The 288,358-nt window shown below is 47.7% G+C and overlaps 5 protein-coding genes across 8 annotated transcripts; 4 read left to right on the top strand and 1 right to left on the bottom strand.

Moving 5' to 3' along the window:
* The first annotated feature begins 15,838 nt into the window (after window positions 1-15,838).
* Window positions 15,839-27,651, top strand: tspo (translocator protein). 2 transcript variants are annotated; one of them, XM_078197792.1, is made up of 5 exons: window positions 15,839-16,066; window positions 19,332-19,527; window positions 21,199-21,394; window positions 24,772-24,910; window positions 27,322-27,651. In XM_078197792.1, exons 3-5 carry the CDS (start codon window positions 21,213-21,215, stop codon window positions 27,493-27,495), a joined length of 495 nt encoding a protein of 164 aa, XP_078053918.1. In that variant the 5' UTR covers window positions 15,839-16,066; window positions 19,332-19,527; window positions 21,199-21,212; the 3' UTR covers window positions 27,496-27,651. The 2 variants fall into 2 exon arrangements, with proteins under 2 accessions (XP_078053918.1, XP_078053917.1); XM_078197791.1 differs by lacking the exon at window positions 19,332-19,527 and having other exon boundaries at window positions 15,840-16,066.
* A 47,752-nt stretch (window positions 27,652-75,403) lies between these two features.
* Window positions 75,404-115,129, top strand: apobec2a (apolipoprotein B mRNA editing enzyme, catalytic polypeptide-like 2a). 2 transcript variants are annotated; one of them, XM_078197786.1, is made up of 3 exons: window positions 75,404-75,755; window positions 83,450-83,988; window positions 108,374-108,806. In XM_078197786.1, the coding sequence occupies exons 1-2, from the start codon at window positions 75,622-75,624 to the stop codon at window positions 83,982-83,984; spliced, it is 669 nt and encodes a 222-aa protein (XP_078053912.1). In that variant the 5' UTR covers window positions 75,404-75,621; the 3' UTR covers window positions 83,985-83,988; window positions 108,374-108,806. The 2 variants fall into 2 exon arrangements, with proteins under 2 accessions (XP_078053912.1, XP_078053913.1); XM_078197787.1 differs by lacking the exon at window positions 108,374-108,806 and adding an exon at window positions 114,892-115,129 and having other exon boundaries at window positions 75,545-75,755.
* Window positions 107,405-136,647, bottom strand: LOC144479181 (ADP-ribose glycohydrolase OARD1-like). The gene is made up of 7 exons (XM_078197790.1): window positions 136,469-136,647; window positions 133,154-133,220; window positions 132,333-132,486; window positions 129,470-129,528; window positions 125,391-125,503; window positions 119,380-119,495; window positions 107,405-107,966 (listed from the first exon to the last, which is right to left on the bottom strand). Exons 2-7 carry the CDS (start codon window positions 133,196-133,198, stop codon window positions 107,869-107,871), a joined length of 585 nt encoding a protein of 194 aa, XP_078053916.1. The 5' UTR covers window positions 133,199-133,220; window positions 136,469-136,647; the 3' UTR covers window positions 107,405-107,868.
* LOC144479184 (uncharacterized) lies at window positions 136,429-193,512 on the top strand. Of its 2 annotated transcripts, XM_078197795.1 has the most exons (4): window positions 136,429-136,518; window positions 140,347-140,454; window positions 152,281-152,402; window positions 160,997-161,144. In XM_078197795.1, exons 1-4 carry the CDS (start codon window positions 136,449-136,451, stop codon window positions 161,045-161,047), a joined length of 351 nt encoding a protein of 116 aa, XP_078053921.1. In that variant the 5' UTR covers window positions 136,429-136,448; the 3' UTR covers window positions 161,048-161,144. The 2 variants fall into 2 exon arrangements, 1 of the variants encoding a protein (XP_078053921.1); XR_013495480.1 differs by lacking the exons at window positions 136,429-136,518; window positions 152,281-152,402; window positions 160,997-161,144 and adding an exon at window positions 193,378-193,512 and having other exon boundaries at window positions 140,353-140,454.
* Window positions 193,513-261,519: 68,007 nt separating this feature from the next.
* Window positions 261,520-270,340, top strand: elf3 (E74-like factor 3 (ets domain transcription factor, epithelial-specific)). Its single transcript, XM_078197780.1, has 9 exons — window positions 261,520-261,830; window positions 262,017-262,160; window positions 262,824-263,054; window positions 263,566-263,664; window positions 264,761-264,886; window positions 265,790-265,879; window positions 266,974-267,090; window positions 268,246-268,441; window positions 269,407-270,340. The coding sequence occupies exons 2-9, from the start codon at window positions 262,025-262,027 to the stop codon at window positions 269,504-269,506; spliced, it is 1,095 nt and encodes a 364-aa protein (XP_078053906.1). The 5' UTR covers window positions 261,520-261,830; window positions 262,017-262,024; the 3' UTR covers window positions 269,507-270,340.
* The last annotated feature ends 18,018 nt before the right edge of the window (window positions 270,341-288,358 follow it).

The following is a 288,358-nucleotide window of genomic DNA, read 5'->3' as shown; positions in this document are numbered from 1 at the left end:
ATGGTGACTTAATGATAACATCATTGGACTAGTAATCCAGAGGCGCAGGCTAATGTCCTGGGAACTCCAAGTTCAAAACCTACTGCAGCAACTGGTGTGATTTAAATTCAATTAATAAATGTGTCACTGAATGCTCGTCTCAATAATGACAACCGTGGAACTACCATCAATTTTCATAAAAACCCATCACTAAAGTGCTGGAAGAAGGAAATCTGCCATCCTTACATGGTGCTGTCTTCTCCAGACCCTCAACAACGTGGTTGGCGCTGAACTGCCTCTGAAAATGGATGGACAACAAATGCTGGCCCCACCAGCGATACCCAACATCCCACGAAAGAATAAAAACATCGCTTCTCGGCCTTTTGGCTAAGATCAAGTGTATGGACGGCAGCCCATGGTCGGCCGCGCTTGGTCGAGGTCATTGGGTTGCGCTGAGGCTTCATATGTTTCATATGAAGCAATTTTTTAAAGCGGCATCTCGGCCTTTTGGCTAAGATGCAAATGAGCTCAAGTCTTGGAGGAGGATCCTCCCCCTTCTCCAATCAGCTTGGCTCATGTAGATCAGGCCCAGGACAGGGTGGTTTGGTCGCTCGCCCTGTCTTGTCAGCCTGGATCTGAAATGTCTCAACTTGTTGAGACTCTGAATTGGATTTGATTTGATTGAATTGGAAAAGTATAAAAAAAAAACATTCCCAGAGCATTTTACTGCCATTGACGTACTTTTCAAGGGTAGTCACCATTGTGATGTCAGAAACAGGGTGGCCAGTTTGTACACAGCAAGGCAAATCTCTGTCAAGCCAAATACAATCTCGGCTGCAGATAGTTGTTGTCAGGGAAGCCTGTTAATTACCACAAGCTGCCTGAGTGCCTGTTGGGCCCATTCATCCCTTTGAACCGACAAGGAGATAGCACTGGTATGGGGTTTTAAAATGAATGAATCTGTGTGGAGCTTGCACATTCTCCCCGTGTCTGCGTAGGTTTCCTCCGGGTGCTCTGGTTCCCTCTCACACTCCAAAGATTTGCGGGTTAGGTGCATTGGCCATGCTAAATTGCCCCTTTGTGTCCCGGGATGCGTAGGTTAGAGGGATTAGCGGGGTAAATATGTGGGGTTACGGGGATAGGGCCTGGGTGGGCTTGTTAAAAAAAAAAGGTGGCATGGTGGCACAGTGGTTACCACTGCTGCCTCATAGCACCAGGGACCCGGGTTCAATTCCGGCCTTGGGTCACTGTCTGTGCGGAGTTTGCACGTTCTCCCCGTGTCTGCATGGGCTTCCTCCGGGTGCTCCCACAGTCCAAAGATGTGCGGGTTAGGTTGATTGGCCATGCTAAAATTGACCCTGAGTGTCGGGGGAGGGGGGGTTAGCAGGTTGGGTGTGTGGGGTTGCAGGGGTGGGGCCTGGGTGGGATTGTGGTCGGTGCAGACTCGATGGGCTGAATGGCCTCCTTCTGCACTGTAGGGTTTCTATTGAATGGAACTTAAAAATTTAACATGACAGAAGCGAAAGGTAAATGCAAACTTTGGAGACTGACTTTTAAGCGAGCCAGTCCCTGTACTGTACTGGACAGGATCTACACTGAAAACACACACTAAAATCCACAATATATCTCAATCCTTATCTAGTTATTTTAAGTGTCCTTCACACGCTGTCTCCATTTAGAAAAACATGTCTTGCAGCTGCTGTTATGAAAAACTTGTGTTGCCTGCATTGTGTCCCCTTTAGGAATGCAGTCAGTTTCTAGCTAACCTAGCATGCCTTCTGAGTTTTAAAATATAGTCAAGTTAGCAGTGTTAATTAACCTCCTACAGTCTAGCATTTAAATGTAATTGCAAAGGCAGAAATGTCTTAAAATGTAGTCTTTGCTGAGATGAAGTCTTTGCATAGACTGAAGCAAAGAGGGCTAAGCATACACAGGATCTCTCAATGCCTCAGGGTTAAGCATCTGAGCTTCTCACTCTTGATTACTTATCCGATGAGCCTTGCTAGAGCCACTTGTATGTGGCACGGAGCGGGCAGAAACAGGCTCAATCACCCTGCTCCCCCTCAGTTACACAATTTGATCAAGGCTCACATATAAATAATGGTCACTGGGTATCGAGGGCAACTGTTACTTATGGAGCTGAATCTCAACAAGACTTCCGCGCACTCAAGGGAAGAAAGGAAAAAAATATATGCTGAAGATGAACAATGTTTAAAGTTTATTTATTAGTGTCACAAGTCGGCTTACATTGCAATGCAATGAAGTTACTGTGAAAATCCCCTAGCAGCCACACTCCGGCATCTGTTTGGATACACTGAGGGAGAATTTAGCATGGCCAATGTACCTAACCAGCACATCTTTCCGACTGTGGGAGGAAACCGGAGCACCCGGAGGAAACCCACGCACAGACGGGGAGAAAATGCATTTTGGTAGAACTAATGTAGGGGGGAGCTATACGATAAATGGCAGAACCATAAAGGGTGTAGATACGCAGAGGGACCTGGGTGTGCAAGTCCACAGATCCTTGAAGGTGACGTCACAGGTGGAGAAGGTGATGAATAAGGCATATGGCATGCTTGCCTTTATAGGACGGGGCATAGAGTATAAAAGTTGGGGTCTGATGTTGCAGCTGTATAGAACGTTGGTTCGGCCGCATTTGGAATACTGCGCCCAGTTCTGGTCGCCACACTACCAGAAGGACGTGGAGGCTTTAGAGAGAGTGCAGAGAAGGTTTACCAGGATGTTGCCTGGTATGGAAGGGCTTAGCTATGAGGAGAGATTGGGTAAACTGGGGTTGTTCTCACTGGAACGACGGAGGATGAGGGGTGACCTAATAGAGGTGTATAAAATTATGAAAGGCATAGATAGGGTGAACGGTGGGAAGCTTTTTCCCAGGTCAGTGGTGACGTTCACGAGGGGTCATAGGTTCAAGATGAGGGGGGGGAGGTTTAACACGGATATCAGAAGGACGTATTTTACGCAGAGGGTTGTGGGGGCCTGGAATGCGGTGCCGGGCAAGGTGGTGGAGGCGGACACACTGGGAACGTTTAAGACTTATCCAGATAGCCACATGAACGGAGTGGGAATGGAGGGATACAGAAGAATGGTCTAGTTTGGACCAGGGAGCGGCGCAGGCTTGGAGGGCCGAAGGGCCTGTTCCTGTGCTGTATTGTTCTTTGTTCAGACTCCGTACAGACAGTGACCCAAGTCGGGAATCGAATCGGGGCCCCAGATGCTTTGAGGCAGCAGTGCTAACCACTGTGCTGCCTGAATGAGCCCAACATGGAATATGTGCGCTGTCTCGGAGCGCTACAGTTTGTAGACTGTTCTGTAGGCCTCAGCATCCCACACTATGTCGTTCTGGCAACCAAAGTATTGCTAGGCAACAGGTGCTGAGGTTCACATCATTGGTGCACAGCGTTTGAGTTGACAACCTTTGTCCCTACTATACAGAGGGGTTTATGGTGGTGGAGAATAGTTTTATAACACAGATGAGTACAAAGTTTGAAAGCACAAAGAACATTGATTGCTCATGTGGAATCATGTCAGCACAGTGGTTAGCACTGCTGCCTTAAAGCGCCAGGGACCCGAGGCTGGAATCGAACCTGGGTTCAATTCCGGCCTCGGCTTACTGTCTGTGTGGAGTTTGCACGTTCTCCCCGTGTCTGCATGGGTTTCCTCTGGGTGCTCCGGTTTCCTTCCACAGTCCAAAAGATGTGCAGGTTAGGTGGATTGTCCATGCTAAATTGCCCCTTAGTATCAGGGGGGGTTAGCTAGGGTAAATACACGGGGTTACAGGGATAGGGCCTGGGTGGGATTGTGGTCGGTGCAGACTCGATGGACCGAATGGCCTCCTTCTGCACTGTAGGGATTCTATGAAGTTGTTTTTGCCCGACGAGATTTTCACTTGGAGAGTGTAAACCCTCTGTTAAAACGCCAGCTTCTATCAGCTTTTACCTCTCTCCCTTCGTATTGTGTTGGAACCTTCAACTTCTCACGTTGCCAAGTCTCAAAGAGGCTAAAAGGGTTAAACTGTGAGAGCAGATGATGTAGATTAGGTTTGCATTCCCTTGAGTGTGGAAGATTAAGAGGTGACCTCATTGGAATTTTCAAGGTGATTGGAAGGCTTTATGGGTTGGATGGCAAGGAACTATTTCCTCTAGCGGAGGGACTCCACTACAAGGGGGTGTACCCTTAAACTGAGAGCTTGGTTGTGCAGAGGTGAGCACTTGGTTGGGGGCAGTCACCTTTATACCTGGACGGGGGGGGGGGGGGGGGGGGGGGGGGGGGGGGGGCGGGGGGGGGGGGGGGGGAGTCTCAGGCAGGGCTGGCAGGGGCGTGTCCAGGCATGTCACACACACACACAGGCAATAAACTTAACAGTGGTTTACCACACTTTTCAAGTCAATCATCACATGTCATCCAGTTTGAAAATCAACGGGAAACAATGAAATGGTGAGTAGACCTTTTGAAAATGATTTGAAAGAATGTGCAGGAGGAAGATATTCTGTTTAAATGGTTGTGCAGTGTTGCACAGGCGAGGGTTGTGGTGGAAAAGCAAAATACCACAGATGCTGGAAATCTGAAATTGAAACAGAAAATGCTGGAAAATCTCAGCAGTTCAGGCAGCATCGACAGCGCTTCTGATAAAGGGCCATCACCAGCTAAAACGTGAATTCTGTTTCTCTCCACATATGCTGCTTCACCTGCTGAGTATTGCCAAAAGAGAAAACACTGGAAAATCTCAGCGGGTCTGGCAGCATCTGTAAGGAGAGAAAAGAGCTGATGCTTCGAGTCCAGATGACCCTCTGTCAAAGCTAAAAGGCGTAGCAAGTGTGAGATATTTATACTGCAGGGGGAGGGAATGAAAGATAAGTCGTAGCCACAGAAACCAGGGGAAAGGCTGCTAAATGGCAGCCCATAGAGAGAATAAAGGGTGTGAATGGCCAAACGGCAGAGAAGCTGTAATCAGAGTATTGCCAAAATTCTCTTCAGCATTGTGGTAACCCAGCCAATTGGTTGGTACTGCCACCTAGTGTCTCTAAGTGGAAGAGACTGGTGATGCCACTTGTTCTGGGTGATGCTTAGTTAAGACTAAAGATTCCCCAAAGGTTGTGTGGGAAGATGCACCACACAGTGTGACACTGAGTCGAAAAGTCCCTGAAGCCCCATGTCCGCTTCCTGATTTGTGTTAAAGTTTGCTGATTTCAAAGCGGGGGGGAGAGGTTAGCATTCCATCAGGCCATACTCAGAGCCCTGGCGGAGAGTACACCGAACCAGAATTCCCGATTCTGGTTACTATCCAATCATGGACAGTGAGGGTGGATGTCAAGTGGAACAGGGCGATGCCACACAGTCGAATAGCCCACCTGCAGTTTCATACCAAGGCTCATGTATAAAGAATCACCCGCTTGAGCAAGAGACCAAAAGGTGACCAACACACGAGGGGAAAATTCCAGCAAGAATAGGCACAATCAGGAGAAAATGGGGGGAATATATGAGATTTAATGCCCCCCCACACCCCCCCCCACAAACTGTAGTGAAGTCCTGTTAAGTTCACCTCTAAGAGGTCATAGATCATAGAATCCCTACAGTGCACAAGGAGGCCATTTGACCCATCGAACCTGTGCCGACTCTCCGACAGAGCATCTTACCCAGACCCACTCCCTGCCCTATCCCCGTAACCCCACACATTTATCCCGCAAATCCCCCTTACCGACACATTTTGGGACAATTTGGCATGGCCAATCCACCTAACCTGCACATATTTGGAGTATGAGAGGAAACCGGAGCACCGGAGGAAACCCAGGCAGACGTGAGGAGAACGTGGAAACTCCGCACAGAGAGGGTTAGATGTTTCTGATGCTAGGTAGTTCTGTTCTCTGTAACATCACGTTATCTCAACTAGGGCAGTTTGTTCACAGCAGAACACTCAGTGTCGTGGAGAAATAAAACCCTGTTTCATTCTCACCTCCTTCTTCCAGGCGATACAATTCTTATATCCGTAAACCGGATTATGGGCGGAATGATCCCACCCTGCCTGCTACAACTCTCTCCGCATAGGACAGTCCCACCAACCCTGGTATCGGCCGAGACCATGGAAAGGTCTGTTGACCTCAGGTGGGATTTTCCGACTTTGGGACGAACGCGGCTGGAAAATTCTGCCCTACATGTCTGTTCCATCCAGGAAAATAGCAAACTGCAAATATCACATTGTCATTACTTATGATTGCTCAGTGTAGGCATTTACACTGTAGTACATTTACACTGCAGTACATTTACACTGTAGTTCATTTACACTGTAGTACATTTACACTGTAGTTCATTTACACTGTAGTACATTTACACTGTAGTACATTTACACTACAGTACATTTTTACACTGTAGTACATTTACACTGTAGTACATTTACACTGTAGTTCATTTACACTGTAGTACATTTACACTGTAGTACATTTACACTACAGTACATTTTTACACTGTAGTACATTTACACTGTAGTACATTTACACTACAGTACATTTTTACACTGTAGTACATTTACACTACAGTACATTTACACTGTAGTACATTTACACTGCAGTACATTTACACTGTAGTTCATTTACACTGTAGTTCATTTACACTACAGTGCATTTACACTGTAGTACATTTACACTGTAGTACATTTACACTGTAGTACATTTAATGCGTAATAGCGCATGCGTTAGTGGTTATTTATCAAAATTCGTTGGATTCTGGGGTAGTGCTAATGTTACGTCGCTGTTTAAAAAAGGAAATAGACAAAAGGCGGGTAACTACAGGCCGGTTAGTTTAACGTCTGTAGTTGGGAAAATGCTGGAATCCATCATTAAAGAAGAAAAAAGCAGGCCATCTGGATAAGAATGGTTCGATTAAGCAGACGCAGCATGGATTCATGAGGGGAAAGTCGTGCTTGACGAACTTGTTGGATTTTTATGAAGATGTGACTAGTGCGGTTGACGGAGGGGAACCGGTGGATGCGGTGTTTTTGGATTTCCAAAAGGCGTTTGATAAGGTGCCTCACAAAAGGTTGCTGAAGAAGATTGGGTCTCATGGAGTTGGGGGTAGGGTGTTAGCGTGGATTGGGGATTGGCTATCCGACAGGAAGCAGAGAGTCGGAATAAATGGGTGCTTTTCTGGTTGGCGGATGGTAACTAGCGGCGTGCCGCAGGGATTGGAACTGGGGCCTCAACTATTTACCATTTATATAGACGATCTGGAGGAGGGGACTGAGTGTAGGGTAACAAAGTTTGCAGACGAAACAAAGATAAGTGGAAAAGTGAATCGTGTGGAGGGCATAGAAGGTCTGCAGAGAGATTTGGACAGGCTGAGTGAGTGGGCGAGGATCTGGCAGATGGAGTATAACGTTGACAAATGCGAGGTTATTCACTTTGGAGGAAATAATAGCAAATTGGATTATTATCTAAATGGAAAAAAATTACAACATGCTGCTGTGCAGAGGGACCTGGGGGTCCTTGTGCATGAGACGCAAAAACCCAGTCTGCAGGTACAACAGGCGATCAAGAAGGCAAATGGGATGTTGGCCTATATTGCAAGGGGGATAGAATATAAAAGCAGAGATGTCTTGATGCATCTGTACGGGACATTGGTGAGGCCGCAGCTGGAATACTGTGTGCAGTATTGGTACCCTTATTTGCGGAAGGATATATTGGTCTTGGAGGGAGTGCAGAGAAGGTTCACCAGGTTGATACCAGAGATGAGGGGTGTTGATTATGAGGAGAGACTGAGCAGATTGGGTTTGTACTCGTTGGAATTTAGAAGGCTGAAGGGGGATCTTATAGAGACCTATAAGATAATGAAGGGGCTGGATAGGGTAGAGGTGGAGAGATTCTTTCCACATAGAAAGGAAGCTAAAACTAGAGGGCACAGCCTCAAAATAAAGGGGGGTCAGTTTAGGACAGAGTTGAGGAGGAACTTCTTCTCTCAGAGGGTGGTGAATCTCTGGAATTCTCTGCCCACTGAAGTGGTGGAGGCTACCTCGTTGAATATGTTTAAATCGCGGATAGATGGATTCCTGATCGGTAAGGGAATTAGGGGTTATAGGGATCAGGCGGGTAAGTGGAACTGATCCACTTCAGATCAGCCATGATCTTATTGAATGGTGGGGCAGGCTCGAGGGGCGAGATGGCCTACTCCTGCTCCTATTTCTTATGTTCTTATTTACACTGCAGTACATTTACACTGTAGTAAGAATTCATTAGAAATTGCAAATATATTTTAGTGATAATCATCATTTTTTAAAATATTGTCCATGTGACATATTTAAAACAGAAAAAAATAATATTACCATTCTTAACATGTTTAATATTGAAATTTTATATATTTCTGTACATTATGTTTATGTATTAAATTTGGCACACTCAGTATAACAGGTATTTGCATATAATTTTAAATGTGAATATACAGTATCATCTGGTTAGAACTTTGCAATATCCAGGCTGGGATTTTCCAGCCCCCCCCCCCCCCCCCCCCCCCCACCCCCCCCCCTCCATGGTATGCTTTCCGGGGGCGGAGGCAGCTCATCATTGGCCACCGGCAGGACCTTCCGGTCCTGCTGATGTCTACAGTGTTTTGCCTGGCTCACCGCTGGGGGACCCGCCACATGGGGCCACCTTCGGTGGGACTGGAAGAACCAGAATATCCCAGCCACAGTGTCTAATGTTATATAAACATGCAATAATATGTTATTTCTAACTTGGTGAGGTTAGATAATGTAACACTTGTTCCAACCTTGGTGGATGGATTTAATACTCATGTAAATAGGGCAGCACGGTGACACAGTGGTTGGCACTGCTGCCTCACAGTGCTAGGGACACGGGTTCGATTCCCGGTTTGGGTCACTGTCTGTGTGGAGTCTGCACGTTCAAAGAACAAAGAACAAAGAAAATTATAGCACAGGAACAGGCCCTTTGGCCCTCCAAGCCTGCACCGACCATGCTGCCTGACTGAACTAAAACCCCCTACCCTTCCGGGGACCATATCCCTCTATTCCCATCCTATTCATGTATTTGTCCAGACGCCCCTTAAAAGCCACTACTGTATCCGCTTCCACTATCTCCCCTGGCAGCGAGTTCCAGGCACCCACCACCCTCTGTGTCAAAAATCTGCCTCGTACATCTCCTTTAAACATTGCCCCTCGCACCTTAAACCTGTGCCCCCTAGTAATTGACTCTTCCACTCTGGGAAAAAAATTCTGACTATCCACTCTGTCCATGCCCCTCATAATCTTGTAGACTTCTATCAGGTTCTCCCCATGTCTGTGTGAGTTTCCTCCGGGTGCTCCGGTTTCCTCCCACAGTTCAAAAGATGTGCTGGTTAGGGTGCATTGGTCATGTTAAATTCTCCCTCAGTGTACCTGAACAGGTGCCGGAGTGTGGCGATTAGGGGATTTTCACAGTAACTTCATTGCAGTGTTAATGTAAGCCTACTTGTGACACTAATAAATAAACATAAACCTAAATAGGTTTTCCAATGAACTAGAAAGACATTTGTGTTCACGTCTTAAAGTGCACTCTCCTACCGTTTATAGATTGCAGATTTTACTTACAAACATTTACATCGGAATGCTGACTCCTTGCATAATGATGCTGAAGATTCTATTCCTGAACCTTTCCTGACTGGTAACCCATTCCATTTATATAGCCCCTTTAAGGCAGCAAAATGCCTCAAAATACTTGTCAGGAAATTCATCAAATAAAATTTACGCAGACAACACAGGGACCAATAGCTGAGGAGTGTGTTCAAGGAGGAAAGTGTCATAGGGAGGCGGAGATGTTTGGGGAAGGAATTCCAGAGTTTGGGAGACAGAAGGCCTGGTATTCAATGGTGAGGTGATGAGAGTCTGTGTGTGAGGCCGGAATCGCGGGTGTGCGGAGATTCCGGAGGCTAGAGCAAGTCACTGTGATAGGAAGAGATCTTAAAACAAGGGTGAGAGTTTTAAAGTTGTAGGCCGGAATTCTCCCAAAGAAATTCCAAGTGTCGAATTGGTGTGAAAACTGGAGTAATTCACACTGGTTTTTTCAGTGGGAGTTCAGAGAAGAATCTCCCACACTCTGTGCCTGCAGAGTGTGCTAGCATGAATATCATTATAAATCAGTGTGCGGGGCCTATCCCCGCTGGAGAGGCTGGCTGTATAGCGCTGAGTGGGCCATTCTGTCAGCGCCATGATCGGCACACACACAGTGGCCCCTGTCTGCCAGCCTCCCGATTGTTGACCAGCCCCGTGACCCCAACAATGCCAACCCTACACCCCACCCCCCCTCCCCGACGGCCTGATCGCTGCCCCCCCAACTATTCCCGGGCCCAGCCCCGAACTCCCCTGTCCTGTCCCATCCCGATGTTCAGCACCCCCCACCAGGATTCTGCCCACCTGACAGTGCCAACAGCACCACCGTAGTCCCGACCCTCCTTCACAGACGCCCCCCTCTCCCCAGCAGGGTGACCCCCCCCACCGCCCCCCCTCCCCCACCCAGCCTGCTCTGGTTGCTGGCGCTCTTCCTTCTGCCGCTGATCCCTATGCAGAATGGCAGCGGGACTCCCCATCCCCACCGATCGCCTCTCAAAGACCTGCCCCCATTAGGCCCCGCCCCCTAGGCCCCTCCACATCAGACCCTGCACCCATAGGCCCTGCTCCGATATCCCCCACCCCCTTGGCATTGCCCCATGCCCAACGGGCAGTGGCAAGGTGCCCCTGGGCATTGGCACTCTGCCCTTGGGCAGTACCAGGGGGGCACAGGCTGGTACTGCCAAGGTGCCAATGCCCAAGGGACACCCCCCACTCCGCCGCCCGACCCCCTTGGGGGGCCCCAATTGCCCCCTTCACTCCAGCAGGATCAGGCCACTGGCTCCCTGCAAGTGGGGAGCTACTGTAATCCCGCTGGAATGAAATACTCCTGGCGGGGGAGACTCCAGCGGACCTGGAGACTGTAATTCGGGACCCGCTAATTCTCTTTAAATTATATTTAATCTAATATTGAAATGATTTTGGCATCTCCCCACTGATGTCCAACATGGAGCTGATGTCGCCGGAAATCCGGCGCTGGGAGACGCTATTGGGGCGGGAACATATGCGTGAATCCCGCTGCGAGATTCTCCCGGACCGCTGCACTCAAAAATTAGCGCAGCGAGAATCACCCCCGAGGATTTTCTGTACCGTGAACCGCCTGGCCTGAGATGTGATAAATAAGTTGACATTGATGTGAGTTCGGATGTGACTGTTAAGAACTCCAGTTATTAATGATGCCAATGTGGGGGTTATAGCATGTTTAACAGATCGTTATTACTCAGGTTTTACAGCAAATGATTTTACATCTCAGCTGATGTCCATCATCACTTGATCAAAGCCTCAGGCTGTTTCCAACTGACCAATGCCCCTATCGCCCCAGGTGTCACTGACATCCGTTATAACAGCAGGATTATTCTGACGAATTTCTGCCAAACCATCCACAATAGAAGAAAAGCACCAGTGTCTATTTAAACAACATCTTATCACACACTGGGGGAAATCAATTCGCAAACAAATGAATTATTTCTAATTGTGGAAGCCACTGTTAGTTTTGATTTGATTTGATTTGATTTATTATTGTCACATGTATTAACCTACAGTGAAAAGTATTGTTTCTTGCGTGCTATGCAGACAAAGCATACCGTTCATAGAGAAGGAAAGGAGAGAGTGCAGAATGTAGTGACTACACAGTCATAGCTAGGGTGTAGAGAAAGATCAACTTAATGCAAGGTAAGGCCATTCAAAAGTCTGGCAGCAGCAGGGAAGAAGTTGTTCTTGAGTCGGTTGGTACGTGACCTCAGACTTTTGTATTTTTTTCCTGACGGAAGAAGGTGGAAGAGAGAATGTCTGGGGTGTGTGGGGTCCTTGATTATGCTGGCTGCTTTGCCGAGGCAGTGGGAAGTGTAGACAGAGTCAATGGATGGGAGGCTGGTTTGCGTGATGGATTAGTTAGTAAATTAGTTGGTAAATTTGGTGACCAATTTGTGATCTCTTGTGCTATAATGGGATGAAGCCTCATTAATCCGTTATTAGTGATGTTGTTTGAAGATCAGGACACAAGGTGAACATCCATTTTGAATACGGCCATTTGATCTTTGACATACACTTGGACAGACAGATTAGCCTCAATTTAGCTTCTTATTTGTAGGATGGCTCCTCCAACAATGCAGCATTCCCTGGTACCACACTGGAAGTGCCAGATACGTATTACATGCTCAGGTTTTGTTGTGACCATGAACCCAGATCTTCTAACATAGAGGAGGGCACGTTCCCACAAAGACAATCTGAATGAAGAAGATTTGTTTAGCACCTTTCACACATACTGACATCTTAAAGTGCTTTACAGCCAGTGAAGTAATTCTGAAGTGTAGTCACTGTTGTAAGGTAGGAAACACGACAGCCAATTATGCACAGCAAGATCCCACAACACAGCAATGTTTCAGTGACCAGACTGACTGAGTGATGAATATTCACCATGACATCATGAGATTTCTTTGAGAGACTTCTTGTCACAGTTTGGTTCAGGGATTCACAGGGCACTGCTAGTTATTTCCCACCAAGAACAATACAGCACAGGAACAGGCCCTTCGGCCCACCAAGCCTGCACCAATACATGGTTTCTATCCTCTCTTTGCCTCCCGTTCATGTGTCCATCAAGCTATGCCTTGAATGTTGCTAACGTGCCTGATTCCACCAGCTCCTCTGGCAAGGTGTTCTAGGCACCCACCATCCTCTGGGCCTGATGTTACCATTTTGAGTCTAAGTGCCGAATCTAGGCGTCAAATAGATCCGAGCCCGGAATCCTCTTTCCAGCGCGCCCATACGTGTTTTGCCGGCTCCGGTCCGATCCGCGCTGTGGGCGGGGCTTAGCGCTGCCGGACCGATTGGAGCTCTGAACTGCGCGTGCGCAGTTCGAAAAAAATTCGAAGCAGCGCGCCCGGGCAGGGAGAAAAAAGCAGAGAGAGCGGCTCTCTGACCCAGATCATCTGAGGGGGGGGGGGGGAGGGCGGGGGGGGGGGGGGGGGGAGGAGGGGGGGGATGTGTGGGAGGAGGAGAGGGGGCGGGACCCAGATCACCCTCTGGGAGGGGGGGAGGTAGTGGGAGGAGGGGAGGGGGTGTGACGGGTCCATCTGGCTCACCAAGTCAGTTACAATACTGCATTCAGCAGCTACTGAACCATCTTGGATACAAAGGATAATGGCATTAGGGTTCCGCATGTAAACCTTGCTTATGCTAAAAATTATATCCTTGTTGTCGGCAGCCATTCCTGGTGTTATAGTACTGATAGCACCAGGAAGATCAACAAATACCATTCATTATCCTTTGTATCCAAGATGGTTCAGTAGATGCTAGGGTTTCTATCTGCCAGGGGGGCTTACCTCCCAGGGGGGTCTGATCCCGGGGGGGGAGGGGTCTGCCGGGGTGGTTAGCCCGATTCGGGCGTGGGCCGGACCCACGCCCAAATCGGGTGTCGGTAAAGCCGCGATCTGCTCAGAATTGGGTGCAGATCGCGGTATAGGCCCGACGCCCAACTTTACCTCGATTTCGCGCCTGAAAATGGGCGTGAAGTTTTGGTAAAATCGGGCCCTCTGTGTGAAAAACTTTCCCTCCATGTCTCCCCTAAACGTGCCCTCTCTCACCTTAAACCTGTGCCCCCTTGTAGCTGACCTTTCCACCCTGGGAACAAGCCTCTAACTATCCACCCTTCTCATAATTTTGTAGACCTCTATCAGGTCACCCCTCGGTCTCCATCTTTCCAGTGAAAACAATCTGAGTTTACACAACCTCTCCTCATACCTCAAACCCTTCAGACCAGGCAACATCCTGGGAAACCTTCTTTCCACCCTCTCTTTCTGGCAGTGCGGTGACCAGAACTGCACGCAATATTCCAAATGTGGCCGAACTAAAGTTTTATACAGCTGTAAATAACTTGCCAACTTTTATACTCAATGTCCCGGCCAATGAAGGCAAGCATGCTGTATTCATTCCTGACCACCTTAGCCACCTGTGCCGCTACTTTCAGGGATCCATGAACCTGTACGCCCAGATCCCTCTGTACGTCAATGCTCCGAGGAGTTCTGCCATTTAGAAAATGATGGACAGCATCTCTGATGTCTCTGTGCGAGATGGTGGAATAGTGGTAATGTCAGTGGACTCGTACCCCAAAGGACAAGGCTGATGTCCTGGAGCCATGGGTTCAAATCCCACTGAGGCAGTTGGTGAAATTTAAGTTAAATTAATAAATCTGATGACCATTAAACTTTCATCAATTGTTGGAAAATCTATCTGGTTCACTAATGTTCTTTAGGGAGGGAAATCTGCCGTCCTTACCTGGTCTGGCCTACATGGGTAGCACGATAGCACAGCGGTTAGCACTGCTGCCTCACGGTACCAGGGACCTGGGTTCGATTCCCGGCTTGGGTCACTGCCTGTGTGGAGTCTGAACATTTTCCCCGTGTCTGTGTGGGTTTCCTCTGGGTGCTCCAGTTTCCTCCCATGTTCTGAAAGACATGCTGGTTAGGGTGCATTGACCCGAACAGGCGCCGGAGTGTGGCGACTAGAGGAATTTCACAGCAACTTCATTGCAGTGTTAAGCCTTATTTGTGACTAATAATTAAACTTAACTTACATGGGGGGACCAGGACAGGTTGTTGGTGATCTGGACACCTGAAAACCTGACGTTTTCGACCATTTCTACTTTGTCCTGCCTTTATACAGAGATTTTGGGGCATAGATCAGCTAGGTAGTCAATATCTTTTCCCAAAGGTAGGGGAATCTAAAACTAGAGGGCATAGGTTTAAGTGAGAAGGGAGAGATATAAAAGTATCCAGAGGGGCAATTTTTTCACACAGAGGGTGGTGAGTGTCTGGAACAAGCTACCAGAGGTATTGTAGAGGCGGGTACAATTTTTAAAAAGCATTTAGACAATTACATGGGTAAGATGGGTATCGAGGGATATGGGCCAAATGCGGGCAATTGGGACTAACTTAGGGGTTTATAAAGGGGGGGCGGCATGGACACCCTGGCGGTCTGAAGGGGCCTGTTTTCATGCTGTAAACCTCTATCACTCTATGACATGTGACTCCTGATCCACAGCAATGTGGTTGCCATTTGAAATGGCCCAGCAAGCCGATCCAAGGGCTATTAATGATAGGTGCAAATATTGGCCTTGACAGTAACACCCACGTCCCATGGGAGAATATAAGGGAAAAAATGCACCTAAAGCCCCAGCAGTGACTGTGAAACCTCATCGAACGAACCCTCCTGTTTTAATATTAATGGCTGGAGGAAAGAATTAGCCAAATTTGCATTTTGTGTTCAGCTGATTGATATTTTAATGCAGCATTTTAAAAATACTTCCTTAGCTTTATATGTTGGCAGCAACTGCTTGTCTGATGGCTCTCTGTTATGGTTCAGCTTGGGGATAATGTCACCCCTGGGGTGTGTATGACACAGTCAGAGCAAAATGAAAGCAAAATACTGCGGAGGCTGGAATCTGAAACACAGAGATCATGCTGCAAAATCTCAGCAGGTAAGACAGTGTGTGACAGGTCACGGAGCTGCCACTGGATGGAATTCAAAATAAGGTACAGTTCAGCAGAGCTGCCGCCCCCTCCCGCCCCCCCACCACCCCTCACCCCTCGGGGGGCATTCGAAAAAGCCCCACAATAGAACAGCAGCCACAGATACGAAGACAGGCTCAGCAAAGGATCTCAGCAAGGATACATGATCGGTGGTTCTGAGTGGATTTGGAGTTGTGGCCACTGGAGGAAGGAAATGATCGCTGACTAGTTTGTGCGGCAAATTGGGCAATGTATCAACATGTCGTTTGGAAACCCCCCTATCAGTCAGTGCTCAGGGACTGGTGTGTGTGGAGTCTGATAGACACACTCACTGTCCAACAGGCACATCCACACTCCGGCTGCCTGAAGTCAGCCGCTAATAAGAGGCTGACACCGGAAACCTATTTCCCTTCTAGTTCCTGGTATAAACGTGTCCCTTCAAGGTGACACACACCCTCCATTCAGAGCTGCAGTGAAGGTAAGGCAGGGGTGGGGGGATCTGGAGCGAGTGGGTGAGCTGGAGGCTGGGCTGGGGGGGTCAACTCACTGGGGTCAAGACACACAGAGAGAGAGGGGACTGAGTGGGAGGTCAGCATGGAATGGGACACAGGAGCTGGACGCTGCCCCAGGCTGTTTACACACACACAGCAATCCCCTAACCCCCCTCCCCATTCACTGAGAGCCCACTCCCTGCAGGGGAAACGGAGAGCACCTGTCTGAACCGGCCCCGTAAACTTTAACATGGAATTCCAGTAATACTCGTCTTTTTATTGACAACTTTGAACTTTATTTTCCGTCTCCCGTGAGCTGTTGTATAACTTTGAGAGTAACAATTGCAAAGTGATGGACAGAGTTCTCCAGACCACACTCACTGTATTATAGCACACTCACTGTACACACCATTATAGCACACTGACTGTACACACCATTATACACACACTGCACACACCATTATACACACTCACTGTACACACCATTATACACACTCACTGCACACACCATTATAGCACACTGACTGTACACACCATTATACACACTCACTGTACACACCATTATAGCACACTCACTGTACACACCATTATAGCACACTCACTGTACACACCATTATACACACTCACTGCACACACCATTATACACACTGCACACACCATTATACACACTCACTGCGCACACCATTATACACACTGCACACACCATTATACACACTGCACACACCATTATACACGCTGCACACACCATTATACACACTCACTGTACACACCATTATAGCACACTCACTGTACACACCATTATACACACTCACTGCACACACCATTATAGCACACTCACTGTACACACCATTATACACACTCACTGCACACACCATTATACACACTCACTGCACACACCATTATACACACTGCACACGCCATTATACACACTCACTGTACACACCATTATACACACTCACTGCACACACCATTATAGCACACTCACTGTACACACCATTATACACACTCACTGCACACACCATTATAGCACACTCACTGTACACACCATTATACACACTGCACACACCATTATACACACTGAACACACCATTATACACACTCACTGTACACACCATTATACACACTCACTGTACACATCATTATAGCACACTCACTGTACACACCATTATACACACTCACTGTACACATCATTATAGCACACTCACTGTACACACCATTATAGCACACTCACTGTACACACCTTTATAGCACACTCACTGTACACACCATTATACACACTGACTGTACACACCATTATACACACTCACTGCACACACCATTATACACACTGACTGTACACACCATTATACACACTCACTGCACACACCATTTTACACACTGCACACACCATTATACACACTGCACACACCATTATACACACTGCACACACCATTATACACACTGCACACACCATTATACACACTCACTGCACACACCATTATACACACTCACTGCACACACCATTATACACACTCACTGCACACACCATTATACACACTGCACACACCATTATACACACTGCACACACCATGAGACACACTGCACACACCATTATAGCACACTGATTGTACACACCATTATACACACTCACTGTACACACCATTATACACACTCACACTATCACACTCACCGCATTATACACACACCAGTTTACATTGAGATGATATTTAGCAGATTTAGGATTGAATGTGGGGAGGGGGAGAGTGGGGCACTCCACCCCAGTCAGCACTAACCCTGTCTGCTACAACGCTGAACTCAGACTGACCGACCTTGCCCTGTAATGGGCCACTGCTCCAGGGTCACTAATATTTAAACTTTCCCCTCTCCCTGATACAAACCGACAGGGAATTGGAGGGATCCCATAGAAACTGCCAGAGGATAGCCCATCCCGGGACCTATTAAACTGCCAGAGGATAGCCCATCCCTGGACCTATTAAACTGCCAGAGGATAGCCCATCCCTGGACCTATTAAACTGCCAGAGGATAGCCCATCCCGGGACTTATTAAACTGCCCGAGGATAGCCCATCCCGGGACTTATTAACCCTGAATAACAGGCACCTGGGGGGCCAATTCTTCCAAAAAAAATCCTAAGTGTTGAATGCAGGTGAAAACTGTTTTTTTTCAGCAGGAGTTTAAATTAATCTCCCACACTCTGCACTGCAGAGAACCTCAGCGTGATTCACTCCAGAAATCAGGGGGTGGGGTCTATCCCCGCTGGAGAGGCCAACAGCACAGCGCTGAGCAGACCACTGTGCATGCGCCAATCTGTCAGCGCCAAGATCGGTGCATTTGCAGTGACCCCTGTCTGCCAGCCTCCCAATTACTGGCCAGCTCGATCGCTGTCCAGTCCCGCAACCCTCTAGCGCTGCGCCCCCCCTCCCCCCACGGCCCGATCGATGGCCCCCCAGGCCAGCCTCGACCCCCACTTCCCCGCAGCCCCAATCTCCAAATCCCCTCTGATCCCCACCTCTCTGCTGCCCCAATCTTCCAATTCCCCCCTCTCCGATCCCCCCCCAGTGCAGCCCCCAGCCCCAATCTCCCAATTCCCCCCTCCCCGATCCCCTCCAATGTATCCCCGCAGGCCCGATTTCCCAATCCCCCCTCCCAATCCCCCCCAATGCAGCCCCCACCCCCCAGCCCCGATCTCCCAATCCCCCTCCCCGATCCCCGTAATGCTGCTCCGACCCCCCCCCCCCTCCCAACAAGTTGTTACCCCCCCTCCAACCCCGATGGCCAGCCCCCATCGCTGGCCTCCCTCCCTCCGTCTCTCAGCCTGGAGTGGCAGCGGGATACCTGCCTGGCCTAGGGGTGGGGGGAGGAAGCGGGGGGGGGGGGGGGGGGGGGGGTAAGGCTGGCCAGCTCAGAGACCTCAGGCCCAGGCCTGTCAATGCTATTTAAAATATATTTAAATTAGAAGTTGCATACATTATGCAGCTGATGGCGCGGGAAGTCTAGCGCTGGGAGACGCGTGGAGGCCTAGCGCGAATGACAGAATCAGCCCCCACTAGGGTCTCCTGGCTCACTGCGCTAAAACAGCAGAGCAGCGGGATGGGAGAATCGCACACCCCCCCTCCCCACTGATGTAGGAACCAGTCTATATGTGAAAAGGTTTGTCTGTTTTCTGCCCCCAGGCTCTCTGTGACCCAATGAGGGTCCCAGTCTTTGCTGTTGTTTCAGAATTCACAACAACATGTTATGTTTTGATCCCATAGAATCCCGACAGTGCAGAAGGAGGCCATTCGACCCATCGAGTCTGTACCAACTTTCTGAAAGAGCATCTTACCCAGGCCCAGCCCTAACCCTGTAACCTGCGCACTTGCCATGACCAATCCAACTAACCCAAATGTGTTTGGACACTAAGGAGCAATTTACCATGACCAATCCACCGAACCTTCACATCTTTGGACTGTGAGTGCCTTCTTCCCCTTACCTGGTGGCCCAGCTGCAGGATCTGAGGGACTGCGGTGGGGCGATGTTCCCTGATCTTCTATTGCATTGTTGGAGTGCTATCTTTCACTTGAGATATTTAACTTGTGTCCTAACTCTTCTCAGTTAAAGTTTAACGTTTATTTATTAGTGTCACACGTAGGTTGACATTAATACTGCAATGAAGTTACTGTGAAAATCCCCGAGTCACTACACTCCGGTGCCTGTTCGGGTACACTGAGGGAGAATTTAGCACGGCCAATGCACCTAACCAGCACGTCTTTCGGACTGTGGGAGGAAACCGGAACACCCGGCGGAAACCCACGCAGACACGGGGAAAATGTGCAGACTCCAAGCCGGAAATCGAACCCGGGTCCCTGGCGCTGTGAGGCAGCAGTGCCAACCACTCTGCCACCCCTACGCTATTTGAAAACGAACAGGAGAGTTCTCCTTGTAAATGTTTATCCGTGAACCAGCATCACTGGACATGATTATCTGACCATTGCCTGATACTGTGTGTGGGAGCTTGCTGTGCGCTCATTGGCTCCTGTACATTAGAACAGTGACAACAATTCAAAACTACTTCATTGACAGTGAAGAGCTTGTAGATGTCCTGGGGATCTGAAAGGTGCTATATAAACGCAAGACCTTTCTTCGTTTTGATTAATCTCTCGAGCAAGGTGTATCATAGAATCCCTACAGTGCAGAAGGAGGCCATTCAGCCCATCGGGTCTGCACCAACTACAATCCCACCCAGGCCTTATTCCCACAACCCCACACATTTACCTCACTAATCCCCTGACACTAGGGTCAATTTAGCGTGGCACCTTTGGAGTGTGGGAGGAAACCGGAGCGCCCGGAGGAAACCCATGCAGACACGGGGAGAATGTGCAAACTTCACACACACAGTGACCCGAGGCCGGAATTGAACCCGGATTCCTGGCGCTGTGAGGCAGCAGTGCAAATCACTGTGCCACCGTGTCACACCGTATAGGGACTCCCTGGTGTAAGGGGACCATGGCTTATATCTCATTAGTAACACAGCTAAGACTAGGTTCTATCTGTAGATTTTGGATAGTGTAGACGTTGCAGAGTGAAAAATATAACCTTAAATAAACTGCTCCATTCAAAGGCAATGGGGGAGGTGGTGGTAGAGTGGTAATGTCACTGGATTAGTAATCGAGAGGCTGATCCTAATATCCTGGCGACATGCGTTCAAATCCCACCACAGCAGCTGCTGGCATTTAAATTCAATTAATAAAAAATCTGCAATATAAATCTGGTCTCAGTAATGGTGACTGTGAAACCATTGTCTTAAAAACCCATCTGATTCACAAATGTCCTTTAGGGAAGGAAATCTGCGGTCCTTACCTGGTCTGGCCAACATGTGACTCCAGAGCCACAACAATGTGGTTGACACTTAAAGGCCCTTTGAAATGTTGGGCCAGCCAGTCTGAAGCAATTAGGGATGAGTCTTGCCAATAATGCCCACATCCCATGGAAGAATAAAGGATAAAAATGCTGCTTCCCTTGAATTGAAGTTGCTTTTTTGGGTTAGTAAGATTCAGTAAGTGTGTTGAGGTTTGCAGTGAAACACACTGCTCCAACTTAGTTTCTATTTAGGAAACCTGAAAAAACTGTTCTTCCCCTTAGTGATTCTGGAGAGCATGGCACCGGTGTGGGCACAGATTGCTGGATTTGCCACGCTGCCCCATGTTGGAGGTTTCTTTGGCTGGTACTTGACAAGGTCACAAGTGCCGACGTGGTTTGAGAATCTGGAGAAGCCAGCATGGCGGCCACCCAATAAGATGTTCCCCGTGGTGTGGACCACTTTGTACACTGGTATGGGGTGAGTACAGTTCTGCTGTAATCCGTTACAATGTGGAAAGTGATGGGAAATATTCCACACAACACTGGCATCAGGATTTAATGGAATCTGCGATGTGCTTATATGTACACTTAGCACAAGAGCATAAACCTGCGTTCTAATGCTATGCGGGGCAATGTTGGTGAACTGACAATGTCCAGTATGGCAAAGCTTCAATCGTCCCAGCTCAGTGCCTTGCCTAACCTTAACCCTAACCCTAACTCTAACCTTAACCCTAACCCCAACCCCAACGCTAACTCTAACCCTAATCCTAACCTAACTCGAACCCTAACTCTAACCCTAACCCTAACCTTAACCTTAACCCTAACCCTAACTCTAACCCTAACACTAACCCTAACCCTAACCTGAACCCTAACCCCAACCCCAACGCTAACTCTAACCCTAATCCTAACCTAACCCTAACCCTAACTCTAACTCTAACCCTAACCCTAACCTTAACCCGAACCCTACCTCTAACCCTAACTCTAACCCGAACCCTAACCCTAATTCTAACCCTAACACTAGCCTTAACCCAAACCCTAACCCTAACCCTAACCCTAACTCTAACCCTAATCCTAACCTAACCCTAACTCTAACTCTAACCCTAACCTTAACCCGAACCCTAACCCTAACCTTAACCCTAATTCTAACCCTAACCCTAATTCTAACCCTAACACTAGCCTTAACCCAAACCCTAACCCTAACCCTAACTCTAACCCTAACTCTAACCCTAATCCTAACCTAACCCTAACCCTAACTCTAACTCTAACCCTAACCCTAACCTTAACCCGAACCTTAACCCTAACCCTAACCCTAATTCTAACCCTAACCCTAATTCTAACCCTAACACTAGCCTTAACCCAAACCCTAACCCTAACTCTAACCCTAACTCTAACCCTAATCCTAACCTAACCCTAACCCTAACTCTAACTCTAACCCTAACCCTAACCTTAACCCGAACCTTAACCCTAACTCTAACCCTAACTCTAACCCTAACTCTAATTCTAACCCTAACACAAGCCTTAACCCAAACCCTAACCCTAACCAGAACTCTAACCCTAATCCTAACCTAACCCTAACTCTAACCCTAACAGTGTGGCACAGCTTCATCCCAGCACAGTGCCTTGTGACAAGTGTGTGAGACAAGACAAGTGTTGGAAATGGGACATATGTGATGTGCTTTATATTTACTGTAGCTGATCCCATTTACACCATTGTACGATTGTGTAAATATCACATAATGCACCAAGGATTGTAACACTTTATGTAAATCTTTCATATTACCATTGCTAGGGTTAAAAATTGATTTTTTCAGTATTGTTGAAAAGTCAGACATGTCACTGAAACTTTTCACCTTACACTCCTCAGGACAAATGTAAGAATGCCAAAAGAATGTTGGCCGGGATTCTCCCAAAACAAAACTAAGTGCCCAATGGGTGGGAAAGCAGGAGTATTTCCCGTTTGTTTTGGGCAAACTTACCAGAGTGAATCTCCAACACTCCGAGCAGTGCAGACTGCCTCAGCATGATTCACTCTGAAAGGCGGTGGGTGGGGCCTCATCCCACTCGAGAAGCCGGCAGCATAGCGTTGAGTGGGCCACTGCGCATGCGCTGATCTGTCAGTGCAGAGATTGACGCATGCCCGCTGGCTCCCCACTCCCTTGCTGGCCTCCGATTGCTAGCCTTCCAATGTCCCTGAAACCCCCCCTGATCGCTGGCCTGCTGACACCCCTCCCTCGCGGGTTTCCCGAGCTCCCCTACCGCAGTTCCCCCCTCCCCCCGCCGGGCTAGCCCCGATCTCCCCCTGCCCTGGACCAGCCCCAATTTCCACCCCATGCCACCCCACCCATGGCCAGCGCCGACACGCCAACCCCCCACCCAACACCTATGGTGGGGGCGGGGGAGACGCTAGCATGTCCTGAGAATACCGTCCCGGATCTACTAATCAGATGGAAATGTCAATTTCAATATTATTTCTATATGATAATCAGCTCTGTGCCGATTTCCGGTGCAGATTTGATTGCGCTAAAAAAAGCGCCTGGGAGACTCGCGATCGGCTGGACTCCAGTCGCGAACCTCACAAAATGCCTCCCGCTGTTGCTTCCCAGTCTGGAAAATCCCAGTTTTGTCTTACATTTGCCCCAGTGAATATAAGACAAAAACCTGCAGTGACATATTTACATTCTGTCATACTAAGTAGCTGTATTTTTATTCCCGATGTGGAGATGCCGGCGTTGGACTGGGGTAAACACAGTAAGAAGTTTAACAACACCAGGTTAAAGTCCATTTGGTAGTTTATTTGGTAGCCAAAGCCACACAAGCTTTCGAAGCTCTAAGCCCCTTCTTCAGGTGAGTGGGAATTAGAGCTTCGAAAGCTTGTGTGGCTTTTGCTACCAAATAAACCTGTTGGACTTTAACCTGGTGTTGTTAAACTTCTTACTGTTTTTATTCCCGGGCAGGATTTGAATGTTGTGGGCAACAAGGGCAACATTTATTGCCCATTCCTCATTTTCCTTGAGAAAGGGGTAGTAAGTTGTGGTCCATGTCGTGTAGGTACACCCGCAAGTGCAGTTTGGAAGGGAGCTCCAGGATTTTGACCCAGCAACAGTGAAGGAATAGCGATATATTTCCAAGTCAGGGTAGTGAGTGGCTTGGATGGGTACTTGCAGTTGGTGGTGTTCCCATGTGTCTTCTGCCCTTGTCCTTCTAGCTGGTAGAGGGTTGGGGCTTTGGAAGGTGCTGTCTGAGGAACCCTGTGGAGTTCCTGCAGTGCATCTTGTAGGTGGCACACATGGCTGCCACTGTGCGTGTGGGTGATGGAGGGAGTGGATGCTCCCGGAAAGACGGGTGGGGAGATGGGGAAGAGAAGGAGAACGAGAAAGAATCAGCTGGGACCATGGCAGGGAGCGGATCATTATGGGTCAGCGAGAATATGAAGCAGAAAAGAAAGAGAGAGAGAGATGAGATGGGTCTTGACAAAGGGGGTGTGGGAGGAGAGGTGTTTGAGTGGGATTATACTCAGTACAAAAGCCAGTTAAAGATCAATGATCATCCCCCATTGCAAATGGATAGGGGGTGAGGTGGGTCGTTGTTTGGGGGTTATTATTATAAACTCGCATTAACACAAAGTCAAACTGATGCTTTCCTTTTTAAAGAAGTGCAGGTTGTACCCACCTTAGCATTGGTACAATGAAAGTGAACATCGCTGCACAGAATAAAGTCACCACTCCCAAGCTTCAATGAGGAACCACATGAGGGAACCAGGACTCCATTGACAGTATAACTAATCAGCAGGATGATGCTGGAAATGTACACCATTCTTACTGAAGTGCTGATAAATTGTTGCTGCTGCTTTCACAGTTATGCCTCCTACTTGGTGTGGAGGGAGCTTGGAGGTTTCACCAGTGCCTCCCTTGTCCCCCTTGGACTGTACGGGACCCAGTTGGTTTTGAATTGGACGTGGACCCCAGTATTCTTTGGGGCGCACAGATTAAAACTGGTAAGTATTAACGTCTTCCTCAGGTTGTTATCCATCTTTCACACATTTTATCCTCCCCTTACCTCAGGTCTTCTGCACCACACATTATCCTCTGACAGTCAGTCAGTTCCCATTCCGTTGCCACGGCGACATTGCAGCCAGCTCCTGGTCCAATGATGCTGAAAGGAGTTCCGAGGGTCACTTGTAGTCAATGCTCCCAGTAGATAGGCTGCTTGTTGGTTCTCTGGGGCCCCCGTTTTGCTTTGGCAGGTCCCCTGGAGCTTTTTCCAATTGATTGATTCTTGGGGTGAGTGTTGCTGGTAAGGCCAGCATTTATTGCCCTCCCTGAATTACCCTTGTGAAGGTGGTGATGAGCCACCATCTTGAACAGCCTGGGTGCTAACACACTGTGTCCCTCAGTGCTGTTAGGTGAGGAGTTGATCCTGTGACAAACGAAGGGACAGCAATGTCTTTTCAGATCAGGACGATACGTGCCTTGCCGATGGTGTTGGTCCCAGGCACCCTCTGTCCTCATACTTCACGGTGAGAGAGGTCACAGGTTTGGGAGATTGCCAAGGAAGTCTTGGTGGGTTGCTGGTAGTGCCTGTTGCTGTCGCCGTGTGCCAGCGGTGGACAGAATGAATTTTTAAGGTGGCACCAATCAAATGGGTTGCTGCATCTTGGACATCTTCTTGATTGCAATTGGAGCTGCGTTCATCCGGGAAAATACAGACAATTCTATCCTACTCCTGACTAGTGCTTTGTAGGTGGCTGACCTGTACCTCAACTCCACCTCTCCACTTTGGTTCTGTAACCTTTAATATTCTTGCTTTGCAAATACCCATCAATCCTAAGTTTTAAAATTTTCATTTCATCCTCAAATTCAGCGGCTTTTTTTGGGGTGGGTGGTGGGAGTTCCAGATTGCCATCGTCCATTGTGTGGAGAGGTGCTATCTGATATAGTCTCTGAGTGGCCCAGCTCTCATTTTAAACTTGTGGCCCCTTGTTCTGGGGGAGGAGAGGCAATAGTTTCATAGAATCCCTACAGTGCTGAAGGAGGCCATTCGGCCCATCGAGTCTGCAACGACCACAATCCTACCCAGGCCCTATCCCCGTAACCCCATGAATTTACCCTAGCTAGTCTCCCTGACACTAAGGGACAATTTAGCATGGCCAATCCACCTAATCAGCACACCATTTGGACTGTGGAAGGAAGCCGGAGTACCCAGAGGAAACCCACGCAGACACGAGGAGAATATGCAGTCTCCACATAGACAGTGAGCTAAGCTGGAAATCGAACCTGGCGCTGTGAGGCAGCAGCACTAACCACTGTGCCACTGTGAAGAATAGGCTGTGTTTACTGCCAATGTTATGCATATACAGTTCGAATGTATTACTCATTGCAAGCGACAGAGTGGCCAGATGTTCATCAGTTACTTTAATAATAATAGTTATTATTAATTCAAGAATTAACTAGAATGTTAGTTATTCTTTAACTAGCATTCCTTGCCCCCTGGAGTCTATGGGGAAACCAAGTCAATTTGTGTTTCATTTATATCTTAACCACGTATCACTCAGTTTATTTAAAAAAGTGTAAATATATTCTGCTTAAAAAACCAAACATTTGAAAATAATTTGTTTTTCTAAGTCTTTCTGTGGAAAAATGGCCACGGGGATTCTGAAGCATTGAAGATACATTCCAGTTTTCAGTCAAACTGTCAACTCCAATATCAAGAATATCAAGAAGTTGGATTCTTGCCTTTTCCACCCAGGTTTTCCACACAGGGGCGGCACGGTAGCACAGTGGTTAGCACTGCTGCTTCACAGCTCCAGGGACCTGGGTTCGATTCCCGGCTTGGGTCACTGTCTGTGTGGAGTTTTCACACTCTCCTCGTGTCTGCGTGGGTTTCCTCCCACAGTCCAAAGATGTGCGGGGTAGGTTGATTGGCCATGCTAAAATTGCCCCTTAGTGTCCTGAGATGTGTAGGTTAGAGGGATTAGTGGGTAAAATATGTAGGGATATGGGGGTAGGGCCTGTGTGGGATTGTGGTCGGTGCAGACTCGATGGGCCGAATGGCCTCTTTCTGTACCGTAGGGTTTCTATGAGTTTGTTGAGTAGGGAGGAGGTCAGATCTTTGTCCCAGCTAGATTGAAGTTAATATTCTGAAGCAGTGGGCAAGAGTGTAATAGATGTTCTCATTGCCCCTTAACTGTATTGGTGAAGTGAACACACTGCCATTAAACACAATGGAGGATATTGGACTAGAAGATGAATTTGGATATTGGAAAGCATTGATGCACAAGCTCAAAGCCTTTTTGGTGAGTGTAGACTTGGTCAGGTCCAGTGCATTGTGCTCACGCTTACAAAGGTGCAAGTTTGCTTGCATGTGATCTGATTCCTCCATCTTACTCTTTCTCTTTTGGTTCCTTAGGCGTTGATCAATATTCTTTGTCTAGATGGCATCGTGGTGGGCACAATGGTTTCCTGGTACCCCATCAGCAAAATGGCCTCTCTACTCATGGTGCCCTATCTTGCTTGGCTGACTCTTGCCTCCACCCTGACCTATTGTATCTGGAGGGACAACCCAGATAAGAAGGAGAATTGAGAAAAGAGCTTCAAAGGATGGAAGACTGACCGTCCGTCCTCCTTTCAACCCAGTTTGACATCACCATAAAAGACAGCTCGGGGTGTGGGGGGTGGGGTGAATGTTGCTGTAAGTTGTTTTGTTTTACTATTATGCTTGTTAATAAAATACAGATTTAAAATGAAAAAATGTTTTTGCCAGGTTTTGTGTGAGTGTGTGTGTGGGCATGTATGTGTGTGTGTGAGTGTGTGTGTGAGATTGAGTGTGTGTGTGTGTGTGAGAGAGTGTGAGTGTGTGTGTGGGCATGTGTGTGTGTGAGAGAGAGTGTGTGTGTGAGATTGAGTGTGTGTGTGTATGGGCGTGTGTGTGTGTGTGTTAGAGTGTGTGTGAGTGTGTGTGAATGCGAGTGAGTGTGTGTGTGAGAGTGTGTGTGTGAGATTGAGTGTGTGTGTGTGAGAGAGTGTGAGTGTGTGTGTGGGCATGTGTGTGTGTGAGAGAGAGTGTGTGTGAGATTGAGTGTGTGTGTGTATGGGCGTGTGTGTGTGTGTTAGAGTGTGTGTGAGTGTGTGTGAATGCGAGTGAGTGTGTGTGTGAGAGTGTGTGTGTGTGTGAGTGTGAATGCAAGTGATTGTGTGTGAGAGTGAGTGTGTGTGAGAGTGTGTATGTGTGTGAATGTATGTGTGTGTGTGTCTGTGTGGGCATGTGTGTGTGTGTAAGTGCGTGTGTGTATGCGTGTCTGGGTGTGTACGCGCGTGTGTGTGTGTGGGTATGTGTGTCTGTGGGTATGTGTGTGTGTGGGCATGTGTGTGTGTGTGCGCGCGTGCGCGCGCGTGTCTGTGTGTATGTGTGTGTGTGTCTGTGCGGGCATGTCTGTCTGTGCGCACGTGCGTGTGTGTTTCTGTGTGTGTTTGAGTGCGTGTGTGTGTGTGCATGAACACATGTGTGAAGCAAAGACGAACACCCAGGAAAGGCTACTGTATGCGCCGATTGCTCCTGTAATACCCTAACTCTCTCTCGCTGCAGTATCCAGCCTCACACTGAGCAGTAAAAGTGATCTTGCCTTTACGATCTGCTTATATAATCTTCTATTCCTTTTACTGCCATTGTACATCACTCAGACCAGGATGCTCCCAAAATCTCAACAAGAATACAGCTTGAAGAAGTAACATGGGCAGGAGATCATGAAGAGATGTGTGTGGGCTGGACTGTATTGTGTGAAGAGTGTAAGCTCTAATTAACAGGGGGAAGAATTTACAGATTTTTGTTGTATTGATGTTTATTAGTTCAGCAGAGCCTTCAGTTCCCTTCAGAGTATCCATTTGTATGACAAATCTCACTGTGAAGGTGAAACAGTCCATGTGTTTAATTCTAGTGTAAGATTTTGTGCGCTAATATGCACTTGGATTTTGAATGTTCCCTGGCATTATACCGGCTTAATGAATGTACAAATTTCCCAATGAGCGTGGGCTAGTGTTGTGTCGCAGTCGTTCTTGAACAGACACTCATAGAATCATAGAATCCCTACAGTACAGAAGGAGGCCATTCAGCCCATCAGGCCTGCACTGGGAACAATCCCACCCAGGCCTTATCTCCGTAACCCCACGTATTTACCTTGCTAATCCGCCTGACACTAAGGGACGATTTTGGCATGGCCAATTCACCTAACCTGCACATCTTTGGATTGTGGGAGGAAACCCACACAGACATGGGGAGAACGTGCAGACTCCACACAGACAGTGACCCGAGGCCGGAATCGAACCTAAGTTCCTGGCGCAATGCATCTCTTTGATCCCACTGCTACATAACTATATGATCTTTTTACTTCCTTGACTATTTGTTGCTGTTTAGCATCTAACGTGCCGCAGATACATTACAAAGATAGAGAGGCCATTGATAATGATGTGCGTGAGCAAGGTACAATAGCACCATGTACAGAGGTACGGTAAATAGTTGTGGATTTTTTTTAAAGCCATTCCAAAAAATGTTTTCTTGTGTTGAAGATCTATTAATTACAGTCTTTATTTTAAGATGAAGGTACATGATAACTAGATTTGCCTGAACAGGCAAGGAAATTGTTAAGCTGGCCATAAAAAATACCTGACTTAGAGAACAACTTTCATAATCTCAGGATGTCCCAACGTGCTACACAACCAATGATGTAACTCTCTGAAATATAGCCACTGTTGTAATGTAGGAAGCATGATTGCCAATGTGCACACAACAAGTTCCTTCAAACAGGAGTGAGAAGGTAATGATATTTAAGTATTATTGACTGAGGGGGTAAATGTTGACCAGAATATTGAGTCAGCCCTCCTGCTCTTATTTAACATCTGTCTGCAACTTAACCATGGCTAACTAGTCTTGGAGGATGATAAGTTTGTCTCTATAGCTCTGTTTTTACTGGGATACACACATGGGCATCCCAGGATGCATGAGAAGATTGTGAATCAATGCTCCCTAATGTCAAACAATCCAAAAGCGGCTGAATGTTGGGGTACCAAATTTGACCAAGGACAGACATGTGGGCGTGAAGATACTGTGTTGAAATGGCAAGTCAGGAAGTTGGGGTAACGCTTGCGGACTGAGTGATGGCGTTCCTCAAAGTGGCCACCCAGCTGTGTTTAGTCTCCCCAGTGTAGAGTAGACCACATTGGAAGCAGTGGATACAATAGACTAAATGGAAGGAGGTGCAAATGAAATGTCGCTTCACCCGAAAGGAGTGTTTGGAGCATTGAACGGTAGGGAGGAGGTTAAGGGGTAGATGTTGCATCTGCATCCAGCACCACGTACGTCAGCCTTGATCCCCCTCTAAGCCGTGGTGTGCTATCTTTTGATTTCAGCAACTTCATGCAGTGAAGACTGTCTGTAAGAGGGACAGATTGCCTTTAAGAAAAGCAGGCTGACCCACCAGGTGACTTTACTGCAACTTTGATCAGATCCCTGGTGGGCACACAGGCAGTCGGCAATGTGAAGAGGGTGCAAGCAGTGAGGAACCTGCTGGACCCCAATCAGGTGTCTGTGGTGTCAATGCCAAGATTATGTTGCCTTCCGCCGATGGAACCAATGCTGGCAGGTTATAAATTGCAACCCCTGTGCCCAGAGATAACAGGGCAGTTGAATCTTTAGCCCCAGACATCAGGCCTGAATTACAAGCTGTTATACTCTGATTGAATCATTTTACCACTCCCAATGCTGAAGAATTCTAACGTATCTGTTGTGGACTATCTCTTGATTTTGACATGGCAACAACATGAACGCACGACCAAACCAAAACTAGCTAATCTACCCAGATTAAGACTGGTCAGCGGTCTGCACACAGTAGCAACACAGGAATCCCAATTTCACTTCCCTCTCTATTTCCAAACCATAGCCACAAGTGTAGAGATTGGCATGTTCATGTGGGGAGGTGATGGCCTAATGGTTTTATCACTAGACTATTAATCCAGAAATTTAACAAATGTTCTGGGAACCTGGGTTCGAATCCCGCCATGGCAGATGGTGGAGTTTGCATTCAATAAAAAGTATCTGGAATGAGGAATCTACTGATGATCATGAAACCATTGTTGATTGTCGGAAAAACCCATCTGGTTCATTAACGTCTTTTAGGGAAGGAAATCTGCCATCCTTACCCGGTCTGGCCACAGCAATGTGGTTGACTCTCAACTGCCCACTCAGGTTCAAGGGCAACTAGGGATGGGCAATAAATGCTGGCCCAGCCAGCGATGCCCATGTCCCACCAATGAATAAAAAATAATAAAGCCAGTTAATGTATTCCTACCAGGGAACGTCCTCCTTTTCTTAAAACAGCAACTGCAGAAGGAAATAACTTCTAAAAGTCAAGTTAAGAGAAGAGAATTGGATATTGGACACAGGGTGGGATTTTCCCGCCACTTTCACCCCAAGACCAGAAAATCCCCCCCAAGATCAATAGACGTTTGCATGGTCCGTCCCCCTCCCGCTACGATTCCCGTGGGAAAATTCTGCCCAGTGTATCAGGAGCCCTGCACTGATGCTTGACCTAGATTGCCTGATCCTCTTGGAAGGCTTGAGTGCAATGTTACCCCGATATTTCAGTGCAATCGTCATTATCTGTTGCAATGATTTGATTTCCTGACTATCTGTTACAGGAAGAAGCCTTGTGCTAAAAATATCTTTCATTGCACCACACCAACTCCTGTCAAACATAAATCAACAGCAGGGGCCAGGAAAAATTGCCTGTGAAGAGAGAATAGAACCAACGTTTGGAGTCTGGATGACCCTTTGTCAGAGATGACCCTATTCTCTCTCCACAGATGCTGTCAGGCCTGTTGAGATTTTCCAACATTTTTCTGTTTTTGTTTCAGCTTAATATAAGGAAGGTCCATTCAAAAGTCCGATGGCAGGAGAAGACGTTGTCCACAACTGAGTGTTACAGACTGGCACGCTCCAAGGTACATGCTGAGGGATGAACTAAAGCTTGGAGTAGTCACTGCTAAGGCATAATGGGGAAAGGCCACTGTCTGAGGCCTTTCAGTTAAGGGGCTGGAAACCCGTTACGCCCCTGGGGCCCTGTACGTTTGCAATGTAATGTAAATCATAGAATCCATAGAATCCCAACAGTGCAGAAGGAGGCCATTCAGCCCATCAAGTCTGCACCGACCACAATCCCACCCAGGCCCTATCCCACATATTTACACTGCCAATCCCCCCCTGACACTAAGGTCAATTTAGCATGGCCAATCAGCCTAACCCGCACTGTTTCAGCATCCGCAGTATTTTGTGTATATCTTATACATTAAGTTAATCTTTCTCTGCACCCTAGCTATGACTGTAACACTACATTCTACACTCTCTCCTTTCCTTCTCCCCATGTTCTCTATGTCTGGTACGCTTTGCCTGTATAGCGCGCAACAAACAATACTTTTCACTGTATACTGATACATTTGCCAATAATAAATCAAATCAAACCAAACTCCTTGCACTGGAAGACCAGAGACAGTTTGTCACTGAGTTACTGGTCCTCCAGCCGTAGTTGATGCTTATCTCAGTGTGCAGCCCGTAAAGCACACTAACCAACGTCTCTGATATCCTCAACCACTCTGTAGCTTTTAACCTGACCTCACACACTATCCTCACCAATATTACTTATTCATTATCAGGGTAGGCAGGGCTGCCCTTGTTTGGTTCTAACATTATATGTCTCTCTGTAGCTTGCCCATCTCTTCCTGCCTTGCACTATTTCTACACTTCCCCAAATATCTATCTTAAAATGCTCCTGAATTGCATTGCTTCCTGACAGGTTTTATATTCGGTGATATGCAGATGGTTTTGAGCGAAAACCTGAGAAAGATTATTTCTCCAGATGAGAGCAGTGTGGGTACAATTTGTGCCAGAACACAGATTGTGCTCAAAGCTGAAATTCTGGAGTATCATTTATCACCCAAATTATTACAGACAGCGACTTGGGTGGCACGGTGGCACAGTGACACGGGTCACCAGAGACACGGGTTCGATTCCCGGCTCGGGTCACTGTCTGTGCGGAGTCCGCACATTCTCCCCGTGTCTGCGTGGGTTTCCTCCGGGTGCTCCGGTTTCCTCCCACAGTCTGAAGGATATCTAAGAGTTTGAACTCTTGCTACCAATGAACATAAAAAGAGACACAAGTCCGAAAGATGTGCTGGTTAGGTGCATTGGCCATGCTAAATTCTCCCTCAGTGTACCCGAACAGGCGCTGGAGTGTGGCGACTGGGGGATTTTCACAGTAACTTCATTGCTGTGTGAATGTAAGCCTTACTTGTGACTAACAAATAAACTTTAACAATATTCAGTTTCTTTGAATATCAGGGGTGGAGTGTAACAGACATCCTCTCAATGCTGTCCATGTGATATTGCATTGGATGCGTTTCTACCCTGTAGTCTTTGTGCTTCCTAATAGCAGAGAATCCTCCTGGTACTTTCCTGCATTGTTACTCAGATCATAACCTGCCTGTTCCTTTCTGTTTGTCTTATCAGCCTTTTCCTAAATCCGGCCAGCTCCAGCTATCTCGACTGAACAATTACACGCGTCAATGTTATCTGATTGTTCGAAAGATTTCCCATCTTTGAAAATTGTCAGAGGTTCCCTCGGGGAACCAGGCCTAGAGGCTGGAGCTGATTTGAATAAGCCAGTCTGAATACTGGGCCACACAAAGGTCAGGGCTGCGCTCCATTTTATGAAAAGTACAGCTGAGAGCTAAAGGTTGCTGAATGTTTTGTGTCTTTGACAAGAGAATCATCCCCATTATATCTGAGTTCATGCCTTGTGCATTTTCACTCAAGTGATTTCCATATGTTACTGATAACCGCAATAGGGCGTTTGGGGAGAGAGAGCACAACCATTGGCAGAAACCACTGTGTATATCACACACTCAGTAACTGACTGTACAGTACTTGGATTATTCCAGCTCTTTGTTTGAGGACAAATGCGTTCATGCCAATAGAAGCCTCATGGGAACTGCTGAATTTCTCTTCTGTGAGTTCTTTAGAAAGCTGTGAGGAGTGGGATGAGTGAGGTTCTTGGGCCTGAATGTTGGCAAGAGCAGTAAAGCATGAAAGCGGGCTTGACTGTTCAAACTGTTCTAACCCAACTTTTTCAATGCTCCATTAAAACTTATGTATAATTCACCAGCAACTGGGTGACACGGTGGCACAGTGGTTAGCACTGCTGTCTCACAGCTCCAGGGACCCGGGCACGGTGGCACAGTGGTTAGCACTGCTGCCTCACAGCGCCAGGGACCTGGGCACGGTGGCACAGTGGTTAGCACTGCTGTCTCACAGCTCCAGGGACCCGGGCACGGTGGCACAGTGGTTAGCACTGCTGTCTCACAGCGCCAGGGATCCAGGTTCAATTCCAGCCTCAGGTCACTATCTGTGCAGAGTTTGCATATTCTCCCTGTGTCTGCATGGGTTTCCTCCGGGTGCTCAGGTTTCCTCCCACAATCCAAAGATGTGCGGGTTAGGTGAGTTGGCCATGGTAAAAGAAAATTGCTCTTTAGTGTCCAAAGGTGTGTAGGTTAGGTGGATTACCCTAGGAAAATATGTGGACTTGCAGAGGTGGCTGGGGAGCCTGGGTAAGATATTTTGTCAGAGAGTCAGTGCAGACTCGAAGGGCTGAATGGCCTCCTTCTGCACTGTAGGGATTCTATGAATATAAGGTGTATAATAGAGTTCCATTGGCTCCCTAGCTAACAACAGGTGAAAGATCAATGCATCTAAAAAATTGTCACCCCAGGACTGGATGGCCAAGGAATGTACATTCATAACGCAGTCAATAGGTTGAGTGTCAACCTGCAAATCCTTCCAAACACTCCAATGGTAAGAGTGGGAGAGACTCCTGGTCAGACATGCTTAACATGAAGTGGCAGCCCTCCAGCTATAAGCCCCTGGCGACAGACTAGTGACCTGTTCCAGGAATAACCAGGTATGGAAATGGAGAAAAGTCTGCCTTGGTGTGCCACTAAGTGTGGGAAGAGAAGTGGGATTTACGTTTCATGGTAAACATTCTCTGGTACATACAGCCTCAATGTTTTCCCATGAGTTTCAGCCTCCCAGTGTACCAGGACAGAAGACCCTTAGACTGCGGCCTTTCTCCATTGAGCCTTTGTTGCCTCAAGCTTTCGAGCATCCCTCAGCGAATAGTCCGAGACCTTGGAATGTGCCCGTTTGCACATTTATTTTGTCATTGACAACTCTTTGCACTGGAAGACAAGCAAGTTCAGACAGACTAAAGAGTTCACTGACCTTTACTACCTTGCTGGCCGAGGTTCTCCCCGTTAAGGGTCACGTATGGTCCCCATGAACAGGGACCTGACATGATAGCCTCGCTGGGGGAATCAGAGGCCATTGAACACCTCAGGTGGTCCCACCTTGGGACTGCCCCTCGGGCACCCTGGCACTGCTCACCTGGCATCATAACTGTGCCAGGGGTAGTGCCAAAATGGTGTGGCCTGAGTGGGGACAGAACCTCGGGGTGGAGATATGATGGGGGCGGGGAGAGCATGGGAGTGCTTCAGGGTTGGCGATCAGGGTGGGAGGGAGGCAAGGGGGGAATCTCTGCCGGGGGGGGGGGGGGGGGGGGGGCGGGGGAGGGGGGGGGTGATTGGCAGCAGGGTGGGAGGGAGGGAACTCTTCAGACAGGGTGATTAGCGGCATGGGGAGATTCCAATGTCTATGAAAGAGGAAACATGTTTTTGAGGAAGGGAAGGTGTTACAGGCTAACAGGCTGGAGGAAATAGATGTTCGGAGGGAGGATGTCCTGGCAGTTTTGAATAAACTGAAGGTCGATAAGTCCCCTGGGCCTGATGAAATATATCCTAGGATTCTTTGGGAGGCAAGGGATGAGATTGCAGAGCCTTTGGCTTTGATCTTTGGGTCCTCACTGTCCACGGGGATGGTGCCAGAGGACTGGAGAATGGCGAATGTTGTTCCTCTGTTTAAGAAAGGGAATAGAAATGACCCTGGTAATTATAGACCAGTTAGTCTTACTTCGGTGGTTGGTAAATTGATGGAAAAGGTCCTTAGGGATGGGATTTACGACCATTTAGAAAGATGCGGATTAATCCGGGATAGTCAGCACGGATTCGTGAAGGGCAAGTTGTGCCTCACAAATTTGATTGAATTTTTTGAGGAGGTAACTAAGTGTGTTGATGAAGGTAGGGCAGTTGATGTCATATACATGGATTTTAGTAAGGCCTTTGATAAGGTCCCCCATGGTCGGCTTATGATGAAAGTGAGGAGGTGTGGGATAGAGGGAAAGTTGGCCGATTGGATAGGTAACTGGCTGTCTGATCGAAGACAGAGGGTGGTGGTGGATGGAAAATTTTCGGATTGGAGGCAGGTTGCTCGCGGAGTGCCACAGGGATCAGTGCTTGGTCCTCTGCCCTTTGTGATTTTTATTAATGACTTGGAGGAGGGGGCTGAAGGGTGGATCAGTAAATTTGCTGATGACACCAAGATTGGTGGAGTAGTGGATGAGGTGGAGGGCTGTTGTAGGCTGCAAAGAGACATAGGGGCGGCACGGTAGCACAGTGGTTAGCACTGCTGCTTCACAGCTCCAGGGTCCCGGGTTCGATTCCAGGCTCGGGTCACTGTCTGTGTGGAGTCTGCACATTCTCCTCGTGTCTGCGTGGGTTTCCTCCGGGTGCTCCGGTTTCCTCCCACAGTCCAAAGATGTGCGGGTTAGGTTGATTGGCCAGGTTAAAAAAATTGCCCCTTAGAGTCCTGGGATGCGTAGGTTAGAGGGATTAGCGGGTAAATATGTGGGGGGTAGGGCCTGGGTGGGATTGTGGTCGGTGCAGACTCGATGGGCCGAATGGCCTCCTTCTGCACTGTAGGGTTTCTATGATTTCTATGATTTCTATGTTTCTATGTATGGGGTGGGTGTGGGGTTAGAATGGTACGGGGGCGATCTGCGGCATGAAAGGGAAGGCGGTCCGAGTTCTGTGGGGCTGGGCAGAGGATTGTCCTGCTCAGGAGGCGATCGGCATGGGGCGGTGGTCCCAAGGTCTATGTGGTGGATGGGGGGAGGCAGCAGGAGATCTCTGAGAGATCAGGAAGCCTGCGCAATGGCGCCCAAAGAGCTCAGCAGCCGGTGTCACCGGCGAGCTCAGCCTCCACTCCCCCTACTGGCGAGAATCGCATCTTGGCACATTATTTGCACTAAATGCCATAAGATTGTGACTCACAGCTTGCCAGAAAATGACGTGACTCTCTCCCCTGTTTTTACTCGTTTGGCACTTAGAATATTTTCGTAAGATTGCACCCAAAGTCTTTTGACCAGACTGTAACATTTGTTAAGGTACATTATCATCCCAGATAACCTATCATTATGCAGCGTTATAAATTTAATTCTGCTTTAAGGGACTCAGGGGAGTTGATTGTTGCATTCTTGGCGAGGATAAGGTAATTAGTGGAGGATGTGGGTAATTACTCAATGACGTGCTGTGCAACAGATTAGTTTACGGCATTAATAATTTAAATATTGAGGAGAAGTTGCCAGCAAAGGCTAAGATTTCCTTAGCTGGAGCCATGGAAATAGTATAGGCAACTGAGAGTCTGGGAGAGGTGCTTATGAGTTACAGTGCTTGCAGACAAGTGAGGTAAACCGCTAAAGTTTATGTATTAGTGTCACAAGTAGGCTTACATTAACACTGCAATGAAGTTACTGTGAAAATCCCCTAGTCGCCACACTCCGGCGCTTGTTCGGGTACACTGAGGGAGAATTTAGCACAGCCAATCCATCTAACCAACACGTCTTTCAGACTGTGGGAGGAAACGGGAAGAAACCCAGGCAGACACGGGGAGAACGTGCAGACTCTGCGCAGACAGTGACCCAAGCTGGGAATCGAACCTGGGTCCCTGGCGCTGTGAGGCAGCAGTGGTAACAACTGTGCCATCGAGCTATGGCGGGAAATTGTTGCGAATCGTGGTGCCAGGATTGAGGGCACAGACGGCAGAGAGCAGAAAGCTACCTGGCAACACAGGCAGTGGGGGGAGCACCCCCAGGAAAACTGCAGATTGAATGATTTAATATGGTTCGGCTAAGCCGGAGAGGTCACATCCAAATTAAATGCCAAGCCAAAAAGAATGGACCAGCTTAGGTAAAAGGAACACCTGATCCCAGTGTTTAACCTAGATTGTGACTCAGAAGAGAAATCCGCATAAAGAATCATAGAATCCCTACAGTGCGGAAGGAGGCCATTCAGCCCATCGAGTCTGCACCAACCCCAATCCCACCCAGGCCCTATTCCCGTATCCCCACATACTTACCCTGCTAATCTCCCTGACAGTAAGGTCAATTATGTATGGCCAATCAGACTAACCCACACATCTTTGGAATGTGGGAGGAAATCAGAGCACTCGGAGGAAACCCACACAGACACGAGGCCGGAATTGAACCGGGTCCCTGGCTTTGGGTGGCAGCAGTGCTAATCACTGTGCCACCGTGCCACTCCTATACAAATTGGCTAATCATAGAATCATAGAAACCCTACAGTGCAGAAGGAGGCCATTCGGCCCATCGAGTCTGCACCGACCACAATCCCACCCAGGCCCTACCCCCACATATTTACCCGCTAATCCCTCTAACTACACATCTCAGGGACAATTTTTTTTTAACTTGGCCAATCAACCTAACCCGCACATCTTTGGACTGTGGGAGGAAACCGGAGCACCCGGAGGAAACCCACGCAGACACGAGGAGAATGTGCAAACTCCACACAGACAGTGACCCGAGCCGGGAATCGAACCCGGGACCCTGGAGCTGTGAAGCAGCAGTGCTAACCACTGTGCTACCGTGCCGCATGTCAAGATGAGGGAAGCAGCTCCAATCATAATAGTACTCATGATAAATAGGCAGCTATTCAGTATGGAGGTAGATGCTGGGGCTTTATTACAGTTGTTGGGGACCAGTCATACAAATACCTACAAGGTGGAGTACAACATTTAAATTTAACAAGTACAACAGCTAAATTAGCCACGTACACCAGCCAATTGCTAAAAATATTGGGAACAATATCTGTGCCAGTAATGTGCCAGCACCATTGGCTCAACGACCAATCATTGTAATGAAAGGGCAGGGACTGAGTGTTATGGGACATAAATAAAACAGAATTGGCCAGTGAGTTTCAGTAAAACTGATGGCAGTTTCCAAGAAATCTTGAGAAAACACTAAAACGTCTTTCACAATTAAGTAGTATTGTTGAAGCTAAAATCAATGTAAATTCAGATTCAACATCAGGATTTGACAGGACTTGCCCAGTGCCATACGCTTTGCATGAAAGAGTTGAGGAGCATTAAACATTTGGAAGAATTAGAAATAATATGGCTGGTACAGTTCTCAGGATGGGCTACCCTCATTGTACCCGTAGTGAAACCAGACCAAACAGTCCGAATTTGTGGAGACTACAAATTGACCCTCCAAGCTGCCAAGCTGGATAGATATCCAATTCTAAACATTGAGGATCTCAATGCAAAGCTAACAGGAGGTCTAACGTACACAAAACTCGACATGAGCCATGCGTATCAGCGATTGAATCTGGATGAGGATTCAAGGAAGTTTGTAGCGATTAATACCCACAGGGACTAAAAGAGAAAATGCTGGAAAATTGCTGTTCTCGCCGCATCCTGAAAGCCACACTCAGTGTCAAGCACCACCACATGAAGACACTCAACACCTCTCTCCAGCAACATCGTCTTACTCTCTCTCAAAGCTGTCCCTGTCCCCAGTTTCATTTCATCCTTGGTATCATTCGACGCCTTAACAAGAAACCTTTTCTGTTTCTTGCAGGTGTTAAGGAACGCAAGCTTCAACAACTCATCAACAACACTGCCCATCCCAGGCCCTCCACCAGTCCCAATCCCTCGAACCCCATCTCTTTTAGCCCCAGCCCTTGCCGTGTCTTCACCATACCCTCCGACCTTCCCCTCTCTGAGGCTGAGCGTGCTGTTCTCAGCTTTGTACCCTTGTGTCCCCACCTCAATGAATTCAGGATATACAACATTCTTCAAAATAATACCCACAGGGAGTTGTATTGGCACACCCAACCACCCTTTGGTGTGTCTTCAGCGCTGTATGGAAAGTTTATTGCAAGATATACCCAAGGTCACAAGAGCTTCCCAAGAAGAACATTTGGCGAACCTTAAAGAGGTAGCTAAAAGATTCAAAGATGCGGGAGTGGGACTTAAAAGAAAGTAGTGTACGTTTCACGATCATGAAGTTGCTTACCTTGAATTCAAAGTAATTTGGGTCTACACCATCTAGAAGAAAGCGTCAGGGGGATCAAAGAAGCACCAGTGCGTCAGAGCTGATGTCTTACTTGGGCATGGTTAATTATGATTTATACCTCATCTTTCAACATTACTAACATCCTTACATCTGCTTTTAAAGAAAGGTCAACTTCGATATTGGAATGAGCAACAGAAAGAAGCCTTCGAGAAAGGCAAACTCGCTTTACACTTGCCAAGGCATTTTGACCCAAAGAGAAAGATAATCCTGATGTGTGATGCTTCACCCTATGGCATGGGGCAGTTTTGTCTCATAGAATGGAAGATGGTGTGGAAAGTCCCGTTGCTTTTGCATCATGGACCTTGACTGATGCCGAGAGATGATATTCCCAAATCGAGAAGGAACGCCCAGCCATCATTTATGGGTGAAAATCTCTCACCAGTCCATGTGCAGCAGTCACTTTGTGATCATCACCGATCACAAGCCAATACTGGGTCTATTTTGTGAGGACAGTCCATTCCTCCAATTGTATCATGCAAACTCCAATGGGGCTTTACTCCTAATTTACATCCTAGCAAATTACTGCGATGCTGGAATCCAAAACCAAAAGAGAAAATGCTGGAAAATCTCAGCAGGTGTGTCTGTGTGGAGTTTGCACATTCTCCTCGTGTCTGCGTGGGTTTCCTCCGGGTGCTCCGGCTTCCTCCCACAGTCCAAAGATGTGCGGGTTAGGTTGGTTGGTCGTGCTAAAAATTGCCCTTAGTGTCCTGAGATGAGTAGGTTAGAGGCATTAGTAGGTAAATATATAGGGATAGGGCCTGGGTGGGATTGTGGTCGGTGCAGACTCAATGGACCGAATGGCCTCTTTCTATACTGTAGGGTTTCTATGATTCTATGAGGTCTGGCAGCATCTGTAAGGGGAGAAAAGAGCTGACGTTTCGAGTCCAGACGACCCTTTGACTCAAAATCATCAGCTCTTTTCTCTCCTTCCAGATGCTGCCAGACCTGCTGAGATTTTCCAGCATTTTCTCTTTTGGTTTTACTCCTAGCAGCCTACAACTACATATTCCAGCACAGACCAGGCACCCAAATCTCGAACACAGATGTCTTAAGTCGTCTCCCACTGCCTCAAAGTGTGCCGCAGTCTCTGATACCGGAAGAGATAATGCTAGCCCTCAACATCCTACACACTCTGCTGGTATCACCTAAACAAGTTAGAAATTGGACTCAGTGAGAGCCAGTACTGTCCAGGGTAAATCGAATCCTCCTCCATGGATGGCGCTTGGCTAAGTCTGACCAATTCAACCCGTCCCAGCTCCACAAAGACAAACTGAACTGTGAGGAGGGAGCGTCACTGCGGGGAGCTTGAGTAGTGATCCCAGCCCCGGCAAGAGGAACATTGCTGCAGGAATTGCGCTGCGTTCATCCAGCTCAGACCAAAATGAAGATGCTCGTCAGAAATTATACTCGGTGGCCAGGCCTTGATGAGGATATTGAAAATCTGGCCAGGCGTTACGATCGATGCCAGTCACAACAAACCTTACCTCCTTCAGCTCAGTTAAACCCGTGGGAGGGACCTGGTCGGCCAGTCATGATGGGAAGCGTGGGTCTGGGAGTGAGCTGTCCCTCATTTGAGTTGGAAAGTAAAGTCACATTCATCACTCTGCTCTGTGTGTAGTTTGTTTCACAATAAGTTACTTTGTTTCGTTTTTAACCTGTTGAGTTGTCCCTCACGCCTACTCTAGGACCATGCGCAGGCCGTGTTTTATTTCAACAAATAGGCCACTTTCTAGATCAGTTACAGTCACTACCTTATTTCGAGATAACGAAACGAGTCTGTACTTTCACTGACAGATAACATAATCACTTTGCCTTCAGGGGCCAGCTGAGTCATTGCTCAGACGTGGCTTATCCTTATCTCTTGCCTGCAGTCAACTGGATTGTTCCAAGCTGCCCTGAGTTGGACATCAGAGCAACTCTGCAACAAGTTGTGTCGGGTGCCACAGGGTGGCTGGCACCCCAGGGACCATCACAGCGAGAGGAGTCACCTGCAGGAATAGAAGGGAAAAGGGTCGGAAGCTACAGACAAATAGGAACAAAATGATGCTGAGTTTGTGCTGGAGTGTGAACTCAGCAGTGTGGTGGGCAAGGCCTGCTTGAGGGTCAGCTGCCAGAGCTTGGGTGTGTTGTGGCAACAATCACACTTCACATGGGTGTCAACAAAAGAGTATCAGGGCAGGCCAGTCTGTGCCTGATTGCAGCCAATTAGAAATGGGCAGTAGCTGTAATTTGCACAGGGGGTGTTGTTGATACCTTGACGCCCTTTATCTGCTCAGGACATGTCAACACAACACTCCTGCACTCCTTCGAGCAAAGTCAGTTGTAAAGTTTTGATGATTTGTGAAGGTGCTAAAATAAATGCCAATCTCTCCTTGGGTTGTACTGTATAGTAATTACCTGTAGAGGGCAGTGTCTATATTCAACTGGGGCTGGGTAGTTGAAACACGGAAATGTTCAGATTGAATCATAGAACCATTCGGCCCATCGAGTCTGCACCAATTACAATCCCACCCAGGCCCTATTCCCGTAACCCCACATATTTACCCTGCTAATGCCCGTGATACTAGGGTCAATTTAACATGGCCAATCGACTTCACATCTTTGGACTGTGGGGGGAAACTGGAGCATCCGGAGGAAACCCACGAGGACATGGGGAGAACGTGCAGACTCCACACAGACAGTGACCCAAGCCGGGAATTGAACCCGGGTTCCTGGCGCTGTGAGGCGGCAGTGCTAACCACTGTGCCGCCGTGTCGCCCTGACTCGAGGAAGCAATAAAATTCGATAAGTCGCTCTTGAAGTACTCACCACCAGCTGCACAGCCACTTGGAAATTTCTATCCTTGAGCCCAATAAATAGGCAAATATTTACTGTTCACCCTGAATGTTAGAGTGGGGACCCCTGCTGGTTTTTTTTGGAGGTTCAGTTTCATTGTGTGGTTCAGTTTCTGTCCTATACTGGGCCCAGAGTTGGGTCCTTGCTCAGGGTGATGGGAGGTTGCATGTAAGTAGACCTCAAGGCTGGGAAAGTTTAAAGGGATTTACCTGACTACCGTATAGAGAAACAGGCAGGAGTCCTCCAACAGAGTTGTAAATGCTTCTGGGACCTCTATCTGCTGGTTCCTGGCTGTAGATCAAAACCTCTGCTTACTCCCACAGAGACACCAGTATAAGGAGGTGATGACCTTGGGTAGGGACTTCATAGGCTCCTCAAAGAAAACAGGATAATATTGTGTCTGTTTTGTACAAACCACAATCCAAGGTTGGGCAGAGACGTTTGAATTCCTGGCAGCCTGGGGACAGCTTATACACTGATAGGTAGCATGGCTTCCAATAGCCCCATGTAAATAAAAGCCCTCCCTGTCCCATGCACACTGCTCAAACCAGCCCTGAGTTGACTGTTGGGGCACTAGAATCAGGATCATATTCACTCATCTGGCTTCTACCACTTAATTTTTAAAACTTCTTCTTTCGTGGGATGTTGGCTTTGCTGGCTAGGCCAGCATTTATTGCCCATCCCTAATTGCCCTTGAGTAGGTGGTGGTGAACTGACTTCTTGAACCGCTGCAGTCCATGTAGCATAGGTACACCCACAGTGCTGTTAGGGAGGGAGTTCCAGGATTTATACCCAGTGACAGTGAAGGAATGGCGATGTATTTCCAGGATGGTGTGTGGCTTGGAGAGGAATGGTGGTGTTCCCATGTATCTGCTGCCCTTGTCCTTCTAGATGGTTGCAGGTTTGGAAGGTGCTGTCGAAGGTGCTTTGGTGAGTTGCTGCAGTGCATCTTGTAGGTTATACACACGGCTGCCACTCTGCGCCAGTTGTGGAGAGAGTAGATCTTGAAGGTGGTGGATGGGGCGCCTATCAAGCGGGTTGCTTTGTCCTGGATGGTGTCGAGCTTGTCGAGTGTTGGAGCTGCACCCATCCAGGCAAGTGGCGATTATTCCATTCCAGTAATAATCTTACCAAGGCCAGTCACCAATCACCTTTATGTAGTCATAGAGTCATAGAGGTTTACAGCATGGAAACAGGCCCTTCGGCCCAACTTGTCCATGCCACCCTTTTGCCCGCATTTGGCCCATATCCCTCTATATCCATCTTACCCATGTAACTGTCTAAAACGCTTTTTAAAAGACAAAATTGTACCCGCCTCTCCTACTCCCTCTGACAACTTGTTCCAGACACTCACCACCCTATGTGTAAAAATTGCCCCTCTGGACACTTTTGTATCTCTCCCCTCTCACCTTAAACCTATGCCCTCTAGTTTTAGACTCCCCTACCCAGTGCCGGATTTAGACTTGGTGAGGCCCTAAGCTTGGAGGCCCCTTGTTAAAAAGTTACACCAAAAGGTCTCACAAAGGTGCGTACCAAAACAGGACCTTGGGTCGCCACAAAAAAATTGAAAACATAATTATGCCTTTTAATTATTTAATAGCAAGGTATTTAAAGTGAAAAATACAAATTATTTTCAAATGAATGCATTTACTGATTACATATTTATCATTTGTCTGGCTTGATCTCTCATAGATTTTGGTAATTTTTTGAGTTGTTCTTCAAGCTGATGCTTTCTTTTTCTTTTCTGGTATCCGCTCTTAAATGTTCTCTTCATTGTAAACCTTCTGAAATTTTGTGAGGCCCCTGCGGATTGTGAGGCCCTAAGCTGTAGCTTGTTTAGCTTATGGCTAAATCCGGCACTGCCCCTACCTTTGGGAAAAGATATTGACTATCAAGCTGATCTGTGCCCATCATTATTTTATAGACCTCTATAAGATCACCCCTCAGCCTCCTACGCTCCAGAGAAAAAAGTCCCAGTCTATCCAGCCTCTCCTTATAACTCAAACCATCAAATCCCTGTAGCGTCCTAGTGTGTTCAACGAGCTGCTCAGTGGCTACAGTATATAGTCAAGCCCCCAGTCTATCGGCCTGAGTGGAGCCAGCTTATTTTAAACCCCCTTGCTGCATCTTCCCTATTGGGTGAGCCTTCACTCGCTTAATAGGGGAGCTCGATTCTATAAGACCCACAGGGAGATCTATTGACGATCCCCCATCATAACATTCCTCCCCTCTCAAGTCCTTTTCTCCCCCAGCACCCCCACCATGTGGAGTGGGGGGTGGGGTGGGGTGGGAGGGTGCTATTCTGCTGCTTAGCGATCGCCCGGGATCGATTGGAGGCAGGACTGGATCAGGGGTGTGAAATGTATTGGAGACCTTTGCTTCCAAAGGGAGCGCCATAAATCCACCGACACCGGTCGTTCCTGAGGTCTTGCTTCAGTCTCTTTCATTTCCATCTTGCAATCTGTGTCCTCGTCACCCGGAGGGACAGACACTGCTAGTCATGGCTCAATGGGTGGTTCCCATGGCTGGTAATGAGTCCTGCACTGACACGGACTTCCTGCACCTGAGATGGTTCAGGTGTTTCCTGACAATTTTGCCCTGCACTTGGTCCTTATAAGACACAAGCCCGTTTTTCCCATTATGATCCCAGGGACACAACTGAAACCATCTCCAAAGTTCCTCATGTGGTCGTCGGTTTTGAACGTGCTTTAAGACCATAAGACCATAAGATATAGGAGCAGAATTAGGCCACTCGGCCCATCGAGTCTGCTCCTCCATTCAATCATGGCTGATTTTTTTCTCATCCCCATTCTCCTGCCTTTTCCCCATAACCCCTGATCCCCTTATTAATCAAGAACCTATCTATCTCTGTCTTAAAGATACTCAATGACCTGGCCTCCACAGCCTTCTGTGGCAAAGAGTTCCACAGATTCACCACTCTTTGCAGAAATTCCTCTTCATCTCTGTTTTAAAGGATCGTCCCTTTAGCCTGAGGTTGCGCCCTCTGGTTCTAGTTTTTCCTACTAGTGGAAACATCCTCTCCACGTCCACTCTATCCAGGCCTCGCAGTATCCTGTAAGTTTCAATAAGATCCTCCCTCATCCTTCTAAACTCCAACGAGTACAGACCCAGAGTCCTCAACCGTTCCTCATACGACAAGCTCTTCATTCCAGGGATCATCCTTGTGAACCTCCTCTGGACTCTTTCCAAGGCCAGCACATCCTTCCTTAGATACGGGGCCCAAAACTGCTCACAATATTCCAAATGGGGTCTGACCACATATTTCTTCTTCTGGTTCTCTTAATGGGACTCCACCCTCCTGCTAGTTTTGGGAACAGAATGTTTAATCTTATCCAAAGCCTCCGATCCGTTAACAATTCCACTGGGGTGAGTCCAGTCATTGTGTGAGGGGTAGTCCTCTAATCCAATAAAAATCATTGAATGAAACCCCTCCCCTCAATCGGAGTACACTGCTATCTGATATCCCCTGTAGTTCCTGAAATTTATATAAACTACATGAACTGCACTTCCCTCATCTGCACACTTGGTCACCTCCTCAAAAACCTCAATCAAATACGTTAGGCATGACCTCTCTCTGACAAAGCCATGCTGACTATCCCTGATCAAACCTTGCCTCTGCAAGTGAAGATTAATTCTCTCCTTCAGAATTTTCCCCAATAGTTTTCTTCCCACTGTAATTCCCTGGTTTATCTTTACCACCTTTCCTGAAAAGTGAAAGCACATTAGCTTCCCCCTGTGGACAGAGAGGGTCAGAGCCCATGTAATTTCCTCCCTTGCCTCTCACAGAGCTGAGAATTTGTCCACTTTTAAGCCTGCCAGAGCCTCCAAAACCTCATCACTCCCTATGTCAAACTGTTCAAGAACTTCACAGTCCCTCTCCTCAAATTCTGTACCGACATCCTTCTTCTCCCGAGTGAAGATAGATATGAAATATTCATTTAACACCCTACCAATGTTCCATGCACAGATTGCCCCCTTGGTCCCTAATAAGCCCTACACTTTCCCAGGTTCTCCTCTTCCCCTTATTGTACTTATAGAGTATCTTGGAATTCTCCCTAATCCTCCCCGCTAGTGCTTTTTCATGCTCCCCCCTCTGACCTCATTGCCTCTGGAGATCTTCCCTCCACAATCATTGATGAAGCAGCTGAAGGTGGTTGGGTCTAGGACACTACCCTGAGGAACTCCTGCAGTGATGTCCTAGAACTGAGATGGTTGACCTCCAACAACCAGGTATGACTCTAACCAGTATAGAGTTTTCCCTCTGATTCCCATTGAATCCAGTTTTGCTCGGGCTCCTTGAAGCCACCCTCTGTCAAATACTGTCTTGATGTCAAGGGCAGTCACACCCACCTCACCTCTTAAATTTTGATCTTTTATCCATGTGTGCACTAAGGCTATAATAAGGCCAGGACCTGGTGGCCCTGTTGGAACATGAAGTGTCAGAGCAGATTATAGACTGAGTAAGTGCCACTTGATAGCACTGGCATCAAGTGATGACACCTTCCATCACTTTGCTGATGATTGTGAGTCGACTAATGGGGCATTAATTGGCCGGGTTGGATTTGTGGATAGGACAAGGCTGGGGCAGTTTTCTACATTGCTGGGTAGATGCCAGTGTTGTAGCTGTACTGGAAGAGCTTGGCTAGGGGCGCAGCACGTTCTGGAGCACAAGTCTTCAGGACTATTGCCGGAATGCTATCAGAGCCCTTTGTCTTTGCAGTATCCAGTGCCTTCAGCTGTTTTGTGATATCACGTGGAGTGAATGGAATTGGCTGGAGACTGGCATCTGAGATGCTGGGGACCACTGGGGGAGGCCGAGATGGATCATCCACTCGGCACTTCTGGCTGAAGATTGCTGCGAATGCTTCAGCCTTATCTTTTGCACTGATGTGCTGGGCTCCTCCATCATTGAGGATGGGGATACTTGTGAAGCCTTCCCCTCCAGTGAGTTGTTTAATTGTCCACCACCATTCCCAGCTGGATGTGGTGGGACTGTAGAACTTAGATCCAATCCATTGGCTGTAGGATTGCTTAGTTCTATTTATTGCATGCTGTTTGGATCACGAGGAGTCCTGTTTTGTATCTTTAAAGTTGACACCTAATTTTTAGGTATGCCTGGTGCTGCTCCTGGCCTGCCCTCCTGCACTCTTCATTGAAACAGATTTCATCCCCTGGCCTGGTGGTCATGGTTGAGTGGGGGATATGTCGGGCCATGAGGTTGCAGATTGTGCTGGAGTACAGTTCCGCTGCTGCTGACGGCCCACAGCTCCTCATGGATGCCCAGTTTTGAGTTGCGAGATCGGTTCAAAATCTATCGCATTTAGCGCGGTGACAGTGTCACACAAGATGTTAGAGAGTATCCTCAATGTAAAGATGGGACTTTGTCTCCACAGGAATTGTGCCATGTTCGTTCCTGCTGATACCATGATGGGCAGATGCCTCTTTGACAGGCAGGTTGGTGAGGATGAGGTTGAGTGTGTTTTTCCCTCTTGTTCCCTCACCACCTACTGCAGTCCCAGTCTGGTAAGAATGTCCTTTAGGACTTGGCCAGCTCGGTCTGTGGTGGTGCTACTCATAGAATCATAGAAACCCTACAGTGCAGAAGGAGGCCATTCGCCCCATCGAGTCTGCACCAACCACAATCCCACCCAGGCCCTACCCCCACATATTTACCCGCTAATCCCTCTAACCTACGCATCTCAGGGGCAATTTTAACCTGGCCAATCAACCTAACCTGCACATCTTTGGACTGTGGGAGGAAACCGGAGCACCCGGAGGAAACCCACGCAGACACGAGGAGAATGTGCAAACTCCACACAGACAGTGACCCGAGCCAGGAATCGAACCCGGGACCCTGGAGCTGTGAAGCAGCAGTGCTAACCACTGTGCTACCGTGCCGCCAACTGAGCCACTCTGGGTGACGGATAGTGCAGTCTCCCACCCAGAGTACATTCTGTACCATAAGACCATAAGACATAGGAGCAGAATTAGGCCACTCGGCCCATCGAGTCTGCTCCTCCATTCAATCATGGCTGATATTTTTCTCATCCCCATTCTCCTGCCTTTTCCCCAAAACCCCTGATCCCCTTATTAATCAAGAACCTATCTATCTCTGTCTTAAAGACACTCAGTGACCCGGCCTCCACAGCCTTCTGCGGCAAAGAGTTCCACAGATTCACCACTCTCTCTGGCTGAAGAAATTCCTCCTCATCTCTGTTTTAAAGGATCGTCCCTTTAGCCTGAGGTTGTGCCCTCTAGTTCTAGTTTTTCCTACTAGTTGGCCGTTGCCATCCTTAGTGCTTCCTCCAAGTTGTGTTCAACACGGAGGAACACTGATTCATCAGAGGGAGGGGGTGGGCAGCGGGGTGGGTAGTGCACCAGGTGATAGTCAGCAGGGGGTTTCGTTGCCCATGTCTGACTTGATGCAATGAGACTTCATGGGGTCCAGAGCCTCCGGGTCAACTCCATCCTATTTTCTTTATTCGCTCATGGGATGTGGGAATCGCTGGCTGGGCCAGCATTTGTTGCCCATCGTAAATTGCCTTTGAACTGAGTGTCTACTTCACAGGACAGTTGAGAGTCAACCACATTGCTGTGGCTCTGGAGTCACATGTAGGCCAGACCGGGTAAGGACGGCAGATTTCCTTCCCTAAAGGACATTGGTGAACCAGATGGGTTTTTCCGACAATCGGTTTCTGATCACTATTACTGAGGTTAACTTTCTAATTCCAGATTTATCAGCAGAATTTAAACTCCACCAGCTGCCACGGTGGGAGTCAAACCCGTGTCCCCAGAGCAGCCAGCTGGATTAGTAGCCCGGTAACGTTACCACGATGTCACCGCCTCCCGCTTTAATTAACTGGCAGTAATTAACGTTTAAAGGCACTTGAAATGACAAGACTGAACTCGTTGGGGGAAGTTACGTTTGTACCGATTGTGCAAACACAGCGGGCGTGATTTTCCCGCCACGCCACGCTGGTCAAGTAGTGTAACGGGGCGGGGAATGTAAGTGGGAGGCCAATAACGGGAATCGTACCCAGCGTCTGGCCAATCCCGATCTTCCCAGGCTATTGATGAAGTCAGCATCGTGCTGGCGAATGGTGTGACGCTGATTTTAATATTCATGAGGTCATTTAGTGAGCCCGGAATAATATTGTCCATGTTCACTTGGATTTCCGAGGTCACCGGTGGAGGTTCACACCAACCGGGATCACGGATGGTCCCCAGCAACAGGGACCTGATGTGGTGGCCTTGATGGTGGGACCGGAAGCCATTGAGGCAACTGAGAGGTCAAGGGTGGGGAAGGCACAGTGCCCATTGGGCAGCACCCTGGCACTGCCCACCGTATACCCTGGCATTACCAACTTGACACCCTGACACTGCCCACCAAGCAGTGCCAAGGGGTGGGGCCTCTTGTGGTGGGGTCAGACCAGGGTGAGGGAGATAGGAGGGGAGGGAAGGGGGGGGGGGAACTCTGCAATGGGGATGTGGGGGTCAGGTGTTGGGGCCGGCGATCGGGGGAGGCTGGCGATCGGGGGAGGGGGTCGGGGCTGGTGATGGGGAGAGCAGGGAAGGTTGGGTTAGGGTTGGAGGGGGCAGTGATCAGGAGGCCAGCAATCTGGGGGGGGTGGGGGCGCAGGAGTCAGCTGACCTCCCAGTATACTGGGAGATTGGCGCATGCACAATCACCCCCTGAGCACTCTGGTTCCGGCCTCTCCAGCAGGATTAGACACCGACACACACCAACACCACCCCCCCTCCCCTCCCCCCACCCCGCCCCCGCTGGCATGAGTCACCTGATGGCCTCTGTATTGCACAGAGTGCTGTAAATGATCAAAACACAGCTCACACAAAAGATAGGCAGGAAAACCCCCCGTTTTCCCACTCGTTGGGCACTTAGAATTCGCTGAGGAAAATTCCACCCAGTAGCTTTTGTGTCATTCAATCTTGGAAATGCAATTTTCACAAAGCAAACAGCCGGGGGTAGCTCAGGCAGTAACATTTTTGTAGTCTTCCCCTTCCCTCCTGTATGATGTTGTTGTATGGATTATGTCATTAGCCTCACAGTTATTAGCAAGCAACTGCTGATGAAATATAATTCTCAGCGTAAGGGACAATGTTCTGATGTTCTGTGTAACTCATAGTCCAGCACATGGCAGAGTATTTGCAGAGAACTGGGACTAGATGACCTCTCCACTTATCATAGGAATAGGGAGAGGATGAGAAAATAAACACAGCTATAAGATTGTCAGGGAACACAATACGGAAAAGCATGGAAGGAAAACAGGTATCGCAGATCCCGGAACCATCATCCCCTTGTTTTATGCCTTATATACAGTTCTCACATCCCTCTTAAGTTGTGCTCCTTTTATAATAACTGCTAGTCTTGAGGAAGGGCCCGAAACTTTGACTGATCTCTGTTTCTCCCAGCTGAGAATTCTCAGCTTCTCATAGGCTGATTCCTGGGAGGCCAGGAGCCTCTACCCACTGGAGTTGAGAAGAATGAGAAATGATCTTATTGGATCATATAAGATCCTGGGGGTAGTTTGACGGGATGGATGCCGATAGGATCTTTCCCCTCGTAGAGGAATGTAGAACCTCTAGAATCTAGAGGAACATATGACTGTGTGGCCAAATTCCCCGCCAACTCGATTTTCAAGTTTGCTGATGACATCACCGTAATGGGTCGGATCTCAAACAATGACGAGACAGAGTACAGGAACGAGATAGAGAATCTGGTGAACTGGTGCGGCAACAATAATCTCTCCCTCAATGTCAACAAAGCAAAGGAGATTGTCATCGACTTCAGGAAGCGTAAAGGAGAACATGCCCCTGTCTCCATCAATGGGGATGAAGTAGAAATGGTCGAGAGCTTCACGTTTTTAGGTGTCCAGATCACCAACAACCTGTCCTGGTCCCCCCATGCCGACACTATAGTTAAGAAAGCCCCACCAACGCCTCTACTTTCTCAGAAGACTAAGGAAATTTGGCATGTCAGCTACAACTCTCACCAACTTTTACAGATGCACCATCAAAAGCATTCTTTCTGGTTGTATCACAGCTTGGTACGGCTCCTGCTCTGCCCGAGGCTGCAAGAAACTACAAAAGGTCGTGAATGTAGCCCAATCCATCACGAAAACCAGCCTCCCATCCATTGACTCCTGTCTACACTTCCCGCTGCCTCGGCAAAGCAGCCAACATAATTAAGGACCCAACGCGCCCCGGACATTCTCTCTTCCACCTTCTTCCATTGGGAAAAAGATACAAAAGTCTGAGGTCACGTGCCAACCGACTCAAGAACAGCTTCTTCCTGCTGCTGTCAGACTTTTGAATGGACTTACCTCGCATTAAGTTGATTGTTCTCTACACCCTAGATGTGACTGTAATGCTACATTCTGCACCTCTCCTTCTCTATGAACGGTATGCTCTGTCTGTATAGCGCGCAAGAAATAATACTTTTCACTGTATACTAATACATGTGGCAATAATAAATCAAATCAAATCAAACTAAGGTATATAGTTTAAAATTAAGGGACTCCCACTTAAGATGAAGATGAGGGGGAATTTCTTCCCTGACCAAGGTCGTTAGTGTTTGGAATTCTCTTCCTAGCGAGCAATATATTTAAGACTAAGTTAGACAGATTTTGATCGATGTGGGAGTCTAGGATTACTGGGGGCAGACAGGAATGTACAGTTAAGACCACAAGCAGATCAGCTAACATCTTACTGAAAGACACAACAGCCTTGAAATGCCGGCTCCTATTCATTTTCTTCTTATGTCCTGTGTGATTTTGTTGTCAGGTCTCTAACCACACTCATATCTAGTGTGACATGCTGTTCCTTGCTGGTATGTGGAGCTTCCCCTGAACTCTGCCCCCTGCGAGATGCCCTCAGCTTCATTCTCAGCTGTCGCGTGAAGATTCTGAGACACAGGCCAACTGTGGATCAATAAACTCACAATATGCCCCAGTGTCTCGCAACCAGCTAAAATGGGAAGGTGATCTTGTATGGAGGTGGCTGTAGAAATAGACACGGTATTTATAGGAGGGGAGATTGATACGTATAGCATAACTTGGTGCATCTCTGCTGTTCTCCATTTCATTGTAAAGAGGCAAACTACCACGTTGTGGAGATGAGTGGGCCAAACTCTGCTGGGTGTGGTACAGCTTGTAGGATTTGATACTCTGCAGCGAGATGATTCACCTCATCCAAACTTAGCAAAAGGTCAGAGTAACAGTGTTTGCAAATGAATCACGAAAGATCCAGACAACAGCAATAAGTAAATACCACAATGTCATTGCAGGGCTCATTGACACTGAGTACCTGCTGAGGACAGGTAGAAGCAGACAGGGGAGTGGCACCAGGTGAGTTACTGAGTTCCTGGGGAACGGGAGCTTTCAGCGGATGCCTTTGTCCCATTGAAGAGCTGCCCCGTCTGGTTAACACATTTTAGTTTGCAATTGGCCTTTTGTTCAGCAGTGCAATAGGGCAGCTCGGTAACATAGGGGTAGCATTGCTGCCTCACAGTGCCACGGACCCGGGTTCGATTCCCCGGCTTGAGTCACTGTCTGTGTGGAGTCTGCGCGTTCTCCCCGTGTCTGCGTGGGTTTCCTCCGGTTTCCACCCACAGTCCAAAGATGTGCGGGTTATGTTGATTGGCCATGCTAAATTGACCCTAGTGTCTGGGGAATTAGCAGGGTAAATGTGTGGGGTGACGGGAATAGGGCCTGGGTGGGGTGTCGTCGGTACAGACTCGATGGGCCGAATGGCCTCCTTCTGTACTGGAGGGACTCTATGATGATCTGTGACAGTCCGGTGTGTACTATACGTAGTTTCTGAATTAAAGATTTAGGCCAGCAGGAAGGCACTGCACCGATCAGGCAATCCTGACGCAGTGACGATGGGACCATTGTTACCGACTGCGGCAGTATCACTCGTTCATTCCATCTCCTGCCTCCCCAGCTTTCCGTGGATCATCTATCAGCCCTGACTGGATCTGCTGCTTTGTATTCAATTGTCCTGGAACTGACAGATTATCTTCTTTCCTCAGAGAGCGGATTACAGAGAATTCACCCCCTCTCCTCCCCCCGCTGCGAAACTCCAATACTGCACAAGACAGCGGACGCTGGAAAATCCCAGCAGGTCCGCCAGCATCGACCAGGAGAGAACCAGGCGTTTGATAAGGTGCCCCATAAAAGGCTACTGAAGAAGATTAGGGCACACGGAGTTGGGGGTAGTGTGTTAAACTGGATTGGGGACTGGCTATCCGACAGGAAGCAAAGAGTCGGAATAAATGGGTGTTTTTCCGGTTGGAGGAAGGTAACTAGTGGCGTGCCGCAGGGATCGGTACTCGGGCCGCAACTATTTACCATTTATATAGATGATCTGGAGGAGGGGACGGAGTGTAGGGTAACGAAGTTTGCAGACGACACAAAGATAAGTGGAAAAGTGAATCGTGTGGAGGACGGAGAAGATCTGCAGAGAGATTTGGACAGGCTGAGTGAGTGGGCGAGGATATGGCAAATGGAGTATAACGTTGAGAAATGCGAGGTTATACACTTTGGAGGAAATAATAACAAATGGGATTACTATCTCAATGGAAACAAATTAAAACATGCTACCGTGCAAAGGGACCTGGGGGTCCTTGTGCATGAGACGCAAAAGCCCAGTCTGCAGGTACAACAGGTGATCAAGAAGGCAAATGGGATGTTGGCCTATATTGCGAAGGGGATAGAATATAAAAGCAGGGATGTCTTGATGCACCTGTACAGGGCATTGGTGAGGCCGCAGCTGGAATACTGTGTGCAGTATTGGTCCCCTTATATGAGGAAGGATATATTGGCATTGGAGGGAGTGCAGAGAAGGTTCACCAGGTTGATACCGGAGATGAGGGGTTTGGATTATGAGGAGAGGCTGAGGAGATTGGGTTTGTACTCGTTGGAGTTTAGAAGGATGAGGGGGGATCTTATGGAGACTTATAAGATAATGCGGGGGCTGGATAGGGTGGAGGCGGAGAGATTCTTTCCACTTAGTAAGGAAGTTAAAACTAGAGGACACAGCCTCAAAATAAAGGGGGGTCGGTTTAGGACAGAGTTGAGGAGGAACTTCTTCTCCCAGAGGGTGGTGAATCTCTGGAATTCTCTGCCCACTGAGGTGGTGGAGGCTACCTCGCTGAATATGTTTAAAGCGCGGATGGATGGATTCCTGATCGGTAAGGGAATTAAGGGTTATGGGGATCAGGCGGGTAAGTGGTACTGATCCACGTCAGATCAGCCATGATCTTATTGAATGGCGGGGCAGGCTCGAGGGGCTAGATGGCCTACTCCTGCTCCTATTTCTTATGTTCTTATGTTCTTAGAAACGGAGTTAATGCTTAGCGTCACGCACCGGAATTCTACTGCCCTGCCCGTCACGGAATCAGAGCGGGTGAGGGGCGGACAATGGTAATGCCCGTTGAGCTCAGGTGGGATTTTCCAGTCTCAGGTCGAACAAGGCCGTAAAACTCCACCCATAGACTCTTCATTAGAACTGAAGTTTGCACGTTCTCCCCGTGTCTGCGTGGGTTTCCTCCGGGTGCTCCGGTTTCCTCCCACAGCCCAAAGGTGTGCGGGTTAGGTTGATTGGCCATGCTAAATTGCCCTGCAGTATTAGGGGGACAGTGGGGTAAATAGGAGGGAGAGTGTGTTGGAGCTATAGGAACCACAACAAAAAGTAGCAACTACAAGGACAAGTGACTGATGCCCTGATGTGAGTGGTGGGGGGCGGGGGGGCGGCGGGGGGGATGGCCTGGTGTGAGTGGAGAGGAGGGTGGGTTGGGGGGGGGGGGGGGGGGTGGGGGGGGAGGCGGTGGTTGGGGGGGGTGCATTGAGGTAATATACAGAATAGTTTAAAAAAAGAGGAAAAATGGTTTAAGATGGAGGAGGAAGGTCACAATCTAAAGCTGCCAAACTCAACATTGAGTCCTGGGGACTGCAACTGCCCGTCGGGAGATGAGATGCTGCTCTTCCAGCTTGCGCTGGGCTTCACTGAGGCATCGCAGAAGGCCAAGGACAGACTTGTGGGCGCAAGAGCAAGATGCAGAGTTGGAGTACCAGCTAGCCTTTATCCAGTAAACGTTTCACAGCCCTCATTGTCAACCCTACATTATTGAAACAGATGAATAGGAAGAGGCAGGATGTTCCTGGCTGTATGGCTGGCACGGTGGTTAACACTGCTGCCTCACAGCTCCAGGGACCCGCGCCCGATTCCCGGCTTGGGTCACTGTCTGTGTGGGGTTTGCACGTTCTCCCCGTGTCTGTCTGGGTTTCCTCCGGGTGCTCCGGTTTCCTCCCACATTCCAAAGATGTGGGGTTAGGTTGATTGGCCACGCTAAAATTGCCCCTAGTGTCAGGGGGATTAGCAGAGTAAATGTGCTGAGTTATGGGAATAGGGCCTGGGTGGAATGGTAGTGGGTACTGACTCAATGGGCCGAATGGCCTCCTTCTGTACTGTAGTGATTCTATGTTGTTGAGAGGTGACCTGATTTGTTTTAGGGAATACTGATAATGGAGATTTTTTAAATTAAGATCTTCAGTTGATCGGAAATCCTTGCGAAGATGTGAGTTACCTCAAGCTTGACTTGTTTAACAGTGTGTCGTGATACTTGAATCAGGGAGTTAATACCACCAAGCTGTCTAATGGTGAGTTGGTGTAATGCATGGCCATTAAATGCCTCATCTTAGGCTTCTAGAGAGTGTGCAGTTAGTAAACATTGAGTTAGCACAATTGTGTGAAGTACCTCTTTCCATTAACAATCAAAGGATTGGCCCCGACATTCCCGGGTCGGTTGAAAGCAAGGGTTTCTCCTCAGGGGGCTGGGAGTTTCCTCTCCGTTTGCAGTAACCCTTTAAATCCCAGAAAGGGAGAGGGCTGGGAGCAAAATGTTCTGTCTGTCCCCCAAGGGAGTGTGACGAGAAGGTTCGACAGCTTCCCTTGGAGATCCTATCCCTGAATCCCTCCGTAGGCCTCAATAGAACCGACAGCAAATCCTTAACCCTCTGGAATTGATCCCTTTAATCTGTTGAGACAATGGATGTGTTTTTAGATACTTGTGGAGTGTGTCTCAGTCCCTGCTGGAACAGTGGCGACATTTTCAGCCTCCTGTTTGACAGCGCAAGCCAAAAAAAATCAGAGGGAATGTCGTCAATGCCCCCCGCCCCACTCCTGCACCTAAGGAAACCTATGAGTGAAACTACCTTTCGGGTAATTAACTCCCGGCACACAACCGAACCCGTTGCCTGAGATAATACCCTCCAACAGCTCAGCTGCCAATGAAGATTCTTTTGCTGAGTTCTTTATATTTGGCACAAAAGTCCAGGTGGAGCGAATACAGATGATTCTGTCTCCAGGCTGCAATCCTGCTCTGGAAGATGTTTCTGGCTTTGGGTAGGACAGAAACGTATTGCAATTATGGGAAGAGGCTCCTGCAGGGCCAATAAGAGGTAAAAAAATAAATTGGGCATCGCCTTTATTTCAATCACCTTTCTGTAAAGCACCTTGCAATATCTCTCCACACTCAGTTAGCTATCCAAGTGTTCCTGTTTAATTTGGTACACAAAAGGCATGTTTGTCGCTAAGATTGCAATGCTTTCCCTCCATAATGCTGCTCGCGGGTGTATCCACAGGGGTGGCGCAGTGGTTAGCACTGCTGCCTCATAGCGCCAGGGACCAGGGTTCGATTCCCGGCTTGGGTCACTGTCTGTGCGGAGCTTGCACATTCTCCCCGTCTCTGCGTGGGTTTCCTCCGGGTGCTCCGGTTCCCTCCCACACTCCAAAGATGTGCGGATTCGGTTGATTGGCCATGCTAAATTGCCCCTTAGTGTCAGGGGATTAGCAGGGTAAAGAAGTGGGGTTACGGGAATGGGGCCTGGGTGGGATTGTGGTTGGTGCAGACTCAATGGGCCGAATGGCCTCCTTCTGTACTGTGGAGATTCAATGAGTCATGGTCGCTATTTCAGAAGAGTGCGATTGTTCACTGAGGCATTATGGTCAGAAAATTCTAAACGTGATCTGGCAACAGCTGCTGTTCCATGTTCAACGCTCTTTTAAACGACGGAATTAGACAGATTACAATGTTTATTTTACTTTTAGGAGGTGACTACTGGTTGTGGCTATTTTTAGAAAGGTATACACAGTGAACATGCAGCAATGATGGAGTCACGGTACTCTATCATTGTTAAACAGGGATTTCCCGGAGCAAAGACAGTGACTTCAGATTGTGAGGGCGATGAATTTGTGCTTTTTCTAAGATACATACATTACTTCAAGGGTTTATCTTAAAGGAGTGACAACCACTGGGGACTTGGTCGTCCAACTTGTTCTTTTTCAGACATTACACAAGTGGACTTTTATTTGGAAGCCCTATCAAGCTCAGGTCATTAGAGTCATAGAGGTTTACAGCATGGAAACAGGCCCTTCGGCTCAATTTGTACATGCCGCCCTTTTTTTTTAAAAACCCCTAAGCTAGTCCCAATTGCCCGCATTTGGCCCATATCCCTCTATACCCATCGTACCCATGTAACTATCTAAATGCTTTTTAAAAGACAAAATTGTACCCACCTCTCCTACTACCTCTGGCAGCTTGTTCCAGACACTCATCACCCTCTCTGTGGAAAAAATTGCCCCTCTGGACACTTTTGTATCTCTCCCCTCTCACCTTAAACCTATGCCCTCTAGTTTTAGACTCCCCTACCTTTGGGAAAAGATATTGACTATCTAGCTTATCTGTGCTCCTCATTATTTTATAGACCTCTATAAGATCATCCCTCAGCCTCCTACGATCCAGAGAAAAAAGTCCCAGTCTATCCAGGTCATTAAATCCCTACAGTGCAGAAGGAGGCTATTCAGCCCATCAAGTCTGCACTGATAACAATCCCACCCAGGGCCGCATCCCCGTAACCCCACATATTTACCCCACTAATCCCTTTAACCTATGAATCCCAGGACCCTAAGGGGCAAGTTAGCATGGCCAATCAACCTAACTCGCACATTTTTAGACTGTGGGAGGAAACTGGAGCACCCGGAGAGGCACACAGACACGAGGAGAATGTACAAACTCCACACAGACAGTGACCCTAGCCGGGAATTGAACTCGGGACCCTGGAGCTGTGAGGCAGCAGTGCTGACCACTGTGCCACCGTGCCGCCCAGATCACCATACACGTGATTCTCCCACAACGTTAGCCTAGTATTGAAGAAGCACGAGTATCTTTTCTCCCCAGCGTTCTCCTTTCCTTTCCCGGAAGCGCTAAATTCCACTGAGGTGATTGATGTTCCATGACTGTTGGCTGCCCCATTCCGCTGACTAACCTCTGCTGTGGGCCTGGGCAATGAGTCTTAGAGGGTTATTTGAGCATTGTAGGTGTAGGGGTGAATGGGAGTCGGGGGAGTGGAGGGAGAGTGGGCATCAGAACAAAGATTAACCTTATTTACATAGAATTTGTAGTAGGGTCGGGTACATACAGGGTTAATGTGGGATGGCATAAAGCACTGCCCACACAATGATGTAGGAAGCCACATGTGGTAATCCACTGTTATCTGTTATCTGTGGTGGTTAACCACCGGAGTTAGTATTTCTCAGTACCTGTATATGTGGCACATCCCTGTCGGTTCCGCCCAAGTCTCCTCCCCCTGGTCTGGGTATAAAGGCAGTGGCTCCTCCCCCCCTTGCTCTCAGTACAGACCAGATCTCCGACAGGGATGGCTCCAAGTCCTTGCTAATAAAAGCCTGTTTGTCTTGCTCACAACTAGTCTCGGCTCGATTGATAGCGCATCAATTTTATTGGCAAGTTTTTTTTTTGAAGAATGGAGCAGCTACTGAAACCCGAAAGGCTGAATCTGGACCCGCAAGCTGCTGGAGCATCCAACACGTTTGATCACTGGCTGCAATGCTTCAAAGATTACATCGAAGCCTCCGCTGCCATCGGTACAGATGCTGATAAACTACGGGTGCTCCGCGGCCGGGTAAGCGACGTAGTATATGCTACGATCCGAGACGCGGAAAATTATACGGCCGCTATCGAACTGTTAAAAGGCCTGTATAATAAACGGCCTCATGAGGTCTACGCGAGACACCTCCTCGCCACGCGCAGACGGCAGCCAGGTGAATCAGTCGACCAGTTCCTGCGCGCGTTGCGACTGCTTGCTCGGAACTGTAACTGTAGGTCTGTGACTGCCGCCCTATATACAGACAACTTAATCCGGGAGGCCTTTGTCACGGGCATCGGAACTACTTATATCCGGCAACGGCTGCTGGAACAGGGTGCGCTGGAATTGAAGAAAACAGTGCGACTGGCTGTGTCCCTAGAAGTGACCTCACAATACCTCGAAGCCTACTCACCTGACCACGTGGGCGCATCGTGGACACCGCGGCCGTTGCTACCGGGAGGGCCACAGACCTACGCCGCCCCACGCCTCACCAGAGACCTGACCACTACTGCAACCTGTGGAGGCTCGAAATGCTACTTCTGCGGCCTGGGTAAGCACCCCCGACAATGCTGCCCGGTGAGGGAGTCATTCTGCTCCACGTGTGGGAAGAAGGGGCACTACGCCAAGGCCTGCCATAAGTCTACCCCCAAATCCACAAGCGCCACGTGCGACCCGCGGGGGCCACCATCTTGGATGACGTCATCGGTCATCGGCGACCCGCGGGGGCCGCCATCTTGGCCGACAACGGTCGCGAGTGACCAGCAGGGGCCGCCATCTCCTACCTCATCAGCCCCCTACAGCTATCTGCAGGATTCAACAGTGGCATCGGTGACCCTAGATCAGACGAAGCCTCATCGTCTCGCCGAGTCCATGATGGACATTGAGGTAAATGGGCATAGGGAGCATTGTTTATTTGACAGTGGGAGTACGGAGAGCTTCATTCACCCTGATACGGTGCGCCGATACACCTTTTCCGTGTGGCCCGTCCAGCAGACGATCTCCATGGCGTCACAATCCCGCTCTGTAAATGTCCTCGGCTGCTGCGTGGTGACCCTGAAGGTGCGGGGCACAGTATACGATAACTTCAGGCTCCTCATGCTGCCACACCTCTGCGCTTCCATACTCCTGGGGCTAGATTTCATGACCCACCTGAAGAGTGTCACTATACAGTATAATGGGCCTTTTCCCCCGCTCTCTGTCTGCAATCAGCAGCGTCTAAATTGCCCACCGCGCACCACCTGCAGTCTCTCGACTCTTAAGATCGCCCCTCCCTCCTTGTTTGCGAATGTCACTCCCGACTGCAAGCCCATCGCCACCAAGAGCAGGTGGTATAGTGCTGGAGACAGGGCCTTTATCAGGTCCGAAGTCCAGCGGCTCCTCGGGGTAGGGATCATCGAGGCCAGTACCAGCCCCTGGAGAGCACAAGTGGTATTCGTTAAGTCTGGGGAAAAACACAGAATGGTCATTGACTACAGTCAGACCATTAACCGATTACACGCAGCTGGACGCGTACCCTCTTCCCCGCATATCTGACATGGTCAATCAGATTGCAGAATATCGGGTGTTCTCCATCATTGACTTGAAGTCGGCGTACCACCAGCTCCCTATCCGCCCGGAGGACCGCCAATATACGGCTTTCGAGGCGGATGGTCGCCTTTACCACTTCCTCAGGGTCCCCTTTGGCGTCACCAATGGGGTCTCGGTTTTCCAGCGTGAAATGGACCGAATGGTAGACCAGAACGGGCTGCGGGCCACCTTCCCGTACCTGGATAACGCCACCATCTGCGGCCATGACCAGCAGGACCACGATGCCAACCTCCACAGATCCCTGCACACGGCTAGTCTCCTTAACCTGACCTACAATAAGGAGAAGTGCGTGTTCCGTACACACCGCCTCGCCATCCTCGGGTATGTAGTGGAGGATGGGGTCATCAGCCCCAATCCCAACCGTATGCGTCCCCTCCTGGAACTTCCCCTCCCCACTAGCCTCAAAGCACTGAGAAGATGCCTGGGCTTCTTCTCGTACTATGCACAGTGGGTCCCCAACTCTGCGGATAAAGCCCGTCCGCTCATAAAATCCACCCTTTTTGGAGGCCCGACTGGCCTTCGACCGCATCAAAGCAGACATCGCGAAGGCCACGATGCACGCTATAGACAAATCCATCCCGTTCCAGGTGGAGAGCGATGCATCTGATTTCGCCCTAGCCGCCACCCTTAACCAGGCGGGCAGACCCGTGGCCTTCTTTTCACGAACCCGCCAAGGCCCCGAAACTCGACACGCCTCTGTCCAAAAGGAAGCCCAAGCCATAGTGGAAGCTGTACAGCACTGACGCCACTATTTAGCTGGTAAATGGTTCACCCTACTCACGGACCAACGATCCGTTGCCTTCATGTTCAACAACACGCAGCGGGGCAAGATCAAGAACGACAAGATATTACGGTGGAGGATCGAACTCTCCACCTACAATTACCATATCTTGTATTGGCCCGGGAAGCTCAATGAGCCACCTGACGCCCTGTCCCGTGGAACATGCGCCAGTGCACAGGTGGACCGGTTACGGGCTCTCCACAATGACCTCTGCCGCCAGGGGGTCACCAGGTTTTTCCACTTTATTAAAGCCCGAAACCTGCCCTACTCAGTTGAGGATGTCAGATCCGTAACTTGGAATTGCCAGGTCTGCGCGGAATGCAACCCGCACTTCTACCGGCCAGACAGGGCACATCTCATAAAAGCCACCCGCCCCTTTGAACGCCTCAGCATCGACTTCAAAGGCCCCCTCCCCTCATCTGATCACAACATATATTTCCTCAATGTCATTGACGAGTACTCACGTTTCCCCATTGCAGTTCCCTGCCCAGATATGTCCTCGGCCACAGTCATTAGGGCCCCGCGCAGCCTCTTCACCCTGTTTGGTTACCCCAGCTATATCCATAGCGACCGGGGATCCTCCTTCATGGGTGATGAACTGCGACGGTACCTGCTCTCCAAAGGCATAGCCTCAAGTAGGACTACCAGCTACAACCCCCGGGGTAACGGACAGGTGGAGAGAGAGAACGCCACTGTCTGGAAGACCGTTTTACTAGCGCTATGATCTAAAGGCCTTCCAGTCACCCGCTGGCAAGAGGTCCTACCGGAGGCACTACACTCCATTAGGACGGTCCTGTGCACAGCAACCAATGCCACCCCCCACGAATGGGTGTTGGTGTTCCCCAGGAAGTCTTCCTCAGGGACTTCACTACCGTCATGGCTCGCATACCCGGGCCCTGTCCTGCTTCGGAAGCATGCCAGGACCCGTAAGTCTGACCCCCTGGTCGAGAGGGTACAACTCCTCCACGCCAACCCCCAGTACGCCTACGTGCAGTACCCCGATGGGCAGGAGGACACAGTATCTATCCGTGACCTAGCGCCCGCAGGTGACTCAGGGACCTCTATAGCCCCCAACCCCTCACCCCCAACCCCCGACTTTGTCCCTACCATGTCAGAACCACGACTCACTCCTCTCACCCCCGTGTACAGCTCGCCTGAGCCCCAGGAGTCGTCACCACGCACCCGAGGGTCGGATGAAACCACGGATGACAGCTACGTTCTGGCGCTCGAAACGACACCGCGACCTGAAACCACGTTGGAACCGGTACTACGGCGATCGCAGCGGAAGAGCAAGCCTCCGGATAGACTAAATCTGTAAATATTGTAAATATTGTTCACTCTGCTTCACCCCCGACGGACTTTTTTTTTAAACAGGGGGTGAATGTGGTAAACCACTGTTATATGTTATCTGTGGTGGTTAACCACCATAGTTAGTATTTCTCAGTACCTGTATATGTGGCACATCCCTGTCGGTTCCGCCCAAGTCTCCTCCCCCTGGTCTGGGTATCAAGGCGGTGGCTCCTCCCCCTAGCCTTCAGTACAGACCAGATCTCCGACAGGGAGGGCTCCAAGTTCTTGCTAATAAAAGCCTATTTGTCTTGCTCACAACTAGTCTCGGCTCGATTGATAGCGTATCACCACATGACCCAGACCCAGAGGCAGTGTGGCATTGAGCAAGAGACGATAGATAATTATTTTATAATTTTAAAATTTGATTTATTATTGTGTTGGGATACAGTGAAAAATATTGTTTCTTGTGCGCTATACAGATAAAGCATACCTTTCATAGAGTACATTGGAGAGAAGGAAAGGAGAGGCTGCAGGGTTTGGTATTATAGTCATATCTAGGGTGTAGAGAAAGATCAACTTAATGCGAGGTAAGTCCATTCAAAAGTCTGACAGCAGCAGGGAAGAAGCTGTTCTTGAGTCGGTTGGTACGTGACCTCAGACTTTTGTATCTTGTTCCCGACGGAAGAAGGTGGAAGAGAGAATGTCCGGGGTGTGTGGGGCCATTGATTATGCTGGCTGCTTTGCCGAGGCAGCGGCAATGGATGGGAGGCTGGTTTGCGTGATGGATTGGGCTACATTCACAACCTTTTGTAGTTCCTTGCGGCATTGGGCAGAGCAGGAGCCCCAGACCAAGCTGTGATACAACCAGAAAGAATGCTTTCTATGGCGCATCTGTAAAAGTTGTTGTGTCATGGCAGAATTTCCTTAGCCTCCTGAGAAAGTAGAGGCGTTGCTAGGTGATGCGCGTTATCACACACGAGGCTTGATGCTCAGGAAATAAAGGCTTTTATTTGCTGTAACAAGGCAGCTACTAATTATATACACGATCCCAGACTGAGGGGTCCCAGACAGAGCAGAGACCTTTATACCTCTCCCAGGAGGCGGAGCCCGACTGGGATGTACCACAATAACTATAATACAAGGTGTAACAGCCCAACCCTAACCCCAACATCAACAAGTAGAACAACCCATCCCTAACCCCAACAGCAACATATATACATACTTGTAGTACTGGCCAGACCCTGGCTCAGTACTATCTAGTGGGAACCAACGATGGTTCACCACACTAGGATACCTTTTTTCTTTCTAGATACAGGAACCATGTTTAATCTTTCCTGATATTATATCCTTTCATTTCTGATATCATTCTTGTAAATGTTTAGCGTTTTAGTATTTTTAGTATTTTTCTTCAGTGCTGCTCTCTCCCTTTATCACACCCATAGCTTTCCAGAGGGAATAAATGGATCAGTAGCTGGGTCTATGATTAGATCTTCCTGGCTCATGAGGGGCCGAGGCCTATTGTGGTGATGGAACTGCCACACTTGCACATGAGGAACTGTGTGAGTATTGAACCTGAAACCTGGTTTTCCCTTGCTCCTGCAGGCACTAAAGAGGTGGCCAATCCATGGGCCTGAGCTGAAATGCTGGTTTAGCCTATGTTTAGCACAAGATGCCATCTTGGTAAAGAGCTTCCGAGGAGCAGCCTGCCAGGTGATGGTTAAGCAGCTCATTGTCATTTAAATTGCCTATCAGCTCCCCTGAGTGCCAGTGCGTGGCGTTTTTCTGGATAGTGCCAATCTGACTGCCCCATCTCCAAACAGAGACCAGCTAACCAGGAATAAACAAGTTGTTGTTGTTGTGGATTTTGAATGCTATTTAAAGGCACACTCACTGTTGCGAGGACAGCTGTATAGCTTCAGTGTGTTTCTGCAAGAGGCTTTTATTGGACGGAACTTAAGATGTCTGCCTCCAGAGGCAGCCTCATGGCATAGTCCAATGACTACGGAAAGCCTGAGGCATCGATCAGACTGGTCACATATCAAGACACAAGCACTCACCTATCACAGAGGAATGTTTGAAGATGGCATTGGGAGACAGGGACAGATTGGGAGACTCTCTGGGACTCTGGGGAGGAGATTCGCCATCCTCCCCAAAGCACGTTTCTCACAGCCAGAGATGACGCACCATTTGCCGCTGCGGGATTTTTCTGGTCCTGCCATTGTCAGTGGGATTTCACATCGACTGCACCCCAGGCTGCGGGGTGCACTGTCAGCGGGGACCAGAAGACCCCACCCGCAGGAACAGCCGGAGAATTCAGCCCCTTTGTCAAGGCTTCAACAACATTAGTGTAACTTTTATTCTGGAAATTCTCTGAGGGCTTCACTTAAAAAGTATTGTACAACTCCACCTGATTGGACACCTTATAGGAGTCACCAGGAGTAATGGAGCCCTTAATTATTGCCATCTTGCCAGAGTCTTCAGGGGGGAAGGAAGGAGGACGTGAGGCAAAGTAGGCTGTCGCCAGCTGTTGCAGGGAAAGGAGGGTGAGGTAGACTGTTCTTCCTCTGCAACTACAGGGCACCCCTCCTTTCCTGTCCTTCCTGCTCCTGGGCTTGTGTCCGAAAACCTCTGTGCCTTCTCACCAGAGGTCAGTCGTTGTGCGTCAGCTAGCCCACTCCAAACCGTTAGTGGGCGTGGAGCCCTCATTTACTGCTCCTCAGTTGCTAAATGTGATTAAATGGTCATGGCCTGCCCCACACTCCAGCCATTATTCAGCCAACACGTCCATCCTTGTGACGCATTGCCTTCCTACACCAATTAGAAAGCAAGAAGACTCATTGGATGATGCTTGACTGTCGGCCAATAAGCCCCCGCCACCGCCCCCCCCCCCGACACTCTCCCCCACCCCCCCGCCCCACAACCACCGCCCCCCCCCACACCCTCCCACCCCCCCACCCCACAACCACCACCCCCCCGCGCCTCCCCACTATTTTCAATATTTTACACCTGATAAAGAAACATGTTCAAAGAAAATGACCAAAAAAAATCTTTTTTTTTAATGTCCTGATGAGTTTTCTCCACACAGCAGGGTCCTGGAGATTGATGTTCAATCCCTGGAGACTTCTGGCCAAACTGGGAAGATTGGCAACCTCAAATGCTCCATCAATATTGCTTTTAATCAGTGCTTGAGTGTTAAATCTTCAGTTTTCTGTTCATAGCCTCCAGGCAAATTCAACTTATGGTAATCAGCAAATTATATGTGGAAACCAAACTTTCGGATAATGTGTTGCGGCATGGTAGCACAGTGGTTAACACTGCTGCTTCACAGCGCCAGGGACCCAGGTTCGATTCCCGGCTTGGGTCTGTGTTGAGTTTGCACATTCTCCCCGTGTCTGCGTGGGTTTCCTCCGGGGGCTCCGGTTTCCTCCCACAGTCTGAAAGACGTGCTGGTTAGGTGCATTGGCCGAGCTAAATTCTCCCTCCGTGTACCCGAACAGGTGCCGGAGTGTGGCGACTTGGGGAGTTTCACAGTAACTTCATTGCAGTGTTCATGTAAGCCCACTTATGACACTAATAAATAAATCTTAAATGTCTTATCAAAGCACTGGTTTTGTGTCTGTTTTCACCCTTTCAGTATAATTATTATCTTTCTGCTCTCAGATGATTTCAGTTCAGTGGTTGTACCTGCTCCTTGCTCCAGTCTCGAAGGATTCCTGGATTAGACTTGCCAAAGTGAAGTCACATTTTGATGACGAGGCAGATCAGAATTGGCCGTCGATAGAGTTTCACTGGCAATGAAAGTTTATGGCTCAGGCCATGCCACTGATCTGATCGCCGCAGACAGCGTTTCTAAAAATGGAACAGGATCACTGGGCTAAAATAGAAGAGGAGACCACAATCAGGCCTATAGACCCAATAGCGTTCACTGATGGGTTGGTTCATTATGGTCACAGTCAATGTGCACCAACAAGATGGCAGCTCAGTTAACCCTACGGTAGAAACATAGAAACTAGAAGCAGGAGTAGGCCACTTGGCCCTTCGATCCTGCTCTCTCATTCATTTTGATCATGGCTGATCATTGAATTCAATATCCTGATCCCCCCTTCCTCCCATATCCTTTGACCCCTTTAGCCCCAAGAGCTATATCTAATTTCTTCTTGAAATCAGACAATGTTTTGGCCTCAACTACTTTCTGTGGGAGTGAATTCCACACATTCATCACCCTCTGGGTGAAGAAATTTCTCCTCACCTCAGTTCTAAAAGGTTTACCTCTTATCCTCAAACTATGACCCCTAGTTCTGGACTCCCCCCACCATTGGGAACATTCTTTCTGAATCTACCCTGTCTAACCCGGTTAGAATTTTATAAGTTTCTATGAGATCCCCTCTCACTCTTCTAAACTCCAGTGAATATAATTCTAACTGTCCTTATATGACAGTCCTGCCATCCCAGGAATCAGCCTGGTAAACCTTTGCTGTATTGCGCTGAAGCTTCATAAGCAGCATCAGAATTTGGCATCCTTCTCTTCTGACCCCTTGCTGGGTAAGAGTTCGAAAGTATCGAATACCCTTCAGCACATTTTCCAAGTGGACACTGCTGCATGTTGGTTAGTCTAGCTGAGGAAAGATCGCTGAGGCATTGGTATATCTAAACAGCAACTGGTTCCTTAGCTACAACTGAACTGTGTACAGCAATACACATCTAGGTGTTACACTGCAGAGGTGAACATTCTCTCCATTACATATTTTACACAGAGGGTCGTGGGGGCCTGGAATGTGTTGCCGGGCAAGGTGGTGGAGGCGGACACACTGGGAACGTTTAAGACTTATCTAGACAGCTATATGAACGGAGTGGGAATGGAGGGATACAAAAGAGTGGTCGAGTTTGGACCAGGGAGCGGCGCGGGATAATTGTTCTTTGTTGCTCGTTTCAAGGCTTCATTCTATGATCATCTTGCTGGTGCCAGTACAGAGCGAGACTGCGGATAGTTGGGAACCTGTCTCGGGGGCAGGGAATTCAGATGGTGTTCGTAAAGCAGAAGTGGAAATGAATAGGGTTGGGAAGCATTTTCTGATCAGGGCCAGTGTGATCTCCTGGACTCGTTTCGATCGCCTCAGGGGGTCGGAGAGGAATTTCCCAGATTTTTTTTCCCCATATTGGCCCTGGGGTTTTCACTCTGGGTTTTCGCCTCTCCCTGGAGATCACATGGTCTGGAATGGGGGGGTGGGGGTGAGTTAATAGGTTGTGATGAACAAAGCATCGTAGCTGTGAGGGACAGCTCGGTGGATAGGATATTAGGATGTAGATAGGCTGGAAAATTGGGTGGGGATCCTGGATTCAGGATTCAATCCTGGACCGGGGAGCGGCGCGGGCTTGGAGGGCCGAAGGGCCTGTTCCTGTGCTGTATTGTTCTTTGTTCTTTGACTCTTCATGACTTCCCTCACATTTTCACTCTGGGAGGTGCTCTATAAGCAATGCCACACATTAACCCTTGCAAACCCAGTACTACAGGCACAACTCACCCAAAGCTGGAGCATAATTGCATATCCCGCAGTCACACCCACAGAAAATCTATTTCCATTGTTGGATAATGGCCAGGAGTAAGAACTCTGGTTCCTTCCTTGCTCCAAGTTGTTTCACTCTGACCAACACCATTGGTTTCGCTCCCCTAGCTTTGCACTGACTGTGCAAAAGTCCATTATGGTTCTGCCTTTCAGCTAGGACAAGGCATTAGCCACCCCCCATCTTAAGGTTTAAAGTTTATTTATTAGTGTCACACAAATAGGCTTAAATTAACACTGCGATGAAGTTACTGTGAAAATCCCCTCGTCGCCACCACTCCACCACCTGTTCGGCTACACTGAGGGAGAATTTAGCATGGCCAAAGCACCCTAACCAGCACGTCTTTCAGACTGTGGGAGGAAACCAGAAGAAACCCACGCAGACACGAGGAGAATGTGCAAACTCCACACAGACAGTGATCCAAGCTGGGAATCGAACCCAGGTCCCTGGCGCTGTGACGCAGCAGTGCTAACCACTGTGCCACCGTATAGCTTTTTTGCAAAGCCAGCAGCAGCCACAAGGAGATATGGCTGCTACTCACTTGACAAGCCAGGAAATAGCGAATTTCAGATACAATTAATGTCCTCACATGACCTGAGGTTCAATCACACTCCCAGTTGGGTATCATCACCTCACGTAATTCTAGTTTAAGAGAAATTAATTCTTCCTGAAACCTTTCCATTATTGCGAGGCAGAAATGTCACATTTCCCCGTTTGAAGGCAAACACAAAGGTTTGGTTCATTGGGCTGGCACTCAGCAACTTCCCACCCTGTTTTTTTCTCAGCTTTGCCACAGTCCCAATTACTAAAAGAAAAGCTATTAAAAGTATCTGTACACAGCACTCTAAGCCGCGCATTAGACTGTGCAGGTTTGAGTGTCAGTGTGCAGGTACTGCATGTCCTGTAATGTCGTGAAACCGTTTTAATGGCTACACCCTAAATCTGAGATCAATTCACCACTGGCCGAGATATCCGTCTTGACTTGCCAGTTGGATTTTGCACAATAAAGGCAGCTGTCGGTGGATTAAAAGTGCACTTAGTAAATCGAGAAAATGTGCTTGTTCAGCTGTTACTGTGGACAATATACAAGGGAAACCATGCAGGACTGGAGAGGAAATACTTCGGGAGAGGAAAGTGTCATATAAATGAAAAGGTCAGAACCAAATGGGGAAATAAATAGAAAGTAGAGAGAAGAGTAGAAAAGCAGAAAGAGAAAAGTGGAAGGATCGGTATGCTTCGTCTGTATAGTGCGCAAGAAACAATACTTTTCACTGTATACTAATACATGCGACAATAATAAATCAAATCAAAAAATCAGAAACATAGGAATCTATCTACCAGAAACATACTGACGCGCGATTAATTCACTCGGGAGGCTGGATTGTACCAATGGTCGAAAGTGTTCGACGCTCCAGCGGCACGCGGATCTAAGGTAAGCCGATCGGGTTTTAACATTTGCTCCATGGTTTTTTTTTTCAACCAAAATTGTTACTAATAAAATTGATGCGCGATTAATTCACTCGGGAGGCTGGATCGTACCCGGGAAATAAAGGCTTTTATTAGTAACAAGAATGGAGCATACTGCTTAACAATACAATCCCAGACTAAAGGGTCACCAGGCAGTGCAGTGACCTTTATACTCCTACAGGTAGGCGGAGCCAACCGGAGTGTACCACAGAACAATACCAACAGGTGGAACACCCCAACCCTAACCCCAACAGTAACAAGAGTAACATATGTACAAGTACCCATAGTGATAACCATCTATGGTTCACCACACATACATAATGTTAGAAGCCAATCTGCTCTTTATTGTGGAGGACATCTTCACTCAGGCTTGACCTAGTCCTCATCCACTATCTCTTCAGACCACTACATAACAATCAGGTGTAAAGAACATTCTGACACCAGGAGTCCGACTCCCACTGTACCATCGCTGTGGCACTCCTTTTGTTAATATAAGCTGATACTGCCCAGACTATAGGGAGTGAGCTGGACATTCCTGGGATATACCACTCAAGGACAAACATCTAAATCATCGGGCCTACAGAGAAGGCCTGTCAAGAAAAGGAACAATGTGAGTAACTGACGGATTTCGAACTTCTGCCTCTTAGAATAATCGATAAGTTTGGTGGTGTCATTATCGGAATATAGAGAACCCACAGGAACAGTGAACAGACCTCAATGCTGGTTCATTAATCCCACAAACAAATTATTAAAATCATAAACAAATTATTAAAATCATTGACCAATGGCTGATTCCATCTACTCATCTTTGTTTCATATTTCTTAATCTTCTTACCTAATAAAAAATCAATCTCAGTTGTGAACTTTTCAATTGACCCCTATCACCGAATCCCTACAGTGTAAAAGGAGGCCATTCAGCCCATCAATGCTGCACCAACTCTGTGACAGAGAATCTTACCCAGGCCCTCTCCCCCACCCTAGCCCCGTAACCCCACACACTTACCATGGCTCATCTCCCTAATTTACACATCTTTGGACACTAAGGGGCAATTTAGCATGGCCAATCAACCTAATCTGCTCACCTTTGGAGTGTGGAAGGAAACCAGAGCAAACCCACACAGACACCATAAGACCATAAGACCATAAGACATAGAAGCAGAATTAGGCCACTCGGCCCATTGAGTCTGCTCCGCCATTCAATCATGGCTGATATTTTTCTCATCCCCATTCTCCTGCCTTTTCCCCATAACCCCTGATCCCCATATTAATCAAGAACCTATCTATCTCTGTCTTAAAGACACTCAATGACCCGGCCTCCACAGCCTTCTGCGGCAAAGAATTCCACAGATTCACCACTCTCTGTCTGAAGAAATTCCTCCTCATCTCTGTTTTAAAGGATTGTCTCTTTAGTCTGAGGTTGTGCCCTCTGGTTCTAGCTTTTCCTACTAGTGGAAATATCCTCTCCACATCCACTCTATCCAGGCCTCACAGTATCCTGTAAGTTTCAGTCAGATCCCCCCCTCATCCTTCTAAACTCCAATGAGTACAGATCCAGAGTCCTCAACCATTCCTCATACGACAAGCTCTTCATTCCAGGGATCATTCTTATGAACCTCCTCTGGACCCTTTCCAAGGCCAACACATTCTTCCTTAGATACGGGGCCCAAAACTGCTCACAATACTCCAAATGGGATCTGAGCCTTATACAGCCTCAGAAGTACATCCCTGCTCTTGTATTCTAGCCCTCTCGACATGAATGCTAACATTGCATTTGCCTTCCTAAATGCCGACTGAACCTGCACACTAACATTAAGAGAGTCTTGAACAAGGACTCCCAAGTCCCTTTGTGTTTCTGATTTCCTAAGCATTTTCTCATTCAGAAAATAGCCTATGCCTCCATTCCTCCTTCCAAAGTGCATAGCCTCACACTTTTCCACATTGTATTCCATCTGCCACTTCTAATGTGTCTCCTAACCTGTCCAAGTCCTTCTGCAGCCTCCCTGCTTCCTCAATACTACCTGTCCCTCTACATATCTTTGTATCATTTGCAAACTTAGCAACAGTGCCTTCAGTTACTTCCTCCAAAGCGTTAATGTATATTGTGAAAAGTTGTGGTCCCAGCACCGACCCCTGAGGCACACCACTAGTCACCTGCTGCCATCCTGAAAAAGACCCCTTTATCCCCACTCTCTGCCTTCTGCCAGACAACCAATCCTCTATCCATGCCAGGATCTTACCCTTAACACCATGGGCTCTTAACTTATTTAACAGTCTCCTATGCGGCACCTTGTCAAAGGCCTTCTGGAAATCTAAATAAATCACATCCACTGGCTCTCCTTTATCTAACTTCCTTGTCACCTCCTCAAAGAACTCTAACAGATTTGTCAGACATGACCTCCCCTTGACGAAGCCGTGCTGACTCAGTCCTATTTTATCATGCACTTCCAAGTACTCTGCGATCTCATCTTTAATGATGGACTCCAAAATCTTGCCAATGACCAAAGTCAGGCTCACCGGCCTATAATTTCCCATCTGCTGCCTCCCTCCCTTCTTAAACAGCAGTGTTACATTAGCTACTTTCCAGTCCTCTGGTACCCTCCCTGCCTCCAGTGATTCCTGAAAGATCACCACCAATGCCTCCACAATTTCTTCAGCTATCTCTTTTAGAATCCTGGGGTGTAGTCCATCCAGTCCAGGTGATTTATCCACCTTCAGACCTTTCAGTTTCCCCAGAACCTACTCCTTAGTGATGGCCACTACACTCACCTATGCCCCCCGACTCTCCTGGAGCTCTGGCTTCCCACTGGTGTCTTCCACCGTGAAGACTGATGCAAAGTAACTATTCAGTTCCTCTGCCATTGCTTTGTTTCCTATTATTACTTCTCCAGCCTCATTTTTCAGTGGTCCAATGGCTATTTTTGTCTCTCTCTTACCTTTTATATATTGAAAATATATAAAGGAGAGAGAACATGCAACCTCCAACAGACAGTGAGCCAAGGCTGGAACTGAACCCGGGTCTCTGGAGCCATAGAGCAGCAGTTCTAACCACTGTGCCACCCTGCCGCCCTAGTTTTGTGTTTCAGATTTCCGCTACCTTTGGTGAAATCCTGAAATCACCTCTGAGTGGCTTTGTTGTAATTTTATCACTTTGTTCTGAGTCGCACCATAACCTTTAAAACTCAGAGGAGCCCAAATTGTGTCAATAAAATGTTTTATTGTAATATTGTAGTGAAAAAGTGAGGAGGAGGAAGAGGCAGGGAATGAAACATACACATGACACTAGAACACCCTTAGGTTCAGTGTTGACAAACTAACCCAGAGGAAGATTGCCAACTGGAATGGGTCAGGGTGCTGCAATTGGTCTCAAAGAGTCTACACTGAAGAGAGGAAAATGTCAATCGGGATTCTAGCTCCTCCTGGTTAGCGCATGAGAACTGAGTAAGAACAGGATCTGGCAGGGGATGTGATGGAATAAATTTATACATCTGTATTGCCTATGCTTGCATTTGAAGAACAGTCACTTGGGCAAGATGCCAACTACTAGCTATGGAGTTGTACCCCACACAGAACCAGATTAAAGGAATGATTTGTTATTCTTTTCAGAAGCAGACATTTGTGAAGAAGTTTTTTTGGTAAAATATTCAAGCAAAGGCTAAAAGCAAAGTGAAGGATGACGGGCAGGAACAACTGTGGACAGCACAGTGGCACAGTGGTACAGTGGTACAGTGGCACAGTGGCACAGTGGTACAGTGGTACAGTGGCACAGTGGTCAGCACTGCTGTCTCACAGCGCCAGGGACACAGGTTCGATTCCCGGCTTGGGTCACTGTCTATGCGGAGTCTGCACGTTCTCCTCGTGTCTGCGTGGGTTTCCTCCGGATGCTCCGGTTTTCTCCCATAGTCTGAAAGACATGCTGGTTAGGGTGCATTGGCCGTGCTAAATTCTCCCTCAGTGTACCCGAACAGGTGCCGGAGTGTGGCGACTAAGGGATTTTCACAGTAACTTCATTGCAGTGTTAATGTAAGCCTACTTGCAACAATGCCGGAGGCACAGTGATTAGCACTGCTGGCTTACAACTCCTGGGACCCGTGTTCAATTCCCGGCCTGGGTCACTGTCTATGTGGAGTCTGCACATTCTCCTTGTGTCTGCATGGGTTTCCTTCGGGTGCTCCGGTTTCCTCCCACAGTCCAAAGATGTGCGGGTTAGGTTGATTGGCCGTGCTAAAATTGCCCCTTAGTGTCCTGAGATGGGTAGATTAGAGGGATTGGCGGGTAAAATATGTGGGTATGTGGGGATGTGGGGGTGGGGCCTGGGTGGGATTGTGGCCGGTGCAGACTCGATGGGCCGAATGGCCTCTTTCTGTACTGTAGGGTTTCTATGATTTCTATGATTTCTGCACATTCTCCCTGTGTCTGCGTGGGTTTCCTCCGGGTGCTCCGGTTTCCTCCCACAGTCCAAAAAAAGTGCTGGTTAGGGTGGATTGGCCGTGCTAAATTCTCACTCAGTGTACCCGAACAGGTGCTCCCGGAGTGTGGCGACTAGGGGATTTTCACAGTAACTTCATTGCAGGGTTAATGTAAGCCTGATAAATAAACCTTAAACTGTGTTGGAAAGAAAACACTGGAAGAATGTGTGGCCTGGGGAGAGCTGCCTGTGACTGATGGAATGGATGACGGTGACTTGACTGCGGTTTATTTTGGGCCGGAGGACCTTGCCTCCTCCTTCGCTCCCTTATTTAGTGTGAGTGGATTAATATGACAGGGTCGGCTGGCTTGCTCAGTGCAGAGCTGCCCTCAGTCTGATCACGGTGCACCGAGCTGTCGGGATTCTGTCCGCAATGGCTGAAAAGGAGACCGAGGAAAATAACAAGGCGGCTGCAATTGAGAAACCTGCGGAAGGTGAAACAGATGGAGAGGCTGACGGAGAGAAATTAGAACTCCCCGAACTGGGGCCCTTTGAAACAATTATAGGGTGAGTGTCGAACCTCTTCCATTGATGCTGTGTCAGGAAGGAAGGAAAAGTTAGTTAGGAATTTGACAAACTATTTTTCATCTGGGAGTAAAACCCGACCTATCTACCATGCTAATGCATCATGTAGAAGGAACTTTTACCATTGATCAAGATGTGCCAGACACGGTTTTAATTTGACAAGTGCAGTAAGAAATATCCTTGTGAGAAAGAAAGTGATTTATTGAATTTAAACGGGAGCCCAAGTTAAAAACACTGATATGCACCATATACAAGTGATATTAGTGAATGAATGTATTTTTCTATACATTCCACCGGGATTGACTTGCTGACTGTTTCAGTGCAGGAATTAATCCAGTTATGATCAGCAGGCTCAGAGTTGCCTGAAGCATTTGTTCACTGATATCACCAACAGTTATCTCTGGATTTATAAGCCTGTGCGTCGGAGTTTTGTGAGCAGGTGTTGCAAGGTGAGTGTTGGTCTGGCTTTCCAAGTTCACTCGCCCAGTACAGAGCCAGCCCTGCCACCAGCCCACTCCAGGAGCCTTTCGGCATGTACCCCAGACCTGGCCAGTCTGTGATAGACAGCACACAGAATGTTCTGGCTGGAACTGCCAGTAGAAGATTGTGGAATAAACAATAAGGGAAAGTGACCCTCAGTCACTGTGTTAAATAAGTTCACAGGAACGTGCCAGTATTGTACATACACAAACATATGAAAATGGGTTTGTACGTGTATGAAATATAGATGTGAATGTGTTTCCTAAAAAGTAATTAATTCTATCTGAAGCACTTTGAGGGAAGAATTACCATAGGGTGCTCTATAGATACAAGACCTCTTTCTACATTGTAATATTCAGTTTTACACGAACGATATGTATATCAAACACCACCAGAAGGCTACCCATTGCTAATTGGCTATTGACTGTATTTAAACGAATGCAGTTAGTGAGCATCAACTATAAATTCACTTGTGCTCCCATGAATAGGAAATGACTGAAATGGCGCTCCTTTGGGTGAGGAGGTGTCTGTTTGCGATGAGTATTTCTGTTAATAGAGTCATAGAGGTTTACAGCATGGAAACAGGCCCTTCGGCCCAACTTGTCCATGCCACCCTTTTGACCGCGTTTGGCCCATATCCCTCTATATCCATCTTACCCATGTAACTGTCTAAAATGCTTTTTAAAAGATAAAATTGTACCCGCCTCTACCACTACCTCTGGCAACTTGTTCCAGACACTCACCACCCTCTGTGTGAAAAAAATTGCCCCTCTGGACACTTTTGTATCTCTCCCCTCTCACCTTAAACCTATGCCCTCTAGACTCCCCTACCTTGATATTGACTATCTAGCTGATCTGTGCCCCTCATTATTTTATAGACCTCTATAAGATCACCCCTCGGCCTTCTACACTCCAGAGAAAAAATACTTAATAATAAATTATGATAAATACTTATCAAAGTGTAAAGATTTGGCTTCAGTTCTGCTCTTCTTTACTTGGCGTTCTGGAGTATAACAGCTGGAAGTTATAGACAATAGATACACATACAATAGGAGAATTTCAATGATCCCCAGGCTGGTTTGGAGGAAATGCGTGTCAGATATTCGGCACTACTATCGGGTGGCCCTTTCTCAGATTTACAATCTCTTTGAGCAAGGCTCACTATTTTTGTGATTCATGTGTGTCCAGATGTTTGAATAAATCTCTCACACTGGTTCTGGTCTAGTCTTTCCTCCTCTGTTATTTATTGGGTTCAGCGTCTTCTTCAATTGTTTGAACGGGGAATTGAGTCCATCGACCTACAGAGAGAGAGGTATAGGCTGTAGGAGAGAGAAGTGATTCAGCTGGAGGGACTGTGCATTCTCAGACTGCGATGAATCTATCACCATTTAATCAAATTATGATCCCTTTTTAGAAGGATGATTCTATTGTTTATAATAAGGTAGGGTGGTTGGTGAGCGACTGTGTAAACCTTGTTTAGGTGATGAGTGCAGAGGGCTGGTGACCAAAGAGCGAATGTACAGGTTGTGAAGTAAACATGGAATGCTATATTATGATCAATGACTTTTCTAAGGCATTAGTGAACAATCTTCCAATAATAAAAGCAAACAATTTTGTCCAACCCCAGATTTTTCCAAATCAGTCCAAAGATGTTAAATATAGGTCAGTGGGAACTTAGATTTAAGATTCAGACGAACTATATCTCTGTGGAATAGAACCATAGCTTCCCAAGAGTGCAGGAAGAGACCATTCAACCCATTGAGTCTGCACCGACTGTCCAAAAGAGCAGGCCACCCAGGCCCTGTCCTCCGCTCCATCCCCTCAACCCCACATATTTACCATGGCTAATCCACTTAATCTGCACATCTTTGGACACTAAGGGGCAATTTGACCTGGCCAATCAGCTTAACCTGCACATTTTTGGAGTCTGGGAAGGAAACCGGAGCACCCGGAAGAAACCTGCACAGACACAGAACGAACGTGCAAACTCCACACAGACAGTAGGTCAGGATTGAAGCTGGGGTCCCTGGCACTGTGAGATAGCGATGTAACCGCTGTGCCACCCAGATCATGACTTTCCTAAAATTACGGAGCTATTTCGACCTTTCAAACCTGTTACTCAACGCTGGTCACAGTTGTGAATACATTGTGAAATGTGGATACTGTGAATTACAGTATTGCTGCATTCTGTAGTAATTCCTGAGCTACTTTTGCCTCCAATCTTGTCTTCAGCTGATGATCCTTCTTTCAATGTGATGCAGCATAAAAGCAAAATCAGCCCATTACCCACTGATTATTTTGAATCTTTCACATAGCAAGCAGATGGTGTGAAGGTGGCACTAAAAGAGGAGTTATGGGCAGGAAAGTAATAGAGTATGTAGTAAAAATATTAGCAAGACTGAAAGTTGGTAAGTCACTTGGTCTAGATAGAATTCACTCAAGGTTGCTAAAGGAAGCAAAGGTATAAATAGTGCACACTAATTGGGCACAACCTCAGGCTGAAGAGACGATCCTTTAAAACAGAGATGAGGAGGAATTTCTTCAGCCAGAGAGTGGTGAATCTGTGGAACTCTTTGCCGCAGAAGGCTGTGGAGGCCAGGTCATTGAGTGTCTTTAAGACAGAGATAGATAGGTTCTTGATTACTAAGGGGATCAGGGGTTATGAGGAAAAGGCAGGAGAATGGGAATGAGAAAAGTATCAGCCATAATTGAATGGCAGAGCAGACTCGATGGGCCGAGTGGCCTAATTCTGCTCTGTCTTATGGTCTTATAGTGGAAGCAATGGTCACAATCTTTCAATTCTCATTGGATTCGAGAATAGTCCCAGAGGACCACGGTTGCTATTGTTAAAGCACAATTCCAGAAATGGGAGAGGGATGCACTGGGAAAATACAGATCAGTCAGTCTAACGTTGCTCATGGGGAAGTTACAGGAAACCATTAATCGGTTCAGGGAAGCCGGTGGAACAAAGGGGGAAGTGAGGGTATGAATGAAGACCTGGATTAGTGACAGGAGACATAGGGCTGTAATAGATGGATGTTTTTCAGACTGGGGGGGTGATTCAGGGTGGCGGTGCCCATGGATCAATCTTGTGTCCGTTACTCTGAGCTGGACTTTTCTGCAGCAGAGACACATCGCCATTGGTCGCTGGTGGGATCTTCCAGTCCTGCCGAGGTCTACTGCATTTTGCATTGTTGGCCAGCTGTGCTATTGAGGAACCCGCCGCGGGGGGTGGCTATCAGTGGGACTGGAAGATCCTGCTGGCAGGAAGGGCTGGAAAATTCAGCCTTCCATTTAAAAGTTATCTAGACTCTCGCTGAGTGTAGGGAGCAGCATAACATGACTGGCAGATGATACAAAAACTGGCAAAGGAGTAGGTGGTGATGGGGATAGTTGTAGACTTCAGGAAGATGTAGACAGGATGGTGAAATGGGCATAGCAGATAAAATTCAAGATGGAGGAGTGTGAAGTGATGCACTTTGGAAGATCTAATATGGAAAACAACAGCAGCTAATAAATGTCACAATTGTTCAAAGTGCAATGAGCAGAGATCCTTGCTTTTCATGTACACAAATTCTAAAGGTGGCAGGACAAGTTGATAAGGAGTTCTGAAAACCATGTGAGTTACTTGGGTTGAGAGGGGAATAGTAAATCACGCTAGCTCTTAATAAATGACTGGACTCTTGTGGACAATTCTGGGCATTATGCTTCAGGAACTATTTAAGGGCCTTAGAAGGCCTTTAAAGGAACTTGCCAAGATGTCACCGAGGGAGGATGAAGAGAGGTTGGAAATCATTCCCTTTGCAACAACAAAGGTGAAGGATGACCTGACGCAGTTTTTCAAGATGATGAAAGATTTTGATTACATTAGCAGGGAAAAGCCATTCAAAAAAAGCCATGGGTCAGTAACCACGGTGGCACAGTGGGTTCGCACTGCTGCCTCACAGCGTTAGAGGCCCGGGTTCGATTCCCGGCTTGGGTCACTGTCTGTGCAGAGTCTGCACAAGCTCCCTGTGTCTGCGTGGGTTTCCTCCGGGTGCTCCGGTTTCCTCCCACAGTCTGAAAGACGTGCAGGTTAGGGTGCATTGGCCGTGCTAAATTCTCCCTCAGTGTATCCGAACAGGCGCTGGAGTGTGGCGACTAGGGGATTTTCACAGTAGCTTCATTGCAGTGTTAATGTAAGCCTACTTGTGACTAATAAATAAACTTTAGCCAAATGTCATTGGTTCAAAACCATTGGCAAAATATCTGGAAAAATGAATCTAACCAAGGAGAAACAATTTCACTGGGAACTGTGTGGATTTGGAACACTGCTCAAAATATTGCTGGAAGCTTATCCCATAGATTATTTTAAAAGGGATTTGAACCGGTACATAAGGATGAGGGACCTGCAGAGGTGTAAACACAGTGCAGCTTGACATGGGACGGGGCATAGCTGTTCTTTTAATGAGTGGGCGCCGATATAATGAGCTGAAAGCGTAAGTTCTAATTTCTCACTGACGGGGAACTTGATTTGGAGATGGGAATTAATTCTGGTGAGGTGACTTTTTAAAGAGAGTGCAGGAGATGCTAATGCTCACTAAGGGGCTTCCCAATTTCATTTGTCAAGAAGCCTGACCAGTCTTTAACTCACTTTCAAAGTCTCAAGAACAGAATTCCTACATTTCACCCCGCTGTCCGTAAATTTGGTTTGAGGTCAAATTAGGTTCCCCCACCCGCCAAGCTTTCTGCTGCTGCCAGACCAGAGATTCCGTTCACTGATTCTATAATTCTAATACATTGTCTCTGCCAGTGTTACGGAAGGCTAGTACTCTGAGAGGATGGGATCAATGTGCCAAAATGGTCTTGTTCCTTTGAATTAGTCTTCCTGTGTGAGAAAGGTCCAGGCGGATTCCCCTATAAACGCTGCCGTCCCTCCTTGTGCGAGGGTTGGTGGGTAGTGGTGACGGGGGATATTGTTACTGATCCCCTGGTGTCTCCTCCTGCCAGCACAGCTGAGATAAGGAGAGTTAAAAATAAGTCGGAAATTCCATTCACAGAGATAGTGCTGCAAATCCAAGCCCATGTGTCGCCAGCGTCACGGGACAGTTTGATGTGGGGTAGAGTGGAGACAGAAACTCTGCTATGAGCTTTAGATGAGAGCAGAATTGGTGGGAACACTTCAAACATCTTGTTGGAACTGTGAAATTGGAAATTTGTCTTCTAATATCGAGTTTATTGCTCTTAGTATCTACCAGGAAGTGACTTTTCTTTTTAAACTGATTTAATTTTGTTAGAAGGCAGCATGAACACCGTGACCAGATATCGTGTGAATATTTAATTACATATAATGAAAAATTTTAATTGATATAGAACTTTTAACAGTTCTCTAAGACACGTCTCTTTCAGTTATGTATGCAGACATTTTTCATGGGCCTCAGAGCCTCGAAAGCTTGTGTGGCTTTTGCTACCAAATAAACCTGTTGGACTTTAACCTGGTGTTGTTAAACTTCTTACTGTGTTTACCCCAGTCCAACGCCGGCATCTCCACATCATGACATTTTTATTGACAGCCATCACATACATCGCAGTATCTCACAATCAGTCATTTGATTACGGCTAATTAACCTGTTTTCATGTTGTTTGAGGGGTAAATATTGCCGGGTTTCTCTCTGAAGAATGCCACAAGACTGCAGTGTGGTTGGATTTATTTCTGCCGCCTTGGTTTTGGGTTCAGGAGAGTGTGGGTTCAGGCCCATTCTCGTGCTTCAGCGCATAACCCAGACAGGCAATACCAATGGAATGCTGCATTGTCAGAGGTGCCATTCTTCAGATGAAACCAAGGCACGGGGTGTCTTGTCCATTCAGGTAAAGATCCTGTGCAAGCTTCATCCTTCGACAAACATTCCTTATTGTTCTTTGTGGGGGACCTCTGACCCTTCCAGGTGGCACAACCTCCTGGTCCTGCCACAGTTGACCCTGGTGCGATGGGTTCCCTAGTGGCGGGTTGGGCGAACCATGCAAAAGCCCGTAGATTCTGTGCATTGACTCTTCCATTTACCACGTAACAGTAGTGATCATCTACTCCAGAAGCAATTTTTGTGAAGTGCATTAAGGTCTTTCTTACAGACGTGATAAGGTCCTATATAAATTCAAGTTAGTGTTACAAGAAGCCATCGGAACAAAGCTCCGTGACCTTTATCTCTGTCCCGAATCTGGAGGGTAACCCTCATCCATTTGCCATTTCTTCATTACTGCATTGGAGCGAAGGCTGGGATTATACAGTCAAGTCTTGGAGTTTGAACATACAACCTTCTTACTCAGACTTCAGGGAGCTACCATCTGAACATGGCTGACGCACAGTTTAGAACAAGATTAAATAACCGGAAGGAGGTCACCTGGAATATATCAGCTGTAAAGCATTAGGAGTAGTGATATTTACATTATACCAATTTCTGTCACATCCTCCGGTGCAACAGCCCTCAGAGACCTCTGTGCTCCTCGTGATCTGACGACTTGCACTGCCCAATTTTTATCCCTCCATCATTGGCAGCCTTGCCTTCAGCCCAAGGCTTAAACTGGGGAATCCCCTCCTCAAATCTCTCTGCTTCTTTCCTTTTTAAAAAAATGCTCCTTAGACCTACCTCTGACCAAACCTTCGATCATCTTCCCTAAGACCTCCTTCTGTGACTTTGGGGGGGGGGGGGAGTTTTCCCGTCGCGCCCGCCATCGGAATTGTAGCTGGCAGGGTGGGAGAAACAGACCATTGACCTCGGGTGGGATTTTCCGGTTTTGGGGCGAGCGTGGCTGAAAAATCCCGCCCTCTGTGTCAATTTCTTTATGGTAATACCCATGGTCAAAAGATGTGCGGGTTAGGTAGATTGGCCATGTTAAATTGCCCTTTAGTTTCAGGGGGATTAGCAGGGTAAGTATGTGGAGTTATGGGAATAGGGCCTGGGTGGGATTGTTGTTAGTGCAGACTCGATGGGCTGAATGGCCTCCTTCTGCACTGTAGGATTCTATGATTCTATGAAAATTCCTCATGAAGTGCCTTGGGACTTTTTAATATGATAAAGATACTCTATTTACAAATGCAAGTTGCTTTCATGTAAAGGTGTTTCTGACCATTGTATATTTTATCTAAACGCGCTATTGATGAGACAGAACTATTTTATTTTCTTGCTATATCCAATAACATCTGCTTCTTTCTTTTCCAGACAGCGCATGCCATCCCTTTTCTTCAAATTCCAGTTCAAAAATGTAGAATATTCTTCGGGACGACACAAAACCTTCTTGTGCTACTCAGTGGAGAAACAGGGCACGGATTGTGAGAGGTCAGAGGGATACGTGGAGGATGAGCATGCAGGCACACACGCAGAAAATGCCTTCTTCACGGATATCTTCACAGAGTGTGATGGCAGCCTAAGCTACTCCGTCATTTGGTACGTGTCCTCCAGCCCTTGCGCGGTGTGTGCTGCCAAACTGGCTGAGTACCTGGGCAAGTGCCCCAATGTCCAGCTTACCATCTTCGTGGCCCGCCTGTACATGTGGGAAGAGGCTGAGATCCAGCAGGGCCTGCGGAAGCTGCATGGGGCCGGTTGTCGATTGAGAATCATGAAGGCGCCAGAGTATAACTACTGCTGGAACACCTACGTCGACAATGAGGGGGAAGCTTTCGTGCCTTGGGAGGACCTTCAAGAAAGCAGCACGTTTTATGAAGAAAAATTAAATGAAATTCTACATCATGCCTAGAAAGGTGAGGCATTCGGACATCTTCCAAAATTTAGCGGTTGCCACACAGTTGATGTTTCTCTGTTACTGTTCCCTGCACCCACTCCCCCCTCTGCCCTCTCTCCCTTCCCCCTACAGTACATTCTTTGCTCTGGACACACCTGATTGCTTTACTGGTTTACAAAAGGTAAGAAAAGGTAAAAGTGGTGTTCCCAACAGTGGCAGTTGGTTAACATTTGATTGATTTTTGTACCATTGTGTCGACATTCGCAATTCGTAGGACTAAGCTTTTGGCTTAGGTTGACTTGTAGACCTTACCAATGCCACAATTACTAAAAGGTGACAACAGGAAAACAGAACCACTATGAGATACTGCTGTGGGGGCAGGGCGTTCCATTGGGGAGGTTCGGAGTGGACGTCCCTGGCATGGGAGGGGATATTCCATTGGGGAGGTTTGGAGTGGAGGGTTGTTCCCTCGATGGTGGTGGGAGGTGGGGGTATCTGTCAGCTGCCAAGGTTGCTGGCAAAGTGTGCTCATTCAGAGCCCAGCCCACCAGCATGGGGTTGGGGGACCCACCTCTTCACTTTTTTATTTCAAAATGTTTAAAAATACAGCGGGAAAACCCAGCGAGGCAGCTAGCTGGCTGCACACTTTCAGAAAACTGTGCCCAGGAAGTCTAAAAAATACTCTGCAGATATTTACCAGTTCCTGTGGTATTGCACACAAAAGTGCGAGATTTTCCGGCCCTTCCCGTCGGTGGGGTATTCCAGTCCCACCGACAGCACACCCTCGCCGTGCATTTCACGGTAGTGAGGGGCGTGTTCAACGGGAAACCCGGTTGACAACACTGGGACCGGAAGATCCCGCCACCAGCCAATAGCAGGCCACCTCCCGTTGTTGTTGCTTGGTAAATCCTGCCCAGAGTGTCAAAATCAAAGGCTGGGTTCTCTGACCTTGCCCACGGTTGGATTCTCCAGTCCTGCAGCTGTGTCTGGAGTTTTGGCTGTGCCAAATTCTCCATTCTTCCTGGCAGTAGGGGTGGTCCATAGAACATCAATGCATTCCAGCCCAATTACCATCTTCGGGTGAAATAGGCAGAGGTGAGGGGTTAATTGCTATGGTATGTATTGAGTTCAGTCCCTATTCAAAAATTAGATGTCTTTATTTGACATACATTGATTCTCTACTATTCATAGTTAAATCACAAAACTTGGGGACTTTGGGAGAATTGTAGTTTCTCTGTAGTCCAGACTGATAGAATGAGACGGCATAGCCGAGTACAGCACCACCAACTGTGGAGGGTTTAGTTATGATGTGATGAGTTTACAGACAGTTTCCATGATAACGATGGGCAGGTGCAGCAGGTAATCAAGAAGGCAAATGGAATGTTGGCCTTTATCGCGAGAGGGATGGAGTATAAAAGCAGGGAGGTCATGCTGCAACTGTACAGGGTACTGGTGAGGCCGCAACTAGAGTACTGTGTACAATTTTGGTCCCCTTATTTAAGAAAGGATATATTAGCTTTGGAGGGGGTACAGAGAAGGTTCACCAGGTTGATTCCGGAGATGAGGGGGTTAGCTTATGAGGAGAGATTGAGTGGACTGGGCCTGTACTCATTGGAGTTTAGAAGGTTGAGGGGAGATCTTATAGAGACATATAAGATAATGAAGGGGCTAGACAGGGTAGAAGCAGTGAGGTTATTTCCACTTACAATGGAAACAAGAACTAGAGGGCATAGCCTCAAAATACGGGGGAGTCATCTTAGAACAGAGTTGGGGAGGAACTTCTTCTCCCAGAGGGTAGTGAATCTTTGGAATTCTCTGCCCAATGAAGCAGTAGAGGCTACCTCGTTAAATGTGTTTAAGTCACAGATAGATAGATTTTTAACCATTAAGGGAATTAAGGGTTATGGGGAGCGGGCGGGTAAGTGGAACTGAATCCACTATCAGATCAGCCATGATCTTATTGAATGGCGGAGCAGGCTCGAGGGGCCAGATGGCCGACTCCTGCTCCTATTTCTTATGTTCTTATGGGCACGGAAATGAAAAATGGAGAAAAAGGTGACAGCTTTGACGAACAACAACAAAGAACAAAGAACAATACAGCACAGGAACAGGCCCTTCGGCCCTCCAAGCCCGCGCCGCTCCCCGGTCCAGGATTGAATCCTGAATCCAGGATCCCCGCCCAATTTTCCAGCCTATCTACATACCAATATCCTATCCACCGAGCTGTCCCTCACAGCTACGATGCTTTGTTCATTACAACCTATTAACTCACCCCCACCCCCCCACATTCCAGACCATGTGATCTCCAGGGAGAGGCGAAAACCCAGAGTGAAAAACCCCAGGGCCAATATGGGGAAAAAAAAATCTGGGAAATTCCTCTCCGACCCCCTGAGGCGATCGAAACGAGTCCAGGAGATCACAATGGCCCCGATCGGAAAATGCTTCCCAACCCTAGTCATTTCCACTTCCACGAACACCATATGAATTCCCTGCCCCCGAGACAGGTTCCCAACTATCCGCAGTCTCGCTCTGTACTGGCACCAGCAAGATGATCATAGAATGAAGCCTTGAAACGAGAAACAAGGAACAATTAGCCCGCGCCGCTCCCTGATCCAAACTAGACCACTCTTTTGTATCCCTCCATTCCCACTCCGTTCATATAGCTGTCTAGATAAGTCTTAAACGTTCCCAGTGTGTCTGCCTCCACCACCTTGCCCGGCAACACATTCCAGGCCCCCACGACCCTCTGTGTGAAATATGTCCTTCTGATATCTGTGTTAAACCTCCCCCCCTTCACCTTGAACCTATGACCCCTCGTGAACATCACCACCGACCCGGGGAAAAGCTTCCCACCGTTCACCCTATCTATGCCTTTCATAATTTTATACACCTCTATTAAGTCTCCCCTCATCCTCTGTCTTTCCAAGGAGAACAACCCCAGTTTCCCCAATCTCTCCTCATAACCAAGCCCCTCCATAACAGGCAACATCCTGGTAAACCTCCTCTGTACTCTCTCCAAAGCCTCCACGTCCTTCTGGTAGTGTGGCGACCAGAACTGGACGCAGTATTCCAAATGCGGCCGAACCAACGTTCTATACATCTGCAACATCAGACCCCAACTCTTATACTCTATGCCCCGTCCTATAAAGGCAAGCATGCCATATGCCTTCTTCACCACCTTCTCCACCTGTGACGTCACCTTCAAGGATCTGTGGACTTGCACACCCAGGTCCCTCTGCGTCTCTACACCCTTTATGGTTCTTCCATTTATCGTGTAGCTCCTCCCTACATTATTCCCACCAAAATGCATCACTTCGCATTTATCAGGATTGAACTCCATCTGCCATTTCCTTGCCCAAATTTCCAGCCTATCTATATCCTTCTGTAGCCTCTGACAATGTTCCTCACTATCTGCAAGTCCTGCCAGTTTTGTGTCGTCCGCAAACTTACTAATCACCCCAGTTACTCCTTCTTCCAGATCATTTATATAAATCACAAACAGCAGAGGTCCCAATACAGAGCCCTGCGGTACACCACTAGTCACAGGCCTCCAGCCGGAAAAAGACCCTTCCACTACCACCCTCTGTCTTCTATGACCAAGCCAGTTCTCCACCCATCTAGCCACCTCCCCCTTTATCCCATGGGATCCAACCTTTTTCACTAGCCTACCATGAGGGACTTTGTCAAACGCTTTACTAAAGTCCATATAGACAACATCCACGGCCCTTCCTTCGTCAACCATTTTGGTCACTTCTTCAAAAAACACCACCAGGTTAGTGAGGCATGACCTCCCTCTCACAAAACCATGTTGACTATCGTTAATGAGTTTATTCCTTTCTAAATGCGCATACATCCTATCTCTAAGAATCTTCTCCAACAACTTCCCCACCACGGACGTCAAGTTCACCGGCCTATAATTACCCGGGTTATCCTTCCTACCCTTCTTAAATAACGGGACCACATTGGCTATCCTCCAATCCTCTGGGACCTCACCTGTGTCCAGTGACGAGACAAAGATTTGCGTCAGAGGCCCAACGATTTCACCTCTCGTCTCCCTGAGCAGCCTTGGATAGATTCCATCAGGCCCTGGGGATTTGTCAGTCTTTATATTCTCTAACAAACCTAACACTTCCTCCTTTGTAATGGAGATTTTCTCCAACGGTTCAACACTCCCCTCCGAGACACTCCCAGTCAACACATCCCTCTCCTTTGTGAATACCGACGCAAAGTATTCATTTAGGATCTCCCCTACTTCTTTGGGCTCCAAGCATAAGTCCCCACTTTTGTCCCTGAGAGGTCCGATTTTTTCCCTAACAACCCTTTTGTTCCTAACGTATGAATAAAATGCCTTGGGATTCTCCTTAATCCTGTCTGCCAAGAACATTTCGTGACGAAGGGTCATCTGGACTCGAAACGTCAGCTCTTTCCTCTCCTTACAGATGCTGCCAGACCCGCTGAGATTTTCCAGCAGTTTCTCTTTTGATTTCAGATTCCAGCATCCGCAGTATTTTGCTTTTATTTTACATTTTATGGATGGTTCTAGATTTTACATATTTAAAAGAATTAGTGAGACAATTGCTGATTTTTCTGATCAAAGTTGAGAGCGTTTTGAGTTACAGGGTGAGATGTTGGTGCTTTCAGGTTGGCGGGAGTGAGGTGTATTTCTGGTGATGAATTAAAGGAATTGCGTGAGGACCACACTGCAGAACATTAAAATGCAGTGACATGGGTGTGATTTCTGTTTCTCTAGCCTGCTGAATACCCCTGGTGACACTGTGCATATTTTGCAGGGTAAGTTTATAACAGCGCTCAGAAGCATTCATAACTATATTGAGAGCAGCTACCTGACACTTCGTCTTGAGACAGGAGCTGAGTGCTTATGTGGGAGGGAGCGAGGGGCACGCACTCCCCGCTGAGGTAAATACCCGCTCTTGAAAGTTACCAGAATTTAACATATTTTATGAGAAAACAATATTTTTCTTTCCGACTCTTAGGCTGCTGTGAAAGTTTTTAATTTAAAGGAAGCGTTTGATGTTACGACCTGGTATTGGGTTCTTAACAACTGACAGTTGGGCGGCACAGTGGCACAGCAGTTAGCACTGCTGCCTCCCAGCGCCAGGGACCCGGGTTCGACTCCCGGCTTGGGTCACCGTCTGTGTGGAGTTTGCACATTCTCCCCATGTCTGCGTGGGTTTCCCCTGGGTGCTCCGGTTTCCTCCCACAGTCCGAAAGACATGCTGGTTAGGTGCATTGGCCATGCTAAATTCTCCCTCAGTGTACCTGAACAGGTGCCGGAGTGTGGCGACTAGGGGATTTTCACAGTAGCTTCATTACAGTGTTAATGTAAGCCCACTTGTGACACTAATAACGAACTTAAACTTAGTTGCTATGGAAATAGGGCAGTGTAGGATTTGCAGTTTACATTTCGGACACTTCCTTGCGCACTAAGAATGCTTTTTAAACTTGTAAAATGGTGTTTTTAATTGATTAAATGTGGCTTCCATTTGAGGAAAGTTCTGGGACGGGGACAAGTTATTCTGCTCACTGGAGTTCACTCATTCAATGCTGTTCTCTTTAGTGCCCAACTGCATTTTCAGTTTCCCGAACATTTCTAGACATTTTCATCGCTTTTTGATTAGCAAAATTCTTCCAACGATCTGTTTACATTTACTGTTCACTCATTTAAATTTACAGCCTCAGGCCTACTTTCTTGACCTATTTGAAGGCAATCAATTAGATCTACCATTAAATATTCAACATATCTCAATGACATCCCAGCTTGTTTTGTACAGCATATATTGAGTTTATCCAAACACCCCCAATTTATTATTAAAACAGCAATAATAAGATAGAATAGAATCATAGAATCCCTGCAGTGCCATAGAAGGCCATTTGGCCCATCGAGTCTGCACCGACTCTCCGGCAGAGCATCCTAACCAGGCCCTGCCCCATCCCCATAACCCCACGCGCCTGTCCCATTAATTCCCCTAACCTACACGTCTTGGGACACGGGGATGAGGAGGAATTTCTTCAGCCAGAGAGTGGTGAATCTGTGGAACTCTTTGCCGCAGAAGGCTGTGGAGGCCGGGTCACTGAGTGTCTTTAAGACAGAGATAGATAGGTTCTTGATTAATCAAGTGTTATGGGAAAAAGGCAGGAGAATGAGGATGAGAAAAGAAAACAGACATGATTGTGTGGCAGAGAAGACTCGATGGGCCGAGTGGCCTAATTCTGCTCATAGAGTCATAGAGGTTTACAGCATGGAGACAGGCCCTTCGACCCAACTTGTCCATGCCGCCCTTTTTTTTAAAACCCCTAAGCTAGTCCCAATTGCCCGCATTTGGCCCATATCCCTCTATACCCATCTTATCCATGTAACTATCTAAATGCTTTTTAAAAGACAAAATTGTACCCACCTCTACTACTACCTCTGGCAGCTTGTTCCAGACACTCACCACTTTCTGGGTGAAAAAATTGCCCCTCTGGACACTTTTGTATCTCTCCCCTCTCACCTTAAACCTATGCCCTCTAGTTTTGGGAAAAGATATTGACTATCTAGCTGATCTGTGCCCCTCATTATGTTATAGACCTCTATAAGATCACTCCTCAGCCTCCTACGCTCCAGAGGAAAATGTCCCAGTCTATCCAGCCTCTCCTTATAACTCAATCCATCAAGTCCTGGTAGCATCCTAGTCAATCTTTTCTGCACTCTTTCTAGTTTAATAATATACTTTCTATAATAGGGTGACCAGAATTGCACACAGTATTCCAAGTGTGGCCTTACCAATGTCTTGTACAACTTCAACAAGACGTTCCAACTTCTGTATTCAATGTTCTGACCGATGAAACCAAGCATGCCGAATGCCTTCTTCACCACTCTGCCCACCTGTGACTCCACTTTCAAGGAGCTATGAACATGTACCCCGAGATCTCTTTGTTCTGTAACTCTTCTCAACGCTCTACCATTAACTGAGTAAGTCCTGCCCTGGTTCAATCTACCAAAATGCATCACCTCGCATTTGTCTAAATTAAAGTCAATCTGCCATTCGTCAGCCCACTGGCCCAATTGATCAAGATCCCATTGCAATTGGAGATAACTTTCTTCACTGTCCACTATGCCACCAATCTTAGTGTCATCTGCAAACTTACTAACCATGCCTCCTATATTCTCATCCAAATCATTAATATAAATGACAAATAACAGTGGACCCAGGACTGATCCCTGAGGCACACCGCTGGTCACAGGCCTCCAGTTTGAAAAACACCCCTCTACAACCACCCTCTGGCTTCTGTCAAGAAGCCAATTTTGTATCCATATATGTCTTATGGTCTTATGGACACTGAGGGAGAATTTAGCATGGCCAATTCACCTAACCAGCATGTCTTTCAGACTGTGGGAGGAAACCAGAGCACCCGGAGGAAACCCACACAGACAGAGGGAGAATATACAAACTCCGCATCGACCCGAGGCTGGAATTGAACCTGGCTCCCTGGAGCTGTGAGGCAGCAGTGCTAACCACTGTGCCACCGTGTTGTCCATTTGTTAGCTAAAGTTAAGCTTATAGAATGGAAGGCAAATTATTGACCTGGTTAGGCAATTGGCTGAGGGGTAGGAGGCAGGGGGCTGGACTTTCACCATCAAGGTGGGTAGCAGGAATTAGGAAAGTTCCTGGCTCGGCACGGCTGTCTCAGGAGGAAGGACTTCCATTGTTGGTGGGGGTGGGGAGGGTGTGGGCAAGCCGACCTGGGAAAGAAGTGAGAGGCAGCCACAGGGGCCGCTGGGTGCCAATGCAGGCTGTTTAAAAGGTGCCAAGCAAGTAATGTTTTTCCTGGGGCTCAGGTGTTTCAATCCTTTAATAGATGTCTGGGACTTTCCGCCAAGAATGCTTAATGAGACTCGGCTGAAAGCCCAGAAATCCACTGGAGGACTGAAACTTGCTTGATTGATAGCTCTGGCTCTCTGATCTCTTCTGTCAATTTCACGATGTTTATCTACGCAAGTGGTTTCAAATGCTTGCAGTTTCTGCAATCGATCCTTTAAAGACTCTGGATGATCAATATTTATTGGCCTGTAATGAAAGCAATTTTATGAATGAATTACTCTTTTTAAAGCTTCTTTAACATATTCTATTGTCACTATGAGGTTCATTGGTTCAATACAGTGTATAGCGAGCAGGTCATTAAAATGTCATGGCTTGGCAGCTTGGCATGGAGTGGCCATAGGAGCTCGTTGGACAGCATAGCTAACATAGGGGCAGGAGAGGCTATAGGAGTTGGGTGGAAGCAACCTTGGCAAGAGGACATGAGGGTCTACAGGGGGTTGGTGGGATGGGCATAATGGTTAGGATGAATATTTTGACATGGAGGGCATGCAGAACCATAAGGGATGGGGGAGCATACCTTGGTATAGGGGGGCATGAGGAGGACATTTTGAACTTACCTTCAAAAGGGTTCCATGAAAACTTGGCCTGACTCCATGAACATTGCTGTGAATGAGGACATGTGTATCCCCAAAATAGAGCTGGCCAGGTTGGGATTGCAGGATGTGGTCTTGGGACCCAAACCTTCACACCCTTAAAAAGGTACTCCTGAAAATCAAAAATCTTAGGAATGGGGTCAGGAATCCTGGAATCTGGTCCTGGCAGACACTTTCACTCCTCCATGGTGTGCCCCATGACCCCTTAAAGATCTAGCCCACAGAGTAGGCATAATGGGCAAGTACTCTCATTGGCAGGGTTTGATTAGTGAGATTTCACAAGGATCTGTGTTGATGTGCTGAGCTATTCACCAAATTTGTTTATGACTCAGATGAAGGTATAGAAAGACACACATTGAAGTTTGCCAATGATACAAAGAAAAGTGACATTGTAAGCTGTGAAGATGGAAGCAGAGATACATGAATAAATTTGGTTCATGGCCAAACTCTGATAAATGGATGGATCAGCTACTTTGGATCTTACGAGGACAGATGAGAGAGATTTCTAAGTGGTGAAAAGCTAGGAACAGTAGACATCCAAAGAGACTTAGCGATTCATATGCATAAGTTGTTAAAACGTAATGGACAGATACAAAAAATAATTAAAGAGACTGATAGAATGTTGACCTTTATGTCTCGGGGAATAGAATTATAGGGATCTGATGTTCTACTACAACTAGAGGAGATTTACCAGGATGCTGCCTGGTTTGGAGGGTAGGTCTTATGAGGAAAGGTTGAGGGAGCTAGGGCTGTTCTCTCTGGAGCGGAGGAGGCTGAGGGGAGACTTAATAGAGGTTTATAAAATGATGAAGGGGATAGATAGAGTGAACGTTCAAAGACTATTTCCTCGGGTGGATGGAGCTATTACAAGGGGGCATAACTATAGGGTTCCTGGTGGGAGATATAGGAAGGATATCAGAGGTAGGTTCTTTACGCAGAGAGTGGTTGGGGTGTGGAATGGACTGCCTGCAGTGATAGTGGAGTCAGACACTTGAGGAACATTTAAGCGGTTATTGGATAGGCACATGGAGCACACCAGGATGATAGGGAGTGGGATAGCTTGATCTTGGTTTCAGATAAAGCTCGGCACAACATCGTGGGCCGAAGGGCCTGTTCTGTGCTGTACTGTTCTATGTTCTATGTTCTAACTAGAGAAAACCCTAGTTAGACCACAGTTGGAGTATGGCGAACAGCCCAGGACACCATACCTTAGGAAAGACATATTGACTTTTGAGGCAGTGCAACGTAGATTAATTCGGAATCCAAAGGTTAAACTGTGAAGAGTGTTAACACAATCTGGTGTTTTATTTTATGCAACTTAGCTGGCTATTGGCCAATTTTATCAAAGATTTCAAGCTATCAAGGGCAACAGGTAGGGTGGATAGAGAGAAACTATTACTGTTGGGTAAGAACTAGGGGATAGAGGGTAGAACCAGCCGGAAGTTCACAATCAATTTCCCAATGGCAGGGAATTAATTTGGAATCTTTGTCCCTCAACTTTCACAGCAGCTTAAAGGTGAGTGGAATGTCCTGCGGATCGATGTCAGGAGCCCCATCCCACATCGCATGAATATTCATTGAAGCCCCCCCACACCGGAATCTGGTTCCCCTTCCAGACTCAGTGTCCCTCCATCGGGAATTTAGAACGTTCACTTTCAGGATGGTATACAAGTAGCGTGCACCTAGTAGGGTAGACATCTTCCCGGGGTTTGAGGCTAGTAGATGCTGCTTTCACACCATCACTGAGAGGTATCGGCAATCTATAGCACAAGTTGTGCCAAGGGAGGGCTGAGACCGTGGCAGGATGGGACAGTGGGGGTACAGGTTTGTGGGGGTTGGTTGGTGGTGGGGGAGTCGAGGAGCAGAGTGGAAGAGTGAATGAGTCATAGAAGTTTACAGCATGGATACAGGCCCTTCAGCCCAACTTGTCCATGACGCCTAGGTTTTACCACTAAGCATGTCCCAATTGCCCGAGTTTGGCCCATATCCCTCTATACCCATCTTACCCATCAAACTGTCTAAGTGCTTTTCATGAGACAAAATTGTGCCCGCCTCTACTACTACCTCTGGCAGCTTGTTCCAGACACTCACCACCCTCTGTGTGAAACAATTGCCCCTCTGGACCCTTTTGTATCTCTCCCCTCTCACCTTAAACTTATGCCCTCTAGTTTAGACTCCCCTACCTTTGGGAAAAGATGTTGACTATCTACTTCATCCATGCCTCTCATTATTTTATAGACCTCTATAAGATCACCCCTAAGACTCCTACACTCCAGGGAAAAAAGTCCCAGTCTATTCAGCCTTTCCATATAACCATCAAGTCCCGGTAGCATTCTAGTAAATATTTTCTGCACTCTTTCTAATTTAATAATATCCTTCCTATAGTAGGGCGACCAGAATTGTACACAGTATTCCAAGTGTGGCCTTACCAATGTCTTGTACAACTTCAACAAGATGTCCCAACTCCTGTATTCAACATTCTGACCAATGAAACCAAGCATGCCGAATGCCTTCTCCACCAACCTGTTCACCTGTGACTCCACTTTCAAGGAGCTATGAACCTGTACCTCTAGATCTCTTTGTTCTATAACTCTCTCCAGCGCCCTACCATTAATTGAGTCCTGTCCTGGTTTTATCTACCAAAATATATCACCTCGCATTTATCTAAATTAAACTCCATCTGCCATTCATCAGCCCACTGGCCCAATTGATCAAGATCCCGTTGCAATCCTCGATAACCTTCTTCACTGTTCACTGTCCATTACGCCACCAATCTTGGTGTCATCTTCAAACTTACTAATCATGCCTCCTGACAAATAACAGTGGACCCAGCACTGATCCCTGAGGTACACCGCTGATCACAGGCCTTCAGTTTGAAAAACCACCCTCTATCTTCTGTCGTCAAGCCAATTTTGTATCCAGTTGGCTACCTCACCCCGGATCCCATGAGATTTAACCTCATGCAACAACCTACCATGCAGCCCCTTGTCAAAGGCCTTGCTAAAGTCCATGTAGACAAAGTTGACTGCATTGCCCTCATCTACCTTCATAGTTACCTCTTCAAAAAACTCAATCAAATTCGTGAGATATGATTTTCCACTCACAAAGCCGTGCTGACTGTTCCTCATCAATTCTTGCCTCTCTAAATGCCTGCAGATCCTGTCTCTCAGAATACCTTTTAACAACTTACCCACGGCAGATGTTAGGCTCACTGGCCTGTCGTTCCCAGGCTTTTCCCTGCACTCCTTATTAAACAAAGGCACAACATTTGCTACCCTCCAATCTACAGGCACCTCACCTGTGACTATCGATGATTCAAATATCTCTGCTAGGGGACCCGCACCTTTCTCCTGAGCCTCCCACAATGCCCTGGGGTGGTATGGTGGCACTGCTGCCTCACAGCTCCAGGGACCTGAGTTGGATTCCTAGCTTGGGTCACTATTTGTGGACTTTACACATTCTCCCCATGTCTGCGTGGGTTTCCTCTGGGTGCTCCGGTTTCCTCCTACAGTTAAAGATGTGTGGGTTAGGTTGATTGGCCATGCTAAATTGCCCATAGTGTCCTGGGATGTGTAGGTTAGAGGGATTAGCGGGGTAAATCTGTGGGGTTGTGGGGATAAGGCCTGGGGTGGGATTGTTGTCGGTACAGACTCGATGGGCCGAATGGCCTCCTTCTGCACTGTAGGGTTTCTATGATCTTCTATGATCTATACACTTCATCAGGTCCTGAGGATTTATCTACCTTGATGTGCTTAAGACTCTGTAATATGTACACTCCTCAAGACATCACTATCTTTTCCCCCAAGTTCTCTAAAATCCCTACCTTTCTCAAAGTAAATACTGATGAGAAATATTCACTTAGGATCTCACCCATCTCGTGTGGATCCGCACATAGATGACCTTGTTGATCCTTAAGAGGCCCTATTCTCTCCCTAGTTACTCTTTTGCCCTTTATGTATTCGTAGAAGCTCTTTGGATGGTTGTCTGGGTGCCATTTAAATATGGAGCTCGGACTTTGGAGTCTATGTGGGAAAGATGTTGGGTCATTTCATGCATGCTCTGCCAAGAGATTGACCATGCTCCTTGTGGATGCATAATTAATGAGTCAAACAGCACGAGATCTATGATCATCTTGCTGGTGCCAGTACAGAGCGAGACTGCGGATAGTTGGGAACCTGTCTCGGGGGCAGGGAATTCATATTGTGTTCGTGGAAGTGGAAATGACTAGGGTTGGGAAGCATTTTCCGATCAGGGCCATTGTGATCTCCTGGACTCGTTTCGATCGCCTCAGGGGGTCGGAGAGGAATTTCCCAGATTTTCTTTTCCCCATATTGGCCCTGGGGTTTTTCACTCTGGGTTTTCGCCTCTCCCTGGAGATTACATGGCCTGGAATGGGGGGGTGGGGGTGAGTTAATAGGTTGTAATGAACAAAGCATCGTAGCTGTGAGGGACAGCTCGGTGGATAGGATATTGGTATGTAGATAGGCTGGAAAATTGGGCGGGGATCCTGGATTCAGGATTCAATCCTGGACCGGGGAGCGGCGCGGGCTTGGAGGGCCGAAGGGCCTGTTCCTGTGCTGTATTGTTCTTTGTTCTTTGTTCTTTGAGATCCCACATATTCAGCCATCCCATTCTCCTGTGGAAATCATTCTAACTTCAGCTCCTGCCACCAGACTTAGTCTCCAGAACAGGAAATACCACCCGTGGTCTAAACATTGGAGTCAGGACTTTCAGAAGTGAAGTTAGGAACTAGTTCTACATACAAAGGGTGGTAGAAATTTGGAGCTGGGCCTTTGCACAAATGGCAATTTATATGAAATAAATTGTAAATTTTAGAAGTGAGGTTTCTGTGAGCCAAAGATATGAAGAGATATGGGGAAGAAACAGATCCATGGAATTTGGTCAGTTTAGCCACAATTTCATGAATGGCAGAACAAGATGGAGGAGATCTACTCCCATTCCTGTGTTCCAGGTGGAAAGAAGGTGAGAGTTGATAGAACACAAAATCTCATCTTGAGTAACATTTTCATGCAATAGAGACAAGCAGAGCAGATCCATCTAGCGGCACAGTGGCACAGTTGAGTGGCACGGTGGTACAGTGGTTAGCACTGCTGCCTCACAGCGCCAGGGACCTGGGTTCGATTCCCGGCTTGGATCATTATCTGTGTGGAGTTTGCACGTTTTCCCCGTGTCTGCGTGGGTTTCCTCCGGGTGCTCCGGTTTCCTCCCACAATCTGAAAGACATACTGGTTAGGGTGCATTGACCCGAACAGGTGCCGAAGTGTGGTGACTAGGGGAATTTCACAGTGACTTCATTGCAGTGTTAATGTAAGCCTTACTTGTGACTAATGAATAAACTTTTAATACCTATACAGAAAAATAAAGGCTTTAACAATTTGTGTCTAATCCTTTGGCAGCACCAAGATCATTCCTAGCCTGCTGAGTGAGGTCCATAATGTTCTGGCTTGAAACTCATCACAATTGGTTAGTGTTGAAGATTTCAGAACCTGTTCAATAGCTGTTTCATTCCAATGTACTTTTCATTCCATCACTGTGCCCAGAGCGATTGAGTTTTAAGCCTCTGGCAATAGCTAGCAACCTGTTCTAGAAAAAGAAGTTTGCTATGGGGACAGATTAAAGTCTGTCTGGCGTATCACTAGGTGCGGGAAGAGAAACAACAACTGACAGAATTGATAAAGGGAGATCAGTAGATGTAGTATACTTTGGATTTTCAGAAGGCTTTTGTTAAAGTTCCCACAGTAGCTGGGAAGCAAAATTATAGCACATTGCATTGGAGGTAATATACTGGCATGGGTTAAGGATTGGTTAACAGGTAGAAAACAGTCAGTAGAAATAGATTCTCACATTGGTAACATGTGACTAAGGGGGTTTTGCAGGGAACAGTACTCAGGCCCAAGCTGTTCACAATATGAATTGGATGTGGGATCCAAATGTAACATTTCCAAGTCTGCAGATCATACAAAGCTAGGTGGGAATGTGTGTTGTAAGGAAGATGCAAAGCAGCTTCAAGTGGACTTGAACAGACTTAATGGGCCCGATTTTATCATCACGTTGCGCCCGTTTTTGGGCGTGAAAACTTGGTAAAGTCGGGCATGAGGCGAGTAGCGCAATGCGTGCCTGCGCCCGTTCCCCTTTTACCAAGAGAAAATGGCTGCCATCGGGACCGTGCCCGAAATGGGTGCGACGGCAATTTAAATGTATTTGCATGTATTTAAATTGACTTAATGGACTGCACACCCAAACTTACCGGCACTTCCCCCTTTACCACCGTGTTCGCCTGCCCAGATTTGGCGCGAAACAGACATGGTCCACAAAGGTCTGATTCGGGCGCTCCAGCTTCTGAGGACGTAAGTTCAGAGCTTCCGGTGGCTCTCTGACTCAGATCGGTGGTAGAGGGGAGGGAGGCAAGTCAGATGGCTCTCTGGTGGGGGGGGCAGGTGGTGAGGGGAGGGGGGGCGGGGGGGCTCTGCTGCCACTCTGTGTGTGATCAGTGGGGGGAGGAAGGGGGGTCTGCTGCCACTCTGTGTGTGATCGGTGAGGGGGGGGGAAAGGGGGGCAAGGGCCCTTTATCGGTCTGGGTAGCGGGGGGTGGGGGGAGAAGGGGGTCAGTAATGTCTGTGGGGATCAGGGGGGAGGCATTATCCAGTCTGGGAGAGATGTGGCAGGGGAGTGTTTTTCTATTTTTTTACTGCGCGTGCGCAGCTGAAGGCCTCCACAGGCTTGTGCAGCGCGATTCAGAATCGCTGATATTGTCTCAGGCAGGGTGAGTAAGGGGACGCCTGAGAACGGGTCTAAAAGTCGGATTTGAAACACCCAGTTTCAAGTCCGCCCAGCGCTTAGAATTAAAATGGTAAAATAGGGCACAATGAGTGGACAAGAACAGATGGAATATAATGTGAAAGAAATGCAAATTAACTTGGACTTTGGAAGGAGGAATAGACGTGCAGAGTATTTATTAAATGGTAAGAGGTTAGAGTTTATAGAGATACAAAAGGACCTGGGTGTCCTCATCAATAAGTCACTGAAGGCAGTTTCAGCTGGCAATTAGGAAGGCGAATGGTATGTTGGCCTTTATTGCAAGAGGGTTTCAGTACAGGAGTAGTGAAGTTTTGCTTCAATTGTATACAACTTTGGTTAGGCCGTACAAAGAACAAAGAACAAAGAACAGTACAGCACAGGAAACAGGCCCTTCGGCCCTCCAAGCCTGTGCCGCTCCTTGGTCCAACTAGACCAATCGTTTGTATCCCTCCATTCCCAGGCTGCTCATGTGACTATCCAGGTAAGTCTTAAACTATGTCAGCGTGCCTGCCTCCACCACCCTACTTGGCAGCGCATTCCAGGCCCCCACCACCCTCTGTGTAAAAAACGTCCCTCTGATGTCTGAGTTATACTTCGCCCCTCTCAGCTTGAGCCCGTGACCCCTCGTGATCGTCACCTCCGACCTGGGAAAAAGCTTCCCACTGTTCACCCTATCTATACCCTTCATAATCTTGTACACCTCTATTAGATCTCCCCTCATTCTCCGTCTTTCCAAGGAGAACAACCCCAGTCTACCCAATATCTCCTCATAGCTAAGACCCTCCATACCAGGCAACATCCTGGTAAACCTTCTCTGCACTCTCTCCAACGCCTCCACGTCCTTCTGGTAGTGCGGCGACCAGAACTGGACGCAGTACTCCAAATGTGGCCTAACCAGCGTTCTATACAGCTGCATCATCAGACTCCAGCTTTTATACTCTATACCCCGTCCTATAAAGGCAAGCATACCATATGCCTTCTTCACCACCTTCTCCACCTGTGTTGCCACCTTCAAGGATTTGTGGACTTGCACACCTAGGTCCCTCTGTGTTTCTATACTCCTGATGACTCTGCCATTTATTGTATAACTCCTCCCTACATTATTTCTTCCAAAATGCATCACTTCGCATTTATCCAGATTAAATTCCATCTGCCACCTCTCCGCCCAATTTTCCAGCCTATCTATATCCTGCTGTATTGCCCGACAATGCTCTTCGCTATCCGCAATTCCAGCCATCTTCGTGTCATCCGCAAACTTGCTGATTACACCAGTTACACCTTCTTCCAAATCATTTATATATATCACAAATAGCAGAGGTCCTAGTACAGAGCCCTGCGGAACACCACTGGTCACAGACCTCCAGCCGGAAAAAGACCCTTCGACCACTACCCTCTGTCTCCTATGGCCAAGCCAGTTCTCCACCCATCGAGCCACTTCTCCTTGTATCCCATGAGCCTTAACCTTCTTAACCAACCTGCCATGTGGGACTTTGTCAAATGCCTTACTGAAATCCATATAGACGACATCCACGGCCCTTCCTTCATCAACCGTTTTTGTCACTTCCTCAAAAAACTCCACCAAATTTGTAAGGCACGACCTCCCTCTTACAAAACCATGCTGTCTGTCACTAATGAGATTGTTCCGTTCTAAATGCACATACATCCTGTCTCTAAGAATCCTCTCCAACAACTTCCCTACCACGGACATCAAGCTCACCGACCTATAATTTCCTGGGTTATCCCTGCTACCCTTCTTAAACAGCGGGACCACATTCGCTATCCTCCAATCCTCAGGGACCTCACCCGTGTCCAAAGAAGCGACAAAGATTTCCGTCAGAGGCCCAGCAATTTCACCTCTCGTCTCCCTGAGCAGTCGAGGATAGATGCCATCAGGCCCTGGGGCTTTGTCAGTTTTAATGTTCCCTAAAAAACCTAACACTTCCTCTCTTGTAATGGAGATTTTCTCTAACGGGTCAACACCTCCCTCCGAGACACTCCCGGTTAACACGCCCCTCTCCTTCGTGAATACCGATGCAAAGTATTCATTTAGGATCTCCCCTATTCCCTTGGGTTCTAAGCATAATTCCCCTCCTTTGTCCCTGAGAGGTCCGATTTTCTCCCTGACAACTCTTTTGTTCCTAACTACAACTCTTTTGTTCCTAACACAACTCTTTTGTTCCTAACACAACTCTTTTGTTCCTAACACAACTCTTTTGTTCCTAACTGGAGTAGTGTGTGCAGTTTTGCTCCCATTACCTTATGAAGGATATTATTGTTATCGAAGTGCAACAAAGGTTGACCAGACTTGTTGCGGGGATCATCATCAAATCAAAGAATCCCTACCATGCAGAAAGGGGCCATTCGGCCTGCACTGGCAACCATCCCAACCAGGCCATATCCCCGTAACCCCTCGTATTTATCCTGCTAACCCCCCCGAAACTAAGGGGCAATTTAGCATGGCCAATCAACCTAACCCGCACGTCTTTGGACTGTGGGAAGCAACTGGAGCACCCGGAGGAAACCCACGCAGACACGGGGAGAATGTGCAAATTCCACACAGACAGCCACCCGAGGCCGGAACTGAACCCGGGTCCCTGGCGCTGCGAGGCAGCAGTGCTAACCACTGCGCCACCCCATGATCTATGTGTGTCTTGAACAACTTCTACAGCAAACTCCCATTGATGGTTCAGCCATTTTAGATCAAATACATCACCAGTCAAACCTTTCATGCCTCAATCCCTGACATTGGCTAAATGGTTTCCTATGTTCGACTAGCACCTTTTGGTGCCTACAAACAAGGTACTTATTATGCTTCAGAGAATCAATGACATATATTAGTACCTAAAATAAAGGTTTTATAGTTAATAAAATCATCATGCATATCTTTCTCTATTTCCAACTCCAGCAGTGAAGTCAATAGGAATAGAGAAAGGTACAATAGATGTCTGATTCAATATTGTCCCTTTCACTCTGTTGATCAGTCACTCTTGCTCTCATGGGCTGTAATTCCACCATTAAGAGGTGAGAAAGCTGTGCTTTTGGAACTGGAATCTGCATTGCATTAGTACCTGCCGTGTGCAAGTGAAGATGGTTTCCCAGGTTTGTATTTTTGATTGCATTCGTAGTTTATGCTGGAATCAGTTGAAATATGTTTTGCAACTATTGATGATATCGTCACCGGAGGTGGTCATTCCAAAGGTGATGTCAAAGGTTGTGTTGTGGGGGATGCCTTACCTGGGACAAGCTGCGGCAGCCGGATCTCTGGCACTGAGTCTGGTTCTGCAGCGCAGAAGGGAGGGTGGAAGAAGAGGAGAGCGGTAGTGATAGGGGACTCGATTGTCAGAGGTACAGACAGGAAGTTCTGACAGAGACTCCCGGATGGTTTGTTGCCTCCCAGGTGCGAGGGTCAGGGATGTCTCTGATCGCGTGCACAGCATTCTGAAGTGGGAGGGTGATCAGCCAGATGTCATGGTACACATTGGTACCAATGACGTAGGAAGGAAGAGTGAGGAGGTCCTGAAGTCTGAGTATAGAGAGCTTGGTAGGAAGTTAAAAAGCAGGACCCCGAGGGTAGTAATCTCAGGATTGCTACCTGTGCCACGTACCAGTGAGGGTAAGAGTAGGATGCTCGGGCGGATGAACATGTGGCTGAGGAACTTGTGCAGGGGTCAGGGTTTCAGATTTCTAGATCATTGGGACCTCTTCTGGGGCAGGTGGGACCTGTACAAGAGAGATAGGTTACACCTGAACTACAAGGGGACCAATATACTTGCAGGGAGGTTTGTTAGTGTTATTGGGGAGGGTTTAAACTAGATTTGCAGGGGGATGGGAACCAAAATGCCAGAGCAGATAGTGGAGCAGGGGTGAAAATAAATGATGTTAATAGTTCATGCAAAATCACAAATAGAAGGGTTGTGTGTGGTGGTAATAATCTTCTGAGGTGTGTCTATTTTAATGCCAGGAGTATTGTGGGGAATACAAGCTGAGGGCGTGGATCGACACATGGAATTATGACATTATAGCCATTAGTGAAACTTGGCTACAGGAGGGGCAGGGCTGGCAGCTCAATGTTCCAGGGTTCCGATGTTTCAGACGTGATAGAGGCAGAGGGCTGAAGGGTGGGGGGGTGGCATTGCTAATCAGGGAAAATGTTACAGCAGTGCTCAGGCAGGACACATTAGAGGGCTTGTCTACCGAGGCCATATGGGTGGAGCTGAGAAACAGGAAAGGTATGACCACATTAATGGGGTTGTATTATAGACCACCCAATAGTCAGCGAGAATTGGAGGAGCAAATCTGCACAGGGATAGCAGACAACTGCAGGAAACATAAAGTTGTGATAGTAGGGGATTTTAATTTTCCACATATAGATTGGGACTCCCATACTGTTAAAGGTCTAGACGGGTTAGAGATTGTAAAATGTGTTCAGGAAAATTTTCTAAATCAATATGTAGAGGTACCGACGAGACAGGAGGCATTAGATCTCCTATTAGGAAACAAGTTAGGACAAGTGACGGAAGTGTGTGTAGGGGAACACTTTGGTTCCAGTGATCATAAAGCCATTAGTTTCAACTTGATCATGGATAAAGATAGATCTGGTCCTCGGGTTGAGGTTCTAAACTGGAAAAAGGCCAAATTTGAAGAAATGAGAAAGGATCTAAAAAGCGTGGATTGGGACAGGCTGTTCTCTGGCAAGGATGTGATTGGTAAGTGGGAGGCCTTCAAAGGAGAAATTTTGAGAGTGCAGAGTTTGTATGTTCCTGTCAGGATTAAAGGCAAAGTGAATAAGAATAAGGAACCTTGGTTCTCGAGGGATATTGGAACTCTGATAAAGAGGAGGGAGATGTGTGACATGTATAGGCAACAGGGAGCAAATAAGATGCTTGAGGAGTATAAAGTGCAAGAAACTACTTAAGAAAGAAATCAGGAGGGCTAAAAGAAGACACGAGGTTGCTTTGGCAGACAAGGTAAAGGATAATCCTAAGAGCTTCTACAGGTATATTAAGAGCAAAAGGATAGTAAGGGATAAAATTGGTCCTCTTGAAGATCAGAGTTGTTGGCTATGTATGGAACCAAAAGAAATGGGGGAGATATTAAATGGGTTTTTTGCCTCCGTATTTACTAAGGAAACTGGCATGGAGTCTATGGAAATAAGGCAAACAAGTAGGGAGGTCATGGAACCTATACAGATTAAAGTGGAGGAGGTGCTTGCTGTCTTGAGGCAAATCAGAGTAGATAAATCCCCAGGGCCGGACAGGGTATTCCCTCGGACCTTGAAGGAGACTCGTGTTGAAATTGCAGGGGCCCTGGCAGATATATTTAAAATGTCGGTATCCACAGGTGAGGTGTCGGATGATTGGAGGATAGCTCATGTTGTTCTGTTGTTTAAAAAAGGCTCAAAAAGTAATGCGGGAAATTATAGGCCGGTAAGTTTGACGTCAGTAGTAGGTAAATTATTGGAAGGAATATTAAGAGATAGGATCTACAAATATTTGGATAGACAGGGACTTATTAGGGAATCAACATGGCTTTGTGCGTGGTAGGTCATGTTTAACTAATCTATTAGAGTTTTTCGAGGAGGTTACCAGGAAAGTGGATGAAGGGAAGGCAGTGGATGTTGTCTACATGGACTTCAGTAAGGCCTTTGACAAGGTCCCGCATGGGAGGTTAGTCAGGAAGGTTCAGTCGCTAGGTATACATGGAGAGGTAGTGGAGGTAGAGCCAGAGAGCGGTAGTGGAGGATTGCTTCACTGAGTGGAGGCCTGTGACTAGTGGTATGCCACAGGGATCAGTGCTGGGTCCATTGTTGTTTGTCATCTATATCAATGATCTGGATGATAATGTGGTAAATTGGATCAGCAAGTTTGCTGATGATACAAAGATTGGCGGTGTAGTGGACAGTGAGGAAGGTTTTCAAAGCTTGCAGAGGGATTTGGACCAGCTAGAAAAAGGGCAGGTGGAGTTTAATGCAGACAAGTGTGAGGTATTGCACTTTGGAAGGACAAACCAAGGTAGAACATACAAGGTAAATGGTAGGACACTGAAGTGTGCAGTAGAACAGAGGGATCTGGGAATACAGATACATAATTCCCTAAAAGTGGCGTCACAGGTAGATAGGGTCGTAAAGAGTGCTTTTGGTACATTGGTCTTTATAAATCAAAGTATTGAGTATTGGAGTTGGAATGTTATGGTGAGGTTGTATAAGACATTGGTGAAGCCAAATTTAGAGTATTGTGTGCAGTTTTGGTCACCTAATTACAGGAAGGATATTAAGGTTGAAAGAGTGCAGAGAAGGTTCACAAGGATGTTGCTGGGACTTGAGAAACTGAGTTACAGAGAAAGGTTGAATAGGTTAGCACTTTATTCCCTGGAGCGTAGAAGAATGAGGGGAGATTTGATAGAGGTGTATAAAATTATGATGGGTATAGATAGAGTGAATGCAAGCAGGCTTTTTCCACTGAGGCTAGGGGAGAAAATGACTAGAGGACATGGGTTAAGGGTAAGGGGGGACAAGTTTAAAGGGAATATTAGGGGGGGGCTTCTTCACACAGAGAGAGGTGGGAGTTTGGAATGAGCTGCCAGAGGAGGTGGTGAATGCGGGCTCACTTTTAACATTTAAGAAAAACTTGGACAGGTACATGGATGAGAGGGGTGTGGAGGGATATGGTCCAGGTGCAGGTCAGTGGGACTAGGCACAAAAATGGTGCGGCACAGGCAAGAAGAGCCAAAAAGCCTGTTTCTGTGCTGTAATGTTCTATGGTGACACGCTATTAAATCTAGATAAGTGCACATCTTTGAATGAAAAATCTGTGACTGGAAGTTGATGCAGTTAGCTATTCAACCACAGGCAGAAATGTCCTTCAAGACTACCACTCCTCTGATTCACCAACTTTTCATTTCCATATCTATAATGTTCCAGTAATCTGAATAATTTAATTCTAAAGCTATTCAAAAAATCAGGAATTAATTTAATTGGTGCAATTATATTTAAGCACCAGGCACTTTGTACATAGGAACATTCAATGAAAAGGTTGTGATAGTACTGGGAACACCCAGCGACAGCTTTAGAATTAATTCCAATATCCCGTAGTGCCTTACTCTTTGTTGCATGGTGCTCTAACTATGTGAGGGTCTCATATTTCTTTGTATAATTTCAGCTGTCTCTAAGTATTTATAGATCAGCCAGTCTAGGGGAGGGTACACCAAAGACCAAGTAATCCTGTCAGGTCTACAATGAGAATGGAAACTTTTCCAATTATGTCCCAGCAATGAGTTGGCTGCAGTAAGCGTTAATAATGATTTTTATTTACTGTACATGTGGATATCTGGTGTGGAATGCTGTGCAGTGTATCCAGTTCTGCATCAACTTGAAGCTAATGTGATGATGGGCTTAGCCTGAAATAACTGCGATCCACCCCAATAACCCTCTGTGGCAGCCTTAACTCGAGGGCAACACTCGGAGTTGGGAGGTCACATGTTCAGAACCCTAGCCTAAAGACTTCAGCACAGTACGCAGAGCGAAGGTGCACGGTCAAAGATGCTGAAGTTCAGGTGAGATGTTAAACCGAGGCTTACAAGGATGTTGCTGGGGGATATGGTCCAGGTGCAGGTCAATGGGACTAGGCACAAAAATGGTTCCCTTTCTGCTCCCTCAGGTGGATGCAAAATAACTCATGGTACTTTTCAGAGGAAAGCTGGGTTGTCTTGGTGTCCTGGCCAACATTTATGCCCCAAAGGTCACTAAAACAAATGATCATGGCGTGACCCTTACTTTGCTCAAATTAACTATTGCGTTACCCTACATTACAACGTGCTTTGGAACATTCTTGAAAAGGTATTTTAAAAACTTAAGTTCCCTCTGCTTATTCTTTATAATATCTTTTGTTGAACTGCAGTGAGAAAAAACCCAACAAATAAAATGTTAGGATTACAACCGAGTTGATTATGGGGTGACTGAACAGTTCAATTTGAATGCCTTTTAAAAATAGCTGTACACGGGAGTACGCCTGCATCGACTATCATTGTACATGATACAAGGCTTAAATACATTGCTTTTTATTAATCCATGGGTAGTAGGCATCAATGGGAAGGCCAGCATCTCACATTTTTGTAAAACTATACTTTATTTGTAAAATATCTGAAGGAACATTACAAACATTTCCAAAAGGCTGTCATAAACAGTGCAATAATACTCAGGTTCTCTACCTACGTTATGTTGCACTCTTGAAACGCTTTAGTACAGTCAAAGAAACATTACAGACATTTCAAAATGGTAATTACAAATGGTGCAAAGGTATTTAGGTTGCCAGCACGGATCAGGTTGCATCAAGGTGCTTCTGTACATGTAATATCCACTGTATGCATTCAATGCGAGTCATGTGGCCCCCAGTGGAGTTCTATACAATTCCACTCTCCTCAGTTCAGAGTGACTGAAGGGTCTTGGACAGCAACCTTCCCTCATTGGACTTCTGTGGCAGCCGCCCCAAGCTTGTGCATCCCTCAGCACGCAGACCTGGGCTTTGGAATGTGCCAGTCTGCAACACTCGGAGGACGATTCTTTTAACCGGAAGATCAACAAGGTTTGTGTGGAAAAAGGAATGTCTTTCACGGAGTTAGCGATCCTCCAGTAACAGCTGCTGTCTTGATGCGTCTCTGGGAACATCCCTTATAGCACAGGGTCCTGTGGCACGGTCCACAATTGCCTGTGACACAATTTAATGGCTCATTAGGCTATTTTGGAGGCAAGTGAAGTGTCAGTCACATCACAGTAGGTCTGGAGTCATGTATAAACCCAAGAATGGCAGATTTCCTTTCCTAAAAAAGATCAGTGAACCAGATGGAAATGTGGAGGTTTTACGATGACCGTTACGGAGAATAGGTTTTTATTTCAGATTTATTTGCTGTAAATGCATCATGATGGGTTTTTGAATACATGTCTTCAGCTCACTAGTCCGAGCCCTTTGGTGCTGGTACCCAACCACTTGAATACTAGTCTAAGGAAAACATTTATTTCTAATAAACCAATAACCAGCTCGCAACAGTAACATCTTTCCAATGCTCTGCACTCTCTGATATATAAAGAGTAACTGTATACTTTTCTTTATTATAGAGTATGGGTGCTGTGTGCCAATCACTTCAGTAGTGCTACACGATGCACTGGGACACCTGGGAAGAAGCTAAACTCATTTATTCTATTTCACTTGGACTGAACTGAAAGGATTTTCTTTAATTTCTCTTACCATGCATCTTAAGTTTGCTGAATTATAGTTTCCTGTCTGTCTCCAACTTCAGCTCTTAGCAAGTAGTCACTGTACCTTAGGCAAAGGAGGTTCAGAACTGCCTAATAATGCACTGTTATTTCAATATAGGTCTGCCTCAAGTCTGTAAAAATGTGTTCACGTAGGTTTACAATATGGTAATAAATTATTGTATCTCAGAGCACCTCGTTATGTAGCAGATATCACAACTGACAAAATAGGATCATATTCAATATCCAATAGTCATCACCGACACTTGTATTTTACAATAAAATTTCGACTGCCTACCTTTGTGCTTCTCAATTCTTTCATCATCTGGTGGAACCATCTTTCCCCATTAATACCAGATGATGGTGCCTTTAAATTACTTCTCCAGGAATAATAATACACTATAGGCATTAGGGAGCGATACAACGGAGATTAAGAACAAGTTTAAGTTTATTTAAAAAGTGTCACAAGTAGGCTTGCATTAACACTGCAATGAAGTTACTGTGAAAATCCACAATCTGCTGCCTGTTTGGGTACACTGAGGGAGAATTTAGCATGGCCAATGCACCTAACCTGCACGTCTTTCAGACTGTGGGAGGAAACCCACGCAGACACGGGGAGAACATGTAGACTCCGCACAGTGACTCAAGCTGGGGATCCAAGCAGAGTCCCTGGTGCTGTGAGGCAGCAGTGCTGATCACTGTGCCACGGACAGGGCTTGGAATGTAACATTCCTGTAAAGGTTTTCACTTCTATCCTAAAACCCACACAAACTCATGAATTTCAAAGCTTTCAGAAAGCAATCTTTTCATCAATAATGGTTTCCCTGCTAGTGTCTTCATTCCAATACCAATATTTACAGTTTATCCCCTTTCTATTCATAGTCTTTTTAATAATCAGAATGGAATTCATAAAGAAAAATTACATCTACAGCTATAACTAACTCTCGATGCCCAATACATGGTTCCAAATTAGTGGAATGATCACTCCCTTGGTATGTTGGTGCTATGGGTGACACAGGCATTTGCACCTTCTGAAGCTTAGTGAAGCATTGTGCAATGTGGAGCTGAGCTTGAGGTTTATTGACCTGTGTTGACTGTAGCTGATCTCTGCTGGGAAAAGCAGCAGAGATGCCACCATTGGTATCCACACTTACGTACTAGCAAGGTCGAGGGTGGAAGGGGGCTGTTGGGACTGGGCCAGATTACCCAAAGCTCATACTCTCATGCACTAGTTTGGAATTAAACTTACTTGTACGTGGAGAGAATCGGTTGTCTTTTACTTGCCACAAGTTACAGAAAACTAGAGTTCAAAGATAAAGGAGTGTTTGCTGAGAAAGCACTGAAATACCCATGATGTGGAATATTGAAAAATATCAGTCATGCCATTAACTATAGTCGATCCTTGCAATGAATGGCTGTTGGTGGACTTTCTCCCATCATGGGCATGTTCTCAGAAATCAATCCAATATACTGAAATCAATAATGATTATTTTTGTCTAATTGAGGTAATCTTATGTTGGAATATTTAATTTTCCTTAATTAGCACCATCTGCACCTATATCTTCATCACATCGAAACAAAAACATGTATCAAGGTACCTAGGACTCATGGCCCATTCCTTAGGCCCTTGGAAGCTGCTTGGTCATTTGATAAGATCACGGCTGATCTGTGTGTGTGGTCTTAACTCTACTTTCCTGACAGGCACCCTCCCCATTACAATTGTCAACCAAACATGTATCTAATGCTGCCTGGAATTCAGTGACTCAGCCTCCATTGCCTTCTGGGGAAGGGAATAGTTTCGGGTGAAGAAAACCCAGCGAAAAAATATTCTCATCTCTGTCTTATTTTTTAAACAGTGTCCCCTCGTTCTAGTCATCCCCACAAGAGGAAACATCTTCCCAGTATCCATCCTATCAAGTCTCCTCAGGATCTTCTATCCTTCAGTAAGATCACCTCTCATCCTTCTAATCTCCAATGGATACAAGCACAACCTTTCATTCCAGCAATGCAGGAAGTGACCTCTCTCTGAACTGTTTCTAAAGCAATCACATCCTTTTTTCAGATAAGGAAACCAAAACTGTGATTATGGCAAAATAGTCTATTTGTAGTTTTTCTTATTCATTAGTATGGACCTGGAGATTTGAAATTTGCTATTCTTGGTTTTGTTGCCTCATTGTTGGCTAACTTTTAGATGAAAACAAGATTAGTATCTAGTTGTGGTCTATGTTACAGATCATCAGATTACAATGAGGCAACGGCTGCTGACCTGTGCAAATAGGTTTGGGACGTCTGCTCGAGTACAAAACATAATTATCATCAGTTATTTGGGAACTAACTGGGCATAGGAGCAAAACAGTTTCCTTTCTGGACATGCTAATAGATCACCTTTTGACCCAAAGCATGAGGAAGCACGCGGTAGATGATCTGGTGTTGGTCTTTGATGTCCTAGTCTTCATTAAAACCTGTACTCACCCTGGTTACTCACCCTCACTCACCCCCCCTCTTTGGCCTTCATCTGCACTTCATCAAAGGGATGCAGACTTGAAAGGATATGGCCACCATTAGAATTGGCTGGATCAAAAAGCATGACGGTTCCTGCTCTCATTTACAAAAATTACTCACTCCAAAATGGCAGCCCTCCCACCCCCTGCGCTTTTCTTTACTGCAAACCATCTTTGAAAATCCCTCTCCTTTGCTCTCACCTGCAATAAGTGCGATGATTTTATAGGTTTCATTGTCACTAAGTTTGAGGTATCCACTCAGCTGTCTTTGCCATTTCTCTATCCCACTGGCCAAACTGTCTTTAAGAACCCACCCTGTCTAGTCATCATGTGCTCCAATTTCTCTCCTCATGCCCTGAGTTTATTTGTTTATGGATCCACTTTATGCTCCTTCCTAGTTCCACTAAATTGTTGACCATCCAACTCTGCTTCTTGCTTTGTTTGCCAATATTGTTAACTGTACTCTCAACTTATCTACTGTCACCCTGTCCTTCGAATCTGTCATCATCATCACTCTCTTCAAAAAACATTGACCCTTCTATCCTCAAACTCTTGTCCCAATATCCAACCTTCCTTTTCTTTCCAAAGTCCACGAACGTGCTGTTGCCAACTCCCACTGCCCTACATCCCCAAATCTATGCCCATCTTTCCTGGAACTCTCCTCCAATCAGGTTTCTACTCTGCCACATTTCTGAAAACAGCTCTTTATCAAAGGCACAAATGACATCCTGTTACTGTGAAAAAGGTAAACTCTGTCTCCTTATCCTCTTTGAACTATGTGCAACCGTTGACACACTTAGCTACACCATCCTCCTTCAATGCCTCCTCACTGTCATCCACTTGGGCAGGACTGCACTCACCTGCTTCTGTTCTTCTACAATCGTAACCAGAGAAGCACTTCCAATGCTTCTTTTCCTACTTGCTCAGTTACTATTGGTGTCCCCCAAGGATCTATACTTCGCCAGCTCCTATTTATGATCCACATAATGCCTTGGTTATGTCATTTGAAAACACATATGTAGATTGATGACACCCAGTTCTACCTCACCGCTACATCTCTCAATTCTTCCCTATCTCAGGCAGTAGCTCTGGGTTCAAGTCACGCTCTGCTACGGAATGTGGTTTCATAATATGACCAAACTGGTTGACGATCAGCTAGTAAATCTTTCCAATATGCTGGATGGCAGGTGGTCAGAGTGGGAGAGCTTCCTGGTCAGCCATACTGCAGAAGGAAACCCAATGCTGCAGTGCTGCAAGCTTAATCATGGACCAATCCACTGGAAGTCTGTGGGCACCAACGCATAGTACCTGGAGGAGGAGCAAACAATAGGGACCAACGCAGTAAAATGGTAATGGTATATTAAATATAAGGACAGACTGTGTGTGCTGATTGCTATGTTACAGACGACTGAGACAGGGTTTGAGGTGTTCCAAGGCCTTGAATATCAGTAGCTCTGAGAAACTTATCATAGTCCTGAGAACAACGATAAGATTGAGATGTTCAGAAACGTTAAAAAAAAAATCAGTTCATGTCCTGTATAATTTAACAGAGTGCACAAATGTTTGGAATGAATTGTCCCAAGAAATGATCAAAGCTATTCATTGCATGAGCGAATTAACTGCATTCTAATACTGGGTTAGCCAGATAGGAACAAAAAAAAAAGACTTTACACTATCAGCAACGTGCTGCCAAATAATGGTAACATGCATTTAATCCTATTTTTTGGGCATTTTACAGCCTACGTACCTCTCAGAAACAAAAAAGTCTGAATGGCAGGCTTGATTGGCACCCCTTCCACAAACATTCACTACCCCCCTCTGACAAGCAGTGGCAGCCATGTACGCCATCTACAACATGTACTGCAGAAACTCACCAGGGTTCATTAGACAGCAACTCACAAACCCTTGACCGTTACCCAAGCACAAGAGCAGCAGAAACGTGGAAACACCACCACCTGCAAACTTCCCTCCAAGCCGCTCACTGTCCTGACTTGGAAATATATCGCCATTCCTTCACTGTTGCTCGGTCAAAATCCTGGAACTTCCTCCCTCACAGTGCTGTGGGTGTACCTACGCCACAAGGACTGGAGCGGTTCAAGAAGGCAACTCACCACCATCTTCAAGGGCAATTAGGGATGAGCAATAGATGCCCACATCCCAAGAATGAAAAATAAAAGATGTGATCAACGACTTATAATGACCCCAAAGTGGTCCATAGGGTTTTATGAACAAAGACAACATTCTTCACAAGGTTGACTGTACCTATTTATAATGGGAACATGCATGGGATATCACAAAAAATTTGGATCAACTGGTAGCTGTGGCCAAGAATTGAATTGGTGTTGGTTGAGAAGTGGATGAAACGTTATACACAGTACCGAGACCTAGTGTTCCTATACATAAAGGATCAGTGGTTGGAAGTAGGATTCCAAGTATTTACATTGCAGTGGGCTTGGCATTCCTGATGTGTGTGACAGACAGGAAATTCTGGAAAATCTTAGACTTTCTATTAAATATATTAAACTGCCCCATCATGGAGCCTACCCCAGTCCAATGCCGGCAACTCCACATCGTGTATAATACATTGTCATTTACTTAAGAATTAAAAATGGTACAGCCGTTAAGTCTGCAATGATTACAAACAAACTTTTAGCTTCCAATGCACATGTCCAATTTCACACCATGTCAGGATGCAACCAGTTAAGTGTTGCAAAGCAGGGACAGACAGAAGCAAATTTCACTTTGGCTCTAAGATGGCAACAGCACAGTTTTAAAACCTGCTTCAGCTCAGCAAACTAGGTCATTTCAGGATCACAGCAGCTCAGCTATCCCCACAGCCAAAAATATATGACAAGAGTTGCATAGTTTTAGAAAGCTTCAGGAATAGTACACATCAATGTTCCATGAGTGCATTTTATAAATATCACTTTCTAAATACTATTGAAATTTGCAGAGGAGCCACCTCTGCAGTGGTTACAAGCGCAAAACAAAAAAAGTATTAAAAATAAAAGTATTTGACAAGGGATAAAGTTCACAGACAGAAACATGAATAAATTGCTAAGTAGTTGCCAGCATTTCAGCATATGGTAGGCTATTGAGTGGATGCACTTCAGTTATACTATATTATGTCCAGATAAATTTAATGCAACACTACACTGGCACTGGAATGACAGAGCAGTCGAGGGTATTCACATGCAGTATCACAGCCTGACGAGATCGCAATTTAACTTTGTACATATTAAAATTTGTGTTATCTTCAAATTTTAAACCACAGTGAAAATATTTTAGACAATTATAGCCTGGAGAACTATAAACTGTTCCACTTTCATTTATAAAGTTTATTTATTAGTGTCACAAGTAGGCTTACATTAACACTGGAATGAAGTTACTGTGAAAATCCCCGAGTCGTCACACTCCGGCGCCTGTTCGGGTACACTGAGTGAGAATTTAGCACGGCCAATGCACCCTAACCAGCACGTCTTTCAGACTGTGGGAGGAAACCCGAGCACCCGGAGGAAACCCACGCAGACACAGCGAAAACATGTAAACTCCACACAGTGACCGGAGCCAAGAATTGAACCCGGGTCCCTGGCGCTGTGCGGCAGCAGCGCTAACCACTGTGCTACCGTGCAGCGCTAGGCCTAACCTCTAGGCCTTTCTTTTGTTTATTTACTTGTCCTTTTGCTGGTCACAATCATTACTTCGGCCATTTAACCACTCCTGCCCTCCAGCCCATCACAGACTTTCCTCTCCACATTCCCCACCCTATGCCTCACCTGGCTCTGTGTCCGTCTATAAACCATTACGTCCCTAAATTCTGCTAGTTCTAGCGAAAGGTCATGAACCATAACATTAACTCTTGTTTCTTTCTCTCCACAGATGCTGCTGGACCTGAACATTTCTTCCTTTTCTGTTATTCAGTTTAAGTTTCTATTTCTGGCAGTACTTTGCCTTTGCTACGACATTGTTGGCTGTGAATGACTTTCCCAAGAATCCTATTAATTGTAATCCTGTCGGGTTTTGAAGCACGTCTTAATTCTGTGCTGCCACCGTCAGGTTTTACAGATTATTGGTGTGTAGAATGCATTGATAATATAACTGAAAGTCCTGGCCTGGAAGGTTAACTGTGTCAATTATGTACACCAAGACTCAGTCATCGAGAGTTCATTGCGAGCATTATCAGTTTACTGAGTAATAGCTGGTATCTCCTTCAAGTCAGTGTCAACAACATTTTAAATAGAAATTGAAGCCGATGGGACTGAGGTGACAGTGGCTCCGGGACAGAAAGAAGAGAGCAAGCGGGAACAGCTGCTTTTCCAGACTGGAGGAAAGTGGTGTCCCCAGGGAGCACTGCTCCTTTTAGACTTGGGAATAAGTTCTGAAGTTTGCAGAAACTCAAATGTGGCAAAGGCTGAGGAGGGCAGGAACAGACCTGGAGAAGGACAGAGGCAGATGGTGAGGTGGGCAGACAAATTATGAGCTTTTAAGGTCTGAAGTGATTCATTGTCATAGGAAGTGTGTGTCTTGGAGGCAATGCAAAATAAATGGTATAATTTTAAAGTGGGAGCAGGAACAGAGAGACCTGGGGTGGGGAATATTCACCCTTGCTGGGGCGAGGAAGAAGTTGCACTAACGCTAGCGTTTTTCAGGCTCCATCCCACCCTTTTTCCGGAAGTGGGATTGGGATACAGCAGGGCTACTTGCCCACTCGCTACAGGCAGCTGATTAAGCTCGATAAAAACGCTTAAGGCATGTTGAAGGAGACCACAGTTGGGACTTTCCAGTCAGAATCCAGACCCATGCGGGTAGTGGGAGACAGTTCAGCTACGGTAAGGCAGCCTCCCTGTGGTAAACCAGGCAGGTAGAGCTCCCCGCCCCCCCCGCTCCACTCCCTGGGTGCAGTAGCAGGTCACCCAGTGGAGGAGTTCCCCCAATCTACCCGCCCCCCCCCCCCCCCCCTCCCCACCAACACAAATGTAATGACCCTGTTACAAAGGCCATTTTTAATTTTAGATTTGAGAATGTTGCAAAGGGTGTCTCCAGTTTGGGGTGCCTTCTCCTCACTTACCACAGCATCCTGCTGCTATTTTCAAGAAAGGCCTCCTACTGACCATCCAGCTTCAGGAGCCTGCACTCCAACATTAATTGGATGGCATGTTCGTCCACTCGCCGTAACTGATAAACTTGTAGAAAATCAGAGACAGTTGAGCCCAATTGCCACGTTCAGAAGCCAAGGCGTGTGCATTCACAAGTCTTTGAAAGTTCTTGAGGTGGGTGTTAAAAAAAGGAAGATGGCTTTTAAATAAAAGGCACAGAATCTAAAAGCAAGGAATGTGTTTAAGACGACCTGTCTAGGCCTTGGGCAGGACATAGATAAAACGCACTGTCAAGATACCAGGGAGTGAAAAACTCCAGTTACAAGCGGGAGAAACTCAGGTTTTTCTTTGTGAAGGTTAAGGTGAGATTTATAAAAGTGCTCAAACTAGGGAGGTCAAAGTAAATAAAAAACATTTTCAGTGGCAGAAGGCTCAGTTACCAGAGGACAAATTTAAGATAGTTAACAAAAGTAGAGGCAACAGGAAGAAAATAATTTACACATCAAGTGAAGACAATCTGTACTGTCTGAAAGTGTGGAAAAAACATAACTTAAGGAACGATTCCTTCCTGGGATGTCAGCCTTGCTGCCATAGGGTTATAAAACAATTTATATCTATCTTATACTTATAACATCAAGGGTTAATACAAGTTACATGAGAATTAACCAGCAAACTGTGGCTTAACATACCTCACTGCATAATAATGGCAGATGCAACCAAGATGTGGAGATGCCGGCATTGGACTGAGGTAAACACAGTAAGAAGTTTAACAACACCAGGTTAAAGTCCAACAGGTTTATTTGGTAGCAAAAGCCACACAAGCGTTCGGAGCCCCAAGCCCCTTCTTCAGGTGAGTGGGAATTCTGTTCACAAACAGGGCATATAAAGACACAGACTCAATTTACATGAATAATGGTTGGAATGCGAATACTTACAGCTAATCAAGTCTTTAAGATACAAACAATGTGAGTGGAGAGAGCATAAAGACAGGCTAAAGAGATATGTATTGTCTCCAGACAGGATAGCCAGTGAAACTCTGCAGGTCCAGGCAGGCTGTGGGGATTACAGATAGTGTGCCATGAACCCAATATCCCGGTTGAGGCCGTCCTCGTGTGTGGGGAACTTGGCTATCAGTCTCTGCTCAGCGACTCTGCGCTGTCGTGTGCGCAAAGATGCAACCAAGACAGAGTCCATGGATTGCTCAACAATCCACCCAGATGTCAAGAAACAATGGGTGGAATTTTCCAACCTTGCTCGTCCCGAAACTGTAAAATCCCGCGAGGTCAATGGACCTTTCCATGGTCCGCCTCTCTCCCGCTCAGATTCCATGGCAGTAAAATTCTGGCCAGCAAGTTAACCAATCTCATTGAAAGTCTGATTCCCTCAATGGATTCCAGTGTTGGCCTTGGAATTCTAACCACAAAAGCCTCAATGACAGCGCACCACGCAGTGTATCAAACCTGTCTCCCAAGACTCTCTTCCCCTGGATTCCAGAACGTGTACTCAAGCACTAACTCAAGCCGTATTTCAGCTCTTTGGAGCAATAGGATTCTGCTTGGCGTGGCCAAAGGGTTACTTATGCTGAAATGGGCCGCAGCATGGAGTCACCAACCTTCTGCTGCCTTTTTGGATCTTCAGGACTTCTCCTGAGCTCTTTGATAGTCAGGGCTTCTCCTGAGCTCTTTGATCGTCAGGGCTTCTCCTGAGCTCTTTGATCGTCAGGGCTTCTCCTGAGCTCTTTGATCGTCAGGGCTTCTCCTGAGCTCTTTGATAGTCAGGGCTTCTCCTGAGCTCTCTCCATTTAGTCTGCCAACTGATCTTTTCTTGCTTTCATCCTCTTTCTCTAATCTTTCTTTTCAACTTAACTGGGACCTCTTCTTGTTCCCTGCCTGAGAATCTTATCCACAATGGTGTTGCCAGTCACAGTCTGGGTTTTCATGCCCATTTTCAGCAGGTGCACTGGGCCACTCCTCAGTCATAAGAAATTAAAATGCTGAATTACACATGCACAGAAACTCCAAGGCCCGTCAAAACTGGAGTTCCTGACCTCTGTCCTGGAGTAGGTTTCTGTAACAAGTTACATCCTGTACACAAGTCAATATCTAAACAGCAGCAATTGTTTAACTTTTAATATTGAAAACTGTAAAAAAAACACTTCACCAAGCCCCAGCTCCATAAACAAGCAAACTCAAATGTTGAGGAAAGTTAATAACTGTAAGACATTAAAGACAAAAAAGAGCAAGTTAATTACACACTTCAACGCAAGAATATCAAATGAACAAATTGGAGATTGCATCAAAAATGGAGACAGAAATTCAGAATGCATAACTCTGAAATAATAAATTCTCAATAACAGAATTTAATCAACAGGCTATAGAAAAAGCAAGCACTCCTGACTTTTTATTAAAAAGATGAATTTTCCCCATAATGAAGTTGAGACCAAGAGTGGAACCTATCTTCTGCTCTCTCCAGTACTGTATTTGGAGGCATTTAAATGAGGCAAGCAAGCTCTTAAATGGACAACGACTGACCACTTCAGGGCCTTTACCCACTCACCCAGCAATGGGTGGGCCAAATGCCATGGGGGAGGGGGGAGAGGGAGGGTCAGCATGGCATGAAAACCTGCGTGGGCTCTCTGTGGTGAGGTTCAAATTCAGATCAAGGAGCCCAGCATCAGGAAGTGGGTGGTAGATCAACAACACACCCTTGCTGCCAAGTCCCCTCTCCATCCCACGGCCCCCAATTGGTGAAATACCTCCTGCTATCACTTATCTCTGGCTTGGGTCGCTCTGGAATCAGGCAACAACCACCACCTTCCCAGTGATGCTGCTGAGAAAATCAGTTGGCCTGATTAGCTGACAACTGTGGGCAGGATTTTCCTCTCCTGGGGAAGGCCCGCCAGTGACCTCTCAGCAGGTCTTCCCCAGAGGAGGCAACGCAAGTCTCTCACCTGCTCTCCTGCCAGGCGAGACCCACTGTTTCCACAAGATTTCATCCCTAGTTTTAAGATGTCAGAAATAAGTATAGTGGAGCTCCGTTGTAACGTGCCCCGATTTAGCGCGAAATCGGATATGATGCGATGGACCCTTTTTTTTGCTCTTTCGATTTAGCACGACCCCGATAACATTCGCGATGACAATTTTGTGGACCCCGACCGTCGCGTTACAATGGGGCTCCACTGTATTTGGTAGCTATAGTTGTTTTCAATGGCAATAATTCAATCGAGTCCTCCTACTTGAGGTAGAAAGCTGCTTCTTAACATGGGAATTACCCTTCGCAGGTGTTTCCTGAGAGTACACGGAGATTTGAATATTAGTGTTCTTAAAGACTTGACGAATTATTGCAGAAACAATGCCCCATTTCAGTTTGTCCAGTCCACATCCGATCCTGTGGAGAAAACAACAATGCCCTTCAGTTGGACTAGTAATTCAGAGACCCAAGGTTATGCCCTGGGAACCTGGGTTCAAATCCCACCACAGCAGATAGTGAAATGCGAATTCAATAAAAATCTGGAGAAGTCAAAGGGTGGTCATAAAAACATTGACAATTTTCATAAAAACCCATCTGGTTCACCAACGTCCTTTAGTGAAAGAGATCGGCTGTCTTTGCTTTGTCTGGTCTACATGGGCCTCCAAATCCACAGCAATGTGGTTGACTCTTAAACGTGCCCTGAAATGGCCTAGAAAGGCACTCAGTTCAAAGGCAATGTGGGATGGGCATTGCTGACGCAGCAACACCCACATCCCATGAATGAATTTTTAAAAAGCAATGCATTCCTGTGGTGAGGCAGAATCCTAAAGCTAATAGACATGATTTAACACTGAAGGTCACAAGTGACAGGAGCAGGAATAGACAATACATCCCTCGAGCCTGCTTTGCCATTTAACACGATCATGGCTGATCATTCTATTCAAGTCCAATTTCCTGCTTGCTCCCCATTTACCTTGAATCCCACAATGATGGAGCATTCACAACCTCCTGGAGTAGAGAATGACAAAGATTCACAATCCTCTGCAATTTTTCCTCATCCTAGTTCTAAATGATAGAACTCTTACCCTATGACTGTGCACCCATGATTCCACTCAGCTTGAGGAAGCCACTTTTCCAAAAAGGTCTGAGGGGTCGGGTATAAGTTGGTCTTGTGGCACGGTGGGAAGTGCCCCTGTCTCTGAGCCAGAAGCTCCAGGTCCAAGTCTCACCTCAGAACTTGAAGGCCAAGGAAGGTGCGTTCATAACATGGCCAACAGGCTGTGTACCAACCTACAAAATCCTCCCAACACATGCCAATGGCAGGCATTAAGAGAGGGAGACACTGCTGGTCAGCCATGCTTGATGCAAGTGGTACCCTCTTAAGCCTCTTGCAGCAGGCTAGCGACTTGTTGTGGGAAAACCCTCTATTGGAATAGATGAAAATATGCCTTCTGCAGTATTAGGTGCAGGGGGAATGAGATGGCATAGAGAATGTGTGCAAGGGGTGAGGGCTGAAGGATCTTTACAGCCCACCTTGGCACACGATGTGGCTGTCTCCAAACTTTTACCCAGCTCAATTGATCGAATACCATCCCACACCCACCCCCCGCAATGAATCCCACCTTTTGGGCACTTTCTCTTGAGGCAGGTGGGCTGAGCAGGGAGTTTTCCCCAACATCTGCTACGCACCGCAAGAATGAAAAGTCGATGAGTTCTTATCTTGCATATTCACCTTGGTGGAACCTTACTGATTGGAAATCCGGGTATGTTACATCTACTGGCTACCTTTTATCCACCTGAATAGTTACATCCTCAATAGTGATATGATGGCATAGTGGCTATCACTGCTGCCTCAGTGCCAGGGACCTGGGTTTGATTCTGGCCTTGGGTCACTGTGTAGAGCTTTTGCACATTCTCCCAATATGTGTGGGTTTCCTCCCGATGCTCCGTTTTCCTCCCCTACTCCAATGATATGCTGGTTAGGTAGATTGGCTATGCTAAATTGCCCCTTGGTGTCAGGGGAACTAGCAGGGTAAATACATGGGGTTAAGAGGATAGGGCCTAGATGGGATTGTTGTCGGTGCAGCCTCAATGGGCCGAATGGCCTACTTCTGCACTGTAGATTCTATGATTCTAAAAAACCTAAAATTTGCCAAAACAGAATTTTCCTTCTGTAAAGCACATTTGTTCTGCCTGATTACACTATGATTTTCTCAGTGCACTGTTAAGACTTCCTTAGTAATAAATTTCAGCAATTTCCCAATAACTGATTTTTTGAAAAGCAGTGTTGCATTTGCTAATATCCAAGCTGCTGGGACTGTTTTGGAGAATTTTGGATAATTAATCAGACCATCCATCCCCGCAGTTACTTCTTCTGGAACCCTGGGAAGTAGGGCATCAAATGGAGGGGATTTGTTGGCTCTTAGAAACAGGAGTAGGCCATTTGCTGCTTCGAGCCTGCTCTGCCCTTCATTATGATCGCGGCGTCTGATCATCCAACTCAATAGCTTGACCCCGCCTTCCCCACCCCTCAAATGTCCTTCGATCTCCCTCGCCCCAAGAACTATATCTAACTCCCCTTTGAAAACATTCAATGTTTTGACCTCAACTGCTTTCTGTGGAAGTGAATTCCATAGGCTTACCATCTGCCTTGCATTTGCCCACTCACTCACTCACTCAGCTTGTCAAAATTACACCGAACCATGGAATCCCTCCAGCGCAGAAGGAGGATGGCCATTCAGCCCATCATGTCTGCACCAACAAACAAGCATCTTATCCAGACCCACCCTCCCCCACCAACGCATCCACTATTTCTAGGTCTGCATCCTTAAGTACACTTGGATGCAGATTATCAGGCCCTGGGATTTAAGGCTGATAAATCCCCATCAATTTCCCCAACACCATTTCTTTACTAATACTCATTTCCTTCAGTTCCTCCCGCTCACTGTGTTCCCCACCATTTCTGGTATGTTATTTGTGTCCTCCTTTGTGAAGGCAGAACCAAAGTATGTATTTAGTTGGTCAGCCATATCCTTGCTCCCCATTATAAATTCCTGCATCACTGTAAGGGATCTACATTGGTCTTCACCAATCTTTTCCTCTTCACATATATACAGAAACTTTTACAGTCAGTTTTTATGTTCTTGGCAAGCTTATTTTCCCCTTAATCAATCCCTTATTCCTCCTTTGAATTCTAAACTGCTTGCAGTCCTCAGCTCTGTTGTTTTCTATTTGGCCAATATGTATGCCTCTTCCTTGGATCTAATACTATCTCTAATTTCGCTTGTAAGCCATGGCTTAGCCATCTTTTGTTTCATTTCTGTGCCAGACAATGATAAACAATTGCTGAAGTTCACCCATGCACTGCTTGAATATTTGCCATTGCCTTTCTATCCCTTTAGGTAACGTTTCCCAGTCCATCATTGTCCTCTAATTTTTCCAATAAGCTTTTCCTCTGCTAATAATGAATAATTTAAGCTTAAGAGCTTCTTGGTTACTCTCCATTTTTGGTATGTAATTGATATCACAGTATTGTTACTGAGCGGGAGATCATTCAGCCCATTGTGTCTGCACCGGCTGTCCAAATGAACATGACTTTGTACCATTCCCCTGCTTGGTTCTCCCGTGTCCTATACACAGTTTCCATTCAAATAACCATCTAATGCCTCGATTGAACCTACCTCCACCGCACTTCCTTGCAGTGCATTCCAGAACCAGTATTTTTTACTGAAGATAGACACACTATTTCAATGCTACTGTTTCCCCTCCCCCCCCCCTCCCTCATTCCGATGATCATTTCTGCTATCTGTACTTCGAAGGAACGAACCTGCCTCCCTTTCATATTCTTGTCAAAAATCTTATCTGGTTTTATATTCCTAGTACACTCTTTCTACATTTATCTTTTTCTCAACCTTTCGATTTGCTAAAACTCTCCCAATGAGGCCAAGTACTATTTTGAGCAATATTACAAGCTTCTTTTAACCTATTATCCTTCACGTCCTGCTAAGTGACAAATTAATCTTTGTTGAGTTTTTGTTTTTTTGATTACAAGTAAAGTTAAAATTTATTTATTAGTCACGAGTAAGGCTTACATTAACACTGCAATGAAGTTACTGTGAAATTCCCCTAGTCGTCAACACTCCGGCACCTGTTCGGGTCAATCCACCTAACCAGCACGTTGTTCAGACTGTGGGAGGAAACCGGAGCACCCGGAGGAAACCCACGCAGACACGGGGAGAACGTGCAAACTCTACACAGACAGTGACCCAAGCTGGGAATTGAACCCAGGCTCCTGGCGCTGTGAGGCAGCGGTGCCAACCCATTATTTATTTGTATTGCATATTTTGAATTGTTTCTTTAAATGTTTCCCTGTTTATTTACCACCATACCTTTTAGTCTATAATCAACCTTAGACAGCTCTCCTCACAAATGTAAACAAAGCCAATTACATAATTCCGATTCTTCTTTGGGACTGGAGTAGGACGCTCAAATTTAATTTGGAATTCAATTGTATTATGATCACATTTTCCCACCAGATCTGCGACAATGACACTAATTAAATCTAATTTAACTCGTTAAACCTAGTTAGTTCCACAATATATTGTTCCAGGAAACTGACTAAAAATATTCCACAAACTCATTGCCCAGACCACCTTTGCTAATTTGATTTATCCAGTCTCCATTAAGATTAAAGGCTGTCATAATTATTGCACTGCCGTTGTTCAAATTATTTCTTGCTTGACACTCCGTTCCGGAGCCAGTAAGTAACTCCCACCTGACCCTAGTTATTTCTAATATCTATCCAAACTGATTCTACTTCCTGATCTCTCTCTCATGACTATTCTTACATTACTCAAGGCTTCTCCTCCTCTTACATTTTGCCTTTCTTTTCAAAATGTTGTGTACCCTGGAATATTTATTTTCCAACTTAGTCACCTTGTAACCATGGGCAGAATTCTGCCACCTGGGGCTAAGTCCCAGGGCAGGAGAAGGGACAGGGAGAGTTTCCTGGGGCAGAGGGCATCAGGTGACCACGTCACATCTTTTGGCCTTGATCATTAATTATGCATTTGGGAGCCTTGCTCCATTTTGTCCGGTGGTGCAGGCTTGATGGCACTCATCCTGCCGTCATATCTGGTTGTCATATTTAAAAAGATGCCCAATGTCGTTGAAAAAGAGGGAGCTCCTTAATGACTGAAGCTGGAAGAGCCATTTGATATATGCCCACCCTTCCTGTATTGTGTTGTTCCAGGGTCCAAGGCCATTGGTGACCTCCATCACAAACACTGGAGGCAGCCCCAGGCCTTAGTCAGGCAAACCCCAACTTTTGCATGCCACCTTTTTGTTTAGCGCATCTTTACACCCACTGGGGGGAAGTGGTGGAAGGATTTTCGAGCTGACTATCAGCCTGTTAAACTGCGTTGTGAACCTTCCTTCCGTGTGCAGCACGTTCTGGTGTTGGATTCAAACCCGGAGCTTCTGGTCCACAGGTAACAGTGTAACCGCTCTGCCAAAGGCTTGTTTTGAACCAGTGTGTATTCTTGCTAGTGCTGCAGAGAATTGGGCATGGGGCTTCAGCTGCATCGCGTTCGTGGAATTCAAATCGATTAGCCCCCAGACCCAATCCCCCATGGCAGATACGGCTGCTATTAAACACCAACGCAAAACTGATTTTGTGAGCCTCCTGTTGGAAGTCTTCCTCCTCCACTCGCCATTGTTCTCACCAGTGACAGCACCAGGGACAATTCTACCCCAGGTTTCTGAAACGGCAATTGGATCCAAGCAATTTAATCTACATTTGTGTCACTCGTTTACCTATCATAACGCCTAGTCCAGAAAGAGCCTTTTTCTTTACACGAACCGTATTCACTGATACGCTATTACTGTTAAACTCGGTTCCCACCTCTGCTCATCTTTAGCCAAATCCCTGCTCTATTGCTTCCAATTCTCCTGTCACCTGATCCCTTTCACTTTGTTTAAAGTCTCTCCTTCCAATCTGCACAATTTCTCTCACCTAGGTTAGTGGCGATATAGAATATATGATGTGATCAGATCAATCTTCAGAGCTTTAGGCTTCAGTGGATTGAAGCCACAGTCTATGGAACCTGCTTTTGGTCAATGTGAATGAACACCATTATTGGTCAACGTCTTTGCCCTCTACACAGTTCAATTAATATGTAAAGTTGTTGCGCTGTGGCTGCATATTTGAAGTACCCAGCGTGTGTTTTTTTTTCTAATGGGGCAAACCAGAAGAAATGATATATTTGATAAATGGAAAAGTGGACAAAACAAATTTAAATTTCCTATTTGTACCTGGGCATTGAGATGTGCGTGACTTCATTATTCAGGCAGTGACTCTTCATGGCCTCCAGGCTGCTCTGCAGACTGTCATAAGTTGGCTTGTGATAGTACTTTTGTTTCGTAATCTACAAATATAAAACCACTTGATATCAACCAAGCAATATTCACAGTTTAAATGCCCTTGTAACTCTCACATAGCATGAGCAATGCAATGATGAGTGGGTATTAAATATTTAGAACCATAGTGCTGAAGGAGGTCATCGAGTCTGCACCGACCAGAATCCCACTCAGGCCCTACCCCCATAACCCTACCTAGTCTCCCTGATACTAAGGGGCAATTTAGCATTGCTAATCCACCTGACCCGCACATCTGTGGAATGTGGGAGGAAACTGGAGCACCTGGAGGAAACACTGGGAGAATGTGCAGACTCCGCACAGTCAGTGACTCAAGCTGGGAATCGAACCAGGGTCCCTGGTGCTGCGAGTTGAAAGGCAAAGCTATTCTGAATAGTTTGACAGTGGTCGGGCATTGCACAAGGTTAACATCTATTTGAACACAGAAGCTGCACTCTTAACAAGTGGCTTTTTGCATTCTTGAAATCGCGAAGTCAGAACCAAAGTAAGATTAAAAGAGATTAATGTGCGTCAGTGAAGCACAACCTACCTTCATATTTTAATTCTACCTATTAGTGTTTGGAAATTTCACACTGAACTGCTTTGGGTGGAGCAATGCTAAACAATGGCATCGTAACCTCTTAGCACAAGTACAGCAAAATGCAGTAAAGCGCCCTGCAGCAATGGAAACTATTCCTCCTCGGCACTCTGCCATACAAATAGTGTGGCAATGCATTATTTTAGGATCATGACATGACTTTAGGACTTCATGCTATTGTCTTGGGTCAATGTTTATCCCTCAACCATCAATAACAGATTTTGAAAGTAAAGACAAAAAATGCTGGATATACTCACCAGACAGGAAGCATCTGTACAGAGAAACAGTTAACATTTCAGGCCAATGACCTGAACTATTAACTTTCTCCAGCATTTCTTGTTTTTATTTCAGATTAAGCCACTCGCTGCAGTTTGGGGATCTTGCTGTGTGCAAATGGGCTACTGTTTTCCCCCACAACAGTAACTACATTTCAAGAAGTATTTAATTGTCCTGAAAGGTATCACACAAATGCAAGACATTTTTCTTTCACTTGTTTTTAAAAAAAAATTCATTTACAGAAATGCAGGTGTTACCAGCTAGGTCAGCATTTATTGCCCATCCCTAGTGGGCCACAAGGTGGTGGTGGTGGGCTGCCTTCTTCAACTGTTGTAGTCGCTGAGGTGTAGGTACACCCACAGTGCTGTTAGGGAGGGAATTTCAGGATTTTGACCCAATTTTGTAACAAAATCTTGGCATTTAGCATAACATTCTAGAAAATCTGCCTGACATTGTGTGAAACAGAGTTCAGGATTGATTAGTACCATGCTCAAAGTGAGCCACTCCTTTGAAGATATGCTGAGGACAACATTGACTGTACAGACCCAAACACGATGGCCGGAGTTCTCCCATCCCGCCTGCCACTGGAATTTTAGCCGGTGGGTTGCGGACAATGTGAAATCCCATTGACAGTCGGACGGGAATTTCTGGCTTTTAGGCCAGCGCGGCTGGAGTATTCCATCCTATGCTTCTACTCAACTGCTAAATACAACATTTGTACAAAAAAAAATTGTACAAAAAGCAACAAAGTCCTTAACAAGCTGGGATTATCATCCATCCACCACACACAAAAATAAAGCAGAGCTGCCCATCAGTAGCTGGCTTTGTCCAGCTGTTGGATTGATTGTTTTTTAAACAAAGGATGTGAGCAGGATAAATTCAACTAAAAAAAAAAATTACTAATGCAAAATTTGTCAGATCGACAAACTAAGGGGAGGCGGGGGAAATACTTTCATTTCCTGATATGGGCAATTTTTAAAATTTCTACAAATTTGCATTGCGCTGCATATTAGAAACTAGAAATAGGCCATTCGGCCCCTCAAGCTTATTCCATATAAAGAACAAAGAAAATTACAGCACAGGAACAGGCCCTTTGGCCCTCCAAGCCTGCACCGACCATGCTGCCCAACTGAACTAAAACCCCCTACCCTTCCGGGGACCGTATAAAGAACAACTTTCCATCTTTTCATTCGATCAGCCAATCTAAATCACAACTCTCTTTACCTACTTTGTTCCATGCCCCTTAATACCTTTCCGAATAAATTTTCAATTGGACCCAAGTCTCAGCTTTCTGTGACTTGGGCACCTTGGCGTCACTTCACTCCTATCGAGTGCTGCCATGGGCAGGGTGGAGCGGAGGTAGGCTTCCAGAGGAAGCGTGGGGTGAGTTCCTAGGGAAGGGAGGGGTGGAGAGCAATGGCAAACTAGAGAGTCTGGTAGGCGAATGTCTCATTGTATGGGGGACAAGACAGGTGGCTCGGATTACAGGAGGGGGCAGGATCAGAGGGGGCATGGGGATGGTAACCAGTGGTGACTCCGATGGGAGGGAATGCACATGGAGATGGATGGTTATCGGGTCCAAGGTAACGGGGCAGGGAGGTTCAAGACTGACAGAGGGGAGAGGAATGCTGATATTGGGTGGGTCAAGGGTGAAGTAGGAAGGTGGGGGGTGACAGGGGGAAGAGTAGATGGTGGTGAAGTGAGTTTGAAAAGGTGACACACGCCATTTTTCAAAACTGACCTTGACTATGCTGTTGGTGAGGTTCCTTGAGGTGGGAGGAGGGTCCTTTTGGTGAGTGAAGTTTAGGGTCAAATTATGAGGCAACAGGATCTCAAAGATGCTCATTTGTGGTGGCCAATTGTTCAGCCCGCATTGAAACAGGTTTGTTCCCAACTCGTGGGGCTCATAAATAAAGATCATAGCAAGGTATGGAGCTGCCATTCATTTTGTGCTATTTGCCATCAGCTGCATCAGGGGCAGGGTTAGAGGGAGGTAGAATGCTTCCCGGGGCACGACTGGTGGAGGGCAGTCAATGCCAAAGCCACCTTTGTGTGTCCCAGGATGTGGTTGCTCACATCTGCCAGTTTCTCCAATACAAGCTGCGGACACTCAAGACTCTGGCAGAGTGATGCAAAATGCTTGGCCTGCAATGAGTGAATGTCTGTCCCTGTGCCCTTTAAATATGGTACCAGGACTTTCGACCCCATGAGACAACGATGGGGTGGCTGACTCCCTGCCCACATTTGCCACAAGATTTGCCATGCTCCCTCAAATTACAGAGTTGAAAAGGGCACGGGTTCACCCACCCTCCCGCCAGCGGAAATCTCGCCGACTTTCCCTCACCACCGGGCTTAGGCCCCAGAGTGGAAAATTCCACCCAACGTTTCAAGTCCAATATGATTTTATTTTCTGAACTGAATTGGGGTGGAAATGCGATGGGTTTTATGCCATTGAAAAAGCAGGTGGGATAAAAAGAAAAGGTCAGGGATAGGTTAGAGGGCGAGGGAGATGAGATGCCATGGGACAAGGCAAAGCGAGTGTTAATGGTAGCAGAAAACAAGCACTGGTGCAGAGTAGATGCTAAATGCAGAATAAAGATCATTTGAAAGCAAAACCACAAGAACAAGATATAGACTGGCACTGGGGGGGAAAATCAAAATAGAGGACAGAATTCATGCTCTGAAGTTGTTGAACTCAATGTTGAGTCCAGATGCAAAACATCTAATCAGGAGATGAAATGCTGTTCCTCTAGCCGGTGTTAGGTTTCACTGGAACATTTAGCAGGCCAAGGACAGAAAAGTGTGTGTGACAGCATGATGGTGAACAGAAATGGCAAGCTACTGGAAAGTCTGAGTCATGCTTGAGGACCAAGTGGAGGTGTTCCACAAGCGATCACCTTGTCTCTGTTCTGTGTCCCCCCCCTCCGTGTCAAGGAGAATGCATGGTGAACAGCAATTACAATCCACTAAATCAAAAGAAGTGCAAGTAACGGAAGGAGTCTTTGGACAATGAGGAGATAAAGGGTTAATATACTTATTCTACATCCTGTGAATTTTAAATTCTTCAAATAAACAATTCCAGTGCCCAAATTCACTTCATTACCAAGTAGTAAATGTATCTTTGCTTGTTCTTCAGCACTGCCGCATCCCCAGTCTTCTTTCCTGCCAAGAAAATCACACCTTAAAAATTGGTCTTTTTAACAGATAATAAATGCCTTGCACGCATGTTACTATTAGATGCTGAAGAGGGGATGGATGAGACGTTTCAAATTACATTAATAAGTGATGATGGATTCAGAGGAAAAAAAAATCAGATTAATGTCTACCTGATTCAACTGCAGAAACAATAAAACTCATTTACTATCTTTACAGTCAGAAACGGGAGAATTCATAATGGGGGATAAAGAAATGGCCGAGGAATTAAATTCGTACTTTGCTTCAGTCTTCACAAAGGAAGACAATGAATAATGTACCAGAGGTTCTGAGAGAAACAAGTTTTAGTGAGGAGCTGAAGGAAATCAGCTTTAGTGGAGAAATGGTTTTGGGGAAATTGATGGGATTGAAGGTGGATAAATCTCCAGGTCCTGATAATCTTCATCCCAGGTAGTGGCCCCGGAAATAGTAGATCCAATGGTGGATAATTTCCAAAATTATTTGGACTCTGGACTGGTTCCTACAGATTGGAGTAGCTAATATCAGCCTACTATTCAAAAAGGGAGGTAGAGAGAAATTAGGGAACTATAGACCAGCAAGCCTAACGTCGGTACTGGGGAAGTTGCGAGAGTCCATTATGAAGGATTTCAGCATTTGGAAGGCAGTGATATAATCAAAGTCAGTATGGATTTACATAAGGGAAATCATTCTTGACAAATCTATTGGAATTCTTTGAGGATATAACTAGTAGAATTGACCGAGGAGAACCAGTGGATGTGGTTTATTTAGACTTCAAGGAGGCTTTTGACCAGGTCTCTCATAACAGACTAATATGTAAAGTTAAACCACATGGGATTGCAAGTAATGTCTTGAGGTGGATAGAAAGCTGGTTAGCAGATAGGAGCAAAGAGTTGGCATAAATGGGTCTTTTTCGGATTGGCAGTCAGTGATTAGTGGGGTTCCACAGGGATCTGTGCTATGACCCCAACTGTTCACATTATATATCAATGATTTGGAAGAAGGAACTGAATGTATTATCTCCAAATGTGCAGATGATACAAAATTGGGTGGAAGGGTGAGCTGTGGGGAGGATGCAGAGATGCTTCAGTGTGATCTGGACAGGCTGAGTGTGTGGACATATGCATGGCAGATGCAGTATAATATGGATAAATGTAAGGTTATCTACTCTGGTAGCAACAATAGGAAGATTATTACTTGAATGGATGTAAATTGAGAGAGGTGGATACTCAGCAAGACCTTGGTGTCCTCTTGCATCAGTCATTGAAAGTAAGCGTGCAGGTACAGCAGGCCGTAAAGAAGGCAAACGTTATGTTGGCCTTCATAGCGAGAGGATTTGAGTATAAGGATAGGGATGTTTTGCTGTAATTGTATAGACATTGGTGAGGTCACATCTGAAGTATTGTGTGCAGTTTTGCTATCCTTATCTGAGGATGTCCTTGCTATAGAGGAAGTACAGTGAAGGTTTACCAGGCTGATTCCTGGGATGGCAGGTCTGTCGTATGGGGAGAGACTAAGTCGGTTAGGATTATATTTACTGGAGTTTAGAAAAGTGAGAGGGATCTCATAGAAACGTATAAAATTCTAACAGGGTTAGATCGGGTAGATTCAGGAAGAATGTTCCCAATGGAGGGAACTAGGGGGTCATAGTTTGAGGATAAAGGGTAAAACTTTTAGAACCGAAGTGAGGAGAAATTTTTCGACACAGTGTAGGTTGAGAGACATGGGGGTCCAGGTAGCTAGATCATTAAAATGTCAAGAATTCATTTTGATCATGGCTGATCAAATTCAATATCCTGATTTCCCCCATCTTCTACACCACCCCCACCTCGTCTTAGCCCCAAGAGCTATATCAACTACATTCTGTAGTAGTGAATTCCACACATTTACCATTCTCTGGGTGAAGAAATTGGTACGGATAATGAAAGAAGTTCATGCAATTAAATCACCGTTATATGTTGAAGACTGAAAAACAAAAGGGGTAGAGGTCATGCCTCAGTGATACAAACCTCTTGCTAGATCACAACTTTTGTCTTAATTCATTCAGGGAATGTGGGCATCACCAGCTAGGCCAGCATTTACTGTCCATTTCTAAATGCTTTTGAGAAGATGGTGGCAAGGCACCTTCTTGAACTGGGGCAGTCCATGTGGTGTACATATACCCACAACGCTGTTAGGAAGGCTGATGTAGCTCCAAGTCGTGGCTTGGAGGGGAACTTGCAGGTAGTAGTGTTCTCATGCATTCGCTAGCCATGTCCTTCTCGAGGGTCAAGGTCATAGCTTTGAGGTGCTATTGAAGGAGTCTTGGTGAGTTGCTGCTGTAGATGGCACACACTGCTCCCACTGTGCTTCAGTGGTGCAAGTCGGTGGAAGAAGTGCCAATCAGGCTGCTTTGTCCTGGATGTGCTCGAGTGTTGTTGGGGTTGCACTCATGCAGGCATGTGCAGAGTATTCCATCACACTCTTGACTTGTGCCTTGTAGATGGTGGACAGACTTTAGGGAGCTAGGAGGCGAGTTGCTCTCAACAGAATTGCCAGCAAACCATTTAAGGTAATTATAGTCATCATTTTAGCAACTTATTTCTGAGGAGAATAGCATAACTATTTTAGGCTTCTGCTAAATTTTTGGGACAATTATATGCATGATTAAATACTGGAGAATGAGCCACACATTCACTTCCGAAAAACCTTGAATGATCTTTTAAGGATTTGGGGTGGAATTAATCCTTTGACAAACGTATGAATTTCAATAATAAAAGTTGATTCACTTTTATTTCTCCAATAACTAATCTTACTCTGACTCAGCAGTTCATTGACGGATTGAAACTTCCTCTTGAATGAGAGCGCTATCCCTGCCCCCATACGACAGTCTTCACTGATGCAGTGGGCCAATGCATTCTGTGCTGGACATTTGAACAGATCACCGGTCACATAACAGATCGCAAAGCTCTGGAATGATTAAAGAAGAAATATTGTTATTTATTACTAAATTTGTAACATTTCCCTTTTCCACCACTATAGCCGCCTTTCCATCCCAACCAGGGTATAAAGTGTCTACTTAAGGGACAGAGTAAAGTACAATCATAGAGGGAGTTTTTTTTGGTTGCGGGAGACAGAGACAGCAGTTTAGAGTACAATTTAAAGTTTATTTATTAGTCGCAAGTAAGGCTTACATTAACATTGCAATCAAGTTACCGTGAAAATCCCCCAGTCGCCACACTCCGGCGCCTGTTCGGGTACACCGAGGGAGAATTTAGCATGGCCAATGCACCTAACCAGCACATCTTTCATACTGTGGGAGGAAACCGGAGCAGACGCGAGGAGAATGTGCAGACTCCACACAGACAGTGACCCAAGCTGGGAATCGAACCCAGGTCCCTGGCACTGAGGCAGCAGTGCTAACCACTGTGCCGCCCACATTAACTAAACAATATTTTCTTAGGCAATGTTGCTTATAGTTTGTTTGTTACAGTGAAAGTCCCAAATCTTGTCTTGCAATTACCTTATGTTGGTCATCAGGAATCAAATTCCTTTTTGAACATTATCACTCGCTACTGGTATCGTAACACACAAATAAGCATGATATGGTCTTGCTCAGTGATAATCACATACTTACATGTCCCTCTAGTGGTCTGACTATAGAACATGCCATTTTGTTCATTTCAGTTCCTTTGTGCTTCCTGCTAAAACAGAGCAAAATGAATGTACTTTTAACTACAACATTTTCCTCCATCTATTACCACCTTCTGCCACTGGCTTTCTGTAATATTGTTTCCTCACAACCTAGCACAAGAGGTGAATTGTTCTACTCCAGTTCATCTCTCCACTATTATGACAGTGCCTTCAGCTGCATAAGACCCAAGCTCTGAATCTTCTTCCCCAAACCTCCTCCTTTAGGCTACTAAAAATCCTACCACTCTGACCAAATTATTGGTCACTTCTCCCAAAACCTCAAGTGATTTGTCTAATTTATGCTACTGTGAACTGCCTTGGGATATGCAACAATGTTAAAGGTGCTATACCAATGTAGCTTGCTGTACACTTACCCAATGAGATCTCCAGTTTGCCCCCTCGTGTGAGAAAGTGCACATTTGCTTGGACTTCACACAAACAGATTTACATTGGAAGCTTCAAAATAAAGAATCACAAATGCAAAGCTGCCCTCGATCTCTGTAAAGAAGGCATACTATAGCCCCCCCCCCCCCCCCCCCCCCCTTGCAAAAGGCACATTTCAGATCTTAGGTAAGTAAGAGCAGCCAATTCATATTGGTTGAGGAATAGACACGGATAAAGGTAAAATGACTCATCTGCATTTTGATCAGAATGACAGAATCATTTACATGCACCTCAGGCCAATGTTTACCCATCTTGCACAGGTAAAGGAGGATTGAGAATTCGCTAGTCCAGCAGGATCCAACACAACTTTTGCCGTGGTCCGTCGAGTGAGACTTGAATTCTTCTGACTAAAAGTTCAAGTGCTGCCACCAAGTCAAAACAACATTAAGGCGTAATGAAGGAGTCGTACCCATTAACAGCCGCATGCATCAAGCATGGGGAGAGGGGAACAAGTAGAACACATGGTCAAGAAGAAAAACAGAGAAAAGGGGAAATGAAAAGCCATAAAAAGTGGAAGCAGCTAGGTTTAACATCTGGGACGAGGAAGAAGAAAATTACAAGGAGAATGCCAGAATTATGTAGTGATTGAAAGTGGAAACACCATTTTGAATGGGAAAGGGGCGGAAAGAGAGTTGACAGCTCACCAATACCTTCTCTAGGGCAAACTGGAATGGGTAATATTGGTGGCTTAGCCACCGTCACCCCTACCTTGTGAAAGAATAAAAATGAAAAGAAATGGTTTATAGGGGAATGGAATGCCAATAATTTGGAGTGGGGGTGGTTGAAGAGAGGCATTAAAAGCCAGGAGATTTTAAAGAAAGTCTGAAAGGAAGGGGAATTGGAGTTTCTTAAATCGGGGCAGGTGAAGATTGATGCTTTGAGTGTAATGCAAGAAAGGTGAAAATCCATTTTAGATTGCCTTTAAATATCTAACAATTGTGAAGTTTAAAAACAGAAGTTTATCCAAATTATTCAACTAAAAGGCAGACTTATATTTATAAAGTACCATTCACAATAATCAGACCTGATTAAGTGCATTATTGTTTGAAGTACAGTCAATTAGAAATCATAGAAACCCTACAGTGCAGATGGAGGCCATTCGGCCCATTGAGTCTGCACTGACAACAATCCCACCCAGGCCCTTTCCCCGTAACTCCACATATTTACCCCACTAATCCCTCGAACCTACGCATCCCAGGACACTAAGGGGCAATTTAACATGGCCAATCAACATAACCCACTCATCTTTGGGCTGTGGGAGGAAACCGGAGTACCATGCAGACACAAGGAGAATGTGCAAACTCCACACAGACAGTGGCCCAAGCTGGGAGTCGAACCCAGATCCCTGGCGCTGAGGCATCAGTGCTAACCACCATGCATGCCACCCTTGTATTGTGATAATTGAGGAAGAAAGATTCCCTTGGGCCACAGCAAGAAATGCTTCACGGGCTTATTTACATCTTTGTTTTAAATGCAGTATCAAGTACACTTCTCATTTTTGGCCAAGTCTTTGTTGTTTCGGGCGGTTCCCCTCCTTTTGGGAGCTGCCTCCTTTTAAAGGGCGGCACGGTAGCACAGTAGTTAGCACTGCTGCTTCACAGCTCCAGGGTCCCGGGTTCGATTCCCGGCTCGGGTCACTGTCTGTGTGGAGTTTGCACATTCTCCTCGTGTCTGCGTGGGTTTTCTCCGGGTGCTCCGGTTTCCTCCCACTGTCCAAAGATGTGCGGGTTAGGTTGATTGGCCAGGTTAAAGATTGCCCCTTAGAGTACTGGGATGCGTAGGTTAGAGGGGTTAGCGGGTTAAAAAAAAAGGATTAGCGGGTAGGGCCTGGGTGGGATTGTGGTCGGTGCAGACTCGATGGGCCGAATGGCCTCCTTCTGCACTGTAGGGTTTAAAAAAAATAATTTGTCCCTTAGTTCATTTGATTTAGTTTACTTGGTTAGTCAAAAAGATTGAAGTGGGTGGCTCCGGTCTAGGTGCATTGCCCATTGAGAGAGCTGGCACACCCGATATGGGGTGCAACATCTCGTCTTGTCAGCTTGAATCTGGTTTGTCTCCCTTGTGGGGACCATGAATCAGATTCATTTAGATTTTGAATTTTGGAGCAAGGAAGGAATAGATTTGGATTTGCCTGGTCCACTCTGAGCATTGGCTTTGTAACTTTAGAGAATGGAGTGGAAAAAATTATTTAAAATTCCGAGTACACTTCTACCGTTTGAGTTACATCATAAGCTGTTAATCAGGACCATTCTGGAATGGTGGCATTAGCACGCTTGTTTGCTGGAGTTGGTCTCCACACTGGGAGATTATGTTCACCAATATCGAGGCAGTGTCTGTGGCCAAGATTGGATGATTTTAGTACAAAAAGCTGCACTTAATAAAACAAATTCTGACTGAGCCGCGGGAATGGTTTCAGTGGGAGTTGGCGCCAGGCTCTGTCTCACAGCCTCTGCCTGACTGGCATTTAGTGTCGGAGGATGTTTAATCCGACCGCCCGCAGCGCGGCCAGAGGGCCCGGTTACCCTGGCAACAGGCACCAAGAGTGCGCGGGTCGCCTCGAGCCGGGCCTTCTCCTTCTCCCTCTCCTCACGGCCGGGACCCGGGTCCTCTCCTCACGGCCGGGACCCGGGTCCTCTCCTCACGGCCGGGACCCGGGTCTTCTCCTCACCCCCCCCCCCCCCCCGGGGCCGGGCCTTCTCCTCACCCCCCCGGGCCTTCTCCTCACCCCCCCGGGCCCGGGCCTTCTCCTCACCCCATTACCCCCAGGCTAGAACCTCTCCTCACACCGTTACCCCATGCAAGCCCGGGGCCTCACCCTGTTACTCGGTTCCGGGCCGGAGTTTCTCTCTCTCTCTCTCTCTCCGGGTGAGTAAAGCCTCAGGAAGAAGCTGCAGCCTCGGTATCCGGGTCACATGCTGGGGAGGTCCGGTACAATTAGCGCGAAACCAGTTCAATTACCCACAGCAGGACAGGGCTGCCTGAGTGTGTGGCCATGGTGTGGAGATGGTTGGACCGGGGTAAACACAGTAAGAATAAGTGTGTGGCTGCAGAGAACTGCTGATAATGCCAATGTGTGCTGTGTAGATGCAGTTCCTCGTTAGTATAGTGCTTAGTATCCCCGACTGTCACGCAGGAGACGGGGTTCAATTCCCTGACAGGGAGCTGTGAAGTTTGATGGGGTGACATGGTGGCATAGTGGTTAGCACTGCTGCCTCACAGTGCCATGAACCCGGGTTTGATTCCCAGCTTGGGTCACTGTTTGCGTGAAGTTTGCACATTCTCCCTGTTTCTGTGTGGGTTTCCTCCGGATGTCCCAGTTTCCTCCCGCAGTCCAAAAGATGTGCTGGTTAGGTTCATTGGCCATGCTAAATTCTCCCCCGGTGTACCTGAACAGGTACCGGAGTGTGGCGACTAGGGGATTTTCACAGTAATTTCATTGCAGTGTTAACGTAAGCCCACTTGTGACACTAGTAAATGAAAAGAAAATCTGGGGCAGGTGATGCTTGAAGGGTTAGGCAAGCGGGTAGTTTGAGATTGATATGCTCCTTCTGACGCCTTGACTTTGCTTCTGCATGTTCCCAACAAGTTCATGAATTTGGTGCCTTCTCGAATAAAGTTTCTCCATTTTGGTTACTCACAAGCCAGGGTCTCCCACGTGGGTTTCCTCCCACAGTCCAAAGATGTGCAGGTTAGGTTGATTGGCCATGCTAAAATTGCACCTTAGTGTCCTTAGATGCGTAGGTTAGAGGGATTAGTGGGTAAATATGTAGGGATAAGGGGGTAGGGCCTGGGTGGGATTGTGGTCGGTGCAGACTCGATGGGCCAAATGGCCTCTTTCTGCACTGTAGGGTTTCTATGTTTCTATGTGTCAGCAGGTATGTTTAACCTCTTCATGGATGCTTTGAGGACGTCCATAAAGTGTTTCTGCTGTCTTCATGTGAGTCTTCTGTCGCGACTGAGTTCAGAGTAGAGCAATTACTTCAGGAGTCTGGTTTCAGGCACATGAACAACATGTCCTGTCCAGCAGAGCTGATTTTGAATTATTAGAACCTCGATGCTGAACCAGTTGGCTCTGGACAGGAGACTGCTGTTGGGCCGCCTTTATTGCTACTGAATTTGGAGGATCCTGAGAAGACAGACTGGTGGTAGTTCTCCAGCGTTTTTAAGTGACTGCTGTCATTGCCCAAGTCTCTGAAGCTTATAGGAGCTTGGGGATCACTGCTGCTGAGTAAACCTGCGACCAGCATTACAGCAGTATTGGTTTACCCACAGGACTGCTTCTGGCCTCTAGTGGAAAGTCCAGAACCGTGGTATTCAGTCAGAAAATAGTAAGGGTTAACTGAAATATTGGGAAATTTTAATCAGGGTGCAAGTACAATTTAAAAAAAAATACTTATAGATTCATTATGATTTAATTCTTCAAAAAGATAGCCTGTTAAAACACAAAAACTGATTCCAAAACATAAACATATGAGTTACAATAAAAATACATAAATATCGCATCTTATCTTTATTTTGTTGTTGATGGGTAGGACCTATCAGATTCTGCATTATTTTGTTAATGGTTGCTGGTCCTTTTGAAATTGCAAGCTAAGATGCTGGTCCAAGTATATATATATGGCTCACTCAGATTCTGCTATTCTTTATGAATTTTAAATTGCTGGAAGTTGCTTTGTATAGATATGTAAACCCAAACATTGATAGAATCTTTTTGGTCCAGGAAGCTATATAAGACCCTCGTCAGACCCCACTCAGTCTGGTCGCCTCACTATAGGAAGGATGTGGAAAAGATTGAAAGGGTGCAGAGGAGATTTGCAAGGATGTTGCCTGGATTGAGTGGCATGCCTTATGAGGATAGGCTGAGCGAGCTCGGTCTTTTCTCCTTGGAGAGATGAAGGATGAGAGGAGACCTAATAGAGGTGTATAAGATGTTGAGAGGCATAGATCAGGTGGACTCTCAGAGGCTTTTTCCCAGGGTGGAAATGTCTGCTACGAGAGGACACAGGTTTAGGGTGCTGGGGGGTAGGTACAGGGGAGATGTTAGGGGTACGTTTTTCACACAGAGGGTGGTGGGTGAGTGGAGTCGGCTGCCGTCAGTGGTGGTGGAGGCGAACTCAATAGGGTCTTTTAAGAGACTCCTGGATGAGTACATGGAGCGTAATTGGATGGAGGGTTATAGGTAGGTCTAGAAGGTAGGGATGTGTTCGGCACAACTTGTGGGCCGAAGGGCCTGTTTGTGCTGTAGTTTTTCTATGTTTCTATAACAGAGAAGGGTATTGTTCTGCAAACATTTTCCAAAATAATAACAGAAAATGCTGGAAAATCTCGGCAGGTCTGATAACACGTGTGGAGAGAGAATAGAGCCAAGGTTTTGAGTCAGAGCTCTGATGAAGGGTCATCCTGACTCAAAACATTGGGCCTGATTCTCCCATCGCGACCTGAAACTTTCCTGGCGGGTCCGGTCGGGAGAATCACTTCGTCAGCCTTTTTCCGGGATTTGCTCAAGCGCCGGGAACGCATGCGCATCCTCCAGAGCTGAAGAACAGTCAGAGTCCAGACCACCCTGGAAACCGGCAGGAAGACAGGTAAGTGATTAGAATCTTTTAAAAATATGTTTTGCATGTGATTATCAGGAACTTGCCGGGCCCGATTGAATCACCCGCCCCGCCGGAATGAAGTGGGGGGGGCAATTGGGCTCCCCAGGGGGTTGGGCAGTGGAGGGGGTGGTGCCCCCTGGGCATAGGCACCATGGCAGTGCCAGCCAAGGGGCAAAGTGGGCAGTGCCAAGAGAGTGGGCCTATTGTGGGTGGAGCATTGGGGCGATCAGTGGGGCTGGGGGGAGGCCAGCGATCAGGACGGGCATGGGGGGCGGGGTGTGGTCTGCCGGGGGAGGGGGGGGTTGCCTGCCTGCCTCCCCGGGGAAGGGTCTGACCCTTGGGGTGGGGAGGGAGTGGGGAATTCGCCACTGCTGGGGCGGGGTGGGGGCTGGACATCGGTGTGCTCCGGGGGGGTTGGTTGGGGCTGGCCCGGGAATTATCGTGGGGTTCGCGATCAGGCCGTGGGCGGGGTGGGGGTGGGGGGCTGGAGGGGCAGCAGTGCAGGGGTCCCGTGCTGGCCAGTGATTGAGCTGCCCAGCAAACAGGGAGACTGACAGATCGGGACCACCGCATGCGCAGAGTTCCGGAGCTGTCAGACTCTGGTGTGAATGGGCCCCCCCATCCCCCGGGTTTTTAATGAGATTCCCGATTGTGAACTCGACATTGCCACAGAGTGCGGAGATTCAGGTCTAAAGCTGTACTGGGAAAACAGTCGTGATCTGGAACAGTTTTCCCACCAATTCAGCACGTTTGAGAGAATCACCCCCTGTTGTCTCTATTCTCCCTCCACAGAGGCTGTCAGACCTGAGATTTTCCAGCATTTTCTGTTTTTGTTTCAGATTCCAGCATCCACAAAATTTTGCATTTTCTCGAACTCAGTTACATTCCCCAGTTTAGCTTTCTCTTCGAATGTACCTTACAGTCCCAAATCTTGCTGCAAGTCAATCCATTCATTTTTAAATATCCCGTTTCATAGCCAAGAATACTTAGTTCTGACACATCTTTGATTGACATTACTCATGGATTTTCAATGAGACGGAAAGGATGGTTAAAAGCGTTTATAGTTCTGTATTCTGTAAAGTATTTTTTTCTTCAGGTGGGTCAACAATTGGATGCAACATGTCACATTTCTTCTTCTGGATTATCATGAATGAGGGGATGGATGTTTGGAAAAGCTTGTGGAATCCTGAATTGAAATTTCAAGGTACACCTTGGGTTCCTCTGCAGATGCAAAATTCTGCTAGCCATCTGGGTTATTAATTTATTTTCTCCCTGCAGATCAGTTTAAATGGTGTTAACATCTCAGTAATGGAAAATTGCATTTTTTGGTACCAGAAATCAACCTTGTGTAGCTCAGGATAACTTGCACCACTTTCAGCGGGGAAAAAAAATAAACTTCAAGGTGAAGCTTGAGGAATCTTTCCAGGACTTAACCTCTACTGAGCCAAAGAACCTCTGAATGATGAAGGATGTCTCCATACTGGGAATCAATAATAGATATTCCCAGATAGTATAATGATTGAGTTCTGGCACTTGAATATAGACAACAACATGGATGACCTTTCTCATTACCTTACTGAAGTCCTCAGGGAACCATGCTGACAATTTTTCTTAATGAGGAAAACAGTGGTTGTTTAATAAATTGGATTTACTTAACTCTTTCTTAAGATAAACTAAAGCAAAGTTTGTGCCAAGCCTGGAAGGAGACTCAGCAGTACACAAGAGGTACAATTTCGTCCCAGTTGAGTCTATGTTTTTCAAAAAACACCTTAACAAGTTTGCAAGTAAATCTTCCTCCCGCAGCCACCCCCACCATGGTATCTGCTTTCCACCATAATATCTCTCCCAATTTACATTCTGCCACAAATTCCATAACATTACTGCCCAACACCCACCCAAACCACTGGCCTCTGTAACGCCCCCAACCCCCCCACCTCACCCCCCACTACCCACCCCCCACTACCCACCCCCCACACCCCCCCCCCACCCCCCCCAACCCACCCAGCATCCATGTTGTGTTCCCGTGGCCTTTATCTGTCATTTGCCCCCTACTAGCTGCCATTTTGATATCCCAGCCTCTGAATTTCCTCCCCCCACCCCCATGACCTCTTGAGGAATGAGGCAAGATTGTTTAAAATATCTTCACTGTATTTGTAAAATGGAATGAAACCATTTATTTATATACTGTGGCTTTTTCTTACAATACAATGATGGAATATTTGTGTTAATTCCCAGACCGAATGGTCCCATGAGGAGTGGTATTCAAAGCCAACACTATAGTGGCTAAATTCCTCTCCCGTCATGGCAGCCATTGCTTCCCCCACCACAGTGTAGTCCGTGGCAAGATGCCAACACTGGTTGACCTGCATTCATTACACCATGTCTTTTTAAGATAAAAATAAACATTTCTTATCTTATCAGTTTAGTGTCTGTGGAAGGTCACGTAATGGAGGCAAAGTCCACAAGTGTTATGAGCTGAGTGTCTCTGCAAACAGCAACTTGCAGAACACTTGGTAGAGATTGTTAACACCTCCTGTCTCCACCCAGATCTAATGCAGTACGTGGAGTGGTTTGAGGTCACCCTAGCTCTGAACAATTCAAAAGAGGAGGATCCTGAAAAACATTTCTTGTCTTATCTGAAATCTGATCGCAGTCGCATGGAGTGCGTGCGAATAGTAAATGGAAATTATACATTTGATCAGGAACTTTATATGTTAATTTGTCGCCTGTTTAAATAATTCAAGCATTTAAAAAAACAATCATGTCAGGCTGTTTGCAAAGTATGGGAAAGAAAATCTTCAAATAGAATAAGTAAAAACAGAAAACTACAAATTCTGAAACAAAAGACAAATGCTGGGATTGTGGAAAGGTGCACAGTTTCTGATTTACTGAATCAAACTGAATGTTCACAGAGGGAGTTGATGCAGCCACTCGACATTTCTATTCTTTATAGAAACACAAAAATCATTATCTTGCGTCATCAAGACCCTCCAAACCAGTTTTTCTTCCACCCACAGCCTGAAACTTCATGGAACAAAGATATCTGTTGTGTTTATATTGCTCCTTGCTCAATTTCCTTCGCCTCTCAGTTCTCCGCTGCTTTTGACCAGGTTTGACCTTTCCTCCCGGTTCCTCCCTGTAGCTACCTCTGTGTCGCTGCTGCCTATTCTTCGGGTCCTGACTACTGTAGGCATTGTAGGGATCATTTTTAACTTTTGCACGCCCGACTGAATCTTCACATACTGGGAGTGTCTTTCAAGGATTCAGGTGGATGTTGTATCAGATTTTCTGATCATTGTTCCGATCACCTTTCGGATGAGACATGAAACTGTGGCCCCGTCTGGCCTCTCAGGTGGATGTAAATGATTCCATTGCACGATTTCAAAGAAGGGATCTATCCCCGTTGCCCTAGCCAATATTTTTCCCTCAGACAACATCCCCAAAACAGTATATCTGGTCATTATCACTGCTATTTATGGGATTTGCTGTGGGCACATTGGCTGCTGTGCATCTTACATTACATCAGTGAGCACATTTGAAAAGTATTTCATTGACTGTAAAGTTTTTTGAGATTAAAAGCCCTTCGTAAATGCAAGTCTTTCTTTAAACCCAAAGCTTTGCTTCCCTACCCTAAGAAATTACTTTATTAATTATTAATTAATTAATTACATAATTACTTCTTCACTACTGTAAGCAAACTGGGCTCCAGAATTACCTAATGTTGAACGTCAGTGCAATCTATATTTAAAAAGATAAACGAATGCTAAGTGTTCAAAACATTGAAACGACAAATGCTGCCAAAAGCCACTTGTATTGACAACTTACCATTTTTCACACTAGGAGCTTAATACAGATTACGCATTTTGATACCTTTGTTTTTTTCCCCAATAAGTTCTCCCCATGTCTGCGTGGGTTTCCTCTGGGTGCTCCGGTTTCCTTCCATAGTCCAAAGATGTGCGGGTTAAGTGCTTTGGCCATGCTAAATAACCCCTTAGTCTCCCGGGATGCGTACGTTTGAGGGTAAGTATGTGGGGTGACAGAGATAAAGCTTAGGTGGGATTGTTGTCGATGCAGTCCCGATGGGCCGAATGGCCTCCTTCAGCACTGTAGGAATTCTATGAAGCTATACCCTCTTCATTGATCTTAAGGTCATTACTTGTCGACCCAACTGTATGTCCTCGGGTTGAGTTTGAGGCGTGATATGTTAGTGTACTGCTCCACCTTGAATTTCACTTCATTCTCAGTTCTGATCCATTACCAAAATTACTTTCTTCCACCTGCAGCCTCTTGAATGACTCTGCTGTGTCTTAATCCACTGTTGCCAAAATTCTAGTCCACATTTTCATTGCCTGGTGACTCAACATCTCCAGTGCTCCACTTGCTGGCCTCCACCCTTTCCAAACTACTAGCCATTCACACTGGCTAGTACCTCTCGTTGAGCTTCCTGGCCTTGGGAACCTGCCTGCTATCCTTAATTGGACAGTGAAAGCAGAGGCAGCCAATTAGGAGCTCACCCCATGTAAAGTTCTGCTGACAAGCCTTGATGATCCATACGGACCTGATGAGAAAATCTAGCCCAATGTTTCAGGGTGCACAAAAAAGGACATATCTTTTTAAATAATTCCTCACAATCATTACAGAATATTGTCTGCTTACACAGCGATGCGCACATCCATAGAGAGTGATGCTCAAATTATAACTTAATCATTTTATTGAATTGATGTAACAGCTGCCAAGGATGATGGGAGATATTTTTATTTTGTCAATAAAATTGTCCTGTTGCAGGGAGAGAGAAAATACTATAACATTCAACTTGGGGTCCGGGCGTGGGATTCTCACATGCAGCTGACATAGGGAATAATGGATGAATAATGACTTTACTGAAAGGTGACTACCAAGGAAGAGAGAAATAGGGGTAAAATAGAACAAGGTTGGGAGTTGGGGGTGAAAGCACAGTCAATGGTGGTGATAATCATAGAATTCCTACAATGCAGAAGGAAGCCTTTCAGCCCATCACAAGTGCACAGATTCTCCGACAGAGCATCTTACAGGCCCACACCCTGCCCCATCCGCATAACCCCACACATTTACCTCATTAATAATCCCCCTAACCCACACATCCCATGACATGAAGGGGCAATTTAGCATGGCCAATCCACCTAACCAGCACATCTTTGGACTGTGGGAGGAAACCGCAGGAAACCCATGCAGACACAGGGGGAACCTACAAACTCCACATAGGCAGTGACCCAAGGCTGGAATTGAACCCGTGTCCCTAGTGCTGTGAGGCAGCAGTGCTAACCACTGTGCCGCCCCCTGTTGAAAAATTTTGGGAAAGGCTTTTGAAAAACAGAACAAAATTATAGAATCCCTATAGTGCAAAAGGAGGCCATTCAGCCCATGGAGCCTGCACCACCCATCCCACCCAAGCCCTATCTTCGTAACCCCACGTATTTACCCTACTAATCCCCCCACACTAAGGGTCAATTTAGCATGGCCAATCAACCTAATCTGCACATCTTTGAGTAGTGAAGCAAAGACAGATGGAAGAGGCAAAGTGACATAATGGCTGCAACACAGAGGGAGTAGGGAATATGGAATAAAATTGTGATAGAAAACAAGAGGATGCAAACAGGGACATGCGGCTTGCGGATGTCTCAGAGATAAAACAGAGCAATGCTGGTGGAGGTCACAAAGATGGGGTAATGGGGGGGGGGAGAGAGAGAGAGAGAGAGATGGTGTGGATTGTGTCAGCCTGGACAAGCACCAAGGAAGACGGTAATTGGGAAGGACCTGGGAGGGTGTGAAACACTTTTATGTGTGGGGGGCAACTTTTACTTCTGCTGGAAGTGAGAGCGGCAGTTGCTGTTATCACAGGCGTGAAAACCGTCTCATCCATTGCATTCAATTCCATACTGGTGAATGCGTTTGTTACTTTAGCCAACAGGGGGAACTCTATACTTAATGTTTGTAACAACCTATCTCCAGAGCAGCAATGCTATCAGTAAAGGTTCACAGTGACTCCTGTGTGAACAGATGTTTTAATTTATCTCTGTTTTTGACCCAGATGAACCAGGGAATCGTAGTTTTCTCGTGGGTGTAGCAGAGCGCCTGAGTTCCACAGTCAGATTACACAAGCATGGACATGTACATTATTAATGGCACAGTAAGAAGTCTTACAACACCAGGTTCAGCTCATCTCCACCTCATTATTAACGTCAACTAGCCATCATATGTTCATCCAGGACAAAACTCTCAAAGAAGCTGAGAACTTCCACCTAAATTCTTTCGACAAGGGCAAACGTTAGGTGATATTTAATTAAGAATCTTGCATGGTCAATTTGTAGGGTGTTTAGGGCGGCACGGTAGCACAGTGGTTAGCACTGCTGCTTCACAACTCCAGGGACCTGGGTTCGATTCCCGGCTCGGGTCACTGCCTGTGTGGAGTTTGCACATTCTCCTCGTGTCTGCGTGGGTTTCCTCCGGGTGCTCCGGTTTCCTCCCACAGTCCAAAGATGTGCGGGTTAGGTTGATTGGCCATGCTAAAATTGCCCCTTAGTGGGATGTTTAGGTCAGAGGGATTAGTGGGTAAAATATGTGGGGATATGGGGGTAGGGCCTGGGTGGGATTGTGGTCGGTGCAGACTCGATGGGCCCCATGGCCTCTTTCTGCACTGTAGGGTTTCTATGATTCTAGCCTGACACAACCACCAATTCAAGGTTTCAAAAACATCCTGTACTAGAATACCTGATTTCTAGGAAAAAAACAACCAATCAGGTAAGAAGTGTTTTCTTTTGAAAAAAAATACCTCACGCTTGGAAATGTGAACGATTTTGTAGCTCCTGCCTCGAGGGAGCAGTCTATTGGCACTGCATTTTCCTATTAATATTTGACCATCTTCAACTGTACAAGGGATAGAATATGGGATATATCCTTACATTATGAGAAATCCATGTCCCACTTAATCACATGTCAGAGGCCTATATTTAGCATTGGTTTTGAGGTATTAGTATTCTGATGCAGTGCCAGTTCTGCTCACTTTCTGTGCTGTTACGGATGCCAGGAGGTAATACCACTGATTTCCCGCAGACCTATCAAGAGTGCAGTCCATGGTAAGAGAATCACCATCTTGTAGTCAGCTGCACTCCTCCAATATAATAACCTATTTGGATTGTCCTCTAATAGAGAGCGGAGATCAACCCTAGCAATGTTTACAGTGAGCAAATTTGCAAAATATTTGCTTATATACTTTGTTCATTGATGAGCTCAAACCTCACCTGCCTCTGGAAACAAAGCAGCAGATGTCTGATACTGCCCAAATATACAACAGCTTCTGTAGGTATCTTTTGTACTCCATGCACCCTTTATTTCTGCTTCACAATAACATGGTGTTATTGTGCCATTGAGCTAGTTTGCATTAGTTACTCAAACATATGTCATCTCACCATTTGATGTTCAGCAGCAGCTAGAGAAATAAGAAGGACTTGCATTTCTGTAGCACCATTCCTGTTGACTGGAAGTTCCAAAGTCCGATACAGCCAATGAAGTATTTCCGAGGTGTAGGCACTTTGTAATGTTGGAAACACAGCAGCCAATTTGCACGCAGTTCACACAAACAGCAAGGTAACAATGACCAGATCATCTCTCTCTTTTTTGTAATGTTGACTGAAGGTAAATATTGGCCAAAGTACCAGGATAACTTCCCTGCTCTTCTTCCAAAATAGTACTTCTCAATCTTTTATGACTGATCAGGTGGGGCCTCAGTTTAATGTCTTATCCAAAAGATGGCACCTTTGACAGTGTAAAACTCCCTCAGTATTGCACTGGAGTGTCAACCTTGATTTTGCACTCAATCTAGAGAGGGACTTGAACCTGCAACCGTTCGGCTCAGATGAAAGTGCTACCAACTGCAACAGTGGTGTCATTTTTTTCGATACCATTTCTGGTTTTGGCCTATGCACTTCAGCAAGTGATTCTTCACTCCCTTGTATTTTTGAAGTAGAGTTAGCCATGGATGTTAACCATGCTTCCTATTCCCCTCTTATGCTGGCAATCTATTCAATCACTACATTCTGGTTCTCTAGAACATTCCAATTCTGCTCTATGACATCCATTATTTCTTCCCTTTGATGAAAAAACACCATCTTTACGTGTGCGAGAAGAACTATAGAAATGTAGCTTGTTCTTCAGGCTACCCAGCTTCTTTCAATTGAGAATGTCTACAAACGGTGACAAGTTGACTTGTGCCAGTGAATCTCATTTCAACAAGGAGGTCAATTCCATATTTAACATTGAAACACTGCCCCTCCTGCCCCTCCGATAATATTACATTTTACAGCAGATGAGATGGCTATTCTATCCTGCGTGTGCTGGCTCTTTGCAGTAGCTACCGTACTCTTTCTTCATTGTCCTGAAAATTGGCCCTTTTCAAATATATATCCAGCTCTCTTTTGAAACCTACTACTGAATCTGTTTCCAGCACCCTTTCAAGATCACAATAACCAGTTATGTGTGAAATTATTAGTCTTGTTTTCTAATGGAGGATCTTTACAGATTCTGCTGAGGTAAGGAAAACATAGTGGCTGGAATCTTCTTGCGAGGCTGGGTTTCCAGATTTGGCTCGCCATTAGCTGCTAACAGGATCTTCTGGTCCTGCTGAGGTCAATGACCATTTGTGTTGCTTGCCGACCCCTCCACTGGATAGTTTGAAGAACAAGCTACATTTCTATAGTTCTTCCCCTCCACTGGGGAAGCTGCCATGGGGGTTACCTTCGGTGGGACTGGAAGAGCCTGCTGGCCGGCTGAGCTGGAAAATCTTTGTCATTAACTTTACTGGAACATCTCTTTCTCAATTGAAAGAAGCTGGGTAGTCTGAAGAACAAGCTACATTTCTATAGTTCTTCTCGCACACGTAAAGATGGTGTTTTTTCATCAAAGGGAAGAAATAATGGATGTCATAGAGCAGAATTGGATAGAATGTTCTAGAGAACCAGAATGTAGTGATTGAATAGATTGCCAAAGGTGCCACCTTTCCTATAAGAGAGAGAAAGATCATGAAACATTGAATCATTTCCCGTGATAATACGTCTCATTATCATATCACATAATTAAAATTAACCCCTTTTCCTACATTGTGTAAAAACATTTCTCCTCAACACTATCTGGTTCTTACCAATTGTTTTAAATCTGTGTCCTTCTTGTGAGTGGAAACAGTTTCTCCCTATCTACTCTTTAAAAAAAACCCTCGACAATTTTGATCTGTTTAATCTGCCTATTATTCCTCTCTCATTTTGAACAAAGGGGTGTAACATTTGGAACGCTCCAGTCATTTGTTACGGCTGCCAAATGCAAGGAAAATTGACACGTTGTAGCCAGAACTATTCCGCCCCCAGGCAACCTTTTCTGTATATTCCGAATTCTTGATGGATCCTAAATATTAATAGCAACTCATATTGTTGCCCTACCACTCGCACGCTTCCACTTTGATGGCTCATGTGAAGCGAAACATGCATTGTCTCCATTCCCTGCTGTCCCTCAGTTTGGCAGGGTGGGGAGGTGGTTATTACACCGTGGCACAGCCAATGTACCAGCCTACAGATGAACTAGGAATGGGGAGAGGTGTCCAAAATCCTAGATCCCCGAAGCGTGGTAAATGAACTCTTAAAAGAAAACTAAGGGTTGTATTTTGTGTGCCCCCACTGAATGTTTTCAGAATGGAGGGGGCACCATAAAATAGGGTAGGTGCAACCCCACAATCTTCCCACCCCACTCCTGAGTTCACCTTAAAATATTGTTAACAAGCCAACTGACCCCGATAATATGCTGCTCATGCCATAAAATGGTTGGTGTGGCCAGTTGGCAGCAGGCCCCTTTTTTACAAAGAATTTTTGTAGGAATCCAGTAGGAAGAGGTTACTATCTTTGGGGCGGTGCCCTTTGTGCATTGGGGGGCAGACCACCCTAAGATGGTACCCCCCGCCCCCCCCCCCCCCTACTTGTCTGCTGGACAAAACCCACCACTACTACCCCCCGCTCCTCTCCCTAAACAGCTAAAGCCCTCCCTGTCCAATAACCTGTACTTACCTTGCATGATCTTGTTCTTGGGTCTACTTGCAGTTCTGGCAGTGCCCACTAATGTGCTCTTGGGACTGCTGGCCAATCCGATTGGCTGGTAGCACCCGAGGGTGGCACTTCCTCCCGAGTGAGGGGCAGAAGTCCCTCAGGCAGCCTATTTAGCCTGCACACAGCACATTATAGCTACAGGTTGGGCTGGTGTAGAGCAAGTTGGCTCTACACCAGGGATGATGGGGGTGGGGGGGGTGGGGCAGGATTTCCCTCTCCATGGATTGTATGTGCAGTTATCCTGCACTGGGAACCAGCTAATACTCAACTTAAATCGTAAGGGCGGCACGGTGGCACAATGGTTAGCATTGCTGCCTCACAGCGTCAGGTACCCGGGTTCGATTCCCAGCTTGGGTCGCTGTCTGTGCGGAGTCTGTAAACCTGTGTGGGTTTCCTCCGGGTGCTCTGGTTTCCTCCTTGAAAGTGGAGTCACAGATGGACAGAGTGGTGAAGAAGGCATTTGACATGTTTGGTTTCATTGGTCAGAACATTGAATACCGGAGTTGGGACGTCTTGTTGAAGTTGTGCAAGACATTAGTGAGGCCACACTTGGAATACTGTGTACAGTTCTGGTCACCCTATTATAGAAAGGATATTATTAAACTAGAAAGAGTGTAGAAGAGATTTACTAGGATGCTACTGGGACTTGATGGTTTGAGTTATAAGGAGAGGCTGGATAGACTGGGACTTTTTTCCCTGGCGCGTAGGAGGCTTAGGGGTCACCTTATAGCGCTCTATAAAATGATGAGGGGCTAGATAGTCAACATCTTTTCCCAAAGGTAGAGGAGTCTAAAACCAGAGGGCATAGGTTTAAGGTGAGAAGGGAGAGTCACAAAAGGGTCCAGAGGAACAATTTTTTCACACAGACAGTGGTGAGTGTCTGGAACAAGCTGCCAGAGGTAGTAGTAGAGGCGGGTTCAATTTTGTCTTTTAAAAAGCATTTAGACAGTTAACTGGGTACGGTGGATATAGAGGGATATGGGCCAAACGTGGGCAATTGGGACTAACTTAGTAGTTAAAAATAAAGGGCGGCATGGACAAGTTGGGCCGAAGGGCCTGTTTCCATGGTATAAACCTCTATGACTCTATGTCTGAAAGACGTGCTGGTTAGGTCATGCTAAATTCTCTCTCAGTGTACCCAAACAGGCACCGAGTGTGGCGACTTGGGGATTTTCATAGTAACTTCATTGCAGTGTTAATGTAAGCCTACTTGTGTCATTAATAAATAAACTTTAAATTTTAAAACTTTAAACTTACACTTTTGATCGTTCCGACTGTCTTAACATGAATAGTTACCCAGAAAAAAATTGGAAGAATTGAAACCTGGGTAATTAGGGTACTGACCCCACCACCCCCAACCCCTCACCGACTACTTTCCCACCCTCTCAACTATCCCTGCTCATCCCCCCAACTACCTGATCACCCAAACAGACCTCCTGAGTCTCAATCACTGATTATCCTCCCAACCCCCAGCTACCTTCCTGACCATCCAATGAACCCCCAATTCCTGACTACCCCTATTGACATCTCCTCTGACCATCCGTCCCCCCACCATTACCTGCCCCCACCCACTGTTCACCTCACTGCCGATCACTCTCCCCACTGACCACCCAAACACACTACTGATCACCCCCAATCCTACCCAATTGCATTGCACAATTATCTTCTCTCTGGTTTCTCAAAATGGCTGGGAACTTTAAACTTACCTGCTTTATGGCAGCTAGCCCCCCTAAATAAGGTAAGGGAAAAGGAACAGAGTGGCACTATGACTGTGATTGCCACTCCACAGAAGCTCTGGCCCATTATGTTTTTAAGCTGTCTCTAATTTAGAGTAAAATGGAGAGAGAACAGAACTAATATTTCAAGTCTGGATGACTCTTTGTCAGTTCTGATGAAGAGTCATCCAGCCTCTGCACAGATGCTGTCAGACCTGCTGAGATTTTCCAGCGTTTTGTGTTTTTGGGAATCGTTGTGGGGGCCGATTGGGCCGTGGAGGGGCAGCACTGCGGGGGGCCCGGGCTGGCCAGGGATCGGGCTGGCCAGCAAACGGGAGTTTGACAGTTTGGGGTCACTGCGCATGCGCAGAGCTCCAGAACTGTCAAACTCCGACATGAATAGGCCCCCCACCGCCCCCCCTGGGTTTTTAATGAGATTTATGACTGAGCTCTCTGCATTGCACAGAGTGCGGAGATTCGAGTGAGAAGTTGACCTGTCAGAACTGGCATGATCTAGAACAGTTTTGCCCCCAATTTAACACTTTTGGGAGAATCACGGCCAAAGAGTCCATAACAAGCCATTATAGTATTGGCTTTCAGAGTTCTCTAAGATTTCACTGAACCTGACATTACCAGGACAGTCTGCAGAGAGATAGAGGCAGCCAATTATTATTATTCATTATGCAGGATGTGGGAAAAGCTTGTTTTCAAATTGAAGAGACCAAGTTTGTGTGGATTGAAATGAGGCTGGGAGATTTGCCTAGCTTTGGCTTGAAGGCGAAATCTCCATAGTATCCCTCAGCATAAAAGTCAGTTCGAGAATTTGAAGTTAGCCGGACGGAAAAGGAAGAAGGAGGCAGATTATTGAGAGCTGAGGACAGCTTTAGACCGTTTACTCAAGAATGAATTGTCCACTTAGGGACAGAGTAAAGTACAACAATAACATAAGATGTGTGAACATTAAATGGGGGAAGTTCTTTGCAGTTTAAAGTATAATTTGCCCACAAAAATAGTATATTGTTAATGTTGAATTTAATTTGTTTGTTACTGTAAAAGTTCTAAAATTTTAAGTTTTGTTATTTGATATTTTTAATCAGTCACTGGAAGTTTGAGTTTTGTTTTAAAAGTTATCAGATTCTATGTGGATCATAACAATAAGGGATTACAATCTTGTTCAATTTTAAAATTTAAAAGAACCTCAGAGATTTGGCCACTGCTCTCATTGGGGTAAACATGGGAAGTTCCGATTGGACAGCGGACATCGGAGACCATGGAAATGTCACACTCATCTGATGTTACACTACCCACTGCACCTGGTGACTGAGAAGCTGGGAACAGATCCAGGAAAATTCCACCTCTCTGTTTCGTTTATTAGTTTTCAGTTTTTTAATTTCAGGCCACTTTTCTCCCCTGTACCTTTCTCCCGAAGACGCTCATTCCTTACTGTGGCTCTGGTTTCACAGATGCTCTTCATTCTTCAAGGACCAAATTCTGACCACCTTTCCTCTCACTGATGCACAGACATTTAGACCAATCCTCCCTCAAATCTAACTGAGAGCAGCTAACTCAGCAGTGTCTAAGAATCAATGATATAGGTTTAAATGTACAATATAGAAACAAGGTTATGGCACCGAGACGGGTAGATGGAGCTAAGGTACAGATCAGCCAGGATCTAATTTAACAGCAGAATAGTCTCAAGTGATTTACTGGCCTACTTCTGCTCGAAAACTCCAATGTGCCACTTTAAAGTGTGAAGTCAGGACCAACACTGAAAGATACACATGTAAACAATCATGTCTAACATATTAAAAGTTTTGCATATAATGTACGTTTCTCATCTATCACATTACTTCTTGGAGCACTATCCCATCAAACTTTGTGATAAACACCCTGATTGTTGTGTGGTGTAACCTCCAACTCCTCATTAGCGAACATGAGAGTCTCGTATTTAGTCCATGATGGGAAGTAAGATCAGTTTCCCCTGTGGGGAAACAGTAAACCAAAATACCCAAATCTACTGACAGACCCCCAAATGAAGGATTCACCAACAAGATTTTACTCTCTGTAACTTTACTATGAATCAGAACCAATGCAAGTTACACATTAATTAAGAGGCAAATGATACTTCAAATAATAAGACAAATTTCACATCAAATAGTCGATAGAGCAAGGATATGTCTTATGCACCACAAACATTCGCATCACTCCCCACACAAATGTGGCATCATGCGTTAACTCATGGAGGGCGATCTTACCTTCTCACTCGTCTCCCACCAGTGAATGGGGGGTGGGTGGTAAGAAGGTAAGATCGCGAGAGAGGTGAAATATCGGGCGATTTCTTGCCTATCACAATCTTACCGGCCCCGGATATCTGGCAAGATCAACCTCACACCCTTCCGGGGTGCAATTTAAATGTGGATTTCAATATTATTAGTGAGCCCGAGTTGCAATAGTCCAGTCCTTAGCGGCCTTGCCTGTGAAGGTCCTCACTAGCGAGGATCATGTATGGTCCTCATCAACGGGACCTGTCAACATGGCCACTCTGATAGGACCAGAGGCAATTGAGTTTCCCTGGGAGGTTGGGGATGGCAGCGCCCCTTGGGCCAGCTATATATTTTGTAACACAAGCCTTTATCGGGCACCTGCATCTTAGTCCCTGCTGTCCCCCCCCCGCCCCCCCATTGATAGACTCCAAACTGTTTGATCAAAGAAAGTCAAGAATAAGGGCCATTGATACAAGATGAAATGGAAGATTTAGAACTGATGGCAGAAGAGATGTCTTTATGTGGAGAGCTATGAACATATGAACATTACTTATAGGATTAGTGTTTGAGTCAGAAGCTATGTCATAATTCAGGTTTAGACTGGTTAAATAGATAATAAGGCAGAAGGTGGGGAAATGGGATTGGAACTACTTACTCATAACATGAACACAGGTTGATTGGATCGAATGTTTCCAGGTTTTAACTTCCTTGTATATCTTTGAGTGTTGGTCAGACTCCTGACTTCACACTTTAAAGTGGTGCATTGGAGTTTTGGAGCAGAAGTAGGCCATTAAAAGACTATTCTGCTGTTAAATTAGATCCTGGCTGATCTGTACCTGAGCTCCATCTACCCGTCTCGGTTCCATAACCCTGGATAACTTAATCCAGCAAAAGGCTATCAATCTCAGTTTTGAGATTTTCAATTGCCAGCTCTTTGAGGAAGGGTAGAGAGTAACTAAGATTTCCGCTATCCTTTGTGTGAGGATGAACTTCTCGACTTCGCCCCTCAAGGACCTAGCTCTAATTTTAAGGTTATGCTTCTGTTCTGGATGCCCCCACCTGAGGAAATAATTTCTCACTACCTAAGCTTATAAACGCTTTCATCATCTTAAATATTTCAACGAGATCACCACTTAATCTCCAACGTTCAAGACAATACAAGCCAAGATTTCATGCTTTCATAAGAACTCCTTTGGTTGTGGATTCTGCACTTCACCCTCTCCAATTAAAGTCTTCTTGAGTTGCAGTGATGAGCACAACCTACCATACTCTCCATGGAGTCTAACCAGAGCTCTGTACAGCTACGATTTACTGGAATATCCTTTGTATTCCAGCTCTGACAAAGAGTCAGCCAGACTTGAAAGGTTGGCTCTAATCTCTCTCCACAGATGCTGTCAGAACTGAACAAAGAAAAGTACAACATACGAACAGGCCCTTCGGCCCTCCAAGCCTGTGCTGATCATGATGCTCTAACTAAACCAAAGAAAAAAACCTTCTGCCCATACTCAGTCAGCATCCTTCTATTCCCTCCCTATTCATGTACCCATCCAGATGCCCCGTAAACGTTGCTAATGTGCTTGCTTCCACCACCTCCTGGGGCAGTGCATTCCAGGCACCCACCACTCTGCGTGAAAAACCTCCCCTGCACATGTCCCTTAAACTTTCCCCCTCTCCCCTTGAACCTGTGCCCCCTTGTAATTGACATTTCCACCCTGGGAAAAAGCCTCTGACTATCCACCTGTCTATGCCTCTCATAATTTTGTAGACCTCTATCAGGTCTCCCGAGTCTCTGTCTTTCCAGTTAAAGCAATCATAGTTTACTCTGCTGAGAATTTCCAGCATTTTCTGTTTTTGTTTCAGATTCCAGCATCCGCAGTAATTTGCTTTTACCTGCTGAGATCATAACTAAATTCCAAGTGGCCTCTGGAAATTGGCCCAAGTAGGTCATTTACTTACCTTAACTGGATACCCACCAATAGTGGGCAGGTTGTCCCTGGCATGATAGAAACAGCAAGCCAGTAAGCCAATTGGGCTGTATTTTACGTGTGCCCCCACTGGAGTGTTTTGAGCATGGGTTGGGTTGGGTGGGGAGTTGGGGGGGGCGGGGTGGTGTAAAATAGGGCAGGTGCCACCTTTCTGCCCAGCCTGTGCCCACCCCCATACTACAGGGAATGGGCAGGAGCCAAAGTTGGCAGCTCATCCACCATTTTCAAGCAAGAAGTCAAAGGTCAATTAGGCTTATTATCAAGCCAATTGACCTGAATAATACAAAAACAGAAAATGCTGTAAAATCTCAGCAGGTCTGACAGCATCACCATGAAACCTTTGGCTTGATCAGCTGGGTGGGAATGAGCAGCCCAGTTTTAAAAAAATAAGATCTTCAAAAGTCAGGAAGGAGGGGTGGGGGGCGGTTTGCTCTCCAGGGCTGCCCTTTGCTGATCACAGGATGATCCTCCTAAGGGTGAACCCCTCCTTCCTTCCTACCTGCCCGCCCACAGCCTTAAACCCCCTGCCCACACCCTGCCCCCTTCCCTGGCCTACCCAAATCCTCCCTGCCCAAGATCCCAGACCTACCCGCTCTGGGGATCCAAGGGTCCTTCTTCCCCTGCAGTCCTGGCACTTATGTGCTCTTGGTGCTGCAGTCGGATTGGCTGGCAGCTCCAGAGGGCATGACCTCCTCCCCACTTGACCCCCACTTAGCCACTCCACTGCGCCCCATGGCTCTGCGGGGCAGGTCGGCGTGAAGCATGTCAGTTCCATGCCGACTCTGCTTCTCAGGGGTGAATATTAACACATAGTTCCTGGCTTCTTGCCAATTAAAAATATTCTGATCAATCTTCCTTTCTTCATATTCTGATCAATCTTCATTCACAACTGAATGACATCACACCTTTCCACACTTTGCAGAGTTTTAACCCCCATATGGGGGCAAGTACGGATTAGGGTGAGTGGGAAGATTTACAGCTCCGACTGGCTTACTGGCTTGCTGTTTCTATCTATGTCTTATGGTCTTATGGTCTTATGCCAGGGACAACCTGCCCACTATTGGTGGGTATCCAGTTTAGGTAAGTAAATGACCTACTTGGGCCAATTTCCAGAGGCCACTTGGAATTTAGTTATGATCTCAGGCCAGACCGCCAGAGTTTTAGTAAGATCCGGTTAGGGATCAATAACTCTTTGTTTACAGTGGATAAAGTTTGAGATTCAAGACACCTGCTAATAGAATAAAGCCATAAAATTCACAGGTTTTGAACAAACAAGAAATAACTTCACCATGCAAGGCATAGAAAGATAAAACAATTTACAATATCTGTCATACTTTACATTCAGAATTAATGTGAGGTACATGTGAACTAATGGGCAAAAATTCGCTTCTGAAGATCTTGCCTTGGAATTCCCTTCACAAATCGTTCCAACTCGGACAGCCTCAGTGATGGCCCACCTTGCAGGGTTTAAGCTTGTCTCCTGATAGTCTGTTCCCCTACATTCCCGAGCATGCACTCAAGCATCACCTCACAAGCACAGATTTAGTTCTTTGGCCGCGCTGAGCAGAAAAGTACAGCTCCATCAGGGAATCTTTGTCTCAGTGGCATGGAGCATGGAGTCACCAACCTATTGCGATCTCCTGAGATTGCCAGGGCTTTCCCTGAGTCCTGCTAATCACAGTTCTCTTCCTGCTTGGACCCTCTTTCTCTGCTCCCCTCTTTTTCCTTACCTGGATACTATCTCTGTCTCCTGTCTCTGCCCCTTGTCTGTGGGGGTAGTGTGTTGGTAATGTCATGAGACTAACAGTCCAGAGGCCCAGGCTAATGTTCTGGGAATACAGGTTCGAATCCCACTGTGTAAGCGGATGGAATTTAAATTCAATTAATAAATCAGGAATTAAAAGCTAGTCTCAATTATCGTGACCATGAAACCATTGTTGATTGTTGTAAAAACCCATCTGATTCACTTTAGGGAAGGAAATCTGCCATCCTTACCTGGTCTGGTCTACCTGCATCTCCAGGCCCACAGCAATGCAGTTGACTGTAGTGGATAAGTTGTTAGAAGGTATTTTAAGAGACAGGATCTACAGGCATTTAGAGATGCAAGGACTGATTAGGGACAGTCAGCATGGCTTTTTGAATGGAAAATCATATCTCACAAATTTGATTAAGTATTTTGAAGGGGTAACCAAGAAAGTAGATGAGGGCAGTGCAGTTGATGTTGTCTACATGGACTTTAGCAAGGCCTTTGACAAGGTACCACATGGTAGGTTGTTGCATAGGGTTAAATCTCACGGGATCCAGGGTGAGGTAGCTAAAAGGATACAAAATTGGCTTGATAACAGAAGAGGGTGGTTGTAGAGGGTTGTTTTTCAAACTGGAGGCCTGTGGTGTGCCTCAGGGATCAGTGCTGGGTCCACTGTTATTTGTCATTTACATTAATGATTTGGATGAGAATTTAGTGGGCATGGTTCGTAAGTTTGCAGATGACACCAAGATTGGTGGCATAATGGACAGTGAAGAAGGTTATGTAGGATTGCAACGAGATCATGATCGTCAGATTTTTCACATTAAGGCTCCTGTGAAGCTTCTTGGGATGATACTGTTGAAGGTGCTCTATAAATGCAAGTTGTTGTTGTACATGTCTGACTCTCAGCTTCTGTCCATGTCCAGGACACTGCAGGTAAGAGCCGTGGGGTTATGCTGCAACTGTACAGGACCTTGGTGAGACCACATTTGGAATATTGTGTGCAGTTCTGGTCACTTCACTATAAGAAGGATGTGGAAGCGCTGGAAAGAGTGCAGAGGAGATTTACCAGGATGCTGCCTGGTTTGGAGGGTAGGTCTTATGAGGAAAGGTTGAGGGAGCTAGGGCTGTTCTCTCTGGAGCGGAGGAGGCTGAGGGGAGACTTAATAGAGGTTTATAAAATGATGAAGGGGATAGATAGAGTGAACATTCAAAGACTATTTCCTCGGGTGGATGGAGCTATTACAAGGGGGCATAACTATAGGGTTCATGGTGGGAGATATAGGAAGGATATCAGAGGTAGGTTCTTTACGCAGAGAGTGGTTGGGGTGTGGAATGGACTGCCTGCAGTGATAGTGGAGTCAGACACTTGAGGAACATTTAAGCGGTTATTGGATAGGCACATGGAGCACACCAGGATGATAGGGAGTGGGATAGCTTGATCTTGGTTTCAGATAAAGCTCGGCACAACATCGTGGGCCGAAGGGCCTGTTTTGTGCTGTGCTGTACTGTTCTATGTTCTAATTGGGCCAGTGGGCTGACGAATGGCAGATGGAGTTTAAATTAGATAAATGCGAGTTGATGCATTTTAGTCGATTGAACCAGGGCAGGACTTACTCAGTTAATGATAGCGTTTTGGGGAGAGTTACAGAACAAAGAGATCTAGGAGTACAGGTTCATAGCTCCTAGAGAGTGGAGTCACAGGTGGACAGAGTGGTGGAGAAGGCATTCGGCATGCTTGGTTTCATTGGTCAGAACATAGAATACAGGAGTTGGGACATCTTGTTGAAGTTGTACAAGACATTGGTAAGGCCACACTTGGAATACTATGTGCAGTTCTGGTCACCCTATTATAGAAAGGATATAAGTAAGCTAGAAAGAGTGCAGAAAAGATTTACTAGGATGCTACCGGGACTGGATGATTTGGGTTATAAGGAGAGGCTGGATAGACTCTGGAGTGTAGGAGGCTTAAGGGTGATATTATAGAGGTCTATAAAATAATGAGGGGCATAGATCAGCTAGATAGTCAATATCTTTTCCCAAAGATAGGGGAGTCTAAAACTAGAGGGCATAGGTTTAGGGTGAGAGGGGAGAGATACAAAAGGGTCCAAAGGGGCAATTGTTTCACACAGAGGGTGGTGAGTGTCTGGAACAAGCTGCCAGAGGTAGTAGTAGAGGTGGGTACAATTCTGTCTTTTAAAAAGTGTTTAGACAGTTACATTGATAAAATGGGTATTGAGGGATATTAGCCAAACGGGGGGAATTGGGACTAGCTTCGGGATTAAAAAAAGGGCGGTATGGACAAGTTGGGCTGAAGGGCCTGTTTCCATACTGTAAACCTCTATGACTCTTAACTGTCTTTGAAATGGCCCAGCAAGCCACTCAGTTGTGTCAAACCATTACAAGGTCTAGAAGAAATGGAACCGGATATACCACCTGGCATTGGACTGGAGAAGACAGTGGCACACTTAGCCATGTTGACTTTTACAAATATCAGGGAGCTTTTGCCAAAATTGGAACAGCTGTTTTAGAGACTACTCAATAAACAGCCTGACATAGAAATACACATGCAATCATACCTTGCAGACAACGTCCCAGACACCACCTTCACTTCCCTGAGAATGTCTTGTTCCACCAATGGGACAGACTCATCAGAGGTGGCAGGTGATACAGTGGTATACAGTCGAGAGGAAGCTGTCCTGTTGTAGGGCTGCCAATCCTCCAAAATTGGTCTTGAATCTCAAAGAATTGAAGATCAATCTCCAGGCCACTGCTATATGCAATCCTGGAGAAAGATCCTCAGCATGTAATTGTTTTAACATGTCTATTTACCAGATATCAAAATACTGAAGTGGGGGGAAAAGGCTGTTTGGTTGACAGCCAAGCATCATCAAATTGGGTAATGAGTGTTTCTGCTTTCCAGTTGGCGTTGGAAGGCTGTATGTCATAAGGATGGATGTGTTGAGCGACTAATGGCTGGAGTGTGGGAGCAAGTTATGTGATGAAACCTCCAGGAATGCATTTAATCACAGTTGGCAACCCTACCAGGGAGTCCTCAACATTAATTCTGGACTTCATGAGGTTTCAATGCACCAAGTCAAATATGGGCAAGGAAACCTACTGCTGATTACACCTAATGCACCCATCCCTGTCCACTCAGCTGATGGATCAGTACTCTTCCATGTGAACTCCACTTGGAGGAGTCACTGAGGGTGGCAAGGGTATGGAATATAGTCTGGGTGGAGAACTTCAACGTCCATCACCAACTGTGACTCTGTAGTGTTGTTTATGTGATGTCAGTCTCTTTAAGACAGTATAGCGGAAGTGAGTCATCTGACTTGAGAGACCAATGTGGAACTGAGAGTGAGTGATCAACCCAGAGGTTGGAGTCTTCTCTCAGGCAGAATCTTCTCGAAGCCAAGTTGTAAGCAGGTAAGGACTGGAGCTGCTGCTCCAGGACATCAAGGCTACAAACTCATGTACCAAGTTTCTCTTATTCAATAAATACCTTTGTTCCTAACAAAACCTGAACTCTGTTGTTGATGCCTTAATAGCCACAACATAACAGGTAGCACCACTACTGACCGAGCTGGCCAGGTCCTAGAGGACATAACTGCTAGACTGAGTCTACAACAGGTGGTGAGGGAACCAACAAGAAGTAAAAACCTACTTGATCTCATCCTCACCAATCTACATGTTGTAGATGCATCTGTAGGAATATCGGGAGGACTGATCACCACACAGTCCTTGTGGAGATAAATCCTTCCATCATGTTGTCCTTAATGGGATAGATTCCTTTGGGACCTCTCTCTGTCTGCTCTCCCTCTCCCCTGCCTGCAGCAACACTTGTTTACAGTGTCCTGGTTACATGACCTGGTTTTCCTGCCATTTCTCTTTTTTCCTTCTTCTTGTAGGTACCTTGTGCTGCCAAGGCCTGTCAGGACTTCACTTGCCGAGGATTTTGACTTTCATAACAATTTACATAAAGATTTTAATATAGTAAAATTTTCCAAGGTGCTGCATAGGAGTATCATCAGGTAACATTTTAATACTGAACCGCCTAATAAAGAGATAAAGGCTGGTGGCCAAAAACATGGTGAAAGAGTGAGGTTTTATGTAGTGTCTGACGATGGAGGGCCTGGCAGAGAGGTAGAAGAAATTCCAGAGTTTCAGATTTAGATTAGCCGGTGGTGGGCTGAAGACAACAGGAGCTGAACAAGAACAAATCCTGAGTTCTTGCTGGTTTGTAGAGCTGGAGGAGGTTACAGAAATGAAGATTGATGAGGTGATGGAAAGTGTAAAAGTCATGAACCTGTTGTCTGACATTTACAAGCAGTTGAAATTGCCCTGTGATTGTGCAAGTTGATGCACACCTATAATTATCTACGCTGCCTGGTTACTCCTCCCATTCATCTTAGGGAGTAACTGAACAGTGTCCTTAAAGGTACAGGATAGGTTACCAGCTGAACAGCGCAACAGAGCTCCAGATCCCAGCAAAATGTCACGAGATCTGTCAGTGTTTACAGTTGTTCAGAGTGAACAGCCAGTGGGACTGTGTATCTGTTACTGCTGGCTGCAATTTTCTTGTCTGCTCAGTAGTGTGAGAGCACTAGGACAAACTATAGTAACAGAAAAACACATTGACATGCACATAAAGACAAGTACAAAGAGGAGCACACACACATATGCTCAGCACAAACATACACTGTACACATAGAGGCACAGTAAGAAGTTTCACAACACCAGGTTAAAGTCCAACAGGTTTATTTGGTAGCAAATGCCACTAGCTTTCGGAGCGCTGCCCCTTCGTCAGGTGGAGTGGAGAAATGCTCACAAACAGGGCACAGAGACACAAACTCAATTTACAGAATAATGATTGGAATGCAGTCTTTACAGACAATCAAGTCTTAAAGGTACAAACAATGTGAGCGGAGAGAGCATTAAGCACAGGTTAAAGAGATGTGTATTGTCTCCAGACAGGACAGCCAGTGAGATTCTGCAAGTCCAGGCAAGCTGTGGGGGTTACAGATAGTGTGACATGAACCCAAGATCCCGGTTGAGGCTGTCCTCATGTGTGCGGAACTTGGCAGACAAGATACCGAAAGGACTACAGATCACGAACCCACCAAGGTGAGCAAAAACTGATAGCCAAGTTCCGCGCACATGAGGACGGCCTCAACCGGGATCTTGGGTTCATGTCACACTATCTGTAACCCCCACGACTTGCCTGGACTTGCAGAATCTCACTGGCTGTCCTGTCTGGAGACAATACACATCTCTTTAACCTGTGCTTAATGCTCTCTCCGCTCACATTGTTTGTACCTTTAAGACTTGATTGTCTGTAAAGACTGCATTCCAATCATTATTCTGTAAATTGAGTTTGTGTCTCTGTGCCCTGTTTGTGAGCACTTCTCCACTCCACCTGACGAAGGGGCAGCGCTCCGAAAGCTAGTGGCATTTGCTACCAAATAAACCTGTTGGACTTTAACCTGGTGTTGTTCAACGTCTTACTGTGTTTACCCCAGTCCAATGCCGGCATCTCCACATCATGACTACCATCGACATATAGGCACACACATGTCTTGAGGTATGAGTTCTATTTGTTGGACAAGTAGAATAGATGTGCAAATGAATTGACTAATACATACCAAAATAAACTGAGTGAAAGTAATCATAGGATACTACAGTTTGATCTTTTGAATAATTTAATATATCAAAGCAATATTTTGGGAGCTTTGTGGGAAGGAGCAGTGACTATTGTGTGCAGAAACAGCAACAACCTTCAGAAGCAGTACGTGGCTTTTTCTGTCAGACTCGGCCAGAGTTATGGTGAGAATCTTATTGAAATCTCTGTAGATTTCTGGGGCATATCTCTTTGTTTACATTTTGTTATTTCCCAACTCTGGAATTCCCCAGCGGGCATTACGCAGCTTGCAAACCCACAGGTATACGAAATAGGTAGAGCGGAAAGGACCATATAGCTCGTTCAAGCCTGCTCAACACTGTCACGATGCTTGAAGCATCATCTTCAGACATTCCCTTTCCACCAACAGCTACGTCATTTCCTGGGAGAGGTAAAAGTCAAAGATCAACACTGTCGTATAAGGGTAAATTTAGGGTAAATTTGAGATTGAACACAGCGCCACCCAGACAGTGATGTAAGAGAACACATGACCCACACTGAGGGGTCAGTGCAGGGTTGGATAGAGCCATATGCACAAGTATGGACGCAGACCCTAGCTTGAACCCTTTACTCTCTCTCTCTCTCTCTATATATATATATATATATATATATCTATACATAATTAATAAATACATAAAGTTAACCTACTTAAGACTACAAAGACTTAATTAAGACGTACTGAACTGTATCCAACACCTTGCAACAAACACAAAGGCCAATTCAGGAAAAAATATGGAAAATTCCATTCCAATTTACTTAGGCAATAGAAAACTAAACTATGAGAACCACACTGACGATTTTAATTGCCTGGTGCATTTACCTTTTAGTCCTGGATAAATACCGGTACAGCTCTCTTTTACAGAGTCAACATTCATTTCATGAGGCAACATGTTCAAAAGATCTGTGAAACTGTTTAACATCTCACCCAAACTTGCTCTTATATATCTTGTTTATAAGGTCATTTCTAATCGATTAGACCAAAATAATCTATCAGTAGGAAGAGTCTAGTCCTTTCACTATTTTATACATTGTATCAAATTATCCCTGAGTTTAAGAATCTCTGAAGTGAGTTGATCCAGCTGTTTATGAGTAATTAAGATTTTTTTAAGCTGGGAATCATTCTTGTTGCCCTGTTTGCCATATCCCCAAGCTGATATTTCTAGTAGTCTTTTGGATCTGTGAAAGTGCATTGTCCATTATGGATCAAATGGCCTCCTCCATGCTGTAGTATCCTATGGTTTCTTTCACGCAGTTTATTATTAGTTAATTGGTTTGCACATCTATTCTACTTGTACACTAGGTAGAACCCACACCTGAAGACATGCGTGTGTGTGTCCATATGTGTACAGTGTATTGTTGTGTTGTGCATATGTGTATGTGCACCTTTTTGTATGTGTCTTTATGTACATGCCTATGTGCATGAGCAGTTGTGCGCCTCTCCATTGGTCGATTAACAACACATTGCTGGAATTTTGTTCGTGGAATGGATGTTCCACCAATGGGCTTGAAATTGGGATTGGGTGGGGGGAGTTGCTTCAACTGGGTGCACAACTCAGAAGCACATTTTATAGGGGCATGCAGCTAATTGGTTGTCATTATTAAGAATGGATACCCATCCCCTGGAGCTACTGCTCAATTGGAGGATCGGCAGCTCAGCAGACTCAGCAGTGCCCATTATCTTCCCGCCACTATGACAGCTATGACCATGGAAAGCATTCTTTCTGGTTGTATTACAGCTTGGTATGGCTCCTGCTCTGCCCAAGACCACAACGAACTACAAAAGGTCGTGAATGTAGCTCAATCCATAACGCAAACCAGCCTCCAATCCATTGACTCTGTCTACACTTCCCGCTGCCTCGGCAAAGCAGCCAGCATAATTAAGGACCCCCCACACCCCGGACATTCTCTCTTCCACCTTCTCCCTTCGGGAAAAAGATACAAAAGTCTGAGATCACGTACCAACCGCCTCAAAAACAGCTTCTTCCCTGCTGCTGTCAGACTTTTGAATGGACTTACCTCGCATTAAGTTGATCTTTCTCTACACCCTAGCAATGACTGTAACACTACATTCTGCACTCTCTCGTTTCCTTCTCTATGAACGGTATGTTTTGTCTGTATAGCGCGCAAGAAACAATACTTTTCACTGTATGTTAATACATGTGACAATAATAAATCAAATCAAATCAAATTGTCAGTGCTGGGGAAGGTGACAATAGATCCCTGCAGTGACTGCACCTGGAAGTACAGGATGCTGCCCTCCCAACTATAGGTGGGGTCTGGGGTGCCTGGGGCTAGTCAGGCAGGCCCTGACAAAGGGGTGGGTGGGTTGTGATGGGGGCAGGTGACACCGCTGCCATGAGGACAGCCATCCCTACGTCAAAACTGCTTAAATAGGAGAGCCCTCAGACCCACAGCGAGGCTGCCAGTGTTTACTTGGCATAATCTCCCCAAGCAATGGAAGGCCAAATCACCACAGATAAAATGCCAGTGGAGGTGAGACGAGGTCACTTAAGTGGCTCAATTGGCATCTGTGCAGACATGCCATCCACCACCTTCCCTACCCCTGGCACAATGTCATTGTCATGGGAAGACAATGGGAACTCCAGCCCTTACCTTCCCTCTCTATTTTATGGACCACCCCACCTCCTTAATTGCACTTCAACTGAGTGGCTTGCTAGGGCAGAGGGCAGTTAATAGTCAACCGCTGTGGGTCTGGAGGCAGATGTAGGCCAGACTGAGTAAGGATGGTAGATTTCCTTCCCTAAAGGGCATTAGTGAACCAGATGTTTTTTACAACAGTGAATGATAGTTTCATGGTCACCGTTAACGTGACTGGCTTTCAATTTGACCAGCTGTCATAGTGACGGATTTGAACCCATGGCACCAGAGCCTGGTGTTTGGAATACTAGTCCAGTGACATTACCCACTACACCATCATGATCATTCAATGTCAGATCTGACTGGCCTACTGAAAACATTATTGGGTCTTGCTTTTGTTTGCTGAAACTGCTCGCTATTCCAGGATTATCCTGTCTGCAGGCTTTGACATATTGACTACCTTGTCCTACTCCAATACTTCTCCACTGTTATCTACCTTGCTGGATCTGCACTCACCCGGTTCCATTCTACCTACCCTTAGCCAGAAAATTACCTGCAATGACTTCTTTCTCTGCTCCCGCATCATTACCTCTGGTATCCCCCAAGGATCTATCCTTGGCTTCCTCTTTCTCACCTGTATGTTGTCCCCTGATGACTTCAATCCAAAGTATAGCTTTAGTTGTCATGTATACACTGAACACACTCAGCTCTACACACCACCACCTGTCTTGACTCCACCACAGTCTCTAATTTATCAGATTTCTTGGCTGGCATCCTGAACTGGATGAGCAGAAATTTTCAACCAAATATTGGGAAGGCTGAAACTATTGTCTTTGGTCCCCACCACAACCCGTATTCCTCTCCCACTCTGATGCTGAAGCAGACTGCTTATAAACTTGGTGTCACACTTGACCCTCAACTCAACTTCTGACCACATATAATAAACCATAAGACCATAAGACATAGGAGCAGAATTAGACCACTCGGCCCATCGAGTCTGCTCTGCCATTCAATCATAGCCAATATTTTTCTCATCCCCATTCTCCTGCCTTTTCCCCATAACCCCTGATCCCCTTATTAATCAAGAACCTATCTATCTCTGTCTTAAAGACACTCAATGACCTGACTTCCACAGCCTTCTGCGGCAAAGAGTTCCATATATTCACCACTCTCTGGCTGAAGAAAATCCTCCTCATCTCTGACTTAAAGGATCGTCCCTTTAGCTTGAGGTTGTGCTCCCTGGTTCTAGTTTTTCCTACGAGTGGAAACATCCTCTCCACGTCCACTCTATCCAGGCCTCGCAGTATCCTGTAAGTTTCAATAAGATCACCCCTCATCCTTCTAAACTCCAATGAGTACAGACTCAGAGTCCTCAACCGTCCCTCCTATGACAAGCTCTTTGGTTGAGGACTATGGGCCTGTACTCGTTGGAGTTCCACACCATCACTAAGGTTATTCTGATGACCACAGCAGATGTCATTGCTGAGCAAGCCAGATTCCAGGGGGAAGTCTGTTTTACTGATCATAAACCTTTATTTTACATTTTGAAAAGAAGGAAGAGCTACTGAACCCAAAAACATAGGACTCCAGCAACACCTTTAGGATTTAAAAAAATATAATATTTATTATTAAGATAAAAAAACTTAAGCATATAAGATTAAAGGACAATCCTCAAAAAACCCATTTGGTCAAAGATACACAAATATAAAGTTTTTGGCAACAACTCCCTTACAGATTTTTATTATAAAAATCCACTAATACCCAAAGCAATGAATTATTGTCACTTTAATAAAGATATGCCATACAACTCCTCAAACTCTTCCACTCAGATGTGGCAATCCAAAAAAAAAGGTTCAGAATCAAACTGTTTTTTGAAAAACAGAAATGTTTCTGGCTTGAAAGTTGTGTTTCAAATGCACAATTTTCGCACCTTCTCAGCAAACAGGTCTGGTCTTCAGGACGTTTCCCCACAATTCAGTTAAACATCTTTCCTTCAATTTTTTCTCCCACTTCATCTCACATTCCATTGTCTTCAAACACCAGTTTGAATTCAACTTCAACAAATATAAAAATCTTTCATGTTTTCCTATATTGTCTACGTTCAGCCGATAGAATTTAATGTACCTTCCCCTGTTTACACCTGAAGCCTTTGTAAGTTGTAAACATTCCTTGTCACTTTGGAGCTTCCCTTTGAGGTTCAGCAGCTGAAAGGCAAAGTTCCCACTTATCTTATAATACAAATTTTAGACCCAATCTATTTACTTATAGCTGAAACACACCATAACTCTTCATTATAAATGCATGACCCCAACACCTTTATCCTTTTATCTCTTGGTTCTTATAAGAACATAAGAACATAAGAAATAGGAGCAGGAGTAGGCCATCTAGCCCCTCGAGCCTGCCCCGCCATTCAATAAGATCATGGCTGATCTGACGTGGATCAGTACCACTTACCCGCCTGATCCCCATAACCCTTAATTCCCTTACCGATCAGGAATCCATCCATCCGCGCTTTAAACATATTCAGCGAGGTAGCCTCCACCACCTCAGTGGGCAGAGAATTCCAGAGATTCACCACCCTCTGGGAGAAGAAGTTCCTCCTCAACTCTGTCTTAAACCGACCCCCCTTTATTTTGAGGCTGTGTCCTCTAGTTTTAACTTCCTTACTAAGTGGAAAGAATCTCTCCGCCTCCACCCTATCCAGCCCCCGCATTATCTTATAAGTCTCCATAAGATCCCCCCTCATCCTTCTAAACTCCAACGAGTACAAACCCAATCTCCTCAGCCTCTCCTCATAATCCAAACCCCTCATCTCCGGTATCAACCTGGTGAACCTTCTCTGCACTCCCTCCAATGCCAATATATCCTTCCTCATATAAGGGGACCAATACTGCACACAGTATTCCAGCTGCGGCCTCACCAATGCCCTGTACAGGTGCATCAAGACATCCCTGCTTTTATATTCTATCCCCTTCGCAATATAGGCCAACATCCCATTTGCCTTCTTGATCACCTGTTGTACCTGCAGACTGGGCTTTTGCGTCTCATGCACAAGGACCCCCAGGTCCCTTTGCACGGTAGCATGTTTTAATTTGTTTCCATTGAGATAGTAATCCCATTTGTTATTATTTCCTCCAAAGTGTATAACCTCGCATTTCTCAACGTTATACTCCATTTGCCATATCCTCGCCCACTCACTCAGCCTGTCCAAATCTCTCTGCAGATCTTCTCCGTCCTCCACACGATTCACTTTTCCACTTATCTTTGTGTCGTCTGCAAACTTCGTTACCCTACACTCCGTCCCCTCCTCCAGATCATCTATATAAATGGTAAATAGTTGCGGCCCGAGTACCGATCCCTGCGGCACGCCACTAGTTACCTTCCTCCAACCGGAAAAACACCCATTTATTCCGACTCTTTGCTTCCTGTCGGATAGCCAGTCCCCAATCCACTTTAACACACTACCCCCAACTCCGTGTGCCCTAATCTTCTTCAGTAGCCTTTTATGGGGCACCTTATCAAACGCCTTTTGGAAATCCAAAAACACCGCATCCACCGGTTCTCCTCCATCAACCGCCCTAGTCACATCTTCATAAAAATCCAACATGTTCGTCAAGCACGACTTTCCCCTCATGAATCCATGCTGCGTCTGATTGATCGAACCATTTCTATCCAGATGCCCTGCTATCTCCTCTTTAATAATGGATTCCAGCATTTTCCCTACTACAGACGTTAAGCTGACCGGCCTATAGTTACCCGCCTTTTGTCTCCTTCCTTTTTTAAACAGCGGCGTAACATTAGCCGTTTTCCAATCAACCGGCACTACCCCAGAATGCAACGAGTTTTGATAAATAATCACTAACGCATCCACTATTACCTCTGACATTTCTTTCAATACCCTGGGATGCATTCCATCCGGACCCGGGGACTTATCCACCTTCAGTCCCATTAGTCTACCCAGCACTGCCTCTCTGGTAACATTAATTGTATTAAGTATTTCTCCTGCTGCCAACCCTCTATCGTTAATATTTGGCAAACTATTTGTGTCCTCCACCGTGAAGACCGACACAAAAAACTTATTTAAAGACTCAGCCATATCCTCATTTCCCACTATTAACTCCCCCCTCTCGTCCTCCAAGGGTCCAACATTCACTCTAGCCACTCTATTCCTTTTTATATATTTATAAAAACTTTTACTATCATTTTTTATATTAATTGCTAGCCTAGCTTCATAGTCTATCCTTCCTTTCTTTATCGCTTTCTTAGTCTCTCTTTGTTGTTTCTTAAATTTTTCCCAATCACTTGTTTCTCCACTCTGTACGCAGCTGTTTTTATTTTAATACTCTCCTTTATTTCCTTCGTTATCCACGGCTGGTTCTCCCTTTTCTTACAATCCTTGTTTTTTGCTGGAATATATTTTTGCTGAGAACTGAAAAGGATCTCCTTAAAAATCCTCCACTGTTCCTCAGCTATCCTACCTGCCAGCCTGCTCTCCCAGTCTACCTTAGCCAATTCATCCCTCATCCTATCATATTTCCCTCTGTTCAAACAGAGGACACTGGTTTGGGACCAAACTTTCTCCTCTTCCATCTGAATCAGAAATTCGACCATATTGTGGTCACTAGACCCAAGAGGGTCCTTCACAATAAGATCCTTAATTCTACCTACCTCGTTACACAATACCAGATCCAAAATAGCTCGTTCCCTCGTCGGTTCCGTAACATGCTGTTCAAGGAAACTATCCCGACAGCATTCTAAGAACTCTTCCTCCATTCCACCCTTACCGACTTGAGTCTGCCAGTCAATGTGCATGTTGAAGTCCCCCATGATTATTGCCGTTCCGTTTTTACATGCATCCCTTATCTGCTTGTTTATAGCCCTCCCTACCTCAACATTATTATTTGGGGGCCTATATACCACACCTACTAGTGTCTTTCTCCCTCTACTATTCCTCATCTCTACCCATAATGATTCCACGTTTTGTTCCTCAGAGCCTATGTCATCCCTCAGTACTACCCTGATATTATCTCTTATTAATAGCGCGACCCCACCACCTTTTCCTTCCTGTCTATTCTTCCTAAACGCCTGATACCCCTGGATATTCATCTCCCAGTCCTGGTCACCTTTCAGCCACGTTTCTGTAATGGCCACTAGATCGTACCCACTTGTGCTGATTTGCACCATCAACTCATTTACCTTGTTCCGAATGCTTCGTGCATTCAGGCAAAGTGTCCTTATTCCAGCTTTTATCTGGACCCGCTTTGATGAGTCGCGAACACCCTCTCCCTCTACTCCCTTATCTAAATTACCGCCTTCATTCACTTGCACCCTCTCCTCTACCATTAATTTTGTAATTCCCCTTACCCCTGCATCCTCCACCCCATCAATTAGTTCCTTGATCCTAGTCAACTCTTCTAGCTCCCCTCCCCCCAACCTATCTAGTTTAAATTCTCCCCAGTAGCCTTAGCCAACCTACCGGCCAGGATATTGGTCCCCGTGTGATTCAAGTTCCACCCGTTTTTTGTATACAGATCACCCCTGCCCCTAAAGAGGTCCCAATGGCCCAGGAACCTGAATCCCTGCCCCCTGCACCAGTCCCTCAGCCACACATTCATCTTCCACCTCACTCCATTCCTGCCCTCACCTTCCCATGGCACAGGCAGTAATCCTGAGATTACTACCTTTGCTTTCCTCTTTCTCAGCTGTCTCCCTAATTCCCTGTACTCCCTTTTCATGACCCCTTCTCCCTTCCTACCCACATCAGCGGTACCAATATGTACCGCTACCTCAGGCTCCTCTCCCTCCCACCTCAGGATTTCCGGGACGCGACTAGCGACATCCTGGATCCCGGCCCCAGGGAGGCAGACCACCATGCGAGAATCCCGCCTACCTCCGCAGAAACGCCTGTCTGTCCCCTTCACCATCGAGTCCCCGATTAATACCGCCTTCCTCCTCTTTTCCTTAGCCCTCTGAGTTACAGGGCTGGACTCCACTGCGGAGACACGGCCACTGCTGCTTCCCCCAGGCGGGCTGTCCCCCCCAGCAGTACTCAAGCAGGAGTACTTGTTGTGCAGGGGCAAATCCACTGGGGTGCTCTCAACCACCCTAGCCTTACCCTTCCTGGCCATCACCCACTTGGCCTCCTCCCGTTGCCCTGGTGTGACCACCTGATGATAGCTCTTGTCTATCACCTCCTCATTCTCCCTCATCAGCCTAAGATCCTCAAGCTGCAGTTCCAGCTCCCTAACACGGTCCCTCAGGAACCGCAGCTCGACACACCCCTCACAGATGTGGATGTCCGGGAGGCCAGATGCCTCCAGGACCTCCCACATCCTACACTGGGAACAACACACTGGTTTCACACTCATACTGGACACTTTATGTCAAGTAAGACAGTGAAAAGTTAATAAGAGTGTAAGGAAACAAAAACTCACCCCTGCTCGTCCAAGCCCTGTGAGCCAAAGCCCTGACAGCTCACTCAACTTCCCACTCACTCTGCTGCCCGCTACGATGCTGCCCGCTGTATACTTTGGTACGCTTTTAAACCCTCCAAAAACTTCCCCAGGCCTCTCCTGGCCCGACTTCCGGTTTTGAAAAAAACCTCCGATTTTAAACCCAAAATTAACTGAAAAAATAAATAATTAATTAAAGTCAGAAAACCCACTCTCTTACCCTCAGCCTGCTCCTGGGAACAAATCCCTGATATTAACAGCTGATATTAAACCCAAACAACTGAGATTAAACCCAAACAACTGAGATTAAACCCAAACAACTGATATTAAACCCAGAACAACTGAGATTAAACCCAGAACAACTGATATTAAACCCAAACAACTGAGATTAAACCCAAAATAGACAAGTTGTCTCTATTAATCTCCCCAATTTAATCAATCATGGACACACACATAGCTTAATTTACAGAATATCACTATAAATCCCAAAAAATATTTTTTAAAATCATCCATTATCACACTACAGCATTTTCACCTCAGTAGCATCACCTAACTCTGCTCCTACCTCAGTTCACATGCAGCTGATATCCTCATCTATGCCTTTGTAATCTCCAGGCTTGATTATTCTAACACACTCTTGGCTGGCTCCTCCATGTTCTACCTTCTGTAAACTCTGATGCCCATGTTCTAACTCGCACTAACTCTAAGTCCCATTCACCCATCACTCCTATGCTCGCTGAACTACACCTAGTTAAGCAATGTCTTCATTTCAAAATTTTCATCCTTGTTTTCAAATAATTTTACGCCATCACCCCCTCCCTCTCTCTGTAATCATTCCCAGCCCTGTAACCCTTTGAGGGGTCTGTTCTCCTCCAATTCCTCCTTCCCAAATTTTAATCACTTCACGACTGGTAGCCACGTCTCACCTGCCAAGGCCTCAAGCTCTGGAATTCTCTCTCTTAACCTCTGCACCTCCGTATCTGTCTTTCCTCCTTTCGCTTAAAGTCTATCTCTGCTCTGATATCTCCTTACTGGACTGAAATTTTGTTTGATAAAGCCCCTGTAAAGTATCTTTGGGTGTTTTAGTGGTAAAGACAGGATATAAGTGTAGATTATTGATGTCATTGATGCAAGTATATGTGTGTACTTGCATAAAGGAATGTTGCTTGGTCCCCAGTCATTTTCTTTCCTTTGCTCTTGGCCTGAGTAGAGATTTGGGACATAGGACCGAAGAGCAGAAGTAGGCCATTCAGCCCTTTCAATAGGATCTGGATGATCTGGCTGCGGTTTCAACTCCACTTTCCTGTCTGAAATCCCTAACCCTCGGTTCCTTTGTCTATCAGGAGTGTTGACTCCTCAGTTGGGGTAAAGTCCATGATCTTTGGTATCTTGTCCAGTGGCTATTACTTACATGTGAGCCTTGATACTGAGTGCTGGAGACAATCTTGTTCTGGAGGATTTCAAGTCTCAGCTAAATCCTGTTTGTAGCTGATGTCCGTGTAACACCAACATTCAGCAGGGCATTAGTAGATAGTGAGCAGGAATCCTGGCTTCATAAGTCCCTGAATTTTGGAGATTTAGAAGCTTTTAAAAAAGGTTTTTTTTTACACACCGTAGACCAATCATATGGATATGCCACTGTTAGGAACTCAATGTTCCAGCTTATTGCTTATAGCATGTTGCAAAATAATAACACGTGCAAGTTAATTAATGTAGATTTGTTTTTATGGAACTGAGCTCATACACATTCCTCTTGTGCAATGTCACCCTCGTCATCTGATCGGAACGGGTATGGCCAGTTTGTCTGGGCCTAATGATTCAGCTAAATGTAAAGGAATGTCCTACCAGTAAACGAGCCCCATTTAACCACCGGAGCTGTGGCACAATAATCTCAGCCTCCACTCTTTCCAGATTGTCTTCCCAACTCTGGTTGCATGTATTCCTGGAGATTTTATCATAGAAATCATAGAAACCCTACAGTACAGAAAGGCCATTCGGCCCATCGAGTCTGCACCGACCACAATCCCACCCAGGCCCTACCCCCATATTCCTACATATTTTACCCACTAATCCCTCTAATCTACGCATCCCAGGACACTAAGGGGCAATTTTTAGCATGGCCAATCAACCTAACCCGCACATCTTTGGACTATCTTTTACCTCCAATTACCTGATCAAGTAAACAACTCTTTTTCCTATCTGCAATATTTTTCATGGAACATTTAAAAAGCTTTTTTTTAATGCTGCCATGATTTTTCATCACAGCAGTGACTTTAATCTTTACATTCTGGAGACTCTGGAACAGTCCCGGAAGTTTGTTGACCCTATTTAGAAGTTACAATTATATTGGATACCGGGATGTGGCTGGATAAGATTGCAGTAAAGCTCCGCTATAAACATAAAGGTGTTTTCTACCATTTCTGCAATAATATTTTGTATCACATAGAATTATGAGTCCAAAGATGTACAGGTTATGTGGATTGGCCATGCTAAATTATCCCTCAGTGTCCCAAGATACATAGGTTAGGGGGCTTAGTGGGGTAAATATGTGGGATTATGGGGATAGGGCCTGAGTGGGATACTCCATCGGAGAGTTGGTGCAGACATAATGGGCCGATTGGCCTTCTGCTGCACTGTAGTGACTCTATGTTCAATTCTACAGCCCAGACACAGACCATTTGGCTCACTAGGTCTCTGTCAGGGTTTATGCTCCACATGAGACTTCTTCCACTTTATTTCATGGAACTCCATCCACAGAACTTTCTGGGAACATAGGACGTAGGAGCAGGAGTCGGCCATTTGTTGCTTTGAGACTGTTCTGCCATTTGATAAGATCATGGCTGATCTGGTTGTGGTCTCAACTCCACTTCCCTGTCCTCTTCCTTGTTCGCTTATCAACTTATCTAGGTTCCCCTTGTCTACTGTAATCACCTCAGCCACTCCATGTGATAGGGAGTCCCACCTTCGCTTGGTAAATAATTTCCTGAATTCCTTATGAATTGATTGCTGACTAACTGATTTCATGGCCTCTAGTGTGAACCGTCTACCCTTTCAAACACCTTCATAACTTCAAAGATCTCTACCGGTTACTTTACAGTCTTTTATTCTCGGAGGAAAGAGCCTCAGCCTATTCAGTCTTTATTGATACCCGCACTCTCTCAATTCTGGCACCATCCTCATAAATCATTTTTAGATTTTCTGGGGTGATTTTACCATTGCGTTGCGCCAGTTTTCGGGCACGAAAACTTGGTAAAGTCGGGCATGAGGCGAATAGCGTGATCCACACCCGCGTCCGCGCAGATTCCCACTTTACCAAGGTCCGAAAATGGCCACGATCGGCACCGCGCCCGAAACGGGGCACGACATCAATTTAAATGTATTTGCATGCATTTAAATTGACTTAATGAGCTGCACCCCCAGTCTTACCTGCGTTTCCCCCTTTACCATTGCGTTTGCCCGTCCAGATTCGGTAAAATCACCCCCTCTGTGTAATTTGAGCTGAATTCTCCTGACAGTTTTCTTTCAGGGATCAGGGTAATTTCTGGGTTGGGAATGTGGATGTGGGCTGGATGGGTCTCCTGGTTTGATCTTTGTGGAGGTGTCCAATTAAAGCTTGTTTCTGGGATTACAATCCAGTCAGGGATGGTGGATGGGCTGTTGAGTTGGCAGCACAAATATTTAAGGATCTATCAGCTGCCCGCGCAGTGCCCGCTCTGAGAGAGGCGAGCAGGCTTCCTTCAGATGGGAAATCATCAGAAGATGGATGCCGGTTATTGAAGGGCTACATCTGATCCGCTACCTCAGTGGTGCCTTTGTCAAAATAAGTGAACATTCCAAGCTCGGCACTGCGTAATGAGGTCACTAACTGAGGTCTTCTCTTACTCAAAGGGGCAAGGCCATCAGCAGTATGGCATTGCAGAAGCACCGTCACACAAATCATGTGCACCCTTCACCAGTACAGGTCGGTGAGAACTCAGTCACGTATAGAAGAGACGGTACGCAGTGAGGAGCACTTCACATTTGAGCAGGTGATGGAGGCAATAACAGCTTTGGAGGACTGAGATGAGCTCCAGCCACACATAACATTCATCTAAGCCTTGGGGGTCACACAGCACCAAGGCGCTTGTGAAGCACTAAAGGGAGATGTGTGGCTATCTGGCAGAACCTGACCAGAGGATGGAGGAGTCTGTACCATGAGTGTTGCCATCTGAAAAGCATTTGTGTGCATCAACCCCTCCACTGAAGGAGTAGCCAGCCTCTTGCAGAGTCTTGTGTTGACAGACTCAGAAGTGGATGGAAGACCAGCTCAGTGGCCTCCCTACTATAGAGGTGATTTTGTGCCCACATTTGCTGTCTGCGAGTGCCAACCTCTGTTGGGGGGGGGGTCAGTGCGGGGGTGGGCCCCTGTGAAACCCCACAGGAGGAATTCCCTGACGTCTGTTGGGGAGGACTGATGCCTGGGAGGGGGAGATTTCCCCTGAGACGGCAGTGGTGGGATTGGGGGAGAGAGTGCCCCTGAGACTACGGTGAGGGAGGGGCTGAAGGGGGAGGATGCCCCCGAGACCATGGTTGTGTGGGTCTTTGAGGGGATGGGGTGGAGGGAGATCCGGATGCTTTTGATGGGGAGGAGGGCAGTGGTTGTTGATATTGTGGTGATGCGGGGGGTTGGGGGAGAGCCCCAATGCTTTTGTTGGGGGGGGGGGGGGGGAGAACCCCCCCAATGCTTGTGAGGGTGTCCTTTATTTCCATGGGGCAGGGTGGCAGGTGGGCTGGTGGACATTTACCTCCTGTGCTGATCAGGGAGCCCCTTAAAGTTGGTGCTCCAATCTCTGGGGAACTGGCCTTGCTGGCTCTATCAGGCCCCGCACCATCCTATCGGGCTGATGGCGTAAACCCCGCCCACTCACTTTTTCCAGGGTGTCAGAAAATCGGGTCCACACACCGGTTTTCAGTCAGAACCTGACTCTCTGAAAACACATGGGGAAATTCCACCCTACGTCTGCAATTGACAGCATTGATGGGTTGGTTGTAGAGATAGCTGAGGGTGCATGGAAACATACTCAGGTGCCCTCCATCTCTTGATTAACAGGGAAATGCTGGGAGTCTCAGTAAAGGCAGAGGGAGTCGGGTGGGCAATGGAGACACCCCAGTTGTCTGAATAATGGCACTGGAAGCTGCCTATGTAGGAAGGAGTCATGGCAGCTGCCAGAAAACCTTGCACACATTTACAGAATCCTTTTGTTGTGGTTGCATACCACGTTGAAGGAGTGGAAGCCCTTCTGTTCTCAAATACACACGGCTGGTCAGACAGACTTCATGGGTGCAATGCCTTACACCTGAGAGGCTCTTGTCATGGAGGTGAAGAGACAGCCCCCCCCCGGGCCTGACTGGTAAGATCTATTAGAACTTGATGTAGTGCAATACCCTGGGAGACAAGGCATTCACTACCCAGGATAAGGCATTTAGAAGTGGCAGATTTCAAACTCCGCAAATGTCAGCTGGAATGATCTGAATGAAAAGAAATTCTTCATCACGGTCACCATCGGTCTGGATAGTGGGTGGCCACTCCTCCATCTAGCCTCAGATTCTCGGCCAGAGGCTGCAGAGGTCTTGACCACCTGCTGTAAGAGCTTCTGGTTGAAGCAGCACCCTGCTGTTGAGGATCCTTAGCACCCTGTGATGAGGATAACACCTCCCTCCCTCTCCTGGCTCTTGTCTAAGCATTCTGTGCTATCCAGACACATTTGGATATACAGCTCACTCCAATTGCTGCTCCCGGTTTCTCACCTATAAGGGGGGGTTGGGGGCGGGGGGGTGTGGGGCAAGGGGGGGGGGCAGGCTTAAGTTGCCTGAATGCTGGCTGAGAGCAGCAGAGTGCGTCATTGCGCATGTGCAGGTCTCTAGCAGCAGAGACCTGTCACTCAGCCTCTGCTGCTCTCAGCCAGCCTCCATGCTTTAAACATCGCACTCCCCCCAGCTACTGTGGGACAATTCAGTCCTAGGCTCATTAATTCAATGCAAAATAAGATTTGAATGTCATTTAAATACATTATTCAGCCTTATGCTGGAAATGGGCCCGAGGCTGATCGCACCGGATATCCGATGGCGTTAAGATCGTGAGAAGCGAGAAATCGGGCATGAACCTGATTTTTCGGCTCTTTTGCGATCTTACCAGCTCGCCCCACCCATCGGCTGGTGGGGTGCAATGGTAAGATCGCCCCCAAAATGTTAACTCTCGTTCGGATGCTGCCAGACCTGCTGAGTTTTTACAGCACTTTCTGCTGCCATTAATAAAAGGTCCCTGGTCGTGCTGTTCTTTGCTTACAGTTACAGTTATGTTACAGTTAGCCTTGGCATTCCTGTGATGGGAATTTAAATTCAATTAATAAATCTACAAACATAAAGCTAATAACAATCAATGGTGGTATTGTGGTCACCATACTTGCTTTAATGTTGGTTTTGGCTCACCTGGTAGCACTCATCTCTGAATCAAAAGTTTGGAGAATCATACAATCCCTACATTGCAGATGGAGGCCATTCGGCCCATCGAGCCTGCACCGACAATATTCTCACCCAGACCCTATCTGCGTCACCCTGCTAATCCCTCTGACACTAAAAGGGACAATTGTGCATGGCCAATCGACCGAACTTGCACATCTTTGGACTATGGGAGGAAACCGGAGCACCCGAAGGAAACCCATGCAGACATGGGGAGAATGTGCAAACTCCACACAGACAGTGACCCGAGGCTGGAATTGAACCCGGATCCCTGAAGCTATGAGGCAGCTGTGCTAACCACTTTGCCACCATGCTGCCTGATTTGTACGCTCAAATCCTACGCCTGATGCTTGTGCAGGTAATCTAAGGTAACAAACTGCTCACTTCTTTGTATCAGCTGCTCCCTCATGTGACTGTAAAATGGAATTTAAACTTTTGTAAAGTTAATTCAATTATATATTTTTAATTCGTGTCGCTGGCAAGCCTAGCTTTTGTTGCCCATCTCTAATTATCTTTGAGACAACAGAATGGCTACCTAGGCTAGGTTCAGAAGGTTCTTCTGAGTGAGCTGTGGGTTTGGAGTCACATATAGGCCGGACCTGGAAAGATAGGAAGACTATCTTTCTTAAAGGACATTAGCGAACCAGATGGGTTTTACAACTGACCAGAAGTTTCATGGTCAGGTTGCCATTTACTGATACTAGCTTTCTATTCTTGATGTGATGTGGTTTGAACTCATGTTGCTGGGTCATTGCAGGCTTCTAAATTACTAGTCCAGTAACATGACCACTTCTGTACAGCCCAAATCACATCCAAATCAGAATTTTGGAAAACTAATTTAAATCCTGACACATTAGAAGAAAGAAAATTCGGTCAGTAATCAGATTAATAAACATCACAAAGATAATTGAATTTAGCCCCTATATCACTTGTAACATTTGAGTGAAATCTTATTCAATTGGTGACTATAAGGCATTAATTCCACAAGAGTAAATACAGAATGTGCTGAAATGTTTCTTATTTTAAATTTTACTCCATTCTTAAAGTTACAAAGCCGATGTTCAGAATGGACCGGGCAAATCCAAATCCATTCCTTACTTGCTCCAAAAATCAAATTCAAATTGAATCCAATTCATGGTCCCCACAAGAGGGACAAACAAGATCCAAGCTGACAAGGTAAGGCATTGTACCCCAACTTGGGCTTAATCTGACAGTTGATTTTAGCCAAAAGTACTGGAAATACACAGCAGGTCTGGCAGCATTTGTGAAGAGTGAAACACAGGTTTAGAGTCAACACTCCACTATATTGTAAATCCACAATATTGTGAGTGTGACAAGTATGTTCAGTTTAGAAAAGAACATTGGGTTCAGAAAAATGATACTGGGATCACACGAAGGGCAGAATATACATTTCAAAGGACATAAATTAGTTAACATCCAGTGCAGTACTGAAGGGGTGCTGTATTGTTGGAGGCTCCATCCTCCATGTGAGACTTTAAACTGAGGTCTCGTCTAACTGTTGGAGCAGACATTGAAGATCCATCTGGAACTAGCTCAAAAGAGAAGGGAGTTTTCCTGATGTCCTGGCCAACATTCTTTCTTGAGATGCACCACTGTGAAAACAGATTAGCTGGCTGTTCACTTCATTGCTGCTTGCGGAGTTTCCCAGTGTGTGAAATAGCTGCCGTATTTCTGTAGCTCAAAGTGACTGCACTTCAAAGTGAGTCCTTGAAGGAGGGAGCTCTGGAGGAATACAAAGAAAGTAGGAAAGAACTCAAACGAGGAATTAGAAGGGCAAAAAGGGGTCATGAAATGTCCTTGGCAGACAGGATTAAGGAGAATCCCAAGGCATTTTATTCATACGTTAGGAACAAAAGGGTTGTCAGGGAAAAAATCGGACCTCTCAGGGACAAAAGTGGGGAATTATGCTTAGAGCCCAAAGAAGTAGGGGAGATCCTAAATGAATACTTTGCGTCGGTATTCACAAAGGAGAGGGATGTGTTGACTGGGAGTGTCTCGGAGGGGAGTGTTGACCCGTTAGAGAAAATCTCCATTACAAGGGAGGAAGTGTTAGTTTTTTAGGGAATATAAAGACTGACAAATCCCCAGGGCCTGATGGAATCTATCCCAGGCTGCTCAGGGAGACGAGAGATGAAATCGCTGGGCCTCTGACGCAAATCTTTGTCTCGTCACTGGACACAGGTGAGGTCCCAGAGGATTGGAGGATAGCTAATGTGGTACCGTTATTTAAGAAGGGTAGGAAGGATAACCCGGGTAATTATAGGCCGGTGAGCTTGACGTCCGTGGTCGGGAAGTTGTTGGAGAGGATTCTTAGAGATAGGATGTATGCGCAATTAGAAAGGAATAAACTCATTAACGATAGTCAGCATGGTTTTGTGAGAGGGAGGTCCTGCCTCACTAACCTGGTGGAGTTTTTTGAAGAAGTGACTAGAATGGTTGACGAGGGAAGGGCCATGGATGTCGTCTATATGGACTTTAATAAAGCATTTGACAACGCCCCTCATGGTAGGTTGGTGCAAAAGGTTGGATCTCATGGGATAAAGGGGGAGGTGGCTAGATGGGTGGAGAACTGGCTTGGTCACAGAAAGAAGTCTCATAACACCAGGTTAAAGTCCAACAGGTTTATTTGGTAGCAAAATAAACCTGTTGGACTTTAACCTGGTGTTGTGAGACTTCTTACTGTGTTCACCCCAGTCCAACGCCGGCATCTCCACATCTTGGTCACAGAAGACAGAGGGTGGTAGTGGAAGGGTCTTTTTCCGGCTGGATGCCTGTGACTAGTGGTGTTCTGCAGGGCTCTGTATTGGGACCTCTGCTGTTTGTGATTTATATAAACGATCTGGAAGAAGGTGTAACTAGGGTGATCAGTAAGTTTGCGGATGGCACAAAAATGGCTGGACTTGCAGATAGTGAGGAACATTGTCAGAGGCTACAGAAGGATATAGATAGGCTGGAAATTTGGGCAAAGAAATGGCAGATGGAGTTCAATCCAGATAAATGCGAAGTGATGCATTTTGGTAGAACTAATGTAGGGGGGAGCTATACGATAAATGGCAGAACCATAAAGGGTGTAGATACGCAGAGGGACCTGGGTGTGCAAGTCCACAGATCCTTGAAGGTGACGTCACAGGTGGAGAAGGTAGTGAATAAGGCATATGGCATGCTTGCCTTTATAGGACGGGGCATAGAGTATAAAAGTTGGGGTCTGATGTTGCAGTTGTATAGAATGTTGGTTCGGCCGCATTTGGAATACTGCGCCCAGTTCTGGTCGCCACACTACCAGAAGGACGTGGAGGCTTTAGAGAGAGTGCAGAGGAGGTTTACCAGGATGTTGCCTGGTATGGAAGGGCTTAGTTATGAGGAGAGATTGGGTTAACTGGGGTTGTTCTCACTGGAAAGACGGAGGAAGAGGGGTGACCTAATAGAGGTGTATAAAATTATGAAAGGCATAGATAGGGTGAACGGTGGGAAGCTTTTTTCCAGGTCGGTGGTGACGTTCACGAGGGGTCATAGGTTCAAGATGAGGGGGGGGGGGGGTGGTTTAACACAGATATCAGAAGGACGTATTTTACACAGAGGGTGGTGGGGGCCTGGAATGCGCTGCCGGGCAAGGTGGTGGAGGCGGGCACGCTGGGAACGTTTAAGACTTATCTAGACAGCCACATGAACGGAGTGGGAATGGAGGGATACAAAAGAATGGTCTAGTTGGGACCAGGGAGCGGCGCGGGCTTGGAGGGCCGAAGGGCCTGTTCCTGTGCTGTATTGTTCTTTGTTCTTTGAGGAGAGTTTTGAGATGTTTTTGAGAGAGATTGATAAGATGCGAAGATATTTCCTTTCATTCTCAAGTATACAACCCGTAGGTATTAAGCTATAAAGACCAGGTCAGTGCCAAGTCCAATTCCTGCTCTGTGTTAAATTAACTCATGTCCGTCAGGGTGACAGTGGATTGCTGCAATTGGCTTTAATGTGCCAGCTTCCAAAAGGAGAGAAGTATCAAGCAGATCTCAGCCCATGGCCCCTATTCAAATGACCATTACTGGAAAGTACAATGACGGCTCTCAAAATTCAGAAATACTCCATGAAGAGCATTTATTCAGTGAGACACGAGGGGACTGTTGGTCAAATGAGAACTGATTCTGGTACAAGTCACTGCTTGGAGGAGAGAAGTGAAAAAAAGAGAAAAATGAATGAAAGCAAACAACAGATACTATAACCTGTCTCCTGTAATAACATTCTGTACCGATTACTCACCTGTTCCATTTCTCAACCACAATCTGATAAAGAAATGTTACGATCGATTGCACAATTCAAGACAGCTTGTTCTTGCGTGTGATCTTTAAGTTGAATCCTATCACTGTTGTAATGACACATTATGTTTTGCACTCTCAGGTCCGGGTATAATGTAATTATTTGGCCTTATGTTTGTGTGGAGGGGCAGATTGTGCATTTATGAAGTATTGTTGGCAATAAACCGAACCAGTTCTTGAGTGATTTCCACTCGCTCAGCCTCAGTGAATGCGTGTGAAGAAGCTTCTCAAGCTCCAACACAACGTCCCCTCTAAGCTGTGTGAGTTTGTGACTGCACAACAAACGTGAATGTACCGGCAATGAATGATCCTTTCAACAGCTAAACAGGCGGCACACAACGAACATTCCCTTTTTAATGCAAACAGGTGCAGCAACATAGCAACTTCAGTCATGATCTCACTGAATGGTGGAACAGACTCGATGGGCCGAACAGGCTACTTCCGCTCCTACATCTTATGGTCTTCTCAGGACCATATAGTGCCACAAATAGGTCACGCACAACAAAGAGAAATTAGAGGGGGGCGTGGCTCCTATATGATATGAAACTATAGAGGCTGAATTCGAGAGGGTTTGCTAGTTTCCACCTCAGTGAGATACGTGGCCAAACAGGCGAATGGCATATCCAGCTGCTTCCTTTCACGTTGGGATTTCTGAACTTGTTATTAAGGACGGTGTGGAGCTAGGGCCCAATTTATCAAGAGTTGGGTACTGCAACGACACTGGATTTTGAACATGTGCAGGAGGTGTATACTTGCTCCATCACAGCCTCCCTGTATCTGCCCTGTATCTTCCTCCATCACAGCCTCCCTGTATCTGCCCTGTATCTTCCTCCATCACAGCCTCCCTGTATCTGCCCTGTATCTTCCTCCATCACAGCCTCCCTGTATCTGCCCTGTATCTTCCTCCATCACAGCCTCCCTGTATCTGCCCTGTATCTTCCTCCATCACAGCCTCCCTGTATCTGCCCGTTATCTCAAAATTCCATCTGTGCTGGCGGGAATAATGTATTAAATGTTACTTTGGTTCATCGTAAACGATTCGCTTTTCAGCTCGTTACAGAGCATCACACTTACTGCTTTGTCGCAGCTATCCCACTGTATTATACTTCAACAATAATAGTTCTAAACTTTAATACCTCTGATCCATTCTAAGTTGCCACAGGGAGCAGCAACTGCATCAATCTTGTAGCTCCTGGATATGTCAAGGAGGTGGTGAGTTATGATCAGTTTTTTGGGGCAAATTATTTTATCCCTTCGCCTTTGAACAGCCAGCAACAAAATGAAATGGAATTGACTCTTTTGTTTCAGCTTCCCTTCTTGCCAAGGTCTTATTGATAGCGACCAAAGGGCCATTTGTTTCCTGCGCACAATTGTTTTAATCTTTGTAACCACAAGGCTCTCGTTAACATTATGCAGGTCGATTGTGGCCATCAGAACTGGATACGGGAAGTGAATGCTGTCTTCCCGGACAGCAGTGCTTTGTGTGCAGTTCCAGGAATTTTCTAGACACAATGAAACATTGAGCCATTAACTCTTAACAAACCAGGCCATTTCACCTCTTGAACCTGAATCAATGAACCGCAGCGTCACGCAAACTCAGTGTTATAATCCAGGTCAGAAACTCCCAAAGTGTTTTATGAAGTCAGCCGAGCTCATTAGTTTTGCACTTTGAATTTTGGCATGGTGTTTCGCTCCAGTTATGATGCAAATGACCCACTAGGGAGCTTTTATCAGTCAAAGTTTATTTAAGAATACAGTTAACACATGGAAAGAAAATTAGCAATATCTTTTATCAGTTACAGACAAGAAAAAAAAATCATGATATTGTATAAACCTTAACAACTACAAATACTGCTCCAACACAATATTCTTACCAACATACACCTCGGTTTAGAATCATAGAATCCTACAGTGCAGAAAGAGGCCATTCGGCCCATCGAGTCTGCACCAACCACAATCCCACCCAGGCCCTATCCATATATCCCTACATATTTACCCACTAACCCCTCTAACCTATGCATCCCGAGACACTAAGGGGCAATTTAGAATGGCCAATCAACCTAGCCCGCACATCTTTGGACTGTGGGAGGAAACCGGAGCACCCGGAGGAAACCCACGCAGACACGGGGAGAATGTGCAAACTCCACACAGACAGCGACCCGAGCCGGGATTCGAACCCAGGTCCCTGGAGCTGTGAAGCAGCAGTGCTAACCACTGTGCTACCGTGCCGCCCCAGGTTTAGCACAGAAAATATATATGCTCACGTGATGCTGGATCTTACAGCTTTGCAACACCTTCTGTGAATTAGTCCTTTGGATGGAGAATTGAAAATATGACTTTCTTGTCCTGCAGCTCCCAGCACACCTCGAGGTAGAGATAGAGCTTGCCTCTAGCTAGCAAACCGCCAACAGCAACATTTTCACTCCAGAGAGGCAAGGAAGACTGCTTCCAACTAGCCAGCAGAATTTCTAATACCAGAGAGAGAGACAAAAACGCTGCATCTAACCTGGAGTCCAAACACCTTCTAATTAGCCAGCAACCAAAACTGAAAATAAAGAACACTTGTGAGAAAAAAAACTGTCACACCTGACCTGTCAACCATTCCCCCAACAATTCAAAAGAGGCATAAAACGTATAAAACTCCAGGACATTGGATCAGGCCAAAATTAAAATTAAGCAAAAGGCTGTTGTAGGTAAAAAACCTCTGACGCTATTAGTAGATCAAAATGCAGGTTTATTTTCACAATTGTGGGAGAAGTGAGGTTCCTAACAGTGGACCCAGGCCTTCTCATCGAACACAAGTAAGAACAGAGTTTATATATGTCCCTGTTCCCGCCCTCATTACATTGCAATTTTCTGAGATGGCTGTTATTGTTCATGGTGAGATTCTTGTTGTTTTAGCAGTATCTTCCTCTGCGCAGTTTGTCCGATCTCCAAGGCCACGATTGTTCGTCATTTATATCCATGAAACAACATCACAGGTTTTGCACAAACAAGTTAACAAATATACATACAGGTTTGAATAATACTTTATATCAGGATAAGATGAATAACGTATGATGAATATATATATATGAATCTATGGTGATTCAAAGACAGAAGGCATACATGTCAACTCCATCGTGTTAAACAAAGGTACATAAAAATGGAGGTTGTTTAGCTTAACTCATAGAACATTACAGCGCAGAACAGGCCCTTCGGCCCACGATGTTGCACCGACCAGTTAAAAAAAAAAAAACTGTGACCCTCCAACCTAAACCAATTTCTTTTCGTCCATGAACCTATCTACGGATCTCTTAAACGCCCCCAAACTCGAGCTGGGTTAATCGCATTTCTTGATAACAAATGGAGACAGAGGAATAGCTGTTCCTTTTATCTGGCACAGACATGAAAAACACCGAACTCTGACAAAAACATGGACTCTGCAGTGTTCTAAACAAAATCACAGAGTTCGGGTCTTACTGCTTAAGTGTGACAAGGGTCATTAACCCATTCCCGACTGCAAGGCCTATTATATGACCCTAGCAACAATAAAAGATGCCGCTACAGACCTCATGGTGCCAATAACAAATAGGCTTGCTTACAAACTGAAGAGAACATGATTAAAAATACACTTCTTAAAGTCACAGTAGCATCACAACAGAGAGGTCTATGCACCTGTCAGGACTATTACTGAACACAAGAGAAGCCCATTACTCCCATCACTCGATCTTTAAGTAACCAGGAGTCCAGCTTCAAAAAAACAACAAACTAGAAGACACCCTCTTTCACAGGTGACTAGAATCCCCTGCCAGGTTGTCACATATACAAACCCAACCAAAATGCTCTATCAGTTAACTGCCATCCACAATTAGAAACATAGAAATAGGAACAGGAGTAGACCATTCAGCCCTGAGAGCCTGCTCTGCCATTTAATATCATCATGTAAAGGTACACAGGTCACTGAAAGTAGCAATGCAGGTGGAGAAAGTAGTCCAGAAGACATTTGACATGCTTGCCTTCATCGGCCGGGGCATTGAGTTTAAAAATTGGCAAGTCATGTTGCAGCTTTATAGAACCTTAGTTAGGCCACACTTGGAATATAGTGTTCAATTCTGATCACCATACTACCAGAAAGATGTGGAGGCTTTGGAGAGTGTACAGAAAAGACTTAGCAGGATGTTGTCTGGTATGGAGGGCATGAGTTATGAGGAGAAGTTGGAGAAACTTGGTTTGTTCTCACTAGAGCGACAGAGGTTGAGGGGCGACCTGATAGAAGTCTACAAGATTATGAGGGGCATGGGCAGAGTAGATAGTCAGAACTTTATCCCAGGGTGGAAGAGTCAATTACTGCGGGGCATAAGTTTAAGGTGTGATAGGCAAGGTTTAAAGGAGAAGAATGAAGCAAGTTTTTTACACGGGGTGGTGGGTGCCTGGAATTCGCTGCAGCGGGAGGTAGTGGAAGATACAATAGTGACTTTTAAGGGGTGTCTCGACAAATACATGAATATGATGGGAATAGAGGGATATGGTCCCCAGAGGGTTTGGGAGTTTTAATTCAGACGGGCAGCATGGTCGGGGCTGGCTTGGAGGGCTGAAGGGCTTGTTCTTGTGCTGTAATTTTCATTGTTCTTTGTTATTTGAATGTTTTCACAGTAGAGGTACGTAGATTATTGATAAACAAAGGTTTTTTGGGTGTGGTCAGATGTGGAAGATGTTGCAATTATTACGAGATCTTGGTTCAGTGGTAGGTTTCTGGTAAAACTGGGCGCTGTAACCAGGTGACACTCTTATTCCAAAAAGGAAAAGAGGGAGAGATCACAGCCCTCAATCTGTTTCCTCTGTTGAAGGCTTTCCGGACACCACCTGTGTCACTTGCAACCTCTCTTGTAGTTGGCAGCCTTGCCTTGAAATACTTCACCCATTGTGTATTTCAAAGATTTTGGATGGGTCTGTCTGTGGCAGCCATTGGTTCAATATTCAGCACTTTGTAGTTTGAGTGTTTGTTCCTGAGACAATCATGCGTTTTGATGAGTGTTTGAGTTAGAGGAAATATCTCTTGCTTCACACTCCCCTGAGGGTGACTTGTTGGCTTCTCACTTTCACTTTGGAATATGACCTTGCATTTTGAAGCAGTTTGCTCAGTCTCAGTACAAATTGCTAAAGTTCTGCTCAGTTGAAAGTTGAAGCATCATATTTTCAAAAATAAAGGTGCATAGTCTCTTAACAGGAGGATAGTGATAGACTTCTGGAGGACACATTTAGACTTGTGCAATGGAAGACACAAGGCAGATAAAATTTAATACAGAGAGTTATGACGTGATACATTTTGGTTAAAAGAATGAGGAGAGGCAATATAAATAAAGGTTAAAATGTGAAATGAGGTACAGGAATATAGAGACTTCCGTGTATATATATATATACATATATGTGTCTGCACAAATTGTTGAAGGTGGCAGGGCAGGTTGAGTAAGTGTTTTAAAGGTAATACAGGATCCTGGACTTTAGAGGTGTGGAATACAAAGCAAGGAAGTTGTGATGAACTTGTATAACACTCTGGTTCTGCCTAAGCTGAGAGAAAGTTTCCTGGCCTGTCACACCTACCTTGGGAGAAGGTGCCTGCAAAGGTGGGAGTTTTGTTTTGGGAGGCCAGTGCATGCTGGAATCAGGCCTGCCACTCCAGGAAAGAGTTTGGTGACAGCCAAAGTGGGTGCTGGGGCGAGGAGTGGTGGTTAGAAGATCCACCATGGTGCTTTGGGATTTTGTCCCAGTTATAAAAAAGACAATAAGCCCCTGGCCCTCACTCCTCACAATCCCTCACCCCCAAGTACTCCCCATGTCCCATCAGTGCCAACGTACACTCACCGCCCATCCCTGCCCCCTTCAATGCCCTATGCCAAGCTTTGTTCTTCTAATCATCCCCCATGGCCCCTCATATCCTCAATGCCAAGCAATGGTAATTACACGCCTATTCACCCACTATCTCCTCTGTACAACCAATTAACCTTATAGTGACAATAGGATGTGTTTAAAAAGATTTAAAAAAAAAAATTTATTCATATACTACAAGCCAATGAAATGTCAATATCCACGCTCTTTAAAGTACCAATAGCATGAACTGCAAGCACCTGAAACCTCTTTATCTTATGTAAACAAACATTGTGAAATTGACAGGAGAGATCAGAGAGCTGGAGCAGTTAATCAAGCAATATTTTCCTTGGGGTGCAGCTGGCTCAGCACTCCAATGGATCTCTGTCCTTTCAGCCAAGCCTCACTATTATTCCTCACCACACCATTCTCTCCAACATAAAGCATTTTATTTACTGCTGCTTGAACATTAATTATTAATTACTAATGTTTTGATAGTTCCACAGTAGTACATTATACTGGAGAGATGGCACCAAGGTAGAGCTACATCAGTATTTATATTGGAGGTAGACTGGGGTGTGGAGTTGGAGCAAATATCTCTGGCTCTCTAATAATGCTTGTGAGCAATGAAGAGCTGCCAGCCTTTGAGTTGCCAACCAGGATGTCAGTGGTACTGATAATGCGCCCACTCAAGGCCCAGGATCGCTGAGTGACCTAGGCCACAGGGGAGCGTTTGCAAGAGGGGAATTGTGAGGAAGGGGTTGTGGGGAAGGGGGGAGTGAGGTTCTTAGCAAGGACAGGGGTCTTAATGAGCCCCTGCTCCTGATGCTGGGTCACTTGATCTGGCTCTGAGAGCCTTAGAACAAGGGACTACCCACTCCCAGAAGTTGCCAGAACGCTGACAGAGTTTGGTTCTTTGGCTGCTTGCATGGTGGGGTTCCTCGCCTGATGTTGGGTGAACACCAGCAGTGGTGGGGATGAGGAGCTTGAGTGATCATTAAGAGTCTCAAAATGTGGCGGGGTGGGAAGGATATCCACAAGCCTCCCAGCCATAGATTTATTCAGGCAGAAGCAGACAGGTGATAGCTAGCATGTTATTAAATGCCCCCTCAGCACCAAATGTACCATGGGGGAGGGCATTAACTTCTGGCCATAAGTCCCTTGGCATCAACGGAAACCAGAACATTGGGAGAGTTGTAAAGAGCTGTTGACTGGCCGTCACCCGTGTTACACTGTGACACACAGTTGAGATTGACAGCAGTGTGTCAAGTTACTCTGCCTTCCAGTGGGTTGAAATATTTCAGTGGCTGCAAGACGAACAGACAATAAATATTTCTCAGGGTCAAACATTACAAAAACAACTTGTATTTATGTAGTACCACTTTAATATGGAAAACCATTCCAAGTTCCGTAAGGAAAATGGATAATTTCCAAACATAACACTCACATTAATCTTTGACTGCACTAATAGAGGGGGTTTTAGTTCCTGGGAGTTACTCGGAATCCATGTTAATGATTATTGGATCTCCTCAGGGCTGTGTACTGTCACCTTTACTTTGCACCTTCTATATGAATGGCTGATGATCAGAGTATGATGACGTAATGATCCTGAAGTTTGCTGATGATATGGTACTTGTAGGACTCTTAAGGAATAATTGTGGAAACACAGGAATTTGGTGGAGAAGTTCACACAATGGTGCGATAACTATTCTTTTAAATTGAATGAAAGCAAGATGAAAGAGCTAGTTATACACTAGGAAAAAGCCAGTTAATGATATTGTTCCAGTGAAGAACAAGTATCTAGGTATCAAAGTTGTTATAATTCATTTCAGAAACTCAAAGTGTTTTATAAAGTCCGCCTGGATCATAAGTTTTGCACTTTGAATTTGGCTCGGGTGAGCAAGAGATATTTCACTTCAGGTATGATTCAAATGACCCACTAGGGAGCTATTATCAAACAAAGTTTATTTAAGAGTTCCATGTATGGAAAGAAAATTAGCAATATCTTGTACCAATTACATACAAGGAAAAACAACCATGATATAGTATCAATCTTAACAACTAAACACCGTTCCAACAAAACAAATCCCATAAACAAAACCTTTGCCACAGCAAAGACTAATACAGCAAAGACTAATACAGCAAAGACTAATGCTCACTTGATACTGGAACTTAACCCTTTGGTTGACTGCTGCAATTCTCTTGAGGCACACACAGACAAGCTTGGAGTCAGAATAGCTTCTGACCTTTGGTTGGAGAATTGAAATCCTGACTTCTCAGCCTTGTAGCTTCTAGCGGCCCTCTGGATACACCCAGAACAGTTTGAAGTCAGAACAGCTTCCCAGAACATCAGGAGAGAGAGAGAGAGACTCTAGGCAAGCCAACCACCAACAGCAGATTTCCCACACCAGGAAGACAATAAGCTTTGCTTTCGACTAACCAGTTGAATTTCCAATACCAGGGAGAGAAAGAGAGAAACACTGCTTTCAGTCTGATGTCCACTCCCTTCTAAAAAACTGAAAAATTAATTCTTAAATTGTTTCCTGGGGAGGAACCACCTGACCTTGACTTGTCAATCAATCTCCCCCCTCATAATGCAAGGTCATAAAAGATTCCAGAGTAAAAATAAACAAAACCCCATTTAAGCCATTGAAGTAGCAACAAAAGGACTTCTAGTAGACAGCCCAGAAATAATGAAAAAAAACAACCTGAAAAGGTCTGCTTGGAACTGCAGAGAATATGATTTAAAATAAAACATTTCTTAAAGGTACACAAATGTCACAAAGTTGATGATAAGTTGAATTGGAGGGAACAGTGTATGGATGTGGTGGCTAAGGTGTATACATAGTTATACTACATATGAAAACTAAAATCCTTTTGAGTGAACCTACTGAACCCTTTTGAGTGAAACCTCCTCTTTGCAATATATTTATATTAATGGTTTGGATGAGAATATAGGAGGCATGGTTAGTAAGTTTGCAGATGACACCAAGATTGGTGGCATAGTGGACAGTGAAGAAAGTTATCTCGGATTGCAATGGGATCTTGATCAATTGGGCCAGTGGGCTGACGAATGGCAGATGGAGTTTAATTTAGGTAAATGCGAGGTGATGCATTTTGGTAGATTGAACCGGGCAGGACTTACTCAGTTAATGGTAGGGCGTTGGGGAGAGTTACAGAACAAAGAGATCTAGGGGTACATGTTCATAGCTCCTTGAATGTAGGGTCACAGGTGGACAGAGTGGTGAAGAAGGCTTTCAGAACATTGAATACAGGAGTTGGGACATCTTGTTGAAGTTGTACAAGACATTGGTAAGGCCACACTTGGAATACTGTGTACAGTTCTGGTCACCCTATATAGAAAGGCTATTATTAAACTAGAAAGAGTGCAGAAAAGATTTACTAGGATGCTACCGGGACTTGATGGTTTGAGTTATAAGGAGAAGCTGAATAGATCAGCTAGATAGTCAATATCTTTTCCCAAAGGTAGGGGAGTCTAAAACTAGAGGGCATAGGTTTAAGGTGAGAGGGGAGAGATACAAAAGTGTCCAGGGGGGTAATTTTTTCACACAGAGGGTGGTGAGCGTCTGGAACAAGCTGCCAGAGGTAGTAGTAGAGACAGGTACAATTTTGTCTTTTAAAAAGCATTTAGACAGTTACATCGGTAAGATGGGTATCAAGGGATATGGGCCAAATGCGGGCAATTGGGACTCGCTTCGGGGTTTGAAAAAATGGCGGCATGGACAAGTTGGGCCGAAGGGCCTGTTTCCATGCTGTAAACCTCTATGACTCTATATACAACTATAGTTGAGCGTGGTATCCTTTTTGGATGTCTTGACTGGCACTGTTATCTGAGGAAAGCGGACTCTTTAAAGACACAGAGATTATTGAACCAGGCAGGAAGGGTATTTCATCAACCATTCCTTCTTGATGAAATCTGCTCTCAAAAATATTTGACAAAAGAGTGCCATGAAGAATGAGAATCAGCCCTTGCCTCAAGGGCTGTTGGATATGTTCTGGGAAAAGTCCACAATCACTCAGATACAGGACAAACTTGTTCCTGAACTCATTTGTGCCCGTTGAGAAGTTTTAACAGAGTTTGATGTATGGATAAGGATATGCAGGGTGGGTCTCACTGACTGATTATTTTAATTCATTGTAATGACCTTAGGACAATTTTTAATTAAGGTTAAATCTCTGTGATAGGGTTTTTAAATTTTATTGCTATTATTTATCTGCGAATAGGATGTTTTGTGGGCATTGCAAATAATCATGACATTCAGTGACTGGGCTGTTAATGTTTGCAAAAGGCTCATCATCCAATGCCTTTGATGGGAACTCACCAAGGCTCCTTAGGCAGAAGTCTAAACGCTCTCCCTGTGTTTGCGTGGGTTTCCTCCGGGTGCTCCCGGTTTCCTCCCTCAGTCTGAAAGCTGTGCTGATTAGGTGCATTGGCCATGCTAAATTCTCCTTCAGTGTCCCCGAACAGGTGCCAGAGTGTGGCGGCGAGAGGATTTTCACAATAACTTCATTGCAGTGTTAATGTAAGTCTATTTGTGACTCATAAATAAACTTCTTGTTCCCAGTCGTTTTGTAAAAGCTTCTGCATGCAGACTTCTAAGTTGCTTTCTGTTGTAATGTGATAGATTTGTCTCCTGGCATACTACTTCTTTGAGTTTATTGAAATGTCTTTCGTGTGACTCTGACCACTCATGCCATTTGAGGAGAAGGCCATTGAGCTGGCCAGGGGAGGAGGAAGAGCGTGCTTGCACAGAGGGTGAAGGGGCCTTGTAGACAAATGTGAGAATGCTCAAGACATGCTGTCATTGCTCAAGTTCCAAGTGAGTAATCCCCTGTAATGCATAGATGCCATCTCCCTTCTCTTGCAGACCGACCAGCGGAACAGGCTGATCCATCCTTGTGCTCCCTGGAGCCACCGGCCTCCAGCAGTTCAGAGGGGGACATCTCCAATCCCAGTGTCCTCAGACTGTGCAACTAGATATAGCTCTGGATATTAAACTGGCATGCTGGACTTCTCCAATATTCATCACTTAGTCATTCTGGCAATGGCATTCATCTTGACGAGACACAGCTGAATCTTGAGAGGTTTGCAATTAGCTTTCCAAGCAGAGGGCCACCTCCTTCTTCAGGGTTTTCAATGCTGTGTAATTAAACAGTCTTGCATGAGAATAATCAACGCACTCTCACAGCTGTACCTTGCACATTGGACTGCCCGGGAAGTAATGACCACCTGAGCGCTCACCTCCAATATCCCCCTCAGAGGTGACAGCACCAGGTTCAGTGGAGTTGTTGTAAATGGTGCCAACGTGACTTCATGCTGGTGCCAGCTGAATATTTGGTGTGGGTTCAATATCTGGATTGAGTACTGGATAATGATATGCTGTTGCATTCAAATTAAGTTTTCACTTTTCCCTGGCATGTTCCACATCACTCTGGTGGCGAGGTTAGCTCAAAATTGGAAAACACGATCTCACCGGCGAGAATCACGCTTTTCCAAACTCTCCGCATTTTGAGTCCATGCTGCCATTCCCACAGACAGTGAACTTAGGCTCAAGAAACCATCCTAGAGACAGTTAGACTTTAGACAGTTATCCGACAGTTCTTAACGAATGGGCAGAAGCCAGAAATATGACCGAGTGTTTCTATACCTGTTTCACACCTTCGACATGATTTTGTAGCAAAGGGTTGTCCTCTTGACAGGGTCACCCTTGTGGGGTACAAATTGCATCGCAGCAGTAAATTATTGATGTAACGACTGGATTTCAGTTGGTAAGCTGCCTTCATCCAACTGTTTGATATTTTGTCCTGGTTGTAATAATGTATACCAATGCCTTGACAGGTTAGTCTCCTCCATTTGTCAAATTCCCACTCTCTCCATCCCGCATATTTGTTTTGAGCTTTTCTGGAATCTGTCTCTTTCGTACCGATCATTGGTATTGCAACCCTGATCATTTCCATCTCCTCATTGCTGTTATCTTCTGTAGTTGGCATGAAGTCCTCAATTTCCCTCAATGCCTTGAGAGATCTCAGATCTTCGAAATTTTTTGCCAAGGTTCTTTTCACAGAATTGAAACGAGGCCCGAATGACTCGGTCATCAGAGGCAGATAACGATTCCATTTGTATTTCAAGCTTGGGAATTCCCAGACCTCCATTACGATTACGTGAATAGAGGATACCATCGGTTGTGTGGGGTGGAAGGTGAAGAAATTGCTTGACAGCATTTCGGATTAGTCGGCCCAGTCTAATCAATGTGTTCTGAGACACTTCTGATAGGATTAAATGAAAATATAGCCTCGGGATGACATACACTGTCAGTATCTCTACGCGTTGCTTTGGTCGGAGAGCTGCTGCCTGTATGCTGGAAATCCAGGTCTTCAGTTTCTCTTCCCAATCTCCTTCTTCTACGCCAGCCCAACATTTTGAGTCCGTGCTGCCATTCCCACAGACAGTGAACTTAGGCTCAAGAAACCATCCTAGAGACAGTTAGACTTTAGACTCAAAATGTTGGATCTTCATTGAGTGCATTCCTTGCATCTCGCCATCTGGCTGGTAGACTGATACATTGCTACTCAGCGAGTGACTGCAATACAGCAGTAAAATGTAGCACCCAGGATATATATTCACAGAATAATTAGTTCTTAGCTTTTTATGAACAATATAACAATTAACACAGGAGAGAAGGCAGAACATTTTCAAGGTAAGGATTCCGAGAAGATAAGTGGCATTTTATTATAGAATTATTTTTTTTAATTATAGAAACCCTACAGTGCAGAAGGAGGCCATTCGGCCCATCGAGTCTGCACCGACCACAATCCCACCCAGGCCCTACCCCCACATATTTACCCGCTAATCCCACTAACCTACGCATCAGGACTCTAAGGGGCAATTTTTAACATGGCCAATCAACCTAACCCGCACATCTTTGGACTGTGGGAGGAAACCGGAGCACCCGGAGGAAACCCACGCAGACACGAGGAGAATGTGCAAACTCCACACAGACAGTGACCCAAGCCGGGAATCAAACCCGGGACCCTGGAGCTGTGAAGCAGCAGTGCTAACCACTGTGCTACCGTGATCTGATGAAAAGAGTCCCAGTAGAAACAGTGTTACGTAATGTCTAGACAAATCTGTACAAATTACAGCACAATGCCCACGACACGAAACTTCGAAAAGACAATCGAGTTTTGTATTGTAAGTACTAAGTTGTTTTTCTAAAGTGGTAAAGATTTCACACCTGTTCATCTTTCATTTCCTTATTTCTTGCCTGGTCACCAGTCCCTTCAAACCTGTATGACTGACCCTTCTGTCATTCAATCTCCTTCTTTCTTCACAGACCTTCCTTCTGTTACTTTTTCCACCCACCCCTTTCTCAAAATCTATTACGTTTCTAACTTTTCCCAGTTCTGTTGAAAGGTTAACAACCTGAAACATTAACTCTGTTTCTCCCTTCATAGATGCTGCCAGACTAGCTTAGTATCTCCAACATTATCTGATTTTAATGACACCACAATGAATGCTGTATTTTGTCATGTCTAGAAAAGGTAACACGCATATCAGTTTCCACACTGCAACAGATTTGCACATGATTGCAGTCAAATACACATACCAACAACATTTCTAAATTAATCTTGATTACTTCATTGGTATGGGCAAACTGAAAGATGTTACATGCAAGGGGCCTGTAGATTCGAAAGTGCCTCAATTGTCCATCAACATCGACGGATACCTTTTCATGTCAGAACACAGACAGAGAAGAAATTCAGCGCTTACTTGACCTTGACATAATTGAGAAAATCGGGGATGAGTCCATTCCCTGGTTCTCACACATAAAAGTCATCGAGAAACCCAAAAGCAAGTGTCCGCTTAGAATCTGAGTTGACTTGTGGTCATCAACCCAAATAATAGGAGAAAAAGAACCTGACAGTGACAATTGGTGATATCACAAAGGGAATGGTGCTCAACACTTCATTAAACTTGACCACAATGCAGCTTGAAAATGAATCAACCAGCCTCCCTGACTGGTACTTTAGACTGAGTCAGAAGCTGATTCAGAGTTCTGCTTCCTCTCCTATTTTCCATTTATTAACAAAATATTGCAGTTGGCAGGTTCAGTCCCATCCTCCCATCATGCCTGTGCTATTGATGCTATCCCTGGTTCTGTCTGTCGCAGCATGTTAACTTGCAATGCTTTCAACTCACTTGGATTTGTTTTGATGTCAACTCAGCAGCTGAGGTATTTCAGCACTTGGTCAATGTGCTCTGCATAGACTGGAAGGCAGACTGAATTTCAGTGATGCGATTCTTATCTACGCTCACACTAGAGGCACATTTACATGTGTGCCTACAATGCCTTAGAGAATGGAACCCACCTTGAAGAAAGCCTGTTCAACGACAGCAAAATTAAATTAATTTGTCATGTGTTCAGTGGTGAAAGAGTACCATCTGACCAATGGGGAGTTGAAGCCATTACAAATGCTGTGGATCTGCAGGAAATCTGGAATCTGCTAGGACTCATCAGGTACTGTAGTCACTTCATTCCTGATCTCCGATCATGTCTGCCCCGCTAAGTGATCTGACCGGGACCAGCAAGTGGAAGTGGGCTAAATCACATAAACAGGTTTGACAGAAGATCAAACAGCAATTGTCAGCAAGTTCCTGAGTGCCTAGTTTGACCCTAAGAAAACCACCCATCTTGTCGTGCATGGAACCCAGGTTGATTTAGCCACAGTTCATGTGTAGAAAGCCAAGGTTGGTAAAACATCAATTTTGCAATAGCAAGCGGATCACTAATGCAATGACGCTCATAGAGAGAGAAGTCTCTCAATCCATATGGGGTATCTTAGACTTTCATCACTACTTGTATGAAAGTGAGTTTGAAGTAATAACTGATCATGGACCACTAATAAACTTGTTCAACAATTCACATGGCAAATCACCAGCCACCTACTTGAATAAAGTGTCGGAGACTCAATTTGTAAGAGTACCAGTTCGGTGTTGAGGCAAGCTCAACCCAGAAGACTATCTTTTGTGATATTCTTTGCTGACAGTCAGTTCTGCTAGTTTTGAGGAAAAGGTCACCAAATAACATTTAAGGTAAACTGTGACGTCAAAGTCACTAAAACTAACTGACATCAAAGTGGCAACAGAACACGATCGGGAACATATGACAGCTACGGAATCACAAAACTGGAAAACGTGCCCGGAGAATGTACAAATAAAATCGCTCACACACAACAAGATCTTCACAATGATCAAAATGAGCTCTCAGTCGCTCACATCTGCCACTATTTGTGATCTGGTTTCTGGACCTTCCCCGTTGCACAGAGTCTGTACTGTTCACGGTCACAGTGACATCGTGGACAATTGTGACGATAGCACTACCGTTTTCTCCGTCTTCTCGAACACGCAACCTCCTCCTACAACACACTGACCCTACCTTTCCAGTTCCATTCCATTTTGTCACAATGTAGAAAGACATCTCCTTGTCTGTCTGCCTGACCACCACACTTCACATTTGAATGTCTGGCCTTAAGGAGCATCCATCACTATTTCTTTATTATTCCATGGGAGTATCTCCTGGAAGCATTGAGCCAGTTACATTGGCTGCTAAAATGTAGCCACACCTTTCTACCTCCTTTATTCGTTCAGGAGCTGACTGTCACACTTCAAAACCTCACATTCCTGCCTTATTTTCCTTCTTACCTACAATTCTTTTCATGGGATATGGGTGTCACGGGGCCAGCATTTATTGACCATCCCTAATTGCCCTTGAACTGAGTGACTTGCTTGGCCATTTGAGAGCCAATCATATTGCAGTGGGTCTGGAGTCACATGTAGGCCAGACCAGGTAAGGACAGCAGATTTCCTTCCCTAAAGGACATTAGTGAACCTGATGGGTTTTTATAAGAATCAACAATTTTTTCATGGTCATCAATAAACTTTTCATTCCAGGTTTTTGTTGCATTCTAATTTCACCATTTGCCATGGTGGGATTCGAACCTGGATCCCCAGAACTACCCTGGGTCCCTGGACTACCAATCCAGTGACAATAGTCACTACCCCACCACCTTCCCCCAATAATTGCTCGCCATGACCTTTTTCTCAACCAGCCTCCCTGACTGGTACTTTAGACTGAGCCAGAAGCTGATTCAGAGTTCTGCTTCCTCTCCTATCTTCCACTTGTTAACAAAATATTGCAGTTTGCAGGTTCAGTCCCATCCTCCCATCACCCCTGTGCTCTCCAGCTTCTCCCTGGTTCCGTCTGTGGCAGCATGTTAACCTCAAAATTCTCATTTTAGCCACACCACTCTTCCTCAATAACCTGCTTTGTTTAACACTGGGCATTCTTAGTCCTTTCCTGTCATCCATACAATCATAGAATCCCTACAGTGCAGAAGGAGGCCATTCGGCCCATCGAGTCTGCACCGCCCACAATCCCACCCAGCCCCTATTCCCATAACCCCATGTATTTACTCTGCTAGTCCCCCTGATACGAAGTGGCAATTTAACATGGCCAATCAACCTAACCTGCATATCCTTGGTTTGTGGGAGGAAACTGGAGCACCTGGAAGAAACCCATGCAGACATGAGGAGAATGTGCAAACTCCACACAGACAGTGACCCAAGCTGGGAATAGAACCCGGGTCCCTGGTGCTGTCGGGCAGCAGTGCTAACCACTGTGCCACCGTGCAGCCCTCCAGTCTGCTATAGCTCCCTGGAACTCCATCCCGAGTTTCTTGGGCTTCGTAAGTGTCAGAAGAGACCAGCCTGAAGACCACACAAGGTCTTGGCCGGAATGTTACGGCCATTCACGCCGGTGGGTTTTCCAACCCTGCTGCAGCGAATGGAGATTTGGCTGGCTGCCGGGTTATTTGACCTCGCTGCAGCAGGGGAGCGGCGTGAGCGGCCGGTAAGGTCGCGCCCCTTGTCTTAATGTTTTGGGCAAGCCACCAGCTGCAGTCATTCCTCCGTTACGTGATGGGCAAATCTGAAGATTCTGCTGATTGCTGCTTCACATTACAATATATTTTCAATACCTACTATGCAACACAATTTTATCATCATATTTCAATGTCACAAAAATTCATAAAAAACGTCAAGAGAGAGAGTGGGATAACAGGTAGGTACACAAAAGGAAAATTATTGAAGTCAATGGAAAAGATTCCAGACAATCATATGCAGTGTAAAATAGGATTACTGAGTCACTATGAGGCCATTATGCACCATGTCCTGGTAAACTCACCCCACAAAGAAAGTAAGTGTTCACAAGGAAATCATCACCATCATAGAAACCCTACAGTGCAGAAGGAGGCCATTCGGCCCATCGAGTCTGCACCGACCACAATCCCACCCCCCACATATTTACCCGCTAATCTACACATCACAGGGCTCTAAGGGGCAATTTTTAACCTGGCCAATCAGCCTAACCCGCACATCTTTGGACTGTGGGAGGAAACCAGAGCACCCGGAGGAAACCCACACAGACACGAGGAGAATGTGCAAACTCCACACAGACAGTGACCCGAGCCGGGAATCGAACCCGGGACCCTGGAGCTGTGAAGCAGCAGTGCTAACCACTGTGCTACCGTGCTGCCGTGGATGACAAAGGCCATCAAGCCCAGCTCATCCCATCCACCCAAAATGTCATATCAACATAGGAGCAGGAGTAGGTCATTCGGCCCCTCAAGCCTGCTCTGTCATTTGATAACATTGCCAACATTACACCAGTGACTACAACTCAAAAGTATTTACTTGTCACTAAAACGATTTGGGACATTGTGAAATTTAAACGACAAGTATAAATGTATGTTTTGTCTTTCTTTCATTACACCTGTATGCAGGGGACAGAGTGACCGCAGCAATGGTGAAATTGGAGGCCCAAAGTGGATTCCCTCAGGATAATTAATCACAGAGCATTCAACTGATGTTAGGAAAGTGGCTACAAAGAAATCAGTACATGTATAAAGACAATTCAAATTTGTAGCCAATCTCCCCCAGCACCCACTCTAACTTCCCCAAACACCCACCTCAACCGCCCCCACAACCTCCTCCCCAAACTCCCTCCAACCTCTCCCAACTGCCCCTCCAACAAGCTTCCAAACACCCTCCGACCTCTGCCAACCTCTCTCCCTCCAAGCACCCTCCAACTTCCCTCCCAGCTCCCTCTCCAACACCCCAATACTCCCCCTCGCCCACACGCACATATACAACATCCAATTGTTGTAACATTACAGGGATTTGACTGACAATTTATCAAGTGTTGGTTGTTGATTGGGCATCTCAAAAAACATCTAGAATGGTGAAGTTGCCCAAAGGTGGGAAGCAGTAAGTGCAATGAGTGAAATTGAGGCGACACTGACAGACCGGCTTGAAACGTATCAGAACTCAGCCTAATTTTTGTTCTAAAACCTCTCTTTCAGGTCTACAGCTCAGCATGGATGACAAGTAACTGTTCGAAACAATAAAACCAGTTGTTTCTGAGGTTAAATTACCTTCAAAATAAACACTGCTTTAAATCTCTGAAATTATCCAAAATTTTTGGGATCCGACTTTTCCCATTGATTTTCAGTCTTATTCTTTACACTAAAAATAAAACCTGGAAATATCCCAGGATATTTCCCCGAATCTCAGAATAGTATAGCACAGCTCATCACATTTATACTAGGTCTTATGAAGGACAATCCAGTTAGTCCCATGCACTCTACAGCTCTTTCCCCATTAGTCTGTGTTTTTTTTCCCCTTCAAATATTTACAAAGTCATCTGGACTCAAAACGTCAGCTCTTTACTCTCCTTACAGATGCTGCCAGACCTGCTGAGATTTTTCAGCATTTTCTCTTTTGTTTTCAGATTCCAGCATCCGCAGTAATTTGCTTTTGTCAAATATTTATCCAATTCGCGCCTATTAATTCGAAACAGATGAGAAAAACACTGACATTAATCATCCATAATAACAGTGCTTGCTTTTATATTCTAGATGTGATTTTAAAGGGGTAAGTTTACCTGCTTTGATTTATAATCATTGCCTTTGATCTTCAACGAGAGTAGCACAGGGCGGCACGGTGGTGCAGTGGTTAGCACTGCTGCCTCACAGCGTCAGGGACCCAGGTTCAATTTCGGCCTTGTGTGACTGTGCGGAGTCTGCACATTCTCCCCGTGTCTCCAGGTGCTCCAGTTTCCTCCCACAGTCCAAAGATATGCAGGTAAGGTGGATTGGTAATGATCAATGCGCACAGGGTTATGGGAGAGTGGGCCTAGGGTTGGTGCAGGTGGGTCGAATGGCCTCCTTCTGCACAGTAGAGCTTCACAGATTCTATTCCAAGAGAGAAGCTAATCATCGCCCCCCCCCCCCCCCCCCACCTTGACATTCAATGGTATTATGATTGCTGAGTTTCCCATTATCAGCATCCTAGGGTTAACCATTGAACAGAAACTGAACTGGCCTAGCCATATAAATAATGTGGCTACAAGAGCAGGTTGAATGCTAGGAATCGTGCAGCGAGTAACTCACCTTCTGATTCCCAAAAGCCATCATATACAAGGTATGAGTTTGGGATCGGGTGTCAGGAGTTTGATGAAATACTTTCCATTTACCTGGATAAGTCCAGCTCTAGCAACACCATCCAGGACAAAACAGCCCACTCGATCGGCACACCATCCATAAACATTAACTCCCTTCACCACTGGTGCACGGTGGTAGCAGTGTGTAATATCTACAAAATGCATGGCAGTAACTCACCAAGGGTCCTTAGACAGCACCTTCCAAACTCACAACCACTAACATCCAGAAGGATAAGGGCAGCAGACGCATCAAAGTTCCCCTCCAAGTGACTCACCAATCTGAATTCGTAATATGTCACCATTTCTTTCCTGTCGCTGGGTCCAAATCCTGGAACACCTTACCTAACAGGACTATGGGTCTACCTACATCACATAGAGTGCAACAGTTCAAGGAGGCAGCTCATCACCACCTCCTCACCTAAAGGCTTGGGTGTGGGAGTGGGGGTGTCTAGTGGAGGAGGGAAATGGAATTTCCACTGTGTAAATCTATCCCCATCAGTAACATCAAAAAACTGACCAGACATTGCTTTCTCGTAGATTAGACTTTGGCGCAAAGTCTTTAGGGCAGATGAAATTATAAGTAGGGGCAGAACCTGATTTTGTGTTTTCAAATAGCTATTGTGTGTTTCTTTTGAAATTAAATTTATTTATTAGTCACAAGTAGGCTTACATTAACACTGCACTGTTATGGGTGGACAATAAATGCTGGCCTAGCCAGTGATGCTTTCATTCCATGAACAAAAATAAAATTGGGGTAGGGCTTCACCTTGGTCATGCAGAGTGGGAGTTATCACAGCCACTGCCTGTTATACATCCCACTGAGTACCTGTTCCATTGCAGTAAGTAGAATTGATTATCATGTGGGATGCCGAGCTTGGTCAAAGAGGTAAAGCAATACCACCCAAAATAAATGTTTACCCAACAAGTGCAGGGATGTCGATGTCAATCATCAGTCATCACACTCAAACCTTTTTTCAATATTCTTGCGCTGTGTTGGCACAAATGTTCTCTGGTGTGTTTGTGAAGGGTGCGATTTCAGCTACATTTCACAGTGAAATTCAAACAGGAAATACGCAATTACAGTAAATAGCCTTTCTTAACAAACACATTCCAATTGTGAGTGGGGTGGAGATGAGCTCAATAGAAGGTTGAAAACGCAGGTTCTGAGTAATTCTCCTTCAACGAGGTTGTAAGATTGTTTTTTTTTCCATAGGTATTCAGAATTTGCATTTATCTTGTAATCCGAACTGTCAAGAGACATGAGTGATGTCAAATGATAGTGAGAAAGGTGCTTCATTGAATCTTAAATAGCTTTTGTGTGACATTCTAACCTGTCCTGACTTCTGCCAGCAAACACTTTCAAATGCTGAAGTTTCCATTACCCATCGATGAACACAAAGGAACAGGTTTCCCTTCATTCCAGTCTCATGTGTGCCTGCCAACCTCAATATCTTAATAAGAGAGACTTACGAACAAAATGATGACAGCAATTGAAAAATTTAGAGATAAAATTGTTCTTAAATCCAACTGAAAGGGTGCTGGGGATCCCCATAAAACCTGTATGGCACCGTACAAAAGGCTGCTGTACAAGTGACCTGTCGGGTCTCTGTTGGACCAAAGACTGTGACAGGAAATTGGAATTCCCACTCCCTGTCTGTCTACACACACTTGATTGCTCTTTTAATTATAGTCAAACAAACCTAAAGGCTCGGGTGTGGGAGTGGGGGTGTCTAGTGGAGGAGGGAAATGGAATTTCCACTGTGTAAATCTATCCCCATCAGTAACATCAAAAAACTGACCAGAATTGCTTTCTCGTAGATTAGACTTTGGTGCAAGGTCTTTAGGTGGAGATGCCGGCGTTGGACTGGGGTAAACACAGTAAGAAGTTTAACAACACCAGGTTAAAGTCCAACAGGTTTATTTGGTAGGCTTTTGCTACCAAATAAACCTGTTGGACTTTAACCTGGTGTTGTTAAACTTCTTACAAGGTCTTTAGGGCAGATGAAATTATAAGTAGGGGCAGAACCTGATTTTGTGTTTTCAAATAGCTATTGTGTGTTGCTTTTGAAATTAAATTTAGTCACAAGTAGGCTTACATTAACACTGCAATGAAGTTACTGTGAAAATCCCCTAGTCGCTACACTCCGGCGCCTGTTTGGGTACAGTGAGGGAGAATTTAGCATGGCCAATGCACCTAACTGGCACATCTTTCGGACTGTGGGAAGAAACCGAAGCACCCGGAGGAAACCCACACGGAGAACGTGCAGACAGTGACCCTGGAAATTGAACCTGGGTCCCTGGCGCTGTGAGGCAGAAGTGCTAACCTCTGTGCCATCATGCTGCCCTGTTGAATTTAGAGTTGAATTTATTACTTCCCCCAATTCCTTAAGCGTTGCGAACAGCCCAGCCATGCAGCCAATCGGGCAGGGGCTCCGGAGTCCTGATCCTGGTCCCCTGCCTGTCTCTGCAGTGAGGCTGAAGTTGAGGTGGTCAATCTTTCCCACCCTCCTTCACAGCATTGGACATCAGACCTGCTCTCTTTTTGACCCATTCTGGATCTCTCACACAACAAACCCGTGACATTATTATCTCTGTTTATTGCTTTTCCAGTATTTCTTTTATTCTGTCGTTTTATTCAATCTCTTTCTCTTACAAAATAAATAAAGGCATAAAGTGGAATGCACAGGCCTGTGGTGCGGACTGAAATGTGTGTTTGTAGGCCAAGCCAGATCTTGGGTTTAGGGGATGATAATAAAACCCTTCTATTTTTATCATTTCATGGGATGTCACTGGCTAGCCAACATTTATTGCCCATCCCTAATGCCCTTGAGAAGGTGGTGATGAGCTGCCTTCTTCAACCTTTGCAGTCTGTTTGGTGCAGATAAACCCACAGTGAAGCAACAATGATATTGTTCCAAGACAGGATAGTAAGTGGCTTGGAGGGTACTTGCAGGTGGTGAAGTTCCCTTGCGATTGCTGCCCTTGTCCTTTTTGGTGATAGAGGTGCATCTTGTATAGCTGCCACTGTGCGCTGGCGGTGGAGTCAGTGAATGTTTAAGATAGTGGCTGGGGTACCAATCAAGCAGGCTGCTTTGTGCTGGAAGGTGTCGAAATTCTTGAGTGTTCTAGGATCAGCACTCATCCAGGCAGGTGGATGGTATTCTATTACACTCCTGATTGTGCTTTGTAGACAATGAACAGTCTTTGACCAGACAGGAGGCGAATTACTCACCTCAGAATTCACAGTCTCCCGCCTTCTCTGGTCAACATAGTAGTTATGTTGCTAGTCCAATTACATTTCTGGTGAATGGCAATGCCAGGATGTTGATAGTAATGTTGTTGAATATCAAGGGGAGATATTTAGGTTCTCTCTTGTTGGAGACAGTCACACTATATCAAAGAAGAGCGGGGGAATTATCCCTGATGCCCTGGTGAATATTTATCTCTCAATCAACACTACCAAAAATGGATTACCAGGTCATTATCACATTGCTGTTTGCGGGAGTTTGATTTGCGCAAATTGGTTGCCATGTTCTCCTTGTTGCAACAGTGACGACACTTCAGGGGCAGAGAGGGAGCCTGCACAGCTCTGGAGGGCTGCTGTCTCCCCTTCTGTAGTCCATTCAGCCCCTCAAGCCTGTTCCACCATTCAATAAGATTATGGCTGATCTGTTCATGTTTCTCATTCCATATTTCCATCTACCCCGATAACTTTTGATCCTTCTTAAAAATATTCAATTCTCCTCCACTGCCTTCTTAGGCAGAGAGTTCCAAAGTTGCACAGAGCTCTGAAAGAAAAATATCTCCTTATCTCTGTCCCAAAAGGGTGACCCCTAAATTTAAAACAGTGTCCTCTGGGGCTCACCCACAAGAGGAAACATGCTCTCGATGTTCACCTTGTCAAAAATGTTCAGGATCTTATATACTTCAATCAAGATTAATGTGCATGTGGCATACTAATCTTGAATTTAGATAAAAACAGCAAGCAATACATCACTCAGAAAAAATTCCGGGACCTTAGCTGAGAATACTCCTTTGAGTTGCATGTGGGATGACGTACAAAAGTCCAGAGTCAGAATGACAAGGGGAAGGGAAAGGTTAGTTGAGGAGGTTACAGAGATAGGGAGGGGTGAGGCTGTGGAGGGATTTAAGCACTAGGATGTGGGTTTTAAATTGGAGATTTTGGGCACCAGAAGCCAATTCTCAGCAAAGTCAGGGAAAGGTGGATGGGGAGAGAATCTGGATTAAACCCCAGATTCAAATAAGAAATTGCTGCTACCCTCCTGGTCCCGATGAGGGGGGGAGGGGTTGTAGGTGGGAGCAAGAGTAAAACCCGAAGATAGTGCATCATGATTGGCTTCTGACACATAGAAACATGGAGGGGCATGGGGGATGTGAGAGGGCATGGAGGAAATGTGGTGGAGTATGAATGATCTGCGGGGGCTTGGGGTCAGTGAAGGGCAGGGGGGAGTGAGGGCTGAAGGTTAGGGGCCCGAAGAACAATTTAGAGAACTGAGCCAATGTCCCAGTGACTGGAAGTGGGCATTCTAATTTGCCAGCCTTGGCATCGGCCAAGGAGGAGGAGGCCATTTGGCCCTTCGAGCCTGCTCCGCCATGCATCACGATCATGGCTGATCGTCCAACTCAATAGCCCAATCTTGCTTTCTCCCCTCCTGATGGGAAAATGCACAGGAGGGTTCACTCTTGCACAATTATAAAGCACAGCGACCCGCGAGCGGATGTACTGTTTCCATTCATTCCGAGGCGGTGCGTAGTATGAATAGGCATAAATGCTTGCAAATACAGCTCAAATGTTCTTTATCCAAAATCCTCGGGGTCATATGTGTTTCTATATTCAGATATGTTTTGGTTTTCAGATGCTGCAGTGTATATGGCAGGCCTAGGCATTTCTAGGCCTTTTGACTATGTATCAGATCAAGCCCAGAATGGGGTGCAATGCCCTATCTTGTCAGCTTGGATCTTGTTTGCCTCTTTTGTGGGGCAGTGAATTGGATTCAATTTGAATGTGAATTTGGTTTTTGGAACTAGCACGGAGTCGGATTTGGGTCCATTCTGAGCTTTGGCTTTGTAACTTTAAGAATGGAGTAAAAATTTAAATTTAAAAAAATGGTTTGCCCAGGCTTACTTACATTAAAATAGCATCAGCCTAGGCTAGCATTAGTCTACAAAGACCCTGTGGCAAACTTGATTTCCATTTGTTAACTCTTACCTGTTAACATTTATTATACCTGCCGTTTTGGCTTTGGAGGCTTTGGCTTTGGCTTTTCAGGCTTTGGAGAGACTACAGAGGAGGTTTACCAGGATGTTGCCTGGTATGGAGGGGCTTAGTTATGAGGAGGGATTGGGTAAACTGGGGTTGTTCTCCCTGGAAAGACGGAGGATGAGGGGAGACTTAATAGAGGTGTATAAAATTATGAAAGGCATAGATAGGGTGAACGGTGGGGAGCTTTTCCCCAGGTCGGTGGTGACGTTCACGAGGGGTCATAGGTTCAAGGTGAAGGGGTGAGATTTAACACAGATATCAGAAGGACATATTTTACACAGAGGGTGGTGGGGGCCTGGAATGCGCTGCCAGGCAAGGTGGTGGAGGTGGACACACTGGGAACGTTTAAGACTTATCTTGATAGCCATATGAACGGAGTGGGAATGGAGGGATACAAAAGAATGGTCTAGTTTGGACCAGGGAGCGGCACGGGCTTGGAGGGCCGAAGGGCCTGTTCCTGTGCTGTATTGTTCTTTGTTCTTTGTTTTATTAACATACAAATAAATTAACTGCATAACTGTTTAAAAAATGTTCGGTTTTTGGATGTATGGAAAAAGGATACTTGAGCTGTAATGATTCTCTCATACACTCAAAGTCTTGTGCCTAATCTCTTGTTCTATTTTCCTTCTCTCTTTCTGCCTGGCTCTCCTAGTAGCTGATCAGTTGTCATCACTGAAGCCAGGATGCAGGAATCTGCATTTCCACCCTCGCTTGTTTTCATCTCATGTCTCAATTCTTGTGAAAATATCTACTCCTGGATTAACTTCAATGAGGCGGCTGTTTACAAGGCAGGTTCAAAGGCCAAATTTTAAGGTTAAATGTCACAGGGCAGGGTCATAGGTTACCCAGCACAAGGAATCGAGCGCCCTTCTTAGCAAAAAGCCACTTTTACCATGAACAAAGAAACAGAGGTCCAGCTGCAATTTCGGAAAATGCTGGAAACGCTCGCTGTCTGCTGAGAGAACAGACAGGTTCACAGGCTGAATTTTTCCTTTTGGTTCGGAAAATGCAAGTCAAACCATCTCTGGACGTTGCGCTCCTGACTGCCGAACGCCAGCGCGTTAACCCAGATGTTTCATCTTCCAGAGTCGGGTGCAGATACGGTCACCTCCTCCTCCTTGGCCGATGCCAAGGCTGGCAAATTAGAATTGCCTGCTTCCAGTCACTGGGGCATTGGCTCAGTTCTCTAAAGTGTTCTTAGGGCCCCCAACCTTCAGCCCTCACTCCTCTCTGCTCCCCACTGACCCCAAGCCCCTGCAGATCCTTCATACTCCACCATATTTCCTCCATGCCCTCTCACATCCCCCATGCCCCTCCATGCCTCTACAGCCCGAATATATCCCAAAGTCCCTCCATGCCTGAGTATCCTCTAATATGTCCCATGCCTGCTCCATGTCCCCATGCCTTCTCCATGACCCATACATCCCTCATGCCCACTCACTCAGTATCCATTATGTATAGACCTCATAAGCCATACAACAGCACTGAAATGTTTAGGAAATGCAAAGACATAGCCATTGAAACGACCCTTGAAAAACACTCACTCACCTCAAGTGCTCATTAATCTGTCAAAATAAACAGTCATTCAGTTATTTTTCAAAACATACAACATTCAATCCTATTATCTACTCATATTGCCCATCTCTAGTTGCCCAAGGGCAGCTGAGAATCAACCACATTGCTGAGGCTCGAAAGTCACATGTAGGTCAGACCAAGTAAGGACGGCAGATTTCCTTCCCTAAAGGACATTAGTGAACCAGATGGGTTTTTCTGACAATTAACAATGATTTCATGGTACCAGCAGTTTCTTAATTCCAGATTTTTAAAATTGAATTCAAATTCCACCATCTGCTGTGGTGGGATTCGAACATGGGTCTCCATTAGCTGAGTTTCTGGATTAATTGTCTAGTGATAACACCACTAGGCCGTCGCCTCAATCAAAGAAGTATGGCAACTGTTCAGTATTTTCCAAAGTCTGAGAAGATCTCTGGACTTTAAATCATCGTACTACTCAACCCACGATGTCCAGATGACCCATTTAAATCATATTCCCAAAACACTTCAAAGCAGAAGAGGGCTTTATCCACTGAATAAAGTGCTCTAATGCATGTGAATACTGACACAATGCTGGTTAACTTAGTGATCTCTCACTTTTAAGGACAGAACTCTATGATCAATTGCTGCATTGAAAGCATACTTAAATCATCATACACTATTACATTATGACATTTGAAGTTGAACTTACTGTCAAAATGTTCCTCCACATCAAATGACTAATGAAATAACTATACCGGCATCATTCCACAGCCCTCAGGGACCCACCCACTTTGACGAAAATATTGATGTCAGAGAAATGTGTTTTCAGGAGGCGTCATTTAAATGGTGATCCTGATGTCACCTGAGATGAACATTAGGTTGCCACTCTCCATGTTCCCTGCCTTGGGGGAAATGTGTTTGTCAGAAATCGACTGGAAAGTTAAAATTGTGGTCTCTCACACCTCCACTTTAGATTTCCTGATGTGGGTTTGCTCAGGATTGAGAAAACATTCGGCCCCGTGTTTCAGACTCCTTCATCAGAACTGAAGGAGAATATGGAATAACAGCACTTAAAAAGGAACAGATACAACTGAACATATATAGCACCATAATCATCCACTCACAATCACACACACTCTCACACACACTCAAATATACTCCCACCCACAGATGCACAAACACACTCTCATTGGCATTCTGACACAAACAGTTTTACTCATAAGCATGCTCACACTCAGAGGAAAACATGCACAGCCATACTCACACAAACAGCCATAGTCAATCACTCACAATCACACACGCTCACACTCCCACATAGACACACTCAACCATCAGGCAGAATTCTCTCAGAATTGACAAAATCCAATTGCAGATGGAGAAAGTGGCGTTTAACCTGCCGATGCAATGGTGGCTTATTTACCTGTATTGTGCACATACAGAGACACACACACACAGACACACACACAGTCACGCACACAGTCACACACAGACACACACACAGGTACACAGATATACACAGACACACCCATAGATGTACACACACAAATAAACACACAGGTACAGTGATGCTTATGCCCTCAGTATGTTCACAGACACAACATCGAAACAGGAGCAGGCCATTCAGCCCCCTGAGCCTGTTACACAATTCAATACAATCATGGCAGATATTCGACCTCAACATCACCTTCCACATGACCTTTTGTGGCTTCATTTCCAATTTCACAGACACTAACATTTCATTTCCAGATTTAAAAACAACTGAATTAAAAAACCGAGACTGCCATGGTGGAATCTGAATTCCGGTTCTCTGGATTCTCAGCTCAGGAATAGGCCAGCTACACCATGCTGCTCCAATTATACTCAGAAAGCAGGGTGTTTGGATAAATGACATCAACAAAAATCTTGTGTTCCCGCCCCTGATGCGCGATTAAATCACTTGGGAGGCTAGAATGTACCCGGGAAATAAAGGCTTTTATTACTGACAAGAATGGAGCACACTATATACAATACAATCCCAGACTAAAGGGTCTCCAGGCAGTGCAGTGACCTTTATACTTCCCCTGGTAGGCGGAGCCAACTGGAGTGTACCACAGAACAATATCAACAGGTAGAACAGCCCAACCCTAACACCAACAGTAATTACAGTAACATATCTACAAACCCCCATAGTGCTGACCATCCATGGCTCAGCACTCATAGTGGTAACCAACTATGGTTCACCACATTCACCCCTCCTTTAAAAACAAAGGCCGGTGGGGCAAAAAAAAACAACAGAACAACTGTTCATATAATCACAAGTTCAGTCGTATTGGAGGACCGCACCGTCTCTGCGACCTCCTCAACACTGGCGGTAGCGCCGGTTCTGGTGACCGTGATGACGCTCTCTCCAAGGCGGTGTCCAGTGACTCCTCCAGTTCCTCACGGACAGGTGGACCACGAGGTGGCGACAATCTGCTGGACTCGAGCACGCCTCGAGGTGGTGACAATCTCCTGGACTCAGGCAAGCTGTACACGGGAGTAAGAGGATTAAGTGGTGGTCCCGATACTGCCCGCGCCGTGTCAGGAGGGGAGATAAGGGTCGGGGGGTCTCTAACTAGGGGTGTGGGAGCGACTGGGGTGACCAAGTCCCCTGCTGGTGCCAGATCTCTAATAGAGACCGTGTCCTCTCGCCCGTCAGGATATGCCACATAGGCATATTGAGGGTTGGCGTGGAGGAGATGGACCTGTTCAACCAAAGGGTCGGACTTGCGGGTCCTAACATGCCGCCGCAGGAGGACAGGTCCTGAGTGCGTCAACCAAGAGGGGAATGAGGTCCCAGAGGAAGACTTCCTAGGGAAGGAAAACATCCTCTCATGTAGAGTAGCGTTGGTTGCCGTACACAGGAGTGAGCGGATAGAATGGAGCGCATCAGAGAGTACCTCTTGCCAATGGGAGACTGGAAGACCTTTAGACCTCAACGCCAGTAAGACGGCCTTCCAGACTGTAGCATTTTCTTGTTCAACCTGTCCGTTACCCCTAGGGTTGTAACTCGTAGTTCTACTTGAGGCAATCCCTTTTGAGAGCAGGTATTGCCTCAAGTCGTCACTCATGAATGACGAGCCCCTATCACTGTGGATATAGCTGGGGTAACCGAACAGGGCGAAAAGATCCCGTAATGCTTTAATGACCGTGGCAGTGGTCGTATCAGAACAGGGAATGACAAAAGGGAATCGTGAGTACTCATCAATCACATTGAGGAAGTACACATTCCGATCTGTCGAAGGAAGGGGGCCCTTAAAGTCCACACTCAGTCTTTCAAAAGGGCGAGTGGCTTTAATGAGGTGTGCCCTGTCAGGTCGGTAGAAGTGCGGTTTGCATTCAGCACATACCTGGCAGCTTCGGGTTATGGACCTGACATCCTCCACTGAGTAGGGTAGATTCCGGGCCTTTACGAAATGGAAGAGCCGAGTGACCCCCAGATGGCAGAGATCATTGTGGAGGGCCTGTAATCGGTTCTCCTGCACACTTGCACATGTTCCACGCGACAGGGCGTCTGAAGGCTCATTGAGCTTCCCCGGATGTTACATGATATCATAATTGTAGGTGGAGAGTTCGATTCTCCACCTCAAGATTTTATCATTTTTGATCTTACCCCGTAACGTGTTGTTGAACATGAACGCCACGGACCGCTGGTCCGTGAGCAGGGTGAATCGTTTTCCAGCCAAGTAATGGCGCCAATGCCGAACGGCCTCCACAATGGCCTGGGCCTCCTTTTCCACCGCAGAGTGTCGAATTTCGGGGCCTTGGAGGGTGCGAGAGAAAAAGGCGATGGGCCTGCCCGCCTGGTTAAGTGTGGCGGCTAAGGTGAAATCCGATGCATCACTCTCCACCTGAAAGGGGATGGACTCATCAACAGCGTGCATCGTGGCTTTCGCGATGTCGGCTTTTATCCCTTCAAAGGCTAAGCGAGCCTCTGTTGCTAGGGGAAAGGAGGTAGACTTGATGAGCGGACGGGCTTTGTCCGCATAATTGGGAACCCACTGTGCATAGTAAGAGAAGAAGCCTAAGCATCTTCTCAGTGCTTTGATGCTAGTGGGCAGGGGAAGTTCCAGTAGGGGACGCATACGGTCTGGATCAGGGCCAAGGACCCCATTTTCCACCACGTATCCGAGAATTGCTAAACGGCACTTGCGAAATACGCATTTCTCCCTGTTGTAGGTCAGATTCAGGTGAGACGCAGTGCGTAAAAATCTAAGGAGGTTGGCATCGTGGTCCTGCTGGTCATGGCCGCAGATAGTGACGTAATCCAGGTACGGGAAGGTAGCCCGCAGCCCATTTTGGTCCACCATTCGATCCATTGCACGCTGGGAGACTGAGACCCCATTCGTGACGCCAAAGGGAAGCCTTAAAAAGTGATAAAGGCGACCATCCGCCTCAAAGGCTGTGTATTTTCGGTCCTCTGGGCGAATGGGGAGCTGGTGGTAAGCTGACTTCAAGTCAATGGTGGAGAACACCCGGTACTGCGCAATCTGGTTGACCATGTCAGATATTCGCGGGAGAGGATACACATCCAGCTGCGTGTATCTATTAATGGTCTGACTATAGTCTATGACCATCCGGGGTTTGTGTCCAGTTTTAACCACCACTACTTGCGCTCTCCATGGACTAGTGCTAGGTTGGATGATCCCTTCCTTGAGGAGCCGCTGAACCTCAGATCGAATAAAGATCCAATCCTCAGCGCTGTAACGCCTGCTCTTGGTTGCGATGGGCTTGCAGCCTGGCACTAGATTCTCGAATAAGGATGGTGGGGTGATTCTGAGTGTCGAGACGCTACACGTGGAGCGCGCTGGGCAATTTGGAGGCTGCTGTGCTCCCACTGAAAGTGGAGGGAGCGGCCCATCGTACTGCAGGGTTACACTCCTCAGGGGGACCATAAAGTCTAGTCCCAGGAGCATCGGAGCGCAAAGGTGCGGTAACACAAGGAGCCTGAAGTTCTCGTAAACTGTGCCCCGTCAAGTTGACCACGCAGCTCCCTAGCACGGTAACAGACCGGGACCTCGACGCCATCGAAATTGTCTGTCTGACAGTCCGTACTCGGAGACCGCACCGTTTCACGGTGTCAGGATGAATGAAACTCTCCGTGCTCCCGCTGTCAAACAAACAATGAATTTGGCGTCCGTTTACCTCTATGTCCATCATGGACTTGTCGAGTCAGTGAGGCTTGGCCTGGTCCAGGATGATTGACGCCACCGTCGGATCTTGGGTGCCGCTGCAGGCAGCTGAGATGGTTGATGATGATGACCCCTGCTGGTCATCCGCGGTCGGTGCCGACCAAAATGGCTGCGCCCATGGATCGCATGTGGTCGGTGTCGCTAAAAGTGGCGGCCCCTGCAGGTCGCACATGTCTTGCGTCTCCATCGTCAGGAATGGCAGCGCTCTGGAATCGCACGTGGTGGAGGACCTCGAAGATGCTGGAGACAAGGAGACAGGCTCAGGGGAATCACACACCGCACTGCTGTGTTTGGAGGGTGGTTTGGTCCTGCAGACTTTGGCATAATGCCCTTTCTTTCCGCACGCGGAGCACAATACCGTTCTAGCTGGACATCGTTGCCGAGGGTGTTTCGCCAATCCACAGAAGTAACACCGCAGGCCACCTGGAGCTGCCGCCGTCGTCAGGTCCGAGGTTGGGAACACAATCGCGCAGTTTTTCGGAGCCGCTGAATAAAGCAGAGGTGGTGGCTGTACTTGCCACGATGTTCCCACGTGGTCGGTGGGGTATGTTTCTGGGCTTCTGGAAGCCGTCTCCATAGCGTCAGCCAATTCTACTGTCTTAGCGAGGTCTAGGTTACCTTGCTCTAACAGCCGGGGGCGAATGTACGACGAGCCGATTCCCGCCACGAACGCATCGCGGATCAAGTCGCTTGTATACTGGGCCGCCGACACGGACTTGCAGTTGCAGGCTCTGGCTAGCTGCTGGAGTTCACCCAGGTACTGTTCTGTCGTTTCGCCGGGCTGCCGCCGTCGAGTGGCTAGAAGGTGTCGAGCATGGATCTCGTTTGGCGGTTTGTTGTACCGCTTCTAAAGTAGTTCGATGGCCCCTTTGTAGTCTTGGGCATCGCGGATTGCTAAGTATACGGTGTCGCTTAACCTCGCGTGGAGGACCCTCAGTCTATCGTCGTTTTGAATGGCTGTTGAGGCATCGATGTAGTCTTGAAAACACTTTAACCAATGGTCGAAAGTGTTCGACGCTCCTGCCGCACGTGGGTCTAGTGTAAGCCGATCGGGTTTCAACATTTGCTCCATGGTTTTCAAAATTTTGTCAGTAATAAAATTGAGGCGCGATTAAATCACTCGGGAGGCTAGAATGAACCCGGGAAATAAAGGCTTTTATTACTGACAAGAATGGAGCACACTATATACAATACAATCCCAGACTAAAGGGTCTCCAGGCAGTGCAGTGACCTTTATACTTCCCCTGGTAGGCGGAGCCAACTGGAGTGTACCACAGAACAATATCAACAGGTAGAACAGCCCAACCCTAACCCCAACAGTAACTACAGAAACATATCTACAAACCCCATGGTGCTGACCATCCATGGCTCAGCACTCATAGTGGTAACCAACTATGGTTCACCACAGCCCCCTGACGGCCTGGTCTAATTCCACTCCCACCCTGACACTGAACCCACTCCCACCCTGACACTGAACCCACTCCCACCCTGACACTGAACCCACTGCCACCCTGACACTGAACTCATCCCCACCCTGACACTGAACCCACTCCCACCCTGACAGTGAACCCACTCCCACCCTGACACTGAACCCACTGCCACCCTGACACTGAACCCACTGCCACCCTGACACTGAACCCACTGCCACCCTGACACTGAACCCACTGCCACCCTGACACTGAACCCACTCCCACCCTGACACTGAACCCACTCCCACCCTGACACTGAACCCACTCCCACCCTGACACTGAACCCACTCCCACCCTGACACTGAACCCACTCCCACCCTGACACTGAACCCACTCCCACCCTGACACTGAACCCACTGCCACCCTGACACTGAACCCACTCCCACCCTGACACTGAACCCACTCCCACCCTGACACTGAACCCATTCCCACCCTGAGACTGAACCCACTCCCACCCTGACACTGACCCACTCCCACCCTGACACTGAACCCACTCCCACCCCGACACTGACCCACTCCCACCCTGACACTGAACCCACTCCCACCCTGACACTGAACCCACTGCCACCCTGACACTGAACCCACTCCCACCCTGACACTGAACCCACTGCCACCCTGAGACTGAACCCACTCCCACCCTGACACTGAACCCACTCCCACCCTGACACTGAACCCACTCCCACCCTGACACTGACCCACTGCCACCCTGACACTGAACCCACTGCCACCCTGACACTGAACCCACTCCCACCCTGACACTGAACCCACTCTCATCCTGACACTGAACCCACACCCACCCTGACACTGAACCCACTCCCACCCTGACACTGACCCACACCCACCCTGACACTGAAGCCACTCCCACCCTGACACTGAACCCACTCCCACCCTGATACTGAACCCACTCTCATCCTGACACTGAACACACACCCACCCTGACACTGAACCCACTCCCACCCTGACACTGACCCACACCCACCCTGACACTGAACCCACTCCCACCCTGACACTGACCCACACCCACCCTGACACTGAACCCACTGCCACCCTGACACTGAACCCACTGCCACCCTGACACTGAACCCACTGCCACCCTGACACTGAACCCACTGCCACCCTGACACTGAACCTACTCCCACCCTGACACTGAACCCACTCCCACCCTGACACTGAACCCACTCCCACCCTGACACTGAACCCACTCCCACCCTGACACGGAACCCATCCCCACCCTGACACTGAACCCACTCCCACCATGACACTGAACCCACTGCCACCCTGACACTGAACCCACTGCCACCCTGACACTGAACCCACTCCCACCCTGACACTGAACCCACTGCCACCCTGACACTGAACACACTGCCACCCTGACACTGAACCCACCCCCACCCTGACACTGAACCCACTCCCACCCTGACACTGAACCCACTCCCACCCTGACACTGAACCCACTCCCACCCTGACACTGAACCCACTCCCACCCTGACACTGAACCCACTCCCACCCTGACACTGAACCCACTCCCACCCTGACACTGAACCCACTCCCACCCTGACACTGAACCCACTGCCACCCTGACACTGAACCCACTCCCACTCTGACACTGAACCCACTGCCACCCTGACACTGAACCCACTGCCACCCTGACACTGAACCCACTCCCACTCTGACACTGAACCCACTGCCACCCTGACACTGAACCCACTGCCACCCTGACACTGACCCACACCCACCCTGACACTGAACCCACTCCCACCCTGACACTGAACCCACTCCCACCCTGACACTGAACCCACTCCCACCCTGACACTGAACAGACTCGCACCCTGACACTGAACCCACTCCCACCCTGACACTGAACCCACTCCCACCCTGACACTGAACCCACTCCCACCCTGACACTGAAGCCACTGCCACCCTGACACTGAACCCACTGCCACCCTAAGACTGAACCCACTCCCACCCTGACACTGAACCCACTCCCACCCTGACACTGTACCCACTCCCACCCTGACACTGACCCACACCCACCCTGACACTGAACCCACTGCCACCCTGACACTGAACCCACTGCCACCCTGACACTGAACCTACTGCCACCCTGACACTGAACCCACTCCCACCCTGACATTGAACCCACTCCCACCCTGACACTGAACCCACTCCCACCCTGACATTGAACCCACTCCCACCCTGACACTGAACCCACTGCCACCCTGACACTGAACCCACTCCCACCCTGAGACTGAACCCACTCCCACCCTGACACTGACCCCACACCCACCCTGACACTGAACCCACTCCCACCCTGACACTGACCCACACCCACCCTGACACTGAACCCACTGCCACCCTGACACTGAACCTACTGCCACCCTGACACTGAACCCACTGCCACCCTGACACTGAACCCACTCCCACCCTGAGACTGAACCCACTCCCACCCTGACATTGAACCCACTCCCACCCTGACACTGAACCCACTCCCACCCTGAAACTGACCCACTGCCACCCTGACACTGAACCCACTGCCACCCTGACACTGAACCCACTCCCACCCTGACACTGAACCCACTCCCACCCTGACACTGAACCCACTCCCACCCTGACACTGACCCCACTCTCATCCTGACACTGAACCCACTCCCACCCTGACACTGAACCCACTCCCACCCTGACACTGACCCACTCCCACCCTGACACTGAACCCACTCCCACCCTGACACTGAACCCACTCTCATCCTGACACTGAACCCACTCCCACCCTGACACTGAACCCACTCCCACCCTGACACTGACCCACTGCCACCCTGACACTGACCCACTCCCACCCTGACACTGACCCACTCCCACCCTGATACTGAACCCACTCTCATCCTGACACTGAACCCATCCCCACCCTGACACTGACCCACACCCACCCTGACACTGACCCACTCCCACCCTGACACTGAACCCACTGCCACCCTGACACTGAACCCACTCCCACCCTGACACTGAACCCACTCCCACCCTGACACTGAACCCACTGCCACCCTGACACTGAACCCACTGCCACCCTGACACTGAACCCACTGCCACCCTGACACTGAACCCACTGCCACCCTGACACTGAACCCACTGCCACCCTGACACTGAACCCACTCCCACCCTGACACTGAACCCACTCCCACCCTGACACTGAACCCACTGCCACCCTGACACTGAACCCACTCCCACCCTGACACTGAACCCACTCCCACCCTGACACTGACCCCACTCCCACCCTGACACTGAACCCACTCCCACCCTGACACTGACCCCACTCCCACCCTGACACTGAACCCACTCCCACCCTGACACTGAACCCACTGCCACCCTGACACTGAACCCACTCCCACCCTGACACTGAACCCACTCCCACCCTGACACTGAACCCACTCCCACCCTGACACTGAACCCACTCCCACCCTGACACTGAACCCACTCCCACCCTGAGACTGAACCCACTCCCACCCTGACACTGAACCCACTCCCACCCTGACACTGAACCCACTCCCACCCTGACACTGAACCGACTGCCACCCTGACACTGAACCCACTGCCACCCTGACACTGAACCCACTCCCACCCTGACACTGAACCCACTGCCACCCTGACACTGAACCCACTGCCACCCTGACACTGAACCCACTGCCACCCTGACACTGAACCCACTGCCACCCTGACACTGAACCCACTGCCACCCTGACACTGAACCCACTCCCACCCTGACACTGAACCCACTCCCACCCTGACACTGAACCCACTGCCACCCTGACACTGAACCCACTCCCACCCTGACACTGAACCCACTCCCACCCTGACACTGAACCCACTCCCACCCTGACACTGACCCCACTCCCACCCTGACACTGAACCCACTCCCACCCTGACACTGACCCCACTCCCACCCTGACACTGAACCCACTCCCACCCTGACACTGAACCCACTGCCACCCTGACACTGAACCCACTCCCACCCTGACACTGAACCCACTCCCACCCTGACACTGAACCCACTCCCACCCTGACACTGAACCCACTCCCACCCTGACACTGAACCCACTCCCACCCTGAGACTGAACCCACTCCCACCGTGACACTGAACCCACTCCAACCCTGACACTGAACCCACTCCCACCCTGACACTGAACCGACTGCCACCCTGACACTGAACCCACTGCCACCCTGACACTGAACCCACTCCCACCCTGACACTGAACCCACTGCCACCCTGACACTGAACCCACTCCCACCCTGACACTGAACCCACTCCCACCCTGACACTGAACCCACTGCCACCCTGACACTGAACCCACTCCCACCCTGACACTGAACCCACTCCCACCCTGACACTGAACCCACTCCCACCCTGACACTGACCCCACTCCCACCCTGACACTGAACCCACTCCCACCCTGACACTGACCCCACTCCTACCCTGACACTGAACCCACTCCCACCCTGACACTGAACCCACTGCCACCCTGACACTGAACCCACTCCCACCCTGACACTGAACCCACTCCCACCCTGACACTGAACCCACTCCCACCCTGACACTGAACCCACTCCCACCCTGACACTGAACCCACTCCCACCCTGAGACTGAACCCACTCCCACCCTGACACTGAACCCACTGCCACCCTGACACTGAACCCACTCCCACCCTGACACTGAACCCACACCCACCCTGACACTGAACCCACTCCCACCCTGATACTGAACCCACTCCCATCCTGACACTGAACCCATCCCCACCCTGACACTGACCCACACCCACCCTGACACTGAACCCACTCCCACCCTGACACTGAACCCACTCCCACCCTGACACTGACCCACTGCCACCCTGACACTGAACCCACTCCCACCCTGACACTGAAACCACTCCCACCCTGACACTGACCCACTCCCACCCTGACACTGAACCCACTCCCACCCTGAGACTGAACCCACGCCCACCCTGACACTGAACCCACTCCCACCCTGACACTGAACCCACTCCCACCCTGACACTGAACCCACTGCCACCCTGACACTGAACCCACTGCCACCCTGACACTGAACCCACTCCCACCCTGACACTGAACCCACTGCCACCCTGACACTGAACCCACTGCCACCCTGACACTGAACCCACTGCCACCCTGACACTGACCCACACCCACCCTGAGACTGAACCCGCTCCCACCCTGACACTGAACCCACTGCCACCCTGACACTGAACCCACTCCCACCCTGACACTGAACCCACTCCCACCCTGACACTGAACACACTCCCACCCTGACACTGAACCCACTCCCACCCTGACACTGAACCCACTGCCACCCTGACACTGAACCCACTCCCACCCTGACACTGAACCCACTCCCACCCTGACACTGAACCCACTCCCACCCTGACACTGTACCCACCCAAACCCTGACACTGAACCCACTGCCACCCTGAGACTGAACCCACTCCCACCCCGACACTGAACCCACTGCCACCCTGACACTGAACCCACTGCCACCCTGACACTGAACCCATCCCCACCCTGTCACTGAACCCACTCCTACCCTGAAACTGAACCCACTCCCACCCTGACACTGAACCCACTCCCACCCTGACACTGAACCCACTCCCACCCTGACACTGAACCCACACCCACCCCGACACTGAACCCACTCCCACCCTGACACTGACCCCACTCCCACCCTGACACTGAACCCACACCCACCCCGACACTGAACCCACTCCCACCCTGACACTGACCCACTCCCACCCTGACACTGAACCCACTCCCACACTGACACTGATCCACTCCCACCCTGACACTGACCCCACTCCCACCCTGACACTGACCCACTCCCACCCTGACACTGAACCCACTCCCACCCAGACACTGACCCACTCCCACCCTGACACTGAACCCACTCCCACCCTGACACTGAACCCACTCCCACACTGACACTGAACCCACTCCCACCCTGACACTGACCCACTCCCACCCTGACACTGAACCCACTCCCACCCTGTCACTGAACCCACTCCCACCCTTACACTGAACCCATTCCCACCCTGACATTGAACCCACTCCCACGCTGACACTGAACCCATTCCCACCCTGACACTGAACCCACTCCCACCCTGACACTGACCCCACTCCCACCCTGACCCCATTCCCACCCTGACACTGACCCCACTCCCACCCTGACACTGAACCCACTCCCACCCTGACACTGAACCCACTCCCACCCTGACACTGACCCCATTCCCACCCTGACACTGACCCCACTCCCACCCTGACACTGAACCCATCCCCACCCTGACACTGAACCCACTCCCACCCCGACACTGAACCCACTCCCACCCTGACACTGAACCCACTCCCACCCTGACACTGAACCCACTCCCACCCTGACACTGACCCACTGCCACCCTGACACTGAACCCACTGCCACCCTGACACTGAACCCACTCCCACCCTGACACTGAACCCACTCCCACCCTGACACCGAACCAACTCCCACCCTGACACTGACCCACTCCCACCCTGACACTGAACCCACTGCCACCCTGACACTGAACCCACTGCCACCCTGACACTGAACCCACTGCCACCCTGACACTGAACCCACTCCCACCCTGACACTGAACCCACTCCCACCCTGACACTGAACCCACTCCCCACCCTGACACTGACTCACTCCCACCCTGACACTGAACCCACTGCCACCCTGACACTGAACCCATCCCCACCCTGACACTGAACCCACTCCCACCCTGACACTGAACCCACTCCCACCCTGACACTGAACCCATTCCCACCCTGACACTGAACCCATTCCCACCCTGAAAATGAACCCACTCCCACCCTGACACTGAACCCACTCCCACCCTGACACTGACCCCACTCCCACCCTGACCCCATTCCTACCCTGACACTGACCCCACTGCCACCCTGACACTGACCCCATTCCCACCCTGACACTGAACCCACTCCCACCCTGACACTGAACCCACTCCCACCCTGACACTGAACCCACTCCCACCCTGACACTGAACCCACTCTCATCCTGACACGGAACCCACTCCCACCCTGACACTGAACCCACTCCCACCCTGACACTGATCCACACCCACCCTGACACTGAACCCACTCCCACCCTGACACTGAACCCACTCCCACCCTGACACTGAACCCACTCCCACCCTGACACTGAACCCACTCCCACACTGACACTGACCGACACCCACCCTGACACTGAACCCACTCCCACCCTGACACTGAACCCACTCCCACCCTGACACTGAACCCACTCCCACCCTGACACTGAACCCACTGCCACCCTGAGACTGAACCCACTCCCACCCTGACACTGAACCCACTCCCACCCTGACACTGAACCCACTCCCACCCTGACACTGAACCCACTGCCACCCTGACACTGAACCCACTCCCACCCTGACACTGAACCCACTGCCACCCTGACACTGAACCCACTGCCACCCTGACACTGAACCCACTGCCACCCTGAGACTGAACCCACTCCCACCCTGACACTGAACCCACTCCCACCCTGACACTGAACCCACTCCCACCCTGACACTGACCCACTGCCACCCTGACACTGAACCCACTGCCACCCTGACACTGAACCCACTCCCACCCTGACACTGAACCCACACCCACCCTGACACTGAACCCACTCCCACCCTGACACTGACCCACACCCACCCTGACACTGAACCCACTCCCACCCTGACACTGACCCACACCCACCCTTACACTGAACCCACTGCCACCCTGACACTGAACCCACTGCCACCCTGACACTGAACCCACTGCCACCCTGACACTGAACCCACTGCCACCCTGACACTGAACCCACTGCCACCCTGACACTGAACCCACTCCCACCCTGACACTGAACGCACTCCCACCCTGACACTGACCCACACCCACCCTGACACTGAACCCACTGCCACCCTGACACTGAACCCACTGCCACCCTGACACTGAACCCACTCCCACCCTGACACTGAACCCACTCACACCCTGACACTGAACCCACTCCCACCCTGACACTGACCCACTCCCACCCTGACACTGAACCCACTCCCACCCAGACACTGACCCCACTCCCACCCTGACACTGACCCACTCCCACCCTGACACTGACCCACTCCCACCCAGACACTGAACCCACTCCCACCCTGACACTGACCCACTCCCACCCAGACACTGAACCCACTCCCACCCTGACACTGACCCACTCCCACCATGACACTGAACCCACTCCCACCCAGACACTGAACCCACTCCCACCCTGACACGGAACCCATCCCCACCCTGACACTGAACCCACTCCCACCCTGACACTGAACCCACTGCCACCCTGACACTGAACCCACTGCCACCCTGACACTGAACCCACTCCCACCCTGACACTGAACCCACTGCCACCCTGACACTGAACCCACTGCCACCCTGACACTGAACCCACTCCCACCCTGACACTGAACCCACTCCCACCCTGACACTGAACCCACTCCCACCCTGACACTGAACCCACTCCCACCCTGACACTGAACCCACTCCCACCCTGACACTGACCCCACTCCCACCCTGACACTGACCCACTGCCACCCTGACACTGAACCCACTCCCACCCTGACACTGAACCCACTCCCACCCTGACACTGAACCCACTCCCACCCTGACACTGAACCCACTCCCACCCTGACACTGAACCCACTCCCACCCTGACACTGACCCACTCCCACCCTGACACTGACCCACTCCCACCCTGACACTGAACCCACTCCCACCCTGACACTGACCCACTCCCACCCTGACACTGAACCCACTCCCACCCTGACACTGGCCCACTCCCACCCTGACACTGAACCCACTCCCACCCTGACACTGACCCACTCCCACCCTGACACTGAACCCACTGCCACCCTGACACTGAACCCACTCCCACCCTGACACTGAACCCACTGCCACCCTGACACTGAACCCACTCCCACCCTGACACTGACCCCACTGCCACCCTGACACTGAACCCACTCCCACCCTGACACTGAACCCATCCCCACCCTGACACTGAACCCACTCCCACCCTGACACGGAACCCACTCCCACCCTGACACTGACCCACACCCACCCTGACACTGAACCCACTGCCACCCTGACACTGAACCCACTCCCACTCTGACACTGAACCCACTGCCACCCTGAGACTGAACCCACTCCCACCCTGACACTGAACCCACTCCCACCCTGACACTGAACCCACTCCCACCCTGACACTGACCCACACCCACCCTGACACTGAACCCACTGCCACCCTGACACTGAACCCACTGCCACCCTGACACTGAACCTACTGCCACCCTGACACTGAACCCACTCCCACCCTGACACTGAACCCACTCCCACCCTGACACTGAACCCACTCCCACCCTGACACTGACCCACACCCACCCTGACACTGAACACACTGCCACCCTGACACTGAACCCACTCCCACCCTGACACTGACCCACACCCACCCTGACACTGAACACACTGCCACCCTGACACTGAACCCACTCCCACCCTGACACTGAACCCACTCCCACCCTGACACTGAACACACTCCCACCCTGACACTGAACACACTCCCACCCTGACACTGAACCCACTCCCACCCTGACACTGACCCACTGCCACCCTGACACTGAACCCACTGCCACCCTGACACTGAACCCACTCCCACCCTGACACTGAACCCACTCTCATCCTGACACTGAACCCACTCCCACCCTGACACTGAACCCACTCCCACCCTGACACTGAACACACTCCCACCCTGACACTGAACCCACTCCCACCCTGACACTGACCCACTGCCACCCTGACACTGACCCACTGCCACCCTGACACTGAACCCACTGCCACCCTGACACTGAACCCACTCCCACCCTGACACTGAACCCACTCTCATCCTGACACTGAACCCACTCCCACCCTGACACTGAACCCACTCCCACCCTGACACTGAACCCACTCCCACCCTGACACTGAACCCACTCCCACCCTGACACTGAACCCACTCCCACCCTGACACTGAACCCACTCCCACCCTGACACTGAACCCACTCTCATCCTGACACTGAACCCACTCCCACCCTGACACTGAACCCACTCCCACCCTGACACTGAACCCACTCCCACCCTGACACTGAACCCACTCCCACCCTGACACTGAACCCACTCCCACCCTGACACTGAACCCACTCCCACCCTGACACTGACCCACTCCCACCCTGACACTGAACCCACTCCCACCCTGATACTGAACCCACTCTCATCCTGACACTGAACCCATCCCCACCCTGACACTGACCCACACCCACCCTGACACTGAACCCACTGCCACCCTGACACTGAACCCACTGCCACCCTGACACTGAACCCACTGCCACCCTGAAACTGAACCCACTGCCACCCTGACACTGAACCCACTGCCACCCTGACACTGAACCCACTGCCACCCTGACACTGAACCCACTGCCACCCTGACACTGAACCCACTCCCACCCTGACACTGAACCCACTGCCACCCTGACACTGAACCCACTCTCATCCTGACACTGAACCCATCCCCACCCTGACACTGACCCACACCCACCCTGACACTGAACCCACTCCCACGCTGACACTGAACCCACTGCCACCCTGACACTGAACCCACTGCCACCCTGACACTGAACCCACTGCCACCCTGACACTGAACCCACTCCCACCCTGACACTGAACCCACTGCCACCCTGACACTGAACCCACTGCCACCCTAACACTGAACCCACTCCCACCCTGACACTGAACCCACTCCCACCCTGACACTGAACCCACTCCCACCCTGACACTGAACGCACTCCCACCCTGACACTGAACCCACTCCCACCCTGACACTGAACCCACTCCCACCCTGACACTGAACCCACTCCCACCCTGACACTGAACCCACTCCCACCCTGACACTGAACCCACTCCCACCCTGACACTGAACCCACTCCCACCCTGACACTGAACCCACTGCCACCCTGACACTGAACCCACTCCCACCCTGACACTGACCCCACTCCCACCCTGACACTGAACCCACTGCCACCCTGACACTGAACCCACTCCCACCCTGACACTGAACCACACCCACCCTGACACTGAACCCACTCCCACCCTGACACTGAACCCACTCCCACCCTGACACTGAACCCACTCCCACCCTGACACTGAACCCACTCCCACCCTGACACTGAACCCACTCCCACCCAGACACTGAACCCACTCCCACCCTGACACTGAACCCACTGCCACCCTGACACTGAACCCATCCCCACCCTGACACTGAACCCATCCCCACCCTGACACTGAACCCACTCCCACCCTGACACTGAACCCACTCCCACCCTGACACTGAACCAATCCCACCCTGACACTGAACCCACTCCCACCCTGACACTGAACCCACTCCCACCCTGACACTGAACCCACACCCACCCTGACACTGAACCCACTCCCACCCTGACACTGACCCCACTCCCACCCTGACACTGACCCACACCCACCCTGACACTGAACCCACTCCCACACTGACACTGACCCACTCCCACCCTGACACTGACCTCACTCCCACCCTGACACTGACCCCACTCCCACCCTGACACTGAACCCACTCCCACCCTGACACTGACCCCACTCCCACCCTGACACTGACCCACTCCCACCCTGACACTGCACCCACTCCCACACTGACACTGAACCCACTCCCACCCTGACACTGAACCCACTCCCACCCTGACACTGACCCCACTCCCACCCTGACACTGAACCCACTCCCACCCTGACACTGAACCCATTCCCACCCTGACACTGAACCCATTCCCACCCTGACACTGAACCCATTCCCACCCTGACACTGACCCACTCCCACCCTGACCCCATTCCCACCCTGACACTGACCCCACTCCCACCCTGACACTGAACCCACTCCCACCCTGACACTGACCCCACTCCCACCCTGACACTGAACCCACTCCCACCCTGACACTGACCCCATTCCCACCCTGACACTGACCCCACTCCCACCCTGACACTGAACCCATCCCCACCCTGACACTGAACCCACTCCCACCCCGACGCTGAACCCACTCCCACCCTGACACTGAACCCACTCCCACCCTGACACTGACCCACTGCCACCCTGACACTGAACCCACTGCCACCCTGACACTGAACCCACTCCCACCCTGACACTGAACCCACTCCCACCCTGACACTGAACCCACTCCCACCCTGACACTGAACCCACTCCCACCCTGACACTGACCCCACTCCCACCCTGACACTGAACCCACTCCCACCCTGACACTGAACCCACTCCCACCCTGACACTGACCCCACTCCCACCCTGACACTGAACCCACTCCCACCCTGACACTGAACCCACTCCCACCCTGACACTGAACCCACACCCACCCTGACACTGACCCACTCCCACCCTGACACTGACTCACTCCCAACCTGACACTGAACCCACTCCCACCCTGACACTGAACCCATCCCCACCCTGACACTGAACCCACTCCCACCCTGACACTGAACCCACTCCCACCCTGACACTGAACCCACTCCCACCTTGACACTGAACCCACTCCCACCCTGACACTGAACCCATTCCCACCCTGACACTGAACCCACTCCCACCCTGACACTGAACCCATTCCCACCCTGACACTGAACCCATTCCCACCCTGACACTGAACCCACTCCCACCCTGACACTGACCCCACTCCCACCCTGACCCCATTCCTACCCTGACACTGACCTCACTGCCACCCTGACACTGACCCCACTCCCACCCTGACACTGACCCCACTCCCACCCTGACACTGACCCCATTCCCACCCTGACACTGAACCCACTCCCACCCTGACACTGAACCCACTCTCATCCTGACACTGAACCCACTCCCACCCTGACACTGACCCACACCCACCCTGACACTGAACCCACTCCCACCCTGACACTGAACCCACTCCCACCCTGACACTGAACCCACTCCCACCCTGACACTGACCCACACCCACCCTGACACTGAACTCACTCACACCCTGACACTGAACCCACTCCCACCCTGACACTGAACCCACTCCCACTCTGACACTGAACCCACTCCCACCCTGACACTGAACCCACTCCCACCCTGACACTGAACCCACTCCCACCCTGACACTGAACCCACTCCCACTCTGACACTGAACCCACTCCCACCCTGACACTGAACCCACTCCCACCCTGACACTGAACCCACTCCCACCCTGACACTGACCCACACCCACCCTGACACTGAACTCACTCACACCCTGACACTGAACCCACTCCCACCCTGACACTGAACCCACTCCCACCCTGACACTGAACCCACACCCACCCTGACACTGACCCCACTCCCACCCTGACACTGAACTCACTCCCACCCTGACACTGACCCACTCCCACCCTGAGACTGAACCCACTCCCACCCTGACACTGAACCCACTGCCACCCTGACACTGAACCCACTCCCACCCTGACACTGAACTCACTCCCACCCTGACACTGACCCACTCCCACCCTGACACTGAACCCACTCCCACCCTGACACTGAACCCACTGCCACCCTGACACTGAACCCATCCCCACCCTGACACTGAACCCACTCCCACCCTGACACTGAACCCACTCCCACCCTGACACTGAACCCACTCCCATCCTGACACTGAACCCACTGCCACCCTGACACTGAACCCACTCCCACCCTGACACTGAACCCACTCCCACCCTGACACTGAACCCACTGCCACCCAGACACTGAACCCATCCCCACCCTGACACTGAACCCACTCCCACCCCGACACTGAACCCACTCCCACCCCGACACTAAACCCACTCCCACCCTGACACTGACCCACTCCCACCCTGACACTGACCCACTCCCACCCTGACACTGAACCCACTCCCACCCTGACACTGAACCCACTCCCACCCTGACACTGAACCCACTCCCACCCTGACACTGACCCACTCCCACCCTGACACTGACCCACTCCCACCCTGACACTGAACCCACTCCCACCCTGACACTGAACCCACTCCCACCCTGACACTGACCCACTCCCACCCTGTCACTGACCCACTCCCACCCTGACACTGAACCCACTCCCACCCTGACACTGAACCCACTCCCACCCTGACACTGAACCCATTCCCACTCTGACACTGACCCACTCCCACACTGACACTGAACCCACTGCCACCCTGACACTGAACCCACTCCCACCCTGACACTGAACCCACTCCCACCCTGACACTGAACCCACTGCCACCCTGACACTGAACCCACTCCCACCCTGACACTGAACCCACTCCCACCCTGACACTGAACCCACTCCCACCCTGACACTGAACCCACTCCCACCCTGACACTGAACCCACTCCCACCCTGACACTGAACCCACTCCCACCTTGACACTGAACCCACTCCCACCCTGACACTGAACCCACTCCCACCCTGACACTGAACCCACTCCCACCCTGACACTGAACCCACTCCCACCCTGACACTGAACCCACTCCCACCCTGACACTGAACCCACTCCCACCCTGACACTGAACCCACTCCCACCCTGACACTGAACCCACTCCCACCCTGACACTGAACCCACTCCCACCCTGACACTGAACCCACTCCCACCCTGAGACTGAACCCACTCCCACCCTGACACTGACCCACTCCCACCCTGACACTGAACCCACTCCCACCCTGACACTGAACCCACTCCCACCCTGACACTGAACCCACTCCCACCCTGACACTGACCCACTCCCACCCTGACACTGAACCCACTCCCACCCTGATACTGAACCCACTCTCATCCTGACACTGAACCCATCCCCACCCTGACACTGACCCACACCCACCCTGACACTGAACCCACTCCCACCCTGATACTGAACCCACTCTCATCCTGACACTGAACCCACTCCCACCCTGACACTGAACCCACTCTCATCCTGACACTGAACCCATCCCCACCCTGACACTGACCCACACCCACCCTGACACTGACCCACTGCCACCCTGACACTGAACCCACTCCCACCCTGACACTGAACCCACTGCCACCCTGACACTGAACCCACTGCCACCCTGACACTGAACCCACTGCCACCCTGACACTGAACCCACTGCCACCCTGACACTGAACCCACTGCCACCCTGACACTGAACCCACTCCCACCCTGACACTGAACCCACTCCCACCCTGACACTGAACGCACTCCCACCCTGACACTGAACCCACTCCCACCCTGACACTGAACCCACTCCCACCCTGACACTGAACCCACTCCCACCCTGACACTGAACCCACTCCCACCCTGACACTGAACCCACTCCCACCCTGACACTGAACCCACTGCCACCCTGACACTGAACCCACTGCCACCCTGACACTGAACCCACTCCCACCCTGACACTGACCCCACTCCCACCCTGACACTGAACCACACCCACCCTGACACTGAACCCACTCCCACCCTGACACTGAACCCACTGCCACCTTGACACTGAACCCACTCCCACCCTGACACTGAACCCACTCCCACCCAGACACTGAACCCACTCCCACCCTGACACTGAACCCACTGCCACCCTGACACTGAACCCATCCCCACCCTGACACTGAACCCACTCCCACCCTGACACTGAACCCACTCCCACCCTGACACTGAACCCACTGCCACCCTGACACTGAACCCATCCCCACCCTGACACTGAACCCACTCCCACCCTGACACTGAACCCACTCCCACCCTGACACTGAACCCATTCCCACCCTGACACTGAACCCATTCCCACCCTGACACTGAACCCACTCCCACCCTGACACTGACCCCACTCCCACCCTGACCCCATTCCTACCCTGACACTGACCTCACTGCCACCCTGACACTGACCCCACTCCCACCCTGACACTGACCCCACTCCCACCCTGACACTGACCCCATTCCCACCCTGACACTGAACCCACTCCCACCCTGACACTGAACCCACTCTCATCCTGACACTGAACCCACTCCCACCCTGACACTGACCCACACCCACCCTGACACTGAACCCACTCCCACCCTGACACTGAACCCACTCCCACCCTGACACTGAACCCACTCCCACCCTGACACTGACCCACACCCACCCTGACACTGAACTCACTCACACCCTGACACTGAACCCACTCCCACCCTGACACTGAACCCACTCCCACTCTGACACTGAACCCACTCCCACCCTGACACTGACTCACTCCCACCCTGACACTGCCTCACTCCCACCCTGACACTGAACCCACTCCCACCCTGACACTGACTCACTCCCACCCTGACACTGAACCCACTCCCACTCTGACACTGAACCCACTCCCACCCTGACACTGACCCCACTCCCACCCTGACACTGAACCCACTCCCACCCTGACACTGAACTCACTCCCACCCTGACACTGACCCACTCCCACCCTGAGACTGAACCCACTCCCACCCTGACACTGAACCCACTGCCACCCTGACACTGAACCCACTCCCACCCTGACACTGAACTCACTCCCACCCTGACACTGACCCACTCCCACCCTGACACTGAACCCACTCCCACCTTGACACTGAACCCACTCCCACCCTGACACTGAACCCACTCCCACCCTGACACTGACCCACTCCCACCCTGACACTGAACCCACTGCCACCCTGACACTGACCCACTCCCACCCTGACACTGAACCCACTCCCACCCTGACACTGAACCCACTCCCACCCTGACACTGAACCCACTCCCACCCTGACACTGAACCCACTCCCACCCTGACACTGAACCCACTCCCACCCTGACACTGAACCCACTGCCACCCTGACACTGAACCCATCCCCACCCTGACACTGAACCCACTCCCACCCTGACACTGAACCCACTCCCACCCTGACACTGAACCCACTGCCACCCTGACACTGAACCCACTCTCATCCTGACACTGAACCCATCCCCACCCTGACACTGACCCACACCCACCCTGACACTGAACCCACTCCCACGCTGACACTGAACCCACTGCCACCCTGACACTGAACCCACTGCCACCCTGACACTGAACCCACTGCCACCCTGACACTGAACCCACTCCCACCCTGACACTGAACCCACTGCCACCCTGACACTGAACCCACTGCCACCCTAACACTGAACCCACTCCCACCCTGACACTGAACCCACTCCCACCCTGACACTGAACCCACTCCCACCCTGACACTGAACGCACTCCCACCCTGACACTGAACCCACTCCCACCCTGACACTGAACCCACTCCCACCCTGACACTGAACCCACTCCCACCCTGACACTGAACCCACTCCCACCCTGACACTGAACCCACTCCCACCCTGACACTGAACCCACTCCCACCCTGACACTGAACCCACTGCCACCCTGACACTGAACCCACTCCCACCCTGACACTGACCCCACTCCCACCCTGACACTGAACCCACTGCCACCCTGACACTGAACCCACTCCCACCCTGACACTGAACCACACCCACCCTGACACTGAACCCACTCCCACCCTGACACTGAACCCACTCCCACCCTGACACTGAACCCACTCCCACCCTGACACTGAACCCACTCCCACCCTGACACTGAACCCACTCCCACCCAGACACTGAACCCACTCCCACCCTGACACTGAACCCACTGCCACCCTGACACTGAACCCATCCCCACCCTGACACTGAACCCATCCCCACCCTGACACTGAACCCACTCCCACCCTGACACTGAACCCACTCCCACCCTGACACTGAACCAATCCCACCCTGACACTGAACCCACTCCCACCCTGACACTGAACCCACTCCCACCCTGACACTGAACCCACACCCACCCTGACACTGAACCCACTCCCACCCTGACACTGACCCCACTCCCACCCTGACACTGACCCACACCCACCCTGACACTGAACCCACTCCCACACTGACACTGACCCACTCCCACCCTGACACTGACCTCACTCCCACCCTGACACTGACCCCACTCCCACCCTGACACTGAACCCACTCCCACCCTGACACTGACCCCACTCCCACCCTGACACTGACCCACTCCCACCCTGACACTGCACCCACTCCCACACTGACACTGAACCCACTCCCACCCTGACACTGAACCCACTCCCACCCTGACACTGACCCCACTCCCACCCTGACACTGAACCCACTCCCACCCTGACACTGAACCCATTCCCACCCTGACACTGAACCCATTCCCACCCTGACACTGAACCCATTCCCACCCTGACACTGACCCACTCCCACCCTGACCCCATTCCCACCCTGACACTGACCCCACTCCCACCCTGACACTGAACCCACTCCCACCCTGACACTGACCCCACTCCCACCCTGACACTGAACCCACTCCCACCCTGACACTGACCCCATTCCCACCCTGACACTGACCCCACTCCCACCCTGACACTGAACCCATCCCCACCCTGACACTGAACCCACTCCCACCCCGACACTGAACCCACTCCCACCCTGACACTGAACCCACTCCCACCCTGACACTGACCCACTGCCACCCTGACACTGAACCCACTGCCACCCTGACACTGAACCCACTCCCACCCTGACACTGAACCCACTCCCACCCTGACACTGAACCCACTCCCACCCTGACACTGAACCCACTCCCACCCTGACACTGACCCCACTCCCACCCTGACACTGAACCCACTCCCACCCTGACACTGAACCCACTCCCACCCTGACACTGACCCCACTCCCACCCTGACACTGAACCCACTCCCACCCTGACACTGAACCCACTCCCACCCTGACACTGAACCCACACCCACCCTGACACTGACCCACTCCCACCCTGACACTGACTCACTCCCAACCTGACACTGAACCCACTCCCACCCTGACACTGAACCCATCCCCACCCTGACACTGAACCCACTCCCACCCTGACACTGAACCCACTCCCACCCTGACACTGAACCCACTCCCACCTTGACACTGAACCCACTCCCACCCTGACACTGAACCCATTCCCACCCTGACACTGAACCCACTCCCACCCTGACACTGAACCCATTCCCACCCTGACACTGAACCCATTCCCACCCTGACACTGAACCCACTCCCACCCTGACACTGACCCCACTCCCACCCTGACCCCATTCCTACCCTGACACTGACCTCACTGCCACCCTGACACTGACCCCACTCCCACCCTGACACTGACCCCACTCCCACCCTGACACTGACCCCATTCCCACCCTGACACTGAACCCACTCCCACCCTGACACTGAACCCACTCTCATCCTGACACTGAACCCACTCCCACCCTGACACTGACCCACACCCACCCTGACACTGAACCCACTCCCACCCTGACACTGAACCCACTCCCACCCTGACACTGAACCCACTCCCACCCTGACACTGACCCACACCCACCCTGACACTGAACTCACTCACACCCTGACACTGAACCCACTCCCACCCTGACACTGAACCCACTCCCACTCTGACACTGAACCCACTCCCACCCTGACACTGAACCCACTCCCACCCTGACACTGAACCCACTCCCACCCTGACACTGAACCCACTCCCACTCTGACACTGAACCCACTCCCACCCTGACACTGAACCCACTCCCACCCTGACACTGAACCCACTCCCACCCTGACACTGACCCACACCCACCCTGACACTGAACTCACTCACACCCTGACACTGAACCCACTCCCACCCTGACACTGAACCCACTCCCACCCTGACACTGAACCCACACCCACCCTGACACTGACCCCACTCCCACCCTGATACTGAACTCACTCCCACCCTGACACTGACCCACTCCCACCCTGAGACTGAACCCACTCCCACCCTGACACTGAACCCACTGCCACCCTGACACTGAACCCACTCCCACCCTGACACTGAACTCACTCCCACCCTGACACTGACCCACTCCCACCCTGACACTGAACCCACTCCCACCCTGACACTGAACCCACTGCCACCCTGACACTGAACCCATCCCCACCCTGACACTGAACCCACTCCCACCCTGACACTGAACCCACTCCCACCCTGACACTGAACCCACTCCCACCCTGACACTGAACCCACTGCCACCCTGACACTGAACCCACTCCCACCCTGACACTGAACCCACTCCCACCCTGACACTGAACCCACTGCCACCCAGACACTGAACCCATCCCCACCCTGACACTGAACCCACTCCCACCCCGACACTGAACCCACTCCCACCCCGACACTAAACCCACTCCCACCCTGACACTGACCCACTCCCACCCTGACACTGACCCACTCCCACCCTGACACTGAACCCACTCCCACCCTGACACTGAACCCACTCCCACCCTGACACTGAACCCACTCCCACCCTGACACTGACCCACTCCCACCCTGACACTGACCCACTCCCACCCTGACACTGAACCCACTCCCACCCTGACACTGAACCCACTCCCACCCTGACACTGACCCACTCCCACCCTGTCACTGACCCACTCCCACCCTGACACTGAACCCACTCCCACCCTGACACTGAACCCACTCCCACCCTGACACTGAACCCATTCCCACTCTGACACTGACCCACTCCCACACTGACACTGAACCCACTGCCACCCTGACACTGAACCCACTCCCACCCTGACACTGAACCCACTCCCACCCTGACACTGAACCCACTGCCACCCTGACACTGAACCCACTCCCACCCTGACACTGAACCCACTCCCACCCTGACACTGAACCCACTCCCACCCTGACACTGAACCCACTCCCACCCTGACACTGAACCCACTCCCACCCTGACACTGAACCCACTCCCACCTTGACACTGAACCCACTGCCACCCTGACACTGAACCCACTCCCACCCTGACACTGAACCCACTCCCACCCTGACACTGAACCCACTCCCACCCTGACACTGAACCCACTCCCACCCTGACACTGAACCCACTCCCACCCTGACACTGAACCCACTCCCACCCTGACACTGAACCCACTCCCACCCTGACACTGAACCCACTCCCACCCTGACACTGAACCCACTCCCACCCTGAGACTGAACCCACTCCCACCCTGACACTGACCCACTCCCACCCTGACACTGAACCCACTCCCACCCTGACACTGAACCCACTCCCACCCTGACACTGAACCCACTCCCACCCTGACACTGACCCACTCCCACCCTGACACTGAACCCACTCCCACCCTGATACTGAACCCACTCTCATCCTGACACTGAACCCATCCCCACCCTGACACTGACCCACACCCACCCTGACACTGAACCCACTCCCACCCTGATACTGAACCCACTCTCATCCTGACACTGAACCCACTCCCACCCTGACACTGAACCCACTCTCATCCTGACACTGAACCCATCCCCACCCTGACACTGACCCACACCCACCCTGACACTGACCCACTGCCACCCTGACACTGAACCCACTCCCACCCTGACACTGAACCCACTGCCACCCTGACACTGAACCCACTGCCACCCTGACACTGAACCCACTGCCACCCTGACACTGAACCCACTGCCACCCTGACACTGAACCCACTGCCACCCTGACACTGAACCCACTCCCACCCTGACACTGAACCCACTCCCACCCTGACACTGAACGCACTCCCACCCTGACACTGAACCCACTCCCACCCTGACACTGAACCCACTCCCACCCTGACACTGAACCCACTCCCACCCTGACACTGAACCCACTCCCACCCTGACACTGAACCCACTCCCACCCTGACACTGAACCCACTGCCACCCTGACACTGAACCCACTGCCACCCTGACACTGAACCCACTCCCACCCTGACACTGACCCCACTCCCACCCTGACACTGAACCACACCCACCCTGACACTGAACCCACTCCCACCCTGACACTGAACCCACTGCCACCTTGACACTGAACCCACTCCCACCCTGACACTGAACCCACTCCCACCCAGACACTGAACCCACTCCCACCCTGACACTGAACCCACTGCCACCCTGACACTGAACCCATCCCCACCCTGACACTGAACCCACTCCCACCCTGACACTGAACCCACTCCCACCCTGACACTGAACCCACTGCCACCCTGACACTGAACCCATCCCCACCCTGACACTGAACCCACTCCCACCCTGACACTGAACCCACTCCCACCCTGACACTGAACCCATTCCCACCCTGACACTGAACCCATTCCCACCCTGACACTGAACCCACTCCCACCCTGACACTGACCCCACTCCCACCCTGACCCCATTCCTACCCTGACACTGACCTCACTGCCACCCTGACACTGACCCCACTCCCACCCTGACACTGACCCCACTCCCACCCTGACACTGACCCCATTCCCACCCTGACACTGAACCCACTCCCACCCTGACACTGAACCCACTCTCATCCTGACACTGAACCCACTCCCACCCTGACACTGACCCACACCCACCCTGACACTGAACCCACTCCCACCCTGACACTGAACCCACTCCCACCCTGACACTGAACCCACTCCCACCCTGACACTGACCCACACCCACCCTGACACTGAACTCACTCACACCCTGACACTGAACCCACTCCCACCCTGACACTGAACCCACTCCCACTCTGACACTGAACCCACTCCCACCCTGACACTGACTCACTCCCACCCTGACACTGCCTCACTCCCACCCTGACACTGAACCCACTCCCACCCTGACACTGACTCACTCCCACCCTGACACTGAACCCACTCCCACTCTGACACTGAACCCACTCCCACCCTGACACTGACCCCACTCCCACCCTGACACTGAACCCACTCCCACCCTGACACTGAACTCACTCCCACCCTGACACTGACCCACTCCCACCCTGAGACTGAACCCACTCCCACCCTGACACTGAACCCACTGCCACCCTGACACTGAACCCACTCCCACCCTGACACTGAACTCACTCCCACCCTGACACTGACCCACTCCCACCCTGACACTGAACCCACTCCCACCTTGACACTGAACCCACTCCCACCCTGACACTGAACCCACTCCCACCCTGACACTGACCCACTCCCACCCTGACACTGAACCCACTGCCACCCTGACACTGACCCACTCCCACCCTGACACTGAACCCACTCCCACCCTGACACTGAACCCACTCCCACCCTGACACTGAACCCACTCCCACCCTGACACTGAACCCACTCCCACCCTGACACTGAACCCACTCCCACCCTGACACTGAACCCACTGCCACCCTGACACTGAACCCATCCCCACCCTGACACTGAACCCACTCCCACCCTGACACTGAACCCACTCCCACCCTGACACTGAACCCACTCCCACCCTGACACTGAACCCACTGCCACCCTGACACTGAACCCACTGCCACCCTGACACTGAACCCACTCCCACCCTGACACTGAACCCACTCCCACCCTGACACTGAACCCACTGCCACCCTGACACTGAACCCACTGCCACCCTGACACTGAACCCACTGCCACCCTGACACTGAACCCACTCCCACCCTGACACTGAACCCACTCCCACCCTGACACTGAACCCACTCCCACCCTGACACTGAACCCACTCCCACCCTGACACTGAACCCACTCCCACCCTGACACTGAACCCACTGCCACCCAGACACTGAACCCACTCCCACCCTGACACTGAACCCACTCCCACCCTGACACTGAACCCACTCCCACCCTGACACTGACTCACTCCCACCCTGACACTGAACCCACTCCCACCCTGACACTGAACCCACTGCCACCCTGACACTGAACCCACTCCCACCCTGACACTGAACCCACTGCCACCCTGACACTGAACCCACTCCCACCCTGACACTGAACCCACTCCCACCCTGACACTGAACCCATCCCCACTCTGACACTGAACCCACTGCCACCCAGACACTGAACCCATCCCCACCCTGACACTGAACCCACTCCCACCCCGACACTGAACCCACTCCCACCCCGACACTGAACCCACTCCCACCCCGACACTAAACCCACTCCCACCCTGACACTGACCCACTCCCACCCTGACACTGACCCACTCCCACCCTGACACTGAACCCACTCCCACCCTGACACTGAACCCACTCCCACCCTGACACTGACCCACTCCCACCCTGACACTGACCCACTCCCACCCTGACACTGAACCCACTCCCACCCTGACACTGAACCCACTCCCACCCTGACACTGACCCACTCCCACCCTGTCACTGACCCACTCCCACCCTGACACTGAACCCACTCCCACCCTGACACTGAACCCACTCCCACCCTGACACTGAACCCATTCCCACTCTGACACTGACCCACTCCCACACTGACACTGAACCCACTCCCACCCTGACACTGAACCCACTCCCACCCTGACACTGAACCCACTCCCACCCTGACACTGAACCCATTCCCACTCTGACACTGACCCACTCCCACCCTGACACTGAACCCACTGCCACCCTGACACTGAACCCACTGCCACCCTGAGACTGAACCCACTCCCACCCTGACACTGAACCCACTCCCACCCTGACACTGAACCCACTCCCACCCTGACACTGAACCCACTCCCACCTTGACACTGAACCCACTCCCACCCTGACACTGAACCCACTCCCACCCTGACACTGAACCCACTCCCACCCTGACACTGAACCCACTCCCACCCTGACACTGAACCCACTCCCACCCTGACACTGAACCCACTCCCACCCTGACACTGAACCCACTCCCACCCTGACACTGAACCCACTCCCACCCTGACACTGAACCCACTCCCACCCTGAGACTGAACCCACTCCCACCCTGACACTGAACCCACTCCCACCCCGACACTGACCCACTCCCACCCTGACACTGAACCCACTCCCACCCTGACACTGAACCCACTCCCACCCTGACACTGAACCCACTCCCACCCTGACACTGAACCCACTCCCACCCTGACACTGACCCACTCCCACCCTGACACTGACCCCACTCCCACCCTGACACTGAGCCCACTCCCACGCTGACACTGACCCCACTCCCACCCAGACACTGACCCACTGCCACCCTGACACTGACCCACACCCACCCTGACACTGAACCCACTCCCACCCTGACACTGTACCCACTGCCACCCTGACACTGAACCCACTGCCACCCTGACACTGAACCCACTCCCACCCTGACACTGTACCCACTGCCACCCTGACACTGAACCCACTCCCACCCTGACACTGACCCACACCCACCCTGACACTGAACCCACTGCCACCCTGACACTGAACCCACTCCCACCCTGACACTGAACCCACTCCCACCCTGACACTGAACCCACTCCCACCCTGACACTGAACCCACTCCCACCCTGACACTGACCCACTCCCACCCTGACACTGAACCCACTCCCACCCTGACACTGAACCCACTCCCACCCTGACACTGAACCCACTCCCACCCTGACACTGAACCCACTCCCACCCTGACACTGAACCCACTCCCACCCTGACACTGAACCCACTCCCACCCTGACACTGAACCCACTGCCACCCAGACACTGAACCCATCCCCACCCTGACACTGAACCCACTCCCACCCCGACACTGAACCCACTCCCACCCCGACACTGAACCCACTCCCACCCCGACACTAAACCCACTCCCACCCTGACACTGACCCACTCCCACCCTGACACTGACCCACTCCCACCCTGACACTGAACCCACTCCCACCCTGACACTGAACCCACTCCCACCCTGACACTGACCCACTCCCACCCTGACACTGACCCACTCCCACCCTGACACTGAACCCACTCCCACCCTGACACTGAACCCACTCCCACCCTGACACTGACCCACTCCCACCCTGTCACTGACCCACTCCCACCCTGACACTGAACCCACTCCCACCCTGACACTGAACCCACTCCCACCCTGACACTGAACCCATTCCCACTCTGACACTGACCCACTCCCACACTGACACTGAACCCACTCCCACCCTGACACTGAACCCACTCCCACCCTGACACTGAACCCACTCCCACCCTGACACTGAACCCACTCCCACCCTGACACTGAACCCACTCCCACCCTGACACTGACCCACACCTACCCTGACACAGACCCACTCCCACCCTGACACTGACCCACACCCACCCTGATACTGAACCCACTCCCACCCTGACACTGAACCCACTCCCACCCTGACACTGAACCCACTCCCACCCTGACACTGAACCCACTCCCACCCTGACACTGAACCCACTCCCACCCTGACACTGAACCCACTGCCACCCTGACACTGAACCCACTCCCACCCTGACACTGAAGCCATTCCCACCCTGACACTGACCCCCTTAGCTGAGGCCCATTGTGGTGTTTGCAGTCGCTCCATGTTCATTTTTCCCTTTTTGCTGCACGGATCCATTACAATGTTGTCTGGAAGCCCCAAACCTCTGCAATGCTGAGACAAGATGCGTAACTGTGTACCCAAAAATGGATGGTCCTGAATTTCTGTTCCTATCGCTACGACTTTCCGGCTGTGCCCGCTCTCAGGATCTCATGGTCCTGCTGAAAGTCAATGGACTCGTGGCTGGGCCGCTGCATTCCCCCCACCCACCCTGACTCTCAAATGGGTCCCACCACTCAGGGGCCAGAAAATCCCACCCTGTGGCCAGAATTTTGCGGCTGATCGTACCTCCCCGCCTCTGTTAGTGAGGACGGAGAACTTGGCGCTCAGTGTTCACTGAAGCAGGACGGGTGAGTCCCGGCTGCGGTGAGGTTGGAGAACCCGACCCATTGTCCCTTCCTGAAGTTTAGCTGCGATGAATGGACAGGCCACAAGGCGGCAGCACCTCAATATAACTCACCTCTGGTGATTGAAGGGAATTCTTCACAATAAGACATTTTAAGTGACATATTCTACAAGGTTATGATGGAATTTAACCTCACCTTCTTTCTTTACTTTATCTTTCAAGTGAAAGATTTAAAAGAGCGCACAATAATGTTCCACGTATTACTAATTTAAGTTTTTAACATTTATTCTCAGGATATTTCTGTCACTGGAAAGGCTACTGCTCTGCCCTAAGTGCCCTTGAGAAAGTGGTGGTGGGCCTCCTTCATGCACCATGGCAGCAGATTTGGTTTACAACAGAGTAGAGTCGACCAAATTGGTGTGGGCCTGGAGTCACATATCGACCTGACTGGGTCGGGATGGCTAGGCATCGGTGAGGCCACACCCGGAGTATTGTGTGCAGTTTTGGTGTCCTTATCTGAGGAAGGATTTCTTTGCTATAGGGGGAGTGCAGCGAAGGTTTATCAGGCTGATCCCTGGGATGGTAGGCCTGTCTTATGAGGAGAGACTTAGTCACTTAGGATTGTATTCATTGGAGTTTAGAAGAGTGAGAGAGGATCTCATGGGAACTTTCAAGTTCTAACAGGGTTAGACAGGGTAGGCTCAGAAAGAATGTCCCTGATGGTGGCAGAGTCCAGAATTAGGCCTCATAGTTTGAGGATAAGGGGTAAATGTTTTAGGATTGAGGTGAGGAGAAATTTCTTCACCCAGAGAGTGGTGAATAAAGAACAAAGAACAAAGAACAGTACAGCACAGGAAACAGGCCCTTCGGCCCTCCAAGCCTGTGCCGCTCCTTGGTCCAACTAGACCAATCGTTTGTATCCCTCCATTCCCAGGCTGCTCATGTGACTATCCAGGTAAGTCTTAAACAATGTCAGCGTGCCTGCCTCAACCACCCTACTTGGCAGCGCATTCCAGGCCCCCACCACCCTCTGTGTAAAAAACGTCCCTCTGATGTCTGAGTTATACTTCGCCCCTCTCAGCTTGAGCCCGTGACCCCTCGTGATCGTCACCTCCGACCTGGGAAAAAGCTTCCCACTGTTCACCCTATCTATACCCTTCATAATCTTGTATACCTCTATTAGATCTCCCCTCATTCTCCGTCTTTCCAAGGAGAACAACCTCAGTCTACCCAATATCTCCTCATAGCTAAGACCCTCCATACCAGGCAACATCCTGGTAAACCTTCTCTGCACTCTCTCCAATGCCTCCACGTCCTTCTGGTAGTGCGGCGACCAGAACTGGACGCAGTACTCCAAATGTGGCCTAACCAGCGTTCTATACAGCTGCATCATCAGACTCCAGCTTTTATACTCTATACCCCGTCCTATAAAGGCAAGCATACCATATGCCTTCTTCACCACCTTCTCCACCTGTGTTGCCACCTTCAAGGATTTGTGGACTTGCACACCTAGGTCCTCTGTGTTTCTATACTCCTGATGACTCTGCCATTTATTGTATAACTCCTCCCTACATTATTTCTTCCAAAATGCATCACTTCGCATTTATCCGGATTAAATTCCATCTGCCACCTCTCCGCCCAATTTTCCAGCCTATCTATATCCTGCTGTATTGCCCGACAATGCTCTTCGCTATCCGCAATTCCAGCCATCTTCGTGTCATCCGCAAACTTGCTGATTACACCAGTTACACCTTCTTCCAAATCATTTATATATATCACAAATATATGTGTGGAATTCACTACCACAGAAAGTAGTTGAGGTCAAAACGTTGTCTGATTTCAAGAAGACATTAGATATAGCTCTTGTGACTAAAGGGATTAGGGATATGGGGGGAAAGCGGGATCAGGATATTGAATTCGATAATCAGCCATGACCAAAATGAATGGTGGAGCAGGCTCAAAGGGTCGAATGGCCTCCTCCTGCTTCTAGTTTCTATTCCCTTCCTTGAATGTGAGTGAATCTGTTGGGTTTTCACAACAGTCTCATAGGAGCAGGAATAGGCCCTTCAGCCCTCTGATTCTGTATCACCATTCAATACAATCCTGCTTAATTCCTGCTTCAACTCCACACTTCCCCCCATATCTTTTCACAGTCACTTTTACTAACACCGGCCTTTTATGTCCAGGTTTTTCTTAAAACTGGCTAAAAATCTCACACTGCCACGTGGAATTTGCGGTTCTGCTCTCGGGATTATCAGTCCAGTAGCAAAAGATTGTCCTTCTTGAATTGTGTTGAAGGAGAACAGTATTTGGATAAATGGCATCTGCAAAAATCTTCAGAAGCTTCGGTTCAAGCTTGCAACTGTATTGGAATCTTACTCTCCACACTGAGCTGTGGGGTTAGAGCAGATGATCGACATCTGAAGTGACGGAATGCCTGACGCTAACCCTGCCCTTTGGCTGTCGATTTGAACCTGAGTAAATTCCAGCACAGTAAGAAGTCTCACAACACCAGGTTAAAGTCCAACAGGTTTATTTGGTAGCGAATACCATAAGCTTTCGGAGCACTGCTCCTTCGTCAGATGGAGTGGATATCTGTTCTCAAACAGTGCAAACAGACACAGAAATCAAATTACAGAATACTGATTAGAATGCAAATCTCTACAGCCAGCCAGGTCTTAAATGTACAGACAATGTGGGTGGAGGGAGCATTCAACACAGGTTAAAGAGATGTGTATTGTCTCGTAAATTCCAGCGCGCCAGCACACACCAACTCCCACGTCTTGTGGCTGCATTTGGTACTTTTCTCTGGAAGGTCACACTGTCTGTCGGGGGTTGCTCGCTAAGGTTTTGGGCCAGTGTTGAGACCCTCTGCTGGGGGGCGGCAGGGGGGGTGGGGGCACACCAGACTCATCTCTGCCCCACTTTCAAGGAGCTGACATAACTCAATCACAAAAACCCGGCCCACAGTGTTTCCGAAACCCGTTAGGCTTTGGGGCATTGATAAATCAGATGAAGACCTGGGTCAGCGTGGGATCCTTTGTGTGGGTTTGCTTCAGTTTAAAAGACTTCATTTTAAGATATTTCTGCCTGTGTGACTAACCATGCCAAGCTTTAAAGCTAACTTGGCCACATTTTAAAACTCAGCGAGGAATTCTGGGATGAGCTTAGAAATTGACTGCATTCTTTCAAAATACAATGTCAGCAGAAATGATGCCGAACAAAGTTTTTCACGGCCACACAGCTGCCAATTGTTTATGTAAGTTGGAGACTATGGGGGCGATTCTCCCATCGCGACCCTCAGATTTTCTGGTGGGTTCGGTCGGGGGAATTGTGTGTTGGTCATTTTGCTGGATTCGCGCATGCGCGTCTCCCAGAGCCAGGGAACAGTCGCAGTCGGGACCGCGCTGGAAACCGGCGGGAAGAGAGGTAAGTGATTTAAATCTATTTTTAATGTATTTTAAATCTATCTTACGTGTGGTTATCAGGCCAGGCCTGGAACTTGCTGGGCTCGATAGCATCTCCCACCCCGCCAGGAGTACTTCACTCCGGCGGGGTTTAGAGTAGCTCCCCACGTTTGGGTAACTTGCAGGAGACCCCGCAGGAGTGAAGGGGGGGGCAATCACGACCCCCCCAGGGGGTTGGGCGGTGGGGGGTGGTGCCCCCTGGGCATAAGGCACTGTGGCAGTGCCATCTTGTGCCCAAGAGGCAAAGTTCCCATGCCCAGGGGGCACCTTGGCACTGGGCAGTGCCAAGGGGCTGGGGCCTATTGTGGGCGGGGGCTCAGGGGCGATCGGTGGGGATGGGGGGTGGTCCCGCTGCCACTGCATTGCAATCGGTCTGGGCTAGAGGGAGGCCAGCAATTGGGGCAGGCTGGGGGGGGTGCTGCTCTGCGGGGGGGGGAGGGGTCTCTGCCTCCTGTGGGGGTGTTCTGCCTCCGGGGGAGGAGGGGTTAGTCTGGTGGGGTGGATCAGCGGGGGGTAGGGGGGGAGCCTGCTGTGGTGGGGGGGGGGGATTGGAGGATCGCCACTGCGGGGCAGGGGGATGTGGGCTGGACATCAGGGCACTCTGAGACGGTGGGGTAGGGGGGTCAGGCCTGGCCCGGGAATTGTTGTGGGGGCCTCGATCGGGTCATGGTGGGGGGGGGGGGGGGCGGGGGCTGGAGGGGCAGCACTGGGGGGTCCCGGGCTGACCAGTGATCGAGCTGGCCAGCAAACGGGGAGACTGACAGATCAGGGCCACTGCGCATGTGCAGAGTTCTGGATGTGGTAAACCACTGTTAGCTTATTGCCTGTGTGTGTGTGACATGTCTGGGCTTGCCCCTGCCGGCCCTGCCTGAGACTCCTCCCCCCCTCGTCCAGGTATAAAGGTGACTGCTCCCAACCCCCCTGCCTCAGTCGCCGGACCAGTTCATCGGCATGGGTGTGCTCCAAGTCTTTTGCGAATAAAAGCCTATTTGTTCTTGCATACAAACTAGTCTTTGCTTGATTGATAGTGCATCAATTTTATTCGCAAAATGTTTTGGGCTGGAGCAGATACTAAAACCCGATAGATTAGAATTGGATCCTCAAGCCGTAGGAGCCTCTAACAGCTTCGATCACTGGCTGTGATGTTTCGAAACTTTCCTCACCGCCTCCTCCTCCGTCGTCCGGACCGAAACCGACAAGCTACCCGTGCTCCACGCCCGGGTAAGCGATCAAGTATTCTCGGTGATTAGAGATGCTGAAACTTACGAGGATGCGATCGAACTTTTAAAAGGCCAGTACAACAAACAGACTAATATAATCTATGCCAGACATCTTCTGGCTATTTGCAGACAACAGCCAGGAGAATTGGGTGATCAATTCCTGCGTGCGTTGCGAGCACTTGGCAGGGCCTGCAACTGCAAGGCCGTAACAGCCGCCCAAAACACTGAGGACTTCATCAGAGATGCCTATGTCACGGGTATCGGGTCAAACTATATCCGGGAACGACTGCTGGAACAGGGTGGGCTGGATCTACAAAAGACTGTCGCGCTTGCCGACTCGTTAGAGGTGGCCTTCCGTAATCTCGAGGCCTACATCCCTGACCACGGGGGCGCATCGTGGACGCCACAGTCACCGCCACCTCTGTACTCGGGAGGGCCACAGGCCTACGCCACGCCACGTCCCACCAATGACCCGACCGCTGCGGCAGTCTCTGGAGGCCCGAAGTGCTACTTCTGCGGAATGGGGAAGCACCCCCAACAACGCTGCCCGGCGAAGGATGCGATCTGCTCCGGGTGTGGAAAGAAGGGCCATTATGCGAAGGTATGCAGGGCGAAGTCGACCTCCAAGCCCAGTAGCACCGCGTGCGACCCGCGGGGGCCGCCATCTTGGGCACCGGTAGCCGCGTGTGAGCCGTGCGGGCCGCCATCTTGGACGCCTTCAGCCGCGTGTGAGCCGTGTGGGCCGCCATCTTGGAGGCCATCAGCTGCGTCACAAAATCCAACGGTGGCTTCGGTTACGCTGGATCAATCCAGGCCTCACCAACTCGCCAGGTCCATGATGGACATCGAGGTAAACGGTCGCATTACAAACTGTTTATTTGACTGTGGGAGTACAGAGAGCTTTATTCACCCTAACACAGTGAGTCGCTGCGCCCTTTCAGTACTGCCAGTGAAGCAAACGATCTCCATGGCTTCAAAGTCCCACTCGATGGATGTCCTCGGGTACTGCGTGGCGACCCTGACTGTACTGGGCACAGTGTACAAAAATTTCAGGCTCCTTGTGCTGCCACAACTCTGCGCTGCCGTACTCCTGGGGCTAGATTTCCTGAGTCACCTTAAGAGCGTCACCATGGAGTATAATGGGCCTTTTCCCCCGCTCTCTGTTTGCAATCACCAGTTCTTAGATCGCCCACCGTGCACCACCTGCAGCCTCTCGACCCTTAAAGTCACCCCTCCCTCACTGTTTGAAAATCTCACCCCCGACTGCAAGCCCATCGCCACCAAGAGCAGACGGTACAGTGCTGGAGACAGGGCTTTTATCAGGTCCGAAGTACAACAGCTCCTAGGGGAGGGGATCATTGAGGCCAGTACCAGCCCCTGGAGAGCCCAAGTAATAGTTGTTAAGACTGGGGAGAAACATCGCATGGTCATTGACTACAGTCAGACCATGAACTGCTACACACAGCTGGACGCGTACCCCCTCCCCCGCATATCTGACATGGTTAATCAGATTGCGCAATATCGGGTGTTCTCTACCATCGACTTAAAATCTGCATACCACCAGCTCCCTATCCGCCCGGAGGACCGCCAATATACTGCCTTCGAGGCGGATGGCCACCTCTATCACTTCCTTAGGGTCCCCTTCGGTGTCACCAACGGGGTCTCGGTTTTCCAGCGTGAGATGGACCGAATGGTAGACCAGAACGGGCTGTGGGCCACCTTCCCGTACCTGGATAACGTCACCATCTGCGGCAATGATCAGCAGGACCACGACGCCAACCTCCACAAATTCCTCCACACCGCCACACTCCTAAATCTGACCTATAATAAGAAGTGCATATTCCGCACACGCCGCCTCGCCATCCTTGGTTGTGTTGTGGAAAATGGGGTCATCGGGCCCGATCCCGACCGTATGCGTCCCCTCCTGGAACTTCCCCTCCCCACCAGCCTCAAAGCACCAAGGAGATGCCTGGGCTTCTTCTCGTATTACGCCCAGTGGGTCCCCAATTATGCGGATAAAGCCCGTCTGCTCATCAAATCCACCTCTTTTCCCCTGACGGCAGAGGCCCGCCTGGCCTTCAACCGCATCAAAGCAGACATCGCGAAGGCCACGATGGACGCTGTAGACGAATCCATTCCGTTCCAGGCGGAGAGCGATGCGTCTGACTTTGCCCTAGTAGCCACCCTTAACCAGGCGGGCAGACCCGAGGCCTTCGTCTCACGAACCCTCCAAGGCCCTGAAATTCGACACTCCTCTGTCGAGAAGGAGGCCCAAGCCATAGTGGAAGCCATACGGCACTGGCGCCACTACTTAGCTGGTAAACAATTCACCCTACTCATGGACCAACGGTCAGTTGCATTCATGTTTAACAACACGCAGCAGGGCAAGATCAAAAATGATAAACTATTGAGGTGGAGAATTGAGCTTTCCACCTACAATTATGACATCTTATACTGGCCCGGGAAGCTCAATGAGCCCCCAGACGCCCTGTCCTGGGGGATATGTGCCAGCGCACAAATAGACCAATTGCAGGCTCTCCACAATGACCTCTGCCACCCGGGGGTCACCAGGTTTTTTCACTTCATTAAAGCCCGTAACCTGCCCCATTCCATTGAGGAAATCAGGTCTGTAACCAGACACTGCCAGGTCTGCGCAGAATGCAAGCCACACTTCTATCAGCCAGACATAGCACACCTCATAAAGGCCACCCGCCCTTTCGAATGCCTAAGCGTCGACTTCAAAGGCCTCCTCCCCTCTTCTGACCGCAACATATACTTCCTCAACATCATTGACGAATATTCACGTTTCCCCTTTGCTATTCCCTGCCCGGATATGACCTCGGCCACGGTCGTCAGGGCCCTGCACAGCCTCTTCACCCTGTTCGGTTTCCCTAGCTATATCCATAGCGACCGGGGATCCTCCTTTATGAGTGATGAGCAGCGACAGTACCTGCTCTCCAAAGGCATAGCCTCGAGTAGGACCACCAGCTACAACCCCAGGGGGAACGGACAGGTAGAGAGGGAGAACGCGACAGTCTGGAAGGCCGTTTTACTAGCTCTGAGGTCTAAAGGTCTTCCAGTTTCCCGCTGGCAAGAGGTCCTCCCTGATGCACTACACTTGATTAGATCACTCCTTTGCATAGCTACCAATGCTACTCCTCACGAAAGGACGTTTGTTTTCCCCAGGAAGTCCTCCTCGGGGACCTCACTACCATCGTGGCTGACGTCCCCAGGCCCTGTCCTGCTCCAGAAGCACGTGAGGATCCATAACTCGGACCCCCTGGTTGAAAAGGTCCAGCTCCTCCATGCCAACCGCCAATACGCCTATGTGGCGTACCCCAACGGGTGGGAGGACACGGTCTCCAATCGAGACCCGGCACCCGCAGGTGCCCCAGGGACCACTACGACCCACAACCCCACACCCCCAACCCCCGTATACAGCGCACCTGAGCCCCAGGAGCCGCCACCACGCACCCGACAATCGGAAGGGGCTACAGAACGACTCGAGCGACTACGGCCTGGCGTCTGAACCAACACCGCGCCCACCGGAACCGACACCACAACCGGCACTACGGCGGTCGCAGCGGCAGATCAAGCCCCCAGAGAGACTAAATTTGTAAATTTGTAATTCTGTAAATATCGTTCCACCCACCTCACCCCCGCCGGACTCTTTTTTAAAAGCGGGGGGTGAATGTGGTAAACCACTGTTAAGCTATTGCTTGTGTGTGTGTGTGACATGCCTGGACATGCCCCTGCCGGCCCTGCCTGAGACTCCACCCGCCCTGGTCCAGGTATAAAGGTGACTGCTCCCAACCCCCCTTGTCTCAGTCCCTGGACCAGTTCATCGGCGTGGGTGTGCTCCAAGTCTTTTGCGAATAAAAGCCTATTTGTTCTTGCATACAAACTAGTCTTTGCTCGATTGATAGTGCATCACTGGAGCTGTCAGATTCTGGCATGAATAGGTGTTCCCCCCGCCCCTTCCCCCCCGCCACCCCCGGGTTTTTAATGAGATTCCAGATTGGGAATGAGATTCCAGAGTGCGGAGATTCAGGTCTGAAGCTGCACTGAGAAAACAGTTCTGGTCTAGACCAGTTTTCCCACCAATTCAGCACCTTTGGGAGAATTGCCCCCAATGTGTGCCTAGATCTTTCAATAACACAGATAAGAATTCACATATTGTAAGTAACAGCTATCTGTTCAGTTTAGGTGAGTCCTGTGCAAGTTTTAGACCAAGTCTGCACAGAGCCTTGCCATGTAGCCAGTCCCCAACTTTCTCTCTCTCTCTGTTTCTAAAGATTTTAATTTTAAACGATGCTCAATAGCAGGAGTTCAACCTCAGACCGGTTCTGCCTACGTCTATTCTGAGAAAAGAACAGAACCCCTACAGTCAGAGAGACCGGGAAAAAGACAGGGGGGTGGGGTGCGATTTTCCAGCCTTGCCATGCCTGCCGCAGATTGTGCTGATCCTGGGAAATTGCCAAATTTGGTTTCGCACCCAGCGCCAAACAGTTTGCAATCGTCCCGGTCCCTTTCTACTGGCACAATCTCACCCAGGAAGGGCCTGAGGCCAATTAGCATATTTAAAGTCGTATTTTGATGAAGATTACACAGGAATCCAATGTAAAATGTCTATAGACAACCTTTAGGGACTGGTCCAGCCTTGTCATAGCTTATCCTGCTGAGCTATCTCTCCTGGTCGCCCATTTTTACAGCAATATTCTCCCTCATCTCCTCCCTCCTGAGATCTTTGGATCATTGATGATGATCTTTGGCTTCATCTTTGGCCTCATTGTTTCACTGCTCCATTTTTCTCATTCTTTTTCTTGACATAATTTTTCATCCTTTTGGTGATTTTTAAAATGCTATTTCAATATTTTCATTATTCTTACTTTTGGCGTTCCATCTTTTGGCACAACACAGAGCACAAAGACATCTTGTTAGAGTGCGGAACAACCTCTTCAAAAATGCAGGGATGACCACAGACTAGCTCAGGAGGTCACCTTGGGCTAGATTGCAGTTCAAGCTACATTCCATACCAAATATCAGAAGTAAATGGACAAATGGTCTCTTGAATTCAATGAGGTAAAATGACCCCCTCCGTCCAACCTGCTGGGTTGATTCGCTGGGCTCTGCTGTAACACATCTTTCATCCCCATGCCCATCTTGCATTAGACTCCATAGGCAATGAAGGTGCCAACGCTGAGGGCGGAATTTTCCTGTCCTGTCCGCCATGGCGGGACAGAAAATTGGACGGACCATGCAAAGGTCCATCGACCTCGGGCGGGAATTTCTGGCCTTGGGGCGAGCGCGGCCAGAAAATCCCGTCCAGAATGTTTGGATTGATGGAAAAGACTGCCCTCACAGAACAGAAGGAAGCCATTTGGCCCATCGTACTCCTGATGGCTCTTTGAAAGCTGTCCAGTTAATCCCATTCCTCTGGTCTTTCCTCCCTGGCCCTACAATTCTTTTACCCTTCAAATATTTTTGATAAAACTCCAGTTAGGCCCCAACAGGAGTATTGCGTCCAGTTCCAATCACCACACTACAGCAAGGAAGACAACACTTCACACCAAGGGGTGAAGAGATTAACCAGAATGGTTCCAGGGATGAGGGATTTTATCTTCAGGTTGGGTTGGAAGGGCTGGGAGTTGTTCTCCTTGGAGCATAGGTGATAGAGGGGTTATTTGATAGCGGTGTACAAGATTATGTCAGCTTTAGATAAGAAGGCAGTTCCCATTAACTGATCATCCAAGAAAGGAGGCAGAGATGGAAGATTTTGGCCAAGAGATAGAGTGGGGGTGGTGGGGGGATGGTGTCTGTGAAGAAGATCTTTTGAACTAAGACCCTTTCAGGCAATGCATTCCAGACCACTGCAACTCATGGCACAAAAGGATTCCTTCCCTCAATTGATTCTTTTACCAATTATCTTAAACCTGTGTCCTCTGTTTTAAGAAAATCCCCCTGCCAGTGGAAACAATTTCACTTTATCATGCTATCAAAAACCTTCCTGATTTTGAACACCTCCATTGAACCTCTCCATAACCTTTTCTGCTCTATGAAGACCAAGCCCAGCTTCCGTGGAGCGATTCGAGAAAATTTACATTCCCCCCCCTGGTTCCCACTTGGATCTCATTTCACTTTTCAAGGTACCAGACTCTAGGTGGGAGCTAATTGCTTGTTAACCGCGGCAGTGTCATGTGACCACTCATGCTCAAAGGTCATTAGCTTATTTGCTATTTGACAAACAAACAAGACAGATCTGATAAATGGGACACGCCCGGATCATCAAAACCCATTCTTTCTCTTTATAAACGGTAACTGATGGAGAACACGTCCTGTTTTTATTTCAAACAGTGTAAATACTCTTTAGGTTTTAGAAGCGGGACCGTGGTTTTCTGAATTTTGGTCATTTGAGTTGTAATAACAGCCATAAATAAAACTTACAAAAATTGAGAGTTAAGTGTTTGCGCATATTGTCTGGAATTTTACCAGCCCGCCTGCCAGGGGAATCGGAGTGGGTGAGGGGCGGACCACGGAAAGGTCCGTTGACCTCAGGCGGGATCTTACGGCTTCGGGACGAGTTCGGTTGTAAAACCGCCCTCTGTGGTTTTCAATGAACACTGTGGTTCAAGCTCTATTTAAATACATTCCAGATTCCTTCATTCTTCACCAATTATACTGGTATGAAAAGCTGTTGGGCAAAATTCTTCTTTTGTTAAGCAGCAAATATAGAAACCAGTGACGTGAATTGCCTGTAACGCTGTCACCTCTTCGAGTCACATTGTCTTGATGGGAGTGATTCCTTTGGTTCTTCATTCACCGAAAGAAAAGCTTTTCAACAAACTTATTTTCCAATGAATCATTGTTCTCTAATGATCGCAGCAATTCTTACTGCTGTAATGTAAAAGCTATTTTATTGCTTTTTATGGTTGCTTGCTAAAGTTCATCATGCCACAGTTAATGGTTGTTCAATGTGTTACGACTATATGACTTATTGCAAGTACAAGTGGAGAAGGGAGCTTTGCCATCAGGATCTGAACAAAGCGGTTGGAGAGAATTATGTTTATGGCTTGTAGCATTTGCCTGTTTTTCTTTCTTTTATTGTCTAAAACAGAGTTTGTTGATGCCCTCATCAAGAAAATTGCCTCAAGGGAGAAATTCTCTGAGAGAATTCTCAGTCAATGGGGACACACATACACACTCAAAGTGTCTTGCCGTGAGCTGTTACTTTTACACTGCATGGGAGCTGAATGCTGCAGTCACTGTGTCACAGAAGTACAGTGCTTTTGACAAAGGCTGTGACCCATTCTAGTGACCTCAGTTGCATTTGTGCAGGAAGTGCTCCCCTTAGCACTGAGGGACATGTAAAGATAACTGAGGGGAACCTCCCTGCTGTTGTTCAAAACAGTACAATGGGATCTTGTATATCTACCTGAGAGGGCAGACAGGGCCATCGTTTAGTGTCTCATCTGCAAGACAACACCTCTAACTGTGCAGCACCCTGATAGCGCAGGAGCATTAGTGCAAGTCTCTGGAGTGGACCAACTCATAACCTCCTAAATTCAGTCAAGAAATCATAGAAACCCTACAGTGCAGAAGGAGGCCATTCGGCCCATCGAGTCTACACCGACCACAATCCCACCCAGGCCCTACCCCCCACATATTTTACCCGCTAATCCCGCTAACCTACACATCTCAGGACTCTAAGGGACAATTTTTAACCTGGCCAATCAACCTAACCCGCACATCTTTGGACTGTGGGAGGAAACCGGAGCACCCGGAGGAAACCCACGCAGACACGAGGAGAATGTGCAAACTCCACACAGACAGTGACCCGAGCCGGGAATCGAACCCAGGACCCTGGCGCTGTGAAGCAGCAGTGCTAACCACTGTGCTACCGTGCCGCAGAGGGCTGTGTGTGAGAGTGTGTGTGTGTGTGTGTGTGTGTATGTGAGAGTAGGTGTGAGAGTGAGTGTGTGTGTGAGTGTGTGCGCGTTTGTGGGTGTGTGAGTGTTTGTGGGTGTGTGTGTGAGTGTGTGAGTGTATGTGTGTGAGAGTGTGTGTGAGTGTGTGTGTGAGAGTGTGTATGAGTGTATGTGAGTGTGTGTGCGTGTGTGAGTGTATGTGAGTGTGTGAGTGTGTGTGAGTGTGTGTATGAGTGTGTGTGAGTGTGTGTGTGAGTGTGTGTGTGAGTATGTGTGAGTGTGTGTGTGTGTGTGTGTGTGTTATTCTGTGTGGAAGAGTTACACACAAGCCACAAAACAACATTTCTCAAAGTCTTAGAATCATAGAAACCCTTCAGTGCAGAAGGAGGCCATTCGGCCCATCGTAAACATTCGCACCCAGGCCCTATCCCCATACTCCCATTTATTTACCCTGCTAGACTCCCTGACCCTAAGGGGAAATTTAGCATGACCAATCAGGCTAACCTGCATATGTTTGGACTGTGGGAGGAAACCGGAGCACCTGAGGAAACCCACGCAGACACGGGGAGAACGTGCAAACTCCACACAGTCACCCGAGGCCGGAATTGAACCCGCATCCCTGGCGCTGTGAGGCAGCAGTGCTAACCACTGTGCCACCCCTGTGGCACTCTGTCCCTCCTCCCCCCCGTGTTGTGAACTGTATCATAATCATCCTGTTTGCCCCTTTTAAACAGTTAATCAGCATATCACAAAATGAAACTTCACAAACATGTTAGAATCTTGGACTGATAACTTTCTGAGGAAACATGAATTATTTTGGCGCTTTGTGATAACACAATAACCTTTGGAAGGAGAATCGTGTGTTTACTTTGTCCTTTGCAGTCTGGACGAGCCAGCCTGTGCTGAACAAACATTTGAAAGTTTTGGGAAGTTCCAGTTTAATTGTTTTTTCCAGCTGGTAACGGCTGCAATGTGAAAGGAAGCCTCACAGAACGGGTGCTGCAGGTGTCAGCGTAGCTCAGTGACCCACTCCCAATCAAGACTGGGGGACGGAGTACCGAGGGAGTGCTGCAGAGTCGGAGGTGATGGCTTTCAGAGTAAACGTTAATCTGAGGTTCCATCTGACTTCTTAGGTGGATGTGAAAGATCCCATGGCACCATCTTAAACATGATCAGGGAAGTTCAGCCCAATATCCTGGACAATATTTATCCCTTAACCAATGTCACTAAAATCTGATCATCTGATCATCATTGCTGTGTTGTGGGATCTTGCTGTGCACAATGGCTGCCATGTTTCCTCCATTACTACTGTGATTATATCCAAAAGTACTTCATTGGCCCTAAATAGCTTTGAGATGTCCTGAATTTGTGAAAAGTACAAATCTTTCATTTGTTTTATTGGGGCACAAACCGTTTATTTACAGACAACCCTCTGACACAAAGGGTCCTTGTGTTCGTTCATATTTATCCAGGGGTCATTTTAATATGTTAAATCCGCTGTATAAATATAAGTTGTTGTTGTATGGAATCTCAAAGCTTTCATCAAAGACCTGCAGAATAATTTTCTATTTGAGGAATAAGACAAGCCAGAGGGTGATGGGCTAGTTGGTTATTGTGCAAATCGCAACTCTAACAAGTTCCAATCCAGAGCAGAAAGCACACGGCACTGACGGTAAGTGTGAAGAGTAAAGCAGGTCTGAAGTTCTCAACCTATTCTCAATGCAGATAGGATGTAACCTCACCTGTCCAGGAGTGTCACTGTGCTTCATTCAACCGCTGGTCACCCGAGGCACAGAGATTACACCCTTGGATAGTAGAATTAATGAGTAAATTTGAGAGATTTTGAACACAGTGAGGCTGCAGCATAGATGTACCAAACTGACAGCTGAAAATTCAATCCAGACAGGAATTGATAATCTTAATAACAAGAAGACCCATTTGTTAAAATTTAGTTAAAAACCTCATGGCTTAAGAGCCACAGTACTGTTACTCCTGAGTTATCCCTGTGTCTTGGTCAACATTCAATCAACATATTAAAAAGCGTTTAGACAGTCACATGGGTAAGATGGGGATAGAGGGATATGGGCCAAATGCGGGCAATTGGGACTAGCTTAGGAGTTTAAAAAAAAGGGGCGGCATGGACAAGTTGGGCCGAAGGGCTGATTTCCATGCTGTAAACCTCTATGACTCTATCTATGACCCTATAAAAAGATGGTAGTCGTGATGTGGAGATGCCAGCGTTGGACTGGGGTGAACACAGTAAGAGTTTTAACAACACCAGGTTAAAGTCCAACAGATTTATTTGGTAGCAAATACCATTAGCTTTCGGAGCGCTGCTCCTTCGTCAGATGGAGTGGAAATCTGCTCTCAAACAGGGCACAGAGACACAAAATCAAGTTACAGAATACTGATTAGAATGCGAATCCCACCCTCCACCCACATTGTCTGTATCTTTAAGATCTGGTTGGTTGTAGGGATTCGCATTCTAATCAGTATTCTGTAACTTGATTTTGTGTCTCTGTGCCCTGTTTGAGAGCACATTTCCACTCCATCTGACGAAGGAGCAGCACTCCGAAAGCTAATGGTATTTGCTACCAAATAAACCTGTTGGACTTTAACCTGGTGTTGTTAAAACTCTTACTCTATAAAAAGAAACAGGGTCATCTTGTCATGGTCACATTGCTCTTCATGTGTGAAAATTAGCTTCCACGTTTCCTCCATCATGGTGGGATTTTTCTCCCACTCCGCGGTGCGTTTCGCTGGTGGTGGGTGGGACCTTCTGGTACCGCTATTGTCAATGTGTTTTTCCCATTGAACGCATGCCTTGCCACTGGGAAACCCGCTGTGGGTGTGTGCTGTAAAATCCCACCGGTGTGAACATCACCAAGATTTCAGCATACATCAGGGATTACACTTCAAGAAGTCCATTATTGGCTGTGAAGTCCTTTGAGATGTTCAGTGGTGGAGAAATGCCTCAAATAAATTCCAGTTATTTTCTTTTTACTCAAATGTGAACAATAATACAAAACGAGAGATACATTTCAACAACAAATTTAAAGGTTTCTACCAAAGAGCTGTTATAATGATACTTTCTCACGAGTAAACTGTTGATAAAATCTTTTAGACAAAGTAAGTTTCTTAATGATCATCAAAATGGGCTTGATTGATCAAGGTTGGGAATTGCACACAAGTCCATAATGGTGCCCTTGTCACTACAGGTTGTAGAGTTCCAAATTCGGATAAAAGCAAAATACTGCTGATGCTGGGAATCTGAAATAAAAACAGAAAATGCTGGATTAAACTCAGCAGGTCTTCTTCAAGAGTCATCTGGAATCGGACTATCAACTCTGTTTCTCTCTCCATGGATGCTGCCAGACCTGCCATGTTTTCCGGTATTTTCTGTTTTAATTTCCAAATTGGGATGACCAGGGTTGCAAAAACTAGTTCTGCATTCCCTTGAGAATGGAAGATTGAGGGGAATCAAGAACCAGGAGACGATAGAATCTTAAAATGAGAGCCAGGCCAGATAGGAGGGAAATTGGGAAGCGGTTTTTCACATTTGGGCGGCATGGTAGCACAGTGGTTAACACTGCTGCCTCACAGCACTGGGGAACCAGGTTCAATTCCGGCCTTGGATGACTGTGTGGAAGTTGCACATTCTCCCCGTCTTTGTGTGGGCTTCCTCTGGCTGCTCTGGTTTCTGGGATGGCAAAGTGGTTAGCACTGCAGCCTCACGGTGCCAGTGCTCAGGTGACTGTGGAGTTTGCACATTCTCACAGTGTCTGTGTGGGTTTCCTCCAGTTTCCTCCCACACTCCAAAGATGTGTGAGTTAGATTGATTGGCCATGGTAAATTGCCCCTTAATGCCAGGGGGATTAGCAGGGTAAATACATGGGGTTACGGGGATAGGGCCTGGGTGGGATTGTTGTTAGTGCAGACTCGATAGTGGAATGGTCTCCTACTGCACTGTAGGGATTCTATGAGTAAGAAGTTTAACAACACCAGGTTAAAGTCCAACAGGTTTATTTGGTAGCAAAAGCCACACAAGCTTTCGAAGCTCTAAGCCCCTTCTTCAGGTGAGTGGGAATTCTGTTCACAAACAGAGCTTATAAAGACACAGACTCAATTTACATGAATAATGGTTGGAATGCGAATACTTACAACTAATCAAGTCTTTAAGAAACAAAACAATGGGAGTGGAGAGAGCATCAAGACAGGCTAAAAAGATGTGTATTGTCTCCAGACAAGACAGCCAGTGAAACTCTGCAGGTCCACGCAACTGTGGGAGTTACAAATAGTGTGACATGAACCCAATATCCCGGTTGAGGCCGTCCTCGTGTGTGCGGAACTTGGCTATCAGTTTCTGCTCAGCGACTCTGCGCTGTCGTGTGTCGCGAAGGCCGCCTTGGAGAACGCTTACCCGAATATCAGAGGCCGAATGCCCGTGACCGCTGAAGTGCTCCCCAACAGGAAGAGAACAGTCTTGCCTGGTGATTGTCGAGCGGTGTTCATTCATCCGTTGTCGCAGCGTCTGCATAGTTTCCCCAATGTACCATGCCTCGGGACATCCTTTCTTGCAGCGTATCAGGTAGACAACGTTGGCCGAGTTGCAAGAGTATGTACCGTGTACCTGGTGGATGGTGTTCTCACGTGAGATGATGGCATCTGTGTCGATGATCCGGCACGTCTTGCAGAGGTTGCTGTGGCAGGGTTGTGTGGTGTCTTGGTCACTGTTCTCCTGAAGGCTGGGTAGTTTGCTGCGGACAATGGTCTGTTTGAGGTTGTGCGGTTGTTTGAAGGCAAGAAGTAGGGGTGTGGGGATGGCCTTGGCGAGATGTTCGTCTTGCAACTCGGCCAACGTTGTCTACCTGATACGCTGCAAGATCTTGCAACTCGGCCAACGTTGTCTACCTGATACGCTGCAAGAAAGGATGTCCCGAGGCATGGTACATTGGGGAAACTATGCAGACGCTGCGACAACGGATGAATGAACACCGCTCGACAATCACCAGGCAAGACTGTTCTCTTCCTGTTGGGGAGCACTTCAGCGGTCACGGGCATTCGGCCTCTGATATTCGGGTAAGCGTTCTCCAAGGCGGCCTTCGCGACACACGACAGCGCAGAGTCGCTGAGCAGAAACTGATAGCCAAGTTCCGCACACACGAGGACGGCCTCAACCGGGATATTGGGTTCATGTCACACTATTTGTAACTCCCACAGTTGCGTGGACCTGCAGAGTTTCACTGGCTGTCTTGTCTGGAGACAATACACATCTTTTTAGCCTGTCTTGATGCTCTCTCCACTCCCATTGTTTTGTTTCTTAAAGACTTGATTAGTTGTAAGTATTCGCATTCCAACCATTATTCATGTAAATTGAGTCTGTGTCTTTATAAGCTCTGTTTGTGAACAGAATTCCCACTCACCTGAAGAAGGGGCTTAGAGCTTCGAAAGCTTGTGTGGCTTTTGCTACCAAATAAACCTGTTGGACTTTAACCTGGAGTTGTTAAACTTCTTACTGTGTTTACCCCAGTCCAACGCCGGCATCTCCACATCGGGATTCTATGAATCAGGGTAGTGGAAATCTAGACTTTACAGCCAAACAGATTTCTGCTAATAAATGGTCTTGGAACTAACTCAGGCACCTAAATGGATTAAAGTTCAGATCAAACATGATCTGGTGAAATGGGGGAGAGCCTTCTCCCATTTTTGTTTGGGGTATATTCACACACTTTTTAATGGGGAAAGGATTCTCAAGCTGATTAACAGCCCGTTTGAGAAGGTTCCTTCCATGGTCAACAAGTCCTGGCGTCGCATTTGAACCCGGAGCCTCTGGTGGAGAGGTGGGGACGCCACACACTGTGCCCGTTCCCACTTACAGCAAGGCAGCAGAGAGGCGCTGCTGCCACACCAGGGGGTGGCAGAGAGCAGGGTGATGGTGTATACACCTGTTCACCTGAACTGGATGGAGCAGGTGTAACACAAACTTGGCTCAGTTTGATACAAAGTGAAATCCCCCCCTCCTTGAGTCAACCAGGCAGCTAAAGAAGCTGTGAGGGAGGGGAGAGTCACTAACTGCTCCTCTGCAACTTATTCAACCACAACACTGAAAACCCTCCTGCGAAGAAACAACCACTTTGTAGATTTCTAGTTGGAAACAAAAAAAATAATTGGAAAGAAAAGACGCCCAACTCCAACTGAATCCCAGCCCTGTCACTTTGTAAAGCCATAATATTTCACACATATCTGAAATGATTACAAAACCTGTTGGTTGGAGCTTTCTGGCAATGATTAATGGGCGGGACCTGGTTTCCCGTCACTGGCAGGGCGGGCTGGCCAGTTGCCAGCTGTGTAATGTAATGTAGTCTCTCTCTCTCTCTCTCTCCCTCTCTCTTTTATGCAAATCCCTCCTTGGTGACCATAGCCTGGCTCAGGTAGGAATTCCCCTGAAGGTGGGGTTTCTGGCTGCACAGCTCACCTCGTGATTCCTGGCGAGCCCTTATAAAGTGGCAGTCCGCAAAATAGTTCAGAGTGTCGGGGCTAAAAGGCAGGTGAGCGCTTCCAGTTAGGGTGCAAACAATTCACTGAGAATCAAACTTACAAGTACGGATTATAATTCGGGCTGGTTGAATCAGAGTGGTTCGCAGAGGTAGGTTTGTGTTTATTGCATAAGCAGTTTCCGCAGTGAAATTGTTCAAATTCACCCTCCGTTTAAATTGCAAAAGTTTGGATTTTTCATCCCGTGCCCTCGTTAATGCTACTTGAGACCTCGACACCTGCGGGTTCCTTCTCTGGACTTTTAATATTCAATATTCTCTTTTTTTTTTGTCCTCAGAAGTTATTATGGCTTCAATTTACGGGATTGGTAATATCCTGACTGATGTGATGCGCTCCATGTATCAGACCGAAGAAAATCAGCCCCTTTCCACGGGTGCCAAGGATCAGCATACAATCCCAATGTTATCAGCAGATATACTGGGTAAGAAAGAGTCTCCCAACTGAGGGGGGAGATCTGGGCATGAAATGTAACACCTCCAGATATACTGGCTAAATGAGAGAGACCTTCCCCAACTGAGGGGGAGATCTGGGCCTGAAATATAACGTGTCAAGTTGTTTTGAAATTATATGTTGCTTTTAAAAAAAAAAGACTGATATTGAAGTGATTGGCCAGACAGTGAGGTAAACCAGACCGCTGACAGTGCTCCTCGCTGGGGTGCAGTGTAACCAAGATAACCCCAAGCTGTTGCTGTACCCCTGACTTATTCGGCAGCTGTTTCAATGATTAAAAACATAATCGGTCGCCAATTTCCATATGTTTGTCATTATTCTAATGGACAATTTCAGCAGCATAACATGGGGTCAATGTTGGGGGGTGGGGGGTAAACTTTCTACTGGCCTTCATGTTAGTGAAGATTACCTGACAATTGCCTCATATAAAACCCCCATTAACCAGCTGTTAGCATCTAGTAAATATTCAAAGTGTTATACAAGTTCAGTTTGGATGCTAATGTAAATATGAATTGTTTGACTTGGGGGTTGAAGGGTTGGGCAGTTTTCCAAGACTCTGCACCTGTCGATACTGCGGCTGAATCACCTGGCCACCTCTTTTTATTGGATTGGTCTCTTTTTTTTTCTATATTAGATTCCACCTCTTGGTTTCAACTGGATCCTCAGCTGTGGGGCAAACAACACGTCCTGGAGTGGATCAGTTACCATGTCGAGAAGTACAAGTACGATGCCAACAATATCGACCTGTCCTTCTGTGACATGGACGGGAACACCCTTCGATCACTGACAAAGAGCCAACTGGTCACGATCTTTGGTCCGCTGGGGGAAGAGCTCTACAAAAGCTATCAGGATTTAAGTAAAAACAGTAAGTGGAATGTGTGACAGCCATCAGCTATGCAATGTATGTGACTCTCCAGCGTGCTGCATAGTCCCTGTCCTAGTGGGAAATACTCAGTACAAACACTGAAACATCCAGTCAGTAGAAGTTGAATGGAAACCGCACCGTATTAATTGTGAGTGTGAAGGGTTATGGCTAACCTTCATTCTTGAATGAAGTGACTAGCACCAGTGTCAGCTCGCAATAAGCTGAGATAAATGGGGAGGCTGCAGTTGAACCTCTGACCTCAATGACCATCGAGCTAATGCCCACTGACTGGTTAATATGCTGCTTTCATGAATCTTATTGACAATTAATTAGCAACTCCCTCGAATGTTGTGATCATCTAAAAGGTCACTGAACTTAAACTCTCCCATCAATTTATGTATTCAGTAAGATTATTATTGTTCATATCCAGAACTGCAAGTCTTGCAATTTATTTTAACCTCCAGACATTGTGCATGAAGAGTTTATTCATTTTGTTTTCCATTGGTGCCAGGTTTTGATCTGATGCTACCTGATGACTTCAGTGACATTTTCTTGCCAAGCATCCTGCCAGAAGATTGTAGCGAATACAAGTTTCTGGACACTGTAATTAGTAAGTATTGTTTTTTCTTTTGAACAGTCTCACTATGTAATGGGCATTCGTGGCTGGGTTGAACTTGGAGCTGACTTAAATGAGATGCTTTATTCTGGGGCTTTGTGGTTTGATGCCAGAAGCTTCCATAAAGAAGAAACCAAACCCTTTGAGAATTTTTTTTTTTTGGGGGGGGGTGGAAGGGAGACACACACTGTGTGGTTCATGATGCAAGAGGACTGATGAACTGAATGACGAAATTGGGCGATATGTTCGATTATATGAACAAAATTGCGGGCCTTTTAAGCCTGGAAGCCCACTCTACGCACTGGCTTTTTTCCCCCCTTCCTTAATAATGTTAGTGATTTAGAAGTGAAATCCTGGAAAGGCTGTGCAAAAGTTTAAAGTCTGAGGGTTGGGCAGATTTGAGGAATGGGGAACTAGGGCCACCTTGAAGCTCTTAAGCTCCCATTTTCATGTACAGTGTGTGTGGGACTTCCAGGTACAATCCTGCTGAGTTCACAACCATTTGATCAAGCTTATTGATTAGTGTCACAAGTAGGGTTACATTAACACTGCAATGAAGTCACTGTGAAAATCCCCTTGTCGCCACACTCCCAGCACCTGTTCGGGTACACCCGAGGGAGAATTTAGCATGGCCAATGCACCTGACCACATCTTTCGGACTGTGGGAGGAAATGGGAGCATCCGGAGGAAACCCACGCAGATACAGGGAAGAACTTGTAGACTCTGCACAGACAGTGACCCAAGCTGGGAATCGAACTGTGAGGCAGCAGTGCTAACCACTGTGCCACCCCAAGTCACGTGTTGTAAGAAAGAGGGAGAGTAGTTCAGGGACTTGAGCTACCTTTACAGGTTTTTAGGAGATATGATTTCTGGCATTGGAAATGGTACTAACTGTTTAGCACAAATGGAGTTTGATCTCTTATCTGCCAATTGTCATGCTCTTGGTTGAACAAGCAAAGGGAAGTTTTTATTTCTCTCTGCAGTCTTTTTTAAAAATCTTGTGATGCTTTTATTTTTAAGGTGGATTTCTATATCTGTTGTAGTTTGTGTAACCATGTTCTTCCTTAACATTCATTTCTTTTGCCCCTAGCCTGGAATGACTTGGATAGCGAAGAGTCACCGGATCATTGGAAAACTTTGCCTGATTTCCTACCCAGTGACCCTGGGTATGAATCAGCGCCCACCTCTCCGTACAGTGTTGATGACTCCAATTCAGGTAAATTTTAGCTCTGTGTACTCCCCGCACAAGTACATGGCAAACCTAACCTCCTACAATTAGCAGGTGCGTACCTGCTGCTGTGGAGGCACTAGGTATTAAGTAAAAGCTGGACATTGTTTGAAAGTATTTTGGTAGCGCTGTAATCTGAGCAGTCAGTAAAATAATCCAGCTCATTTACTGAAGTTCTTTAATCTTTTTACAATAAGCTGGCAAAGTTATTGCATTGTGCACTGGACTTTTAAGTGAGTCTATTGTGTATTTTCGCATGAATCAATATAGGAACTAACTTTGGATTCTGCTATTTCATTCCGTTTTTAAAAAACAAATCTAACTTCTAGTTTAGGTTACCAGACACTCATCTCCCACTGACTCCTGTGTGTTTGTTGCAGGTGGCATCTTCAGTGGGTCTGTGAATTTGCCCTCCCATTGCGATGAAACATGTCTGTACGCTACACGTGGATCCATCTAATGGCTTCCACCTTGGGTACCAGCAGGAGGAGGGCATCCCATTGGGGCACCCAGTTGGGTCATGGCTATCTTTTTTGGAGATGGGGGCAGGATTTCATGGCCTCGCTCATCCTGAAACCGTAAAATCCTGCCTTGAGGTCAAAGGACCTTCCCATTGTCTGGCCTTTGCCCGTTTCGATTCCCGTGGTGGCCGGAACAGTAAACTTCCGGCCAGAGAGTGTGATTTAAAGGCTGAATACTCGGGCACCCCCACCATGCCTTTTTAATACTCACGTTATTTAGAGTTGGGCTGTGGTCAGTCTCTAAGAGATTCAAACCAGTTAATTGGAAATAGTTTTGTTGCATTTTAATTTTAACATTCTCATTACTGTTGGTTGTACGGTCAAGTTTAAATGAAGGTGAGTCATGTGCTACATTCTTGGTGTGTTACAGGGTCCCAAGCGCCCAATTCTCCAGACTCCGGTGGAAGTGAATCAGATTTCGATCCCTCAATAACAAATAGTCGATACACAACTCAAAATGGTAAACCTTTCTTCAGTTTTCTTTTCGGGGACAAATGCCATACACAACTTGCACACTTGTGTTTACTTTTCATTCCAGGGCTGGAGGCGAGGGTTGAGGAATTTTCTTTTGATTTATTTCATCAATTGACCAGTGGAATTATTTTTCTAGTGTTTAATTTTCTCAGGTCAGGGTTTGTACCTTGGTACCAGCAGGAGAAGGGCATACCATTGGGTCATGGCTATTTTTTTTTTTTAGAGATGGGGGCAGGATTTCATGGTCTTGCTCGTCCCAAATCTGTAAAATCCCACCTCGAGGTCAAAGGACCTTCCCACTGTCTGTCCTTTGCCTGCTCCAATTCCCATTCAAGCCCCCTTCAGCATCTTACATGGGGATTTGCTCTTGAATAAGTTTCATTTTTGTCAGGGCTACTGTGAATATGATTTTGTTGTCTAGTGTCAATAAAGAACAAAGAAAGTTACAGCACAAGAATAGGCCCTTTAGCCCTCCAAGTCTGCACCGATCATGCTGCCCGTCTGAACTAAAACCCCCCACCCTTCCGGGGGCCATGTCCCTCTATTCCCATCCTATTTATGTATTTGTCAAGGCACCCCTTAAAAGTCACTATCATATCTGCTTCCAATGAAGATTGAATTCTAGTTTAACACTGGAGTGGTGCCTCATTTTACTGAGAACTTCACAGATACTGAGATGCCTATTCTGAGTTGGCTTTGAATCCAAATCCCAGAAGCCAACCTATTGCCCCAATAAATTCTTTTTTAAAACATAGAAAAACTACAGCACAAAGCGGGCCCTTCGGCCCCACAAGTTGTGCTGAACAGATCCCTACCTTTTTAGGATTTGCATAAATTGAATTAATTTCTTAAATAATCTTGACAAAAATGCTCAAATGTTGAACAAATCTTTGTTGGAATATTTTTTATTAATGCCCTTTCTTTCAAGACAAAAACATTAATAATTTCTGTAACTGTCCCTTATTCAGTATGGTATCTGAAACCACTTCTCAATTCCAATATATATTTCAATTTGACCAGTAGGCAATGCATTATTATGGGGCTAATTCTTTGTCCACTTTTTTTCCCCTTGAACTGTAGAAGGATTTCCAAAGATGTCAAATGGTGACTCCAACCCTCCCAAACGAGGAAGAGGAAGACCAAGAAAATTTGGCAAAGAAGAGAAGAACTGCATAGAAACCAAGAAGAGTAAGCACTGTAAGTGATTAGTATTAGCGTCTCGGTATGAACAATCAGCATCATCAATCGAAGCCTTCCAAAGAGACCTAGCTAATTATCTGTAGAGGACCTTAGAGGGTGGAACTCATTGAGTTGCTCTTGTCGAGAGCTGCCATGGCATGAAGGACTGATGGCCTCCCCACTAACCATTTTATAATTTCATGGAACAAATGTGCCTTCAAAATAAGCCCAGTCAAAGGGCTGTAAATACTGTTATAATGGGACTTCTCATTAACATTTTTTTGGAGAAATGTAGTTTCTTGACTATAGCCATTTAATCAATTCCTTTCTGATGTTGGGCTTTAAGCTAAGCAGTTGCATCAAATCTGTTCCTTTTTTAATTATAACCTCACAGACTCTGACCTTTTTTTTGGGTCACATTATTCCTGTCACTGCCTTCCTTCACTATTACCCGTAAACTAGATCAACTGGTTATTCATGTTGGTGGGATACAGTTGATGGCTACAGTTAAACACACAAGCTGCTTTGCAATGTCCTTCAGAAGTAATTCCTTGCAGGCAATACCTTTTATGGCATTTTAGTTCTGAGGTGCTAATTTGGTGACTTGGGCTAGGCTGACGGGATTTGGGCCTTTGTATCGAAAGCAAAGCCTTGTTGGAAATAATTCCAGGAAATGTTCGAGTCTGGTAGTGACTGAAGAGAAAGTCATCATTAACATTACAGGTCAATGACCTTAATGTGACATGAGCCTCACTCGTACTATTCCAATCTTGGAGCTGCCAAGATCATCTTCAAACATCAAAACACTTTGAACAGGCCAAGAATTTGTTGACAAATGGCCTGCTAACCACTTTCTTTTCAAAGTTTGTTTATTAGTGTCACAAGTAGGCTTGCATTAACACTGCAATCAAGTTACTGTGAAAATCCCCTGGTCACCACACTCCGGCGCCTGTTCGGGAACACTGAGGGAGAATTTAGCACGGCCAGTGCACCTAACCGGCATGTCTCCTTGACTGTGGGTTGCGCCCTTTATGTCCATTGGTAGCAAGTGTTCAAACTCTTAGATATTCAATTCCTAGTATCATGGGTGTGGTCAAGGCTGCTTTGATTCCTGTTGTGTCTGTATTTTGTTTTTTATGCTTCTAAATTCAAACCTCTCCATTGTTTTTGCAGCCCCACGTGGAACACACCTCTGGGAATTTATTCGAGACATCCTCCTTCATCCAGAGATCAACAATGGCCTTTTGAAGTGGGAAGACCGGACAGAAGGAATCTTTAAGTTTCTAAAATCGGAGGCTGTCGCCCAGCTGTGGGGTGAAAAGAAGAAGAATAGCAGCATGACCTACGAGAAACTCAGCAGAGCCATGAGGTGAGGAGAGCAGGCGGAAGAGGTTTATTTGAATTTCACCCCATGGGCATGACTGGCACATGTTGCTATCCTGAGTGTCCCTTGAAGCTGGTGGTGAGGTGTTACCTTGAAACACTCCTGTTTATGTGGTGAAGGCACTCTGGAGAATTCCAGGCTTTTAAATCGGCAAGGAATGGTGATTTATGTCGGAGACAGTGGTGTTGTGATATTGTCACTGGACTAGTTATCCAGAGACCATTTCAAATCCCACCACGGCAGATGGTGAGATTTGAATTAAGGGTGGCCATTGAAAAAGCACATAGAACATAGAACAGTACAGCACAGAACAGGCCCTTCGGCCCACGATGTTGTGCCGAGCTTTATTTGAAACCAAGATCAAGCTATCCCACTCCCTATCATCCTGGTGTGCTCCATGTGCCTATCCAATAACCGCTTAAATGTTCCTAAAGTGTCTGACTCCACTATCACTGCAGGCAGTCCATTCCACACCCCAACCACTCTCTGCGTAAAGAACCTACCTCTGATATCCTTCCTGTGGTTCACTAATGCCCTTTTTTGGGAGGAAATCTGCCTTCTGTAACTACGTGACCACAGAAATGCGGTTAACTCTTAAAAGCCCTGTGAAATACTGTTCCATGAATGCATTAACAAAATGTATTCAAGGTGAGTATTGAATTACTGGAAGGAACTGTGCCACCCCTCCAAACGCTTACACTAGTAGAACATCTATAGGCCATCTTGGTTGATGAATGGTTCATGATTTGGGGAGAGGAGAGTTTGGCAGTGGAGTTCGATCTAGATGGATAATTATATGGTGTACAACTTCAATATGATCCTTTCAGTTACACAGGAATTAAGAAGTAGTTAAACATTCAGTTGCTAAGCAACATTCTGATAGAAAAAGTGTTGTTAAAGAGAGAAACGCAGGGATATAATCCACTCTAACCGTTCTCATTTTCTTACAGATATTATTACAAGCGGGAAATTCTGGAGCGTGTAGACGGGAGGAGGCTGGTATACAAATTTGGAAAGAACTCCAGTGGCTGGCGAGTTGGAGATGCATGATCAGAATATATTTTTTTTTTTCTTCTAATAAAAGTTCACTAACTCTGCAGATAAGTTTGCTGGCAAACAAATCCCATCAGTTGGAGTGAGAACACCCAGCCTGAAATGGACTTGAGACTTCCTCCATATGGAGAATGTGCTCCATGGGCATTTTAAGTAGTGAATTTTATGAAGAGATGGAAACAATTTTTAAAAATTTTCTGCATTTATCAGACTCCAGCCTTTCAAGGCCAAAAGTGTGTGTCATTTAAAGATGGCACTGGGAATAGTAAGCCTATATTTGGGCCAAAGTAGGTTATTGAACCAATTTTTAAAACTGTAATGGACATGCTACCAGACATTCGAGCAAAGGCCACTTGAGTGCGCAGCCAACAGTGGGCGAAGTTGAACAGCTCCGATCTCCATTCTGTCCTGGAGTTGTTGCGGTTGTTTCAGGAGTACCAGTTGCTGAGCAGGTGCGCCCATATGGACAAGGCGGCTGTATTGCAGGACTCGTTCTGTTGCTTACTCATAGAGATTTGTTGCTTACACATGAGAACTGTCATGCAATGAAGTTTATTTTGGAGGTTGATAACGTGTATAAATATATATTGACATTCTTTCATGGCAGTTTGAGATGTTGGAAACTTGATTCAGCTGGACTGGTGCAATTTCCACAGGAATGTGACTGTACATATGATTTGAAAAGACATGAGGGTTAATATTCTTTAAATAGGTTGCATAGATTTTGTAAGAAATTTTAAGTCCCTAAACATAATTATGGATCTGAATGTACTTTATTTTCCTATGGAATACATTGATATTTTGCAAATAAAAACAGATTTTAAATTCCAAGCTTGACTGAATCATTTTTTTTCATTTCCAGTGATTGTCTTTGGGTTGCGCATTCACCATTTTGCAGTCAAAAATCAGAGTTTCCATTTTGAGTGTCACAAGGAGGCCATCTCCTTGGATTTTGTGTTCTGTTGTTTCCAAATGCTCCACCTGGTAAAATGAGGAGAAAAGCTCTAATCTGTTCCAATGAAGTTTTAATCTCAAGCAGTGCACAAACACAACCAATTGTAGACATTGAGCTGAGTATGAGTGTCTGATGTGGAGATGCCGCTCGGTATCTTGTCTGCTTTCTTGCATCTTTGTAGAAACTTGATGTCTGTGTCGATATGCGCGATCTTCTTGGAGATCCTCTCCACTTGGAGCCGGCAGTTCTGACCCAGTGCCTTTGTCACAAGGAGACCCTATCCTTTCAGGTTATATATTAATACAGCCTGACCATGCTATGATCCAGACAGTTTAAAATTGGACAACTTTTTTTGTTGTATACTTTTTTAAAAATTCAAACCAAACAAAAAAAGTTTGCATCCAACAACTAATTTACCCCCCACCGCCCATTCAGTGTACATTGTCATAATCACAAGATTACAGAATGCTGGCTGTTAGTCAAAAGGCAGCAATTCTTGTTGACTGATTTGGTTGAGCTCTTAAGTGTGGAGTGAGTCGATAGCTTGAGCTAACTGAGGTGGGCAGAATGTCAAGCTTCATATCAAATTTGAGCTTATTTATAACACAAGGTAGAAACAGAGATGCAAACTGATGTATGTGAAGGAATACGAGGACAATAAGTAACGTGATTCTACTTTGAGTACAATAGGTGCACCAGATTTCTCATCTAGTAATAACATGCAAACAGAGATTACTATAGAGACTAATGAATACTTGTGAGAGATTGCTAGGTTAAAAATCTCCTCAAGGGGTTCAAGTAACATAAACCAGGAGAAAGAAGTGTAAATGGTTTCTAACTTGTCACCTAAGCTCTTGAATGCGACTAACCCTTAGACTGCCATCAAATCCAGGCAAATTCCAAACTCCCTGCTCTTTGAAACAAACACCAGAATGGTTGCATGATGAAACCACTAAGATGTCAGCAGTAGCTTTATTACTGGAATATCTTTCTTCTTGAGTTCTCTGCCTGAAGGCAGGTCTGATCCACAGCAGCCAGAGTTGAGAGGGTTGGCTTATGAGGAAAGACTGAGTAGACTGGGACTGTACTCAGTGGAATTTGGAAGAACAAGGGGGGAATCTTATAGGAATGTATAAAATTATGAAGGGGATAGAAGCAGGGAGGTTGCTTCCACTGACGGGTGAAATTAGAACAAGGGGGCATAGCCTCAAAATAATGCAGATTCAGGACTGCATTGAGGAAGAACTTGTGGACTTCCCTGCCCAGTGGGGCCGTTGAGGCGACCTCATTGAATGTTGGTAAGGCGAGATAGATCTTTGAACAGGAAAGGAATTGAGGGTTACGGTGAGCGGGCAGGTAAGTGGAGCTGAGTCCATGAAAAGATAAGGCATGATCTTATTGAATGGCGGAGCAGGCTCGAGGGGCCAGATGGCCTATTGCTGCTCTTTGTTCTAATGGACTCCGCCAAGGGTAGTGCAAGGAGGCGGGGTCCCGAATCCATCCCAATCAGAACGGGGATTGACCCCCATGTTACCACATTGGCCTTCCAGAAAACTGAGCCAAGCGCCTCCCGAGTTGCTGTGGCAACAGGCACCTTTGTGTGCATGTTGTATCCTGGGGCTATGGTCAAGGCTCCAAATTCTTTCCATGACATGGCTGACCAGGAATGTCTCTGACCACTCAGCACTGGTGGGTGCCGGGAGGATTTCCAAGTTGATACAGAACCTGTTCAGCCACAAATGCACCTTCCTTGGCCACTGAGTCTTGGGGTGTCACTTGAACTCCTTCTGGCTCAGGGACCGTACCCATTCTGCCACCAGACCTTCTCAGTGGAAGATTTGCATAATTTAAATAATATTAAATAATGAAGTAAACTTTACATTGGCTTCCCCTGATTTCCCTTTTCCTTGATTTTACTTTTCATTTTAGTTTTGTTTTCATTTTTTTTGATCCACTTTGTTTTATTATTTATGTCCCTTTCTCTATCTCCTGGGATGTTGTTCTCCATGATGGTTATGAGCCAAAAGCTAGAACACAATTAATGTTATAACTACATTTAATAAATTTAAAGAAAGCAAAACACCGGGCTTTGATTTTCTCCCCAGGCTGTTATCTAGGGATTGGCACAGTTTCAACTGCAGACATGATCAGGTGCATCTATCTTTATTCATACCAAATGGACCACCTGTACTGCTTGGTCAGGTATCTTTCTGATGCTGAAGGTGTGCTACTTCTGTATTAGTGCAGTCAAGGTAAAAGACACTTCAATCCGGAGAATCTATTGTTTTTATATTGTATGCTTTTTACTAGAATGCTATTGGGGATGAGAGACTCTGTTATGTGGACAGTTTTGGGAAGATTCTTCTCCTTAGGGCAGAGATTGGTAAGAGGAAATTTAATAGCCAGGCCAGAGAAAAACTGTTCCCACTTGGAAGAGGGTCAGTAAATAAGAGGACATTGATTTGAGATAATGGCCGGAATTCTCCGATCTCGTTCACCCCACCAACACCGCCAGTGAGAATGGAGAATTTGGCACTCAGCCAAAACTCCATTCACTGCAGCGGGACTGGAGAATCCCAGCCGCAGATGAGGTCGGAGAATTCTGGCCATTAGGTAAACAGATGGGATGAGGAGAGGCTATTTTTCACATAGATAGTCACTATGATCTGGAATGCACTGCCTGAAAGGGTGGTTAAAACAAATTCACTTCTAAGACCAGAAGACCATAAGACATAGGAGCAGAATTAGGCCACTCTGTCAATCGAGTCTGCTCCGCCATTCAATCATGCCTGATATTTTTCTCACCTCCATTCTCCTGCCATTTCCCCATAACTCCTGATCCCCTTATTAATCAAGAACCTATCCATCTCTGTCTTAAAGACACTCAATGACCTGGCCTCCACAGCCTTCTGCGGCAAAGTGTTCCACAGAATCACCACTCTCTGGCTGAAGAAATTCCCCCTCATCTCTATGTAATTTTCAAAAGAGAATTGGATAAATAGTTAACAGAGAGCACTTCGATGGGCATTGTGGAAAGACAGTAAGAGTTTTAACAACACCAGGTTAAAGTTCAACAGGTTTATTTGGTAGAAAATGCCATTAGCTTTCGGAGCTCTGCTCCTTCCTATTGTGGAATTGTGGAAAGAACAGGAGAGTGAGACAAACTGGATAACTCCTTCAAAAAAACACACACAAGCACAATGTCCCACGGCTCCGAAAGCTAATGGCATTTTCTACCAAATAAACCTGTTGGACTTTAACCTGGTGTTGTTAAAACTCTTGTAATGAGATTGAAATATAAGTTATAGAATGGATTGTTGAAAACCAGACAACAATTAAATAAAAATCTGGAAATTCTGGATATTTGAAACAAAAGCAGGAAGTGCAGGAGGTACACGTGTTAGTCAGAGAGGGAAAGAGGGTAACATTTCATGTGGAACTTCTTCAAAACTGAAAACTGCGATAAATATTATAGTAGAAACTGGACAGAAATAGGAAGGGGAAACAACAATTACAGAGTGTTAATGGGTTGAATCACTTGCGATCTGGTTAAATGAATCATGGAGGATGGTTATACTCTAGAAAATATTTTTTTATTCATTCGTGGGATATGGGCGTCGTCGCTGGCTGGGCCAGTATTTATTACCCATCCATAGTTCCCTTATTCAGAGGGCAGCTGAAAGTTAAGCACATTGCTGTGGCTCTGGAGTCACATGTAGGCCAGACCAGGCAAGGATGGTAGATTTCCTTCCCTAAAGGACATTTCCTTCCCTAAAGTGAACCAGATGGGTTTTTCCAACAATGGTTTCATGGTCATCAGTAGATTCTTAATTCCAGATTTTTTTTCTATTGAATTCAAATTCCGCCATCTCCCATGGCGGGATTCGAACCCAAGTCCCCAGAACAGTAGCTGAGTTTCTGGATTAATAGTCTAGCGATAACACCACTAGACCATCAACTTCCCCTTTTCTATATTCTGGAAAAGATTATCTTAATGAGACAATGAATGATGTAAAAAAAAAATCAAAAGTACATTCAAATAGCAAAGATGGCGAGAAAGAAGAGACTTCACTTACTTAATTCATGACCTCAGAACCAAGCGAAAGCATTTGAAAACAGCAGATAGTTTTTAATGGTAGTGTAGACTCTGTTGTGATGGAGCAAATCTGTGTTCAACAAAGTCCCATCTGCAAAAGTAAGAGCAAACATAATGACCAGATAATTGTTTGTTGGTGCTGGTTGAGGAATGGTTGTTGGCCACCGCACCAAAAGGAACTCCCCCACTCTTCCTCCAAATAATAACAGGACCTTGAGTTTAAAATCCCGTTCAAAGACAGTAACCAGAATTTTCCAGCCACCCCCCCCCCCCCCCCCCCCCACCCACCCCCGCCCCACCACCACCCTTTCCGCGGCAGGGGTCGTTCACCATTGACTGGCAGCCGTGGTCAATGGCAATTAGCATGATGTGCCTGTCCCGCCACCGGAGAATCCACGACGGGGGACAACCTTGGCAGGACTGGAAGATTCCGCCAGTGGGAAGGGCTGGAAAATCCCGCCCAGGATCTCCAACATAAATTCCAGAGGATAAAAGGTACAGAAAGAGGCCATTTGATATAATGGAGATGGGGAGGCAATGCCCGAGTGGCATTGCCACCGGGCTAGTAATCCCGAGACCCAGGGTAATTCTCTGGAGCCCCGGGTTCGAATCCCAACATGGCAGAAGGTGAAATTTGAGTTCAATAAAAATCTGGAATTAAAAGTCTAATGGTGACCATGAAACCATTGATGATTGTCATAAAACCCCATCTGGTCGCCAATGTCTTTTAGGGAAGGAAATCTGCAATCCTTACCTGGTCTGGCCTACATGTGACACCAGAGCCAATGCAATATTGTTGACCCTCAACTGCCCTCAGGGATGGGCAATAAATGCTGGCCCAACCAGTGACATACCATAACCAAATAAAAAAATGGGCAGCGACCTTGGTGCTGGAGAGGATACAGAGTGAAAGGTCAGAGCAAGGTCACCAAGCTTCCATCAATTGGTTCAACATGACACAGTGTCCAGAGAGAGCACTGGAGCCGGTGGGTAGGGAATGAAGTTTGTGTTGGGCACTGAAGACAATAGGTTTAGTCTTCGCAAGACTTAACTGAAGGGAATTTCTGCTCATCTGGTATAGTCTAACAGTGGAAATGTCAAGAGAATAAGGCAGTGAGATAAACCTGGGTCAACATACGCTTGGAAGACTGCTGGATGGTGTTACATGTGGATGAGCAATAGGAGGGAGACAAGCATAGATCCCTGGGAATTATAGAGGTAATGGCGCAGGAATGGGATGAGAAGCCATTGCGAATGACTGGATAGATAAGTATGGAACCAAGTGATTGCCGTCCCAGCCATTGGAGAGGTGAGGTCAATCATGTTAAAGGCTGTGGACAGGTGGAGGAAGCTGAGGTGGGTGGGCACGGTGGCACGGTGGTTAGCACTGCTGCCTCACTAGCGCCAGGGTCCCAGGTTCAATTCTGGCCTCGGGTCACTGTCTGTGTGGAGTTTGCAAATTCTCCATGTATCTGAGTGGGGGTACTCTGGTTTCCCCCCACACTCCAAAGATGTACGGGCTAGGTTAATTGGCCATGCTAAATTGACCCTAGTGTCAGGGGGATCAGTAGGGTAAAATGCATGGGATTACGGGAATAGGGCCTGGGTGGGATTGTGGTCGGTGCAGACTCGATGGATCAAACAGCACTGCAGGGATTCATGATAATTTACCCTTTTCACAGTCACATAGAATGTCATTTGCACCTTGGATAATGGCCACTTTGTGCTGAGGCAGGGACAGAAATCTAGTTGGATGGACTTCTGGGAAAGATGGACATGGCTTTTGGAATGCGAAGCCATTTGGAGAGGCAAGAAAAGCTGGAGATAGGACATTAACTTGAAAAGACCGAGCGTCTGAGGGCGGTGATTTGGAAGAGAGGCTGATGGCAGCAGAATGAAGGGGAAAAGAACAATTCATGACAAGAGAGAACCAAAAATAACATCAACCAACAGTATATAAAGAATACTGAGGGAGGGAGGTGTCTGGAAAGTCCAATTCAGCAAATAAATAAGTAGGATGAAATTAAGTAACCAGTCTCCCATCCATTGACACTGTCTACACTTCCCGCTGCCTCGGCAAAGCAGCCGGCATAATCAAGGACCCCACGTACCCCGGACATTCTCTCTTCCAGCTTCTTCTGTCAGGAAAAAGATACAAAAGTCTGGGGTCATGTACCAACCGACTCAAGAACAGCTTCTTCCCTGCTGCTGTCAGACTTTTGAATGGACTTACCTTGCATTAAGTTGATCTTTCTCTACACCCTAGCTATGACTGTAACACTACATTCTGCACTCTCTCCTTTCCTTCTCTATGAACGGTATGTTTTGTCTGTATAGTGCGCAAGAAACAATACTTTTCACTGCATGTTAATACATGTGACAATAATAAATCAAATCAAATCAAAACATTGTCTTTTTTTAAATCCTCTCCATGGGAACTGAAATTAATATCAATATTGGAACAAAGAAGGGTGACAGTTCTAAGTCAGGCCAGTTCTACCTGATTGTTCTGTCTTATCGGTTGAGTGGATGGTAGATAATTAGCCCAGCACTATCAGTTAATAACTAATAATTTTTATCATAGCAACTCTTATTTAGAGGCTGTAACTAAATTTGGAAAACATCCCAAGGTGCTTCACATGTGTGTGATTTATCCAATGATTGCATGTTTTCGCAGGCCACCAGGCTCCCGTATTCCCAGCAAGCTTCACTTCCATCTTGTGAACTGGGCAAAATGTTTATAAAAGCTTCTCAGCCATTGGGTGGTACAGCAAGAAGCATAACATGTGCCTGAGTGTAATGACTTTAGTCAGGATATTGAGGTTCGGCTATTGGAGTACGAACTCCCTGGTTAAGGGGCCAATTGATGGGCCTATCAGGGAGACTTTACTTTGTATATAACCGGGAGTGTCACTTCCTCTGGGACTCCTGAAGGTAGACTGCTGACTGCTAGCACTCTGTACTGCTGTTGGAATTGTAAATAAAGGGATTCTGCTGAAGGGACTTCTGCCTCCGTGAACTTAATACACTGCGGAAATCTAGTTCCAAAGTAGAAAGGTTTAATCCCATGAAGACTATTTTTCATTTTATGAAGGGTTCATATGGATGGGCTGTGATCTTGCTCATATGAATCTGAAGGGATCAATTAAGTAAGAGGCAATGGTATATTATATCGAGTGTTACAGACATAATGTATGTGTCCTAAAGCCCATAATCAGCATGTTTATATGGAGATTGCTGTGTGTTTTGTACTGCAAATCCCAATTAAATAATTCAGCAGCAAGTTTTTCTGAGTTTAAAATAAAGAAGGTTATTTATTCTCACAGAATTACCATGAATGAATGCAATGTCACACACTTGGTCTCTCATTCATACACACACTCACGCACGCACGCAAGAGTTGCACATATTTGATATAGATAGTGCACTTTTATGGATAATCTTCCCCTCTCGTCATCAATGGATTTTGTGGTAGGTGGGGCCAGAGGATAATAAGGAACGTTAAAGATCAGTTTCCTGATCTCGGGTCGACTTTCCCGCTGAAGTTGGATGGGAACACATTTTATATCGAGTGCATGCTCAATCAAACCCCAATAGAATGGAATTGTGTGTCCCTGTCAAATTGCCAGCCCCACCAATGGGAATTTACTCTGCTTCGTTACCTGACTTCACAATCATGGTGTGAACTTGGCAAGGGAGAATTTTAGAGCACTCACTCCACAGCCCACGCTACCTGCACCACTGGACATGACCACAGTTGTGGTGCATGTGGAATCTACTATGGGGGAGGAGGTGAATGGAATGGGGTGGCTGGAGTGAGGGGAGGGAGGAAAACATTAGGGGAAATTGGGGAGTAAGTGGGAAGCTTGTTTGGGGGCAGAGTATTTCAGAGGAAAGAATCCTTTGAGTCAATCTTGGGGGGGGGGGGGCACTGAGGGAGCGGATGGTAGAATGGGACAGTGAGAGGGGCAAGTGGGATGTCGTAGGGCCAGGGTTTGGGTATGATGAGTGTAGCTTTCATTCAGAGGGTCATTGAGGGGGGATGAGGACAGTGTCTTGGATTACAGGAGTGGAGAGGATCAGGGCGGGCATCGACACGCTGACTGGTGTGGGCTCAGCGGGGAGGGCAGGCATGCCCACATTAGCAGTGATAGGGTCCAGGGTGATGGGGGGAGGTGCAAGGGTTACTGAGGGGAGAGTGAAGGTTACACTGGGGGCGATGGTGGTGATTGGGTAAGTTGGTGGGTGACAGGAGGGAGTTTAAGTTTAAGTTTATTCATTAGTGTCGCAAGTAGACTTACATTAACACTGCAATGAAGTTACTGTGAAAATCCCCTAGCCACCACACTCCGGTGCCTGTTCGGGTACACTGAGGGAGAATTTAGCACGGCCAATGCACCTAACCAGCACGTCTTTCAGGCTGCGGGAGGAAATCGGAGCACTCGGAGGAAACCAATGCAGACACGGGGAGAATGTTCAGACGCCGCACAGACAGTGACCCAAGTCGGGAATTGAACCCAGGTCCCTGGCGCTGTGAGGCAGCAGTGCTAACCACTGTGCCATGGTGTAGGGTGGAAGATGGGGAGGCAGGTCTGGTGTCTGCACCATCCTGAGGCAGAGGGAACTCAGCCGCAAGCAACACACTCCAACTCCAAAACCTCACGGTGAGGGGGAGGTGCTTCTCGGGTGGGTGAAGCTGGAGGTCTGCACAACTGGCCAACTAACGTTAATAACCACAGAGCTTTGTGCTTTGCAAATCGTCACCGCTTGCTGAGGGCCACACAGCAATTCCAATCACCTGACTGGGTCTTTAACATTTCTGAGTCCCGGCCAGTCTAACTTTGATGGGGGGGCCATTATGAAACAATGAGAACTTTCTTTCTTTATTCTTTCATGGGATGTCGGCATTGTCCCTAATTGCCCTTGAACTGAGGGCTTTGCTGGGCCATTTCAGAGGGCAGTTAAGAATCAACTATATTGCTGTGGGCCTGGAGTCACATGTAGGCCAGACCAGGTGAGGGCGGCAGATTTCCTTCCCGAAAGGACATTAGTGAACCAGATGGGTCTTTATGACTATCAATTATATTTTCTTGGTCACTATTATTGAGATTAACTTTATGGCTGCGATTCTCCCATCCCACTGCGCTACTTTCTTAGCCCGGCGAGCTGGGAGATTGTCAGGCTGAGTTGTGGAGTTTGTGAGTGCGTTCGTGTCCCCGCTCGCGTCTCCCAGCGCTGAATTTCTAGCGGTGACTGCACTGCACAGGTAATCAGTGGGGAGAAGCAAAGACCATTAACATGGTCATTTTAATCTCATTTAAATGAGATTTGCGGCTGAGTCCTCCAGGCCTGTTAGCATCCCCCCCACACCCCCCCCCCACCCCCCCCCGCCCCCACACCCCCCACCCCACCCCTCCCCACCTCCGCCAGAGTAATTCACCCCAGGGGGGTTCAGACTAGCTCCCCACTTTTGCGGAACTGGTGGCCCGACCCCACTGGAGTGAAGGGGGGCAATCGGGGCCCCCCAGAGAGTCGGGAGGCAGAGGGGGACACCCCCAAGCATTGGTGCCCTGGCAGCGCCAGTCTGTGCCTCCTGGCACTGCCGAATGTGCAAAGTGCCAATGTCCAGAGGGCTCTTTGGCACTGTCCATTGGGCATAGGGGGCACCAAGGGGGTGGGGCGTATGGAGGGCAGGGCCGAGGGGGGCAGGGCCCGCTGCCACTCTGCATTGTGATTTGTGGGTGGAGGAGGGAGGCCAGTGATCATCATAGCATGTTCCTCAGCACACGTAGCCCCACAGCACAGGCCACCCCACCCCAAACCCCTCCACCACCCCCATGATCTTTGAAAAGTGCCACCGAACTTTAACCCAAGGGGTCTCAGTTAATATTGCAAATAAACACAGCGGGGGGGGGGCAATTCTCCCCCAAAAATTCTAAGTGCTGAGTTGGTGGGAAAAATGGTGTAAATCATGATTGTTTTTTCAGTGGGAGCTCAGACCCGAATCTCCCACACTCTGTGCAATGCAGAGGCCACAATCGTGAATATCATTAAAAGCTTGGGGGTGCGGGGCCTATTCACACCGGAGTCTGGCAGTTCCAGGACTCATGCGCAGTGGCCCCCGATCTGTCAGCCTGCAGTTTGCTGGCCAGCTTGATCTCTGGCTAGCCCGGGACCCCCGCAGGGCTGCCCCTCCAGGCCCTCCCACGGCCCGATCGCGGCCCCTACGACCATTCCCAGGCCAGCCTAACCCCCCTCCAGTCCCGGGACACCGTAATCTCCAGCCCTCCAGCACCCCCCACCCCAGCAGTGATGATCCCCCCCTCCCCCACCTCAGCAGACCCCCCCCTCCACAGGAGACAGATATCCCCCCACTGGAGGCAGAACCCCCCCTCCCTCCGGAGAACAACCCCCCAGCCCGCTCTGATCGCCGGCCTCCCTCTGGCCCCAATTGATCCCCATGCAGAGTGGCAGTGGGAGCCCCGCCACCCCCACCACTCGTCCCTAGGCCCCGCCCAAAATAGGCCCTGCCCCCAATAGACCCCAACCCCCTTGGCACTACCCAATGCCTGAAGGGCAGTGCCAAGCTGCCCCCTGGGCATGGGCCATTTGCCCCTTGGGCAGTGCCAGGGAGCACAGGCTGGCACTGCCAGGGTGCCCATGTCTGGGGGCACTACCTCCCCACTGCCCAGCTCCTGGGGGGGTCCTGATTGCCCCCCTTTCATTCCGGTGGGATCTCCCACTAGTTCCCTGAATGTGGGGAGCTATTCTAAATCCCACTGGAGTGAAATATCCTGGTGGGTGGGAGATGCTATTGGGCCCGGAGAATTCAGTCCCGGGCCCGCTAATCACATGTAAATGATATTACAAATGGATTAAAATCACTTACCTGGCCTTCCCGCCGGTTTTCAGTGTGGTCCCAACTGCGTCTACTTTCCGGTGGTGGGCGATGTGCATGCTTCGGGAACGCATGCACAAATCCCGCGAATCGGCGCACGCACGTGTCTCCCATTCCGACCCATCAAGACATTCACGGATCGGAATGGGAGAATTGCTCCCAGCATCTCTGACAGTGCAGCACAACGGGAAAGCGACTGGCCCGGATGGGGTACCCGGACGTGCACTCAGATCCTGCGCGGATCAGCTGGCGGGGGTATTCGCAGACATCTTCAACCTCTCTTTACAACAATCTGAGGTCCCTATCAGCTTCAAGAAGACGCCCATCATCCTGGTACCAAAGAAAAACCAAACAGCGTGCCTTAATGACTATCGGCCGGTGGCTCTGACATCCATCATTATGAAGTGTTTCGAAAGGTTAGTCATGGCGCGAATTAATTCCAGTCTCCCAGACTACCTGGATCCACTACTGTTCACCTACTGCCGCAACAGGTCCACAGCAGACACCATCTCCCTGGCTCTGCACTCGACCCTGGAACACCTCGATAACAAGGACACCGATGTCAGACTCCTATTTATTGACTACAGCTCAGCCTTCAACACCATTATTCCCACAAAACTCATCTCCAAACTCCGTGGCCTGGGCCTCGGCTCCTCCCTCTGCGACTGGATCCTGAACTTCCTAACTCACAGACCACAATCAGTAAGGATAGGCAACAACACCTCCTCCACGATCATCCTCAACACCGGTACCCCACAAGACTGTGTTCTCAGCCCCCTACTATACTCCTTATACACCTATGACTGTGTGGCCAAATTCCCCTCCAATTCGATTTTCAAGTTTGCTGACGACACCACCGTAGTGGGTCGGATCTCAAACAATGGCAAGACAGAGTACAGGAATGAGATAGAGAATCTGGGGAACTGGTGCAGCGACAATAATCTCTCCCTCAATGTCAACAAAACGAAGGAGATTGTCATTGACTTCAGGAAGCGTAAAGGAGAACATGCCCCTGTCTACATCAACGGGGACGAAGTGGAAATCATCGAGAGCTTCAAGTTTTTAGGTGTCCAGATCACCAACAACCTGTCCTGGTCCCCCCATGCTGATACTATAGTTAAGAAAGCCCACCAACGCCTCTACTTTCTCAGAAGATGAAGGAAATTTGGCATGTCAGCTTCGACTCTCACCAACATCGACAAATGCACCATAGAAAGCATTCTTTCTGCTTGTATTACAGTTTGGTATGGCTCCTGCTCTGTCGTGAATGAAGCCCAGTCCATCACGCAAACCAGCCTCCCATCCACTGACACTGTCGACATTTCCCGCTGCCTCGGGAAAAGCAGCCAGCATAAACAAGGACCCCACGCATCCTGGGATACACTCTTCTACCTTCCCCCGTCGGGAAAAAGATACAAAAGTCTGAGGTCATGCACCAACCAATTCAAGAACAGCTTCTTCCCTGCTGCCATCAGACTTTTGAATGGACCTACCTCATATTAAGCTGATCTTTCTCTACACCTTAGCTATGACTTTCACACTACATTCTGCACTCTCTCCTTTCCTTCTTTATATAGGGTATGCTTTGTCCGTATAGCGTGCAAGAAACAATACTTTTCACTGTACACTAAAGGATGCAACAATAATAAATCAAATCCAATTCTTTAATAATGCAATGAAGTGACTGCCTATATTCTGCACTTAAGTCTCTGGAGTGAAACCTTTGACTCAGAGGTAAGCTTTCTGCCAGTGAATCACAGCTGACACCCAGGATTATTTGCGGATTCAGTTTGGCATTGCTTTAAGGGTTTCACTGTATTTTTTGAAGGTGGTATGTCAACTGATGCACAATGTAATCATTTCTCTGTGAATTGGTGAGTCCTAGCAAATCCCTGGCTCATCCCCAAGTTTGGGAGCGCAGCAGGAAACGTTGGCTCTGTTTCTCTCTCATTATTTTAGCGAGTGTTGCGAATGAATGGAGCTGTGACACCTTGAAATGGGGCAGCTGGTGAGCGATGGACGTGGACACGTGCCAGGCTCAACTCAGCTAACAGCTAGAGTGGCTGTCAGATTCGCTGCTTGCATTGTGGATTGGCTGCCCATTCTAAACCCCGTAAGAAGTTTAACAACACCAGGTTAAAGTCCAACAGGTTCATTTGGTAGCAAAAGCCACACAAGCTTTCGGAGCTCCAAGCCCCTTCTTCAGGTGACTTCAGGTGAAGAAGGGGCTTGGAGCTCCGAAAGCTTGTGTGGCTTTTGCTACCAAATAAACCTGTTGGACTTTAACCTGGTGTTGTTAAACTTCTTACTGTATTCTAAACCCCGGCAGCCAGTGCCCATGAGTGGTCTTACACCTGGGCAGCAAGTTGAAAATCTACCCCCGAGATTGAAGAGATATTTTTCCATATGGTTTGCCAGTTGCGTAGATAACTAGAAGTTTGGGTGAAATGAATAATTAGTGCCCCAAACAATGAGAGGAACTGAAGTTATGTATTAATGTTATCAGGTCCTCACAATCAAGGAAATGTAAGAACATTGAGAATTTTAGGAACTGCAAAAAGCCACTTCACCAAAAAAAGGGCACTTTTAAATAGAACAAAGAACAATACAGCACAGGAACAGGCCCTTTGGCCCACCAAACCTGCGCCGATACATGGTTTCTATCCCTCTGTTCGCCTCCCGTTCCTGTGTCTATCAAGATATACTTTGAAGATTGCTAATGTGTCTGCTTCCACCAGCCCCACTGGCAGTGCATTCCAGGCACCCACCACCCTCTGTGAAAAACTTTCCCCGCATGTCTCCTCTAAACTCACACCCTCTCTCCTTGACCCTGTGCCCTCTTGTGGTCCACCCTTCCACCCTGGGAAAAAGCCTCTGACTATCCACCCTGTCTATGCCTCTCATAATTTTGTGGAGTTCTATCAGGTCGCCCTGCAGTCTCCATCTTTCCAGCGAAAGCAATCCGAGTTTATCCAACCTCTCCTCATAACTAAAGCCCTCCAGACCAGGCAACATCCTGGTAAACCCTCTCCAGAGCATTCACGTCCTTCTGGCAGATTACTGATAACTTTATTATCGCTGCTGACGACTTCTGTTTCGGTCGAACATATTGGTTATCACTTTAACCCCTCTTCCCATCCCCACAATACCATTGGCCTCCTATCCTCTGGCAACAAAGTTCACCACAAGATGTAGTATCCAGCCTTTTCTCTGGACACCATACAGTCCTCTGATCTCAATAACTTCGGACCTTGGCCAGAACCAGCCGTTTGTTTTTACAGGGGCAGATGATGGGGTTATAATTGCTTACCATTGCCACTGAGCGGGGTGGCAGATTGGTATAGAAACATAGAAACATAGAAAACCTACAGCACAAACAGGCCGTTCCGCCCACAAGTTGTGCCGAACACATCCCTACCTTCTAGACCTTCCTATAACCCTCCATCCTATTAAGCTCCATGCACTCATCCAGGAGTCTCTTAAAAGACCCTATTGAGTTCGCCTCCTCCACCACTGACGGCAGCCGATTCCACTCGCCCACCACCCTCTGAGTGAAAAACTTACCCCTAACATCTCCCCTGTACCCATCCCCCAGCACCTTAAACCTGTGTCCTCTCGTAGCAGACATTTCCACCCTGGGAAAAAGCCTCTGAGAGTCCACCCGATCTATGCCTCTCAACATTTTATACACCTCCATTAGGTCTCCTCTCATCCTTCGTCTCTCCAAGGAGAAAAGACCGAGCTCCCTCAGCCTATCCTCATAAGGCATGCCACTCAATCCAGGCAACATCCTTGTAAATCTCCTCTGCACCCTTTCAATCTTTTCCACATCCTTCCTATAGTGAGGCGACCAGAACTGAGCTGATGCGCGATATAACTCACGAGGCTAGAGATGCTCGAGGAAATAAAGGCTTTTATTGACTACTACAATAGAGCTACCATATATAATACACGATCCCAGACTGAGGGGTCCCAGACAGAGCAGTGACCTTTATACCTCTCCCAGGAGGCGGAGCCCGACTGGGATGTACCATAATAACTATAATACAGGTAGAACAGCCCAACCCTAACCCCAACAGTAACATGTAGAACAGCCCAACCCTAACCCCAACAGTAACAAGTAGAACAACCCAGCCCTAACCCCAACAGCAACATATATACAGACTCATAGTACTGGCCAGACCCTGGCTCAGTACTACCTGGTGGGAACCAACGATGGTTCACCACATGAGCACAGTACTCCAAGTGATGCGTCAGAATACATTTCTGGTGTTAAGTTCGTATTTTGTGCCCTCGGTCTGTTTTATCTTCTTCTAGGACTGATGTATCCAATATTTCCCAGAATTTCATTTAGCTCACATCCGTGGACTTTATTTCCCTCTTGATTTCTCCATTTTAAAAATTTGAATGGCTATTTTCCACGGATGTCCTCACTAATGAGTGCAAAGGTTGTGGGTTCACCTTGCACCCTGAAAATAAAGTTGCCTCCAATTTTCATGGGATGTGGGTGTCACTGACTGGACCAACATTTAGTGTCCATCCCTAATTGCCCTTGAACTGAAGACCACTTCAGAGCTAACCACATTGCTGTGGATCTGGAGTCACTAGATTGCAGATTTCCTCTCCTGAAGGACACTAGTGAACCAGCTGGGTTTTTACAACAATCAGCAACGGTCAGCATTAAATTCTTTATTGAATTTCACCACCTTGTGGGATTTGAACCCAGGTCCCCAGATCATTGCTGTGGGACTCTGGATCTAATTAGTGACAATACCACTATGCCACCACCTCCCAATTGGGCAAAAGCCACTTCTCGACATGTTTTAAAACATTACAAACTGCCTCTTAAAAAGAAATGGCACTGACTACTCTCCATCAATAACTAGTCTTTGAGAGTCATTTTCAGGTATTTAAAATTAGGTTAATCACAGGTGGTGGATTGGTTACAGATTTAAAATGTTTTTTATTTTGAAATAAATCCATTTTCAGTTGCACTGATCAAACTGCACCAAGGGCCACTCTTGTGGATATATCACGGAATATTCGTTGAGGCAATTTATTTCCTGTTGAGTTACTGACATTCTAAGGTGGAATCTGACTGCACTGGTTCAAGATAGTGTAGTAAGAAGTCTCACAACACTAGGTTAAAGTCCAACAGGTTTATTTGGCAGCACTAGCTTTCGGAACGTCAAGCTCCTTCTTCAGGTGAGTCACCTGAAGAAGGAGCTTGAGGCTCCGAAAGCTTGTGCTGCCAAATAAACCTGTTGGACTTTAACCTGGTGTTGTGAGACTTCTTACTGTGCTTATCCCAGTACAACGCCGGCATCTCCACATCAAGATGGTGTCCCAGGGCAATGATCCGGGGACCTGGACCTGATAGAAAGTGTGGCGATATAAAGGTGAGTTTCAGCAGAATCTTGAGGAGTAGGGAGGGGAGTAAGTAATTCTCGAGGCTCGCACAATTTTGACCAGGTTCTGAGCAAGGATCATCGATTGCACCTACAGTGGAAACTCTGCCCCAGTGAAATGCCAAAAACCTCACAAAGACATAAAGAACAGAACATGTGATTAAAGTCCCAGCTACCAGAGGCAATGGTCTTTAAATTGACCAATGAATTTATTCTTTTCATTAATGTATGACATTAATAGGTCGGGTGGATAGAGTGGATGTGGGGAGATGTTTCCATTGGTGGGAGAGACGAGAATCCGAGGGCACAGCCTCAGAATAAAGGGACAACCCTTTAGAACTGAGACGAGCAGTAATTTTGTCAGCGAATCAGTGGAATTCATTGCCACGGGAGTCTGGGGAGGCCAAGCATTGAGTGCATTTATTACAGAGATTAATAGTTTCTTGATAGGGAAAGGGATTAAAGATTGAGGGGAAAAAGCAGGAGAGTGGGATTGAGAAATTTATCAGCCATGATTGAATGGCAGAGCAGACTCGATGGGCCGAATGGCCTCATTCTGCTCCTATATCCCATGGTCTTGTGGACATGTCTCTTGTTAGAACACAAGTTACATTTCAACACCACTTAACTATAGTCTACTACAGAGGCACAGCAAATCTAACACAAAGGGAAAATGAAAGGCTGATGAAATTCAACGTGGGCAAGTGCGAGGTCGTACACTTTGGAAAAAAGAATAGAGGCATGGACTATTTTCTAAACGGTGACAAAATTCATAATGCTAAAGTGCAAAGGGACTTGGGAGTCCTAGTCCAGGATTCTCTAAAGGTAAACTTGCAGGTTGAGTCCGTAATTAGGAAAGCAAATGTAATGTTGTCATTTATCTCAAGAGGCTTGGAATACAAAAGCAGGGATGTACTTCTGAGGCTTTATAAAGCACTGGTTAGGCCCCATTTGGAGTACTGTGAGCAATTTTGGGCCCCACACCTCAGGAAGGACATACTGGCACTGGAGCGGGTCCAGCGGAGATTCACACGGATGATCCCAGGAATGGTAGGCCTGACATACGATGAACGTCTGAGGATCGTGGGATTATATTCATTGGAGTTTAGGAGGTTGAGGGGAGATCTGATAGAAACTTACAAGATAATGAACGGCTTAGATAGGATGGACGTAGGGAAGTTGTTTCCATTAACAGGGGAGACTAGGACGCGGGGGCACAGCCTTAGAATAAAAGGGAGTCACTTTAGAACAGAGATGAGGAGAAATTTCTTCAGCCAGAGAGTGGTGGGTCTGTGGAATTCATTGCCACAGAGGGCTGTGGAGGCCGAGACGTTGAGCGTCTTCAAGACAGAAATTGATAAATTCTTGATTTCTCGAGGAATTAAGGGCTATGGGGAGAGAGCGGGTAAATGGAGTTGAAATCAACCATGATTGAATGGTGGAGTGGACTCGATGGGCCGAATGGCCTTACTTCCGCTCCTATGTCTTATGG

This window comes from Mustelus asterias, chromosome 25 (genome assembly GCF_964213995.1).
Source record: "Mustelus asterias chromosome 25, sMusAst1.hap1.1, whole genome shotgun sequence".
Lineage (NCBI taxonomy): Eukaryota > Metazoa > Chordata > Chondrichthyes > Carcharhiniformes > Triakidae > Mustelus > Mustelus asterias.
The sequence above is the reverse complement of the archived record's forward strand: the minus strand, read 5'-3'. Positions and strand labels throughout refer to the sequence as shown.

Bases quoted from the DNA above. Each gene is read 5' to 3' on its own strand.
- tspo (XM_078197792.1), top strand. From the start codon at position 21,213: ATGGCACCGGTGTGGGCACAGATTGCTGGATTTGCCACGCTGCCCCAT. The intron at 21,395-24,771 runs GTGAGTACAGTT...CTGCTTTCACAG, and splicing joins ACTTTGTACACTGGTATGGG to TTATGCCTCCTACTTGGTGT. The intron at 24,911-27,321 runs GTAAGTATTAAC...TTGGTTCCTTAG, and splicing joins GGGCGCACAGATTAAAACTG to GCGTTGATCAATATTCTTTG.
- elf3 (XM_078197780.1), top strand. From the start codon at position 262,025: ATGGCTTCAATTTACGGGATTGGTAATATCCTGACTGATGTGATGCGC. The intron at 263,665-264,760 runs GTAAGTATTGTT...TTTTGCCCCTAG, and splicing joins GTTTCTGGACACTGTAATTA to CCTGGAATGACTTGGATAGC. The intron at 265,880-266,973 runs GTAAACCTTTCT...CTTGAACTGTAG, and splicing joins TCGATACACAACTCAAAATG to AAGGATTTCCAAAGATGTCA.
- LOC144479184 (XM_078197795.1), top strand. From the start codon at position 136,449: ATGCAAGCCCGGGGCCTCACCCTGTTACTCGGTTCCGGGCCGGAGTTT. The intron at 136,519-140,346 runs GTGAGTAAAGCC...TTTTTTCTTCAG, and splicing joins CTCTCTCTCTCTCTCTCCGG to GTGGGTCAACAATTGGATGC. The intron at 152,403-160,996 runs GTGACTGAGAAG...TTCTTCTTGTAG, and splicing joins TACACTACCCACTGCACCTG to GTACCTTGTGCTGCCAAGGC.
- apobec2a (XM_078197787.1), top strand. From the start codon at position 75,622: ATGGCTGAAAAGGAGACCGAGGAAAATAACAAGGCGGCTGCAATTGAG. The intron at 75,756-83,449 runs GTGAGTGTCGAA...TTTCTTTTCCAG, and splicing joins CCCTTTGAAACAATTATAGG to ACAGCGCATGCCATCCCTTT.
- LOC144479181 (XM_078197790.1), bottom strand. From the start codon at position 133,198: ATGAACAAAATGGCATGTTCTATAGTCAGACCACTAGAGGGACAT. The intron at 129,529-132,332 runs GTAAGATTAGTT...TTTTCTTGGCAG, and splicing joins CAATGAACTGCTGAGTCAGA to GAAAGAAGACTGGGGATGCG. The intron at 125,504-129,469 runs GTAATGAAGTGA...TTATATTTGTAG, and splicing joins AAAGATACATTTACTACTTG to ATTACGAAACAAAAGTACTA.